The sequence below is a fragment of the Mobula birostris genome, chromosome 12 (genome assembly GCF_030028105.1).
Source record: "Mobula birostris isolate sMobBir1 chromosome 12, sMobBir1.hap1, whole genome shotgun sequence".
Lineage (NCBI taxonomy): Eukaryota > Metazoa > Chordata > Chondrichthyes > Myliobatiformes > Myliobatidae > Mobula > Mobula birostris.
The window spans coordinates 83,098,014-83,306,030 of record NC_092381.1 but is presented as its reverse complement, the minus strand read 5'-3'; the positions used below and the strand labels follow the sequence as shown (position 1 = coordinate 83,306,030).

Here is a 208,017-nt window from a genome sequence, read left to right as displayed (position 1 = left end):
AAGTTGCTCCTGGTGTCCCTTATAAATCTTTTCCCTCTTTCTTTATAGCTTGGCCCTCTGTTTTAGACTCCCTTGCCTGAGAAAATGACTGTGACTATTCACTTGTTCATGCTCATCATGATTTTATAAAGTTCTACAAGGTCATCCCTCTGCCTTCTATGCACCAAAGGTAAAGTCCTTTTCTAACCAGCCTCTCCTTATAACCTTCCATTACCGGTAGCATCCTTGTAAATATCTTTTTCACCCTTTCCAGTTTTATGAAATCCTTCAAAAAGCAGTGTAGCTAGAACTATGTACAGTGTTTCAGCTGTAGCCCCACCAACACCTTGTCCAACTGTATCATGATGTCTCAACTCCTGTGCTTAATATTGCCAATTTTAGTGTCATCGGCAAACTTACTGGCAGTGCCTCCTACATTCTCACACAAATTATTAATATAAATGAGGAACACCGGTGGCATAAATCCCTACAGGATTTCACTGGTGAAAGGCCTCCAGTTTGGAAAAAAATCTCTCTATCACCACCCTCTGTCTCCTACCACAGTACAATCTTCAGGCCTCAGTGGGGAGTTCAACAGCATGAAATAATCACTAATTCCAATATTTTCAGTAACATCTCTTGCATTCATAGTTATTTTCTTCTGATAAATATTCGTCTTCCATTATTTACATTCCTTAGACCTTTTGTTATTCACTGATCTTGTTGCTACTCTCTGTTATCATGCATCATCACTTGTTCTGTCTTTCATTCCCTGATACCTTCCACTTTATCAAAAACATTTTCCTTTTTGAAAACCCCAACTACCACTTCTTTGCACTTCATAACTTGTTTCATCTCTAATTTTCCCAGTTGTGAAAGAAGCTCAGTACCTTAAAGCATTAACTTCATTTCTGTGTCTACAAATTCTGCCTGGTTTGCTGACCTATTTCCAATATCATGTATTGGAGAAACTCAGCAGGTCAGGTCGCACCTATGGAGATGAATATCAGGCCGAGAGCTCTCATCCAAAATCTTGTGTTTCAGTTTGGATATGAGTTTGTAGATCTTGCAAAGGTTTGACAGGACAGATTCTGAAATTCTGTTTGTCCTGACTTCTGAATTCAGAACTAAGAGAAGGGGTCTCAGATTAGATGTTAATAGTGTTTGAATAAAGTGAGGAATTTTACTAGTAGGAATATTCTTCTATTGGACTGTGCACTCTGAATTGTTCACTGTATTTAAAGTTCATAGTTTATTTGGACTATTGTGGATATCGAGAGAGATGTCAAATTGAAGGAAGGCATGAATGGATAATATGTGGGATCAGTCTTAACCTTATTGAATGGTGGGTCCAGAAGCAAGGTGCCATTATTGCCTAATGCCATTATATTTGTAGGTGCATAGAAATGTAGTTTTATGGATGCAGGTTGCCATTTCACTATATTATTTCATCTGTCATTGCCAATAAAAGTATTGTCCATATTGTCTAGATCATTCGGCTGTATCTTCGGAAAAAACTTAGTTTATAATCCAGATGTCAAATTGGATTTAGGATATATTTACTAATTTGGGAACCCTATTAACTGGAGGCTGTTTCATTTCCTCAGGACCCGCATGGCCAAATAGTTTTCTGCTGCAAATCATGTAAGTCAGAAGCTGAGGCCAGTCTACAAATGTATTTTGGGCTCCAGCCAGTTAATTCATGTATGTAGAATCAGAGGACAGAACCAAGTCATTCGGCCTATCGTGTTTGTGCTATCCACTATCGTGTACAAATGGGCACTTAATCCATTTACCAGCAATTATACTGCTGCCTTCCATGCCTGCTCCCATTCCCTTCTCAGGCAATGGGAGATCAGATTGCAACCAGCCTCTGACTGATTCCCTCTAACCCTCTGTTCCTCAGCTTTAAACCCAAGCTGTTTGATCCTGGACATGTCTATTTATTTATTATTTATTGAGTGTGGAATAGGCCCTTCCAGCTGTTTGAGCCACACCGCCCAGCAACCCCTGATTTAACTAATCATGGGACAATGTACAATAACCAATTACCCTACCAAATGGTGCGACTTTGAACTGTGGGAGGAAACAGGAGCACCTGGAGAAAATCCACGCAGTCACAGGGAGAACGTATAACCTCCTTACATAGACAGCGGCAAGAATTGAACCCTGGGTCGCTAGTACTGTAAAGCATTGTGCTAACCACTAGGCTACCATTGTCTGTCATGGGGAAACATTTCTTACTTTCTTTATTAATCTTTTTATTGATTTAAAAGGAGCATAACTACAATCAAGAGGAGAATTTTCTCAAGTATATATATATTAGTAACAATACATACGGAGATTAAGATAGACATTGTCAAAATCATGGACATTGTTAAGCTAGTATAAAATACATAATAAAAAAAATGAAAACAGCAAAGTTCCTCTTATCAGTTCATGAAGAGGAAAGAAAAAAACATTGAGTTTTAAATGGAGAGGGAAAAAAAACCACTACACTATATAAAAAAAACAAAATAAAAGGAACTGGGCAGTCCATTTTGAGGATACGACCAAAAAAAAAAAAGAAAAACTTTCTGATCAAATCTAAAACTTTGAGAAAAAAAAAGATTGAAAGAGTAATAAATCAAATTAAATGAAAATATTGGATAAAAGGGCACCATTCTTCCTATCTAGCCTGTTGGTGCTCTTCATAGTTTGTCGGGTTTACCCTCAACACATGTTGAGAGAATACCCCATATCATCAAGGGTATATTTTGAAATATAGCTAGTTGCTTTTTAGAATTAGGTCCACTGCATCAGGACATGTATGGGGTATGTCTATAAGGAGATCTAAACTCAGTGACTATCCATGTACCTCCATAGATGCTGCCTGACCTGCTGAGTTTCTCCAGTATTTTGTTCATTGCTTCAGATCCCAGCATCTGCAGCATCTTCCACCCCCAAGTGAATTACCATGTGTACTTGTTGACTCTCCAATTTTCGACTGGGCAGTGTTCGGATTGGATCTCCAAGTTTTGAGATTCCCCTTGTGGCATACTAGTGCTATTTAAAGAAGTTCCCTTCGGAGCACACTCTTCTACTACCAAGTTCCCAGGAGTTCCTCAGATCCAGCACTTAAATAGACATTCGTACATTGCAGCACTCTTCAAATGCTGGCGAGTATTAATGCCTGAAGAATGAATGTTGCAAGAGAAAGGAGAGAGAGAGAGATCAAGCTCTCAGGATTTCAGTAGGACCTGGTAGGCTGGTGAAGGACATTCTCATGGGTGGCAAGCTCTTTGAGGAAGGAGCCATGGTGAACCTCCAGGCCTACAGCTGGGTCCTCCATGCAGGAGGTCTTTATACAGAGTAAGTCACATGTCAGTGTGTCAGCTCCATAGTATCCAAGACATCTCCAAAGAGCAGTGCCTTAGGAAAGCAGCATCCATCATTAAGGATCCCTGCCACCCAGGACATGCCCCCTTCTCATTGTTAGTCAGAAAGGAGGTACAGAAGCCCGAAGGCACACTCTCAGTGATTCAGGAACAGCTTCTTCTCCACTGCCATAGGATTCCTAAATGAACCCATGAATACTACCTCACTACATTTTTATTTCTATTTTTTTCTCCTACTTATTTTAAATTAACTATTTAATAGATATTTGTATACTTACTGTTATTCAGTTTTTTTCTCTACATTTATCATGTACTTCATTGTACTGCTGCTGTAAAAACAAATTTCATGACATATGCCAGTGACATTAAACTTGATACTGATTCTGATGTTAGGGAAAACCTGCAATGATATCAAATCCCTTCTTCTGTGGGCCCAAAGCAGATAAATCTCTCCTCAAGTATGGAGATAAAGTGCCCTCTCTAATGCAGCAGTGAGGAGGAAACTGTGAGATGTGGTAGAGACGAATGGTCGCAGCCTGGGATGATCCCTAGGCCCGGGAGCGGAGGGTGTCTATGTCCTTGATCTCCACAGGCAAAGGGATGTAAGTGTGTCTATACTTGAGTCTGCAGGTTACAGATCTCAGCGAGGACTATCTTAGTAAGCCCAGACCTGGGTAGGCATTACTCTTCATTGATGTGTTGCACGACGAGACTTCCTGTGGCTCCCGCTACATAACATTTGCTGCTGCCTTGATGTCTCTGATACCTAAGATGCATCTCCTTGCCACTGATAGAATGGTGGATGTGGGCAAATACCCATTAAAAATCAGCTCCTGAATGGAGAAAATCTATTGATGATATAAAGAACACTAAAATGTGACCAATGCCCAGAGTAAGCAGTTAGAATCCAGAGTGCTGTGGAGAATGTTAATGAACGGTACACTCCGAGTACTGGCCGCTTTATAAAGAGTTATTTCAGGAGGAAAATCATGAGCAGAAGTTACTGGCCCTGCATGTGAGTAAGAGCTTTTGTTCTACAGATCAATGAGGTTGAAAATCAGGCTGAAGATAAAAACTGGGCCTTGCATTTTTCATTAATGTCATTGGGGAGACTTTAATCAAATTTTATTTCCTAGTTCTGACAAAGATCCTACTGCATATTCTGTAATGGAATTTCCCACTGACTAGGTGTGCAGAAATATGAAATATTTTATTACTGTCTGGATTAAACCTTCAATTGTATATCACTGTTCTATTGAGCATTATGAGAAATATTTTACAAGTCTCATTGCTTTGTTTGCTCGATTTTTAGTCTTATTCACTTTTAGTATCTTGTAACCAATTTTCAAATTCTCAGGCTCTTCACCATCTCTTTGACTTCCCTCATTTTTTTTAAAGAAGCATACAGTATGCTTCATCAGGGACCTTACTTCCATCATAGGGTCAAAGCTGAGTATGTTCACTGTTACTTGCCCAATGTTGAGTTCTATTTGCAAATCTTCAGCAAATGTAGCAGTCCTTCCCCACATGCAGCAGAATCTAAATATTTCAGGTATGTGCATATAAGTGACAAGTAAAACTTACATCATGGAAAATCTAGTCAATGAGAGAGTCTCAAATGAAATACAATGTTGGAAAGTGTATGGTTATGCACTTTAGTAGAAGAAATAAATGGGCAGACTATTATTTAAATGGGGAGAGAATTCAAAGTTATGAGATGCAACATGTCTTGGGAGTCCTTGTGCAGGATACCCTTAAGGTTAACCTCCAGGTTGAGTCGGTGGTGAAGAAGGTGAATGCAATGTTGGCATTCATTTCTAGAAGAATAGAATATGGGAGCAGGGATGTGATGTTGAGGCTCTATAAAGCACTGGTAAGACCTCACTTGGAGTACTGTGGGCAGTTTTGGTCTCCTTATTTAAGAAAGGATGTGCTGATGTTGGAGAGGGTTCAGAGAAGATTCACTAGAATGATTCTGGGAATGAGAGGGTTAACATATGAGGAACACTTGTCCGCTCTTGGACTGTACTCCTTGGAGTTTAGAAGAATGAGGGGGGACCTCATAGAAACATTTCGAATGTCAAAAGGCATGGACAGAGTGGATGTGGCAAAGCTGTTTCCCATGATGGGGGAGTCTAGTACGAGAGGGCATGACCTAAGGATTGAAGGGCACCCATTCAGAACAGAAATGCGAATAAATTTTTTTAGCCAGAGGGTGGTGAATCTATGGAATTTGTTGCCATGGGCGGCAGTAGCGGTCAAGTCATTGGGTGTATTTAAGGCAGAGATTAGTAGGTATCTGTGTAGCCAGGGCATCAAGGGTTATGAAGGCAGGGGAGTGGGACTAAATGGGAAAATGGATCAGCTCATGATAAAATGGCGGAGCAGACTCGATGGGCCGACTGGCTGACTGCTGCTCCTTTGTCTTATGGTCTTAATCATTGGCCCATTCAATGGTATTATGTCACTATTTCTCTTTTTTCAATATCCTGAGAGTCACGATTAACCAGGACTTCAACTGGAAGTGAGAGAAGAGGAGAAATTGCCTTTAAACTCACGAGAGAGTATAGGCCATCAACTTCTTTTTGTTGATGTTTCTGTAGCAGGTAATTTCTTTTTTTACGAGGTTGAGTTGCTAACTCGACGATCAACCCAGCAAGGATGGAAAGCGTGCATGGGAGCCGGCTGGATTTGAACTCGGAACCTTCCGCCCCAAAGTCCAGCGCTGATGCCACTACGCCACCAGCCAGCCACTTCAACTGGACCAGCTACCATATATTGTGGATACAAGAGCAGGTCAGAGATTATATACAGTATTCCGTGGTGAGTGACCCACTTCCTGATACCCCAAATTTATTCCACAAGCTTTTTCTGCAAGGTACATGTTAGGACTGTGATGGAAGATTTCCATAAGCCACATTGATGCAGATCCAACTATTTTCATGCACTTCAACATAATCCATGATGAAGCAGCTTGTTTCATTGTCACACTATCAACAATCCTAAATAACAACTTTCTCCTCAGATGTGCCCAGTGGTCATAGTGTACAACTGCACTGCATTGCTATTGGTCCCACAGTAATTCCCAAACCCATGACCTCTCCCACCAAGAAGGATAAGGCCAACAGGAACATGAGGACACTACCACCTGCAATTTTCCCTCCATACCCATCATCATGATTTTGAAATATGTCGCTTCTCCATCATCATTGGATCCAAATCCTAGAACTCACTACCCAATAGTAGTTTTAGAACTACCTTCAGCAAGTAGGCTGAAATGTTTCAAGAAGGAAACTCATTACCCAATAGCATTGTAGGACTATCTTCAGCAAGTAAGCTGAAACGTTTTAAGAAGGAAACTTATTACCATGCTCTTAAGGGCAATTAGTAATAGGCACCCAGTTTCAGATAAATAAATAATATTGCTAGTGACCGCTCCCTCCATTTTAATCAGATAAGCCAAGGATTTTCCAAGCAGAAAAAAAATGTATGTTTTGGAAACACATCTGACTTTAAAATGCAAATAAGAATTCATAGTTGTTAAACATCAGCCTTCCTCACACAAAAAAAACTGATATACATAATTACAGACTACTAGGACGTTCCTACATACCATCTTTTGGAAGTTGGCTAATGTTAATTCAAAAGACGGGTTGATACCTCTTTCTCAACAATGGCTCAACGCAGAAATGTTCTTTAAGATGTTACATGGAGCCACATTCTCCAGGTTCACCGCCCTGGTTTGTGCTAAAGCATCTACATTTGGCTTCATAAATGGAAATTGTTAGGAGAACATATAAGTACAAGAGCAAGGCAGAGTAAGAAACTAACTAATAATATCATTAATACTTAATGGTCTTATTATAATACTAATACTATTAATATTATATTTTGTCTTCAAATTTGACCTACCAAAATGAACCACTTCAAACTTACCCGAGTTGAACTCCATCTGCCACTTCTCAGCCCAGTTCAGCATCATATTGATGTCCCACTGCAACCTCTGATAGCCCTCCAGACTATCCACAACACCCCCCAACTTTTGTGTCATCAACAAACTTACTAACCCACCCTTCTTCTTCCTCATCTTCCTTAATATTGACTGAGAAAATACAGAAGATATTAATGATGAATTGTCTTCATGAAAAGCCATTTGATTTGTACATTGTCCTCTACAAGGATACCACAAGCAGCAATTAAGAGCCATTATGTCTGGAATCTTGTCAAGCAATAAGTAGTTTCAGCTTGTGGCCAAACTTAGTACTTGAAACCTAGAGTCTTCTTGGCATCCACAAGATGGCGCCAGTGACCAATGGCGACATCCTGCAGATGAGATGCAAATTACTTCTACTTATTCTTCTTATTCAGTATGCATCTTCTCCTGAACTGCGATCGATTGCAGGCTGTAATTTCCACTTTGATTATGAATTTTTGGGCCGATTGATCAATCTGACTCCTTTGCTGTCTCCTTGGGAACTCTGCGAGATTGAGAGCAGGGTGTACGGCTATCATTTTCTAGTGGCGGAACATGAACTCATGGGCGGCTTCATTACTCCTCTCTGATTAAAGCGTTGAGCAAGATTGGAATGAATGAGGACGAGAACGGAAGACACATGGGTGTTCAACGCCTTCTGCCCGTGTTTGACCTCTCTCGCTACTGCTGGAGGAAGGTGCAAGTTCATTCTCCTCGGGTCAGCTCGTGGTTGTGGTCCTCTCTTTCGGAGGACTCTGTGCTTTGGTTTTTAACGTCCTCAGTACTGAAAGCACTCCGCGTCTGTGGATTTGTTTCTGGAGGACTCTGTGGTTCATGTTCCATGTGTTTCTTGTTACCCTTGTTTGCTATTTGCGCAAATTGATCGAGGCATTTCGGCTCTGTGCTGAGACCTGCAGTCATTGACGCAGCGCTAAACTGAACTGATTCGGTGGCTGTCACGTCCGAACCATTTTGGGAACTCTTGCAGTTTGATGTTTAATATTCTGTTTGGGATTTGCTCAGTTTTTGCTGTTTGTGCAATTTGTTCTTTGTTTCGCACGCTGGGTGTCTGATGTCTTTGTTCCATGGTGTTTCTTTGTTTCGTGGCTGTCTGCAGGAGGACAAATCTCAGGGCGAGCTATACTGTATACAATACACACTTTGATAATAAATGTACTTTGAAACTTTGAAGCATAGGAACATACAGGATGTACAACTTGTTCCTCCAGCATTGTTGGAGATAAATGGGAAAGTGAGGCCAGCTATGTCACTGTCAAATCTTATTTATTTAAAATAAACACAATGTGCATAAAACTAAATGTGCTTGAAAGGATTACAGTACCATACTTGTCAGACTACACCATAAGGATTATGTTATTTCCTTCAATATTCTTATTTTAATGATACAGACAAACAGAAAGACCAGATTCTAAATTCTCAACCGCATACTTGAAAGACCAAATTGAAGTAGTCTTTAGCCTACTGATTTCAATCAATCAAAGTGGTAAATCACGCAGTCCTGGAATTTCCTTGCTGAGTATCCTCATGAGCAAAAAAATGGCAATTTCTTGTTCTTTAATTTAGAAGCACCCAGTAAATTAGAACAAAGGATGTGAAACCATCATTAGGAACTGCTTCCTTCTCTGCTGCTTTTGAACATAGCTTCCTGCGAAGGTTGGAATTCCTCCAAGAATGCCTTGGAATCTTAGGAAATTAGGGATTCAACTCCTCAGCAAGCAACCTAGGGAGCAAATAGTTGTTATTAAACTTGATTTGTATTTTTACCATCTTTTGACCCAGCAGTTATTAAATATTAGAAATGGAACAAAATGCTGTTTGACTGGATGTACTAGCTAGAAATGGGAACTCACATAAAGAAATTGGTAGGGCCACATCAAACCAGTTTTGTTAAGTAGAAATCCTGATCTCATGTGGTAAATAAATAATTTCATTAAAATGCAAAGTTAATCAACTGGAGTTCCGTTTCACACAAGTTACAACTTGAATGTCACTTCCTGTATGTACAGTTCTTACAGCCGCAGGTTATTGTTTCCTATACCATTATCTTATGACTAGTTTGTCAGTTACTAGTTTTGTATGATGCTTAAGCCCAAGGACCTAAGACTAAGCAGTTACGTATACCGATGAGATATTTCCTATATTAGTAATATTTTGCAAAGAGGAATGGTTTGAGAGTCACAGCTACTTTCTGTCAAAACAAGTTTCTGTTGATAACTGGTGTTTATATTCCATGTGAATTTCCACCCGCGCCAATTGCTCCTTCCACCTTCTTCCTCCCTCAGCTCACACAACCATTAAAATCACTCTCCGGAATGCTAAAAGACAGCAGGTAAGCAAATTAACAAAAATACTTCATTAAACAAAATAACTTGTCTGGAGAGAGCATTTCTTTTCTCTCTATCAGCTTCCATACGGGCAAATTAAATCAAGAATGCTAATGTTGAGTAGTTTAAGTGCACTTGCTCACGTGATCCAATTCTTATGGGGAGGGGAGGGCCTCATACCTTACAACTTGCATCTGAAAACAGTTTCTCTATAACTATCAAAGTTGGTGCTGGCGATATATGGCAGCATTTGCAGGCCGATTAAAAAAAAGATACTTTACTAGATATACTGAACTACAACCACTGTGAACTACACCCTGTAATTTCCCTTTAAGGAATGTACTTTTGAACTGTATAAAGGAATTAGTGATTATATGATCTCCTAAAGGATTCAGTAAACTTGAATCTTGAGAAAGCAGGTACGGCCGGGGTGGCCATTCCCACGGGTGGATGCTGTGTCGAGGGTAGAGAACAAAAAACTAACCCATGCCTAGCTCTATTACTCTGTGTTAATTAAAGCGCTGAGGTAGATTAAAATGTTGAGGCCTGAGAGTGGAAAACAAGCCGATATTTGATGCATCTCTCTCACTTCTCACTACAGGTTTCCCCCGCCATCCGAAGGTAGAGCGTTCCTATGAAACGGTTCGTAAGCCAGAATATCATAAAGCGAAGAAGCAATTACCAGTGTGGTTTCGTAAAGCGAATGTTCGAAAAGTGGGGGACACCTGTATACCGTCAGAATGTACACTGTCCATGGTTGCTGAGAAAGAGAGATAGAGAGAGCAGTGGTAATTGGGGTGAAGATAGAAACTGGTAGAGAGTGGCATCACCTCCAGCAGCCCAGCTCACACGCAATCTTCACTTTCTCGTCAGCATCACTTCATCAAATTCCCAAAACTTTACTCAACACCACTATGAGAGTACTTTCACAGACTCACAGTTCAAGACAGGGGATGATACTAAATCTGGGCTTAGTCAGGGTCTCTCTCATCTTAACAGTGACTTTTAAAGTTAATCTGGTGTAGTGAAAAGATAATTCTTTAGAGAAGAAGTATTGTGAGCAGTTTTGGGCCCCTTATTTAAGAAAGAATGTGACATTGGAGAGAGCCGGAGGATGTTCATGAGAATGATTCTGGGAATAAAAAGGTTGTCTGAAGAGGAACTGATGGCTCTGGGTCTTTACCTAGTGGAATTTAGAAGAATGGTGAGGAGGATCTCATTGAAACCTATTGAATGTTGAAAGGCCTGGAGAGAGTGAATGTGAAGAGGACGTTTTCTATAGTGGTGGAGTCTTGGACCAGAGGGACAGAATAGAGGGACCTCCGTTAGGAATGGAGATGAAGAGGAATTCCTTCAGCCAGAGTGTGGTGAATCTGTGGAATTCATCACCACAGGTGGCTGTGGAGGCCAGATCATTGGGTATACTTAGGGTGGAGGTTAAGAGCTTCTTGATTAGTCAGGGTGTGAAAGGTTACAGGGAAAAGGCAGAAGAATGTGGTTGAGAGGGCAATGGATCTGCCATGATCAAATGGCACAGCAGACTCGATGGACCAAATGGCTTAATTCTCCTCCTATGTCTTATGGTCTGATGATAGGTGAATGAAAAAAGAACTGACTTTTAAAAGAGGATTTAATTACAATTAAAACCAAAGAAATTTATCCTGAACACATAGATCTGATTCGGAGAGATGTAAATTATTAACAGACTTTAGTAATGACTGGACTACATTCAATATGTTATAGGGATTTCCAAAATGAATAATAGATTAGATTTGGTACTTGTTCAGATATTACGATTGAACAATGAATGCTGACCTTGGCAGCATTACTCTCAACCTGACGATGGTTTTAAATTGCAGCACCATTACAGATAACACACACAAACTACTGGAGGAACTCAGCAGGCCAGACAGCATTTATGGAAAAGAATACAGATGACATTTTGGTGGGACTAGGAGGAAAAAAAGGAGAGGTGTAGAGTTAAAAGTTGGAGGAGGGGAGGAAGAAAGACAAGGTGATAGGTGAAACGGGACAAGGAGGGGCTAAGGAAAGAGCTGGGAAGTGGATTGGTGAAAAAGATCCAGGGCTGGAGAAGGGGGAGTCTGATAGGAGAGGACAGAAGGCCATGGAAGAGAGAAAAGGGGGGAGGAGCACCAAAGGGAGACACTGGACAGGCAAAGAGATAAGATGAGAGAGGGAAGTTCCCAGGAAGTTCGAGAAATCGATGTTCATGCCATCAGGTTGGAGGCTGCCCAGATGGGATATAAGGTATTGTTCCTCCAACGAGTCATTACAACAGTGGAGGAGGCCATGGATAGACATATCAGAATGGGAATGAGAAGTGGAATTAAAATGGGTGGCCACTGGGAGATCTCACCTTTTCTGGCGAACCCAGTGTAGGTGCTAGGCAAAGCCACCTCCCAATCTACACCAGGTCTCACCGATATACAGGAGGCCACAGCGGGAGTACCGAACACAGTATATGACCCCAACAGACTCATAGGTGAAGTGTCACCTCACCTGGAAGGACCGTTGGGGCCCTGAATGGTAGTGAGGGAGCAGGTGTAAGGGCAGGTGTAGCACTTACTCCTCGAACAGGACCCCACTAAGGAGCACCAGGCCATTGTCTCCCACATTGTCAGCAACCTTATTAACTTTGGGGATCTCCCATCCACTGCCACCAACCTCATAGTTCCCACACCCTGCACTTCCTGTTTCTACCTCCTACCCAAGATACACAAACTTGCTTGTCCAGGTAGACCCACTGTTTCAGCATGTTCCTGCCCCACTGAACTCCTATCTCATACCCCAAGTCTGTTTTATCCCCCCTAGTTCAGTCCCTCCCTACCTACATCCGTGACATTTCACACACTCTGGACCTTTTCAATGATTTCCAATTCCCTGGCCGCCATCATCTTATTTTCACTATGGATGTCCAGTCTCTATACACCTCCACCCCCCACTAGGAGGGCCTCAAAGTTTTCTGTTTCTTTCTAGACACCAGTCCCAGCCAGTTGCCCTCCACCACCACTCTCCTCCACCTAGCAGAACTTGTTCTCACTCCTAGTAATTTCTCCTGTGGCTCCTCCCACTTCCTTAAAACAAAAGTTGTAGCCATGGGCACTCGCATGGGTCCCAGCTATGCCTGCCTGTTTGTCAGTGTTCCAAGCCTACAGTGGTAACTGTCCAGCACTCTTCTTACGCTACATTGATGGTTGCATTGATGCTGCTTCCTGCACCCATGCTGAACTCATCGACTTCAACCACTTTGCCTCCAACTTCCACCCTGCCCTCAAATTTACCTGGTCCATTTCCGACACCTCCCTCCCCTTTCTCGATCTCTTTGTCTCAGTCCTAGGAGACAGCTTATCTACTGGTGTCTATTAAAAACCCACGGACTCTCACAGTTACCTGGACTATACCTCCTCCCACACTGTTACTTGTAAAAATGCCAATCGCTTCTCTTTATTCCTCATCTCTGCCGCATCTGCTCTCAGGATGAGGCTTCATTCCAGAATGAAGGAGATGTCCTCAGTCTTCAAAGAAAGGGGCTTCCCTTCCTCACCACCAACGCTGCTCTCAACTGCAACTCTTCCGTTTCACACATATCTGCTCTCACCCCGTCCTCCTGCCACCTTACCAGGGATAGTGTTCCTCGTCCTCACCTATCATCCCACCACCAAGCACATTGGGACCCCCCCCCCCACCCACTTACTGCTTTCCGCAGGGATTGCTCCCTACTCAACTCCCTTGTCCATTCATTCCTCCCCACTGATCTTTCTCCTGGCACTTATCCTTGCAAGCGGAACAAATGCTACAGCTGCCCCGACTCTTCCTCCCTCACTATATTCAGGGCCCCAAACAGTCCTTCCAGGTGAGGCAACACTTCACCTGTGAGTCTGTTTGTGTCATATATCGGTGAGACCTGACGTAGATTGGGAGACTGCTTCGCTGAGCTCCTCCATCCGCCAGATAAAGTGGGATCTCCCAGTGGCCACACATTTTAATTCCACTTCCCATTCCTATTCTGATATGTCTATCCGTGGCCTCCTCTACTGTCGTGATGAGGAACAACACCTTATATTCCATCTGGGTAGCCTCCAACCCGACAGCAGGAACATCGATTTCTCGAACCTCTGGTAATGCCCCCCCCCACGATTCCCTATCCCCCTTTTCCCTCTCGCACCTTATCTCCTTACCTACCTGTTGCCTCCCTTTGGTGCTCCTCCCCCTTTTCTTTCTTCCATGGCCTTCTGTCCCCTCCTATCAGACTCTCCACACCAACTTCTCCAGCCCTGTATCTCTTTCACCAATCAACTTTCCAGTTCTTTATTTCATCCCTTCCCCTCCTGGTTTCACCTATCATCTCGTGTTTCTCCCTCCCCTTCTCTCCCCACCTTTTAACACTACCCCTCATCTTTTTTTCTCCGGCCCTGCTAAAGGGTCTCAGCCCGAAACATCGACGGTACTCTTTTTCCATCGATGCTGCCTGGCCTGCTGAGTTCCTCCAGCACTCTGTGTGTGTGTCTTGGATTGCCAGCATCTGCAGATTTTCTCTTGTTTCTGATTGGACCATTACAGATAGCTGGGGAGGAACCAGAAGATTCAAATAACATAAATAAAGTGGCTAAACCGATAGAGAAAACCAAATGTTCTCTAATTCCAAGGACATCTTTGGTAAAAGTAATATTTTGTCTTAAGAGTTTTCTGCAGGGTGCTACGATTTTTTGACTCAAAAGCAAGAAATCTTACTGCTAGGACAAGAAAATCTGCAGATACTGGACATCCAAAGCAACACGCACAAAATGCTGGAGGAACTCATCAGACCAGGTGGCATCTGTGGAAAAGAGTAAACAGTCAACGTTTTGGGCTGAGACCCTTCATCAAGAGTGGGAAAAAAAGATGAGAAGTTAGAGCAAGAAGGGGTGGGGAGGGTAGAAAGAGGCACAAGGTAGTAGGTGATAGGTGAAACTGGAAGAGGGGTGGGGTGAAGTAAAGAGCTGGGAAGCTGATGGGTGAAAGAGAGAAAGGGCTGGAGAAGGGGGAATCTGATAGGAGAGGGCAGAAGACCATGGAAGAAAGGGAAGGGGGAGGAGCACCAAGGGGAGGTGATGGGCAGGTAAGGAGATAAGCTGAGAGAGGGAAACAGAAATGGGAATGGTGAAGGGGGGGGCAATTACCAGAATTTCAAGAAATTGATGTTCATGCCATCAAGTTGGAGGCTACCCAGACGGAATTTAAGTTGTTGCTCATGCAACCTGAATGTGGCCTCATCATTGCAGCAGAGGAGGCCACGGACTGACATGTTGGAATGGGAACTACAATTGAAGTGGGTGGCTACCGGGAGATCCCACATTTTCTGTCCGACGGAGCGTAGCTGCTCAGCAAAGTGGTTTCCCGACCTATATCAGATCTCACCAATATACAGAAAGCCACAATGGAAGTACCGGATAAAATGATTGGGATGATCCAAAGATCCGGTGCCCAGCAGATAGACTTGGAAACCCATACAAATGAATTTGTTCATTGTTATACTAAATTAGGAGACAGTCACTTAGAAATTTTCAAATAATATTCAAGCATCATACAGGTCACTAAAACTCTTTATTCTTTCTCCACATCCTCCCATCACTCCCAAATCCTGATCTACATACACCAGAGCATTCCTATGGCAAAGAAGGAATGAATCAAGAACAAAATGGAAGACCACAGAAGTTAATCCTACTGTACCCAATGTTCAGGCATGCAGTTTTTTCTAAGTGGATTTAGTGAAGTAGTAGCTTCCCTGGTGCTGAACTGTTTACAGAGCTCTATAATAGAGTGTAGTGAGCCTAGGGGCTTTTTATTTGGTTCACAAATTCAGAATTTTCATCACTAGGATTCCATGAATATTGAGCATGCACGGGATTTCTTATTTTGTTGGATATAATTCCCAACACTGGGTCTTTCCCGAAGTTTTTAGTGGATTTCATTTTTCACATAAGATCCTAGGAAATAGGAACAATAGAAGGCTGGCCTCCTGCTTTGTTCAGTAAGTTCATAGTTGATGCACTACCCTAAGTTACCATTATGATGACCAAATATACATTGTTCATTTTAACCACCAATATAACTGTATTTGTAGTCCTCTTTGCAGACTTATCCAAAGGTTCATTATATTATGGTTACAAATGTTTTGCCTAAGCTCTATGTGACCTATATTTTATCTTGAAATAATACTCTGTAATTTAGACTCTCCTAAGAGAGGTGTAGGCATCCCATTATCTGTATAGTAATCCTTACAAATTCTTACTGATTTCAATGTAGAACTCCTAATTCTTCTGAATTTCTGTGAGAATATGTGCACTGGCTCTTCTCATAGGCAAACCCATTGTACAGGAAACTACCTGTTGAATCCATGCTGCGTCACTTCTAACATCAAGTATATCTTTCTCAAGGAACAGAAAGAGCAGAACCACGCAGATTACTCATAGAATACCACTTAAGATAATTTGGTTTCAGCAAATTGGTCCAATTGCAGCAAAACTTCCCCTTCTCTTTCTTTCTTGCTGTACCTAAATCTTACAATCTCAAGACCCTGCCCAGACTAACATTTACACAATTCTACTACATAAATTCTTGTTTTCCCATTCTTCTTCACATTGGTATCTTCTCTTACTACATCTGCCTATCACAAGCCGTTTCACTGTATCTCAATAAATAAAATTAAGACATTTGTATCCTGTTTCTATACTATATCCTATATACTTGAGGAGGAGCTTAGGAGGATTAATGGTGCCTAACGGGGACTCCTTTGCTTACATCTTCAGAAACAGCTCTATTTCCATCCTTAATATCTCTATTTTTCCCTTTCAGGGTTTTTTTGAAGACCCTGACCTGGAGTTACACACTTGACTAGGGTCCTTTGCAGGAATGGGACCTGTTCTCGGTGTTTCACGACTGGCCATTATTCAACATGCCAAGGGCTCAGCCTAAGAGCTTCCAAGGCTCTGTGCCCAGAGACCCGAGATCTTTGGGCACAGAGCTTGGAAAAAGCAATGCAATGGACTTTTTAAACATCGTAAACCAGTGAGCTGTTTGTTATATCTCCCATCTCGCTGTGAAATGGAGACAACTCTTTCTCCCTTATTAGGGAGAGAGAGAATTTGTAGTACAGGATGTCAAATACCGGGTGAACTAGCAGTCTTTGGGGTACTGCAAGTCTGTGTCTTTGTGTTGCTTTGCTCATGCTTGAGTGCTTGGTGGCGGGTGCTGATTCTTTTTTTTTAGCCAGTGGGGGGAGGAAGGATTGTTGCTTGCTGCCACTTACACATGGGGGAGGGTAGAGGAGGGGAGCTGGGGGTTTCTAATATTTAACTGTCATTTCTTCTTTAGTGGTGTGGCGCATGGCCAAGTGGTTAGGGCGTTGGACTAGTGATCTGAAGATCGTGGGTTCGAACCTCAGCTGAGGCAGCGTATGTGTCCTTGAGCAAGACACTTAACCACACAATACTCCAGTCTACCCAGCTGAGAATGGGTACCGGCAAAAATGCTGGGGGTTAACCTCGCGATAGACTGGCGTCCTATCTGGGGGGGGGGAGTCTTGTACTCTCAGTCGCTTCACGCCACAGAAACCAGCATAAACACTGGCCTGATGGGCCACAAGGCTCGTGACAGACTTTAATCTTATTCTTTGGGGGCACTTCTCTGTTTTCATGGATGGTTGCGAAGAAAAAGCATTTCAGGATGTATATTGTATACATTTCTCTGACATTAAATGTACCTTTGAAACTTCTGATATCATCATTCTCTTCATCTCCAAATGGATCCTACCTCCAAACATATCTTTATGTCCCTTTCCTCTGCTTTCCATAGGTATCACTCCCTCCACGATTCCCTTGTCCATTTGTCCCCACACGACAATAAATCTGCCTCCCAGCACTTATTCCTGCAAGCAGCCAAAATGCCACAACTGGTCATTCATCTCCTCCCTCAACTTCATTCAAGGCCACAACCAGTCCTTCCAGGTGAGGCAACACTTCACCTGTGAATCTGCTGGGCTTGTCTATTGTGTCTGATGCTCTCAATGTGGCCTCCTCTACCTTGTTGAGACCCATTGTAAATTTTGGACCCTTTCGTTGAGCACCTCCATTCCATCCGCAACAAGCGGAACTTCCTGGTGGCCAAACATTTTAATTCCAGTTCCCATTCCCATTCCGACAAGTTTTCCCATGACCTCCAATTATGCCACGATGAGGTCATGCTCAGGGTCAAAGAGCAACATCTTGTATTCCTCTAGGTAGCCTCCAACCTGATGGCATGAGTATTGATTTCTGCTTCAGGTAAAAAAATTCTTTCCCCCTCACCCCTTCTTTTATTCCCCACTCTGTTCTGTTACATCTTCTCATCTGCCTATCACATCCCCCTGGGTCCCCTCCCCCTTCCCTTTCTCCTGTGGTCCACTCTCCTTTCAGATCAAATTCTTTCCTCTCCAGCCCTTTACCATTCCCACCCACCTAGCTTTACCTATCACCTTATAGTTATCCTCCTTCCCCAACCCCAAATTTTAATTGCGACATCTTCTTCCTTCCTTTCCAGGCCTGAAGAAGGGTCTTGACCTGAAACGTCAACCGTGTATTCATTTCCATAAATGCTGCCTGACCTGCTGAGTTCCTCTAGCATTTTGCATGTGTTGCTTTGGATTTCCAGTATTTGCAGAATTTCTTGTATTTATATCCTATGTAGAGTCTTTGTGGTGTCAGGATGGTTGCTGTGATGCATCTTAGTGTGGTAGTGTAGTGGATAGTGCTTGTCGCTCTCACTCTCAGCTTTCACGCTGGCTAGCAGTCTTGTGAAAATGAGAGCTGAGTGTGTAAGTCTCTCCCTGCCAGTACAAACTCTCTCCAACAGCAAGCCTCATGTGGTGGTGACACACAGAAACTGAACTCCTTTTAGACTCAGGCTGAACTGCAGAGAACGGGGAGGAGGTCTGGCTCCTGCACACGTAGCATGCAGGCTCACCGGTGTGTGGACACACCCTGGTGCTCGTGAACCAGATCCCCAGCTATGGGTAAACAGCCCCACTGCCTTGTGGGCAGCCTCAGGAGAGATGAGGGCTAACAGTAGTAAGCCCAGACAGTCAATCCGGAGTGGAGCCCCCAAAGGCGGCTGGAAGTCATTGAACATCCTTCCGACAGCTCCTGCAATCAGGCTGGTGCCAAACGTATTGCTACACAAGCTTTCCTCTGGACTACACTGGTGAGGCCGAGAGGGGGATCTTGGCGACTGGGCATCTCAGGATCTCCATATCTTCAGCCCAGGCTTGTGATGGTGTTGATCATCACTCATTGTCCTTCAAGACAGACAGATGCCAAACACCAGAGTCTTTGCAGCTTCTTCTTTTAGTTAGGCTTAACCAACAATCTTTGTACATTACTTTATTACTATAGATTTATAAATATCTAAGGATCCATTGCTGGTCATTGAGCACCCCACTGGGGAAAAAAAACTCTTTTACTGATACTCTGTTTTATGTCCTTTAATCAATCCTCTAGCAATGCACCTGATCCTGTGAGCCCTTATTTTGTGGAAACTTTTGTATGATATCCTTTGTGAGTCAAGTACAAATCTAAATGCATTGATTCCACAACTTTTTAAGTTATACATTTGAAGGCAATTTGAATTTGACTTTAATGGGATGAGTAACAAGTCTGTCCCAAAATGCCTTTGGTGTTTGTTTCCTCTCTAACGTCTACTGTAGTGTAGTGGTTAGCACAACATCATTACCGTTTGGGGCACCAGAATTCAGAGTTCAATTTCAATGTCATCTGTAAGGAGTCTGTATTTCCTCCCCATGGAATGTGTAAGTTTTCTCTGGGTGCTCCGGTTTCCTCCCATGTAAAGATGTACTGATCATTGTAAATTGCCCCACGTTTGTTCTGGAAGGAAAAGCCTCATCTTGAAAGCAGATGCAGTGGAGACGGAGGAACTTAGAAAAGGGATTGGCATTTTTGCAAGTGACAGGGTGGGAAGCGATATAGTCCAGATAGCAGTGAGACTCAGTGGGTTTATTAAAAATATCAGTAGATAGACTGTCTCCAGAGATGCAGACAGAGAGGTCAAGAAAGGGAAGAGCAGTGCCTGAGCTTGTTAAGAATGTGATAACAGGAGTTGATAAATAGCCGCAAGATCTTGCTCCCATTCATTTAATTCATAGCTGTTTTGCACCTTAACTGCTCTAGCCCTCATCTGCTGCATGTTCCTTGAGAGCCTTATTCAAAAAGGGTCTTACATGACCAGTGGAAAAGCAAAATACTGCAGATGCTGGAAATCAGAAATATAAGTGGGATATGCTGGTAATTACTGGTGTGCCAGACATAATTGTGAAGGGAGAGTGAAAACATAAATGTCTCAGCTAGATCTAGTGTCAGCTATGTCCAAGTGCTGGTCTGACATTTGAGTCATAGGACACTTGCATGCTCTCTAGGTCTGACCAGTAATATATAACAATTTCTGCATCTCTGGAGACTTCATGGAGCCACCTTTGCGTAGCCAAGAGTAGAATTTACGTCAAAGAGGTGACATGATCCGATTCTACAAATGATTTTGGGCAAGTGCTCATAGGCAGCCAACATCAAGGGCTGTCCACGTGCTAGTTGAAATCTACAATGCTCAGGTCTCAGAGTGGGTGCTCTCGGAAAGATCCAAAGAATGGTTGATAGAAGGTTCAGGTCCTGTTGGGTTGTGCACTTCAGGTCAGCACTGAGGGAGTGCTGTGTGCTGCCATGTTATGAGAGTGTTGCAGCCAGTGGAGTCACCTTCCAGACAGGATACAAAGCTCAAGCCTTTCGAGATGAACCTTTGTGCACGAGTGATCCCATGGCACTATTCAAAGGCGAGTAGGAGAGTTTTCTGTTCAGTACTCCAGCCAGTATCTAATTCCAATATCTAACCCTCAGCGTATAAACTGGTCATTTTTTTTTCCACTATCACTTGAGGGAAGTAGTTGTACTTAAATTGGCAGCCACATAGTTTACAATACAACAGTACTACAAAATTAACGACACATCAGCAATATTTCTGCCACTGCCTGTAAAGGGTTTGTACCATATGTTCTCCCCATGACTGCATGGGTTTCCTCTGGGTACTTTGGTTTTCTCCCACAGTCCAAAGATGTACTGTTTGGTAGGTTAATTGGTCCCATGATGAGGCTGGTGTTAAATCAGGGGTTGCTGGGCAGCACAGTGTGAAGGGACAGATGGGTCTACTGTGCCCTATATCTCATTAACTAAGTTTAAAAAAATTTAAAAGAACATAGAACATTTTGTGAAGTCCTGGGGACCAGGAATGGAATCATGCAAATGCAAAAAGAAACCCCTAAAGATAGGAAATAACCAATAGTTCAAGCAGTGTCTGTGGAGAAAGAAAAACTCAGTTAACATAAGAGCTTTCTCATATAAATTAACATCTCTCATCAAAATCTTATTCTTATTTTTATGACATTTTGTTGCAGAAGAAAGTTATCTTTAGGTTTGTTCCAGTTAATATTATTTATTATTAAAGTCATTTATAGTCTGCATTGCTTTCAACACAGTAGTACAGGTAGTGGTGTTGTTGCCTCACAGCTCACGGGCCCAGGCACAATGCTGACCTCCAGTGCTGTTCGTCTCCCTATGACTATGCGGGTTTTCCCCAAGTTCTCCAGTTTTCTCCCCACTTCCCAAGTTGGGAGGTTATTTGGCCAATTACATTGCCCCAGGTGAGTGGTAGAGTCTGTGGGAAGGGAGGGGAAGGTGGGATTAATGTCGGATTACAGTAAATAAGTGATCAAAATATAGAACAGAACAGTACAGCAACAGGGCTCTTCAGCCCACAATGTTGTGTCGAACCTGCTAAAAAGCAAATCAGAAACACCTGAAATCTAATCCCTCCTACCTGCACAGTGTACATATCCCTCCATCTTCCTCATACTCATGTGCCTAGCTAAACATCTCTTAAAGGTCTCTGATGTATTTGCCTCTACCCCCACACCAGGCAGTGCATTCCAGGCATCCACCACTCTCTCGAGTAAAAAGCTTACCCCTCACATCCCTTTTGAACCTACCCCCTCCCAACTTCAATGCATGCCCTCTGGAGTTAGACATTTCCACCCCGTGAAACAGATACTCCCCCTTTACTCTATCTGATGATAACATTGTTGGGTTTCAAGAAAAGGTTGACTGAATGAATTGAAAAAAAATCAAAATAATTGCAATTAATGTTTAATTTGCTACTATGTTTATATTACCATTCTTTGCTGAAAATCGACAAATAAAGTGATGCAGAGTTAAATGACAATAGAAACTTCTAAGTGTACTTAGTTCTGTATTCTTCATGCTCTGTTTTCGTATCTGAATTAATAATCTACGGTGGCTTCAAAATTTCAATTCAGCTCAGTAAATCCTGGCGTTAAAATGATGAAATTAGTAAACAGCTGGATTATTGTAAAAGCACAACTGTGTCAATAACGTCCTTAAGGTAAAGAATCTATTTCATTGTGATGTTATTAAGTGGCAGCGATTTGATTGTTCTTCGAAATGGCATAGGAAAGTGTTTAATCATTTCAGCCAAGTAAGGCAGCATTTTACGAGGGGATAGACAATAAGTTCCAGCCTGGACAATGGTGCTCATGTCACGTGGCCAAGCAAATTTAATGAAATTATTTTGTGTGGATCTACATACGTGGAATCAGGAGTAGGTCATTCAGTCTCTCGTATCTGGCCTACCATTCAATAAAATCATGACTGATCTTTTTCCTCAGCACAACTTTTCTGCATCAACTTCGTACTTTGTGATTCTTGAATGTTGTGAAGTACTTTCCTCCACCATCTCCTCAAGCAGTGCACTCTGGCTTATAATCACTTCCAGGTCAGGAAATTCTTCCTCAGATCCACTCCAAACCTCTTACTCCTCATCTTAAACCTACACTCTCTGGCTTCAGACTCCTCTGCATGGGGAAAAGTTTCTTATTATTTACCCTATCTGTGTCTCTCCATCTCCATCTAGATCTGGGGTTCCCAGACTTCTTTATGCCATGGACCAACACATTAGGCAAAAGGTCTGGAGACCCATGTTGGGAACCCTTGATTTAGATACCCCCTTCCCTCCCATGTTCCTCCGTGCTAAAGAAAACGTTCCCAGTCTTTCCAGTTTCTCCTAGTGGATGTCCTGTGCACCCTTTTCAGTACAATCACATCTTTCTGTAGTGTGGCAACTGGAATTGTATATTCCAGTGGTGGCCCTACCAATGTGTTTTGAAATTGTATCATGACCACCTGCACTTATATTCTATACCTTGGCTAATGAAGGCAACCGTCCCATGTCGGGACAGAAGATAGTGCCAGTCTGAGAGGTGGACAGGTCTGCGAGTCAACAATTGGCGCTGAAGCAAAGCCGAGGATACAGACGTCAGGCAGAGCTGTGGTAGTAGGGGACTCCATAGTGAGAGGTACAGAAAGGGGTTTCTGTGGCAACAGGCGAGATTTAAGGATGGTGTGTTGCCTCCCTGGTGCCGGGATCCAGGATGTCACGGACCGATTGCAGGGAATCCTCAAGAGTGAAGGTGAACATCCGGAAGCGGTGGTGCATGTCGGCACAAATGACGTGGGGAAGAAGAGGAAAGACATTCTACAGCGCGACTTCAGAGAACTCGGAAGAAGGCTGAAAAGCAGGACTTCCAGGGTGGTCATCTCCAGTTTGCTTCCAGTTCCCCATGCTGGAGTGAGCAAGAACAGGGAGATAATGGACCTGAATGTGTGGCTGAGGAACTGGTGCAGGAAGCAAGGATTTACATTCTTGGACCACTGGGATGTATTTCGGGGTAAGGATGAATTGTACAAAAGGGACGGGTTGCACCTTAATAAGCGGGGCACCAGCATTCTGGCAGGCAGGTTTGCCTCTGCAACGCGGATGTGTTTAAACTAAGTTGTGGGGGGGAGGGGACGAACTGGAAACATAAGGATGGAGATAAAGGGAAAGTGAGAATAAGAAAAGTTAAGAAAGACAGCAGAATCAACAGAGCAGAAAGCTCAAGAAGGGATCGTACAGTATGGCCAAGTGAAATAGGAACTGATATGGGAGGTGAGGGGAGTAATAAATTAAAAGTATTGTATATGAATGCACGGAGTATAAGAAATAAAGTAGATGGGCTTGAGGCACAGTTGGAATTTGGTAAGTATGATGTTGTGGGAATAACAGAGACATGGCTTCAAGTGGACAGGGCCTGGGAAATGAATATTCAAGGATATATGTCCTATTGAAAGGATAGACTGATGGGCAGAGGGGGTGGGGTGTCTCTGTTGGTGAGAAATGATATTCAGTCCCTTGCGAGGCTGGACATAGAATCAGGAGACGTAGAGTCAGTATGGATAGAACTGAGAAATTCTAAGGATAGAAAGACCCTAATGGGAGTTACTACAGGCCCCCAAACAGTAGTCTGGATGTAGGGTGTAAGTTGAATCAAGAGTTAAAATTGGCAAGGTAATGCTACAGTTGTTATGGGGGATTTCAACATGCAGGTAGACTGGAGGAATCAGGTTGGTACTGGACCCCAAGAAAGGGAGTTTGTGGAGTCCCTCCGAGATGGATTCTTAGAACAGTTTGTACTGGAGCCTACCAGAGAGAACACAATTCTAGATTTAGTGTTGTGCAATGAACCGGATTTGATCAGGGACCTCGAGGTAAAGGAGCCATTAGAAGGTAGTGACCATAATATGATAAGATTTAATCTACAATTTGAGAGGGAGAAGGGAAACTCAGAAGTGTCAGTATTACAGTTGAACAAGAGGAACTATGGTGCTATGGGGGAGGAGCTGGCCAAAGTTCAATGGAACAATACCCTAGCAGGGATGACAGTGGAACAGCAATGGCAAGTGTTTCTGGGAATAATGCGGAAGGTGCAGGATCAGTTCGTTCCAAAGAGGAAGAAAGATCCTAAGGGGAGTAAGGAGAGGCCGTGGCTGACAAGGGACGTAATGGACAGTATAAAAATAAAAGAGAAGAAGTATAACATAGCAAAGACGAGTGGGAAGCCGGAGGATTGGGAAACTTTTAAAGAGCAACAGAAGGTAACTAAAAAGGCAATACGCGGAGAAAAAATGAGGTACAAAGGTAAACTGGCCAAGAATATAAAGGAGTATAGTAAAAGCTTCTTTAGGTATGTGAAAAGAAAAAAAAAATAGTTAAGACCAAAATTGCACCCTTGAATACAGAAACGGGTGAATTTATTATGGGGAACAAGGAAATGGCAGACGAGTTGAACCGGTACTTTGGATCTGTCTTCACTAGGGAAGACACAAACAATCTCCCAGAAGTAATAGTGGCCAAAGGACCTAGAGTAATGGATGAATTGAAGGAAATCTATATTAGGCAGGAAATGGTGTTGGATAGGCTGTTGGGTCTGAAGGCTGATAAGTCCCCGGGACCTGATGGTCTGCATCCCCGGGTACTTAGGGAGGTGGCTTTAGAAATCGTGGATGCATTGGTAATCATTTTCCAATGTTCTATAGATGCAGGATCAGTTCCTGTGGATTGGAGGGTGGCTAATGTTGTCCCTCTCTTCAAGAAGGGAGGAAGAGAGAAAACAGGGAATTATAGACCGGTTAGCCTGACGTCGGTGGTGGGAAAGATACTGGAGTCAATTATAAAAGATGAAATTAAGACACATCTGGATAGTGGTAACAGGATAGGTCCGAGTCAGCATGGATTTACAAAGGGGAAATCGTGCTTGACTGAACTTCTGGAATTTTTTGAGGATGTAACTATGAAAATGGACAGGGGAGAGCCAGTGGATGGAGTGTACCTGGACTTTCAGAAAGCCTTTGATAAAGTCCCACATAGGAGATTAGTGGGCAAAATTAGGGCACATGGTATTGGGGGGCAGACTGACATGGATTGAAAATTAGCTGGCTGACAGAAAACAAAGAGTAGCGATTAACAGGTCCCTTTTGGAATGGCAGGCGGTGACCAGTTGAGTACCGCAGGGTTCAGTGCTGGGACCGCAGCTGTTTACAATATATATTAATGATTTAGATGAGGGAATTAAAAGTAACATTAGCAAATATGCGGATGACACAAAGCTGGGTGGCAGTGTGAAATACGAGGGGGATGTTATGAGAATGCAGGGTGACTTGGACAGGCTGGGTGAGTGGGCAGATGCATGGCAGATGCAGCTTAATGTGGATAAATGTGAGGTTATCCACTTTGGTGGTAAGAACGGGAAGGCAGATTATTATCTAAACGGAGTCAAGTTAGGAAAAGGGGATGCACAACGAGATCTATGTGTCCTTGTTCATCAGTCACTGAAAGCAAGCATGCAAGTACAGCAGGCAGTGAAGAGAGCTGATGGCATGCTGGCCTTCATAACAAGGGGAATTGAGTATAAGAGCAAAGAGGTCCTTCTGCAGCTGTACAGAGCCCTGGTGAGACCACACCTGGAGTACTGTGTGTAGTTTTGGTCTCCAAATTTGAGGAAGGACATTCTTGCTATTGAGGGAGTGCAGCGTAGATTCACAAGGTTAATTCCTGGGATGGTGGGAGTGTCATATGTCGAAAGATTGGAGCAACTGGGCTTGTATACTCTGGAATTTAGAAGGCTGAGAAACAATATTCAATTTCTTTGTCTTTGTGATTTTGATACAACATAATACCTTATTTGACTTTCATTCCACTTGTGCTGGAATTCATCAAATGATCCCACACTGCTGTTCTCTATGTTGGACCATGTGTAACCCACTGATTCATACTGAAGCAGTATGAAAATTATCATTTAGCAAGACCATACCCAACATACAATTTAGAAACAGTGTACATCTGAACGGTAGCCACTGTCTGTTTATAAAACTTCAGCAGGATGGCTATATCAGGGAAATTATCAGAATCAGAATCAGTTTTATTATCACCGGCATGTGACGTGAAATTTGTTAACTTAGCAGCAGCAGTTCAATGTGATACATAATCTAGCAGAAAGAAAGAGAAAAAATAATAATAAATAAAATAAAACATAATAAATAAACAAGTGAAAACGGCCAGTGAGTGAGTGGGCAGTGAAGGAGTGGAGCTTTGAGGCTTTGACTCGAGAGATTCTGGCAGTTTTGGCAGTTGGTCTGTGCAATCAAATCAATCAAGATTTGAATAGCTCAGACTGAGCAGAAAGCGGCTGATTGGGCAATCGAGGTCAGGTGACCAAGCATTTTGGAAAAACTCAAACGGATAAATAGAGGGTAGCTCAAGTGAAGCGGCCTGTGGAAAGTGGCCAGTGAGTGAGTGGGCCAGTGAAGGAGTGGAGCTTTGAGGCTTTGACGATAAGAGACGGAGGATGAGCTTGTTCCCAGTTAGTCTTTACAATGCCTCCTGAGATGGTGATGTGCCTCTCATGTGAGATGTGGCAGTCTTGGGGGAACGCCCCCGCAGAGTCACATCTGCCAGAAGTGCATATGGCTGGGCGATCTGGAAGACCATGTAAGGAATCTGGAGCAGCAGCTGGATGACCTTCCACTCATAAGGGAGAATGAGGCAGTCATAGATGAGAGTTACAGGGAAGTAGTCACACCTAGGCTGTCGGAAGCAGGTCGTTGGGTGACAGTCAGAGGGGGGAAAGCAAAGGTGAGCAGACAGGTAGTGCAGAGCACCCCTGTAGCCATTCCCTTGAATAATAAGTTTACCGTCCTGGATACTGTTGGCGGGGATGATCGACCAGGTGTGAGCCACGGTGGCAGGGCCTCTGGCACTGAGTCTGACCCGGTGGTGCAGAAGGGTGGGACGGAGAAGAGGTGAGCTGTCGTCATTGGAGACTCTACAGTCAGGGGAGCAGAAAGGAGATTTTGTGGATGTGAGAAGGACACCCACGTGATTTGTTGCCTCCCGGGTGCCAGGGTCCAGGATGTCTCTGACCGGGTGCACGACATCCTGGTACGAGAGGAAAAGCAACCAGAAGTCGTGATACATGTTGGTACCAACGACATAGGCAGGAAGAGGGATGATGTCCTGAAGTGTGAGTTTCGGGAACTAGGCAGCAGGCTGAAGTGCAGGACCTCAAGGGTAGCGTTCTCAGGATTGCTGCCAGTGCTACGTGATAGTGATGGTAAGAATTGGAGGAGATGGCAGTTGAATGCATGGCTGAGGAGTTGGTGCAGGGAGCAGGGTTTTAGATTTTTGGATAATTGGAATCTCTTCTGGGGAAGGTGGGACCTGTACAGATTGGATGGGTTGCACCTGAACTCAAGGGGGAGCAATATCCTTGCAGGTAGGTTTGCTAGCATGGTTTGGGAGGGTTTAAACTAATTTGCAAGGGGGATGGGACCCGGAGTGATAGAGCAGTGAAAGAAGTGCATGAAGTAAAGCCAGATCTAACATATAGAGAGGCTTTGAGAAAAGAGCAGCAGAATAAATGGTGTAAAGGTAGTAAGGTAAAAGGGCTGAAGTGTGTGTACCTCAATGCAAGAAACATCAGGAACAAAGGTGATGAACTGAGAGCTTGGATACATACATGGAATTATGATGTAGTGGCCATTACAGAGACTTGGCTGGCACCAGGGCAGGAATGGATTCTCAATATTCCTGGATTTCAGTGCTTTAAAAGGGATAGAGAGGGGGGAAAGGGGAGGAGGGGTGGCATTACTGGTCAGAGATACTATTACAGCTACAGAAAAGATGGGTAATGTAGCAGTATCTTCTTTTGAGTCAGTATGGGTGGAAGTCAGGAACAGGAAGGGAGCAGTTACTCTGTTGGGGGTATTCTATAGGCCCCCTGGTAGCAGCAGAGATGCCGAGGAGCAGATTGGGAGGCAGAATTTGCAAAGGTGTGCAAAAATAACAGGGTTGTTATCATGGGTGACTTTAACTTCCCTAATATTGATTAGCACCTGATTAGTTCCAAGGGTTTAGATGGGGCAGAGTTTGTTAAGTGTGTCCAGGACAGATTCCTGTCACAGTATGTGGACAGGCTGACCAGGGGTAATGCCATACTAGATCTAGTATTAGGTAACGAACCTGGTCAGATCACAGATCTCTCAGTGGGTGAGCAACTGGGGGACAGTGACCACCGCTCCCTGGCCTTTAGCATTATCATGGAGAAGGATAGAATCAGAGAGAACAGGAAATTTTTTAATTAGGGAAGGGCAAATTATGAGGCTATAAGGCTAGAACTTGCGGGTGTGAATTGGGATGATGTTTTTGCAGGGAAATGTACTATGGACATGTGGTCGATGTTTAGAGATCTCTTGCAGGATGTTAGGGATAAATTTGTCCCGGTGAGGAGGATAAAGAATGGTAGGATGAAGGAACCATGGGTGACAAGTGAGGTGGAAAATCTAGTCAGGTGGAAGAAGGCAGCATACATGAGGTTTAGGAAGCAAGGATCAGATGTGTCTATTGAGGAATATAGGGTAGCAAGAAAGAAGCTTAAGAAGGGGCTGAGGAGAGCAAGAAGGGGGCATGAGAAGGCCTTGCTGAGTAGGGTAAAGGAAAAATCCAAGGCATTCTTCAATTATGTGAAGAAAAAAAGGATGACAGGAGTGAAGGTAGGACCGATTAGAGATAAAAGTGGGAAGATGTGCCTGGAGGCTGTGGAAGTGAGCGAGGTCCTCAATGAATACTTCTCTTCCGTATTCACCAATGAGAGGGAGCTTGATGATGGTGAGGACAATATGAATGAGGTTGATGTTCTGGAGCATGTTGATATTAAGAGAGAGGACGTGTTGGAGTTGTTAAAATACATTAAGACAGATAAGTCCCCGGGGCCTGACGGAATATTCCCCAGGCTGCTCCACGAGGCGAGGGAAGAGACTGCTGAGCCTCTGGCTAGGATCTTTATGTCCTCGTTGTCCACAGGAATGGTACCGGAGAATTGGAGGGAGGTGAATGTTGTCCCCTTGTTCAAAAAAGGTAGTAGGGATAGTCTGGGTAATTATAGACCAGTGAGCCTTACGTCTGTGGTGGGAAAGCTGTTGGAAAAGATTCTTAGAGATAGGATTTATGGGCATTTAGAGAATCATGGTCTGATCAGGGACAGTCAGCATGGCTTTGTGGAGGGCAGATCGTGTCTAACAAGCCTGATAGAGTTCTTTGAGGAGGTGACCAGGCATAGAGATGAGGGTAGTGCAGTGGATGTGATCTATATGGGTTTTAGTAAGGCACTTGACAAGGTTCCACGTAGTAGGCTTATTCAGAAAGTCAGAAGCCATGGGATCCAGGGAAGTTTAGCCAGGTGGATTCAGAATTGGCTTGCCTGCAGAAGGCAGAGGGTTGTGTTGGAGGGAGTACATTCAGATTGGAGGATTGTGACTAGTGGTGTCTCACAAGGATCTGTTCTGGTACCTCTACTTTTCATGATTTTTATTAACGACCTGGATGTGGGGGTAGAAGGGTGGGTTGGCAAGTTTGCAGATGACACAAAGGTTGGTTGGTGGTGTTGTAGATAGTGTAGAGGATTGTCGAAGATTGCAGAGAGACATTGATAGGATGCAGAAGTGGGCTGAGAAGTGGCAGATGGAGTTCAACCTGGAGCAGTGTGAGGTGGTACACTTTGGAAGGACAAACTCCAAGGCAGAGTACAAAGTAAATGGCAGGATACTTGGTAGTGTGGAGGAGTAGAGGGATCTGAGGGTACATGTCCACAGGTCCTTGAAAGTTGTCTGACAGGTAGATAGGGTAGTTAAGAAAGCTTATGGGGTGTTAGCTTGCATAAGTCGAGGGATAGAGTTTAAGAGTCGTGATGTAATGATGCAGCTCTATAAATCTGGTTAGGCCACACTTGGAGTACTGTGTCCAGTTCTGGTCACCTCACTATAGGAAGGATGTGGAAGCATTGGAAAGGGTACAGAGGAGATTTACCAGGATTTGCCTGGTTTAGAAATTATGCATTATGATCAGAGATTAAGGGAGCTAGGGCTTTACTCTTTGGAGAGAAGGAGGATGAGAGGAGACGTGATAGAGATGTACAAGATAATAAGAAGAATAGATAGAGTGGATAGCCAGCGCCTCTGGGCACCACTGCTCCATACAAGAGGACATGGCTTTAAGGTAAGGGGTGGGAAGTTCAAGGGGGATATTAGAGGAAGGTTTTTTATTCAGAGAGTGGTTGGTGCGTGGAATGCACTGCCTGAGTTAGTGGTGGAGGCAGATACACTAGTGAAGTTTAAGAGACTACTAGACAGGTATATGGAGGAATTTAAGGTGGGGGGTTATATGGGAGGCAGGGTCTGAGGGTCGGCACAACGTTGTGGGCCGAAGGGCCTGTAATGTGCGGTACTATTCTATGTATATTCTATATGAATCAATTACGTATATTGAATAATTATTTAAAAAAGCAAAAACAGAAATACAGAAAGAGAACTATTTATTTCAATAGATTGTATACACACTCTATAGTCACTCAATATTGCAGTGATATACAGCAATACCGAAGCTGTGTACAAAAGGGTTATCAATTCATATGCTTTTTGTGAATTTATTCATTCATGGTCTGGGGATCAATTAGCACCTATTGTCTATCGAAGTGAAAGGTGAGGGGAGTAAAAGTATTACTTTAAATGGATTAAAAGTATTATATATCAATGCACGGAGTATAAGAAATAAAGTGGATGAGCTTGAGGCTCAGTTGGAAATTGGCAAGTATGATGTTGTGGGAATAACAGAGACATGGCTGCAAGAGGACCAGGGCTGGGAAATGAATATTCAGGGTATACATCCTATCGAAAGGACAGACAGGTTGGCAGAGGGGGTGGGGTGGCTCTGTTGGTGAGGAATGAAATTCAGTCACTTGCCAGGAGGGAACATAGAATCAGGAGATGTAGAGTCAGTATGGATAGAACTGAGAAACTGTAAGGGCAAAAAAACCCTTATGGGAGTTATCTACAGGCCCCCAAACGGTAGCCTGGATATAGGGTGCAAGTTAAATCAAGAGTTAAAATTGGCATGTCGCAACAGTTGTTATAGGGGATTTCAACATGCAGGTAGACTGGGAAAATCAGGTTGGTACTGGACCCCAAGAAAGGGAGTTTGTTGAGAGCCTCAGAGATGGATTCTTAGAGCAGCTTGTATTAGACCCTACCAGGGAGAAGGCAATTCTGGACTTAGTGTTATGTAATGAGCCAGATTTGATAAGGGAACTTGAGGTAAAGAAGTCATTAGGAGGTAGTGACCATAATATGATAAGTTTTAATCTACAATTTGAGAGGGAGAAGGGAAACTCGGAAGTGTCAGTATTACAGTTGAACAAAGGGGACTATGGACCCATGAGGGAGGAGCTGGCCAAAGTTGACTGGAAAGATACCCTAGCAGGGATGACAGTGGAACAACAATGGCAGGTATTTCTGGGAATAATACAGAAGGTGCGGGGTCAGTTCATTCCAAAGAGGAAGAAAGATTCTAAGTGGAGTAAGGGGCGACCGTGGATGACAAGGGAAGTCAAGGACAGCATAAAAATAAAAGAGAGGAAGTATAACATAGCAAGGGTGAGTGGGAAGCCAGAGGATTGGGAGACTTTTAAGGAGCAACAGAAGATAACTAAAAATGGCAATACAGTGGGGGTGGGGGGGGTGAAGATGAGATACGAAGGTAAGCTAGTCAAGAATATAAAGGAGGATAGAAACATAGAAACATAGAAAATAGGTGCAGGAGTAGGCCATTCGGCCCTTCGAGCCTGCACCGCCATTTATTATGATCATGGCTGATCATCCAACTCAGAACACTGCCCCAGCCTTCCCTCCATACCCCCTGACCCCCATAGCCACAAGGGCCATATCTAACTCCCTCTTAAATATAGCCAATGAACTGGCCTCAACTGTTTCTTGTGGCAGAGAATTCCACAGATTCACCACTCTCTGTGTGAAGAAGTTTTTCCTAATCTCGGTCCTAAAAGGCTTCCCCTCTATCCTCAAACTGTGACCCCTCGTTCTGGACTTCCCCAACATCGGGAACAATCTTCCTGCATCTAGCCTGTCCAATCCCTTTAGGATCTTATACGTTTCAATCAGATCCCCCCTCAATCTTCTAAATTCCAACGAGTACAAGCCCAGTTCATCCAGTCTTTCTTCATATGAAAGTCCTGCCATCCCAGGAATCAATCTGGTGAACCTTCTCTGTACTCCCTCTATGGCAAGGATGTCTTTCCTCAGATTAGGGGACCAAAACTGCACACAATACTCCAGGTGTGGTCTCACCAAGGCCTTGTACAACTGCAGTAGTACCTCCCTGCTCCTGTACTCAAATCCTCTCGCTATAAATGCCAGCATACCATTTGCCTTTTTCACCGCCTGCTGTACCTGCATGCCCACTTTCAATGACTGGTGTATAATGACACCCAGGTCACGTTGCACCTCCCCTTTTCCTAATCGGCCACCATTCAGATAATAATCTGTTTTCCTATTTTTGCCACCAAAGTGGATAACTTCACATTTATCCACATTAAATTGCATCTGCCATGAATTTGCCCACTCACCCAACCTATCCAAGTCACCCTGCATCCTCTTAGCATCCTCCTCACAGCTAACACTGCCACCCAGCTTCGTGTCATCCGCAAACTTGGAGATGCTGCATTTAATTCCCTCATCCAAGTCATTAATATATATTGTAAACAACTGGGGTCCCAGCACTGAGCCTTGCGGTACCCCACTAGTCACCGCCTGCCATTCTGAAAAGGTCCTGTTTATTCCCACTCTTTGCTTCCTGTCTGCTAACCAACTCTCCACCCACACCAATACCTTACCCCCAATACCGTGTGCTTTAAGTTTGCACACTAATCTCCTGTGTGGGACCTTGTCAAAAGCCTTCTGAAAATCCAAATATACCACATCCACTGGTTCTCCCCTATCCACTCTACTAGTTACATCCTCAAAAAATTCTATGAGATTCGTCAGACATGATTTTCCTTTCACAAATCCATGCTGACTTTGTCCGATCATTTCACCGCTTTCCAAATGTGCTGTTATCACATCCTTGATAACTGACTCCAGCAGTTTCCCCACCACCGACGTTAGGCTAACCGGTCTATAATTCCCCGGTTTCTCTCTCCCTCCATTTTTAAAAAGTGGAGTTACATTAGCCACCCTCCAATCCTCAGGAACTAGTCCAGAATCTAACGAGTTTTGAAAAATTATCACTAATGCATCCACTATTTCTTGGGCTACTTCCTTAAGCACCCTGGGATGCAGACCATCTGGCCCTGGGGATTTATCTGCCTTCAATCACTTCAATTTACCTAACACCACTTCCCTACTAACATGTATTTCGCTCAGTTCCTCCATCTCACTGGACCCTCTGTCCCCTACTATTTCTGGAAGATTATTTATGTCCTCCTTAGTGAAGACAGAACCAAAGTAATTATTCAATTGGTCTTCCATGTCCTTGCTCCCCATAATCAATTCACCTGTTTCTGCCTGCAGGGGACCTACATTTGTCTTTACCAGTCTTTTCCTTTTCACATATCTATAAAAACTTTTATAGTAAAAGCTTCTTTAGGTATGTGAAGAGGAAATAATTAGTTAAGACCAAAGTTGGGCCCTTGAAGACAAAAACGGGTGAAATTATTATGGGGAACAAGGAAATGGCAGATGAGCTGAACAGGTACTTTGGATCTGTCTTCACTAGGGAAGACACAAACAATCTCCCAGATGTAATAGTGGCCAGAGGACCTGGGGTAACGGAGGAACCTAAGGAAATTCGCATTAGGCAGAAAATGGTGTTGGGTAAACTGATGGGACTGGAGGGTAATAAATCCCAGGGTACTTAAGGAGGTGGCTCTAGAAATCTTGGACGCATTGGTAATTATTTTCCACTGTTCTATAGATTCAGGATCAGTTCCTGTGAATTGGAGAGTAGCTAATGTTATCCCACTTTTTAAGAAAGGAGGGAGAGAGAGAACAGGCAATTATAGAAGAGTTAGTCTGACATCAGTGGTGGGGAAGATGCTGGAGTCAATTATAAAAGATGAAATAGTGGCACATTTGGATAACAGTAACAGGATCAGTCCGAGTCAGCATGGATTTACGAAGGGGAAATCATGCTTGACTAATCTTCTGGAATTTTTTGAGGATGTAACTATGAAAATGGACATGGAAAAGCCAGTGGATGTAGTGTACCTGGACTTTCAGAAAGCTTTTGATAAGGTCCCACATAGGAGGTTAGTAGGAAAAATTAGAGCACATGGTATTAGGGGTAGGGTACTGACATGGATAGAAAATTGGTTGGCAGACAGGAAACAAGGAGTAGGGATCAATGGGTCCTTTTCAGAATGGCAGGCAGTGACTAGTGGGGTACCGCAAGGCTCGGTGCTGGGACCGCAGCTATTTACAATATACATTAATGATTTATATGAAGGGATTAAAAGTAACATTAGCAAATTTGCAGTTGACACAAAGCTAGGTAACAGGGTGAAATGTGAGAAGAATGTTTTGAGAATACAGGGTGACTTGGACAGGCTGGGTGAGTGGGCAGATGCATGGCAGATGCAGTTTAATGTAGATAAATGTGAGGTTTTCCACTTTGGTGGCAAGAACAGGAAGGCAGATTACTATCTGAATGGTGTCAAGTTAGGAAAAGGGGAAATACAATGAGATCTGGGTGTCCTTGTTCATCAGTCACTGAAAGTAAGCATACAGGTACAGCAGGCAGTGAAGAAGGCTAATGGCATGTTGGCCTTCATAACAAGGGGAGTTGAGTATAGGAGTAAAGAGGTCCTTCTACAGTTGTACAAGGCCCTGGTGAGACCCCACCTGGAGTATTGTGTGCAGTTTTGGTCTCCAAATTTGAGGAAGGACATTCTTGCTCTTGAGGGAGTGCAGCGGAGGTTCACTGGGTTAATTCCCGGGATGGTGGGACTGTCATATGTGGAAAGATTGGAGCGACTGGGCTTGTATACACTGGAATTTAGAAGGATGAGAGGGGATCTGATTGGAACATATAAGATTATTAAGGGATTGGACACACTGGAGGCAGGAAACTTGTTCCCGATGTTGGGGGAATCCAGAACCAGAGGCCACAGTTTAAGAGTAAGGGGTAGGCCATTTAGAACGGAGTTGAGGAAAAACTTTTTCACACAGAGAGTTGTGGATCTGTGGAATGCTCTGCCTAAGAAGGCAGTGGAGGCCAATTCTCTGGATTCTTTCAAGAAAGAGTTAGATAGAGCTCTTAAAGATAGCGGAGTCAAGGGATACGGGGAGAAGGCAGGAACAGGGTACTGATTGTGGATGATCAGCCATGATCATAGTGAATGGCGGTGCTGGCTCAAAGGGCCGAATGGCCTACTCCTGCACCTATTGTCTATCTCTAATTCCCCCATCATGCTATTTCAGAGAGTAGTTAACAGCTAAATGTCTTGCAGACACAAGCAGGCCAGAGTAAAATTGGCAATTTTCCTTTGCCAAAGGGCATTAATATCTAGTCATTTCATAATCAGTAGCATTGATAAATGTTGTTAAATTTCAGATTTATTCAATTACCTCGAATACTGCAAACTACGACTGCCTTTAGTGGAAATCAACCTTGTACCTTCAGGGCTATAGTCCAGATTTCTAAATGTTATCAAGTAACTTATCTTATTTCTGAGTTAATTAAAAGCTTAGTTTGCTGTTTAATCAAGGGGATAAGATGTTTGTATAAAATTGAATGCTCAAATGAAGAAGGCCTGAAAATCCACAATAGAAAGCAAAATTGCAATACACGTTCACATTTTTATAATAGTGTTATTAACTTTTTAAAACTTTGGAATGTTTTTGAATGAAACATTCTCCTTTGATGGCATTGGCTAAAATGGGGACATGGCATAACCAGCTGTGAGGTGTTTCCACCAGTTTTTTTTTGACAGAGCTTGGAACATAATGGGATAGATATCAAGGAGGCCCCATCATCAACACAGGGCTTCACCACAGTGCTTGTCTGGAATTTGTCAAAGGGGACAAGTATGATAGTGTAGTAAAAACAGATCAATTAGCAATTTCCCAAAAGGTATAATGTAGGTGAAAACAGAGTGTGATAAATTTGGACATCTCTTTCAGCATGGAAAATATATAAATGTCTGGGCTGGACATGAGGGCTTTTATTTTAGATAATGTCATTATCTAAGTTAAAACTTCCCTGAACAATGAGGTGAGCCTTAACCTTCATTTTCCTTATCACAGGCATACTCCACACTTGTGGAATTGTGACTCCTGCACAGGAAAAATAGGGGGTAGTTTTGTAAATCTTCTGCCTGCATTTAGATAGCAACTTTAAAGTTGCAAAACATCTCTAGGTACCACACAAGGTCTGAAATCAGACTATTTTGGTCTAATTTAGCAAAAAGGAACCACATTTAAATCCTTATAATCCTGAGCACATAAGTGAAAAAAAATTAACTCCTGCCACCACAAACAATTTGAGCAGGAAGCTATTGCCAAGAAGACTCAAATTAACGATATTAAATAAGAACCAGGTCAGAAAAGTAGGTGCATAAGATTTAATCTCACTATTTCAATTGTCTTTAAAAGAAGATATCTCAGTGCTTAACACATTAGCAATATTTACCATTCTTGAACCTTAATACATCCATTTCACAATCCTTGTTGTTTGCTTAATCAGCTGCATCTGTGGATTTCACTGGGTCAGTATTTACACATTGAATCACCCCCTGAATGAAATTAAACATGAGAACAGAAGCCAAATACGTTTATTCTGCAAGGATACAAACAGAATCGGTAGCCTGCATAAACTTCAACTATTAGTTTACCCCAATCTTAAAAAATATTCTTAGAATTTTCAGATAATTGAAGGTCTGAATATTATTAGGTAAATATCTCAGAATGTTCTCCACAACACACAAATAAATAGTATTATACTATTTTTCAATAAAATCACAGGAAGATTCCTCCAAATACAACAGAAATTTCTAGGATAAAACTGCATTATTTGCCATTAGTTGAGTGAAGAATATTGGTCAGGGTGTGAGAAGAACCGATCTGTCACGCCTCAGCCTTAAATTTGAGACTTAAGTGTGGCCAACAACACCAAGCTGAGGATTTTGATACAAGATTGCTAACTTCCACTTCTGGGATAAAGTACAACTTTTGAAAAGAAGTATGCAAATATTTTCCCATAGTCAGACAAGATCACACTTTTTCACCTCTTTCGTTTCCAAATTACAAACTTAAAATGGAGTGCAGATCCCTCAGTCACCCACAGCACTGCAGACAACTGGCTATATCTCAAGGAAATTGTTCAATGACTTTTAAGATACAAAGATAGAGTTGTCTGAGCATTTTAAAACAATATTTGATTCACATTTACTTAAACACCCAGCTGTATATCTACAATTCCTGAATGATAAAAGGACAATTTTTAAATTAGTCATTATAAAAGCCACAAGGAACATTTTGCTCATTGAATGAGCAAAGGCTGTTTCTTGGCAAGATATTCCATTCAATATAAACAATAGAACTACACCTCAGGTTTGTTTCATTCAAGACATTTGAGTTCTTTCAAAGTGTAATCAATAACAAAATTAGTTACAATTCATTTGAAACAATTGGATGTGAAACAATCTCCATTATTATTTAGCTGATACAGAAGCTGAGCTGAATTCGTCGTTGGACTTCTGACTAATAGAGAAGTAGATAAACACCACAGAGGGCCACCAGTATGGGCAAGAATTTCAGCAGGATTGGCCAAGAGCCACTTTGCTGACCACTAGGAACCACGCGCGTTTTAGTGGGCTTGATAGTGCGGTGCCACTGTGTCAAGATGGTTTCCCGGGCTTTTGGCCATTTTCCAGGTCCCATCAATCGAAACTGGTAAGGTGTGCCGGGGCCAAAGAAAACGTGAAATGCCAACTGTGGATCACTGAGGAGGAGGTGTTTGATGTTGGGTTTTACACCGATCAGCTCAGCTATCTCATCCATGTAGGGTATGAAATCGACTTGAATGGTGTGTCTTTGGGAGGTGACGTATCTTTTGCATGCAAAAAGAAACAGAAGGGATTTATAGACAAAAACAATTCAATGCAAATGTCTGTAGTTGGAAAACAGAAAACCGCTGAAAATCGTCAATGGTTTAACAGCAACTGCGGAGAGAAATTGCATTACTGTTAACAACCTTTCATCAGAACCTCTCTACTTCGTTTGAAACTTCTAGCTCTTCAGTTTGGTGAAGAGCTAGAAGTTTCCTTCTATAAGGGGTTCAATTGCAACACTTAAGAGGCATTTGGATATGTACATGGAGGGATGGAGTTTGGAGGGTTATGGGATGAACATGAGAACTGGGACTTGCAGAACTGGAACATGAGGACACTGTGATCAGTATGGACTATTTGGGCTAAAGTGTATATTTGTGAGCTGTATTACTCTAGGAATCTCTAGATTCTGTTTAACCTTCTCAGTATTTTAAGTACTTTCTGTTTTACAAAACTGGTTTTGCCTTGAATTTACCAAAACCAACTCCCTGATAGGCAAATCTCTCACAATGGGGTGCTGTAACAGAGATAGCATCAGTTTCCACTGCAAAAGGCCCCCTCACCACTGCACAAGCTTTGACAGAGATTGAGAAGCAAGTGATGTTGTCGTCATGTCCAAGACCAACCCCTGTTCTTATTCAATGTTCTCAGTGCAACTTTAGAATCAAATGAGAAAACAGATTTGTCTACTGGCTTAGGATAAAACTCAGTAATGCATTTACCCAGCAGAGAAGCTCGCATAGTAATCAATACATTTGTTAACAGTGAGAACAAATTGACTCACTCACAACAAGCAGTCAACCCCATCATTATATGAAGTTCATTGTGAGAACATTTTGGGGAAATATAAACAGTGAAATAATGGTCAAAGTCCCATAGGTCACAGAAAGAGGGATAAAACAGTCTAGTAACAATTTACATTGAGGTCTCACCTGTATTAAAATAAAACACACTAAAAGAATTGGAGAACGGCTTTGCAGACAGGGAGTTAATAGGCCAGGCCCTGAGGTACAAGTTAATCCTGATTTTAAAGGCTTATATTTACATTTGATTTTATATTAATCATTTATCTTGAAATAGTGAAATATTTGCTACATTATTTTAACCTTTCTATGGTTCCATGAAAAATGAAGAATATTGTGAAAGGGTAGATTGAAGAAAGTTAGGAAAAGGCCATTGAGGGTCTCAGAGCAAGGGAACGGTGACTAACATGGTTAACTGAGCATTTACCCGGTATCTTTCTAAGCCTTGCCTTCCATGTACCTGTCCAAGGGATTTTTGAATGCTGTCAATTTACCTACTTCAATTACTTTTTCTGGCAGTTCATTCCACTATACTGGCCACCCTCTGGGTGAAAGTTATATGCCACGGTATTCCTGTTGAAAATAACCAATCTCTGTGCTGTCAATTTTGTACAATACAATGTAATACCATATATGGTGACATATATGTAACTTTGATAATAAATTTACTTTGAACTTTTAATACCTTTTGGCCCTTTTTTCTTTTTTCTCCGATATGTCTGCCATAATGTTGTTAGCACAGGGTAGTTTAGCCGAGCCTACAACACAAAATACAACATTAAAGGATGGGGTTTACCTCATGAATAACTTAAATGTAGTACAGCGCTAAATGTGGAAGGAATTTGTTGCCCTAAGGTCACTGATAATACAGGGCAGTTTCATGTACAAGTGGCTGGCACCTGACAGAATGGCTTTAGCAGCCAGCAAGGTCCTACAACACCCAGTTCACCCCCAACTCCTGTGCAGCCACTAAGCTTGCAGGATGTCCAAACCACCACCGAATTACTTCGTCCTACTTCAATGCACCGTGTAATGATTTGGTTTGTGTCAACAATATGCGAAATGAGCTTTTCATTGTACCTCAGTACATATGACAATAATAAACCAATTCCAATTTCAACGTCACTGTTTGTGGATGTGTTTCACCGTCCATAAAGTACTGAAAAGTTAACATATTAGAAAGTGTTTAATAATTTTTACTAAGTAACTCACAATTCTTTAAATAATTAAACACATAAATTACCTGAAATAAATCAGAAAAGAAAATTGATAGGCAATGTCCTGGCTGCCCAGATCAGAATCTTTCGTTCAGTCCCTGTGTTCTCTTTGTCTACTTAATTTTGCCTTGCCTTCTCAAATGTGTAACACTTCATAATTGGACCCAAACACAGGTAGAAATAATTTCCCCAACACAGAGAGCCCTATGTTCAGAGAATTTTTAAAAAAAAAAATTATGGTTTCCTTATTATCATAGCAACCACAACCACATCTATTAATCTGAGAGGTCATCTGAGGAACTGCTCATTATTAGAATCAAATCAGGGCTACTATCACTGACAAAGTCATGAAATGTGTCATTTTGTGGCAGCTGTACAGCACAAGGCATAAAGAATTACTGTAAATTACAATAAAATAAATAAGCAAGCTGTGCAAAGGAGTTGGTGTTCATGGGCTGTTTAGAAATCTGATGTCAGAGAGAAAGAAGCAGTTTCTAAAATGTTGAGCATGGGTCTTCAAGCTCCTGTATCTCTTCCCTGATGATAGAAATGAGAAGAGGGCATGTCCCAGATGTTAAGGATCCATAATGTTGGAGGTTGCTGTCTTGAGGCACCACCTGTTGAAGATGTCCTTGATTGTGGGCTGATTTGGAGCTGCCAGAGTCTACAACCTCTTTTGATCCTGTGTATTGAAGCTTCCATACAAGGGTCTGATGCAAACATTCACAATATTCTCCAGTGTACATTTGTAGAAATTTGTTAAGAGTCTTTGGTGATATAACAAATCTCCTCATACTCGTAATGAAGTAAAGGTGCTGACATACCATCCTTGTGACTGCATCAGTATGGTGGGCCCAGGATAGTTCCTCTGAGATGTTGATGCTCACCTATTCCAGCACTGATTCCACAGTAAGAATTGTGTGCTCCCCTGACGACCCTTCCTGAAGTGCACAATCAATTCAAGTTCAAGTCACTTTTATTGCCATTTCAACCATAACTGCTGGTACAGTACACAGTAAAAACGAAACAACGTTCCTCCAGGACCATGGTGCTACATGAAACAACACAAAACTACACTAGACTACCTGAAACAACACAAAACTACATTAGACTTCAGACCTACACGGGACTACATAAAGTGCACAAAACAGTGCAAGACAGTACAATAATAAATAAGACAATAGGCACAGTGAAGAACAAATTACAATATAATAATAAATGATGTAAATGTAAACAATGTTTTAGCAGGAATTGAGAAAGAAATAGCAAAAATTGCAAAGGGAGTGGAGTGGTGTTCATTTGAGCGCGCGCGTGTGTGTGTGTATGTGGGGGGGGTGGGGGGGGGTTGGTGTCAGACTACTAGACGCTGGGAATTGAGGAGTCTAATGGCTTGGGGGAAGAAACTGGTCGTGAAAGCCCAGACGGCAGGAGGGAGAAGAGTTCGTATGAGGGGTACGTGGAGTCCTTCACAACGCTGTCAGCTTTGCGGATGGAGCGTGTGGTGTAAATGTCTGTAATGGCGGGAAGAGAGACCCCGATGATCCCTTCAACTGACCTCACTATCCGCTCCAGGGTCGTCCTTGGTATTGCTGATGTTGAGTGCAAGATTGTCGTTGCAACTCTAACCAGACCATCTCTCTTGCTGCTGCACATCTCCTCGTCACCATCTGAGATTCTGGAACAAGTGGTGCCCTCGATGAACTTATAGATGGCATTTAAGCCGCACCTAGCCATTCAGCCCTGAGTGTAGAGCGAGTAGAGCTGTGGGCTAAGCACGCCTGTAGTAACTGTCGGAAAGGAGGAGATATTATTACTGATCTGCACTGCCTGTGGTCATCTGGTGAGGAAGTCAAGAATTCAGTTGCAGTACATAAGCCTAAGATTTGAAGCCAGTTGAATTGTACTGATTGAATGATGGTGTAGAATGCCAAGCTGTAGTTAATAAACATCAGCCTTAATGCAGGTATTGCTGTTGTCCAGGTGGTCCAAAGCTGAGTGGACAAACAGTGAGATTGCATTTACGTCAACCTTTTGTAGCGATAGGGAAATTGCATTGTGTTCAGATCCTTGCTCGGTCAGCAATTAATTTCAGCCATGACCAACCTCTCAAAGCACATCATCACCGTGGATGTGAGTGCTACTGGTCGATAGTCATTGAGGCAGCTTACCCTGCTCTTCTTGGGCACCGTATGACTGATGCCCTTTTGAAGTAGGTGGAAACCTTTGAGATCAGCAATAAAATATCCCCATAGCTATATCATCTCAACAACCAAAGGAAAATACATATAATGCATGTTATCAATGGAAAATACATACAATGCTTGTTATTGTTATTTTCAAAAATTTCCTGCATACCTTTAAACACCCTTGTAGCCCAACGCGCCTGCATTTCAGATACTGGTATAATGGATCCTAATGCCTGGATAAGACCAATGATGGCTAGTGTCGGCTTCTCCAGCTGAGGTGGAAAGACATTCTTATAAAGAGTGGCATGATTTCTGTTAACTTTGATGACAGACTCATTCAGAAATGGGAAAGCAAAACTGTATCCTGTTGCAAAAATAACCGCATCAATATCTTCCATGGTGTCATCTTCAAAGATGGCTGCTGATTCAGTTAACTGCTTCACATTAGGTTTCACAAGAACACGTCCGGATAAAATGCAATTTGGCAATTCGTCACTAACTGCTGGATGTTGGCTGAAAAAACTGAAAAACAGAGATAACATCCCATCTGCACTGATGTTAGGACATTAAGGTTAATCTTTCAGAATTGACGCAGATGGTTGATACAACAAAATCAGCGCGAGATAATCAAAAGCAAAGAGATTTTATTATTGGACCATATTGGGAAGGTGAGTCCTTTCATGGGATTCTCCCAATTGGTGAAAACTAGTAGCGGATAGAGCATGGGGATAATGCAACAGTGACAGAAGTGTGGAAGTTGATATAGTATAGACTAGAGATGGAGATAGAGATAGACTATACACTCTCATAGATGATCAACAGTGGAGAATAACCATTTTAGGCAAGTACTGCATTGATCTGGTAAAAGAGAAAGCTCTTACAAAATAGAAGCATATAAATAAGTAACTATATCCACAAGGTCGAGTTAATGCTTCACCTGTATGGAAAGTAAGTTGAGACTGATCAGAATCAAGGGAAAGGTAATGCTAAGATGTGCAGCAGTGAAGTAGATAGGAAAAAAAAAGGAAAGTTAGCTTGGGTTCTCATGGCATAGAAATTGAGCACATGTGTGAGTATTGGCTTGGTCTTCACTCAATGTTCCAATGATCCTTGCTTCTGGATGACATTCAGCATGTGGGTTAGTCTGCTCCGATATGGAACAAATATATTCTGTAGAATTGGGAAATTAGGTAGGGAAGAATAAGTAAGATGAAAGCCATTGTCACAATGAGCTGGTCACTGAAAAATTGCAAACTTCTGCCTACTCGCAGTTAAAAATAAGAGCTTATCATTACAACCTACAGCAATTTCATGATCCAAACTCAAATGGTGCAGATGCTGAAAAGTCTGAAATAAAATAGAAAATGCTCAGCAGCTCCAGCAGCAAATGTGGAGAAAGAAACAGAGTTAAATCTGCATATGCTGGAAATCAAAGCAACACACACAAAATGCCGACAGAACTCAGCAGGCCAGCCAGCATCTATGGAAAAGAGTAAACTGTCGACATTTTGGGCCAAAACGTCAGGTCTCGTCTTTCAGGTCAATGACTGGTCATCAGTTCATGGGAATTCCTTCTGCTGGAGATAACCAGTTGAAGGGAATGCAACTTAAAAGCAACATTAGACCATTAAAGAGAAAACCCAGAGGGTTGTTCAAGGGTTGAACCATCTCCTATATAATAGAGCAGAAGACAGATTAATTTGAGATTGACTGACAGTTGGCCAGAAAAAGATTTACAAATACACAGAGCAGATTTGAAATATCTACTCCTCAGCTTTTTTTCTCCAGTCCTGACGAAGGGTTTTGGTCTGAAACGTCGACTGTACATTTTTCTATAGATGCTGTCCGGCCTGCCAAGTTCCTGCAGCATTTTGTGTGTGTTACTTGAAATAGTATCTCTTGTTTCTCACTCTTCACAGATGCTGGCTGATATTGTGATTATGTCCAACATTTTCTGTTTTATTTGTAATTCTATGGCATTTGAAGCATTCCCAAATGCTTCACATAAGAATGAAAAAAAATGTGACATTAAAGCACATTTAAATAGGACAAGGACAAAGTGAGGTTTCTAAGAGCAGTTTAAAGCAAAATGAAGATGAATCTGCATCACAATGTTTAGCCCCATGAACAGAAAGCTGCCTGGTAATACAGACCTGTGGGTACATTGCAAACCATAGTTTGCATGATCGAATCGATTGTTTAGCATTCTCTGTATTAGTGAAGTAGTTAAAGTTGAAAAAAACAGGTTATAAAAACGACGGTTATACATCATGTCAACAGGGTATCCTCTTTCAGCCACACGATTAATTACCCAGGTACCCCTTCTCGTACTCAGAAACACCTGCAAGACATTTGAAAAAAGTATATTAAATTGTAAAATTTTGCAACTTGGACAAACGCCAAAAGACACTATCAAAAATGTATTTACTTTTCCCTCAAGAGAAAGTTATGTGCTTTTGATTCTGGAGGTTGATGGGGAAGAAGATTGATTGCATTAGAGGTTTCCACTTCTAATCAATAGTCAAAGACAAGAAAATCTGCAGATGCTGGAAATCCAAGCAATACGCACAAAATGCTGGAGGAACTCAGCAGGTCAGGCAGCATCTATGGAAAACAGTAAACAGGTTGGAGGCTTCCCAGCTGGAATATAAAGTGTTGCTCCTCCCTGACGGAATATAGGTGTTGTTTATGTTCTCTCTGGGTAGCCTCCAACGGGATGGCATGAACATTGGCTTCACAAACTTCTGGTATTTACACTCTCCCCCCTTACCATTCCTATTCCTGTATTCTTCTCTCACCTCATCTCCTTACCTGCTCATTACCTCCCTCTTCCTCCCCCTTCCTTTTCTTCAATGGTCTTCTACCCTCTCCTATCAGATTCCCCCTTCTCCAGCCCTTTATCTCTTTCACCTATCAGCTTCCCAGCTCTTTACTTCACCCCTCTCCCTCTCCCGGTTTCACCTATCACATACCCCCTTGTACTTTTTCCTCCCCTCCCCCCACCTCTTCGCTCTAACTTCTCATCTTTTTTTCCAGTCCTGACGAAGGGTTTTGGCCCAAACTATTGACTGTTTACTCTTTTCCATAGACGCTGCCTGGACTGCTAATTAATAGTCAGTTCCTTTAGCCTAAGAAAATGTGTAAACATCAGATAGAGGAAATAATTAGTCCTTGAAATGCAGAAGGAAGAATTTCTAGGTAAGGTATTTAAATTGGCTTTAATTATTAAAGGGGTTGTAAACATAAATCCAGCAAAGAATTCAGAAGAAATTCCTTTACCTAGCTGGTGGCAAGAATGTGTAATTTGCTACTGTTGGAATAGTTGAGACAAACAGCATGAGGCACATTGGGAGGAAGAAAGGAATAGGAGGACATGTTGATAGAGTTAAATGAGGAGTTTGAAGGAGGATTGTGCAGTGGGTAATAGAGGAGTATAGCAACCAAAGGACTAACTCCCCCATTATTTTCCGGCATTACAAGGTCGACAACGCTCCCTAATCTCCCTTTGCTCCAAATCTAACAATGTTCCTGATTAATGCAGATCTAGTCACCTTAGATTTTAAGTTTTAAATTGCTTCAGTATTGTCACATGTACTAAGGTGCAGCGATAAAATTTGTTTTGCATGCCATAAATGAAGATTATTTCAACACATCAGTACACTGAAGTAAAGCAAGGCAAAACCAATAACAGGTTGCAGAATAGTATGGTTGCAAAGAAAGTCCTGTGCAGCAAATGATAAGGTGCAAGGCCATAGTGAGTTCAAGAGTCCATCTGGTCATGCACGGTTCTATTCCGTTCACACAAATTGCCAATGAGAGCAGCATTTAGCTATCCTTACTGAGTCACAGAGTTATAGACCACGGAAACAAGCTCTTCAGCACAGCTCGTTCATCTGACCAAGTTGTCATTCGGAGTTCATGCCATTTCCCCACATTTGGCCCACATCCCTCAAACATTTCTCATCCATATACCCATGTAAGTGTCTTTTCAATGTTGTAACTGTACCCACCTCTACCACTTTGTCTGGCAGCTCATTTCATTTACTCACCATTTTCTCTGTGAAAGTGCTGCCTCTCATACCCCCTTTTGAATCTCCCCCCTCTCACCGTAAACCTCTACCTTCCAGTTTTAGGCTCCCCTACCTTGGAAAAAGACTGAGCATTCACCTATCTATACCCTTGATAACTTTGTGTACAGTGGATTCCAGTTAATTGGGAAACATCGGGACCAGTACATTGTAGCCCAATTAAATGGCTGCTCCAATTAGCTGAAGCTACTTAGAAATAGTTAAAAAGGTATAAATAAAAAGACAAATTGAGCAATAAATCTGTTTTAATGAAGTACAGAATGAATCAGAACACTACCAATACTACCACCGTACTATAAAACTGCAGTAGTTCCTAATACTAATCGACCGAGGAATTCATCTTCTCGCTTTCTTCTTATAAATGAAAAAAAAAATCAGTAGATGTAATGGACTGCCTTAATACAATGTTGTTGATGACGGCATCCTCCAAATCTTCATTTTAATTGTCACATTCAAGGTAATTGTTGATAACTCCAAATTCTTCATAGTGCTTTACTTGTTGAAGTAGAAAAATTGTTTCATGTTCCTTCCTGGCCATTTGTGGCACCTCCAAGCCTGAATGCTTGAAACCACAGTGAGCAAAGCAGTTCTGAATGGTTTTACTGCTTATTTCTTACCAACTATCAGTGACAAAAACTGATATATTTTGAAGACAAACAGACGCAACTGATGCTATTTAAAAACTGTTCGCTCTAAGCATGGTGCAGTGCCTAACAGCAATGCAAATGCATGTGACTGACACCAGTTAGAAACTGTTCAGTAACAGCATCCTGCCACAATTAAGTGGTTTAGTGTCCCAAATAAATGAAGGGATTATTGCTCTAGTAGTGTTTGTTCTTTAAGGGTTCTCCCAAATAAGAGACTGCCCTGATTAGCCGGTGGCCCAATTAACCAGAATCCACTGTACCTCTCTATAAGCTCACCCCTCAGTACCCAATACGTAAGAGAGATAATTCCTGGACATTTATTCAATATTAAGGGATGATTTAATTTAAGTTTATAATGACTTTTAAAGAAATTAGTAGCAAAGAGGGGAACTTTTTCTGCTGGTGGGGTCATTATGAATAGAAGCTAAAATGCAGAGAATGATAAAAAAAATCTTCTCCTGAAAAGGGCACTAAATGTTTGTTCAATTAATAAACCTTAAAATTGAGACTAGACTGGATTTTAATGTACAGTGACATAAAAGGATACATATGGGTGGAACAATGATATGGATCAGCCATTATCTCACAGGACACAGAACAGGTTTAGGTACTTCTGTCTGTGTTGCTCCTCACCTGTTTCGCATGTTGACTGATTTCAGCTGCAAGGTCAACCCCAGAGCTTCCAATTCCAATTATTACCACTCTTTTCCCTTCGAATTTTAAGGGTTCTTTATAATCTTTACTATGCATGTAGTGACCCTTGAACTTTTCTATGCCTGGGGAAAAGCAGGAGAGGCAATGTTAGAGCACTTTGCTTGGTGAGTATACTCTGTAATCATAGTAAATATACATTACACAGTTAGCTAAATAAAGTTCATATTTGTGTTTGTGCAGTAAATTGACGTCAAAATTTCAGCACAGAAGGTGGTTTATTTACTCATTGACTCTGGCTGTTTGCTCAAGTCTATTTTCCTACTGCTTTAAATTTTCTCAAATCCCTGGTCAAGTTCCACCAGTTGGGCTCACAAGCACAAAATCCATAAATATATTTTGTAAAAAAACATGCTAAGTATGTCCATGCTGCCTAATCCCACTTCAAAATTACTGTTCTTTTTCTCTCACTTTTCTGTCTAAATTGGGTGGGATTACAATTAGAGGTCATGGGTTAAGGGTGAAAGGTGAAAATTTAAAGGGAAACAGAAAGAGACACTTCTTCACTCAGAGGGTTGTGAGAGTATGGAATGAGCTGCCAGTGCAAGTGGTGCATGCGAACTCAATTTCAACATTTAAGAGAAGTTTGGACAGGTGCATGGACGGTAGGGGTATGGAGGGCTATGGGCCCGGTGCCAGTTGACAGGAGTAGGCTGCTTAAATGGTTCAACATGGTCTAGATGGGCTGAAGGGCCTGTTTCTGTGCTGTACTTTTCTATGATTCTATAACTCTAAACATGTCATACATGTTAAATATTTTCTTTCTCCCCTATCAAATTGTTTAAAATTTCCCAACACTTAAAATATTCTCCAATTTTCTAAACCTTTCCTGTTAACTATTAGGTTGATAGTCATTTTTTCCCCTCATTTCTACTGATCTCCTGAATTTGCTTTTCTTTCTGCTTGCTGTATTTCCACTGTATTGTGAATTCTCATTTTATGGTAAATCTCTCAACCAGGTTTTATTTTTAATCTCATGTCTTTATTCTTTCACACCTGCAATGCCGCTTATATTTGGCGAGCCAGATTAAAGCAGCATCCTAATGTTCTTTTAATGTTTCTTTACTAATGACCCCACCTAGGAAAAAAGTGTCACTGTATCTCCAGTCACTGAATCCTTCTGCATTTTACTGCTTTTTTTTAAAACTAAAAGTGTACCAAAAATAGCACACATTGAAAATTTGTTGCTTAATTCATACTTTGAGATAATTAAGTTGTAAATTCCTGCTAAAGTCAAGATTTGAATAATGAACAATGTTTTACTTGAATTCAGAAAATATTTGAGAGTGACTGGGGCTTCCAGACCCTCCACGTCAAATCAAGATAAATGGAGAATATGTGCAGCAAAGGTATAGGGCCTCTGTTGAGGTTGCATTTGGTGGATGGAGTGGTGAGATGAGGAAACAGCAGCACCCAAGTCTATTTTCATAAATATATATATATATATGGTTTGCTCTTAATGAAAACATTTAGTGATTTATATATTTGCTCTCTCAGAACCCTTTGACCCACAACTTCATTTAGATTCTTTTCTTTCCACGTAAAATATGGCCTCTTAATTTTTTCTTACTAAAAATAATATTCTGCAGTTGTCTATTTTAAAACTATTTTCTAATTTCACACCCATTATGCATGCAACAAATTACAAAGAAGAAATATTTAACCAGTCAACATCCAAGCTGACCATTCCTCCTCGTACGGTCTCATCTAAAAATTTTGAAATTGTTACGGAGTCTGGTTTCACGATTTATATTAAAAATAGGTTTCAACTGGTGGTGTCAGCTCTCATTCTCTTGCTTTCCAGTTCTTGCCACTTTGGAAACTACACATTCCTCCTGCCCTGTCTTCCACCAAGGACTTAACAAGCTACTTCACTACTTGCCTCCAAACTCTGGATGTACTGACTTTATCAAAAGGTTTGGTCATTATCACATTGCTCTTTGGGTGACATTGCTGACCATAGAATGGTAGCAGGGTGATGTGAAAAATTGTAAAAAACATATTAATTATAATATTTGTGATGCAGAAGCTGCTTTATGAGACACTGTGCAAACAGAAATACTTTTACTAATTTCTTACACTGTATATTCAGCTTAATACCCTCAACCTGTACTTTAACTGATGAATATACTCATTTTACTCACCAGGAAATGTATCCAGAGGTAAATGAGGGTCAGCGTGATGACCGGTACAGACCAAAATAGCATCAAAGGTAGTCGTTTCCAAATTTCCCTCAGTGTCACTCGTCACTACATCCCACTGTCCAGTGGTAGAGAAATCTGTCCGCCGTGTAATACTGCAGACATTGGTCTAGAGGAAATGAAAAGGAAGGTGGTTAGACAGTGATTGTAAAGGGGGTTTTCAGAGACGTTGTCAAGATGCAAGTAAGTGAGAATTTCCACATCATTAAGTTAAATAATAAATATTCCTCTTCCAGTTTTCTGCATTTTCAATGACCCAAAGAAAGCATTGTTACTTTAATAATTCTTTTGCTTAGACTGACCAGCTCTTTGTATTTGACTCTCACACCACATCTTTTTGCTGGATACCTGTTAGAGTTAGAATGTTAATCAGACAACGAAAATAATTACATTTAAAACAGGTCTATTCACTTCCCCAAGTTGCTCTCACTGGAAGGAGACTATTAATATTATACATGAGTCTCTTGCATTAGAAATACAAAAACAATGGTTTAGACTTCACCTGGTCCAAACTAGCTTCCTAGACAAGTTTGTATTTGTAAAGATGTAGCCATCACAAGTTTCCTTTTGACGACAATCTCTAAACACACCAATGTCTATCTAGGCTCAAAGGCTAGTAAGAGTAGAATGTGCCTAATAATCATTTTTCACACTTGTCTCCACTGCTCAGTGACACCCTTGTTTTCCAGCTGAGCCCAATAATGTGTTTGGGGTTCTCGCTGAATTACATTGCAGGATCTTGTGCATATGTGGAGTGTAAAAGGGGAAAAGCTCTTGGTGAGTCAGGGAATTAGGTCGGAAAAGGAAAGCTATGTTTGTACTTAGAAACAAAAGCATTGTGTTTAGTCAAGAATGTACTGCAGTGCCTCCACTTCTTTTGGAGATTGAGACAAGTGAAGCTTCCCAGCCCCATTGTAATGTTTCAACATCATTGAGAATGTCCTGGCTGGCTGTTTTACTGTCTGGTTTGGGAATTGCTTGGCATCTGACTGCAAGTCCCTGTTACAGATTGTGAGGAGAGTCAGAGAGTCATCAGGCTCTCTCTTTCCCCCTCCTCTAGCCCCAGGACATGTAGCAGAAATGCTGCGTTTTCAGTGCCCTCAACATTGTCTACTGATCCTCTCAACCTCTTTGACCTCATACCATCAGGCAGAAGGTACTGCAGTATGAGAACAAGGGCTGTTAGGCTGGGTAACAGCTTTTTACCCCATATTGTGAGATATCTGAACACCCTGCTCCCACCCAATACACATTATTTATGACAGCACCCGTAACATTATACTGTTGTATATTTATCTATACTGTGCGATTGAGAATCTCCGGAGGGGAAGGCCCCAAATCCTCAGCTTTGCCTATTGCCTGTTGCCGGGGTCCAGGGTTGAAGCGCTCGGCAGAGATGGTGCTCGGTGCTTGGTGTCGGAGGGCTGGTCGGAGGCTCGAAGTTTTCGGACGGACTCAAGAGTCGGCTGTGGTCACGTGCTTCCAGGGTGCTGCATCGGCAAGTTTGCGGCGCTGGAAGCTGATGGCAGGGAGAGTTTTTCTTCCTTCTACCATCTGCGTGAGATGATGGGACTTTCGAGAGACTTCGAGACTTTTTTTTACCGTGCCCATGGTCTGTTCTTCTATCAAATTACGGTATTGCTTAGCACTGTTGTAACTATATGTTATAATTATGTGGTTTTTGTCAGTTTTTATAGTCTTGGTTTGTCTTGTGTTTCTGTGATATTATTCTGGAGGAACATTGTATCATTTCTTAATGCATGCATTACTAAGTGACAATAAAAGAGGACTGTGTGTCCTCATAATCTAATCTAATCTAATCTGTCATACATGCACTTTACATCAATTTATACATCCACAGAATATTTTTAAATCTCTTAATATTATTGTGTAAATATCATTTTATGTGTGTATGTGATATATGCACTGGGTTTTGCACCTTCCTACCTGGGAATATTGTTTCGTTTACCTGTATACATGGGCATGGTTGAATGACAATGAACTTGAACTTTAACCTTCAGACAGGTGATTAACTGATTCCCTGCTGAGCACCCTGGACTTCTCCCTAGTATCAAGAGTGCTACTGGAATCAGCACTAAAAGTGGTATCTCCCAATGTTAGTAATAATAATAATCCAAAATAGTGGTCCATTCTATTATTCCTGTTTTTGCAGCATTCAATACTTTATAGCAAGCTGAAGAATTTAAGATTGCTATCCTCATCTTAGACCCTTTCAGGCACTTTCTTTGCTTGACTCTGTTATTTTTTTTGAAGGTTAGTTCCTTCAACAAAATCCTTACTAGTTTTTTTTTCCAGCATCCAGAAGGGAAAGGGAGTGAGAAAGGCTGTAATAAGCACAAAGTAGACCATGGAGCCAATGGAGGTCAGTTAGAATAGGAGTGTTGGGCAAATAGAACAAAGTGCAGGATACAGACCCAGAACTTATTTTAAGTTCATGGAGTTCTGAAAAGGGGAGTTTACCTCAAGTTCAGCCTGGTGATGGCAGTGATGTGGAGGCATAGGTAACTATTTCTATATTAGATGTGTTGGGATATGTCTTATATAAGCAATGTTATAGAGTGTAAGTAAGCTTACGCTAATTTCGAGGAAATGATATTGCGAGCTCCCAACAGCACAAAGTTCAATAGTCTGATTCATCATGATATTGGCTAGAATGGTAAAAATGTATGGGCCCAATTAATATTGAATAGCTTATAGGACATGTTCAGAGGTGAGAGAACATACCAACTTCTATAAGATTATACTACTATTTTCAGGATTTCAATTCTCAAGCATGTCTTGGAAGGCAACAAAGGGAACCTGAATTGGTGAGGTGATAGAACAAGCATGTCATTTCCACTCTGGTTATAGATGGCATCAAACAGAGTCACCGGGTCATAGAGTCACTGAGGAGCACAACACAGAAACAGGAGCTCACAAGGGGATTATTGTGACTTGCATCTAGCTGAGAAGCAGTACCTGTGGAGGATTCAGTTGTTGCTTTAAACTAAAAGTGAAGATCTGACTGGAATTTAGTCTGCTGGATCACCACTGCCTGTTGTTTCAGTGACAAAGGCTGATTCCAGACACCACAGGGGCAGCTGTACCCAGATACATCAATCACTCGACGTAGTGGTGGCTACATCAGAAATATTGCCAAGTCTGATTACACAATTTGTAATTCGCTGGTGTATACTGAGCTAATGGGACAGTATTTTGAACCAAATGAAATAGCGAGTGCCAATTTTGCTGAGCTCATCAGGTCTAAAGGCATACGGTTTGCTTCAGAGTTTGACTGTTCCAAATGACCATCAGGAGTGAGCTCTCCTGATATTGTCAAAGTGATGCAGGGACATTTAGAAACAACATGTAAGGGGGTTTCGATTTTTATGTTACTGCGGAGGCTAATTATAATGGCGTCTTTGTTATGTTAATCTGGGGAATGCGGCTTTGTTGTGTTAAACACTGAGAAAGTTTGTGCTAACTGTTTTTGCTTTAGAGTCTGATAAGAGGGTGCTATTAACCAATTGGGATAGTTGTTATGGTTTTGGTGTATTTGAAGATACTGTATGCGCGGGGTTTTGGGACAGAAGGCGGGAGAGCGAGACAGAGGATGGACGAGGTGCTGTGAGTCCGCTGACGGGGTCGGACCCCGAGCGGGACGTTCGGCGAGGAGACGGAGACGGACTCGTGTGGAGCATCTGGTCGACCATCGTTGTTGGTCCCAGGCGGCCGGTCGAGGTGGTCCGAGGGGTCGCAGGGTGAAGAAGAAGGTCATTGAGCTCCAACGGTTTTGTGCACGAAGAGATTGAACTTTGATAAGTGTGGCGCCTTTTTTTTCCCTTTTATATTTTATTCTCTTTTAATTATATAGTTCCAGTAATATCTATAATCTGTAAATCATTTAATTGCATCTGGTGTATTGTCTGTTATTTGGGTGGGGTGGGGTACCTCACACAGCATCCACACAAACGAATTATCCAGTTTGGCGGGGCCGAGGCTGTTTCCCTAGACGACAGCGAGCCAAGCGACCGTGAGGGTGGCCGGGGGGGCTACATTGTGTGGGCTTTGTCCGGGATTGAGTCTGCTGGTATGCTGTGTGGGTACCCTGTTTAAATCTGTAATGTGTGTCTCTGTGGGTTATTTGCTGGTGATTGCTGTATGCGTGGTGGGTGAGGTCTCTGTTCGAGTTCGGGCTGGCATTGATGAGTTGGAGGTGGCACTCGGGGCTGCCCAAGCGGTTGGGAGAGAGAGGGAAGAGTGGTCTGATTTGGAGGTAGGGTCTGAGAATAAATGTTCTAGCTCTGGCAGGCTCCGCCTGGCACTTGGGATAGTGTCCACCCCAGGAGGGGCGGAGGCGTGCGAGACGTGGGCGGAGCGGATCTCTCAGTTGTTAGATGAGTGGCAGTGCTCGGTTGAGGGAGAGCGACAGGGATTGGTTGAAAGTTTGAGTAGGCGGGCTGGTGACGGTGTTAGAGCTGTCAGGTTCACTTACACGGTAGTGACAGCTGTCAGTTATTTGAAAGGGGGGGGGAGTTTTCAGTGTGTCTTCTCAGGCGAGGAGGGCGGCTAAATTGCTTGCAGTGCCAGGGGGATCATTTCAGGGGATCAGTTGTTCAGCTGATCAGAGAGGTGTCGGGAAACTTGTGGAGGCCCAGTGGGGGAAAGGCTTGGGGAAGCACGTTCCCAGCAATGTACCACTGAACTTCCGCAAGGAAAAGACCCTATTCCTGAAGGCTTAGAGGGGTCATGCCCCAGTGTGTCGTTATGGATAGAGGGAAGCGATGCTAAAGCTATCCTCGACCCCGGGGCACAGATCAAGTTGTTGGACAGTTCATTTTACAACCGGTGTCTGAAGCATTTACCCTTGACAACCGCGAGGGCACCGGAGACTTTGGGTACCAGTGGCAGTAGTTATCCAGAAGACAATGATTGGTTAATGATCCTGGAAGTCATGGAGGCATTGTCTGGGCACCCAGCGTGTCAAGTTGCTTCTGAGGATGTGTGTAGCAGCCTTGAGCCGGTACCGAATTTAAACGAGACCCAGCGGTGGTACGGCCTGGGGAAAGTAGCTGAGGGTGAGACTCTTAGTAGATGCTCCGAACCACCACGAGGGAGGGGAGTTGACTGCTGAAGACACCTCAGTGAGAGAGAGGTCGCGGCAACTGGACCCTGGTGGCGTGGAAGATGAAGGCAGCGTGTGTGGGGTTGATGCGACATGGTTTAATGTGCTGCATCTGAGGGGTGGATGTTGCCAGATCCTGAGGAGTGCGGCTGTTGCGCTGAAGATGGCCATTACTAGTTCCCTAGGATTCTTCCGATCCGAAAAGATGCCCAAGGGCATATCCGGAGCCCCTGCATCCTTCCCGCGGGGCATGAGGAAAACCATGGGGGAAGTGAAGGTGTGTGGAGTTTTGACGTATGTGGATGACCGCCTAGAGCTTGGATTCGTCTGGGGGGACTATGAGGCGAGGCGAGTGGCTGAGCCCAGGCGACCGAAGCGAAGTGTCAAATGTGGAGGAGTTTTTGGCCGGAGGTGTTTGGTGCAATGTGAGGAAAATGACCCGACATACCAGTTGAACTTCCTGGTGTTGGGACAGACGGTGGTGGACCGGGGGATGGAAACCCAGGTCGTCAATCTGAATGAGACACAGGGAAGAGAGGGGATTTGCACCACACTGCGGTCATATACTGACGAATTAATCCAGCGAGAAGAAACAATGACCCGCCTTCGAAGGGATCAGCAGAAACTCAAGACGTCGATTCAGAACAGATTGGAAGACTTGCAAGTTGGGGAAGATCATGGAAGTGTTCTGACTAAGGTCAACAGAAAACCGAGAGCACAGGGAGGGGAGTTTGACTACACTCCCGAGGAGGTAAAGAAATGGAGGACAGATCTCGGAAAGGGGAGGCGGACGCTTGAAAGGAACCTGAAGCGAGCTTAAATGAAGTGGAAAAACTGAACGTTGACCTGGAGGACGCCCTCAGGAAGAAACAACCGGAGGCTGAACATCCTTTAACTGCTGCTCTTCAGGTCAGGGAGGAAGAAGCTGGTGGGGTAACTGCGTCCCAGATTGAGATGGCCAGGAACCCTGAGTCAGAACTGCTGAGGCTGTGGCGAGAGTTGAAGGAGTCCCCGAAGAAGCTGACGTCTCGACTGCAGGAGGCTGAAGGGGTAGCCCCGGCTAAATGTTTCAGTTTGGAGAAACTTAACCAGCAGCTATCGATCGAGGGAATGAGGAAGGATACGGATTCGAAGGATGATGTGCTGCACGTGTGGAACATGCTGCCTTTCGCTAACTTCCCCGTGATTGAGGAAGAGACCTTTGGCCCTTCTCCCACTGAGTCAGGTGTAGTGGGGAGGGCTAGCTGTGGGCAGTCTGAGTTGCGGCAGGATTGGGAAGGAGGAGAGGCGGGGCCCTGGACACGGGACTGGGGGCGCCGAGCTGTAGTGGTGGCCTGAGTGAGAGAGGAGTTGGCAAGCAGGCCTGAGGTATCCCTAGTAGTGTCTGAGCCTTTTGGGTTTAGGCGAGGGGATATGGAGGTCTCAGAGGGTTAAGAAGCTCCCAGATAGGTTGGCCTATGTAGCGCCCGTGGGACGGGAGTAAGGTCCACTGTTTGGGGAGCACTGTCACTGTGTGTATCTGTGTATCTGTGTATGTGTGTGTTGTGTGTCTGTAGGACTGGGTGGCGAGTTATTTATAAGTCATGAGGACATGACTCTATTTGGTGGGGGGGAGAGTGTAAGGGGGTTTCGATTTTTATGTTACTGCGGAGGCTAATTAAAATGGCGTCTTTGTTATGTTAATCTGGGGAATGCGGCTTTGTTGTGTTAAACACCGAGAAAGTTTGCGCTAACAGTTTGTTTTAGCTTTAGAGTCTGATAAGAGGGTGCTATTAACCAATTGGGATAGTTGTTATGGTTTTGGTGTATTTGAAGATACTGTATGCGCGGGGTTTTGGGGCAGAAGGCAGGAGAGCGAGACAGAGGATGGACGAGGTGCTGTGAGTCCGCTAACGGGGTCGGACCCCGAGCGGGACGTTTGTCGAGGAGACGGAGACGGACTCGTGTGGAGCGTCTGGTCGACCACCGTTGTTGGTCCCAGGCGGCCGGTCAAGGTGGTCCGAGGGGTCGCAGGGTGAAGAAGAAGGTCCTTGAGCTCCAACGGTTTTGTGCACGAAGAGATTGAACTTTGATAAGTGTGGCACCTTTTTTCTTTCCCTTTTATATTTTATTCTCTTTTAATTATATAGTTCCAGTAATATCTATAAACTGTAAATCATTTAATTGCATCTGGTGTATTGTCTGTTATTTGGGTGGGGTGGGGTACCTCACACAGCATCCACACATACGAATTATCCAGTTTGGCGGGGCCGAGGCTGTTTCCCTAGACGACAGCGAGCCAAGCGACCCTGAGGGTGGCCGGGGGGGCTACAAACACAACACAAAATGCTGGAGGAACTCAGCAGGCCAGGCAACATCATGGAAAAGAGTAAACAGTCGATGTTTTGGGCTGAGACACTTCATCAGGACTGGATGAAGTGTATCAGCCTGAAACATCAACTGATTACTCTTTTCCATAGACGCTGTCTGGCCTGGTGAGTTCCCCCGACATTTTGTATCTGATGTTTAGATTTCCAGCATCTGTTGATTTTCTTAGTTTTGACATTTAGAACCAAAGCCATTATTAATTGTAGAACATTTTAGGTTTCATAAGTGGAATCAAAAAGAAAGGGAGTCCATTTCAGCGCATGTGGCTGAATTGCAAAGATTGTCTGAGCATTGTCAGTTCAGTAATGGGCTTAATGATAGTTTGTGGAATCTTAAAAGAAAGCATTCGAAAACAGCTCCTAACTGAAACACAGCTTACATTGAAATGAGCAGTGGAAATTGCTGTTTCAATGGACACTGCAGACAGAAACACAGTCAGGAACAAAAGTGAGCATGAATAAAATTGCAGCATTGTAACGTAGAATCAGGTTCGCAGGTCTGGTGAGTGAGACAGAAAACACTGACTTCGAATAAATATATTAATCATTTATTTACAAACAGTTAAAATTCGACCAAACATTCACATTCCCCAAGTTACAGAAACTATAAAGCTGAATATTCAACAAATATACATTCAACAAACATACTTAGCTAAAAGCGTGCGCAAAGCATATCTTCCCAATGGTCATGTGCACCGCTTGCCTTAAACAAAGGAAGGGAGGAAGAACCTCCCACACGTTCTCTCTATATATCCAGGATATTGGGAATGGGACACCAACCAGCTAACCAATGGGAAAAGCAGCTGCAGTTTCTAAACTAACCAATCCTGACAAAGTGCCTTTTGAAAATCAGAATAAACCATGCTCTCCACCTCACCCCTTCATAGGACAAGCGACTCAACAGAAATCAGCCTGGCCAAACAAATTGTGTCGCCGTTGTGGCACGGGCTCCCATAAACCAAAGAGATGTAGATTTAAAGACAAAACATAGAAAATACAACAAAGTAGGACAAATACAAAGAGTTTGTTGGGCAGACAACAATAAAAGGAATGTCCAGGGAAGAGAAAAAGCTAAGAAGTCAAGTTGCAGTTTCAAAAAGAACACTAATCTGTATGCTGTTGACAAAAAAAAATCTGATAATGGTGAAAGTGACTCAGGATTGTGCAGTCTTGAGATTTACAATGTGAAAATTAATAATAGAAAGCAATATGGCTTATACCAGAAGAGAAGGACAAATTAATTAAAATGAAATTAGATACTGGCTCAGCTGTTTCAGTCATTCCACAAAATGAGTTTGAGCGACATTTCAAAGATACCAAACTGAAGCCTGCAGATATCCAATTAAGAACTTATACTGAAGAAAAAAATAACTCCCATGGGAATGACATTTGTAACTTTGAAATACAACAACCAAGAAGCCACATTGTGTGGGGTAAAAACAGAAGGACCATAGTTAGAGCCATGAATGGCTGAGACAACTACAACTTGATTGGAGATCCATCCACTATTTGCATGTCACATTCTCTGCAATGAAGCCATCTGAAAGCAAAGTAAGGAAGGTACTGGATGATGCCACAGCTCTCTCCATGCTGTACACTATGAACACTCGTCCAAAAGAGGACAAACAGGCATTGATGCCAACCTGTGTGTGCCTCTAGTTGGAAAGCATATTGGATCAGAGAAGGACCACGCTGCTCAGAGGAACCGTGAAAGTGATGAAGGCACAGGTCCGACAACACAGTTTTTCTACGCGACATATCCGAGAAAGCTTCTGATATGTTAATCAGACAGATACTTGCGAAATGTGGCTTAGTGTTACGCTGGAAGGGAGTTCAAAGAGCTTCAGAAAAGTTGCAAGCATTCAGCTTTTGTGTGTATAAAGATCTAGAATCTACTCTGCATGGATTAAGGATATTGCATGAACTTCAAGTGGGAGACAAAAAACTGCTTGTAAAAGTAGATGCAAAGGCCAAAAGTCCAGCTGGATGAATCAAAGGCCAAAAAGAAAGGAATCAATAGAGATATGACAACCGAGGGTTTGTCAGAGGATGTTGTGGATGGGGAAATGGAGAGGAGAGATCAGATCATAAAGGGAACAGTAGAACAATTAATAAGAAAATACTCCAGTGAACTAAATGGACCTTCCTAAAATCAAGGTGAACAATCTAGAACAAGAAAAAGGAGGTGACCGAGAAAGGGAAGGGCGTGAGAGGGAGTGGCGTGAAAAAGAATAGGGACATGAGAAAGAAAAAGAAAGGGATTGAAGTAATTCCAGAGAGGAAAAAGGAGAAGAAAGGTGTGCAGAGCTGTCAGAAATATTTCCTACAATATCAGAATCTTACAACCAACACAGAGGAGGCCCCAGAGTCTGAGATTGCTTTCATGGCCACAAGTCCCATCTGCCAAGCAGATTGATCCTTGTTTCAGGAAAGACGTTATTTGGCAAGAGTAAGAAATCCTCCACAGTGATAAAATATTTAGGCTTGAGTGGGACAATTTAAAATTTACAGTGCTGTGGATGTCCATGTATAGTAGTTGTATGACATAGTACACTATGTATATAGTTAAGATGCGTTCTTTATTGAGTTGGAGTTTATACCTAAACAGGAAGGAGTGTGATATAGTTAATATTTATGTATATATATATATACACATGTTAGTTGCATATGTCAACATGCTACCACATGATACGTGTGTGCCTTGCTTGAAGTAAAGACGAAGCCAGCCCTGCTTTCCCAGACTCCCAGGTTTCCTCTGAATTAATTTAAGATTCTGATGTTATAACAGACAACATTCCTCAAAAATGGATGTAAATCTTACCGCAAATCGTATATACTTCCTCAGATTGAAATGTGTGGCATACAGGACCAAATACTTCATAACTTTGGAGTGATGCATATAGTTTGAACAATTGTCAGGAAATGGAAAGTCGCTGTAGCACATCATCTCTTTAGAGGTATTGCTGACCAGCGACTTATAGATGCTAGCACTCCCATCTGTTATTTTTTCCTGAATAAAGTTAAAAGAATACACTTATTAGCAAGTTAATACAAAATTACTAGTGTGATTCACCCCACCCTCAAATCAGTTCTCCAGGAAATCGGTTACTTTGTTTTGAGAATGAAAGTTTTATGCAGATTTTCCTTGTACCTCTGTCTCAAAGGAACGGCAACTAAGACTGCAATTTCTCTGAGCCACAATAACCAGACTGCTCATGGTGTGACCTGTAATCACAGTATGGCTTGGATTTTGCTTGGCTTTAGTTCACTTGCAGACTGTTGGCAAATCCAAACACAAAAGATGTCAAAATTGCTGACAGATTCCTGTGGACAAAATCAATCATTACACTCAGTTGTTGGTCGTAGGTACAGAGTCCTGCAGTGTACCACAAACAGACTGCAATTGCCCACTATTTAAAATCTGCTCATTGATTGTACAACATGCACAGGATCCAAAAGCCCAGTGCATTAATGGAAATTTCACAGAAGAAATCATGAAAGCTAAATAAATAAAGGGAATCCATCTATTTTCTTAATTCATTTTTGTTCTTTAAGAGTTGTCTCAAATAACTGGCTGTCTCAAATAACCAATGGCCCAATTAACTGGAATTCAATGTATTTTCAAAGGCATCTATCCAATGTCAATTATTCTTTCTCTTGGAGGAAAGAAAATCATTTGTCATTTTTATCCTTGTTTGGTAGCCGCAGCTTAAATTTTGCTAGTTCTTTGCGTTACACAAATACAACAGTTGGGAATTCTAATTTCAAGGAAGGTGGAGGGAAGAAGATCTTGACAACGTTCATGTTCCCCACTTTAACTTCTGACTCTGGATCCACAACAAGAAGAGGATGAGACTTGATTTAAACATTTCAGTTTTGCCTCTGGATACATTGAGCATCTTCCTGTACTTACTGTAGCCAGTAAGTGTCCACTAGGTACACGTTCATGGTCTCCTAGTGCTGTAGACCATCCACGTCAAGGTTCAACATGTTGTGAGTTCAGAGATGCTCTTCTGGACACCACTGTTGAAAACCATGGTTATTTGAGTTGCATTCACCTTTGTGTCAACTTGAACCAGTCTGGCCATTTTCTTCTGACAAGGCATTTTTGCCCACAGAGCGGCTGCTCAGTCGATGTTCTCGTTTTTCGCGCCATTCTCTGTAGGCACTGGAGACTGTTGTGTGTGAAAATCCCAGGAGACCTGCACCTTCTGAGATACTCAAACCACCTCATTTCGCACCAACAATCATTCCACGGTCAAAGTCACTTAGATCACATTTCTTCGCCATGCTGATGTTTGCTCCGAACCTCTTGACCATGTCTGCAAACTTTTACGTACTGAGTTGCTGCCACATAATTTGCAGATTAGATATTTGCATTAATGAACAGGTATACAGGTGTACCTAATACAGTGGCCACTGGGTGTATATTTCCAATACTTTTAAATGCAGAACAGGTGTGCATAATTTGTGAAATATTTAGCAAACTGTGCTTCAGTGTGCAGGGCACCAACAAAGTACAGTTAACAGAGACCACCCTCCACTACCTACATACTGTGTTCTCTTTGTGCTCCCATTGCAAAACCAAGGTTCTCAGTCCCATTCTGAATGGAATGCTACTGGACTCCTCAATGTAAATATTCATCCTAAATTGTCAAACCCAAACAATGAGAATTCCATAGTTTTGGATTGTTATCACATTGTACCTCTGACAGGTGACAGTGTTACACAATCCTGGAATTATATTCCCTCATCACAATGAAGCTTCATTGTGAGAGCTGAATAGAGAAGTGGGGAGTCAAGTTTGAGAATTACTCAGACATAAAGTTAAAAATCAAACCCACAGTCAATCCAAACCAATTTGAAAACTATAGGAATTTGCACAAAAACAGTAAATGATTTGTTGTGCTAAACAAACTTTGTTCTGGGACACAGAACAGAAGCTAACCAACTTGAATATCTTCATTCAAGATGGCGCCAGCGAACAATGATTCCATGGGCAACATCTTTCGGATAGGTAATCTCTTCAATTATTTCACTTTCTCTATGTCTTGTGATTGTTCTTTTAGTCTTGATTGTGTTATGGAAACTATTGGAGCCTGCGACATGTAGTTTGGAATTCGATTGAATGTTCTAGCGCTCTTGATAAGTCCAGAGAGGACCAAGAGCACAAGCTGCAATGTGGAAACGATCAGAGATGGGGCGCGGGGCCATGATCAACTCCATTTCGAAGCGCTGAGGAAGATTGAAGCACCGAGGCGAGGGAGGTCGGCAGTCACTCTCCACAGAGGCCACGGGATTGACAGCGGTTGGAAGCCCGAACGGCAGCTTTCAAACCCAGCACAGTGGTTGCTCTTCACAGAAGGACTGAGTTCGTGCAGCCACTCTCCTCGATGCTGACAGGAGAATGTTTTTGAAAATCAGAGACTTATGTGATTATTGGACTGTACTTTATATTGGTCTCCTTCAGGTTTTGGTGTGTTCTTTCTTGTTGCCGGCTGGCAGATGGGTGATATGTTATTTTTTGTTCAAGGGAGGGGTTGGGGTTTTGATGCTATTATCACTATTCTTTCCTGTGAGGGAGCAGGTTGGGGGTTTCATGTTATTGTCACTTTCTGTTTGTGAGGGAGGGGTTGGGGGTTTGGGGTTTGATGTTCCAGCTACCATTTTCCATGTGGGCGATCTATTAGTTTTCGTGCGAGGAAGAGGGTGGGGGGTTTTGGGGTTTGCAAGTTTTGTTCCTTTTTCATTTTCGTGTTGGGGGAGGGAGACTGATATTTTTTCTTTCAAGCACTCCCATGGTTTTTCTGTACTTTGTGGCTATCTGGAGAAGATAAATATCAGAGTTATTTTGTACATGCATACTTTGACAATAAAATGAACCTTTAAATAAATGATTCAAAGTTGAGAAAGTACCGAGTTAGTTTGGTAAAACATGACTTAAACTGAACTAACAATTTCAACCCCAAAGCAAGTCATCAGGATCCCTTGAGACCGGATAGCTGAGCACCAGGTAGAAAAGTTAATGCACATAAGAATAAAATTTTTGTGGAGTTACACCCACTTTAAATTGATCTCAGTGAAAGCAGATTCTTTAAAGTGCAAATGTTGGGTATGTGGAATAAAAACAGAAGGTGTGCAAACACTCAGCAGGGCAGGCAGCATCTGTGGAAAGAGCAATACAGTTAACATTTCAGGTCTGGGATTCTTCAACGGAACTAACTTTGTGGAAACTCACTTAATCCCACAGGATTACTCAATAACAAGTAGGTTTCATTGGTGCCTAGGGGTTCATGCTGTTACCATATCTGATTAGGGCTCCCAGGCCCGAAACATTATCTGTTTTCCTTTTTACAAATGCTGTCTGATTTGCTGAGTATTTTCTGTTTTTATTGGCAAAGGCTGGCATTGAAACACCAAAAAACCTAATAAAACACGCAAGCGTACCTGAAAGTTCCAGAGCCCTCCAATGTCGTTGCTTTTTTCAAAGCATACGGGCTCCAAGTCTTCATCCAAACAGCATTTTATACATTCTAGCCCACTGGCTCCAGCCCCAATGATAGCAACTCGCTTGGCCATCTTCACCTAACAAAGGAAACAGCCAGTAGCTTGATTTAATTTTACAAATAAGAATAGATCGGGACACTATATTTATCATGTTCCCCAGATATTTACAGCTATACTTTAGAGCGCAGCCACACTATAATTGGGGCAGCACGGTAGTGTAGTGGTTAGCACAATGCTTCACAGTACCAGTACCTGGGTTCAATTCCCACCACTGCCCGTAAGGAGTTTGTATGTTCTCTTCGTGACCGTGTGGCTTTCCTCCTGCTGCTCAGTTTCCTCCAGGGGCGGCGCTAAGGTGATGCTAGCTGGGGGTATAGCCCCAGCAGAAATTGCAATAGCCCCACCATAGCACCACCAAGAAATTAACTGCAGCTGCTTTGCTTTCTCTGTATAGTTTTGAATACAGCTTGTTTCTCCAGTTGATCTAGTGAAACAGCGCCCCCAATTACCATAGCACCCATGCAGCAATAAAGTTATAAACTCTGTCAGATCCACCCTACACTTCTGCTTATTCGTTCGTTGTCAATGACTTGCCGTTGCTGTCCTCAGATCAGTTAAGCTGATCTATGATCACTTAAGGTGGTGATGTCACTCACTCTCACTCACGCCAGAGATTGATAGTATACATCCAGGCGCAGATCCGTGACCTCGCGAGACTAACGGATGCCACACACACAAATTGTGCTTTTACAAGCCAGCGTGGGCCTGGCACGTGCATTATTTTGGCGGGCGTAAAAAATGGATCGATTTTTAGTCAGAAAACGACTTCATCCAGAGGAATCAGTGGTGTCTCAGCCTGAGCACATCTTAATTGAAAGTGACATGCAGAAAGAAGTAAGTGGGGATGAGGACGACAACAGTTCATCGAAGGAGTGTGAGGGCGAAGTAGAGGAACAAGAAATGGAGCGGGATTCGGAAGAGAATGTGGATGAAGCTGCTCTTAGTGCTAGTGGGAATACTGTTAGCGATGTTAGCCAGCAGCCTGAGGAAGGACCCGTCAGCCAGCATTGAAAAAGTACCCTTCGCAACAGTTTGGCAATCAGCAAAGGAGTATTCGTGGCTGGTTTGACCTGTACTCCTGGCCGGAATATTCAATCACAATAGATGCTACATCCTGCTTCGCATGCAGGCATTTCCTGTGTGGAGGACATGGGTTCCATTCTGTGTCTACCTTCACTGTCACCGGTTACCGCAACTGGCGGAAAGCTACAACAGCTGTCAAAACCCACCATGTAAGTGCAGCTCACAAGTTTGCGATGGAGGTATGGGCCAAATTCAGATTGAGAAAACAAGACGGTTCAAGGTTGAGAAATATGCTTGACAAAGGACATGCAAAGATTGTCCAAGAAAATCGTGAGTATCTGAGAGCAGTGGTTGAGTCTCTATGCTGTACCGCGTGCCAAGGCACTGCCCAGTGAGGACACCGGGAGAATGATGGATCTGGCAATAGGGGAAACTTTGTTGAGTTGCTCAGTGTAATTGGGAAGTTTGATAAGACTGTAGCTAAAAAAATAGAGGACAATCCTGGAAATGCAAAAAACACCCATCACGATATCCAAATGAAATTATGGGTATTATGGCAGATACGGTCAGACGTCAAATAAGTGCAGAAGTCAAGGAGGCTGGATATTTTGCCATCATGGTGGATGAAAGTAAAGACTTGAGTAAAAAGGAGCAAATATCAGTGGTGGTGCGGTATTTGAATAACGAAACAGTGCTTGAAGAATTCTTGCACTTCACTCCAGCAGAAGAGTTGGACGCAGAGTCGCTTCTTGAAAGCATTGAACAGACACTCGCCCAGTGTGTTATTGATAAGAACGTGTGCATAGGTCAGTGTTATGACGGGGCGGCAGTGATGCCCGGGTGCAATAACGGGGTACAAGAGAGGTTCAGGAAGGAGGTCCCGCAGGCATTATATAGACACTGCCATGCTCACAGACTGAACCTTGTTTTAGTGGATGTTGTGAGCAATGTACAACAAGCGGGTGAGTTTTTTGAAACTGTGCAGTTGCTTTACAACTTCTTTTCAAACTCTGTTGCCCATGATCACAACAGACGGATTGTGCTTCTCTGAAAACATTAATGGTGAGTGCAGTTGATTTAAAAAAAATTTGGGCCAAGACTAATGCTGATTATTGTTATTATTTTGTGGTGGATACCCCATAGTCCTTTATGTTTCCTGCAAATCCTAAAATATTACATTTACTGCTATTAAGCCTACTGGTTTTGCTTAGACTTCCAAATGGTGATTCTGTTGATTTCTGTTTAAATTCAATAGCCGAATTAATTGAGGTATTGCATGGTCAGAGTACAATTTGTCCAACTCCTGGTAAAGCCTTGCAACTGTTGTTTGACTTTAATAACCGTGTATCTTTTGGCATTGCTGTCTATGTAATGCGAATAGCAGTGGGTTCATTTTGTGTTTTTCAGTTGAAAAGCCTGCATTTGACGCTGATTGCGGGATTGGTGCGTGATTCACGTTGTCCGCTGCTGCTCGGATGCTCTGTTTGTTTTTTTTGTTTATGCTCCATGTAGCCCAGGTTGTCTCCGATGCCGTTGACACTGTAACAGTTCACTTCTATGTTAGATCTATCAATTGCTGTTGCTTGTGAATCAACAGAGACATTTATAGTAGGCACATAATGCTGCCCCACCTGCCCCACCTCCGCCTCACACCCCATCTGTTATTTATTTATATACACACATTCTTTCTCTCTCTCTCCTTTTTCTCCCTCTGTCCCTCTCACTATACCCCTTGCCCATCCTCTGGGTTCCCCCCCTCCCCCTTATCTTTCTCCCTGGGCCTCCTGTCCCATGATCCTCTCATATCCCTTTTGCCAATCACCTGTCCAGCTCTTGGCTCCATCCCTCCCCCTCCTGTCTTCTCCTATCATTTCGGATCTCCCCCGCCCACTTTCAAATCTCTTACTAACTCTTCCTTCAGTTAGTCCTGACGAAGGGTCTCGACCTGAAACGTCGACTGTACCTCTTCCTAGAGATGCTGCCTGGCCCGCTGCGTTCACCAGCAACTTTTATGTGTGTTACATAATGCTTGAAACTGACTTTTTAACGCCTCATGTCTGGCCTTGCGAATACATATTGCAATACAGTGCATCCCTCAGCACCATCACTGAATCATTTTGCCCCTCCGTAGCACCAGCAAGAAAAAATCTCTGGTGCCACCACTGGTTTCCACCCACAGTCCAAAGATGTACTGGTTGGCAGGTTAATTGCTCAGTGTAAATTGTCCCGTGATTAAGCTAGGATTAAGTTGGGGGATTGCTGGGTAGTGCCGGTCAAAGCCTAATCTGTGCGGTATCTCAATAAATAAATATTACACAGCACAGCATGAACTCTTTTTAGGGTTGATGACAATTTCCAAGTGGTTACACCAAGCTAATCGAAATGTTGGGCTCTTTTTGGTTTTAACTTTTGTTGAGTATTGTCCATGGTTGTTAAATAATAATAATGGATAAAATGTGGGGGTTCCTGTTACTAGCTGGTACACATTCTGTGTAACAACACTCACTACCACCCAAACCCCATATGGATCAAACTCTAGGTTAAGTCTGCACAATGGCATTAATTATTTCCAATCAGCATGTCTGTCAGAAATGTGTCTAATTATCACCTGTTTTTAAAATCATCAGACAAGAAGTATGTCCTTCGGAAACACAAACCCCTCCAGGATGACAGCTCTGGAAATTGTGACCTAACCTTTGCTCTGACTGCGAGATCCAGCAGTTCATGTTTACTAAGCCTCTAACCCTGGTCTTTCCCTATACCAGGGAAAAAAAAGCATTTATATTTGTTTTTTCTGTTCCTATTCTAAATGCCTGCTTAACATGCTGTTTTAGACAATACACTGTGTTAGTCCTTCATATGAAAATAAAATCCAGCCATCATCTTTATTTTTCATTGTTCTATTCATTAACAATACATGTGCAATCTTAACTGTGAGATTCTATTTCCATAATGTTAAATCAGACTTTGTAGCCGAGTTCCCTTGAAGATTGAGATTAACATAGAATTAGTGACAGTGGATGGCTGATGGTCAGTACAGAATCGATGGGCCAAAGGGCTTGTCTCTATGCCAATCTGGAGCAATCCCATTCCTCAGTTATTTACTGGAACACTAACTGTCCAGTTCCCCCTCATAGATGCTGTTTGACGAGCTGAGATCTTCAAGTGTTTAATATATTGGTGCTCGAGTGTCATTGGGGTCATAAACTGGAAACACAATAATATTCTAAGCAACGGCTGTTCATTCAGTCAAACAATACATGTTCCAAAGTGAAGACATCAAAGCTATAATGTTACCTTTCTTTAGTAAAAGCAAATATCTGCGTGGGTGGCATCATTTTCTACTGATGAAGATGGACATTTAGAGTTCAGCTGAGCACAGCAATCTGGTTTACTGGCAGAAAGTCTCCATTGAGGTCTGGGCAAATAAATTTAGGATTCAACCTCCACTTAATCAAGAAATTTTACTTTACTTGCTTTACCAGACACTTTAGAACAGTTTTGGTATCGGGCAGCACTAAGTATGAAATTTAATAGGTGTGTGAGAGTAGGCTCCCAGTTCTCTCAATGAACGGCTCATTCCTTGAGAGAACCACATTAAGTCACTGTATTTTTAAATTTAAAATAAGAATCAAAGCAGTGATTTAAAAAAATCTCCCAATTGCTCTCCTTATTGGGTGAAATTTCAGCAATATTTTGGTTCTCTTGTATAATCAAACTAATTTATAACTATAGGAAAAATGGCTCTGGCAGGAATTGAAGTTGATGTAACAAAGTTTGGCTTTGTGTATTCATTCTTAATCATGGCAAGTAAATAAAACATGGTTAGCGCAACTAATACAGATGCTTTTTTGGAATTTGCATAAATAGTACGGCAGCATCTTCAGATTAGTTTATACATCAGACTGCAATGAAAATTCTTGCTTGTGTGGAGCTTCTTAATTCCTTGCAGTTTTCCCTGGAAGTGAAAATTGTGCCGAATCTAATGCAATTATTTCATCTTATTTATCTCTGAGAGATTGTAACTGACTAAATCACTCAGATGTCAGCTGATGCCATCAAATGACAGTTGACAAAAAAAAATCTTCTGTGTCCACTGTTAATAAATGCTGGAATCCTACAATATTAACTAGTTCAACATGTTCAGTGTAAAACCTTGAAGTACACTTAGCTTGATGGTCTATCAATGAGTAATTTTTGTTCCCATTTATTTTATATACAGTTGGAGGGAGCACAAATTCTTAAACATGTTACCATCAAAGGCATTTCCTGACAGATAGGCAGAGCGAGCTTATAATTACCCTGCTCTGCTGCCAAGTGTTAAACTTGCATTGAGTCACTGTGCCACCAGCCATGATGTCGACAGAGCAGGTAGGTCATGATGTTAATCATCACAGCCTGTAACTAATGTACTCTCTTAATCACATGTGGCTGACGATGCATTTGGCACAGGAGGAATGTCATCTAACTGACCCATCCCCATGCTGGCTGGTAAACTGTTGGAGGGAATCAATGAATCTGTCAGATATTTGGATGAATGTCAAGCACAGTGAGGATTTTAGAACCGGCAAATATTTTGGCAGCAAGAAAGATGGGGTGTTCAGTGTTTGAAAGGTGCAATAAAGTCAGGACTGGCAGCAAATTGGGAATTGGTTTGTGAAGAGCCGTGGAATTGAAACAAGAGGGAACTGGCCCAGAGGAGTTCAGCTGAGATCAGCCGTGATCATATTGAATGATGGGGCTGGCAGGTTTGAGGGTTCAGGTAGCTTAATCCACCTCCTAGTGTTTTTGTGCAGATCGGCAGTGGGTAGAAAAACGAGAAGCAGTCAGGCTTGAAATCAGAGGAAAGTCGAGATTGTTGGTTAGAGTGAATCATGGTGAAGGATCCAGATTGAAGATGGCATCACCTTACAGACCTCCCAGCTGTTGCATTCCAATGATCAAGCTATCTTGGAGTGTTCAACAACAGACAATCCCCAAGCCAACTTGATCCAAGCTCCAAGCTATACTCCAGAGGGAAAAGGTGGGAAGGAGGGTGAATTTGTCCCATGTGTTTCATAGCTGGAAATCTCATTGGATGCACAAGTGTGCCTCACTTTGGGAAATGCCTGCTCATATTTTTTTCCCAAGTAACACACTATAATCCTGGAAATGGACGTCTCTGTGTATTGGTCAGAAGCAAGACATATACAAAAGAGAGCTGGATGCAAGTATATCATAATCAGAATCAGGTTTAATATTGTTGGCATATGTTGTGAAATTTGTTGTTTCCAGCAGCAGTACAGAGCAATACATAATAAAAACCCTATAAATTACAATAAGATATATTTATTTATATTAGATTAGATTGGATTATGAGGACACTCAGTCCTCATTTATTGTCATTTAGAATTGCATGCATTAAAAAATGATACAATGTTCCTCCAGAATAATATCACAAGAAAACACAGGACAAACCAAGACTAAAACTGACAAAACCACATAATTATAACATATAGTTACAACAATGCAAAGCAATACCATAATTTGATAAAGAGCAGACCATGGGCACGGTAAAAAAAAGTCTCAAAGTCCCGATCGACTCATCATCTCATGCAGGTGTAGAAGGGAGAAACTCTCCCTGCCATAAACGTCCAAGCACCGACAACTTGCCAATGCATTGGAAGCACCCGACCGCAGCCGACTCTGAGTCCGTCCGAAAACTTCCTCTGACCAGCCCATCCAACACAGCCTCTCCGAACACCATCCTCTGCCAAGTGCTTTGACCCCGCCCCAGCCACCGAGCAACATGCAAAGTCGAGGACTCGGGGCCTTCTCCTCCCGAGATTCTGGACCATACAGTAGCAGCAACAGCGAAGCAGGCATTTCAGAAATTTCTCCAGCTGTTCCTCCATGCTCTCACGTTTGTCTCTATCAAATCAGGATTGTGCATGGCACCCTACTTGACAAATAACAGACATCACCACCAAAGTGGCTGCTGCGAGCTGCGTCGCGCCACCATTTTCTCCTCCCACCCGATAGTAAGGCAGAAAAGAGAGCAAAAATAGTGAGAAAGTGTTCAAGGGTTTGTTCAGAAATCTGATGGTGGAGGGGAAGAGGCTGTTCCTAAAGCATTGAGTGTGTGTCTTCAGGCTCTTGTACCTTCTCCCTGGTGGTAGCAGTGAGAAGAGGGCATGTCCTGGGTGATGTGGATGCATGATGATGGATGCTGCCTTTTTGAGGCATCGCCTTTTGAAGATTTTATTCACTTAGCGATACAGTGTGGAGTTGGTCCTTCTGGCCCTTTGAGCAGTGCCGCCCCTATTTAACCTGAACCTAATCACAGGACAATTTATAAATGACCAATTAACCGACCCGGTATGTCTTTGGACTGTGGGAAGACACTGGAGCACTGGGTGAAAACCCATGCATTCCATGCGAAGGACATACAGTCTCCTTATAGAGGATGCTGGGATTGAACTCCAAACTCCCACACCCCAAGACGTAAATGCATCATGCCAACCACTATGCCATCACGGTGACCTCGATGTCCTCAATGCTGTGGAGGCTGGGGCCCATGATGGAGCTGCCTGTGCTTGCAACCTTCTGCAGCTTTTTTTGATTACATGCAGTGGCCCCTGGATACCAGATGGTGATACAACCATTTATCTCCATTGTACACGTGTAGAAACTTTTCTGCAGTCTTTGGTGACACACCACATCTCCTCAAACTCCTAATGAAAGATAGCTGTTGTCATGTCTTCTTCGTATTTGCATCGATGTATTAGGTCCAGGATAGACCTTCAGCAACGTTGACACCCAGGAACTTGAAACTGCTCACCCTTTCCGTTGCTGATCCCTCAATGAGGACCGGTGTGTGTTCCCTTGACTGCTCCTTCCTGAAGTCCACAATCATTTCCTTGGTCTTACCGATGTTGAGTGCGAGGCTGTTGTTGCAAAACCATCCAACCAGCTGATCTATCCCACTCCTGAGCACTTCACCGCCATCTGACAACAACCGTTACACTTTTGGCAGATTGATAGATGGCATTTGGACTGTGCCTAGGCACACATTCATGGGTTGGAGACAGTAGAGCTGTGGGTTAAGCATGCATCTTTGAGGCGTCCTGGTATTTATGGTCAGCAAGGAAGAGATGCTTCTTCCGATCTGCACTGACTGTGGTCTCCAGGAGAAGAAGTCAAGGATCCAGTTGCAGAGGGAGGTACAGAGGCCCAGGTTTTGAAGCTTGTTGAATAGTACTGAAGGCCTAAAGGTGTTGATCACTGAGCTGTAGCCAGTAAACAGCAGCCTGACATAGGTATTGCTATTGTCCAGATGATGCAAGGCTGAGAGAAGCGCCAGTCAGATTGCATCCACTGTAGATCTACTGGGTGATAGGCAAATTGCAGTGGGTCCAGGTCCTTGCTTAGGCAGGAGTTGATTCTAGCCATAACCAACATTTCAAAGCACCTGATCACCATAGATGTGAGTGCCGCTGAACAATAGTCATTGAGGCAGCTCACTTTGCTCTTCTTGGGCACTGGTATGATTGTCACCCTTTTGAAACAGGTGATGGGAACCTCCAACTGCAGCAGGGAGAGACAGAAAATGTCCTTGAACTTTTCTGCCAGTAGGCTGGCACATATTTTGAGTGCTCTACAAGGTTTCACCTGCTTGAACGATGTTCTGATGTTGGCCTCTGAGACAGAGGTCTCAGAGCGGCCAGATGCTGCAGGGATTTGCACAGTTTAGTTTTATTCACCCCTTCAAAGCATGCATAAAAGGCAATGAGCTCATCTGGAAGTGAAGCTTCACAGAATTTCATGATGTTGGGTTTTGCCTTGTAGTAAGTAATGCCAGAGCTGGCATGCATCCAATTCAGTCTCTAACTTCAATGGGAGTTGTTTTACCTCTCTTAAAATAGCCTTTGTATGGTGTACCTGGACTTCTTGCAGAGTTCTAGATCACTGGTCTCGATCACCATAGGTCTAGACCTCAGCAACTGCAAATCTGCTGGGTTTTTTTTACTGAACTGAATTGAATTGATTTTACTATTTACATCCTTCATATACATGGAGTAAAAATCTTTACATTATGTCTCTGTCTAAATGTGCAATTTATAGTAATTTATGATAAATATTACGTACAACAGGATAGTCAATATAACAGAAGTACAGTTGCTGTGGTACCATTTTCTGGATGGTAGCAGCTGGTTCGGTGACTTGGGTCCCCAATGATCTTTCAGGCCCTTTTTACACACCAGTCTTTGTGCATGTCCTAAATCCACGGCTTTTGGTTTGGGTATGTCTGGTATGTTCTCGGAGGTACACACTGATCCCCACAGGTTTTGATGAAGTCAGTGACAACTGTAGCGTATTCACTCAGAGTCAAAGATGAATCACTAAATATTGTCTGATCTGCCGATTCGAAGCAGCACTGCAATTGCTACTTTGCTTCCCTTCATCATACCGCTGTGGTCCTCACCGCTAGTGCTGTGGTCTTCAGTCTCTGCCTGTAAGCCAAAAATAGGAGTACAGCCAGATAATCGGACTTGTCAATGTACAGGCATGTGATAGCAGGTAACTGTTCTTGATGGTGATAAAACAATGGTCAAGTGTGTTGGCTCCTCTGGTTCCACAGGTGATATGTTGGTGGTAGTTATTCAGAGGCTTCTTCAAGCTGGCCTGGTTAAAATCCTCTGCAGCAACAGGGAAGGCATCGGGGTACATTGTTTCATGGCTGCTGATCACAGTGCTCAGCTCCTCCAGAGCAGGCCTGATGTTGCCCAGGGGTGGAATATACACTGCTACCAGGATGACAGTAGGAAACTCACTTGGCAGATAAAATGAATGACACTTGGCTGCTAGATGTTCCAGGTCTGGTGAGCAGAACTGAGATAGCACCGGGTCTGTGCACCACAATGAGTTAAACATGAAACACAGTCCACCCTCTCTACCTTTAAGAGTCTCTCCAATCTGTGCATGCAGTGAATGGTGAAGCCCTCGGGCTACAGCACTGCATCTGAAATGGTAGGAGCAAGCCATGTTTCCATGAGGCAAAGTACACAGCAGTCCCTGATGCCATTCAGTTACTGCAATCTTGCTCTAAAGTCTTCAGTTTTAATTTCCAGAGCAAAATGCAAGGGGATGGGGGTCTTAATCCTCCGTGTGTCAATCTTACTTGCAGCCCAGCATGCTTTCTGCATTTCCGTTTTCTTACAGGGAAACAGCACTCGTGACCTGAGTCTACAGTCCAGGGTCCGTCAATTTCGAGGATTAACAGATTTTTTAAACTTATTAAAACAATGTTACTAACTGATGTACCCAAAGCTGTGTGTGAATTTTGTAACAGGAACGGTTCTAAAGAAAAGTCCTTATCTACACCCATTGTCATATAGATATCACGCTGTATATCATCTTCCATTTGTTTTACTGATGATAGGATACAAAGGATAATTAAAGTAATTAATGGTTATTTTTAAGTTGAAGATATGATCAATACACGTACTCGCCATCCAACAAAGTGATTAAATCAGTAAAAGAGAAATACTCTACCTGCGGAAAAACGTAGTACGTAAACCAATTGTAAAGATATCACTTCAGGTATGAAAACAATGTTGATATTGAATCCAAAAGCGTAACAAATTCAAATAAGAGAAAACCCGCAGATGCTGGAAATCCACGCAACACACACAGAATGCTGGAGGAACTCAGCAGGCCAGGCAACATCGATGGAAAAAAGTACAGTCGATGCTTCCGACCAAGACCCTTCGGTAGGACTGGAGGAAAAAAAAGGTGAGGGGTAGCGTTAAAGGTGGGGGAGAGGAGGGAGAAACACAAGTGATCGGTGAAACCGGGAGGGGAGGGGTGAAGTAAAGAGCTGGGAAGTTGATTGGTGAAAGAGATACAGGGCTGGAGAAGTGGGAGTCTGACAGAGGACGGAAAGCCATGGAAGCAAGAAGGGAGGAGCAGCGGCGGAGGCGATGGGCAGGTAAGGAGATAAGGCGAGAGCGGGAAAGGGGATGAGGAATGCTGAAGGGGCGGGGGGTGCCATTATCGGAAACTCAAGAAATCGATGTTCATGCCATCAGGTTCGATTGCTTATAAAATACATAATCCTGAAGCTTCAAACATTGAAACTATTAACAAACGAAATCTTTGCATAATACACTTGCTGTGGGAAAGATTTAGCTCCATTCTTCACTAGTAGTATGAGCTCAAAGATGCGGATTTTTTCCAGTGGTGTTATATAATTATCCACAAGAAATCACAACGAGTGTGAATGCAGTCCAGTCTATCAGACAAACCAGCCACCCCTCCACTGACTCAGTGTACACCACCCACTGCCTCAGGAAAGCGACTGACATGGTCAAGGATCCCCGCCGTCCCGGCCATTCTCTCTTTCCCCCTCTCCCGTCAGGCAGAGGGTACACAACCTAGAGATCACCTGCCATCAAACTCAAGGACAGCTTTTATTTCATTCTTATCAGATCCTTGAAAAATACTAACTCGATCTCCCTTTCTTTGTACTTTATTTGTCGACCTGCAGTCTCTCTGTAACTGTATCACGATATTGTTTTCCTATTACTAACTGGAAGTCGTGGTCTGTCGGCGTTGCACACAGCGGTTTATCGCTGTGTCTCAGTACACGCGACAGTAATAAAACCATCCACTAATTTTTTGATTTACTATTTTCAGGAGTTTTGTGGCGGATATCACTTTCTCCTTCTAGTTTTCACTGTCCAGTTTCACTTCCTCATTCTCTTGCAAATCTTTAATCTCAGGGCAATTTCTGCAGTTGGAACGCTTGCTGCGAAGAGTGCAAGTCCATTCCCAACACTGACCAAATGACAGGCAGTGGCCAGAGTTTGTTCCGGTCCCAGTAGGTGACCGGTCTGGACTGGTTCCGCCCCACTTGATAGCCAGTCTGATCCAAGAATCAGAGACTTATACGAAATGGAAACCGTTCATCTTGCTAGTGGCAATCAGGGTGCCTTCATGAGCTAGTCCCACTTACCTGCATCTGGCCCCACATCCCGCCGAACTTTTCCGACCCATGCACCTATCCAATGTCTTTTAAATGTCTGATTCCCTCTAATGGCCAAGTTTTGGATGGAACCAGACGGGTCATTGCGGCCCGGTCAACCTCGGGCGGGTGTGGAGATTATCGTCCAATGTGGGCCCATCTGGGGAATCGGGAATCTGACCAGGTTAAGGCTGGTCTGCGTCGGACCTCGACTTAAATCACCAGTTACCCAGAGGTACTGAGTCACCAGCTCTTGAGCGGGACAACAGCCCACGACCTAGACTTCCCCGGCAGAACGAATAAAATTCAAATTCAAATTGGCCAGAGCGGCGGCAGGTTCTTCAAAGACCGGGCGGGGGAGGGGTGGGAAGCACACCTTGGTTATGGGTAATACTTTTCCGGGAGTTTTGAAATTGCTGAGTTAGAGAAAGTAGAGCAGGGTTGTCTAAAACAAATAGTGGTCGCATTCTAAAACAGGTTGAAAAGAACATTCGGTTCGACTTCACCATTCCGTGTGATGTACTCACCCGTTCAATCACAGTTCACAACCTCGGCTGCCAGCGCAACTCACTGCAAGGACGACCCAACGCCGCTCTCTTGACACAGTGGTGCAGTGTGTAAAGCTGCAGCGAATCGCATATGATCCTTGCCCGGTTAGTGAGTGAGTGAGTGTTTGGTTGTACTTTCACCCCCTAAAGTGGGGTAGCTCCCAAGTGCGTATGGGTTGGTACATTCACTGGTGTGTACGTGAGGCAAAGTCAGTGGGTGGAATTGATGGAATCTTTGGAAAGAAAAAATGAGATTAGTGGCAACAACTCAGTTGCCCTGTTCAACTACTGATTTGCCTTATTATTGAATTAAACGTCTTAATTTTGAATTATAAGGGAAACAACTGCCCTTTCCAAATGCTACCCAACCCCCTTTCTAATCTACTGGTCACTAGTTTGTGTTGAGCTACTAACACAGTTTTATTGCTTGACATAGGAGACACTTTCTTTTCCAACTGACTTACATTTAAAATTCTGTTCTCTGGTTAATAGATTCTGAAATGTACAAGATTATACTACAGTGAAAATTAAAAGTTCAAATAATAAAATGTACTGTATGTCGAACTTTGCATGTTTAATTCTCAATGCATAATCTTGTATATTTCAGAATATAAATTGCTTTTAGAGTAGGCCCAACTTGTCTATACGAACCAAAGATGAGCACATAAGCTAGTCTTATTTACCTTTATTTGCCCATTTCCCTCTAAAACTTGATTATCAGTGTAAATTTTATTACTGTATCTGACTTAATGATTTCCTCTGTTGGCTCATTCTATATACTGTGACGCCAAACCAAGTTATTGGATGATTGATGCTAATGGAGAGATAAGAGAGACAATGGAGAAACATTCAAAATGTTAATAAGAGTGGAGAGAGGGATTAACAGAAAAGAAACACAATTCAGAATATTGACAGACTGGTTGCTTTGAACCTGAACTGTTTGAAGTTTGATGGACAGGTGATACCCCAGCAGGGGGATAAAAAGAGCAGGTTTGCTAAGGCACGGGACACCACGAGACCCTGGAAAGAGTGGTGTGCCCCCACAAGTGGTGGGAGTTTGGAGGTCCGGTTTGCGGGTACCAACCATAGGCTCACAGGGTGTAAAGGTACGATCGGTGGGAACCTGGTGTGTGTGTCCGCCCTTGCCTGGGTGCCGGGTTCACTGCGGAAGAACAATCGTATCTGGAACAGAGGGGTCACAGTCAGTGACCACAGCGAGACAGAAGACATCAAAGGTCTGCCTGAACCAAATTGCACCCCCTCTCTCTCTCTCTCTCTCTCTCTCTCTCTCTCTCCAACGGTACAACAGCGATTACTGCGAACTGCACTAAGCTGAAATGAACTCTGCGTCACTTGAGACTGATCATTTTACCCCTAGACTGCGATAGAGCTTGGTTGATTCCTATTACCCTAGTTCTGTGTATAGGTGTGTATTATCATTGCTAACCTGTTACATTTATATCTTTACGATTAGAGCACTGTATTATTTGTTTCTTTAATAAAACTTTATTAGTTCCTAGTAGTCCAGACTCCAACGAGTGTTCCATTTCTGCTGGTTTGGCAACCCAGTTATGGGCTATGTAACAATACTAACCACCTTCTCAGTGAAAATGACTTTGCCCCTCAGATCCCTTTAAAAATTTTCCTCTCTCACTTAAACCTATGCCCTCTAGGTTCTGATTTCCCAACCCTGGGAATGAGAATCTGTGCATAAATTACTATTATGTTGCCTTTTGGTCTCCTCTGATCCAAGGAATGATGTCCTAGCCTGCCCAACCTGGGCTATAACTTGGGCTTCAAGTTTTATTCATTAGTAAGTCCTTTGCAAGGAAAACAAGCTTGTTCTTTCCTTACCTAGTAATTTCTCCCTCTTTATCTCCCATTGTTCTATTTTCTGGAGCACACCTGACCACATTCTTCCCCTGTCCATTTTTCTGCTGCCTGTTCTGACCCATGTGAATTCAATACTTCATTTGCTGTGTTTTTCCTGGCTGAAAACACACAAATTGTCCCTAGTGTGGACACCAGTAATAGAACTGGCAGAGGCTGAGAGGAGATCTGATAGAGGTTTACAAGGGTATGAGAGGCATAGATATAGCAGACAGACAGTATCTTTTTCCAAGGGTTGAAATATCTGATACAAGGGGGGCAATTTCAAAGGAGGTGTGAGGGATAAATTTTTTTACACGGAGGTGGGTGCCTGGGGTGGTGGTAGAGGCAGAAATATTAGAGTCTTTCAAGAGACATTTAGATAGGCACAAGGATGTGAGGAAAATGGAAGGATATGGACGTTGTGTGGGCAGAGGGAATTAGTTAGATGCCTATCTGATTACTAATTTACTTGGATCAGCACAACATTGTGGGCCGAAGGGCCTGTTCCTGAGCTGTAATCTTCACTATTCTATGCAGAGTCTGAGGGGAGTTGGTGGGACTGTGAAGAGAATATAAGATGATTAATAAAAGATTGTAGGGTGAGCTGAGCAGTCTGTATCCATGTTCTGTGACCCAATGGCAGCATGTTGTCTCATTGTGCACACAAGCTAATTCTTATATTAAATTCCAAATTCCAAATACCTCCAACAGCTATCACCAGGTAACACTTATATATAACAATTTGAAAGTTTAGGACTTGTATTTTCTTTTTGTTGAGCAATGACATAATAAAATACTTTAGACTGTGGCTCCGTGTGCTGGGTAAAGTCAGAAGTCAGAAGGCTTTTATTAATTGTCTGCTTAACTACAATATATTACCACAGTTGCCCTTTGTTTGGTTTATTGAAGTGATTTACTCACCTGTCGCTGAAATCAACAGTACCTTCAAAGTTTTCAAATTAGTGTGTTCTGGGCTGAAATGACTCCTAGCATTAATTTTAAGGGCCTTCACAATCATCCAATATTTCTGATTTATAGCAAATCATACACTACTCAACTGCAAAGAGGTAGTATCAACAGGAAGTGTAATGTTCCTATTGTTCCAACAGAGCAGAATAAATTTGCTGACGCGTGCATTAGAGTTATCATTAACATTATTTTAAAAGTTTTTGAGTTTTCTTGAATATTTACTGCATCTATAACTTGACTCATTATCTGAAGCTGTTGAATCAATCTCCCCCAACCCCCGGACCCCACCTAGCTACGGATTTACAGGGCCAAACTTTGTATCAACCCTCGGACCCTCAATCAAATGAAAATGGAGAAAGCTGATCACTGGTTGTTTTTCCATCTTGTAACTGCGCAAGTATACAGTAAATATTGGAGGAAAAAACAGTGTGGGAGGCAACAGCACCTATAATTTATATTGGTAGAGCCGGTAGACTTCTGGTTTGCTTTGCCGTGTTTGTATGGTTCTTACGCACAGACCTTGGGTTTTAATTTCATTTGTTTGTTTATTTATTTATTTATTTATTTAGAGATATAGTGAGGAACAGGCATCTCTAGCCGCATCTCCCAGCAACCCTCAGTTTACCCTGAGCCTAATCACAGAGCAATTCACAATGACCAATTAACCTACCGACCGGTAACTTTAGACTGTGGGAAGAAACTGCAGCGCCCAGAGACAATCCGTGCATCCCATGGGGAGGACATATAAACACCTTACAGAGGACAGGAACCGATCCGACCTTTGGCCTCAGCTCCCATTTTACTCTTCGAATCTCAATATCTGTGATTTTCCTGTTAATCAATAAAATTAAGAGCAGCATTGAAAACACAGTTTGATCCAACCTCTACAGTTCTCTGAGTGGAAAATCCCAAAGATTCATTATTTGAGGAGAATAAATTTCCCTTCATCTTAGTCTTGAGTGGTGAACAACCTTTTTCCTGAGACTCTACCCTATTGTTCTAGACTTTGGACTGGGAGAAACATTCTTACAGTACCTATCCTGTCAAGAACTCTCGAAATTTTCCATGTTTCAACAAGACTCTCATTCTCTAAAACTTAAGAGAGTTTTGGTCCCTATCACTCACCGTTTCTTCATAAGGTAACCTCATGGCAGGAGTCTTCATTAACCTTCACCACAGAACCTGGCTAAACATATGAACTATATGTTTCTGACCCAAATTGGGTTGTGGATATATCCTTACTAACCAGTTGGGTTCAGTTGGATTTGGCTAAGTTGTGATTTGAGAAATGGAAAAGAAAGAAAATGAGATGGGTAAATGGAGAAAGGCAAACAATGTACATGAAAGAGGTGGAGAGATGGGTTGGGGGATAGGCAAGCAGAGAGAAGGCACTGGGTCAGACTGATCTTATACCTATACAGAACTTTATTTAACTGCACTGCCTCCAAGTTGGTACATGTAGTTCTCCAGGTGTGACCATAAGTTCATAATGGTTAGGCAACACAGCCTACTCTTATTTTCTATTCACCCCACAATAAGGACCAACATTTAATCTGCCAATCGACTACTTGCAAAGACTAATCTGACCTTTGGCCTCAGCTCCCATTTTACTGTTTGAATCTCATTATCCTTCATTTCCCATTGATCAATAAAATTAATTGCAGCCTTGAAGACACTGAACGATGCAACCTCCAGAGTTCCTCCATGCTAACTTTCTGCAATCCTAGCTGCACTGCACATTCTTTATAATTGCAACACTATGTTATGCATTCTGCTTTTTTAAAAAAATCACCTTGATGTAATTGTGTATGGCATAGTCTACCTGGATGTTATGCACAACAAAAGCAACTCAGTTTATCTTAGCGCATGTGACAGTTCATTTGTTATGTGCCATGTCTATGATGTGGAAGATCATGATCTTTCCATGACCATGATTGTTCTTGGCAAACTTTTTTACAGAAGTAGTTTGCCATTGTATTCTGGGCAGTGTTTATACAAGACAGGTGACTCCTACCATTATTAACATTCTTTAGCAATTGCCTGGCGTCAAGACTTGTGATATGCACCAGTTTCTCATATAACCATTCATCACCTGCTCCCATGGCTTCACATGACCCTGATCAGGGGCTAAGCAGGTGCTACACCTTGCTCAAGGGTGAACTGCAGGCCAGTGGAGGGAAGGAGTGCCTTACTCCTTCTTTGGTAGGGACATATCTCCACCCCACCACCCAACTTGTGGCAGTAATAAACCAATATTAATTATCCTGTAGGACTTCTCTGAACAATAATCTTTATCAAAATCAGAAATGGGATTTCTAGAAATCTAAAATAATGGCAAAAAAGTGTCTGAAAGTCTCAGCAGCTCAGGCAACATCTGTGGAATGAGAAATAGTTAATTATTCAGCTCTGGGATCCTTTGTCAGAACTGGGTATTTCATAAGTACACTTCTGACAGAGATAAATTTTCCATCAGTCATACTTCATTCCTATTTGGTATGTACAAGGATGTGATTGTAAGTCAAAATCAGAATCAGGTTTATTATCACTGTCTTACATAATGTTAAGTTTATTGTTTTGTAGAAGCAGTGCATGTATGGACATAAAATTACTATAAATGACAAAAAACATAGGAATAATAAGATAGTATTCATGGGTTCATAAGCCAGCTGGTGGCGTAATGGCATCAGTGCCGGACTTCGGAGCGAAGACTTCTGAGTTCGAATCCAGCCAGCTCCCTTGCACGTTTTCCATCCATGCTGGGTTGAGCATTGAGCTAGCAACTCGGCCTCGTACAAATAAGAAAGCCTGCTAAAAAAACGCCGTCACGATGGTGTCCCGATGACTCCACTCGGAGATAAGGGCTTTCTTCATCTTCTTCATTCATGGGCTCTTGGCCTATTTAAAAATCTGATGATGAGGATAAGAAGCTGATCCTGAATCATTGAGTGCTCCTGTACCTCCTCCCCAATGGGAGTAATGGGAAGAGAGCATGTCCCAGATGGTGAAAGAATCTGCCTTCTTGAAGCACTATCTCTTGAGGACGTCCTCAACGGTGGGGAAGGTTTTACCAGTGATTGAACTGGCTGAGTATACAACCCTCTACAGCCTATTGTGCTTCTGTGCATTGGAGCCTCCAGCCCAGAGTGTGATGCAACCAGTTAGAATGTTCTCCACTGTACATCTGTAGGAATTTGCAAGTATCTTTGGTGGCATTCCAAATCTCCTTGAACTCCCAATGAAGCAGAATCTCTGGTGTGCCTTCTTTGTGACTGCATCCATGCGTTAGGCCCAGGACAGATCCTCAGAGATTGGCAGGCATGACTTTGTGGCTGAAAGAAGGTTATAGTTGAGAAACACATTGTATCAAAAGGACTGACAGGTAGGCAGAGGGGATGATGTGTCATATGATCAAAAGATGTAGAATCCTTGTGAGAAGAGTAAACTAACTGCAAGGGTGAAAAGACCCTGATGGGAGTTACATATAGGCCTCTGAACAGTAGCTAGGATGTGAGCTACAAGTTACAATGGGAGATAGAAAAGACATGTTAAAAGGGCAATGTTGTGGTAGTCATGGGAAATTTCAATATGCAGGTAGATTGGAAAAATCAGGTTGATGCTGGATCGCAAGAGAGAGAATTTGTAGAAAGCCTATGAAATGGCTCTTTAGAGTAGCTTGTGGTTGAGCCCACTAGAGGAAAGGTTATTCTGGGTTCAGTGTTGTTTAATGAACTGGATTTGAGCAATGATTGTTATACGATGGAATTCACCCTGCAATTTGAGAGGGAGCAGCTGAAGTCAGATGTATCAATATTACAGTGGAGTAAAGGAAAATATAGAGGTGTGACAGAGGAGCTGGCCCACGTTGAATGGAAGGGGACACTAGCAGGGCTGACAGTAGAGCAGCAATGGCTGGAGTCTCTGGGAGCAATTCAGAAGGTGTTAGATAGATATATCCCAAAGAAGAAGTATTCTAAAGGCAGGATGATGCAACTGTGGCTGACAAGGGAAGTCAAAGACAACATAAAAGCAAAAGAGAGGACATGAAATAGAGCAAAATTAGTGGGAAGTTAGAGGATTGGGAAGGTTCTAAAAATGAACAGAAGACAACTACCTCCTGCCTGTCCTAACCTCAATGCCAGTGTGTGAGACCTTCAGGTCGCTGGACTCTCTATATTGGAAAATTTCTCTTGTACAGGTGACCATGAACTCCTCAATCACACTGATGATGGGGAGTTTCAGTCTCTTTTCTTTCTGTACAAGGCAATGCTGCTTGGGGTCCTAGGCAGACACAGCCACCTCTGTAGATGTTGGCTGATTCTGCTCTCAAAGGTCTCACTGTTGATATTGGGACATCATGAACAATGAGAGGCACAGGTCTGAACTAATATATATATATATTATTCACATATAAAAAGAGTAAAAGAAGGGGAAGAATAGTTACCAGACCACTGGAAAATGATGCTGGAGAAGTAGTAGTAGGGGACAAGGAAATGTCTGACACATTGCAAAATACTTATTGCATCAGTCTTCACTGTGGAAGACAATAGCAGTATGCTGGAAGTTCAAGAGTGTTGGGGGCAGAAGTGAGAGCAGTTGCTAATATTAGGGAAAAGGTGCTTGGGAAGCTGAAAGGTTTGAAGGTAATTGAGTTACCTGGACCAGATGGACTACACCCCAGGGTTCTGAAAGAGGTAGCTGAAGAGATCATGGAGGCATTAGTAATGATCTTTCAAGAATCAATAAATTCTGGCGGCATGGTTCTGGAGGACAGGAAAATTGCAAATCTCACTCTGAGAAGGGAGGGAGGCAGAAGAAAGAAAGTTATAGGCCAATTAGCCTGACCTCAGTGTTTGGGAAGATGTTGGATTCAATTGTTGAAGATGAGATCTCAGGATACTCAAAATAGGCTAAAGTCAGCATGATTTCCTTAAGGGAAAATCTTGCCTCACAAATCTGTTGGAATTTGAGGAAATAACAAGCAGGATAGACAAAGGAGAATTGGTGGATGTTGTGTACTTCGATTTTCAGATGGCCTTTGACACATGAAGCTACTTAACAAGACAAGAGCCCGTGGTATGAGAGGAAGGATACTAGTGTGGATAGAGCAGTGGCTGATTGGCGGGAGGCATAACGTTGGAATAAAGGGAACGTTTCTGTTTAGCCTGTGGTGTTCTGCAGGGGTAGGGGTTTGGCCGCTTCTTTTTACATTATATGTTAATGACTTGGATGATGGAACTGATGGCTTTGTGGCCATTTGCGGATGATATGAAGATTGGTGGAGAGGCAGGTAGTGATTAGGAAGTGGGGAGGCTGCCAAAGGACTCAGATTAGGAGAATAGGCAAAGAGGTAGCAGATGGAGTACAGTGTCAGGAGTGTATGATTGTGCACTTTGGTAGAATGAATAGAAGCATAGCAACACACATCAAAGTTGCTGGTGAACGCAGCAGGCCAGGCAGCATCTCTAGGAAGAGGTACAGTCGACGTTTCAGGCGGAGACCCTTCGTCAGGACCAACTGAAGGAAGAGTTAGTGAGAGATTTGAAAGTGGGACGGGGAGGGGGAGATCCAAAATGATAGGAGAAGACAGGAGGGGGACGGATGGAGACAAGAGCTGGACAGGTGATAGGCAAAAGGGATACGAGAGGATCATGGGATAGGAGGTCCGGGAAGAAAGACAAGGGGGGGAGGAACCCAGAGGATGGGCAAGGGGTATAGTCAGAGAGACACAGGGAGAAAAAGGAGAGTGAGAGAAAGAATGTGTGTTTTTTATTTATTTATAATTTATAATTTATTTATTTATTTTTATCCCCCCCCGCCCCTCGTACCCCATCTGTTATTTACTTTTATACATCGACTTCTCTAACTTCCGCTAATGCCCCACCTCCCCCTCGTACCCCATCTGTTATTTATTTTTATACACACATTCTTTCTCTTTCTCCCTCTGTCCCTCTGACTATACCCCTTGCCCATCCTCTGGGTTTTCCCCCCTCCCTTGTCTTTCTCCCCGGACCTCCTGTCCCATGATCCTCTTGTATCCCTTTGCCAATCACCTGTCCAGCTCTTGTCTCCATCCTTCCCCCTCCTGTCTTCTCCTATCATTTCAGATCTCCCCCTCCCCCTCCAACTTTCAAATCTCTTACTAGCTCTTCCTTCATTTAGTCCTGACGAAGGGTCTCGGCCTGAAACGTCGACTGTACCTCTTCCTAGAGATGCTGCCTGGCCTGCTGCGTTCACCAGCAACTTTGATGTGTGTTGCTTGAATTTCCAGCATTTGCAGAATTCCTGTTGTTTGCGTGAATAAAAGCGTAGACTGTTTTCCAAACATGGAGAAAATTCAAAAATCTGAGGTGCAAAATGACTTGGGAGTCTTCGTGCAGGATTTCCTAGAGGTTAACTTGCAGGCTGAGTCAGTGGTGAGGAAGGCAAATACAAAGTTAGCATTCATTTCAAAAGGACTAGAATTAAAAAAAAAAGCAAGGATGTAATGCTAAGACCTTATGAGGCACTGGTGAGGCCTCACTTGGAGTGACGCAAGTAGTTTTGGGCCCCATATCTAGGAAAAGGTGTGCTAACGCTGGCGAGGGTTCAGAGGAGGATCACGAGAATGATTCCAGGAATGAAAGGGTTATTGTATGAGAGCATTTGATGGTTCTTGTCCTGTACTGATTGGAGTTTAGAAGAGTGGTGGCGGGGCGGGGGGGAAGAGGGAAGGGGAGGACTCTCATTGAAGCATATCAAATGCTGAAAGGCTGAGATAGAGCAGATATGAAGAGGACATTTTCTATAGTGGGCTGTGTAGGACCAGAGAGAGGGTACAACCTCAGAACAGAAGGGGCACAGCCTCAGAATAGAGGGGGATTCCATTTAGAATGGAGATGAGGAGCAATTTCTTTAGCCAGAGTGTGGTGAACCTGTGGAATTCGTAGCCACAGGTGGCTATGGAGGCCAGGTCATTGGGTATGTTTAAGGCAGAGGTTGATAGGTTCTTGATTAGTCAGTGTGTGAAAGGTAATGGGGAGAAGGCAGGAGAATGGGGTTGAGAGAGAAAATGGATCAGCCATGATGAAATGGCAGAGCAGAGCAGACTTGCTCGGCTGAATGTCCTAATTCTGCACCTACGTCTTTTGTTCTTATTGTTGAATACTAAAAAAATTCCTACATACCATATTTTGGAAGTTGGCCCATGTTAAGTCAAAGGACCTGGATATTCCTTTCTCAATAATGGCTCAACACAGAAGTGTACTTCAAGATGTTACATCGATCCACATTCTTGGTTCATTGCCCTGGTTTCTACATTTGGCTTCAGAAATGGAAGTTGTTGTTACAAGAGCAGCGGCAGATGGAATACAGTGTAGGAAACTGTATGGTCATCAATGAAAGAAGATCACTGCTGTGAGCTTAACACCCCAAGCTACACAGCAGACCAAAAGGACAAGCAGACGGGAAGAGTGGTTGTGGTGGCTTTATTGTTAACAATGAAATCAAATCCTTAGAAAGAGATGACATCAGATCAGAAGATGTAGAATCCCTGTAGGTAGAGGTAAGAAACTGCAAGGGTAAAAAGACACTGTTGGGAGTTATATACAGATCTCCCAACAGTAGCCAGGTTGTGGGGTACAAATTAAAATGGAAGACAGAAAAGACATTTAAAAAAGGACAATGTTATGATTATCATAGTGGAGTTCAATATGCAAGTAGATTGGGTAAAACAGGCTGGAGCTGGATTGCAAGAAGGAGTTTGTATAATGCCTATGAGATGGCATTTTAGAGCAACTTGTGGTTGAGTCCACTAGAGGAATGGCAATTCTTGATTGGATGTTGTGTAGTGAACCAGATTTAAATAGAGAATCCTATGAGGTAGTGATCATAACATGATAGAACTCACGCTGCAGAATTTATCTTAAACTTCCGGTTTAAAATGGCCCAACTGAAGACGGGCGACAGTTTACTGGTGGTTCATAAAGCAAGAAATACAATTAAGTGCTTTATTAATGTGGGAAAATTGTGATAAATGATCACTGCACCGCAAACAATGAAAAGCTGAATGAAGGTGAAGCTGACTCAAGGGTCGAGGCGTGCAGGTGTAATGCAAAGTCAAAGCAAGATTGAGGAGAAGTGGTTGGAGTGAGGTGGAGGCATGTTCAAGACAGAGTTGGAGCAAGTGGAGTGGAGAAAAATCGGAGCAGAGGAGTTTCAGGGCACTTCCACCTAAATGGAGAGTGAAGTCTGATCAATTTAAACACCGGGCCGATTTGAAAAGGTTGGGTATGGGCTGGAATGTGGAGATAGAGTTCAGGCCCAGAGCATATCAATGCAACAGGGCCTGGGTCCTAGCATGGGGAGCAACCTGTTGTTTGGATAATTTAAGCACTGGACCAGATGGTTTGAAAAGGCAGGGTGTTGGGACCGGAGGCCAGGGTTGGGCTGGTTTTGCTTGCTGCTCCACGAAATTTACTCCACTCTCCACTGAGGTGAGGCTGTGGGCCTGCTTTGGGTTTCATGTCTACAGGCTCCATGATGCTTTGTTCGGTTGTGTGATGAACGGAGGTGAGGCTGTGGGCCTGTTCTGGGTTTGGTGTCTGCGGGCTCCATGATGTTTTGCTCGGTTGTGTGATGAACGGAGGTGAGGCTGTGGGCCTGTTCTGGGTTTGGTGTCTGCGGGCTCCATGATGTTTTGCTCGGCTGTGTGATGAACTGAGGTGAGGTTGTGGGCCTGCTCTGGTTGCTCCGGGCTTCGTGTCTATGGATTCGCTTTCATTCTCAATGCTGTTTGTTGTGTTCTGTATATGTACCATGGGTTACTAAGAACAAACCATATTCTGGAAGAATTAAAACTAGAACTTTTATTTACAACAGCAAACAGCAACCATGTTTTTACCATACAGTTTCTAGATCATTCTGTCATTTCTGCGCATGCTCTGAACTCTGTCCAATCACGTTCTTACATGTGACGCGTGATATCACCACATCTTCCTTTCCTTAAAAATAAAAACAATTAGCAACAATAATTACAACAAATGCATTATTTAACATGTCTCTATCAGTCTCTCTGGGGGTTTATGAACATGAGTAGACCTTCGAAGTGGTTCACACAGTTCTTGCGTTTCGTTGTTATTTTCATGTGTTGTCTGGTCTGCAGCAGTTAACTGAAACTCTGAAGTTGGCTCTTTTTTGAGGTCTTTGCGATGTCTTCTTAACACTGCTCCTTCTTCTGTTTGGACCATGCATGATCTGGGTTGTATTTCTTCAAGTCCTGTAGCTTTCTGTGTCCATGTTCTGTGTTCATTTTGTCTCGTATCCTCACTTCAGCTCCTTGGTGCAGTTCAGGTAATGGACGAGAACATCTGTCAAAGTATGTTTTCTGCTTTGCTTTGTGTTCATCTTTCCATCTTTTCACTTGTTCACCTCCCTCTGTTCTCGGAAGACTCTCATCTATTGGCAGATTGGATCTTAAACGGCATCCCATCAAGAGCTGAGCAGGTGAAAATTCACATTCAAGTAGAGTACTATGGTAGGCTAACAAAGCTTTATAAAAATCACCTCCACTATCTTTTGCTTTGTGCGTCAGTTTCTTGATTATCCCTACCGACTTTTCAACCAATCCATTGGACTGAGGGAAAAATGGACTAGATGTTGTATGAACAAAGCCCCATTCATGAGCAAAATGTCTCATACATTCACCATTGAATTGTGGACCATTGTCTGTGAAATCTTATCAGGTTCACCAGGTCTGGAAAAAACTGATTTCATGCATGTAATTATGTTCTCTGTTGTTGTTCTGCTCAAACCGCACACTTTGGGATACAACGAGCAGTAATCTGTTATTAGTAGATAATCCTTGTTGTCAGTTACAAAAAGATCAACGTCTACCTTCTGATAAGGTCTCTGAGGACTAGGATGTGGATGCAGTGGCTCCTTAGGGTTGCTAGGTTGGTATTTAAAGTATATTTAACAGGAAGACACTAGTTCTGCAATTTCTTAATTCATCCTGGGCCAAAACATCACTTCCCGCGACCTTTTCTTACACTTTTCGATACCTAGGTGGCCTTCATGAATTTTCCCAAGCATTTCTTTTTGGAGACTTTTAGGAATCACAATTTTGCTACCTTTGTACAATGTCCTATCCACAGCAGACAGTTCTGATCTGTGGTTCCAATAATCTTGTACTACTGAGGTACAGTCATGCCTATTATCTGGCCATCCATCCATCACCACTTGTTTTACCTGACTGAGAATTTTGTCCTCTGTCTCAAGACACAGCAGTCCCAACTTTTTGTGATTAACAGGTACAGTCTCTATGATCATATCAACGAATACCTGAACATCAATAGTGTCCCTGTGACCGTCTTTTGTTGTTGGATCCACAGCTCTGGAACGTGTCTCAGCCATGTACATGAATTTTCCAGGTGTGTATGACACATTTCTTTGCAATTTGATCATCATTCTCTAAATTCGCAAAGGACAGTCACTTAAAGGTTTGTGAAACAATGCAATCAGAGGCTTATGATAGGCTTCAACATCAACACAAACTGATGAAATCTCTCACAAGCAAACATAATGCTGAGCAACTCTTTTTCAATGTGGGCATACGTAGTTTCTGGATCAGGTAATGAACGAGATGCCTATGCCACTGGTAGCTATTCCTGATCATGTTTTTGGAGTAATACTGCCCCTAAGCCTGCCTGAGATGCACACGTGAGATTTTGATGTGTCTCTCAGCATCATAGAATTTCAACACAGATTCTTTGATGAGCACTTTCTTGAGATTTTGTCATGCCTTCTCCTGTTCATGATTCCAGTTCCATTCGTTTTTCTTTTCTGTTAGCTACCTCAATGGAGAAAGCTGTTCCGAAAGATTGGGTATGAATTTTCCCATGCAGTTGACCATTCCCATAAACCTCTGAACATCCTTTTCACATTGCGGTCTTGGCATGTTCTCAACAGCAGAAACCTTCAATGGATCAGGATGCACACCCTCATTGCTGATGATATCACCCACAAAGGTAAGTTCAGTCATCCCTAGCTGACATTTGTCTTTATTCAGCTTCAGGTTTGCATTGCGTGTTGCCTCTAAGACTTGTCTAAGTCTGGCTTCATGCTCTTGTTTAGATGATTCCCAAACAATAATATCATCCATGGAAGTATCCACGCCCTCAATGTGCTCATACAGCATGTGAGTGGTTTTATGGTGCACTTCAGGAGCTGATGCAATTCCAAACTGAAGCCGAAGAAAACGGTATCTGTCAAATGGAGTGTTAAGGGTACATAATTTTGAACTCGGTTCATCTAGTTTAAGTTGCTAGAATCCAGAGGATTCATCTAATTTACTAAAGTACTTTGCATTAGCAAACAGTGACATAATTCCTTCATGAGTAGGCAATTTGAAACACTCTCTTTTAATGGCTCGATTCAAGTCTCTTGGATCTAATCAAATCCTCAGTTTTCCATTTTTCTTATCAACAATAACAAATGAATTGACCCATTCAGTCGGTTCATCAATTTTTTATATGACTCCTCACCGTTCCATTCTGTCAAGCTCTATTTTCAGTTGATCACGCAATGCAAAAGGTACTTTTCTACATGGATGTACTACGGGTGGCACTGTGTTGTCAATTTTAATCGTGCGCTCTCCTGGAAGACAACCAAGCCCTTTGAACAAGTCCTCATACTCTTTCATCAAGTCACTGTATTCTGATTCTGTGTCACCATCCAGGACTAAAACTCTTTTCACCAAATTCAGTCTCTCACAGGCAGATAAACCCAATATTGACTGTACATTCTTTGGCACCACCACAAATGAAAGCGTGTGCACAATATTTTTGTGTGATACTTTTGCCACACATGTTCCTTTAACTGGAATGCCCCTACCTGAATACCCAGTCACTTTCATATTTGTCTTATGTAACTTTGGTCAAGGCTTTAATGCATTAAACTCAGATTCTGCAAGAACATTTGCTTGTGCTCCAGTATCCAATTTAAACAGAATAATGTTTTGGTTCACTTGTAATGGCATAGTCCAGTCATTCTTACTTTGTTTGTTTTCACAAAGCACATCTATATAAAACTTCTCGCGTTCATTTTCAAGCACTGCATTTATGTGTTTTATTTCTTTCCTACTTCTGCAACAGCGTGAAAAATGATTACTCTTACCGCAGGTGTTTCACATTTTCCGATACACTGGACACTTTTTTAGATGATGTTGCCATCCACAGCGATCACTAAGTTTTTTTTCAGATGATGTCCTGCTCTCTGTCGGTTTCGTTGTCGCTGCATTATTTTTTCTAATATGTTCGCGCTTTACAGCATCTACACAGCCATTCTCGATAAAAAGTTCTTTTGCCTGCGATGTCACAGTCTCAGAAGCTTTGCACTGTGCCACAACTTTTTCCAAGTTCTAATCTTGTTCTAACAGTCTTTCTCTCAGACCATTATCCAGAATGCCGCAAACACTTCTGTCTTTAACTAGAGAGTCTGTAAGCTCTGCAAACTCGCATCTTTTACTGTGGTTTCTCAACTCCGTAACAAATTGATCAATCGTTTGACCAGGTCTCTGCCAACATTTGAAAAACCTATAGCGCTCATATGTCACATTACGCTTCGGTATACAAAATGCGTCAAATTTGTCAATTATCGCTTTTAGATTCAAATGATCTCCATTTTCAAAAGTAAAATGGTTATATACCTCAATTGCGTTGTCTCCTATTATGTGGAGTAGAATTGCAGCCTTCATTTTTTCTGTTTTATTATCTGCTTCTATTGCCAATAAATAAATTTCAAAACGCTGTTTAAATCTTTTCCAGCTTTCAGCTACGTTTCCAGTCAGCTGAAGCATCGATGGGGTTGCAAAACTTCCATTTTTAAAGCTGTTAGCAAACAATGAAAAAGTTTGCACTCTTTTTTTCGATTATCTTTGCTTCTCACATGTTAGCAAAATGTATTATTCTTCCAGACCGACTTCTGACACCATGTTGTGTTCTTTATATGTACCGTGGGTTACTAAGAAGAAACCATATTCTGGAGGAATTAAAACTAGAACTTTTATTTACAACAGCAAACAGCAGCCATGTTTTCACCATACAGTTTCTAGATCATTCTGTCATTTCTGCGCATGCTCTGAACTCTGTCCAATCATGTTCTTACACATTATACGTGATATCACCACACTGTTGCTTGCTTTTATTGGTTGCACGATTTGTGTTTTTCTTCTCTCTCTGTGTTGTGGGTGCTTGTTGGTCCTTTTAAACATGGGTTCTTTCAGATTTCTTGTTTTTGTGGCTGCTTATAAGGAGCCGAATCCCAAGGTTGTATAATTTACACATACGTTATTAATCGATGTAATTTGAACTTTGAAAGGGAGATATAAATTAGATCACAGTTCAGCAAAGGTAACTGCAGAGGCATGAGAGAGTAGCCAGCCAGTTTTTTGGAAGGGAACGTTAGCAGGGATGATTGTGGAACTGCAGTAGCTCTGGTTTCTGTGAGTAATTTGGAATCAGGATTGGTTCATTGCAAAGAAGAAGTATTCTAAGGGAAGGATAAGGGAAGGAAGTTAAAGAGAGGGTAAAAGAAATGGAGGGCATACAGTACAGTGAAAATTAGTGGGGTGCAAGAGGATTGGGATGTTTTTAAAAACCAATAGAAGGCAACAAAATAGCCATAAGGAGAGAAAAGGCCATAAGACAGAGGTGCAGAATTAGGCCATTCAGCCCATTGAGTCTGCTCTGCCATTTCATCATGGCTGATCCATTTCCCTCAACTCCTTTGCTCTGCCTTCTCCCCGTAATCTTTCATGCCCTCACTAATCAAGAACCTATCAACCTCCCCCTTAAACACATACAATGATCTGGCCTCCACAGCTGCTTGTGGCACTGAATTCCACGGATTCACCACTCTCTGGCTAAAGAAATTCCTCATCTCCGTTCCAAGTGGAAGTCCCTCTACTCTGAGGCTGTGCCATTTGGTTCTAGAGACCCCACAAAAGGAAACACCCTCTCCACTTCCACTCTATTAAGGTCTTTCAACATTCGATAGGTTTCAATGACATCCCTCCTCATTCTTCTAAACGTGAGCGAGTAAAGAACCAGAGCCATTAATCGCTCCTCATACGGCAAGCCTTTCATTCACGGAATCATTCTCGTGAACATCCTCTGAACCCTCCCCAATGTCAGCACATCCTTTCTTAAATAAGGGGCCCACAACTGCTCACAATACTCCAAGTGAGGCCTCACTGGTGCCTTTTAAATCTCAGCTTTACATCCTTGCTTTCATATTCTAGACCTCTCGAAATAAATGCTAACATTGCATTTGCCTTCCTCACCACCAATTCGTTGCAAATTAAAGTGCTCCAATAGATGTTTCAAAATGCTGAACTGTTTAATTGTTATTACTGATACACATAAATTAAATGGATAGCAAATCCAATAAAAAAATTCTTGTATGTTGAGACCATATATCTTTAATTGAAATTTTCTACTTCTGTGTCCTTTCTTTCAAGGAAATCTTGCCCATCTACTAACTAGAAGACCATAAAGGAAACGGTAAAACATTGCTGATTGTATTGATAATCATATCGCAACTTCATAAAGCAGTACATTGATTATAAATGCAGAATTCAAAAGATATAGAATAACAGCACATTATTTTCTGTGAAATAGAGATAAACTTTATTATTAAAAAGTTCCAAAATAAGCTTTTATTGTAAAGGTTCATAGCAGAAATTAGAATTAGTGAACATCTTGGGACTGGGTACGAATGCAGGAATGGCACAGTAGTGCAGAAGCTAGAACTGCTACCCTAGAGCTCCAGTAACCTAGGCTTAACCTTGACAGAGCTTTGTCAGTGTGGATCTCAGTCTCCCTATGACAAGATGGATTTCACACACACGTCCCAAATATCAAAGACAAGTTCATTGGCTACTATAAATTGCCACTTTGCAAATCAGTGAGAGTTGATGGGCATGCAAGTGAGAATAGGTTAAAGATAAGTGGGGAGATTGGAATCAGGACCTAGAGACAGAACTGGGTCAAAGGACTGAATGGCCTATTTTGTGAAATAAATAGACATGAAGTCAAGTCCTTCCAGATTTATAAAACAAATTTTATTAGATAAAATCTAAATCCCAATTATTCCCTATGTTTTATTTCTACTTTTACTCTTCAGAATAAATTTTGCCAATGATAACTTACATTAAATCTTAAAATCAAAGACAATCAAGAACCTCCCCAGCACCTTTACTTAATAACATTTTCCAATACTAGAACATTATTTGAATTCTGCATTTCAATTTAACTGATTGACATGGTCATCAAATAAATAAAAATGTCACAATTATTTTATATAGTTCAAAATCAAACAAATCTGTACAACTATTCATAAAGTTGCTTTATACTCTGTTTATAAGGCCTTTTAACATAAAATGTTTAATTCAGAAACAGTTCAGAAATGCCAACATTTCTGCTGTATACTAGCCCCAATTCAATATTGTTTCAACCAGCCTCAATGTATTCTTTCCTGCTTCTTCTATTCATATAGCTTCTCCTTACTTCACCTGTGCTGCCTCAAAGTGGAGACAAACAGGAGTAAATTGATGAGTAGAGTAGGAAATGGACCTTATCCATTTCTTTTACATAAATACCATAACCATTCCATATTTGTGAAACGTTAGACATAATAGCATACACTCCTCAGAAGATTGTGCATCTGCCCTATTTCAGAGACTAAAACCTCAACACCACTGAAGTCTATCAGAATTAAAGAATGGGTGCAATGTCTTTCTTTTTCTTTTTCAATATTTTTATTAATTACTTGCATAGACGAATACAAAATACATTCTGGTATTATGGAAACAGAAACAAGATTGAATTTCCCCATAACTATGTATTGTAAATGAACCATAATATTGAAAAGGTATATTTTATTCTAATCTAAAGCAAAATCAAAACCCCATAACAAAATAGAAACAAAAAAAGAGAGAAAAAAAACAGGAAAAAAAGCCATTTGGTTAAAAGAAAAGAAAAAGAAATCTCTGACATATAGGCATAAATTCAAACATATAATAGCCATCATCATTGCTGAACAAGTCGAAGATTGTGAAAGTAGTTCCAAAAGAGGTCCCCATAATGTGAAAAAATCTTGTCTAGGCATAGAAATAAAACACCTAATCTTCTGTAGATTTAAACATGACATAACATCAACCAACCAATGGGTATGAGTAGGCGGAACGGCATCTTTCCATTTAAGCAACAAAACTCTTCTGGCTAAAAGAGAAATAAAAGCCAAAATATACAAATGATTCGGCTTAAGAGTAAAATCATTTCCTCCAACAACGTCACATAAGGCAGTCAGAGGGTTGGGTTTAAAGTTTACTTTAAAATGCTCCGAGAAAGTTTGAAATACTTCTTTCCAAACTTTATCAAGCCATGAGCAGGACCAAAACATATGAATTAGAGAGGCCTCTTTGACATTACACCTACTACGGTATGGAGAAAAATCTGGGTAAAAACAAGAGAGCTTATCTTTAGTCATATAGGCTCTATGAACCACTTTAAATTGTAAAAAAGAGTGACACGCACATAACGAAGAGGTGTGAACAAGTTTAAAATTTCATTCTAAGTATCCTCATCAATTGAAATCTGTAGGTCATGTTCCCAGAGGTTTTTAATTTTGTCTAACGGAATGTTTCTCAATGCCAACAACATATTATAAATATTACATATAGATCCATTATGAAAAGGTTTCCAAGTAAAAATTGTACCAATTAAATTCTTATCTGGACATTTAGAGAATATATAAAGTTGAGAACACAAGAAGTCTCTAATTTGTAAGTATCTAAAAAAGTGAGGTTTACGAAGACTATATTTAATGGGTGCAATGTCAAAGGCTAACTTCTTCAAATGAGATTAAACCAAGGCTCCATGAGTTGTAAGACGAAATATGAAGGTAAGCTAGCCAATCATATAAAAAGGTTTCCAAAAGGATTTTCATGTATGTAAAGACTAAGAGAGACATGACTGGACATTGGACTGTTGACAAATGACATTGGAAAGGTAGTAATGGGGTACAAGGAAAGGATGGATGAAATGAGTAATTATTTTGCATTAGTCTTTACTGTGGAAGACACCACCAGCATGTTAGAACTTCAAGAGTATTCGGGGGCAGAAGGGAGTGTATTTGCTCTTACTAAGGTGCTTGGAATGCTGAAAGGTCTGAAGATAGATAACTCACTTGGACCAAATGGACTAAGCTCCAGCGGTTTAAAAGACGTAGCTGAAGTGATGGTGCAGGCATTATTAGTGAGATTCTGGAATGGTTCCATCGGACTGAAAATTTGCAAGTGTTTCTCCACTGTTTAAGAAAGGATAGAAGCAAAAGACAGGAAATTATAGGCCAGATGTTAGCGTCCAATACTAACGATGAGGTTTCAGGGTACTTCAAGGCTTCCAATAAAGTAGGCCCAAGTCAACATGGTTTCCTTAAGGGAAATGCCTGACAAATCTGTTGCAATTCTTTGAGGAAATAACAGGCAGGAATAAAGGAGAATTAGTGAAAGTTATTTGCTTAGATTTTCAGAAGGCCTTTGACAAGGTGCCACAAACGAAGCTGCTAAATAAGATGAGTGCCCGTGGTATTACAGGAAAGATACTAGCATTGGCTGACTGGTAAGAGGCAAAGAGTGAGAATAAACTGGGCCTTTTCTGATTGGTTGCTGGTGACTAGAGCTGTTCCACAATGGTTGGTGTTGGGTCCATTACATTTCATGTTATATGGTAATGATCTGGATGACAGAACTGATGCTTTCTGGTCAAGTTTGTGAATGATACAAATATAGGTAGAGGGGCAGGCAGTGTTGAGATAGCAGGTACTTTGAAAAAGACGTGGGCATATTAGGAGAATGGACAAAGAGGTGGCAGATGGAATACAGTGTCAGGAAGTGTATAGTCATCCACATCGGTAGAAGGAATAAAGTTGTGGACTATGTTCCAAGCCGGGAACAAATTCAGAAATCAGAAGTGCAAAGGACTTGGGAGTCCTTGTGCATATTCTTGCAAGTTAACTTGCAGGCTGAATCAGTGGTAAGGAAGGCAAATGCAATGCTAGCATTTATTTCAGGAGAACTAGAATATAAAAGCAAGGATGCAATGCTGAGCCTTTATAATGTCAGGTTTGCAGACAGGCACTTCCGGATCTCCACCCAACTGTCATGAGTCACCTACCATTTGTTTCCGGCTCATCACGTGCAGCCTATTTAAACCCAGCTCTCATCCACAGTCCTTGTTCACCCACTGAACCAGCCAGGCTCAATTAGTTGCACCTGACCTTCAGGTACCCTGTTGTTGTTTTGTGGCCCCACATGGCTTGATATTTTGGAGTTTATTATTAAAGTTATCACTTACTGCTAAGTCGTCTCTGCTGCTCTGCTTTTGGGTCAAGCCTTCTCTACGTTCCTTGAGAGGCTGAATGAACCAATGATTGACCCAACAGAGTTTGCCTGCCTAAAGGAAGTGGTTCATCAATGTGAGCACGTGATCTAGAAGGTGCAGGAAATCAGTGACCAATGAGGAATTCACTGCTGAGATGCATCATGTTTTCAACCATACGGGAAGTGGAATAGAGGCGGTGGATCAGATATTTCGCCTGCATTAAGGCTCATGCTCAGCGCTGGATTACACTGCGGAATTCAGGATCTTCGTGGCAGAGTGCAGCTAGAACACAGACGTGCTGTGGCTTATTACTATCACGGACTCTTGGAGCACTTGAAAGATAAGCTGTCTACCCGGGAGATGCTCTCCGACCTCGAAAGCCTCATCACTCCGGCCCTCCATATTGACAGGTGTGTTGTGGAATGACCCTCCAGATCACCAGCCAGAATCCCAGATCCATTCCCAGAACCATTCCAGGCTGCAGGCCCCTCATCAGCAATGCCCCCAGAACCCATGTAGTTAGGGAGAGTTCCCTTAACCCCAAGAGTGTGAGGACCAGAGAAGAAATAATTTGTGTGCCTACTGTGGAAAAATGCATCAAATGCCCACTACATCCAGGAAATGGCACCACCAGGTAGACACAAGGACCTGCTATCTGGTAAGATTTCTCTGTCGCCTTCTTCCAGCTCCATAGCCCCACTCACTGTCTCTATCTTCCTCCACACCCCGACAGTTCTACGCACACAGGAGGCTCTGGTGGATTCCAGCTCAGCAGGCAATTTTCTGGATTCTTTGTGCGCAACTTTGACTCCCCACTGAGCCTATTTCTCACCCCTTCTTCTTCACAGCCATTAACAGATGTCCCTTGGCATCTGGGATGGCCAGAGCATGCACCAGTTTTGTTGACAGAACTTGGAACAGAATGGGATAGATGTCAAGGAGGCCTATCACCACATGGTCTTCACCACTGTACCTGCCTGTAATTTCTTAAAAAGGACTATGAGAATAGTATGAAGCTCTGAAGATGTGGTAAAAGCATATTCATTAGCAACTTACTAGAAGGAATTAGTTTGAAATAAAAACTGTAGATCACAGTCAGTAAAAATGATTATGGAGTGTGATAAATTGGACAGCTCTTTCAGCATGCAAAATATGTAAATGTATGGGCTAGACATGAGGGGTCTTATTTTAGATGATATCAACAGCACCTAGCCGGCTTCCCTGAACAATGAGATACACCTTAATCTTCATTCTCATCATCACAGTCATGAGCCTCACTTGTAAAATTGCAACTCCTACACAGGAACGATGGGGAGGGTCGGGCCAGTTTTGTAAGGCTTTTTCTGCATTTAGATAGCACCTTTAATGTAGTGAAATATCTGTCGGTGTGATGGTTTTGGGATCCCTGTGCACAAAGTACTAAATTCAAAGGAAGATTTTAAGCCCTATCCAATGAAGATAAAAGGGTAACCCTCACTAGAGGGAGGTAATACAATATCCACCTATTCTTCAAGGACTAACTACTTCCCTGTCTAGCCTCTGCAGTGAGAATTTAGAAGCCAATACCCACTGCATGAGTAGTTGGTGCCCCCTCCCTACCAAGAACAAGATACTTCCAGCTAACAGAGTAGTTTAAACAGTTATTTTATTTTTAATGTTACACATTTAGATACAGACACGTCATTCTTAACACACATTCATAGAGGATTTCTAATTTATAAAAGATTTACAAATTACAAAGGATTTTCAAACATAGGTACAATTCTGTCCAACTAGAAGAACACACCAATGAACTACAGACGAACAAATTGTCTGATGCAGAGAAAGAAGGCTGTGCAAGAAAGCAGACTTTAGCAATAAGCCTCTTAGGTACTGGGAAGTGAATATTCATCACATAGGCACTACACTGTTTTGTTATCAGTCTATTTCAAGAAGACTTAGCAAAAAAGAACTACATTTAATCCTTATAATCCAGAGCACGAAAGTGAAAGCGAATTTCCTGCAATCATAAACAATTTGGGCAAGAAGTTGCTAAGAATACTCAAATTAATAACATAAAATGAATTTGTACTAAAATTTGATATAATTTGCAAAGGATCATATTTGGAAACTAAAATAAACATATCAGGACAAGAAGTGCAAAAGATTTGATCTTACTTATATTATGGTCTTAAAAGACTATAGACTATATCTCAGTGTTTACAACATGTACATTTGCAAGTTATTGTGATGTTCCAATTCTTTGAGTATTTTCAAATTATTAATACTTCCCTATCATAATCCTTGTTTGCTGAATTAATCTTCCTCTGTGGATTTCACTGGGTCAACATTTACATCTTGAATCACTCCCTGAAAGAATTCTTCAGTACGGCGAGTGTGGGAAACTCAACCAAACTGACAGTTTGTGATACAATCTGATAACTTCTGCTACTGGGATAAAGTACAACTTCAGTGAACAAGTTTGTAAGTCCTTTTCCCAGAGTCAAGTATGAAAATAGAAAACCAGCAATGTTTCTGCACTAACTACTACGATTATAGGTCAATTGTAGACAGCATATGCTTCAACTATCAATTTAGTCTAATCTTTAGAAAATTAAGTTAAAGTTTTAAAATATTTGTAAATCTGAATATTATTAGGTAAACATCTTTCAGAATTAGCTTAACAATTCACAGAAATAAATATGGTACACTATTATACCATTTTTCAGTAAAATATACAATTAAGTTCTGTACTTTTCAGTAAGATCCATATTTGTCAGTAAGATCACAGCAAAATTCCCAATTACAAGAGAAAGGTCTGGGATAAAACTGCCTAACTGGGCATTAGTTGATGGAGAAATGTTGGTCAGGATACAAAATGAACCCATGGACCATGCTCCAGCCTTGGTCTGGGATTTGAGATTTAACAGTGTCACGTATGACCAACGCCAGCCAAACTTCCACTTCTGGGATAAGGTACAACTTTTGTGGAAAAGTGTGCAATTGCTTCTGGCACATTCAGATCAGCTCATGCTTGTTCACCTCATTCATTTCCAAATTGCAAACTGCAAATGGAGCGCAGATCCCTCAGTCACTCGTAACCACTCAGACAACTGGCTATGTCTAAAGGGATTTATTCAATGAATGTTAGATATTAGAATACAAAATTAGAGTTGTCTGAACAGTTAAAATGTGAATACACTGCTATTAAATGCCCAGCTATATATCTACAGTTCCCAAATGATAAAAGGACAATTTTAAAATTAGTGATTATAAAAAGAAAGGCACATTTTGCTCATTGAATGAGCAAAGGCTGTTTCTTGGCAAGATATTCCATTCAATGTAAACAATAGAACTACACCTCAGATTTGTTTCATTCAAAGCACCTGAGTTCTTTCAAAGTATAATCAATAACACAATTAGTTACAATTCATTTGAAACAATTGGATGTGAAACAATCTCTATTATTATTTGGGTGACACAGAAGCCGAACTGAACTCCTCGTTGGACTTCTGACTAATAGAGAAATAAATAAACAGCATAGAGTGCCACCAGTATGGGCAAGAATTTCAGCAGGATTGGCCTAGAGGCATTCTGCTGACCACTAGGAACCACGCGCGTTTTAGTGGGCTTGATAGTGCGGTGCCACTGTGTCAAGATGGTTTCCCGGGCTTTTGGCCATTTTCCAGGTCCCATCAATCGAAACTGGTAAGGTGTGCCGGGGCCAAAGAAAACGTGAAATGCCAACTGTGGATCACTGAGGAGGAGGTGCTTGATGTTGGGTTTCACACCGATCAGCTCAGCTATCTCATCCATGTAGGGTATGAAATCGACTTGAATGGTGTGTCTTTGGGAGGTGACGTATCTTTTGCATGCAAAAAGAAACAGAGGGGAATTAAAAAAGACTTGCAGCATAAAACCAAAGGCAATACAATCTATATGTCTATAATCCAAAAATAGAAAAATAGTGAAAATCATCAACAGTTTAACAGCAACTGCGGAGAAAAACTGCATTCCTGTTAGCACCCTTTCATCAGAACTTCTTTGCTTCGTATGAAACTTCACCTACTTGGTGAGCAAGAAGTTTCCTTCTATAACGGGTTCAATTGCAACACTTGGGAGGCCTTTAGATCTGTGCATGAAGGTTTGTAGCTTGGAGGGTTATGGAGTGAACGTGGGAACTGGGACTTGCAGGGGGAACACTAATCAGTATGGACCAATTGGGCTAAAGTGCATGTTTGTGAGCTGTATTACTTTAGGAATCTCTAGATTCTGCTTAGCCTTCTGAGTATTTCAAGTACTTCCTGTTTTACAAATCAAAACTGACTTGGCCTTGAATTTACAAGACCAACTCTCGTCAGTGTTCAATGCAAAAAACACCCTTGCCGCATGAACAAATGAGGAATTAACTTTGTCTAGTGCCTCAGGATGACACTCAATATTGCATTTGCCCAGTGGTGAAGCTCGCACACTAAACAATACATTCAACAACAGTCCCAACAAATTAACTACCCACTAGCAGCAGCCAACTCCCATTATTATATCAACTCCAACGGAGAACATTTTGGATTATATAAACAGTGGAAGTCCCATAGGTCACACATGGAGATATGATTTACATTGAGATCTCATCTTTAAATGACAAAATACACAAAAAGAGTTCGAACAGATGGGGAATAAATAGGCCAGGCCCTGAAGTACAAGTTAATTACCGTTTTAAAACTGTATATTCACTATTTATCTGATATAAATAGTCTCTCTTCCATAGCTTTTTTTATAATAAATTATTTGCTGTCTCATTTTTTAAAATAACTATTAAATGCAGATGGAGCACTTGAGAAGCTATACAGGTCTCATCCTCATTTAAATCCTTTTAAATTAATTAATACTGTACTTGATTATTAGTTAAATCTGCACACTTCTAAGGGTGTTGTGAAATGTTGCTGTTGTAATGAAATAATTTCCCATCTGGGATTGATAAGTATTTATTATTATTTTGGATTAGTCTGAAACAATGGGATTGAATGCAGTGTCTATTATGTCCTGAACACTGTGGTTTTAGTAGGGATTTCAGGTGGGCTAGAAGGTTAAGCTGAAGGAAAACTTAATGATAATGTACAAAAATTAAGGAAGTTAGTTGGTTTAAAGAAAGTGTTGGGAAAAAAAAAGCCTTGGGTTCAGAGTCGACAATCAAAATGTACCACTTGAATGGACACAAAGAAAGTTGGAATACTGACAGTAACCAAATGGCTATAGTAAATGATTGTTTATGAGACCTGAGGAAGGAGAATACTGGCATTCACTGGAATTTGGATTGTTTACCTCTGGCTCTATGTATATTATTAACTAGACTTGTGGGTAGAAGCAATGAGAGTTAAATTTGCAGATGACACAATAAAGGCCATTAGTGTGAAATGTGAGTGAATAGTGATTATAAACAAGAGATTTTGCAGATGCTGGAAATTCAGAATAATCTGCAAAAAAATTACTGGAGGAACTCAGCAGGTCAGGCTGCATCTATGGAGAGGAATAAGGAGTTGATGTTTAGGGCCAAGAACTTTCATCAGCACTGGATAGGGAGGGACAAGAAGCCAGAATAAGTAGGTTAGGGGAAGGGAAGGAGTACAAGCTGGAAGGAGATGGGTGAAGCCAGGTAAGGAGGGAGGTAGGTGGGTTGAAGTGAGAAGTTGGGAGATGATAGGTAGAAAAATACAGAACTGAAGAAGGAGGAATCTGGTAGGAGAGGAGAGTGAACCATGGGAGAAAGGGAAAGAGGGGCACCAGAGGAAAGTGACAGGCAGGTGAGGAGAAGAGAAGGGGTAAGATGCATAAAAATATGATAAAAGAATATAAAATGACAAGGGTTCGAGATAGGGTGGATAGTGGGAAGCTATTCCCATTAGAATAAAGAGTAGCTCTGATACAGAACTAGCATGGACACGGTAGGCCGAATGGCCTTTTTCTGTAACTATTCAATGAAAATGAAGAATATTATGAAAGGGTAGGTATAAAAAGTTGTAAAGCTATATTGTCTCAGAGCGAGGCCCTCCGGCCCAACTGGTTCATGCCGACTAACATGACTATCTGAGTGTGTCCCATTTACCTGCACTTATCCCGTATTTCTCTAAACTTTTCTTATCCATGTACCTATCCTAAAGCCTTTTGAATGTTGTCAATGTACCTGCCTTAACCACTTCCTTTGGCAGTTCATTCCAATATACAGACCACCCTAAGGATGAAAAATATATGCCACTGGTAATCCTGCTAAATGAAATAGCCCATTTCTCTGCAGTCAATTGTGTATAACAATTGTTGTGTAATACCTTTTAGTCATATTTTTCTTCTTCTCCAAAATGTCTGCCATCATGTTGTTAACAGAAGGTAGTTTAGCCAACCCTAAAAAAACCAAAACACCACATTAAAAGAATGGGGTTTACCTCAGTTAATGACTTAAATATAGTACAGTGCTAAATTTATTTGGGATTTGTTGCCATAAATATACAGAGTGGTCCTGAGTGCCACAAGTGGCTAGCTGCAGACAGAATGGCTTTGGCAGCCAATGAGGTCCTCCAGTACCTCTCATCACTCCCTTTCTCTTGCAGCCACCACAAGGCCACAGGATGATTATCACTGAACTGCCTTGTACAAGCTCAATGCACTGTGCAATGATTTGGTCCGTGGAAACACTATGCAAGGCAGCTATTCCTCTGTACCTCAGTACAACTGACAATAACAAACCAATTCCAATTTCACCTTGAGTGTCCGTGAATGTGTTTAACCACCTATGAATTATTGAAATATTAAAATATTACGAAGTAATCAATAATTTTGAGCAAAGAAAAAAAAACAGAAATCACAAATTTAATAATAATTGAACATATTTAAATTACTTGAAGTAAATGATAAGAGTCAACTAAGGATTGTCATGGCTGAGGTGGTGAGTGGCTTAGACCAGAATCCTTGATTAAATCCCTGGGGGTAGTTACTGTATTAATATTTATTCTCTTTGTTTACTTCATTTTTCCTTGCCTTCTCAACTGTGTAACACTTTATAACATGCAATCTCCCCAAACAAGGGGAGAAATTATTTCTCCCAGAGAGCTGATAAATAACCTTTTAAGATGATGGTTTGATAGTTCTCATAGCAACCACATCTGCTAATTTGAGAGGCCATCTGAGGAGCTGCAGATTATCAATAAGAAATCCCCAAAATGATATCATGTCAACAACCAAGTTATGTTATCAATGAAAAATTCACACAATGCACATTATTGCTTTTTTCAGAAATGTCTGCGCTGCACAGGTACCTTTAAAAACCCTTGTGGTCCAACGAGCCTGCATTTCAGATATTGGCATAATGGCTCCCAGTGGCTGGATAAGACCAATGATGGCTAGTGTCGGCTGCTCCAGCTGAGGTGGAAAGACATTCTTATAAAGAGTGGCATGATTTCTGTTAACTTTGATGACAGACTCATTCAGAAATGGGAAAGCAAAACTGTATCCTGTTGCAAAAATAACCGCATCAATATCTTCCATGGTGTCATCTTCAAAGATGGCTGCTGATTCAGTTAACTGCTTCACATTAGGTTTCACAAGAACACGTCCGGACAAAATGCGATTTGGCAAATCGTCATTAACTGTTGGATGTTGGCTGAGAAAACTGAAAAGAAAGATAAAATCCCATCTCCATCAATTTGAGAGCATTAGTATTTCAGAATTAATGCAGATGATTGATGAAATAATTAGATTGTACACTCTTACGGAGCGCTCTCATACAGCACTAGAGAATAATCATTTCAGCAATGAGTGCAAAACTCAACTGCAGCATTTATCTGGTGAAAGATAGCCCTAACTGAATAAAAACATTTACATTGGTAACTCTGTGCACAAGGTCACATGAGTATTTGACCAATAAAGAAAATGAGTTGAGATTCTGTTTAATTAGCTGATCAGAATCAAAATGAAATATGAAACATAAATGCACAGCAGTGATTTATATGGGAAAGAGGAAAGAGTGGCCTGGGTGCCCATGGCATAGAAAATAAGTAAACGTCAGAGTATTGATTGGATTGGTCATCACTCAACGTTCCAATGATCCTTGGTTCTTGAAGACAATTCAGGATCAGGATCAGTCTTCCCCGGCATGGAACAAAGTTGCCCTAGTGAATGGTGCAGAGTAATAAGTAATGAAGAAGGCAAATGTCAGAATGAGCTGGTCACAGATAAACTTGTGTTTAGGATTCTATCAACTCATTATTAAAAATAGAGTTAATCTTTCAGGTCAATGACTAGTCATCAGTCCATGGGAATTCCTTCTGCTGGAAATAACCAGTTCAAGGGAACACAACTGAAAATAAACATGAAACCATTAAGGAGAAAAGTTAGGAGACACATATTCACCCAGAATACAAGGGTTAAAAAATCTACAAAATGGAGGAAAAGATTGACTGGCAGTTGACTACCAAAGTGTATAGAGCTGATTTGAAATACTGTTGTTTCTCTCCCTTCACAAAGTCTGGCTGATATTTTGGGTACATCGAACATTGTCCATTTTATTTGCAATTCTCTAGCATTTGTTAAATACTAAATCATTCCTAAAGGCTTCACATATAAAATGTGAGATCCAGGCACATTCAAATGGGACACGTGGCCAAAAGAAAGCGAGGTTTCAAAGAGCATTTTAAAAGAAGACTAAGATCAATTTGCTTTCCAGACAGAATGCTGGTATTACAGACCTGTGGTTAGGTTGCAAACCATAATTTCCATGATCAAATCGATTGTTTATGGATTGTATAGCTAGCCAATTACTTATAGATGAACCAATTAGGTCATGAAAGCGACGGGTATACATCATGTCAGCAGGGAATCCTCTTTCAGCCACACGATTAATTATCCAGGCACCCCTTCTTGTACTCAGAAACACCTGCAAGACATTTGAAGAAGTCAAGGATGGTCAGTTTTAATATTTGCTGCTGGGACAAACACCTAAAGACGCTATCAAAATTGCATTTATTTTTCTCTCGAGCAACAGTTACATATTTCGAAATCTGAATGATGAGGGGTAAGGAGACCAATTGCAATAGAATTTTTCACTTCTAATTAATAGCAGTTTATTCAGCTGAAACAGTATGGTCCTTGAAATGCAAAGGAAACGTTTCTGTGTAAACACAAGAGATCATTTAGATGCTGGAAATCCAGACCAACACACACAAAATGCTGGAGGAACTCAGCAGATTAGGCAGCATCGGTGGAAATGAATGAACAGTCAACTTTTCGGGCCGAGACCCTTCTTCAGGACTGAAATGGAAGGGGGAAAATACCAGAATACAAAGGTGGGCCGAGGGGAAGGAGGCTAGCTGGAAAATGATGGGTGAAGCCAGGTGGGTGGTGAAGGGCTGGAGAAGAAGGATTCTGTTAGAAGAGGACCATTGGAGAAAGGGAAGAAAGAGGAGCAACTGGGGAGATGATAAGATGGAGAAGAAAAGAGGTAAGAGCCAGAGCAGGGAATAGAAGAGGAAAGAACAAGGAGAAAAGAGAAAAATATATCGGAAGGAGAAATACATGTTCATACCATCATATTGGAGGCTATCTAGGTGGATTATGAGGTGTTGAATCTCCACACAGAGTGGCTTCATCATGGCTAAAGAAGAGGCCATGGATCGATATGTTGGAACAGGAAAGGGAATCAGAATTAAAATGGTTGGTCACTGGGAAATTTTGTTTTTGGTGGATGGAGCAAAGGTACATCCCGATTTACATTGGGTCTCACCATGCAGGTAATAGAAATACTACACTTGCCCAACTATCTCCTCTCTGATCTCCATTTAGAGCTCCAAACAGTCATTCCAGGTGCAGCAATACTTTATCTGCAAATCTGTCGGGGCCGTCTATTGTATCTGGTGCTCTTGATGCAGCCTCCTCTAAAGTGGTGAAACCCGACATAAATTGGGGGACCACTTCATCAAGCACCTCTGCTCCATCCACCAAAAGCGATTATTTCCTGGTGGCTAACCATTTTAATTCCCGTTCCAACATCTCAGTCCATGACCTCCTCTTCTGCTATGATGAAACCACTCGCAGTGTGGAGGAAATACACCTCATATTCCGTCTGGGTAGCCTTCAACCTGATGGTGTGAACATCGATTTCTCCTCCTGGCAACTTCCCCCCTCTCCCTTCCCTCTTCTTCTATGCCCCACTCCGGCCTCTTACCTCTTCTCCTCATCTGCCTATCACCTGCCACTGGTGCCCCTCCTCCTTCCCTTTCTCCCATGGTCCACTCTTCTTTTCTACAAGGTTCCTTCTTCTCCAGTCCTTTTCCTTTTCCACCCACCTGGCTTCACATATCACCATCTACCTTGCCCTCCCTCCCTACCCCTCACCTTTTTATTCTGGAGTCTTCCTCCTTCCTTTCCAATCCCAATGAAGGGTCTCAGCTTGAAACGCCGACTGTTTATTCATTTCCATAGATGCTGCCTGATGTGCTGAGTTCACCCAGCATTTTGTGTGTGCGCTCAGGTTTTCCATCTAAGTGTGTTTTGCGACGGACATGGACTGTGCCTTTAAAAGAGGGGGGAGAGAGAGAGAGAGAAAGAGAGAGAGAGAGAGAGAGAGGGAGAGAGAGAGAAGCTGACTACAGTACTGCTGCCTGCTTCTGGGTCACTATGGTGACAGAGAGGCGGAGTTATGTGATGGACAGTTCGATGTTCATGGTTGCTGCGCAGCGTGTTTATTTAAACAAGGTCAGATGACTCTCATGGACACAGTGGAACACTGATTAAGGCGACCGGTCAACGCGACACTGGGTGGAACTTTCGAGTGCCCACAAGGGTGGGTTGAGGATCGATCGGTGGCTATCACAGTGTGCAGAAGGGCTGACCCTGTGGAGGCTACCGGTGTGTCTACCCTTGCCTGGGTGGTAGCTTATCCTTGAAGACAGTCCCTTTTGTGATAAGCTACGTCTGGCTAACTCGAGAGTGGATTCGGAGTCTGACGTTGGAAGACCAACGGCACCTGTTTACTTGTCCTTCTCCTATTGTGGATTTCACCTCGGCTCACAAACATCCCTCTCTCCCCCACCAAGTCTGTGCATTGAATCGAACTTTCTTACATTAGCATCGTAAGACTTTAAATCTTGCCACTCGAGCTTGAAGGAGTTTGGGAATTATATTTACCCACACACATATACATATATATATATATGCATAACACTGCTAACTTTGGATTTACTTGGTTTAAGTTACTATATTAAGTAGTTACTAATAAATGGTGGTTTTAACATCAAAACCAGTCTTCAGCTGTGTTCTGTTGCTGCTGGTTTTTTAAACGGTTGTGTGTACGTAACACTTTTCAATGTCGTACCCACCTCTACCACTTTTTCTGGTAGCTCGTTCCAATTCAAGGGTATTGGTATTTCCATACCAGGCTGTGAAGTAGCCAGTCAATGTGCTCTCCAGCACACATCTATTGATAACATGCCAATTCTTCACAGGTTCCTAAGGAAGTAGAGGCGCTGCTATGCTTTCTTCATAATTGCCCTTACTTGCAGGGCCCAGGACAGATCCTCTGAAATGACAGCACGGAGAAATTTGAAGTTGTTGACCCTCTCCACCTCTGATTCATGGATGAGGACTGGTTCATAGACCTAGGTTTCCTACTCATCAAGTCAATAAACAGTTCCTTGGTCTTGCTGACATTGAGTAAGAGGAGGTGGTTGTTGTGGAACCATTCAGCCAGATTTTCAATCTCCCTCCTGTATGCTGGTTCACCACCTTTACTTTGGCCAGTGACTGGTGTCATCAGCAAACACTGAGCTGTCCTTAGCCTCACAGTCAAAAGTATAAAGTGCGTAAAGCAAGGGGCTGAGCACACAGCCTAATGGTGCACCTGTGCTGATGGAGATTGTGGAGGAAATGTTGCTAACCCGAAATGACTGCGTTCTGCAAGTGAGGAAATTGAGGATGCAGTTGCACAAGGAGCTATTGGGGCTGAGTCCTGAAACTTATTGATTAGATATAAGAGGATGGTAGTACTGAATGCTGAACTGTGGTCAATGAAGAGCTCCCTGATAAATGCACCTTCGCTGTCCAGATGTTCCAGGGTTGAGTGAAGGACCAATGAGATGGCATCTGCTGTGGACCTGTTGTGACGGTGGGCAAACTGAAGTGGGTCCAAGCCGCTTCTCAGGCAGGAGTTGATATGTTTCGTCACCAGCCTCTCAAAACACTTCATCACCGTGGATGTAAGTCCTACTGGACAATAGTCATTGAGGCAGGTCACCACGTTCTTCTGAGGCACTGGTGTAACTGAAGCTTGCTTGAAGCAGACTGCCAAAGGAAGAGGTTAAGGATATCACTGAACGTTCCAGCCAGTTAACCAGCACAGGCCTTTAGTCCTCGGCCAGGTACACCATATGGTCTGGATGCTTTCTGTGGGTTCATCCTCCTGAAGGATGCTCTCCCATCAGCCTCAGCGACTGAAATCACTGGGGCCTGTGTGAGTTTGTGAAGGTGTCACCAGCCAGCATGAAAGGCATTGAGCTCGTCTGGGAGTGCAGCCTTGTTGTCACCTAGTTCATTTGGTTTCACTTTGTAGGAGGGAATAGCAGTCAAGCCCTGCCGCAGCTGTCGAGTATCCTTTCGTGACTCAAGTTTGGTCTGGAATTGCCATTTTGCATGCCAGATGGCTTTCCGGAGATTGTGCAGTGCTGCGCAAAACTCTTAGATATACAGTACCTATAAAAATATTTACTCCCCAGGAAATTTTCATGTTTTATTGTTTTACAACACTGACTGACAGGGGATTTAATGTGGCTTTATTTGACACTGATCAACAGAAAAAGAATCCTTCGTGTCAAAGTGAAAACAGATCTCTACAAAGTGATCTAAATTAATTGCAAATATAAAACAAAATAATTGATTGCATAATTATTCACCCTGCCCTTTAATATGACACACCAAGTAATCACTGGTGCAGCCAATTGGTTTTAAAAGTCACATAATTAGTTAAATGGAGATCTGTTTTTGGAGACAAGGTGTTTTGATTGATTGTAGTAAAAGTACACCTGTATCTGAAAGGTCCAGCTGCTGGTGAGTCAGTATCCTGGCAAAAACTACACCGTGAAGACAAAAGATCGCTCCAAGCAACTCCATGAAAAGATTATTGAAAAGCACAAGTCAGGAGATGGATAGGAGAAAATTTCCAAGTCACTGAATACCCCCTGGAGTACAGTTAAGTCAATCGTCAAGTAATGGAAAGAATTTGGCACAGCAGTAAATCTGCCTCGAGCAGGCCATCCTCAAAAACTGAGTGACCATGCAAGAGGGGACTAGTGAGAGAGGCTACAAAGAGAGCTATAACAACATCTGGAGGAGTTACAGGTTTCAGTGGCTGAAATGGGAGAGATTGCATATACAACAACTGTTGCCTGGGTGCTTCACCAGTCACAGCTTTATGGGAGAGTGGCAAAGAGAAAGCCACCATTGAAAAAAATTCACATGAAATCTCAGCTGGAATTTGCCAGAAGGCATGTGGGAGAATCAGAAGTCAACTGGGAGAACATTCTATGGTCTGATGAAATCAAAATTGAGTGTTTTGGCTGTCAGATTAAACACTACGTTTGGCTTAAGCCAAATACTGTACATCATCGAAAACACACCATCCCTACCTTGAAGCATGGTGGTAGCTGCATCATGCTGTGGGGATGCTTCACTGCAGTAAGCACTGGAAGGCATGTGAAGGTAGAGGGTAAAATGAATGCAGCAAAATACAGGGAAATCCTGGAGCAAAACCTGATTCAGTCTCCCAAAGTCATGCAACTTGTTTTCCAGCAAGACAATGACCCCAAGCATAAAGCCAAAACTATACAGGAATGACTTAAGAATAACAAAGTTAATGTCCTGGAACGACCAAGTCAGAGTCCAAGCCTCAGTCCAATTGAGAAATTGTAGCTGGATTTGAAAAGGGCTGTTTGCTCACGATCCCCATGCAATCTGACAGAGCTTGAGCTGTTTTGTAAAGAAGAATTGGGAAAAATTGCAGTGTCCAGATTTGCAAAGCTGATAGAGACCTAGCCACACAGGCTCAAGGCTGTAATTGCTGCCAAAGGTGCATCTACTGAATACTGACTTGAAGAGGGTGAGTAATTTTGCAATCAATTATTTTGTGTTTAATAACTGTAATAAATTTAGACCAATTTGTAGAAATTTATTTTCATTTTGATACAAAAGAGTCTTTTCAAGTTGATCATTGTCAAAAAAGCTAAAGTAAATTCATTGTGATTCAATGTTGTAAAACAATAAAACATGAAAACTTCCATGGGGGTGGGGTGAATACTTTTTATAGGCACTGTATATATATATCTAGAGTGCCTAAGACTTTGGTATAGTACTGTATTTGTCAATGTGGAGCAGACAGCAAGTTTGTAAAGGTTCTTGGGAAATCGAGCATGAAGTGCTGTGAGAGAGGCGTGGGACAAGTGGCTGAGAAGAAGTATTGGGGTGGGTTTGTGCAGATGCAGACACACTCAACCCTGAGACGCCAGGCAAGGTTGTTTGATTCCAAGCAATTGGTTTATTGATCATTACAGAATGTCTCTCTGGTGCTTCCCACTCCCTCCCCTCTCCCTTCCCTTTTTCCCAACCATAATTTCCACTCTCAGTTCAAAATAGAGACCCATATCAGAATCAGGTTTATCATCACTCACATGTGTCATGATTTTTTTTTGTGGCAGCAGTAGAGTGCAATCCTACGGTACAGTTCAAAAATCGTAGGCACCCTAGCCATTTGGGGACGGGTGAGTTCTGGGCTGGACGTCCTGCTCACTTAAGGAAGGTGAAGCGTCTTTCTTTCTTTTTAAATCTTTTTATTAATTTTTCCAAGATTATAAACAAAATAACAATGTTGATACAAACAGAATGGAAGAATCTTATTGATAATAAACATATACAGAAAAATTTTCAGATAACACAGGTATAGTAGACTTCCAAACTCACGATGTAATTAATCATAGAAAAAAAGAAATAAAAAGAAAAAAAAAATACAAAGAAAACACTCCCAAAAAAAAACAAAAAAAAAGAAGTAAATACTAAACCCAAAAAAAGCAAAAGGAACAAAACAAGGCGAGACCAATATAGCGTCTTTCATAGCCTCTACTTTCCAGGTGTGGTGATCGCCACAGGACCACTGTTTGGCTTGCCAAGAGGTCACTCACATATGGCCTGTCCTACACTACTGTGTCCATAGCAACGCCTTCACATGCTGTCTCTGTCTTCCTGCGTTTTCTATGTCAAGGCGCAACCGAGTGATTGGCGGTACAACCAGGCAGGCAGGCTGGGCTCATCAGCCTTGGTTGGCAACCGGTCTAGGAGAGGGACAGCTCCGATTCCAAACCCGGGTAGATGAGACTCATGAGCCTTACCAAGCAGTCTGTCTAGGAGAAAGAAAACTGCAGTACTCAACCTGCAGCCTTGTGGGCGCCATAGTTGTCGCACCTTGCTGTGCCTTTGAGGAACATCCCTCAGCTTAAAGAGTGGAACCGGTCTGCATTCACTGATCCTCACAATAAACCTACGCAGCACAGGTGGGAAGAAAAGTCCTACAGCAATGGAGTTTTCCCTCCTGATCTTCGCAAGCGAAGAACCAGCCATCATCATCATCATACTGGCTTTTGCACAGTACTGAACCTCAACCTCTTGCATTTTACTTGGTCGCCAGACCTGACTACCACTGATCTGGCCCTCAACACATTGCGGATCTCTGTGTCCATTCACTTTATTTATACCCCTCACTATTTTATATACCTCTATAATCTCACTACACTTCAGAGAAAAAGTCCTAGACCATCCGGTCTCTCCTTATTGCCCAAGCCCTTCAGTCCTGGTAAATGTGATTCTGTTTCATCAGAAAGTTACTGTTCCGTGGATTGGATTACAAGTGAAACCCTGCTAGTTTCCTTGGCTGTGTAAGTCTAGGGAATACTCACTCCGATCCCGCCAAACCCAGGAGACTGAGACAGCTCTCCCACCTCAAACCCTAGTGTGTGTGGATGCCCCAAACTCTTTATGAGGACTCAGTCTCCAGGCATTAGGTGGGGGAACCTAACCTTTCGATCTTACCTCATTTCCCTGATTCAGCTTGGTAGCCAAAACCTCTGCTACCTCATAAGCCTTTTGCAGCTCCCTTCTCGTATCAGCCACATACTTCAGAAAAGTCTTCTGTTGTAGATCTCCCCTGCCAGTCCCAAAACATAGGTCAATGGGCAACCTCGCCTCGCACCCAAACATCAGATAATACAGTGAGTACCCGGTAGCTTCATTCTGTGTACAGTTATACCAGTGAACCAGATGTCCAATACGTTGACTGCACTTGTTCTTTTTACTGATCTCCAAGTTTCCGAGCATGTCTAGCGAAGTCTGATTGAACCTCTTGGGCTGGGGATCACCTTGCGGATGATAAAGAGTATTCTTCAACTTTGACTCCAAGCATGCTCAGTAACTCACGCATGAACCTACTCTCAAAATCCTGTCCCTGATAGCTATGTATTCACCTGGGGATGCCATAATAAATGAAGTACTTCTCCCATAACACTTTGGCCACAATGGACACCCTCTGATCATTGGCAAGGAAGGCTTGTGCATATCTGGTGCTGGCATCAGGCTCTATTGATAGGAAATCCATACACACCAGATCAAATAGCCCTGTGCTCTGCGTGGGATAACAGAGCGGCCCTTGTAGGCAGCGTCTTCCTCTGTATACATCAAATGGACGACTTGCAGTACTCTTTGACTTCCTGCTTCATTCAGGGCAGGTAGGTCCGGTCTCTGAGCAATCCATAGGTCTTGTCAACCCCCAAATGACTGGAATCATCACGAAGTGACTTCAACACAATCCTCCGATACTTCGCAGGCAGAGCAAACTGGGAACGTCGAGGTCAGTCTGGGGGTGACATGACCTGGCATAGAATCTGGTTCCTCAACTCCAATCTGGGCCACTCTCTCAGTAGTAGAGACACCACAGCGTGTTTCATCTTGTCCACTTGGGCCAGGTCCCCTTTTGCAACTGCTGACCAAACAATACCAATGTGAGGGTCATCTTGCTGGGCAGCGGCCACTTCCCCAGGACACAATTCTGGCAATTGCCTTGCCTTCAGAGCAGGCAGATTGCAATAAGCTTGTGGAATGGTACCATCAAAAGCTCCTAAATGATCTACCTGACTTTTCTGTGCCTTCCCCATGATGGGAAATTGGCTTTGACTTTAGGGGCAGGAACGCTCTCTCACTCTCTGTCCCTGTCCAGCCCTTCATTTGCACGTCAGGACAACGCATCGGCACCAACGTTCTGGGTTCCTGGCCAGTACTTCAGGCTGAAATCATAGGCAGACAACGTTGCCAACCACCGATGGCCTGTGGCATCCACTTTCAACAAGGTCAGGATAGAAGTTAGAGGGTTGTTGTCCATCCTCACCTCAAACTTGGCACCACATAGATAGTCGCAGCTTATCCACCACAACCCATTTTAATGCCAGGAACGCCAATTTGTGCGTAGGGTAGTTTCGCTCATAGGGTGACAGACTTTGCCTGATGAAAGTGCCAAGTCTCAACCCCATGCCCTGATCCTGATACAGAACACCCCTAAGCCCTGTTTGCTGGCATCTGTATGCCATATATACGGCAACTGGAGGTCTGCAAAAACCAGCACAGGCGCTTTCATCAGCAGCTCCTTCAACAACTGAGAAAACCTCTTCATATTTCGCATCCCATCTTGCTCCAAAAGGCTCTGAAGGGCTAATATAGTCTTTACCATCCTCTCCTTTTGTTCTCCTTCCTTTCTTCCTTTCGGAGAAGGAAGTCTGAGAATCAGAGTGGGAGTGCAGAGGAAGCCATTTTTGAATTTTCTGGTTTTTTTTCCATTGGCGTTCAGAGAGGCGGGACTGCACGGGTGTGTGATGTCGGGCAGTGAAGCGCGGAAGATTTAAAAGGACAGAAATCCTGCTTCGGGTTTAATTTGGAGAAGGAAGTCTGAGAATCGGAGCGAGAGTGCAGAGGAAACCATTTTTGAATTTTTCGGTTTTTTTTCCATCGGCGTTCAGAGAGGCGGGACTGCGCAGAGGTGTGACGTCGGGCAGTGAAGAGCAGAAGATTTAAAAGGAACAGAGCCTTTTACAGCGGGCAGCGTAGTTTGCGGGCTGCGGAGTGAGCCGGGAGCAGAGTGAAGGCTTAAGGGTTTCGGCTCAACGGGCTTAGGTGGAAACGGGTGAGGCGAGGAAGGTTTGGTATTCATTTTTTGTTGTTATTTGAGGAGAGGGGCAGTATGAGTGTGAGGGCAGCTTGTTGTTCTCGGTGTCGGATGTGGGAGGTCGTGGAGTCTCCAAGCCTCCTGGACGTCCACATCGGCGCCAGGTGCGCCGAGATGCAGCTCCTAAGGGACTGCGTTAGGGAACTGGAGCTGCAGCTCGATGAACTTCGTCTGGTCAGGGAGAGTGAGGAGTTGCTAGAGAGGAGTTACAGGCAGGTGGTCACACCGGGGGCACGGGAGGCAGACAAGTAAGTCACAGTTAGGAAGGGGAAGGGGAAGAGTCAGGTAATAGAGAGTACCCCAGTGGCTGTGCCCCTTGACAATAGGTACTCCTGTTTGAGTACTGTTGGGGGGCACAGCTTACCTAGGGGAAACGGCAGTGGCCGTGCCTCTGGCACAGAGTCCGGCCCTGTAGCTCAGAAGGGTAGGGAAAGGAAGAGGAGGGCAGTTGTAATAGGGGACTCAATAGTAAGGGGGTCAGATAGGCGACTCTGTGGACGCAGTCCAGAGACCCGGATGGTAGTTTGCCTCCCTGGTGCCAGGGTCCGGGATATTTCTGATCGTGTCCAAGATATCCTGAAGTGGGAGGGTGAGGAGCCAGAGATCGTGGTACATATAGGTACCAATGACATAGGTAGGAAAAGGGAAGAGGTCCTGAAAGGAGAATATAGGGAGTTAGGAAGGGAGTTGAGAAAAAGGACCGCAAAGGTAGTAATCTCGGGATTACTGCCTGTGCCATGCGACAGTGAGAGTAGGAATGCAATGAGGTGGAGGATAAATGCGTGGCTGAGGGATTGGAGCAGGGGGCAGGGATTCAAGTTTTTGGATCATTGGGACCTCTTTTGGTGCAGGTGTGACCTGTACAAAAAGGATGGGTTACACTTGAATCCTAGGGGGACCAATATCCTGGCGGGGAGATTTGCAAGGGCTACTGAGGTGACTTAAACTAGAATGGTTGGGGGGTGGGAATCAAATTAAAGAGACTAGGAGAGAGGAGGTTAGTTCACAACAGGGGGATGGGAACAAGTGCACAGAGACAGAGGGGTGTAAAATAAGGGTAGAAGCAAAAAGTAGTAAGGTGAAAAGTAAAAGTGGCAATCCAGGGCAAAAATCAAAAAGGGCCACTTTTCAGCATAATTGTATAAGGGCTAAGAGTGTTGTAAAAGCGAGCCTGAAGGCTTTGTGTGTCAATGCAAGGAGCATTCGTAACAAGGTGGATGAATTAAAAGTGAAGATTGTTATGAATGAATATGATATAGTTGGGATCACAGAGACATGGCTCCAGGGTGACCAAGGATGGGAGCTCAACATTCAGGGATATTCAATATTCAGGAGGGATAGACATGAAAGAGAAGGAGATGGGGTAGCATCGCTGGTTAGAGAGGAGATTAACGCAATGGAAAGGAAGGACATTAGCCGGGAGGATGTGGAACCGATATGAGTAGAGCTGCATAACACCAAGGGGCAGAAAATGCTGGTGGGAGTTGTGTACAGGCCACCTAACAGTAGTAGTGAGGTTGGGGATGGTATTAAACGGGAAATTAGAAATGTGTGCAACAAAGGAACAGCAGTTATAATGGGTGACTTCAATCTACGTATAGATTGGGTGAACCAAATTGGTAAAGGTGCTGAGGAAGAGGATTTCTTGGAATGTATGTGGGATGGTTCTTTGAACCAACATGTCGAGGAACCAACTAGAGAGCAGGCTATTCTAGACTGGGTTGTGAGCAATGAGGAAGGGTTAATTAGCAATCTTGTCGTGAGAGGCCCCTTGGGTAAGAGTGACCATAATATGGTGGAATTCTTCATTAAGATGGAGAGTGACATAGTGAATTCAGAAACAAAGTTTCTGAACTTAAAGCAGGGTAACTTTGAAGGAATGAGACGTGAATTAGCCAAGATAGACTGGCAAATGACACTTAAAGGGTTGACGGTGGATATGCAATGGCAAGCATTTAAAGATGGCATGGATGAACTACAACAATTGTTCATCCCAGTTTGCCGAAAGAATAATTCAGGGAAGGTAGTGCACCCGTGGCAGACAAGGGAAATTAGGGATAGTATCAATTCCAAAGAAGAAGCATACAAATTAGCCAGAAAAAGTGGCTCACCTGAGGACTGGGAGAAATTCAGAGTCCAACAGAGGAGGTCAAAGGGCTTAATTAGGAAAGGGAAAAAAGATTATGAGAGAAAACTGGCAGGGAACATAAAAACTGACTGTAAAAGCTTTTATAGATATGTGAAAAGAAAAAGAATGGTTAAGACAAATGTAGGTCCCCTACAGACAGAAACAGGTGAATTGATTATGGGGAGCAAGGACATGGCAGACCAATTGAATAACTACTTTGGTTCTGTCTTCCTTAAGGAGGACATAAATAATCTTCTGGAAATAGTAGGGGACAGAGGGTCCAGTGAGATGGAGGAACTGAGGGAAATACATGTTAGTAGGGAAGTGGTGTTAGGTAAATTGAAGTGATTAAAGGCAGATAAATCCCCAGGGCCAGATGGTCTGCATCCCAGAGTGCTTAAGGAAGTAGCCCAAGAAATAGTGGATGCATTAGTGATAATTTTTCAAAACTCTTTAGATTCTGGACTAGTTCCTGAGGATTGGAGGGTGGCTAATGTAACCTCGCTTTTTAAAAAAGGAGGGAGAGAGAAACCGGGGAATTATAGACCAGTTAGCCTAACATTGGTGGTGGGGAAAATGCTAGAGTCAGTTATCAAAGATGTGATAACAGCACATTTGGAAAGCGGTGAAATCATCGGACAAAGTCAGCATGATTTTGTGAAAGGAAAATCATGTCTGACGAATCTCAGAATTTTTTGAGGATGTAACTAGTAGAGTGGATAGGGGAGAACCAGTGGATGTGGTATATTTGGATCTTCAAAAGGCTTTTGACAAGGTCGCACACAGGAGATTAGTGTGCAAACTTAAAGCACACGGTATTGGGGGTAAGGTATTGATGTGGATAGAGAATTGGTCGGCAGACAGGAAGCAAAGAGTGGGAATAAACGGGACCTTTTCAGAATGGCAGGCAGTGACTAGTGGGGTACCGCAAGGCTCAGTGCTGGGACCCCAGTTGTTTACAATATATATTAATGACCACAGAACCCGAGGAATAAGTGCAGGGGCCTTGGACATGTGATCACATGAGGCCACATGGTTCCTTAGCTATTCTTCTCATGAGACTACGTGCCGACCCCTGCAGTGTCCATAACCATGTATCTCAATCACTGCACTAGACAATAGTTTAAACACAGGCTTAAAAACACAACCCACTGGATCAATGCTCAGGGCAATCACACAGCATCCAACGAAATCAATCTGGGATGATACCCCCATAAATGAAACCCCGCTGGTTTCCTTGGCTGTATGAGATTGAGCTGGCTCTCCCATCCCAAACCTCGGTTTTGGTGGATACTGTGTAATTTGCAACCCTGTAACAACTCAGTGCCAAGAAACAACAGGCCGTACACTGCATACGATTAAAGGAATTATTTTATGAATCTTAACTTAAGGATTAGTAAAGAAAAGAAAGGAAAAAACCTAAAAGAGCCCATTATAATTGGACGGTCAAATATGGACAAGTTGGAGTTCAACTCTTCCCATCGCGTCAAAATTCATATTCACCGATTCTCAGTCGATCTCGGTGCCTGGCTCCATTGAATCACGGTCCGTCACCAGGTCTTATCCTACGCCCGGTTCTCCCCAGTGTCTTCTCTGTTCATCTCCCGCCGAACAAAAGACCCAGCTCACATTCCAAAGCACCCGTTACCTCTACTATAACCCAAACACTGCTTCTATAGAAAGATGATTACATTAGCAGTGAAACCTTTTCCAGGGCGTTACACAAGGAGAGAATGTAAACTTGGCCATTTATTCAAAATTCAAGGATGATTTTATTTACGTTTATTGTTTTTAAGGTAATTGGTCAGGAGAGGGAAACTGCTTTTGCTGGTGGGGAATGTCTAATTAGGCCATTAAAGAGAGAAGGTAAAAGGTTTCATCCAGTCAGTTATAAGAAATTATCAGAGAACTGCAGTAAATGCTTACTGAATCTTAAACTTGAAACTTGACTGGATCTTAATCTGCTGGAGCACAGAAGGAAACATATGGATGAAACAGACATAGATCATTGTAAGGGAGAACATGCTGAAGTGACTAGCGGACCTCCCCGTGTCCTCATGTAATCATTCGTTGTATCCATTGTCACATCAGACGCATTAATATTTTTTTACACAAATTTGTGTCATTTGATTGGAAAGTGCTGATGCAATGGGTGGTGAAGAGGAGATGTTTTTGTAACATCATATAACAGATGAGGCTTGGAACAGCACTTGCCAGGCAGATACAGACAGGTGGAAGTTTACTTTTATGCACACAGTATTTAAAAATCGATTTAGATTCTATTGTCTATGTTCTCCTCACCTGTTTCGCTTGTTGACTGATTTCAACTGCAAGGTCGCTCCCAGAGTTTCCAATTCCAACTATTACCACTGTTTTCCCTTCGAATTGTTGGGGTCCTTTGTAATCTTTACTATGCATGTATTGACCCTTGAACTTTTCTATGCCTGGGGAAAATTAAGACAGTCAATGTTAGAGCATTTTGCTTGGTGAGTATACAATACAACTCTGTAATTATAGTCAGTATACATAACACAGTAGGCTAAATAAGTTGTATATTTATGCCTTGTGGATAAATAGTTAAAGCATCATTGAAATTTCAGCAGAGTTATTATTTACCCTAAATCTATGGCTGGTTTATTGTCAGTCTTTTCCCACTGCCTTAATTTTTCCTGCTCAATTTCTACAACTAATCAGCTTCAATGTATCAGTTGTAGACTGAACCTGGGGACTCAATAATCACAAAACCCATCAGTATTTTTTAGCCATGCTAAATACGACCATGCTCCCCAATCCCACTTCAAAGTTACCGTTCTTTCCCCTTTCACATTTCTATCAAAGATGTTATACAGGCTAAATATTTTCCTCCTATAATGATGTTTTATCTTCCCTACCTCTTAAAATATTCTTTAATTTTCAAAACCCTTTCAACTAACCATTAAGCCGATAGACATTCTTTTAAATCAAAGAGTACCAAAAATAGCACACATTGAAGAATTGCTCCCTTATTCATTCTTTCAGATAATTACATTATAAATTTTTTGCTAATGTCAGAGTTTAAATAATGAAAGGCATTATTTTAATTGAGTTCAGAAAATAATTGAAATTGTCCAAAGCTTCCAAAGCTCCATGTCAAATGGAGATATCAGAGAACATGCACAACTAAAGTATAGGACCAATGTTCAGTGTGCTGGTGGGAGGCGGGGTTGGTGGGGTGGCTAGGAAAGGGGAAATAGCAGAACCCAGGGCTACTTTCACAAATCACTATTGTTGTAGCAGTGCACAATGCTCCTCTTTTCTAAACGTGCAACTTCAGGAATTGCTGGCAAGATTAATGCTCAGGGCTTATTGACTCACAGAAAGCAGGAGCTAATTTCTAGGAGCTGTTGGCAAAACGAATCCAGGGATCATTACCTCTGATTATGACCTATGCAATGCTGGAAAATTGCTTCAACTTTCTGAGTAGTCAAGAAGAGAAAGTGAACAGATAATACCTTTGTTTTACAAAATAAAATATGGAGTATGCACCTTTTTGCTTGATGAAAACATTTAGTGATATAAATATTTGCTCTTAAAGTACTCTTTGATCTATTTATTCATTTAGACTCCTTTCTTTCCAGGTAAGATATGGCTTCTTATTTTTTCCTACTAAATGTGATACTTTGAAGTTGTCTATTTTTAGAACAATTTTCCAATTACACATCCATTGCATATGCACCGAATTACAAAAAGATTCATGGTCATTAACCAAGCTGAGCATTCATATATGGTTTACAAATTTTTAAATTATCATTGATTCTGAAGTATCATATTGTTTCATATAAAATGTCAGTCGTGGTGCCATCTCTCATCCTTGAGGGATCACAATTCTTTGGTCTCGCCACTTTGGAAACTACTCATTCTACCAGCTCTTTGTCTTCCATCAAGTACCCGGCAAGCTACTTCACTACTTGTCTCCAAACGCCAGATGTACTGAATTTTTCAAAAGGCTTGGTCATTATCACTTTGCTCTTTGGGCGGCATTGCTGACCATAGATCTGCAGCAGGGTAGATATGAAAAATTGTAAACAAAAATATATTTATAGTATTTGGCATACAGAGGTTGCTTCACGAAACACTGCAAACGGAAATCTTTCTTATTAATGTCTTACACTGTAGAGAAAGTGTTTTCATCTTCATCCCCTCAACCTGTGCTTTAACTGATGAATATACTCGTTTTACTCACCAGGAAATGTATCCAGAGGTAAATGAGGATTAGCGTGATGACCGATACAGACCAAAATAGCATCAAAGGTAGTTGTTTCCAAATTTCCCTCAGCGTCTCTTGCCACTACATCCCACTGTCCAGTGGTGGAGAAATCTGCCCGCTGTGTAATACTGCAGACACTGGTCTAAAGCAAGAACCAAAAAGACCGTAAGACATAGGAGCAGAATTATCAAGTCTGCTCCGCTATTCAATCATGACTGATCCTTCTTTTTTCCTCCTCTTCAACCCTGCATCCCAGCCTTCTCTCTGTAACCTTTGATGCCATGTTCAATCAAGAACTTATCAATCTCTGCCTTAAATACAGCCAACAACCTGGCCTCTACAGTTGCATGTGGGAACAAATTCCACAAATTCAACATCCTTTGGCTAAAGGAATTTCTCCGCATCTCTGTTTTGAAAGGGCACCCTTCTATCCTGAGGCTGTGTCCTCTGGTCCTAGAATCTCCCACTATGGGAAACATTCTTTCCACATCTACTCTGTCCATCAACATTCGAAAGACTTCAACAAGGTCCCCCCTCATCCTTCTGAATTCCAGCAAGTACAGACCCAGAGCCATCAAACGTTCCTCGTATAATAACTCTTTCATTCCTGGAATCATCCTTGTGAACCTCCTCTGGACCCTCTCCAATGCCAGCACATCTTTTCTAAGATGAGAGACACAAAACTGTTCACAATACTCAAGGTGCATCACTAGTGCATTATAAAGCTTCAGCAACACATCCTCGCCCTTGTATTCTAGACCTCTTGAAATGAATGCTAACATTAAATTTGCCTTCCTCACCACCTACTTGGCCTGCAAGTTTAGGTGTTCTGCACAAGGACTCCCAAGTCTCTTTGCATCTCAGGTTTTTGGATTTTCTCCCCGTTTAGAAAACAGTCCACACATTTATTTCTCCTACCAAAGTGCATGACCATGCATTTTCCAACATTGTATTTCATTTGCCACTTTCTTGCCCATTCTCCTAATCTGTCTAAATCCTTCTGCATCCTACCTCTTTCCTCAACACTATCTGCCCCTCCTTCAATCTTCGTATCATCTACAAACTTGGCAACAAAGCCACCTATTCCATCATCTAAGTTATATACAGCATAAAAAGAAGTGGTCCCAACACCAACTCCTGCGGAACATCACTAGTCACTGGCAGCCAATCAGAAAAGGATCCTTTTATTCCCATTTACTGCCTCCTACCAATCAGCCAATGCTCTAACCATGTTCGTAACTTTCCTGTAATACCATAGGCTCTTCTTTTCAATATTTTTATTAGTTTCTACATAGAAGAAAACAGAGTACAAGAAAGCATATAAAGGTTGAAAAAAAAACAACTACCAATTACATTATATCTATTCATAATAACAATCTCATTACCCTGTATTCATGAAGGTTAGTCAAAGTTATATTGAAATATACTAATTTATTACAACAAAAAGAATCTAATGCCTACCAAGACCGATGCTGTTTATTAAAGAGAAAAAAAGGTAAAATACCTTCTCGTATAATAAAAATTAATAATAGCCAACATCTAAATTTAAGCAACGAATTAAGGGTTTTGGAAGTTTTGAAAATAATTCAGAAAGCGTCCCAACGATATTTGAAAGTCTTGACAAGATTCAGAAATTGAACAATGAATCTTCTCTAAATCTAAGCATGACATAATATTGCATAACCATTGAGCATGAGTAGGGGGAAACATCTTTCCATTTAAACAAGAGCGCCCTCCTAGCTATAAGAGAGCTAAAGGCCAAAATATCTAAATCTGATGTCTTCAACTTGATCTCTTGTCCTGCAACAATACCGAATAGGGCTGTCAGAGGATTAGGCTTCAAATTGACTTTGAAAGATAAAGAAAAAGTTTGAAAACTTCCTTCCAATATTTTTCAAGACATGAACAAGTCCAAAACATATGAATTAATGAAGCTTCTCCATTATTGCATCTGTCACAGTAGGGGGATATATCTGAATAAAAACGAAATAGCTTATCTTTAGTCATATGGACTCTATGTACCACCTGGCACTCAGCTCTCACCTGTGGCACCCTGTAGCTGTCCATGTGACAGTGGCCACACCCTGGGCAACGGCTTCAACAAGCCGGCTAAACCAGGTGAGGGTAGCTGATGGGTCTCAAACCGTCGGTGAGATAGGGAGTTGTCTATCCCAACATGTGAAGACAGACTCCGGTAGATTGAGCAGACGATACCAATGGAAGGTCCAATGATCAAGAAAGCGGTCTCTGCAAGCGGCGTGGAACGTGTAGAGCAGGACAAGACACAGAAGATGTCCTGGTCATCCACTGCACCTAGTCCTATCTCCAGCCGTCTCGACTCTGTCTTGCCACTGGATCCAGATGGGAATTGGGAAGAGAGAGTGAGGCTGACGCTGCGCAACTCTCCCTCCAAATCCAAATCACGTGCTAGTCTGGACACCATCAAATGGTGTCGAGGTCCTCATCGATGTCAATGATGGACGAACACGCATGTACCACCTTAAATTGTATGAAGGAGTGGCGAGCACATAGCGAGGACGTATTAACTGGTTTAAAAATTTCATTCCAAGTTTCCTCAGATATTGATGTCTGTTAAGTTTTGTTCCCAGAGATTCTTAATTTTGTCTAAAGGAACATACCTCGTCTCCAGTAACATACCATAAATATTAGATATTGAACCATTATAAAAAGGTGTCAAATTAAAAATTACATCCAGTAAGTTCTTATCTGAGCTTATAGGAAATGTGCATAATTGAGATCTTAGAAAGTCTCTAATTTGTAGATATCTAAAAAAGTGAGTTTTGGGTAGGCTATATTTAGCTGACAATTGCTCAAATGAAAAAGGATTTCCTCCAACAAACAGATCCCCAAAACATTTAATACCTAGCCTGTTCCATTCTTTAAAAACTAAATCAGTCATGGAAGGTCATAGGCTCTTAACTTGGTAAGCAGCCTCATGTGTGGCACCTTGTCAAAGGCCTTCTGAAAGTCCAAGTATACAACATCCACTACATCCCCTTTATCTATACTACTTGTAATCTCCTCGAAGAATTCCTATAGGTTCGTCAGGCAGGATTTTCCCTGAAGAAAACCATGCTGACTTTGTACAATTTTGTCCTGTGTTACGAAGTAGTCCATCACCTCATCCTTAACAATTGACTCTAACATCTTCCCAACCAGTGAGGTCAGGCTAACTGGTCTATAATTTCCTTTCTGCTGCCTTCCTCCTTTCTTAGAGTGGAGTGACATTTGCAATTTTCCAGTCCTCTGGCATGATGCAAGATTCCAATGATTTTTGAAAGATAATTTCTAATGCCACCACAATCTCTAACACTACCTTTTTCAGAACCCTAGGGTGCAGTTCATCTGGTCTGGGTAAATTACATACCTTTAGGTCTTTCAGCTTCTTGAGCACCTTCTCTCTTGTAATAGTAACTGCACCCACTTCTCTTCCTTCACACACTACAACATCAGGCATACTGCTAGTGTCTTCCACTGACGCAAAATACTCATTTAGTTCATCAGCCATCTCCTTGTCCCCCATTATTATTTCTCTGGCCTCATTTTCTAGCAGTTCTACATCCATTCTCATTTCTCTTTTATTTTTAACATACTTGAAAAAAAACGTGTACTATCTACTTCGATATTATTTGCTAGCTTGCTTTCATATTTTATCTTTTCCTAATGATTATTTTAGTTGCTCTCTGTAGGTTTTAAAAAATTCCCAAATCTCTATCTTCCCAGTAATTTTTGCTTTGTTGTATGCCCTTTCTTCTGCTTTTACAATAGCTCTGACTTCCCTTGTCAGCCACGTTTGTACTACTTTACCATTTGAGTATTTCTTCATTTTTGGAATACACATGTCCTGCACCTTACTCATTTTTCCCAGAAACGCACACCATTGCAGTTCTGCTGACATCCCTGTCAGCAGCTCCTTCCAACTTACTTTGGCCAACTCCCCTCTCACACTGTAATTTCCCTTACTCCACTGAAATACTGCTACATCAGACTTTACTTTCTCCCTATCAAATTTCAAATTGAACCCAATCATATTGTGATCGCTGGCTCCTAAGGGTTCTTTTACCTTAAGCTCCCTATCGTCTCCAGATCATTACATAACACCCAATCCAAACTGGATTGACAAACTGCTCTGAAAAGCTATCTCTTAGGCACTCAACAAACTCACTCTCTTGAAATCCATTACCAACCTGATTTTCCCCAATCGACCTGCATGTTAAAGTCTCCCATGACTACCATAACATTGCCCTTTTGACTTGCTTTTTCTGTTTCCTTTTGTAACCTGTGGTCCACCTCCCAGCCACTGTTGGGAGGTCTGTAAACAACTGCCAACAACGTCCTTTTACCCTTACTGCAGTTTCTTAACTCAACTCACAAGGATCAAAACATTCTCCAATCCTATGTCACATCCTTCTACCGATATGATGACATTCTTTGCCAGCAGAGCCACACCAACCCCTCTGCCTACCTTCCTGTCCCTCTGATATAACGTGTAGCCTTGGACATTTAGCTCCCAACTACAACCATCCTTCAGTCCTAATTCGGTGATGACCACAACATCATACCTGACAAGCTGTAATATTGCAACAAGATCATCCACCTTATTTCTTATACCAAGTGCATTTAGATACAACACCTTGAGTACCATATTTGCCGACCTTTCTGATTCTATATCCCTAATGATTTGATACTCAGCCTGTTGGCTGCAACTAAGTCCCATCACCTGCCTGCACTTCCTAACGGTCTGACTGCACACTACCCTAACTTTTTTACCATCCATCCTATCCTGAGTCCCTTCACTCTGGTTCCCACCCCCCTGCAAAATTAGTTTAAACCCTCCCCAACAGCTCTAACAAACCTGCCCGTGAGAATATAGTCAGGAAAAGGAAAATAGTTAGACAGCCATTACCAAGCAGAGTTTTCAGAGATGGGGTCAAGATGCAGGAAAGCGATAATTTCAACATTACTGACTTAAATAATATTACTTTCTCTTTCCAGAATTCTGGATTATTTCATTGACCCACAGAATACACTATTAAGTACCTTGTTTAGACTGACCAGATCTTTGCACATCTTCTGTGTTGATTACAGGTATCTCCCACTTTTCGAAAGTTTGCTTTACGCCACTTCACTTTTACGGAAGACCTACATTAGTACCTGTTTTCGCTAACTGAAAGAAATCCGAAGAGAATTTTCGCTTTTACAAAAAAAGGCGAAAAGCGAAAATAGCGTTCAGCGTTTGTTTTGCAGCGAGCCGTTATAGAGGCAGCGCGCACCCCGAGCAGTGAGAGTGGCGCCACCAAGCGCCTTCCCGGGGAACTACACTCAGCATCTCAGCATCAAGCCGCCATAGCTTTGAACTGTGTCTGTGAGCATCTGTGCTTTAATCTTGTGCATCTGTTAGCAAGATGTGTCCTAAGATATCAGAAAAGCCTAAAGGAGCTTGTAAGGGTGTTACACTTAGCGTAAAACTGGACGTAATTAAGCGTTTCGATCGTGGTGAATGAAATAAAGACATTGTGCGTGCGTTTCAACCTTCCAGTGTGCTCGCTGTCTTCCCGATTCTGGTAGGTGAAACTATACTGTACATACATTATTTCTACTTTATATAGGCTGTGTATTTATCATATCATTCCTGCTTTTACTATATGTTACTGTTATTTTAGGTTTTATGTGTTATTTGGTAGGTTATTTTTTGGGTCTGGGGATGCTCAAAAATTCTTCCCATATAAATTATTGGTAATTGCTTCTTCACATTACGCCATTTCGGCTTACGAAGGGTTTCTTAGGAACGCTCTACTTTCGGATAGTGGGGGAAACATGTACCTGTTCTGTTTAGAATGTTAATCAGACACTGAAATAATTATATTTTAAACAATTCTAATTACTTCCCTGTTTTGCTTTCACAGGATAGAAACTGGATAGAGGCTATTAATGTTATAAATGAGTTTCCATGCATCAGAAACACAAAAATCATGACTAAGACTTCATCTAGCCCAATCTAGCTTCTTGTACAAGTTTGGATTTGGAAAGATTTAGCCATCGTAAATGGTCTTTTGATAACAATCTCTGAACAAACCAATGTCTATCTAGGCCCAAAGCCTGGAAAGAGTAGAATGTGCCTACTAATCATTTTCACACTTGTCCACACTGCTCAGTGACTCCCTTGTTTCCCAGCTGAGCCCACTGATGTGTTTCTGAATAGCATTACCGGCTGTTGAATAATGGCATTATCACCAGAGAATCTTGCACTTCTGCATGGTAAATAAAAACAAACAAGATTTAGCGAGCAGGGGAATTCAGTTTAGAAAGGAAAAGGGGAGCTACGTTTATATTTTCAGATAAGCAAATGCTTTGAGAGGCTGGTCAAGCATTACATCCGCATCATGCTGCTGCCACAGTGGACCTCCTACAAATTGCCTACCGACACAACCAATCGAGAGACACAATAGCCACAGCTCTACACACCGTCCTTACACATATGGAGAAGGATGCTTATGTGAGAATACTGTTCTTGGACTACAGTTCAGCACTCAACACCATAATTCCTTCCAGGCTTGATGAGAAGCTCAGAGACTTCGGCCTTGTGTAGCTGGATCCTGGACTTCCTGTCAGATCGCCAGCAGGTGGTAAGAGTGGGCTTCCTCAACTCTGCCCCTCTGACCCTCAACACAGGAGCCCCCCAGGGATGTCCTAAGCCCCTTCCTTTACTCTCTGTATACTCATGACTGTGTCACCACCTACAGCTCCAATCTCCCAATTAAGTTTGCTGACAATACTACATTGATTGTCCTAATCTCAAATAATAATGAGACAGCCTACAGGAAAGAAGTCTCCTCCCTGACACAGTGGTGTAAAGAAAACAACCTCTCCCTCAATGTCGCAAAAACAAAGGAGCTGGTTGTGGACTACAGGAGGAATGGAGAAAGGCTGACCCCTATTGACATCAATGGATCGAGGGTTGAAAAAGTGAATAGCTTTATGTTCCTTGGCATCCACATCATCAAGGATCTCACGTGGTCTGTACATACTATCTGTGTGGTGAAAACAGCACAACAGCGCCTCTTTCACCTCAGATGGTTGAGGAAGCTTGGCATTGGGCCCCAAATCCTAAGAACTTTCTACAGGGGCACAACTGAGAGAATCCTGAATAGCTGTATCACTGCCTGGTATGGGAACTGTATCTCTCTCAATCACAGGGCTCCGCAGAGAGTGGTGCGGACAGCCCAGCGCATCTGTGAATGTGAACTTCCCACTATCCAGGACGTTTACAAAGACAGGTGTGTAAAATAGGCCTGAACGATCATTGGGGACCTGAGTCACCCCAGCCACAATCTATTGTAGCTGCTACCATCTGGGAAACAGTACTGCAGCATAAAAGCCAGGACCAACAGGCTCCAGGACAACTTCTTCCACCAGGACATCAGACTGATTAATTCATGCTGATACAATTGTATTTCTATTTTATGTTGACTGTCCTGTTGTACATACTATTTATCACAAATTACTACAAATTACACATTCAGATGGAGACATAACAAAAAGATTTTTACTCCTCATGTATCTGAAGGATGTAAGTAATAAAGTCAATTCAATTCAATAAGTGATCAACTGGTACCTTGCTGGGCATTCTGGATTTCTTCCCAGGAATAAGAGCGTTATTGGAATCAGCACTAAAATGATAATCACCAATAATTGTGGGCCAACTTTATTATTCTTGCCCTTGCACCATCAAATGGTTTACAGAATGCTGGAGAATTTTAGACTCCTTACCTCATCTCAGATCCTTCCAGGGCCTTTCTTTGGTTCTGTGATCTCCTTTGCATTTGTACCACGAGCACTGTGTCAGCTACCGAATCTTCCTATTTTATCACATCATCTAGAAAACCCTTCTACAGGGCCACTCAGTTTCTTCAACAAAATTGCTACAAGCCTTTCTGCTCCAGCATTCTGAAAGAAAAGGCCACAAATGGACCCAAACACAAAAAGGCCGTGGAGCCAGTGAAGGTCAGTAAGAATAAGGATGCTGGGTGAGTAAGAACATCGTGCAAGATATAGTCCCAAGGGCTAGTTTAACTTCATGGAGACGAGAAAACGGGAGTTCAGCAGGAGAGTTTGGAATAGTTCAGCCTGGTTGTGGTAGTGATGCGAAGTAATAGGTAACTGTTTCTGCATGAAGTGTGGAGGTGATGTTATATCGTGTAAATAAGTGCTTATTGTGATTCTGGGGAAACTCGAAAACTTCTACAAACGTACCGTGGAGAGCATACTGACTGGCTGCCACACCGTCTGGTATGCACAAAATCTGAGTAAGTTGCAGAAACTTGTAAAATTAGTCAGTGCCATCATGTGTACTACCCATCCGTAGTGTCCAAGACATCTTGAAGGAGCAGTGCCTTAGGAAAGTAGCATCTATCATTAAGGACCCTCACCACTCAGGATATGCCCACTTCTGATTGTTTCCTTAGGGAAGGAGGTACAGAAGCCTTAAGGAACACACTCAGTGACTCAAGAATAGTTTCTTCCCCTCTGCCATCAGATTTGTAAATTGAATTTGAACCCAAGAACACTACCTCACTACCTTTTTATTTCAGTTTTTTTCCACTGCTTATTTTAATTTAACTATTTTATATATATGTGTGTATACACAGACTGTAATTCAGTTTTTTTTCTCTATATTGATCATGTAATTTCTTGTACGGCTGCTGCAAAATGAATACATTTCACAACATATGCGGGTGATGTTAAGCCCGATTCTGATACAGCAAACTCCAATCTGCATGAAGAGGAATAGCCTGGTTCACCAGCCAGAACCAAATTAATACCGAATAGTCTACAGGAAATGCTCAGGAGTGAGTGAGCATACCAATTTGTATGAAATATATTCACTTATTGAGGTACAGTGCAGAATAGAACCGCGTTGTTACTCTTGGTGGCCTACAGGGAAGAAGTCATCTTTCTGACACAGCGGTGTCAAGAAAACAACCTCTCCCTCAATGTCACAAAAACAAAGAAGCTGGTTGTGGACGACAGGAAGAATGGAAACGGACTAACCCCTATTGACATCAATGGATCTGGGGTTGAGAGGGTAAACAGATTTAAGTTCCTCGGCATCCACCATCACCAAGAACCTCACAGATTCTTCCACCAAACCATCAGACTGATTAACTCTCACTGATTTGAGTGTATTCTATGTTACATTGACTGTTCTATTTATTATAAATCATTATAAATTACTATGATTGCATATTGCACATTTAGGTGGAGATATAACGTAAAGATTTTTACTCATCATGTATGTGAAGGATGTAAGAGATAAAGTTAATTCAATTCTTTCTGGATTTCAATTCTCGAGCAAGTCTTGGAAGGCAACAAAAGGAACCTGAATTGGTGAGGTGATAGAACAAGCATGTCATTTCCACTCTGGTTATAGATGGCATCAAACAGAGTCACCGGGTCATAGAGTCACTGAGGAGCACAACACAGAAACAGGAGCTCACAAGGGGATCATTGTGACTTGCATCTAGCTGAGAAGCAGTACCTGTGGAGGATTCAGTTCACAAGGGAAGTTGTTGTGTCTTTAAACCGTAAGTGAAGATCCAATTGGAATTTACTCTGCTTGCATCACCACAGCTTCAGTAACACAGGCTGATTCTAGACACACTGGAGCCAGCTGTACCCAAATCACCCTTCATAGATACATCAATCACTCATGGATTTCTGCTTAGAGGATGGGCAATCTTACAACTGATCCCATGCAGAATAAGTTCCAATTTGATACAAACTATAATATTTTTAGAAAACAGATCTAAATATTACCGCAAATTGTATGTACTTCAGTAGATCGAAATGTGAAGCATAATGGCGGAAATACTCCAAAATCTTTGAGTGATGCATATAGTTTGGATAATCTTCATGAACTGGAAAATCACTGTAGCACATCATCTCTTTGGAGGTATTGATGATCAGTGACTTGTAGATGCTAGCTCTCCCATCTGTCACTTCTTCCTGAATAACATTAATAGAATACATTTATTATGAAGTTATTGTAAAACTACTAATGCTTTTCTCTCCATCTTCAAAACAGTCCTCAAAAATATTCATAACTTCTTGTACTACAGTAAAGTCATCAATAAGTTGTTCATTTTGAGAATGAAGGATTTTTTGCAGATTTTCATTGTACTTCTGTCACAAAGGAATGGCAAGCAATAGTCTAATTTCTCTGAGCCACAATAACCAGACTGTTCATGGTGTGACCTATAATCACAGTGTGGCTTGGGTTTTGCTTGGCTTTAGTTCACCTGCAAACTGTTGGCAAATTCGAACACAGGAGGCGTCAACATTGCTGACAGATTCCTGTGGACAAAACCAGTTGTTACACTTAGTTACACACATGAAATGCTGGAGGAACTCAGCAGGCCAGGCAGCATCTAAGGAAAAGAGTAAACAGTTGACGTTATGGGCCGAGACTCTTCATCCAGTAATGTTGACTCAATTCTTTTCCACAGATGCTGCCTGACCTGCTGAGTTCCTCCAGCATTTTGTGTGTGTTATTTTGGGTTTCACTATCTGCAGATTTTCTCTTTTTTGTTACACTCAGTTGTTGGTCTTCAGTACAGTCCTGCAGTGTACCACAAACAGACTGAAAATGTCCAGCACATAAAATCAGCTCATTGATCATACAACAAGCAGTACTTGTCCAGTACTTTAATGGACAATTCACAGCAGAAAGAATGAACACTGTTATCGGAGAAATAAACGGACAGAACATCAAAATGCATTTATCCAACGTCAATTATTCTTTCTTTTGTAAGGAAAAGCATCTATCATTTTTTTCCTTATTGTTTTATCTGATCAGCTTAAATTTTGCTAGTTCTTTGTGGGTTACATACACACAACAATTGGAAATTCCAATTTCAAGGAAGGTCGAGGGAAGATCTTGATAACGTTCATGTTCCCCAGTTTAACTTCTGACTCTGGATCCACAACATGAAGAGAATGCGGCTTGACTTAAACATTTGGTTTTGCCTCTACAAGTATATATTTCCAATACTTTTAATGTAAGTACAGGGGTGTATGACTTGTGAAGTACTTTGGCAATCTCGGCTTCAGTGCGCAGAGAAGCATCGTGGCACAGTTAACAGTGCCATTGCCTGACAGCAGCGGAGACGCAGGTTCAATCCTGAACTCCGAAATTGTTTGTGTGGAGTTTGCACGTTCTTCCTGTGTGTTCCATGGGGTTCCTCTCAGTGCTCATTTACTCTCACATCACAAAGGCTGTGAGATTCCTTAGCCATCACAAATTGTCCCTTGTTTGTAGCAAACGGTAGAATCTGAGTGGAGTTGATGAGAGCGTGGGGAGAATAAAAAATGGGATTGAATGAATGGATGATCGATGGTCACCATTGACTCGTTGGGCCAAAGATCCTGCTTCTGTGGCGTATCTGTGTAACTCAGTGCTGTGGACCCCTAGAGTATCAATGTCACCTTCTTATTACTCAGAATCAAGCAAAGTTTACATCCATTGATACTGTAGGTAGCTAAAGAGGCCAACATGGGAACCTCAGACAGACTGGTGAAGAGGTGACTAAGGGGAGAGCAGATGGGCATGTTGTGAGATGATGCTCTCTTCCTACTGCCTACTTACCATAAGTCCTCCTTGCACTCCCACTGCATGATTGAGGTTCTCAGTCCCATTCTGAGTGGAATGCTATTGGACACCTCAATGTAAATATTCACCCTAAATTGTCAACCCCAAACAATGAGAATTCCATAGTTTTGGATTGTTATCACAATTGTTCCTCTGACAAGTGACAGTGTTACACAATCCTGGAATTGTATTCCCTCGTCACAATGAAGCTTCATTGTGAGAGCTGGATAGAGAAGTGGGGGGTCAAGTTCGAGAATTACTCAGATATAAAGTTAAAAAATCAAACCCACAGTCAATCCAAACCAATCTGAAAACTGTTAGAGCCTGCAATTTACAGTTTGGAGATCATTTGAGTGATCCAGTGCTTTACTAGCTCCGAGAGATTCCGGGAAGTGAGTGCCTACTCAGATGGCCTCGATGCCAAGAAACTTTGGGACAATGTTTGATAAAGAAGGCGAGCACGAGTTTTAGTGTCGACTGCTTGCCTTTTGATCGCTGCTGGAAAAAGAATCTGTAAGCGGCCTATCGCTGTGTGGCTCGCTGTGGCAGGCAGGTAGGCCTCTCTGCCTCGTGTGGTGTCCCTCTCTTTCGATGAATGTCAGTGATACCGTAGGATGGTATCGTGGTCCTGCATGTATGGATTGGACTGTTGCGTTTTTGGACTGTGAATTTTTTAGCCTTATGGTTTTTATACTTTTGTGTTTTTTTTAAAATCACCCATTCCTTTTCTGTTCTGTTGTGCAAAGGGAAAGGCGGTTTGGGGGGGGGGTGGTGCTTGATGATTGAAATGCTGTTCTTTTTTGTACTGGGTGGGGTGTGGGTTTGATGTTTCTCTTTGAATGACTTTCATGTTCTTTTTTTCGTGGCGATCTGGAGAAATACAAATTTCAGAGTTTATATGGATACATACTTTGATAATAATTGGACCTTTGGTGGTCTTGAGGTTCATGCTCTTATCATAGCTCCATAAGAGATTAGGGCTCCCAGGCCTGAAATATTATCTGTTTTTCTTTTCACAAATGCTGTCTGATTTGCTGAGTATTTTCTGTTTTCATTGGCAAAGGCTGGCATTGAAACACCAAGAAACCTAATAAAACACGCAAACGTACCTGAAAGTTCCAGAGCCCTCCAATGTCGTTGCTTTTTTCAAAGCATACGGGCTCCAAGTCTTCATCCAAACAGCATTTTATACATGCTAGCCCACTGGCTCCAGCCCCAATGATAGCGACTCGCTTGGCCATCTTCACCTAAAAAAGGAAACAGCCAGTAGCTTGATTTAATTTTACAAATAAGAATAGATCGGGACACCGTATTTATCATGTTCCCCAGATAATCATCCAATTATATATTTACAGCTATATTATACAGTGCAACCACACCATTATACAGCACAGCATGAACTTCGTTAACGGTTGATGAGTTGTGAACTAACCTTTGCTATAACTGCTAGATCCAGCAGTTCATATAACCTTGACCTTTCCCCATTCCAGAAAAAGACTCATTTTAAATGATTTTTTTTCCTGTTCTTATTCTAAATGCCTGTTTAACATGCTGTTTTAAACAAAACCCTTCATACAAAGATAAAATCCAGCTGTCATCTTTATTTTTCTTTGTTCTATTCATTGACAATAAATGTGCAATATTAACTGTGAGATTCTAGTTCCATAATGTTAAATCAGACTTTGTATCTGACTTCCCTGGAATCTGCACCCTTTTTGAATTCCCAGTGTGATCCAACAGCACACGTTTCCTCTCAGAGGCAGCATGGTAGCAGGTTAATTGACGATAGTAATTATCCACAGTGCATACTTGATGGTTAGAATCTGAGGGGCAGCGGTGTTAATGAGAATACGGGGAGAAAAAAAAATGAGATTAATATAGGATTATTGACAGCGCATGGCTGACGGTCAGTACAGAATCGATGGGTCAATGGGCCAAAGGGCTTGTCTCTATGCCAACCTGGAGCAATCCCATTCTTCAGTTATTTACTGGAACACTAACTGTCCACTTCCCCCTCATAGATGCTGTTTGATGAGCTGAGTTTTTCCAGTGTTTAATATATTGGTGCTCGAGTACCATCGGGGTCATAAACTGGAAACACAATAATATTCTAAGCAACGGCTGTTCATTCAGTCAAACAATACATGTTCCAAAGTGCTGACATCAAAGCTATAATGTGGGCTGTCTTAATGACCATCGCCCGGTATCACTCACATTGACAGTGATGAAATGCTTTGAGAGGTTGGTCATGACTAGACTGAACTCCTGCCTCAGCAAGGACCTGGACCCACTGCAATTTACCTATCGCTACAATAGGTCAATGGCAGACGCAATCTCAATGACTCTCCACACGGCTTTAGACCACCTAGATAACACAAACACCTACGTTAGGATGCTGTTTATCGACTATAGCTCGGCATTTAATGCCACCATTCCCACAATCCTGATCAAGAAGTTGCAGAACCTGGACCTCTGTACCTCCCTCTGCAATTGGATACTCAACTTCCTAACCGGAAGACCACAGTCTATGTGGATTGGTGATAGCATATCCTCCTGGCTGACGATCGACACTGGCGCACCTCAGGGGTGTGTGCTTAGCCCACTGCTCTACTCTATATATACACATGACTGTGTGGCTAGGCATAGCTCAAATATCATCTACAAATTTTCTGATGATACAGCCATTGTTGGTAGAATCTCAGGTGGTGACGAGAGGGCGTACAGGAGTGAGATATGCCAACTAGTGGAGTGGTGCCGCAGTAACAACCTGGCACTCAACGTCAGTAAGACGGAAGAGCTGATTGTGGACTTCAGGAAGGGTAAGACGAAGAAACACATACAAATTCTCATAGTGGGATCAGAAGTGGAGAGAGTGAGCAGCTTCAAATTCCTGGGTGTCAAGATCTCTGAGGATCAAACCTGGTCCCAACATATCAATCTAATTATAAAGAAGGCAAGACAACGGCTACACTTTATTAGGAGTTTGAAGAGATTTGGCATGTCAACAAATATACTCAAAAACTTCTATAGTTGTACCATGGAAAGCATCCTGACAGGTTACATCACTGTCTGGTATGGAGGGGCTACTGCACAGGACTGAAAGAAGCTGCAGAAGGTTGTAAATCTAGTCAGCTCCATCTTGGGTACTAGCCTACAAAGTACCCCGTTTATCTTCAGGGAGCAGTGTCTCAGAAAGGCAGCGTCCATTATTAAGGACCTCCAGAACCCAGGGCATGCCCTTTTCTCACTGTTACCATCAGGAAGCCTGAAGGCACACACTCAGTGATTCAGGAACAGCTTTTTCCCCTCTGCCATCTGTTTCCTAAATGAACATTGAAGCTTTGGACACTACCTCATTTTTTTTTAATATACAGAATTTCTGTTTCTGCACATTTTTAAAAATCTATTCAATATATGTAATTGATTTACTTGTTTATTTATTATTATAATTTTTTTTCTCTCTTTGCTAGATTATGTATTGCATTGAACTGCTGCTGCTAAGTTAACAAATTTCACGTCACATGCCGGTGATAATAAACCTGATTCTGATTCTGATGTTACCTTTCTTTAGTAAAAGCAAACAGCCACACGGGTGGCATCATTTTCTACTGATGAAGATGGACATTTAGAGTTCAGCTGAGCACAACAATCTGGTTTACTGACAGAAGGTCTCTATTGTGGTCTGCGCAAATAAATTCAGGATTCAACCTGCACTTAATCAGGAAATTTTACTTTACTTGCTTTACCAGACACTTTAGAACAGTTTTGGTGTCAGGCAACACTAGGTATGAAATTTAATAGGGGCATGAGAGTAGGCTCGCAGTTCTCTCAATGAACAGCTCACTTCTTAAGAAAACTACACTAAGTCACTGAATCAACATGAGGAATTCTGCAGATGCTGTGGTCTTGGCCCGAAGCATCAACTGTCGACTAATATGTTGTTCTTTTGTATAATCAAACAATTCATCCTAGTTATAGGAAAAGGAAGTGGCTCGCTGGTCAGAATGGAAGTGACATTCAGGTTTGTTTATTGTCATATGAGTGCATCAGAGTGCAATGAAGATACTTGCTTGTGTGAAGCTATTTAATTCCTCATGTGTCAACTGAAGTTTTCCATAAAAGGGAAAATTGTGCAGTTTCTAGTGCAACTGTTTTAGCTCATTTTGTTCATTATCCCTGAGAGACTGACAATAGGCAATAGGTGCAGGAGTAGGCCATTCAGCCCTTCGAGCCAGCACCGCCATTCACTGTGATCATGGCTGATCATCCACAATTAGTACCCCGTTCCTGCCTTCTCCCCATATCCCTTGACTCCGCTATCTTTAAGAGCTCTATCTAACTCTTTCTTGAAAGAATCCAGAGAATTGGCCTCCACTGCCTTCTGAGGCAGAGCATTGTACCAAGCTAAGCTGCTCAGTTATCAGCTGATGCCATTACATGACAGATGATAATCAAAAACTTCTGTATCCTCTGTCAGTGAATGCTGGAATCCCAGAATATTAAATGCATTCCCTTTCTCTGTGTAAAATCTTGATATACACTCAGCCTGACTGTTCTCCCACATTATGTTCATATGTAGTGGGTGGAGTAGAAATTGTTAAATGCTTTACCACCAAAGGCATTTTCTGACAGATAGGCAGAGCTAGATTATAATAATTACCCTACTCTGCTGCATGTAATAACTTGTATTGAGTCACTGTGCCACCAGCCGTGATGTGCACAAAGTAGCTTGGTCATGGTGTTAAACAGCACAACCTGCAGCTAATGCACTCTTTTAGTGGCTGAAGATACACTCAATGGCCACCTTATTAGGTACGACTGTACACCAGCTCATTAATGCAAATACCTAATCAGCCTATCATGTGGCAGCAACTTGAAGCATAAAAGCATGCAGACATGGTCAAAAGGTTCAGTTGTTGCTCAGATCAAACATCAGAATGAGGAAGAAATATGATCTCAGTAACTTTGACTGTGGAATGGGTGTTGGTGCCAGATGGGGAGGGTTGAGTATCTCAGAAACTGCTGATTTCCTGGGATTTTGACACACAACAGTCTCTTGTGTTTACAGAGAATAGTGTGCAAAACAAAAGCAAAAAAAAAATCATCCAGTGAGGAGATGTGGGTGAAAATATCTTGCTCATGAGAGAGGCAGAGGGAAATGGTCAGACTGGTTCAAGCTGACAGAAAGCAGATAGCAAGTCAAATAAACATGGATTACAGCAGTGGTGTGCAGAGCATCCCTGAATGCACAACACATCAAATCTTGAAGTGGATTGGCTACAGCAGCAGAAGACCACGGACATACACTCAGTGGCCACTTTGCTAGGCGCAGGAGGTAGCTAAGAAAATGGCCAGCGAGCGTACATTTGGTACAAGAGGAAAATCATCCACCTGACCCATCCCTTCACTGGCTGGTAAACTGCTGGAGGGAATCGAGGAACTGGCCGGGAGGAGTTAAGCTGAGATCGGCCATGACAATATTGAAAGATCTGGCAGGCAGGCTTGAGGACCAGGTAGCTTAATCCTTCTCCTAATGTTTTTCTGCAGTTTGACAGTTGGGGTGAGAAACGGAGAGGCAATCAGGCTTGAAATCAGAGGAAGCTGGGTGAGGGTGCGGGTTAGTGTAACCCATGGAGAAGGAGCCAAGCTGAAAATGGTATCATCTTACAGACCACCCAATTTGGTGTGGTGTTACAATGATCAAGCTATCCTGGCGTGTTCAGCAACAGACAACCCCAAATTGACCCGACTGAAGCTCCCAGCCATGGGAAAGAGGAACAGAGTTATGAGGGGATCCCATGTGACCCAAACCTGGAAACCTCATTGGATGCACAGGTATTCTTCACGTTTGAAAATGCTCATATTTTCTGAGTGACGCGCTATAGCCTTGGAAATCGATGTCACCGTGCCTCGGTCAAAAACAAAAAAGCAGGATACTAATACAGAAGAGAGCTTGATGCAACTGGACTTTGTGCCACCAACAGTTCTAAGTAAAAGGCCTTATCTACACTCTTTGTCAGATAGGTATCACAATATATATCATAATTGATTTGTTTTGCTAATGATAGGATACCAAGGATAAAGAAAGTAATTGGTATTTTTTAAAAAGTTTAAGATATGATCAATACTTGTAATCGCTATGCAATAAAATGATTAAATCAGTAAAAAAGAGAAATACTCTACCTGGGAAAAATGTGGTAAACCATTTGTAGAGATATCACTTCAGGTATGAAAACAATGCTGACATTGAATCCTAAAGCATAATGGTTAAAAAGTTGCTAAGATTGCTAATAAAATGCAGAATTCTGAAGTTTCCAACGCTGAAACTATAGACAAACGAAATCTTTACATAATAAATTTTCTGTGGGAAAGATTTAGCTCCATTCTTCACTAGTAGTATGACCTCAAAGATGCGGATTTTTTCCAGTGGTGTTTTATAATTATCCACAAGAAATCACAGCGAGTGTCAGTCCAGTCTATCAGACAAACCAGCCGCCCCTCCACTGACTCAGTGTACACCACCCGCTGCCTCAGGAAAGCGACTGACATGGTCAAGGATCCCTGCCGTCCCGCCATTCTCTCTTTCCCCCTCTCCCGTCAGGCAGAGGGTACACAACCTTGAGATCACCTGCCATCAAACTCAAGGACAGCTTTTATTTCATTCTTCTCAAATCCTTGAAAAATACTAACTCGATCTCCCTTTCTTTGTACTTTATTTGTCGACCTGCAGTCTCTCTGTAACTGTATCACGATATTGTTTTCCTATTACTAACTGGAAGTCGTGGTCTGTCGGCGTTGCACACAGCGGTTTATCGCTGTGTCTCAGTACACGCGACAGTAATAAAACCATCCACTAATTTTTTGATTTACTATTTTCAGGAGTTTTGTGGCGGATATCACTTCCTCCTTCTAGTTTTCACTGTCCAGTTTCACTTCCTCATTCTCTTGCAAATCTTTAATCTCAGGGCAATTTCTGCAGTTGGAACGCTTGCTGCGAAGAGTGCAAGTCCATTCCCAACACTGACCAAATGACAGGCAGTGGCCAGAGTTTGTTCCGGTCCCAGTAGGTGGACGCGGTCTGGACTGGTTCCGCTGCACTTGATAGCCAGTCTGATCCTAGAATCAAATAACGTGGAAAGAGTCCCTTCCACCGAAGTTGCTCGGGCCAACCAAGGTGCCTTCTTGACATCCTGATAGTTTCATCTACCTGTATTTGGCCCACAGCCCTTGGAGTCCTTCCTGTCCACATGTCCGATTCTATCTGATGGCCAAGTTTTGGATGGGACCAGACGGGTCATTAGGGTACGGTCAGCCCCGAGCGGGTGTGGGGGTTTTGGTCCAATGTGGTCTCCTCTGGACATCGGGAGTCTGACCTGATCAGGGTCGGTCTGCCTCGGACCTCGACCTGAGTCACTTGCCAATCGGAGACGGCAGCAAGTTGCCGAGTCCCCTGTTCCTGGCGGACCACCTGACCTCTCCGGCCGGCTGATCTGAAGCTCACAAGGGCCAAGGCGGCAGGTGACACTTCTCCAAAAACCAGGCGGGGGAAGAAGGCCTGCGGTTATGATTATTTTAAACCTTTTTTTTCCCCCGGGAGTTTTGACGTCCCGGAAGGAAAAAAAAAGAGCAGGGTTAACAAAAGGAAATGGCAGTCGCATTCGAGGAACAGGTTGAAAATAAGGTTCGGTGTAACTCCACCATTCTGAGCGCACAACTCACCTGTTCAACCACAATTCACAACCTAGATCGGGACTGCGTCTACTTCCAGCCCCAACGCTGTTCACATAAACAGGGGCGCAGTATTTAAAGAGCCGCATGAGAGCGGCAGTGACGTTAACTCGAGCCCTGGGCGCATTTGGTTTCACAGTACGTTCACTTTCTGAAGTTTGTTGATCCCATGTGCGTGTGGATTGGTGCATTTATTGGTGTGTATGTCAAGTAGGCGGTTGAAAGGAAAGTGCGGAGAATAAAGTAGGATTGTGTCACTGTTGTGCAAAAACTCAGTCGCCCACCGATTTGCCGCCTTCTTATTAAATTAAAAAGAAAAAGACTGGTCTTTCCAAAACTACCCTGACCGCTTTCCGATCTACTCGTCATTAGTTTGGGGTTGAGTTACTAAATGACACAGTTATTTTTGTTGATCGTTTACAAAGAAAGAGACAGATTCTCTTCCAGCTCACTATATTGGAAATTGTGTCCTCGGGTTACATATATATATACAGACACACACACACACACACACACACACAAACTGTTACGTACCCCGTAACTGGGTTGCCAAACCAGCAGAAATGGATCACTCAGTTGGAGTCTGGATTACTAGAACTAAGAAAGTTTTATTAAAGAAACAAGCAACACAGTACTCTAATCAAAAGGATAATAAATGCAACAGTTCAGCAATGATAAACACACATGTACACAGAATTAGGATAACAGCATCAATCAAGCTCTATCGTAGTCTAGGGGTAAATGACCAGTTTCAAAGTGACGCAAAGTTCAGTTCAATTTAGTTCAGTTCAGTTCGCAGTAATCGCTGCCGTGGGAGATGGACAGTGGGGGGGAGGAGAGAGAGCAAAACGAATGAATATTCAAGGCTTCCACACAGACCTTCGCAGTCAGCTTTCGGGCGATTCCTTTGTGATGTCATCTGAGGTCACCGACCGTGACCCCCTCCGTTTCCAGATACGACCGTTTCTCTGCGGTGAACCTGGCACCGAGGCAAGGGTGGACACACACCAGGTTCCCGCCGATCGTGTTTCCACCCTGAGCGTCTATGGCTTGATCCCGCGATCAGCCGTCCAAAAATTTCCCACCGGCTTGTGGGAGACGCACCGCTTCCAGGGTCTCGTTACCTCGGGGTGTCGTGTGTGTCGCCTTAGCGAACCTGTCCCTTTTTATCCCCCTGCTGGGGTATCGCCTGTCCATCACTTCAGACAGTTCAGGGTTCAAAGGGGGAGCTGATCTTGACAGCTCTCCTTCCGTTACTCTCTCCCGTCCCTTTATTAACATCTCCAAATGCTGCTCCATTGTTTTCCTTATCTCTCTCTCCTGAAGATAGGTGGCAGACCAACTGTTGATCCCACTGGTGCCAGCACAGGACAGCTAACATCTTAATCTATGTGTATTCTTGTCACAAAACCTACACTTCACCCTCCCATCTTTGACCATCCTAGTATCCTATTCCTGTCTATTCGTCATATTCTATAAAAAACCCCTGTACCCCTTAAAAACGCTAAAAATACCCGGACTTGTGCTCTCTCACCCATGCCCAGCAACCTTTTTAATGTGAATTCCTGCATCCCCAACTCCCTTAATTTATTTCTCATCATCTCTCTCTGTATCCCATACTTCCTGCAACACAAAACTACATGTTCTACTGACTCCTCTTCCTGACATTCCTCACACAATCCTGTCTGGTGTTTCCCTATCATTTTCAATATTTTGTTTAATGCACAATGCCCCAGCTATTTTCCCCTTCTTTACCTCGGGTTCCCTTTAATTTTCCTTTGTTTGTGTTACGATCGGGACCATTGACTCCTTGTTTCCCTTTAATTCGCTGTTTTCCCGTGTCCCTCGGGCTTGGTGATTAAAGGCAATTTACTCTCGACTGAACCGGCAGTTTATAAGTCATTCGGCGCTAAAGTGTTAACGATGCTAGTGCGAGTCAATGTCATCTTGCCGGAGCAAGTGAAAGCAGACCGCCTTCCCTTGCCAGAGCTGATCCGTCAGAGTTAACCCGCCGGGGTGAGTCAAGAGCTCACCGCTGCTTGGAGCAAACGTGTCCAGATAAAGAACTGTCTATCGTTGTGTGGTCTCCATCTCCATGTCCTGTGTCGAAAAGGGGTCCCGGCCCTGTGTCCTAGAAGGGTCCTGACCCTGTGTCAAAAAGAGTCCCGACTCCATCCTGTGTCCAAGGAGGAGCCCCGGCTCAGTGTTTCTTGTCCACAGGGTGTGCCTGGCTGTCTGCTGCTACCCTGAGTTGGGAACTATCTCTTTGTGTCCAAGTCCAAGTCCAACTCCAACTCCAAGCTCTGAGGTTCAAGTATCCAGTCCATGTCTGGGTCCTGAGTTCCAGGTTCTGGTTCTAGTTCCAAGTCCAAGTTAAAGCTTTGTGTTCTCATCCTATGTAGGAGTTCCTTGTCCAGTCCTGCTGCCTTGCCACATCTTGTCCTCACCTAGATCTGGAGTCTGAGCCAAGACCCAGGTTCTGGGGCCCTGTCCTGTCTCTGGCTCAGAGTCCTTGTCCAGGTTCCTAGTTTCTCATCCAGGGCCTGTGTCTTGTCCAGTGTTGTTTCTTCCCCATTTCCCTTGCTTTCTTGACACACCTAGTCCTGTTCCTTGTCCATTATGCTTATTCCCACTTCCACTTTGCTCTCTGCTTGATTTCCCTCTGTTCTATCCTTGTGTCATGGCTTTCCTTGTAATTATTAATAAACTCTATTTAGTTAACCCTACAAAATGTGTTTGTGTCCTGCATTTGGGTCCACCCTTGCTCTGCACTTGTGACATTATCTCCCATTGTTCTATTTTCCTGCAGCACACCTGGCCACATTCTTCCCCTGTCCATTTTTCTGCAGCCTGTTCTGATCCATGTAAATTCAATACTTCATTTGCTGTGCTTTTCCTGGCTGAGAACCTCCTAAATTGTCTGTAGTATATAGGTGACTGACAGAATCTGATGGGAGCAGATGGGAAAGTAGTGAAAATAAAGAGGGATTCAGAAAGATTATTTCTCAAGGGGTGCTTGATGATGTCGTCAGTGAGGTGAGCAGTCTCTATTGATGTTGCATGACTTTATGGCATTTTGCTGTTGTCTCATTGTGCACACAAGTTTATGCCAGTGTCTAATTCTTCTGCTGTCCTAATAGACACATGAGTGTGAGGAACATGGAAGCACGTGGCATTGTGTAGGCAGAGATGTCACAACCACAGATTCCGCAATTGCGCTCGTGAGCATGCACGCGTCAGCTAATTATTATTTCGTTGTGATAATATTTAACTCCATTCATTCCGTCCTAGTATTTGTCAAGACTTGGACACAGCAACTCCCTGCTACCCGCTTGTATTCTGCCCTGCCCGAGAAATTGGACTGTTGAGTCAACTGACTCTGAAGACCAGCGGTATTCGTTTTATTCTTAGTTGTTCTTTTCAGCTGCAGTGTAGGCTTCATTTTCCATTTGAGAGTTTTAGTTAAAGGCCCTGTTGGTCTAGCGTTTATTATTGTTTTCCCTTTAACACTGTTCACATTGAAGTCTGAGAACTATCGACCTGCTTCAGTGTCTCTCACTCCGCACTTGGGCCATATCCAAACCTGGTGACAGAGGGGATTAGTTAGGTTGCCTATTTGATTACTAATTTACTTGGATCAGCACAACATTGTGGGTCGAAGGGCCTGTGCCTGAGCTGTACTCTTCACTATTCTATGTAGAGTCTGAGGGGAGTTGGTGGGAATGTGAAGAGAATATAAGGAGATGATTAATAAAAGATTGTAGGGTGAGCTGAGCAGTCTGTATTCATGTTCTGTGACCCAGTGGCAGCACCTTGTCTCATGTGCACACAAGCTTGTCAGCTGCTAATTCTTATATTAAATTACAAAGTCCAACTTCCTCCAACAACTACTACCAGGAAATGTTGATACAAAACAATTTGAAAGGTCAGGACTTTCATTTTCTCCCCATTGGGTAATGACATAACAAAATACTTTAGGCTCTGGCTCCAGGTGCGGGTAAAGTCTGAAGTCATAGAAATAATGATTTATAATATACAAACTCTGTGCCAAGTATGAATAGGAGGAGTCTGGTGCAGCCAAAGACCTGCAAAATCTCTTTTCTAAATAGCTCCACCATATTCTCAGTGGTGAAACTTTCTCAGATGCCTGCTTGCTGGACTTCTCTGTAAGAAAATGTTCTAGATTTGCTGTATTTAGAACTACGGAAAACCATGAAGTGCTGATTGTCCCTTTCCCAGTGTCCTAATTAATCCAGATTCCAACTGTCCCAATACATACCTTTCCAACCTACAGTACATCTATATTATTTTTTTGTGTGTGTTGCTTTGGATTTTCTCATGTTTGTGGCATATTTAGAATTGTTATGTTTGTAGCACAGCAGCCTCAAAGCTAGGTAGCCCTTGTACAAGCTGGATGATGAAGAGGTTACTCACACAGGGACTGATACTGTTTGCCACACGCAGGCTGCAATGCCTCTGTCTCCCGGTAAACGTCCTTTATCGAGTGGTTGGCCACGGCAGCAAAAACTGGACACTAATATTCCTCGTTACCATAATACTGGAGACCATTACGGTTGAATAGGAATATGCGGATAGAAAGGATTCTATGCAGTGAACAATGAAAGAATGTATTTTCTTTGAAGTAAATCTAAAGTTGGAGCTCTTGGTCTCATACATGTTATAAGCTGGTTATGGAAAAAAAAATCAATAAATACCACATGGGCATTGTGGGTCAACAAGGCCTGTTTCTCTGTCTTGTGAACCATCCAGATTTGGCTGAGATAGAAAAGAGAAAATGAGACTGGTAAATGGACAAAAGCAAACAATATATATGGTAGAGGTCAAGAGAAGGGTTGGTGGTGGGCAAGCAGAGAGAAGTCATTCGGTCAGACAGACAAGAGAAAATATGCAGATGCTGGAAATCCAGGTAACACACCCAAAATGCTGGAGGAACTCAGCAGGCCAGGTAGTATCTACGGAAAAGAGTACAGTTGACATTTTTGGCCGAGACCCTTCAGCATGATAAGATTGGTTAGACCAGTATTATACCCATACAGCACTTCATTTCACTGCACTGCCCATAAGTTGGTATATGTATACTCCAAGTAAAATAGCATAATTTTATAGAAGTTAGCATGTTCTCTCAATTCTGAACATTTCCTGTAGACTATACAGTATTAATTTGGCTCTGACCAGTGAACTAGACTATTCCACATCATGCTGATTGGAGCTAGCAATATCATTTCCTCAGAATCACAATAAGCACTTATTTACACTATATAATGTCACCTCCACACTTCATGCAGAAACAGTTACCTATTACTTTGCATCACGACCACAACCAGGCTGAACTATTCCAAACTCTCCTGCTGAACTCCCGTTTTCTGATCTCCATGAAGTTAAACTAGCCCTTGGGACTACATCTTGCACAATGTCCTACTCACCCAGCATCTTTATTCTTACTGATCTTCACTGGCTCCACGGCCTTTTTGTGTTTGGGTCCATCTGTGGCCTTTTCTTTCAGAATGCTGGAGCAGAAAAGCTTGTAAGAATTTTGTTGAAGAAACTGAGTGAAGCCTTGTAGAAGGGTTTTCCAGATGATGTGATAAAATAGGAACAATGCTAGTAGTACAAATCCAAAGGAGATCACAGAACCAAAGAAAGGCTCTGGAAGGATTTGAGATGAGGTGAGGAGTCTAAAATTCTCCAGCATGCCATAAACCACTTGATGGTGTAAGGACTATTATTGGATTATTTTTCCTACAATTATTGGTGGATACCATTTTAGTGCTGATTCCAATAGCTCTTATTCCTGGGAAGAAATCCAGAATGCCCAGCAAGGTACCAGTTGATCACTTATCTGAAAATACAAACATAGCTCCCCTTTTCCTTTCTAAACTTAATTCCTCTGCTCGCTAAATCTTGTTTGTTTTTATTTACCATGCAGAAGTGCAAGATTCTGTGGTGTTTATGCCTTTATTCAACAGCCGGTAATGCTATTCAGAAACACATCAGTGGGCTCAGCTGGGAAACAAGGGAGTCACCGAGCAGTGTGGACAAGCGTGAAAATGATTAGTAGGCACATTCTAGTTGCTGGTGAACGCAGCAGGCCAGGCAGCATCTCTAGGAAGAGGTACAGTCGATGTTTCGGGCCAAGACCCTTCGTCAGGACTAACTGAAGACAGAGCTAGTAAGAGATTTAAAAGTGGGAGGGGGAGGAGGAGATCCAAAATGATAGGAGAAGACAGGAGGGGGAGGGATGGAGCCAAGAGCTGGACAGGTGATTGGCAAAAGGAGTATGAGAGGATCATGGGACAGGAGGCCCAGGGAGAAGGAAAAGGGTTTGGAGGGGGAACCCAGAGGATGGGCAAGGGGTATAGTCAGAGGGACAGAGGGAGAAAAAGGAGAGAGAGAGAGAGAGAAAGAATGTGTGTATATAAATAACAGATGGGGTACGAGGGGGAGGTGGGGCATTAGCGGAAGTTAGAGAAGTCAATGTTCATGCCATCAGGTTGGAGGCTACCCAGACGGAATATAAGGTGTTGTTCCTCTAACCTGAGTGTGGCTTCATCTTTACAGTAGAGGAGGCTGTGGATAGACATGTCGGAATGGGATGTGGAATTAAAATGTGTGGCCACTGGGAGATCCTGCTTTCTCTGGCGGACAGAGTGTAGGTGTTCAGCAAAACGATCTCCCAGTCTGCGTCGGGTCTCGCCAATATATAGAAGGCCACATCGGGAGCACCGGACACAGTATGTCACCCCAGCCAAATCACAGGTGAAGTGTCGCCTCACCTGGAAGGTGCTTGAAAATGCTTGAATTTCCAGCATCTGCAGAATTCCTCGAGTAGGCACATTCTACTCTTTCTAGGCTTTGGGCCTAGATACACATTGGTTTGTTTAGAGATTGTCATCAAAAAATGACTTGCGAGGGCTAAATCTTGCAGAATCCAAACTTGTGCAAGATGCTAGATTGGGCTAGATGAAGTCTCAGTCATGACTTCTGTGTTTCTGATGCATGGAAACTCATTTATAACATTTTTAGCCTCTGTTGGTGAAGAAATTTCTATCCAGTGAAAGCAAAATGGGGAAGTAATTAGAATTGTTTAAAATATAATTATTTTAGTTGGCTGATTAACATTCTAAACAAAACAGGTATACAGCACAGAAGATATGCTTTGAAAATCAGATGCAAAGATCTGGTCAGTCTAAAGAAGGTACCTAATAATGAGCTATGTATTCTGTGGGTCATCGAAATAATCCAGAATTATGAAAAGAGGAAGTAATATTATTTAAGTTATTAATGTTGAAATTCTCATTTGCTTGCATCTTGACCCCATCTCTGAAAACTCTATGTTGAGTAAAATTTGAGTTCCATCTGAGTTCCATTAGATCAGGGGTTCCCAACCTTTTTTATGCATGTACCACCACTTTTAACTGAGGGGATCCATGGATCCCAGCTTGGAAACCCCGATCTAGATCAACATCTGCAGCATTAAGACAGCTTTCTCCTCCACCGGACTGTGGGATTTAGTGATGAGAGACATTGAGGGAAATTTGGAAACAACTATCCTTGAAGCTACTTTGGTCTGTACCGGTCACCAGTGACCCTCATTTACCTCTGGATTCATTTCATGGAGAGTAAAATGAGTATATTCATCAGCTGAAGAACAAGTTCAGGGGATCAAATGAAAATATTTTATATACAGTATAAGACATTAATAAGGATTTCCATTTGCAGCATTGTATAAAGCAGCCTCTGTAAACCAGATATTATAGAGCTTTTTTTTTAACAATTTTTCACACATTCCCTGCTTCTAATCTATATTCAACGACATCACCCAAAGAGCAATGTGATAATAACCAAACTTTATGCCAAATTCATTACATCCAGAGTTTGGAGACAAGTTGCGACGAAGCTTACTGGATCAAGGATCAATAATAATTTCATAAGTTGTACATGTGACCATTCTCGGAGGAACGGTCAGTCCTGATGATGACTGCTTGAATTTTGAAGTAGGATTGGGGAGCTCATCTCTCTTCTAAATGGACTTCCTCTGTCACAGTTATGTCACCCTTTGAAATACTTCAAGGCTACCAACCTCATTGTTCCCCATAGTGGAGCCAACGGTGGCAGTCCCGTCTGCTCAGGCCCTGGTTCGTCATTGGCGGAATACTTGGAGGAGGGCAGGGAAGGCCATCCAAGCTGCCAATTGCACCTACTACCACCAGGCTAACCACCATCAGCACCCAGACAGACCACTCCAGCCTGGGGACTGTGTCTGTCTGTCCGCCCGAGATCTGCCCCTGTGCACAGGCTACCGCAAGCTCGCACCTCAGTTCATTGGTCCCTTCCAGATTACCCAGCACATCAATCCAGTCACTTACCATCTCCAGCTGCCACCGACTCTCAGGATTACACCTACCTTCCATTTGTCCCATCTCAATCCCATTGTGCATGGACCACTTAAACCATCTGAGCCTGCACCTCCGGAACTTAGGATGGTGGAAGGTGGTCCAGAGTACACGGTTCACCAGTCAATGGATTCATATTGTCGTGGACAGAGTGTACGGTATATGGTCGACTGGGGAGGGTATGGTCCAGAGGAGAGATCTTGGGTGCTGTCCAGTTTCATCTTGGATCCATCACATATATGTGACGGCCATGAGGGGTGGGGGGGGGTGGTTCAGTATCAATCTATCTTTTCCTCCATTTTGTGAGAGATTATTCAACTCTTGCATAATTCTCTGGGAAAAGAAGTGTCACCTATCTTTTCTTCTTAATGATCTAATATTTATTCAAAGTTGTGTTCCCTTGAACTGGATATCTCCGTCAGAAGGAATTCCCATGAACTGATGACCAGTCATTGACTTAAAAGGTTAATTCTATTTCTCCACATATGCTGTCAGAGCAGTAAGCTTTTTCTATTTCATTTCAGAGTTTTTCGCATCTGTACCATTTGATTTTGGAACATATAATTGCTGTTTGTTGTAATGATAAACTTTTATTTTTAACCATGAGCCGATACAACCTTAAACACAAGTTCGCAACTTATCTACAACCAGCTCATTCTGACATTTGCCTTTATTACTTATTATTCTACACTGAATTTCTCCATTCACTAGAGCAACTTTGCTCTATGCTGGGATGTTATGATCCGGTCCGTGAAGTCCGCGTTCAGGTTCACGGTCCGGTCCTGGACTCTGGACTCCGGGTCTTCTCGCTGTCCCTTGTTTCAATTGTCTTAAACATAGGCACCTGATGCTCGTCTTGGGGCTGGGAATATAAATGGCCCTGGGTTCAAGCGTAGTTGCTGGCTTGTCTCATCAGTATCCTGTCCTTGCGTCCATGGAGTAAGTCAGGCCGTCTTTGCCGTTACCCTGCGGTTGGATCTGTCCCTTCCTGTCCTTGCCTCTGTTGGGTAAGTTAGGCCGTCTTTGCCATTACCCTGAGGCTGGACTGTTCCCTTCCCTTCCCCTTCCTTCTGGAGCCTTGCCCTGCAACCTGTGTCTAGTTCTACCACCGGAGTGAGACTGGAACCTTGCTGTGTCAAAATAAGGAAGTCTATCCTTGAGCTGATACTGTCTCTGTATCCACGCCTTCACTAGGTAGGTCTGGCTGTTTGCCGCTACCTAGTGTTGGGAACTGTCTCGTTGTGTTTAGCATTCTGTGTAGAGCCCCGGCCCCAAGTCCTGTTCCCAAGGAGGGGTCCTGGCTCTGTGCTCTGTGTACGAGTCCCAGCCCTAAGTCCATTTCCCAAGGAGGGGTCCTGGCTCTGTGTTCCATGTCCCTGTTTTCCTGTCTCTCAAGTCCAAGGCTCTGTGTTCATGTCCTCCCCAGGACCAAGGCTCTGTGTTCTGCGTTTCTGTCATAACAATTCCAAGGTTCTGAGGTTCTTGTCGTCCCAAGTCCAAGGCTCGGCTGTTCCTCAGTACCAAGTCAAGGCTTCATGTTCTCGTCCTGGCCATGTGCTTCATCCTGTGCTGGAGTTCCCATGTCCTGTACTGGAGTTCCCTTGTCTTGCCCAGGAGTCTCTCGTTCTGTCCTGTAGCCTCACCTAGTCCTGTCTCCCAAGACCACATCATGTCTTCGCCTAGTTCTGGAGTCTGAGCCCGAGTCAAGACCCAGGTTCTGGGTCCTTGTCCAGTCTTTGGCTCGGAGTCCGAACCCTAGCCTTGTCATGTCCTCGCCATGAAGAACCCAAGCCATGTCCGGTCCTGTAACTATGTCATGCCCTCACCTAGTTCCAGGGTTCGAGCCCGAGTTAAGACCCAGGTTCTAGGTCCTTGTCCAGTCTCCGGCTCGGAGTCCAAGCTCAGGCTCCTAGCCCAAGTCTGTGTTCTTGTCCCAGCTCTCTAGTCAAGTCCTGTTCCTAGTACTTCTGTATCTGTGTCTTGCATTTGGGTCCACTCCCAGCGCCCCCCTTATGACAGGGGAAGACTGACCCAGATCCTGAATTGTCTTCAAGAACCAAGGATCATTGGAACATTGAGTCATGACCAATCCAATCAATACTCTGACATATGCAGTGTATTCTGATTAATTGAGCCTTTGGTTAATCAAGGCAGCCGCTTATTTGAGACAACTCTTAAAGAACAAAACATAATTGGAAAATAGCCGGGATTCTCTTTGTTTATTTGGGACTTTAAGCTGCTTAATTGGAGCAGGAGACTGATGTCAAACTGTTTCTATTTCGCGTCAGGCCCGTGCACTTGTCTGGCCACTAGAAACTACACCATGCTTAGGGTGAACAGTTTTTAAATAGCATCAATTGTGTGTGCTTGTGTCCAAAAAGCAGTGATTTTTGTCACTGATATAAGCAGTAAGACAATTCAGAACCATTTTGCTCTCTGCAATTTCAAACATTCAGGCTTGGAGATGCTAGAAATGGCTGTGACTGAAACTGAAATGATTCCACGACTTCAACTACAAACAATTTGATATTCACAATCATTTTAAACATTACAATAAAAATGAAGATTTGGAGGATGCAATTGTCACTAGCATTGTATGAAACAGACCATTATCTACACTAGGTGTCTGTGTTGATTTTGTTCATTTACAATTAATCAAAAGAACACGGCAGGGTACATTTGACGAACTATTAGGAACTTATACAGTTTTATAGTACTGTAGTAGTGGTGATAGTGTTCCAGTTTGTTCTGTATTTCAATTAAATTATAATTTGTTACTCAAATGGTAGTTTGTCTTACATGCTTTAACTCTTTCCATGAAACTTCAGCTAATAGGGTCAAAATGTACTGGTCCTGATGTGTCCCAGTTAACCAGAATCTACTGTACTTCTTTTCTATGCCATGGGCACGCAGGCTATTTTTTTCTCTTCCCTGTCTAATTTACTGCTGTGCATTCAAGCACCATCTTTCATTTTGATTCCAATCAGCTGATTAAACAGAACTGCAATGCATTTTCTTTATCGGTCAAATACTGATATAATCTCATGTACATAGTTACCGAGTGAAATGTTTTTATTTAGTTTTTTCTCATTCACCAGATCAATGCTGCATTTGACTTTGCACTCATTGCCAAAATGTTTATTCTCCAGTGCTGTATGAGTGCTTTGTAAAATGGTTTATTTCATCAATCATCTGTTAATTCTGAAATATTAATATTCTCAAGTCAATGGAGAGTGGGTGTTATCTCGTTTTTCAGTTTATACAGCCAACATCCAACAGCTAATGACAATTTGCCAAATCGCATTTTATCCGGATGTGTTCTTGTTAAACCTAATGTGAAGCAGTTAACTGAATCAGCAGCCATCTTTGACACTGGAAGACATTGATGCTGCTATTTTTGCAATAGAACACAGTTTTGCTTTCCCATTTCTGAATTTTATCTCTCATCAAAGTTAACAGAAACCATGCCCTTTTTAAGAATGCCTTTCCACCTCATCTGGAGAAGCCAACTCTGGCCATCACTGGTCTTATCCATTCATTAGGAGCCACTATGTCCATATCTGAAATGTGCAGCAACAAGGAGGATTTCCCGGTGGACAGCGATGTATATTCCATTCCCCATTCACATCCCGCCATGTTGGTCCATGGCCTCCACTGCTGCCATAACGAGGCCGCTCTCAGGTTAAAATAGCACACCTCATATTCCGTTTGGGTAACCTCCAACCTGATAGCATGAAATTGATTTCTCCAGCTTCCAGTAATATCTATCCCCCCCCCCCCCACTTCTCTCCCCTTTCCATTCCCCATTCTGGCTCTCCTCTTGCTCCATCTTTTCTCCTCACCTGGCTATCACCTCCCTCTGGTACCCCTCCTCCTCTTTCTCACATGGTCTATTCTCCTGTCCTATCAGATTATTTCTTCTTCACCCTTTTGCTTTCTACCTATCACCACCCAGCTTCTCACTTCATCCCCCTCACCTGGCCTCACCCATCACCATCCAGCTTCTACTCCATCCCCTTCACCCACCACCTTCTTCTCACTTCTACCTCTTCCTTTCTAGTCCTGATGAAGGCTGTTGTTCCGAAATGCTGACTCTTTATTTCTTTCCGTAGGTGCTGCCAGACCTGCTGAAATCCTTCAGCATTTTTTACATTGTTATTCTGGATTTCCAGCATCTGCAGAATCACTTGTGTTTATGATCAATATTTCACATAACTTTTGCAAGTATTGTGTAATCTGCAAATTTAAAAATGTTTGCTTGCACCTCCAAGTCAGGTAATTAATATAGATGGAGGCAAGGGAAAAAAAATCAATGGTCCGGTATCATGGGAATGCCTGTATTCACCTTCCTTGGGTCTGATCAACAAACATTTACTATGGTCCCCTGTTTACTGTTAGTTAGCCAAATTTCTTCTGCCCATTCAAGTGGTATTTTTTGGTTGTTGACTCTGAACTCAAAACCACATCTTCTATTTCACATTTTACTTACCAACTAACTTATTTGATCTTTCAATATTATCATTATGCTTTCCTTCACCTCACCCCCCCCAGCTCACTAAAGTCCCTATCAAAACCAGAGCTAATGACATAATCGTCATGATGTCATAATATAAGACAATGGGGTTATGTTAATTGGCCTGTATCAAACCAGACAACGTTATCTAAGTTATTTAGTTCAAGGGAGCTTGCAGACCAGACAGATATTATCACTTAGCACATGAAATAACTGATCTATCAATAGTTGGGAGATTTGTGAACTCGGAGCCAGTCCTCACATCATTAATTGTAGGTGTTTGGGATCTCTGCCACCAGGAGCTTTGGTGTGAAGTCACCACGTGGCACAGAAACAGAATAAATGTTAGACAGCAGTCAGGCTTGATAGGAATGTTTACAGTACAACAAGAAGAATGAAAGAAAGATGAGGTGACCAGAATCCACTTCTTTGCCTTCCATTTCTGATTCAGACGACTCTTTCTTCTGCAACTTGGTATGTCTTTTTAGTTTAAAGGAATTGTAGCTGCATTTTGGAAATCCTCTATGTAATTTGGAAATCTTTTATAAGATATAAGTCCTCTGTGAGTTTTAAATGCTTTAAGAATTTTACCTAAATTTAAACACATCATAAAAAATAAATGAACTGTGTTTAAACTACTTAAACAGCTGGAAGTGCATTCTCCTTGGTGGGAGGAAGGGGAATCCCTATGCTGAAAGAGTGGGTTTTGGCAGCAAACTGTGCCATGGATCATAAAGAGGAAATTATCAAGCCTTTGAAATATAGGTAGCTACAGTATAACATCCCTTTAGTGAGCATACCTGCTGCTAGCTATATTGTATAAGGCTTCAGATCATCGTTTGAGTTCAGAATTTCATGGGCAGCAAACCCAATATCATCATCATTAGGTGCCATGCCCAGTTTGAGCTTTGGCTGCCATGGCCCACACACTCCTGTTTCGGGTCAAGTGGATCAATTCATTGGTATTCATTTCCAGTTCTCTGGCTGCTGTCTCCATCATTTGTCTTTCTCTTCCTCTTGCTTTCTTCCCTTCAATCTTTCCCATAATTACCATGTATTCTAACTCCTCTTTCCTAATCACATGTCCAATGAAGATACTTTGCCTTTTCATGATCTCATACATTATCTCTGTTTTTGTGTTTGCTCAATATCACCACACCTAAACTACCTTATTATAATCCTTGCACTTTATTTGCCTAACTGCACTATCCCGGTAAATGCAACACTATATTCTGCTTTCCTTTGACTACCTCATGCAGTGATGTATAGCATGATCTGCCTGCGTGGCACACAAAACGCCATCTCTGTAACTCAGAACATGGGACAGCAAAAATAAAATTGAATCAACATTTGATTCACTGCTTTCGGGTGCTTGTGCCTGACATTAGTTTCTCCTGTTGCCCTTTCTCCAGCAAAGCATTCATCTCAGGCTAGTTTCTGCAGGTGAAATGCTTTAGCCCCACATCACTGGCAGAGAGTGCAAGTCTTATTTTAGCACTGAGCAAATAACCGGCAATGACCAGAGTTTGTTCTAGTCCCAAAGGTGGCCACATTCTTGCCTGGTTCAGGCTCACCTGGTGGTTTTCTGATTGAAGGCCTGGGCCTGGAAAGATAGATATATACAGCATAGAAACATACCATTCGGCCCAACTTGTCCATGCTAACCAAGGTGCCTTCCTTCAGATCGGTGACCTTTCATAAGAACTAATGAAGTTTCTGATGAAAGGTTGCTAACAGTAATCCAGTTTCTCTCCAGAGTTGCTGCTTAAAATGTTGACGATTTTCTGTACTTTTCTGTTTTCTGGCTATAAACATCTGCAATATATTAGACTGTATGACCATAAGACATAGGAGCAGAATTAGGCCATTTGGCCCATCAAGTCTGCTCTGCCATTCAATCCTGGCTGATATTTTTTTCCCTCCTCAGTCCCACTCCCCAGCCTTCTCCCCATAACCTTTGATGTCATGTCCAATCAAGAACCTATCAAGCTCTGCCCTAAATACGAGGGGTGATTGATAAGTTTGTGGCCTAAGGTGAAAGGAGTCAATTTTAGAAAACCAGCACATTTATTTTTCCTACAGTTACTCACTTAGTCCAGCGGTCGTGGAGCATACGGATCCCTTCTTTGTAGAAGTCGGCGTCTTGGACCTCCAGAAAGTGGTCCACAGCAGGGGTGATTGAGGCCTAAAGTAGAAGGAGATGAGTTATGTAACGAGAGCTGTATAACTCACCTCCTTCTACCTAAGGCCACGAACTTATCAATCACCCTTGCTGTGGCACGTGCAGTTCAATTCTTTGAGTGATAATGCAGAAAGTTTGAAGTTAATAACTCATATCCTTCTACCTTAGGCCACAAATTTATCAATCATCCTTGCCGTGGACCACTTCTACAAAGAAGGGATCCGTATGCTGCACAAGTGTGTACATGTAGGAGCGGACTACATTGAAAAATAAATGTGCCAGGTTTTCTAAAATGGACTCCTTCTACCTTAGGCCACGAACATATAAATCACCCCTCGTACACGCAGTGACCTGGCCTCCACAGCTGCCTGTGGTAATCAATTCCACAAATTCACCACCCTTTAGCTAAAGAAATTTCTCCACATCTGTTTTAAATGGATGCCCCTCTCTCCAGAGGCTGTGCCCACTTGTCCAAGACTCCCCCACCATGAGAAATATCCTTTTTACATCTACACTTCAACATTTCAACATTTGAAAAGTTTCAATGAGATCTCCCTCATCCTTCTAAATTCCAGCAACTACAGACCCAGAGCTATCAAGCGTTCCTCGTACGATAACCCTTTCATCCCGGAATCTTCTTGGTGAATCTCCTCTGAACCCTCTCCAATGACAGTATATCTTTTCTTACTGAGGAGACCAAAACTGTTCACAATACTCAAGGTGAGGCCTCAGCATCAGATCCCTGCTCTTGTATTTTAGACCTCTTGAAATGAAAGCTAACATGCAGTTGTCTTCCTCACCACCGACTCTACCTACAACTTAACCTCCCAAGTCCCTCTGCATCTCAGATTTTTGGATTTTCTCCACATTTAGGAAATAGTTCTCATGTTTATTTTTACTACTAAACCGCAAGATCATGCATTTTCCAACATTTTATTTCATTTGCCACTTTCTTGCCCATTCTCCTAATCAGTCTGTCCTTCTGCATCCTACCTGTTTCCTCAACACTACCTGCCCCTCCACCAATTTTTGTATCATCTGCAGATGTGGCAACAAAGCCATCTATTCCATCATCTAAATCATTGATGTACAGCATAAAAAGAAGCGTTCCCAACAGCGACCTCTGCGGAACACCACTAGTCACTGGCAGCCAACCAGTAAAGGATCCTTTTATTCCCACTCGTTGCCTCCTAATCAGTCAATGCTCTAACCATGCCAGTAACTTTCCTGTCATACCATGGTCTCTTAACTTGGTTAGCAGCCTCATGTGTGGCACCTTGTCAAAGGTATTATGAAAGTCCAAATATACAACATCCACTGCATACCCTTTATCTATCCTACTTGCAATCTCCTCAAAGAATTCCAAAAGATTCATCAGGCAAGATATTTCCTTAGGAAACCAGGCTGACTTTGTCCTATCTTGTCCTGTGTCACCAAGTACTCCATAACCTCATCCTTTACAACTGACACCAACATCTTCCCAACCACCGAGGTCAGGCCAACTGGTCTATAATTTCTTTTCTGCTGTCTTCCTCCTTTCTTAGAGTGGAGTGACATTTGCAATTTTCCAGTCCTCTGGCGCCATGCCAGAGTCCAATGATTTTTTTGTAAGGTCAATTCTAATGCCTCCATAATCTCTACCACTACCCCTTTCAGAACCCCAGGATACAGATCATCTAGTCTGGGTGACTTATGTACCCTTGGGTCTTTCAGCTTTTTGAGCACCTTCTCCCTTGTAATAGTAACCGTACTTACTTCTCTTCCCTCATACCATTCAACATCTGACACACAGTTAGTGTCTTCCACAGTGAAGACTGATGCAAAATACTCATTTAGTTCATCTGCCATCTCCTTGGCCCCTGTTATGATTTCTCTGGCCTCATTTTCTAGTGTTCTTATATCCACTCTCATCTCTCTTATTTGTTTTTTTACATACTTGGAAAAAGCTTCACTATCCACTTTGATACTATTTGTTAGCTTGCTTTCATATTTCAACTTTTAGTTGCTCTCTGTAGGGTTTTAAAAGCTTCCCAATCTTCTGTCTTCCCACTAATTTCTGCTTTGTTGTATGCCCTCTCTTTTGCTTTTACATTAGCTATGACTTCCCTTGTCAGCCACAGTTGTACTACTTTGCCATTTCAGTATTTTTTTGTTTTTGGAATACATCTTTCCTGCACCTTCCTCACTTTTCACAGAAACTCACAACATTGCTGCTTTGCTGACTTCCCTGCCAGCATCTCCTTCCAATTTACTTTGCCAGCTTCTCTCTCATACCACTGTAATTTCCTTTACTCCACTGAAATACTGCTATGTCAGACTCTACATTCTCCCTATCAAATTTCAGTTTGAACTCAATCATGTTATGATCACTGTCTCCTAATGGTTCTTTTACCTTAAGCTCTCTAATCACCTCTGGTTCATTACATAACACAGTATAACTGATTCCTTAATGGCCTCAACGACAAACCGCTCTAAAAAGCCATCTCATAGGCATTCAACAAGTTCAGTCTCTTGAGATCCATTTTCAATCTGATTTTCCCAATTGACCTGCATGTTATAATCTCCCATGACTATCTTAACATGCCCTTTTGACATGCCTTTTCTATTTCTTGTTGTAATCCTTTTTCAAGGAAGGAGGAGAAGATGGCAGCGCCATGCAGCGCGCACGGCTGTTCCGAATGATATCCATATGTGTAACTAGGGGGGCCATGCACAATCCAGATTTGATGGAGACAGCCGTGAGAGTACGGAGTAACACCTGGAGTAACTTCTGAAATGCCTGCTTCGCTGCCGCTGCTACTGTGCGATCGAGAATCTCCGGAGACGAAGGCCCCAAATCCTCAGCTTTGCCTATTACTTGTTGCCGGGGCCGGAGTCAAAGTGCTCGGCAGAGACAGTGCTCCGTGTCAGGAGGTGGTTGGAGGCTCGGAGTTGGACTGTGGTCAGATGCTTCCAGGATGCTGCATCGGCAAGTTGGCGGCGCTGGAGGTTTACCGTCCGCGTGAGATGATGGGACTTTCGAGAGACTTTGAGACTTTTACCGTGCCCATGGTCTGTTCTTATCAAATTACGGTATTGCTTTGCACTGTTGAAACTATATGTTATAATTATGTGGTTTTTGTTGTTTTTACGTCGGTTTGTCATGTGTTTTCGTGATATCATTCTGGAAAAACATTGTATCATTTTTTTATGCATGCATTACTAAATGACAATAAAAGAGGACTGCATGTCCTCATAACCTAATCTAATCTATTGTCCACATCCCAGCTACTGTTAGGAGGCCTGAAAATAACTGCTGTCAGGGACCTTTTACCCTTGTAGTTCCTAAACTCAACCCACAAGGATTCAACATCTTCTGTTCCTATGTCACATCTTTCTACTGATATGATGTCATTCTTTATAAGCAGAGCCACACTACCCCCTCTGCCAACCTTCCTATCCCTCCGATGCAACGTGTAACTTTGGACATTCAGCTCCCATCTACAACCATCCTTCAGCCACGACTCAGTGATGGCCACAACATCATACCTGACAATCTGTAAAAGTGTAACAAGATCATCCACCATATTTCTAATACTCCGTGCATTGAGATATAACACTTTGAGAACTGCATTTGCTGCTTTTTTAAATTCTGCATTCCTAATGCACTGATACACACCCTGCTGGCTGCAATTATGTCTTATCATCTGCCTGCCCTTCCTGACAGTCTGACTGAATGCTTTATTATCATTTGTTCTATCCTGAGTCCCTTCACTCTGGTTCCCACCTCCTGCCAAGTTAGTTTAAACCCTCCCAAACAGCTCTAAGAAACCTGCCCGCGAGAATATTGATTCCCCTCAGGAACCCGTCACTTTTGAACAGGTCATACCTCCACCAGAAGAGATCCCAATGATCGAAGAACCTGAAGCCCTGCCCCCCGCACCAGCTTCTCAGCCACGTGGTAATTTGCCAAATCATCCTGTTTCTACCCTCACTGGCGCGTGGCCGAGGCAGCAATCCAGAAACTACTACCCGGGAGGTCCTGCTTCTCAGCTTTCTACCTAGCTCTCTAAATTCTCTTTTCAGGACCCCTTCTGCACCACAGACCCACGCTCAGTGCCAGTAATCTGTGGCTCTGTGGCATTTCCCTGGGAGGTCATCCCCACAACAATATACTTATTATTGAGGGGAATGGCCACAGGGGTGCTCTGTGCTGACTGCCTATTCACATTTCCATTTCTCCTGACAGTCACCCCTCCTGCAACTTCCGGGTGACTACTTCCCTATAACTCTGATTGATTATCTCCTCACTCTCCTGTACACGCCCATGGTCATCCAGCTGCTGCTCCAGATCCCTAATATGGTGTTCAAGATCAATTGCAAATAGCACCAGTGACCCAGGTTCACTTCCTGCCCCTTTGAACGTGGGTTTCCTCCGAGTACTCTGGTTTCCACTGGTTAATTGGTCACATGGGTGTAGTTGTGTGGTGCAGGGTCGTTGGGCTGGAAGGGCCAGTTACCGTGCTGAATCTCTAAATAAATAAATTCCCCTCTATCTCTCTTTCCGTGCAAAAGATATGTCAGCTCCCAAAGGTACACCAATCAAGTCGATTTCATACCCTACGTGGGTGAGATAGCTGAGCTGATCGGTGTGAAACCCAACATCAAGCACCTCCTCCTCAGTGATCCACAGTTGGCATTTCACGTTTTCTTTGGCCCCAGCTCACATTACCAATTTCGATTGATGGGACCTGGAAAATGGCCAAAAGCCCGGGAAACCATCTTGACACAGTGGCACCGCACTATCAAGCCCACTAAAACACGTGTGGTTCCTAGTGGTCAGCAGAATGCCTCTTGGCCAATCCTGCTGAAATTCTTGCCCATACTGGTGGCCCTCTGTGGTGTTTATCTATTTCTCTGTTAGTCAGAAGTCCAACGAGGAGTTCAGTTCGGCTCCTGTGTCACCCAAATAACAATGGAGATTGTTTCACATCCAATTGTTTCAAATGAATTGTAACTAATTATGTTATTGATTACACTTTGAAAGAACTCAAGTGCCTTGAATGAATCAAACCTAGCGTATTATTCATATTTTAACTGTTCAGACAACTCTAATTTTGTACTCTAATATCTAACATTCATTGAATAAATCCCTTTAGACATAGCCAGTTGTCTGAGTTGTTACGAGTGACTGAGGGATCTGCGCTCCATTTGCAGTTTGCAATTTGGAAATGAACGAGGTGAACAAGCATGGGCTGATCTGAATGTGCCAGAAGCAATTGCACACTTTTCCACAAAAGTTGTACTTTATCCCAGAAGTGGAAGTTTGGCTGGCATTGGTCATATGTGACACTGTTAAATCTCAAATCCCAGACCAAGGCTGGAGCATGGTCCATGGGTTCATTTTGCACCCTGACTGACATTTCTCCATCAACAAATGCCCAATAAGGCAGTTTCATTCCAGACCTTCCTCATGTAATTGGGGATTTTGCTGTGATCTTACTGACATATACAGATCTCACTGAAAAGTACAGAACTTAATTGTGTATTTTACTGAAAAATGGTAAAATAGTGTACTATATTTATTTCTGTGAATTAAGTAATTCTTAAAGATGCTTACCTAATAATATTCAGATTTACAATTATTTAACAACTCTAACTTTTTTAAAAGATTGGACCAAAGTGAGAGTTGAAGCATATGCAGGCTACAATTGACCTATAATTGTAGTAATTAGCGAATAAACACTGTTGGCTTTCTATTCTCATACCTGATTAAAGGGGAAACTATTTACAAACTTGTTCACTGAGGTACTTTATCCCGGTAGCGGAAGTGATCAGAAACTCTCAGTTTGGTTGAGTTCGCCGCACTGAAGAATTCATTCAGGGGGTGATTGTTTATGCCGGCGGAAGATTCAGATCACTTACGTGCTCAGGATTATATCGATTATTTTTTTTCGCAAAGTAGATCAAACTAGACCTTTTGTAGTGCCGACAGGTATTTCGCGACATTAACGATGCTATCTAAATGCAAAGAGGAGCCTTACAAAACTGCCCCCCCCCCCATTTTCCCTGTGTAGTGGGAGGGTCATGCCCGTGTTGTCGGAGATCGCATTCGAGCAGCAAGTTTAAAACAACGTTTGCGTTTAACCACAAGCAAGAGAAAACCTGCATATGCTGGAAATCCGAGCAACACACTCAAAATGCTGGAGGAATGCCGGCGAGCCGAAACTTTTTTCCGTAGATGCTTCCTGGCCTGCTGAGTTCCTCCAGCATTTTGTGTGTTGTTTGCGTTTAACGTTATCATTCTGTGTGGCCTACTCACCCGTTGAGTCAGAGTTCACAACCTCGGCTGCCAGCGCAACTCACTGCAAGGGCGTCTCGTTGACAGTAGTGCCGAGTGTAAAGTTGCAGTCTAGGCCTGCAGCGAGTCGGATAAGCTTTGAGCGCCGTGTGTATGCGCGTTTACTTGTTCATCTTTCCGCTGTCGTGGGTCATGTGGGTTTGTATATTCACTGGTGTTTATGTGAGGCAGAATCAATGGTTGGAGTTCCTAGGGACGTGGAGAGAATAAAATGGGGTTTTGCCGATGCTGTCGCCTGATTCAACTACCGACTTCCCTTTTTCTTGTTGAATTAAATATCTGCTTTTGAAATAAAAGGAAAAGACTGACCTTTCCAAACGCTACCTAGCCCGCTTTCCAATCTATTCGTCATTTGTACAGAGCTACTGCCTACACAGAAACGTAAAAACATAGAAAACCTACAGCACAATACAGGCCCTTTGGCTCACAAAGTTGTGCTGAACATGTCCCTACATTAGAAATTACCTGGCTTACCCATAGCCCTCTATTTTTCTAAGCTCATATACCTATCCAAAAATCTCTTAAAAGAACCTATTGTATCGGCCTTCACCACCGTTGCCGGCAGCCCATTCCATGCACTCACCACTCTCTGAGTAAAAAACTTACCCGACATCTCCTCTGTACCTACTCCCCAGCAGCGTAAACCTGTGTTCTCTTGTGGCAACCATTTCAGCCCTTTGAAAAAGCCTCTGACTATCCACACGATCAATGCCTCTCATCATCTTATACACCTCTATCAGATCACTTCTCATCCGCATCGCTCCAAGGAGAAAAGGCCAAGTTCACTCAACTTATTCTCATAAGGCATGCTCCCCAATCCAGGCAGCATCCTCGTAAATCTCCTCTGCACCCTTTCTATGGTTTCCACATCTTTCCTATAGGGAGGCGACCAGAACTGAGCACAGTACTCCAAGTGGGGTCTAACCAGGGTCATATTTAGCTGCAACATTATCTCTCGGCTCCTAAATTCAATCCCATGATTGATGAAGGCCAACACACTGTATGCCGCCTTAACCACAGAGTCAACCTGCACATCTGCTTTGAGCGTCCTATGGACTCAGACCCCGAGATCCCTCTGATCCTCCACGCTGCCAAGAGTCTTACCATTAATACTATATTCTGCCATTATATTTGACCTACCTAAATGAACCACTTCACACTTATCTGGGTTGAACTCCATCTGCCACTTCTCAGCCCAGTTTTGCATCCTATCAATGTCCCGCTGTAACCTCTGACAGCCCTCCACACTATCCACAACACCTCCAACCTTTGTGTCAGTAGCAAACTTACTAACCCATCCCTCCACTTCCTCATCCAGGTCATTTATAAAAATCATGAAGAGTAACGGACCCAGAACAAATCCCTGAGGCACTCCAATGGTGACCAACCTCCATGCAGAATATGACCCATCTACAACCACTGGTTGCCTCTGTGGGCAAGCCAGTTCTGGATCCACAAAGCAATGTCCCCTTGGATCCCATGCCTCCTTTCTCAATAAGCTTTGCCTGGGGTACCTTATCAAATGTCTTGCTGAAATCCATATACACTACATCTACTGCTCTTCCTTCATCAATATGTCTGGTCACATCCTTAAAATATTTAATCAGGTTCGTAAGGCACGACCTACCCTTGACAAAGCCATGCTGACTATCCCTTATTATATTATACCTCTCCAAATGTTCATAAACCCTGTCTCTCAGGATCTTCTCCATCAACTTACCAACCACTGAGGTAAGACTCACTGGTCTACAATTTCATTGGCTATCTCTACTCCCTTTCTTGGATAAAGGAACAACATTCACAACCCTCCAATCCTCCGGAACCTCTCCCATCCCCATTGATGATGCAGAGATCCTCGCCAGAGGCTCAGCAATCTCCTCCCTCGCCTCCCACAGTAGCCTGGGGTACATCTCATCCGGTCCCAGCGACTTATCCAACTTGATGCTTTCCAAAATCTCCAGCACATCCTCTTTCTTAATATCTACATGCTCAAGCTTTTCAGTCTGCTGCAAGTCATCACTACAATCACCAGGATCCTTTTCCATAGTGAATACTGAAGTAAAGTATTCATTAAGCACCTCTGCTGTTTCCTCCGGTTCTATACATACTTTCCCACTGTCACACTTGATAGGTCCTATTCTTTTGTGTCTTATCCTCTTACTCTTCACATTCTTGTAGAATGCTTTGGGGTTTTCCTTAATCCTGCCCGCCAAGGTCTTCTCATGGCCCCTTCTAGCTCTCCTAATTTCCTTCTTAAGCTCCTTCCTATTAGCCTTATAATCTTCTAGATCTCTAACATTACCTAGCTCTCTGAACCTTTTGTAAGCTTTTCTTTTCTTCTTGATTATACTTATTACAGCCTTTGTACACCACGGTTCCTGTACCCTACCATAACTTCCCTGTCTCATTGGAGCGTACCTATGCAGAACTCCACGCAAATATCCCTTGAACATTTGTCACATTTCTTGCGTACTTTTCCCTGAGAACATCTGTTTCCAGTTTAAGCTTCCAAGCTCCTGCCTGATAGCCTCGTAAATCCCTTTACTCCAATTAAACACTTTTTTAACTTGTCTGTTCCTATCTCTCTCCAATGCTATTGTAAAGGAGATAGAATTGTGATCACTATCTCCAAAATACTCTCCCACTGAGAGATCTGACACCTGACCAGGTCCATTTCCCAATACCAAATCAAGTACAGTCTCTCCTCTTGTAGGCTTATCTACATATTGTGTCAAGAAACTTTCTTGAGCACATCTAACAAACTCCACCCCATCTAAACCCCTTGCTCTAGGGAGATGCCAATCGATATTTGGGAAATTAAATTATCTCCCATCACAACAACTCTTATTATTACAGCTTTCCAGGATCTGTTTCCCTATCTGCTCCTTGATATCCCTGTTACTATTAGACAGCCTATAAAAAACACCCAGTAGAATTATTGACCCCTTCCTGTTCCTAACCTCCAACCACAAAGACTCCATAGACAATTCCTCCATGGCATCCACCTTATCTGCAGCCGTGACACTATCTCTGATCAACAGTGCCACGCCCCCACCTCTTTTGCCTCCCTCCCTGTCCCTTCTGAAACATTTAAAAACCGGCACTTGAAGTAACCATTCCTGTCCCTGAGCCATCCAAGTCTCTGTAATGCCCACAACATCATAGCTGCAGGTACTGATCCACTCTCTAAGCTGATCCCCTTTGTTCACAACACTCATTGCATTAAAATAGACACACCTCAAACCTTCGGTCTGAGCGCGTCCCTTCTCTATCACCTGCCTATCCTCCCTCTCGCATTGTCTACAAGCTTTCTCTATTTGTGAGCCAACCTCCTCTTCCTCAGTCTCTTCAGTTCGGTTCCCACCCCGCCACAATTCTAGTTTAAACGCTCCCCAGTAGCCTTAGCAAACCTCCCCACCAGGATATTGGTCCCCCGGGATTCAAGTGCAACCCGTCCTTTTTGTGCAGGTCACACCTTCCCCAAAAGAGGGTATTTTTGTTGATTTTTACATGAAGACAGTTTCTCTTCCAATTTACATTTAAAATTTTGTCCTCGGGCCAACCTCAATTTGTGTAGCCTTGTACATTGCAGAATCTAAATGGTGTAGAGGAGTTCAACGTGGAAGTAGGTTTCTTCGCCCATAACAACAAAGATGGTCATTTAAGCCAATTCTATTGGCCTATATTTAGCTCATACCCCACCCCACAGCTCTCTTATCAGTATACCTGTCCATATGTTTTTTAAAATCTTATTCTTGTATCTACCTTAACCACTTTTGCTGGCAGCTTGTTCCATGCACATTTTACACTTTATGTGAGGACAATGTTCCCCTTGAGGTCCGTAGTGTACGGATCTATTTCTTTTAGTTGCAATGACTCGCCTTAGCACTAATTATTGACTGACACCCATGCGCTTTGGTTTGTTGCTCTCTCTGCAAGGTGAACATAAAAGTTAGCCGCCTCCGAATGCGTGCCTTAATTTTGTTTTGATATATGGTTGTACAGTCACAACAAGTTGGCGATGAGTACGAACCTAAATGTCAGTGAATATCACCAAATGCACTACAGGGTTGAACTATATTGTAATGTTAATGGTGTGGATAAGGTGAAGAAAGCATTCACACTTCTTAGTTTAGTATAATCTCTTACTCAACCTAGTAACCACCTGAAAAGCCAGAAAGCAAGATGTTTGATGAAATTGTTGAAATTTTACAAAATCAGTTGAACCCAAAAGCTAATAACAGCTGAGAGATTTAGATTTCACAAAGGGAACCAGTCAAAGGATGAAAGCATTTCTGAATACATTGCAGAATTTTCTAATGTGCTAATTTTCTCAATACTGTGACTTTGGAGATTGGCTTTCTGATGAATTAAGGGGCAAGCTTGCATAGTTAAAGCACTGTCAGAAAGAGACCTAACCTTGGAATGGGCATTGACCATTGCAATATCAATGGAGACAGCAGCAATGGATGCGTCAGAATTACAGACAAAGAGTTTGGAATGTGAAATGCACAAAATGTCCCGAATGGTGGAAAAAGCCAAAAATGTTACTGATGTGGTAGGTTCCTCCATAATGTAAATGACTGTTGTTCAAAGAAAAAGTTTGCAGAAAGTATCACAGACAAAGCCACATAGAGGGAATGTGCAAGTCTGACAAAAAGCACAACTAAAGAGAAAAACCACACTGTGAAAAGTTTCAAACACAAAACTAAACAAATGCATAAAGTGACTGAATGTAAACTGAATCAGACAATACTGAGTCTGACAAAGGTGAGCTGTCATGCCTAGAACTGCATAGCATTACTGAAGCAGATCACAAAATCATAAGGATCACAATAATGTGTCTGGTGTAAAACTGAAAATGGAGCCGGAGACAGGGTCAGCTTTGTCTGTAATTTCAGACACTGACTACAACAAACTGTTGCTAAGCCTCCATTAGAAAAGACCTCGGTGATGCTAAAGACCTACACGGGTGAAAAAGAGCCTCTCAAAGGCAAACTGAAACTAAATATGACGTATGAAGACAAAACACTGCATTTAGAGCTTTATGTGTTGAGAAGTGGAGGGCCAGCAATTTTGGATGTGAATGGTTGAGAAAAATCCAACCAGGCAGGTACACAATCAAAGCTGTCAACCTGTTATCAACAGGCAACTGCAGCCCAAATGGTAGCACTAACCGGAGACTGTCACAGCTGCTCAATGCTAATGAGTAGGTGTTTGAGAAGGGGACTGGTAAATGTAAAGGTATAAAGGCCAGAATTGAACAGGATGAGGCAGCAACGCCAAGATTCCATAAAGTGCGTCCAGTGTCTTACGCATTAGTTCCTAAAATGGATGCTGAACTCCAGAGCTCAGAGGCAGCTGGAAGTCCCTCCAAGGTTGAGTGGAGTGATTGGTTCATGCCATTTGTCCTGGTGATCAAGAAAGGAAAGGTCAAAGCTGTTCACATATGAAGGCACTTCAAAGAAAGCATCAACTCTGTGCTGCGTCCTGTAAAGTATCCCCTGCCACAAATAGAAGACATTCTTGCATCTTTGGCAGGCAGGGAGAGGTTTTCAAAGAATGCTGTCACAAACCTATCTGCAAATAGAGACGGAGGAGCCAAGCCGGAAGTACCCACAATCAACACTCACAAGGGACTGTTCCAGTATAATCATCTCATCTTCGGCGTCATAAAAGCTCCAGCATTTTGGCAAAGAGCAATGGACCAAGAGCTCCAAGGTATCCCAGGAACAAGATATCTCTTGATGACATTATTATGATTGGCAAGAATGATGAAGAGCACCTCCACAACCTTGGTAACGTGCTTACCAGGCTGAGTGAGTGTGGTCTGTGTGCAAAGGGAGACAAATGTGATTTTTTCAAGAATGAAATTTCATATTGTGGACATGTCATTGACAAGCATGGCTTGCATATGTCACAAGAGAAGATTGAAGCAGTGCTGCAGGCACCCAAACTGGAAAATGTGTGATAACTCGGGTCATATGTGGGTCTTGTAAACTACGACCACAGGTTTCTCACAAATCTTGCTACAGTGCTGCACCCATTGAATGCCCTGTTGCAGACAGGAGCAAAGTGGGAGAGGTCAAAAAAAATGTGAAAGAGCATTCATGGTAACAAAGAGACTAATGACATCAGATGAACTGCTCACCCATTATGACCCATCTCTGCCCATCAGACTAGCATGCGATGCATCCCCTTATGGCATTGGTACCATTTTGTCACACACTGTGAGAGATGGATCTGAACGTCCCATTGCATTTGCCTCAAGATCACAGACAAGCACAGAATGCAACTATGCATAGATCGACCGAGAGGCCCTTAATCTAGTATGGGGAGTAAAGAAGTTCCACCACTACCTCTTGTATGGGAGGAGTTGTGACTGTCACGTGACAGCACTGCCCACTACCTGGTCGAAAGACACGCCACCTGCCAATCAAAGTTTGACCCCTCCTCTCCCATCAATGCACACCTAACCACTGACCCCTTTAATTAGCCTTGTACTTGGCCTCCGGCAACTGGCGTCTGTAATCAGCTGAACTCGGCTGGCACTGAGCCATTGGCCCCCTGTGAATTACCTGGGTGGGACCCTCCAGCCCTGCTGCACTATAAAGGGTGCCACGTTTGCTGGACCCTCTCTCTTTGCCATCCGAGGGATCACCCTGCTTCACTGAAGACTGAGAACCGTGGAACAGCGCTGGAGAAATTATTGGTGAGTTGTGCATTGAATAGGGTTGGGAGCATTGGTTATCGTCCCTAAAAGCAGAGAGCCATGCCTGCACAGAGTCAAGAGGTGGTGGGTATCATATTGACTTTTCCCTTGGTTGCATGCGTGTGTGCATGTGCTTGTACTTTGTTCCCACGCGATTTTCCCACGTTGGTTATTAATTGGGGAGAGAGAAACACAAGGTGATAGGTGAAACTGGGAGGGGTAGGGATGAAGTAAAGAGCTGGGAAGTTGATTGGTGAAAGAGATACTGGGCTGGAGAAGGGGGAGTCTGATGGAAGTGGACACAAGGCCATGGAAGAAAGAAAAGGGGCGGGGGAGCACCAGAGGGAGGTAACGGGCAGGCAAAGATTTAAGGTGAGTGAGGGAAAAGGGAATGGTGAATGGTGAAGGAGGGGGAGAAGTTCGAGACATTGATGTTCCTGCCATCAGGTTGGAGGCTACCCAAACGGAATATGAGGTGTTGTTCCTCCAACCTGAGTGTGGCCTCATCACGACAGTGGAGGAGATCATGGATGGACATATTGGAATTGGAATGGGAAGTGGAATTGAGATGGGTAGCCACTGGGAGATCCCGCTTTTCTGGTGGATGGAGCGTAGGCGCTCGACAAAGCAGTCTCCCAATCTATGCCAGGTCTCACCGATATACCATACCGGGAGCACCAGCTACAACAGGTGACCCCAGCAGACTCACAGGTGAAGTGTCAACTCACTTGGAAGGACTGTCTTGAGCTTTGAATGGTAGGGAGGGAGGAGGTTTATGGGCAGGTGTAGCACTTGTTCCGCTTGCAAGGATACGTGCCAGGAGGTGAGATCAGTGGGGAGGGATGGATGAACACAGGAGTTGCATAGGGAGTAATCCTTGTGGAAAGCAGAAAGTGGGTGGGGGGTGGGGAGAAGTATGTGCTTGGTGGTGGGATCCCGTTGGAGATGGCGGAAGTTTCAGAGAATTATGTGTCGGACGTGGAGACTGGTGGGGTGGTAGGTGAGGACGAGAGAGAGAGAGAGAGAGAGATTAATGAGTAGTCTTTATTCAATTCTAATAAATTTGTTTTTATAGAACCTCTTTATATAATTCTAATAATCTGTATAACCTTTACAGGTGTATACTGCCTCCTTTTGTATGCAAATAATTTTTACTGCTGAATCAGAAAAAAAACAAGGAGTAAAAATTAATTTTGTTAGAGGGCCCTGGACTTGAACCATAAATTCTGTATCGTGGTAGATCCAAATTATTTAACTTCTATGCTTTATCTAAAACATGCCAACCTACATCAAGAATTAAAGAAACATCATGTGCTTTTCTGTCTGAAGCTATGTGAACCACTACAAGTATTGGACAGGCAAAGATGCTTTCTATGTTTGCTCAGTTTCTGGATCTCAGTTGAAACTCCATTCTACTTGTGTTTTGGTTCAATCAAGGGCACTGAGAGAATAAAAGGAGTTCTTTTTTCAAGAGTAACAGCAAATCTATTAATGCACAGAATTCTGGAATAGAATGGGAGTGGGAGATAGAAGGGGAATAGTTTCTCTTCTCCTCAGTTGCCCATCACCTTCCACTGGCGCACTCCCTCAGGATCAGAATCAGATAGGCGATGAGCCCTCTAGCTTCCCTTTCTCTCGTGGTCCACTCTCCTCTCCTATCCGATTCCTTCTTCAGCCTTTTACCTTTTCCATCTATTGCATCCAAGCTCAGGGGGTCCCAACCTGGAGTACAGGGACCACTCGGTTAATGGTGGGGATCCGTGGCAGAAAAAAATAGCTGGGAACCCCCGTCCTAGCTCAACTTATTCCCTTCCCCACTCATCTACTTTCCCCCTCACCTGGTTCCACCTATCACCTGTCAGCTTGTACTTCTCCCTCCCTCCCCCGCCTCCTTCTTCTGGGTTCTTCCCCCATCCTCTCCAGTCCTGATGAAGGGTCTTGGCCCCAAAACGTTGACCGTGTATTTCCCTCCACGGATGTTGCCTGACCCACTGAAGTCCTCCAGCATTTCATGTATGTTGCTCTGGCTTCGGATCTGCTGTGGGTCTTACGTGTTCAGGTTGTCACTGAACCATACAGCACAGAAACAGACCCTTCAGCACACCGAGTCTGTGTATTTATTTAAATTAATCCTACACTAACCCCATGTTACTTCCCCACACTCCCATGAAATTGCTGCAAATTCTGCACATTAGGGGCAATTTACAGTGGCCAATTAACCTTGCAGTCTGCAAGCCTTTGGGAAGAAACCAGGGCCACCAGAGGAAACCGAAGCTGTCAGAGGGAAATAATACAAATTCCACATAGGCAGCCCCCAAAGTCAGGATTGGATGTGAGTCACTGGACCTGTGAGGCAACAATTCTACCAGCTGCAACAGTGCTGCATCTTGTGAAGTTTGAACCGACAACCCTGTGAGTGAAGTGAAAATGCCACCAATTCAGTTCAGATGAAAGATTGAATGTTATGTGACTTTTGACATTTTTATTAAATTAAGTTGCTTTAAATTCAGTCCTGAAGTTGTTAAAAGCTGCTGGGACTCAAGCCCACAAGAATGTTGAGATAACCTAACAAGGGAAAGTCTACAGAATTTAAAAACAATTTAAAAACGAGGGAAAGTCTACATAAGCTGGAAATCCTAAGTGCTGAAGACTCCTGAGGAAGTGCCTTGGCTCACAATGTAAACTGTTTATTCATTTCCATAGATGCTGCTTGACCTGCTGAGTTCCACCAGCATTATCAAGTTTCGAGATTGAGGATTCATTTAGAACAGAAAACCATAGGTTACAGGAGCAGCATGAGGGCATTTGGCCCATCGAGTCTGCTCCACCATTTAATCATGACTGATCAAATTTTCCTTTCAGCCCCAATCTCCTGCCTTCTCCCTGTATCCCTTCATGCCCTGACCATTTGAGAATCTATCAACCTGTGCCTTAAATATACATAAAGACTCAGCCTCCACAGCTGCCTGTGGCAAAGAATTCCACAGATTCACCATTCACTGGCTAAAGAAATTTCTCCTCATCTCCGTTCCAAAAGGACACCCCTCTATTCTGAGGTTGTGTCCTCTGGTCTTAGACTCTCCCACCATAGGAAACATCCTCTTCACATCTACCCTATCAAGGCCTTTCACCATTTGATAGGTTTCTAGTGAATACAGAGCCAGAATCATCAAACGCTCTTCCTATGACAAGCCATTCAATTCTGGAATAATTTTTGTGACCTCCTTTGAACCCTCTCCAGTTTCAGCACATCCTTTCTAAGAAGAGAACTGCTCACAATACAATGCTCCAAGTGAGGCCTCCCCACTGCTTTATAAAGCCTCAACATTACATCCTTGCTTTTATATTCTAATTCTCTTAAAATGAATGCTAACATTGCATTTGCCTTCCTCATTACAGACTCAACCTGCAAATTAACCTTCAGGGAATCTTGCACAAGGACTCCCAAATCCCTTTGCATCTCAGTTTTCTATAATTTCTCTCCATTTAGAAAATAGTCAACCCTTTCATTTCTTCTACCAAAGTGCATGACTGTATACATCCCAATACAGATGTATTCCATCTGCCACTTCTTTAGCCAGTCTCCTAATCTGTCTAAGTCCTTCTGTAGCCTTTTTACCTCCTCAAAACTACCTGCCCCTCGACCTATCTTCATAACATATCATCTGCAAACTTTGCTACAAAGCCATCAATTCCATCATCCAAGTCATTGACATATAACATAAAAAGAATTGGTTTCAACACAGATGTCTCTGAAGCACCACTCGTCACTGGCAGTCAGCTAGTAAAGGCTCCCTTTACTCCCACTCTTTGTCTCCTGCCATTCAGCCACTGCTTTATCTCTGCTAGAATTTTTCCTGTAAAACCATGGGCTTGTAGCTTGTTAGGCAGCCTCGTGTGGCACCTTGTCACAGGCCTTCTGAAAATCCAAGTACACAACATCAACCGATTCTCCTTTATCTATCCTGCTCGATATTTCTTCAAAGAACTCCAACAGATTTGTCAGGCAAGATTTTCACTTGAGGAAGCCATGCTACAGCCTACTACAGCCTATTATATCATGTGTCTCCAAGTACCCTGAGACCTCATCCTTAATAATCGACTCCAACATCTTCCCAACCACTGAGGACAGACCAACTGCCCTAGTTTCCTTTCATCTGCTTTTCTCCCTTCTTGAAGAGTAGAGTAACATTTGCAATTTTCCAGTCTTCTGGAACCATTCCAGAATCTACTGATTCTTGAAAGATCATTACTAATGCCCCCACCATCTCTTCAGCCGCCTCTTTCAGAACTCTGGAATATGCACTATCTGGTCTGGGTGACATCTACCTTCAGACTTTTCAGTTTCCCAAGAACCTTCTCTCTAGTAATGGTAACATCACATGCTTCCTGACCCCTGACACCTGGAACCTCCAGCATACTGTTAGTGTCTTCCACAGCGAAGACTAATGCAAAATACTTATTCAGTTCATCCACTATTTCATTGTCCCCCATTACTACCTCTCCAACATCGTTTTCCATCGGTCTGATACCCACTCTTGCCTCTGTTTTACACTTTACATATCTGAAGAAACTTTTGGTATCTTCTTTAAAGTTATTGGCTAGCTTACTTTCTTATTCCATCTTTACCTTCTTAATGACTTTTTTAGTTGTCTTCTGTTGGTATTTAAAAGCTTCCCAATCCTCTAACTTCCCACTAATTTTTGCTCTACAATAGGGTCTTTTAAGAGACTTTTGGATAAGTACATGGAGCTTAGAAAAATAGAGGGCTATGGGTAACCGTAGTAATTTCTAAGGCGGGGACATGTTTGGCATAACTTTGTGGGCCGAAGGGCCTGTATTGTGCTGTAGGTTTTCTGTGTTTCTATTATATGCCCTCTCATTGGCTTTTAGGTTGGCTTTGACTTCTTTTGTTAGCCACGGTTGTGTCATCTTTCCTTTAGAATACATCTTCCTCTCTGGTGTGTCTATATATTCTGTGTCTTCCAAATTGCTTTCAGAAATTCCAGCCATTGCTGCTCTGCCATCATCCCTGCCAGTGTTCTTTTCCAATCAATTCTAGCCAGCTTCTCTCTCATGCCTCTCTAATTCCCTTTACTCTACTGTAATACTGATAATACTGATGCATCTGACATTAGCTTCTCCTTCTCAAATTTCTGGGTGAATTTGATCATATTATGATCACTTTCCCCGAAAGGTTTTTTTTTACCTTAAGTTCTCTAATCAATTCTGGTTCATTGCACAACTTCCAATCCAGATTAGCTGATCCTCCAGTGGGCTCAACTACGAGCTGCTCTAAAAAGCCATCTGATAGACGTTCTAGAGCCTCCCCCTCCTGGAATCCGTTACCAACTTGATATTCCCAATCTACCTGCCTATGAATCCCCCATGACTGTTGTAACATTGCCCTTTTGACATGGATTTTCTATCTCCCATTGTAATTTGTAGGCCATATACTTACTACTCTTTGGTGATCTGTATACAACTCCCATCAGGGTCTTTTTAGCCTTGCAGTTCCTTAACTCTTTCCACAATGATTCAACATCTTTCAACCCTATGTCACCTCTTTCTAATGGATTTGATATTATTTTTAACCAACAGAGCAACACCGCCTCCTTTGCCTTCCTGCCTGCCCTTTCGATAAAATATGTATCCTTGGACGTTAAGCTCCCAGCTATAATCTTCTTTCAGCCATGATTCCATGATGCCTACAACATCATACCTGTCAATCTGCAACTATGCTGCCAGTTCATCTATCTTATTCCGTAAACTGCGCACATTCAAATACAACACCTTCAGTCCTGTATTCACCCTTTTTTGATTTGTCTGCCTTTTATGTTGCATCTCATCTTGTTGACTGCAGTTTTGCCCTATCAACAGTCTCTCCTCACTACACTTTGCCACTGTTTGTAAACCAGCTACCTCAACTTCAGCTCTATTATCCACCTTTACTGTGATACTTCTTGTACTGAAATCTAAGCAGCTCAGGACACTAGTTGTACAATGCTCACCTTTTTGATTCCTTATTTCGTCTGAGGTCTTACCAACATATACCTCCACAACCTCTCCACTAACTGTTCTGGCACTCTGGTTCCCATCCCTCTGCAACTCTAGTTTAAACCCCACCCTGTGGCACGAACAAACATTCCTGCTAGGATATTAGTCTCCTCTCCAGTTCAGATACAAGCTGTCCCTTCTGTACACGTCCCAACTTCTCTGGAAGAGAGCCTAATGGTCCGAAAATCTTATGCCCTCCCTCTTACACCAGCTCCTTAGCCACGTATTAAACCGTATAATCTTCCTAGTTCTGGCCTCATTAGCAAGTGACATGGGTAGCAATCCTGAGAACACATCTCTGGAGTTCCTGGCCTTTTCTTAGCATGCCAACTCGTGTTTATGGCTAACACGAGGGGGCACAGTTTTAAGGTGCTTGGAAGTAGGTACAGAGGAGATATCAGGGGTAAGTTTTTTACGCAGAGATTGGTGAGTAGGATGCTGGCGGCGGTGGTGGAGGCGGATATGATAGGGTCTTTTAAGAGACTCCCCGATAGGTACACGGAGCTTCGAAAAATAGAGGGCAATGGGTATCCCTAGGTAATTTCTAAGTAAGTACATGTTTGGCACAGCACTGTGGGCCGAAAGTCTTGTATTGTGCTGTAGGTTTTCTACGTTTCTATGTTTCTAACTCCCTGAACTCTCTATGCAGAACCCCATCACTTGTCCTACCCATGTCATTGGTACCTACATGGACTACAACTTCTGGCTGTTCACCCTCCCACTTAAGAATGCTGAGGACTCGATCCAAGATATCCTGGGCTCTGGCAGCCAGGAGGTAACATACCATCCGGGAATCTCGTTCTCATCCACAGAACTTCCTATCCGTTCCCTGACTAATGAATCCCTATCACCACAGTGTGCCTCTTTATCCCTCCCCTTCCCTTCTGAGTCATAGAGACCGATTCAGTGCCAGAGAGTTGACCATTGTGATTGTCCTCTGTTAGGTCATCTCCCCCTCCCCCACTTCATTATCCAAACTATATACCTGTTGATGAGGGGGATGGCCACAGGGGTACTCTGCACTGACTCCTTAACCCTTTCTCCCTTCCTGAATGTTAGCTAGTTTCCTGTGTCCTGCACCTTGGGTGTAACTACCTCTCTCTGTGACCTATCTATCACACGCTTAGCTTCCCGAATGATCTGGAGTTCATCCAGTCGCAGCTCAACTCCTTAATGCAGTTTATTAGAATCTGCAGCTGGATGCACTTCTCGCAGTGGTAGTCATCAGGGACAGAGGAGGTCTTCCTGCCTTCCTATATCTCGTAAGAGGAGCATTCCACTATCCTGCATGTCATCCCTACTGTCCTATACTGTATAAAGAAGAGATTTTCTCTCATTGAAGCCCCACTTAGCGGAAGTCTTGAAGAGCTGAAGCTTCAAGATCACCTCTCTGACTATGTCCACTCAGATGACAACCGCTGTGACGATGGTCACTGCGCCTGCTGCTGCCTTCCTTTAATTTGCTCTTGCTAACCAATCCCAAACGCCAATTGATTGTTGGTCAAAGCTCTTTTTCACTGGATTGACCCCCGCTGCCTTTTATCTTTGGGCAGTGGACCTGATTGACGTCCCTTCCTCTCAAAACTTCCAGTGTCTGGATTAGCCACTGGTCAAAGCTCTTTTCTGTTATCAGAGAATGTATATAATATACAGCCTTGAGATTTGCTTGTTCACAGGTAGCTGCAAAGCAAGAAACTCGGAAGAACACAATTAAAGAAAGAAAAGAATTAAAAAAAGAACACTTGATGTACATGTGTTGCTAAGGTTAATTTCGGTCCCTCCAGTGAATGAAACCTATTTCTTCTACCAAACTTTTGGTTACTCTACATAGAATCTACTTCTCAGATATTGTGTCAGAATTTGTCTCATTATATTGCTGTATGGTACCTTAAAACATTTCCCTGTATTAGAGGCACTAGCTGGATATAGGCTCTTATTGTTGGAATGTCTAAGTGGGAGGGTGATACAATATTTTGGTAGACAATCTCTGAAGAGTATTGATAATGGCTGGGGTCACCTGTCTTGTAAGGACACTGCCCAGAAGAAGGCAATGGCAAACCACTTCTGTAGAAAAATTCGCCAAGAACAATCATGGTCATGGAAAGACCATGATCACCCACGTCATACGACATGGCACATAATGAACGATTCCAACCCTTTCCAAAATCTACAAGTATTGTCCTGGAATTTGCAATGTGTAACCACAGCAATATTATCAACTCAGAGTAATGTCAGGATATCTGTGTAAATACAGCCTATTAGTGAAAACCCAAAGATGTTTTCAGTGACTCATTGCTTTTTCTCAAGATTACAATCTTCTTCAATGGGAAATAAATTGATGTGACATAAGCATATTTACAAACTAGTGTGGTTGTAAAATACCTAAAATGTTATACCTTGTTATATGAGATCAGAGAATTTTTTGATGGTATTCAGAGCCATAAATAACAACATTTGTTTCCCCAGAATACTAATTTAATGAATGTATTTTATAAATCCTTCACAGAAATATTTCAAAATGTCAAGTATTTTTTTAACCTGTAATTTTAAGAATTGTTTAATCATGGTATTTTAGCTTGCACCTTAATCATTCCTCTAAGTTCAAGTTTTGATTTAGAACTTTGTAAAATATTTAAAAAGGTAATTAAAATGTTTTTTTCTCTTCCTGCTTTGTCTTCTGCGACACATTTTCCATTTAATTTGATGCTTGGCCTTCTTCGTGATATCACAGCTGTCTCCTTGTACTCTTTTGACCAATCCCTGCATGGGAGGCTGGTCCAGATGGTTCAGTCACTTGGCATTCAGGACGAAGTTGTAAACTGGGTTCAACTCTGGCTTTGTGTGAGAAGTCAGAGAGTGGTGGTAGACAGTTGCCTCTCTGACTTTGGGTCTGTGTCTAGTCGTGTACCGCAGGGATCAGCGGTGGGTCCATTGTAGATTGTCATATGAAAATGTGGGTGATAATGTGGTAAACATCAGCAAATTTGAGGATAACATCAAGAATGGGGGCATAGTGGATAGCAGGGAAGGCTATCAAAGCTTGCAGCAGGACTTGGACCAGCTGGAAAAAGTGAGCCGAAAATAGCAGATAGAATTTAATGCAGAAAATTATGAGGTGTTGCACTTTGGGAAGACAGACTAGGGTAGGATTTTATATAGTGAATGGTAGGGCACTGAGGCGTGTGGTAGAACAGAGTAATCTGGGAATACAGATCCATAATTCCTTGAAAGTTGGCATCACCAGGTGACAAAGAGAGTTTTTGGCACAATGGCCTGAGTGTAAGAATAAACAGTTGATGATTCAGGTCAAGACCCTTCATCAGGTCTGGAATGGAAGGGAGAAGAAGCCAGAATTAGAAACTTGGGGTGGGGAAGGATTACAAGCAAGAAGGTGAGGCCAGGTGGGTGGGGAGAGGGGAGGGAATGAAGTGAGAAGCTGGGAGGTGATAGGTGGAAAAAGTAAACAGCTGAAGAAGAAGGAATCCAAAAGGGAGGGAGAGTAGACTATAGGAGAAAAGGAAGGAGAAGGGGCACCAGGGAGGTGATAGGCAGGCAAGGTGAAGAGAAGAGGTAAGAGGGGAGCCAGAATGGGGAATGGAAGAAGGTGGAAGGGGAGGGGGGAAATTACTGGAAGTTAGACTAGTCAAAGTTTATGCCATCGGGTGGGAGGCTACCCAGATGGAATATGAGGTGTTGCTCGTCCAACCTGAGAGTGGCCTCATCATTGCAGTGGAGGAGGCCAAGGACTGACATGTCAGAATGGGAATGGGGATTAAAATAAAAATCGTTGGCCACTGCGAAATGCTGTTTGTTGCGAATGGAGCTAAAGTGCTCTCCAAAGCTCTAGTTGCTTTACATTTATGACTACGTGGCTAAACACAGCTCGAGTGCCATAGTCAAGCTTGCAGATGAAACTGTCATAGGTTGAATCGAGGGTGCTGATGCATATTGGAGGGAGATCGAAAGTGTGGCTGAGTGGTGCACAACAACAACTTCTTAGCCAACATCAGCAAGGCCAAGGAGCTGATTATTGACCACGAGTGGGAAACCAGAGGTCCACGAGCCAGTCCTCACTGGAGGATCAGAGGTGGAGAGGGTCAGCAACTTTAAATTCCTCAGTGTTATCATTTCTGAGGACCTGTCCTGGGTCCAGAATGTAAGTACGATAATGAAGAGAGCATGTACAATAATGAAGATAATGTACGATAATGAAGAGAGAATATACGATAATGAAGTACGATAATGAAGAGAGCATGGCAGAGCCTCTACTTACCTAGAAGTTTGCGAAGATTTGACGTGACATCAAAAACTTTGACTAACTTCTATAGATGTGTCGCGTAGAGTACATTGACTGGCTGCATCACAGCCCAGTACGGAAGTACAGGTCCTACAAAAAGAGGTGAATGTGGCCCAGTCCATCATGGGTAAAGCCCTCCCCACTATCGAGCACTGTTGCTGCAAAGCTGCATCCATTATCAGGGACCCCCATCCAGATCATGCTCTCTTCTCGATGTTGAAATCAGGAAAAAGGTAGAGAAGCCTCAGGACTCACACTCACACCACCAGGTTCAGGAACAGTTATTACCCCCTCCTCAGCCATCAGGCTCCTGAACCAAAGGGGATAACTCCACTCAACTTCACTTGCTCCATCACTGAAATGGTCCCATAATATATGGACTCAGTTTCAAGGACTCTTCATCTCATGTTCCGGAGGTTTATAGTTTATTTATTTATTATTGTTATTTCTTTCTTTCTGCATTTGCACAGTTGTCCTTTGTGCACTGGTTGAATGCCCAGTTGGTGTGGTCTTTCATTGATTCTATTATGGTTATTATTCTATCATGAATTTACTGAGTATGCCTGCAAGAAAAAGGAATCTCAGGGTTGTAGATAATGATGTATATGCACTTTGATAATACACTTACTTTGTATTTTAAACTTTGAAAGCAGTCTCCCAATCTATGTGGGTCTTACTGATGCAGAGGAGGCCACATCGAGAGCACCAGCTACAGCAAATGACCCCAACAGATTTGCAGTGATTCCTCGCTCCATGATTCCCTTGTCCATTTGTCTCTCCCTACTAATCTCCCTTTTGGTACTTATAGTATCGCTGCAAGTGGAAGAGGTGCTACCTGCCCATTCACCTCCTCCCTCACTTCCATTCAGGACCCCAATCAGTGCTTCCAGGTGAGGCAAATATGTTGGGGTCGTTTACTATATCCGGTACTCCTGATGCAGCCTCCTCTACATCTTTAAGTCTGAACATAGATTGGGAGTCCACTTTGTAGAGCACCTTCACTCCATTCGCAGCAAGCAGGATTTCTCAGTGGCCAACCATTTTAATTCCAATCACCATTCCCACTCGGACATGTCAGTCCATAGCCTCCTGTACTGCAATGTTGAGGCCATCTCAGGTTAGAGGAGCAATGCCTCATTTTCTGGCTGGGTAGCTTCTAACCTGATGGCATGAACATTGATTTTTCCAACTTCCAGTAATTTCACTCCTCCATTCCTCACTCTGGCTCTCCTCTTCTCCTCATCTATGTATCTCTGCCCCCTGGTGCCCTTCCACATTCCTCTTTTCCCATGATCCACCCTCCTCTCCTATCATTTTCCTTCTTCTTCAGCTCTTTTCCTTTTCCACCTATCAACTCCAAGTAGGGGGCTGCCTACTTTAATGAGAACATTAAATGAGAGGAAACTTAAATTCCTGGGTCATGTCATCAGAAAGGGAGAAATAGTATGCCTGGGAAACACGGAAGAGGAAGGCAAAGAAGAAAACGTATAGCTGGGGGCTGCCTACTACCTCCCTTATCGTTCCGTCTCCTTCTACTACCCATTGTGCTTTTCCCTATTCCTTCTTCACCTTTCCTGCCTATCCCCTCCCTGCTTCCCCTCCCCCACCCCTTGATCTTTCCCCTTACTGGTTATTCACCTGGAACCTTCCAGCCTTCTCCTTCCCACCCTCCCCCCACCTTCTTTATAGGGCCTTCCCTCTACAGTCCTGATGAAGGGTTTGGGCCTGAAACATTGATTGATCGTTTCCATGGATGCTGCCCAAGCTGCTGAGTTTCTCCAGCGTGTTGTGAGTGTTGCTTTGACCCCAGCATCTGCAGAGAATTTTGTGTTTAATCTTTGTGGGGGATGTTTCTTCAAGGAGAGTGGTAAATTTTATTGTTTTTCAGCCAAGCACCTACTCCAGGCTGTTTCATCTTCAGCTGGGATGCCTTGTGAATTGCTGGTGAAGGTCAAATAACGCAGTAAAGCAGTGCAGTCTGCAAATTGAGCCAGAAATTGTCATTATTCTAACATTTTATCAGCTAATTAATTAAGGAGCAGTTGTACAATCTCTGATCTCATATAGATAAAGTACCCCCAGAATCATTTTTAATTTCTCTAGCCAAGTTGAATTCTAAAGTTTATTGCCATAGGCATACACACACTAGGTATAAATTAACCTTTTTTGCCTCAACAGCACAGTACATTCCAAATATGACAACATAAATTGACCTAAATTATGCATAAATAACATGGGAAAATTAACAAAGATAAGCATAACAAAGCAACACACAAAAATGCTGGAGGAACTCAGCAGGCCAGACAGCACCAAGTTATGGAAGTGACTTTAATTTAATTACACAATATTGTCTTTCATTATTTACTATCTATAGGGCTTTTTGAGGTACTTTTGTTTTTACTTGATAAAGAACGAGCAGGGGTTGTAATTCCCAACTCTTCACACCACACTCCAGTCCAGTTGGTGGCGGTATTGCACCTTTAGGTTGGACTGGCAACTGCCTTTAATATTCAGAAGAAGGTGGCCAGGCAGCATCAATGGAGAAGACTAAAAAGTGTTGCTTTGGATTTTCCAGCATCTGCAGATCTCATGTTTGTGATAACATAACAACATCCATTTTATGGATTTTCAAACACTGCTTGTGAAAATTGTTTGATTTTCAAGATCGTTAACACTTTTTTTATAAGCACTATTTTCAACATGTTAGCAGCATTTTAAATTCAATTCTTGTTAAACCGTGAAGTGTTAAGTTTTGCCTTTGCCTGACAGCAGCTGTGGTAGTCATTAATATCTGCCACTCGGTGGTGTCCTATACTAGCTGCTGTCAAGTTTGCAGTGACAGTGGGCGTTACTTAGGCCAGCACTCTACCATATTGCACTTTGTAATCAACACAAAAGTTCACAGTGTCCTCAAGGTTTCCATGCAAACGCAGTTCAAAGCTGAAATTATGCAGCTGCTTCGAGTAACTCGATGCTGGGCTTGCTGCAGTTTCTCCAGTGGAATTAGGAAATTTTAAAGCCTCAGCAATATTAAATACCTCATCCAACAGAATTACACTCACTAAGTGCTACAAATCTTCATCTTCCTGGAGCTGTAACACCAGGCAATTTTCTGCAACACATTTCTTCCACTTTTGCGGAACTGTAAGGGCGTCACCTTATCAACTACTGTACAGCTTTTAGAGCACCACTACAACATATCATTTTCATTCCTATTTTTGTAAGTCACCTGACTCTTCATTAATTCAATGCTAATTGCTCATGAATAAAAAAGGATGTGCAGTTTCTAAATTACTAATTATTAGCATCACACGGAACATTTTGATCACTAAATGAGCACCCACAGTTGGCAGTCTGCATCTTGATGAAATATTCTTTTTTTTTTCCCATTCAGCACAAAGGCTGAACCAGAAATGGAATTTGTTTCAATCAAGGCATTCGGAATAAGGCAGGAATCAAAGTACATCAGGTAAGTCATTATCACCAGCCATCTCTTGGGGTTTAGGGTGATCCCTTTCATGGGTCTTTAATGAGTTTTTAAGTGGTTGACAAGACTGATCTTGGAGCCATAATGCATTACAGGTTATCTTAGAGGGCCAAATTACACCGTAATTCCTACCAATGGTATTCTCTTTCCATCATTTATCTGTGACTAAAGAGAAATGGCTTTCCTGAAAAGTGGACACTCCCTTTCTGCCAAGTCTTTCTAATAGCCATGACCCAGCCTAGTGTCCCATAGAATGCAACATCGATGCAGCATCTCCTGATATTTGTTTTGAGGGTGACTTTAAAATGTTTTTTTAAGCATAAGTGTTTGATTTCTCCATTGGTGAGTTGTACACACAGCAATTGTCTTGATGGACATACATTAACAGAGTTCCTCCATCATAAAGAAGAGTGCTGATAATTGAGTGTTGTTTTTATTCCTACTTACAACCTTGTTTGTAATGAAGTAATGCATGCCTGCATGAGCCAAAACCAATATTAACAACGTGTGAACGGAAAGAGTCCAGTCACCTTCCCTTGATGTTCAGTGATAGCCACAATCAACATCCTAACCATTGACCGGAATTCTAACTCAACTATACACATTGAAACTGTGTGAGACCAGAAGATGAATATTTTGTATTCAGCTACTCACCTCCTGATTTCCTGAAATCTTTCCACCATTTACAAGCCACTCCTGTGATGGAATCATTCTCATTTCCAGATGGGAGTGTCTTCAACAACGATTAAGAAGCTGAACATCTTCTTTGCCAGTTCTTTTCAAACCCACAATGTCTTAGAACAGCAAGGCAGCTGGTGCCTGGGGCACCATCACCTGGAAGTTCCCTTCCTAGTCATAAACCAGCCTGACTAGGACATTTCTTACCACTTCTTTACCCTTGCTGTGTTAAAGTTCTGGAACTCACTCACTGATAACACAGTGGGAGTATCTTCACCGTAAAGTCTACTGGAGATCAAGATGAGGTTTACCATCTTTTCAAAGGCAGCTAGCATTAGCCAATGATGCAATGCCCATGGTAAGAATAGATAACTCCAGGAATGCACTGCAGCAGTTAATTCAAATTTTTTTTTACCTCATGTAACCAAAATTGCAACCTGGTTCGGCAACAGAAGAACAATATGAAAATAGTTATGATGAAGTCAGAAACAGGAAGGAAACAAACAAATCTATTGGGAATATCATATAGGCACCCTCACAACAACACCCCCCCCCCCCACCTCACTGCACTGCAACAGAGTCACTGAGGAGCAGATTGGTAAGCAGGTATTGGAGAAGATGCAAAAATAACAGGGTTGTAGTCATCGGTGACTTCAACTTCCCCGATATTGATTGGTATCTCCTTAGTGCAAAAGGTTTCAATGGGGCAGAATTTATTAGGTGTGTCCAGGAAGGACTTCTGACACAATATGTAAACAGGTCAGCTAGAAGAGAGGCAAAGTACTGGACTCAGTACTATGCAATGAACCTGGTCAGGAGACAGATTTCTCAGTGGGTGAACATTTCCGAGACAGTGACCAGAACTCCCTGACCTGGCCTAGGGCAGGGAGATGGCATGGGAAAATATTTAATTGGGGGAGGGTGAATTATGATGCTATTAGGCAGGAACTTGGCATAAATTAGGAACAGATATACTCAAGGAAATGTACAATGGAAATGTGGAGTTTGTTTAGTGAGCACCTACATGGGTTCTGGATAGGTTTGTCCCATTGAGGCAGGAAAAAGATGATATGGTGAAGGTACCATCATTGACAAGAGAAGTGGAACATCTAGTCAGAGTAAGAAGGAACCATATTTAAGATTTAGGAAGCAAGGATCGGACAGGGCTCTAGATAGTCATAAGGTAGCCAGGAAGAAGCTTAAAAATTAGCAGGAGAACTAGAAGGGGACATTCAAAGGCCTTGGTGAGCAGGATTAAGGAAAACTCCAAGGCATGCTACACATATGTGAAGAACAGGAGGACTGGAGTGAGAGTAATAATCAGGGATAAAAGAAAAAACATATGCCTGGAGCTGTAGGAGATACGGGAGGTCTTTAATCAATACCTTGCTTCACTATTCACTAGTGAGAGAGACCTTGATAATTATGAGGTCAGTGTAGAAGAGACTAATATGCTGGGACATGCCAGTGTTAAGAAAGAGGATGTACTGGAGGGTGATAAATGCTATTCCTTCATTCAAGAAAGTTAATAGGGATAACGCTGGGAATTATAAACCAGTAAGTTCTACATTAGTGGTGGGAAAACTATTGGAGAGGATTCTTAGAGACAGGATTTGCCAGGATAATCAAGGACAAGACCCACCCAGCCAACACACTTTTTGTCCCTCTTCCCTGCGGGGGAAGGCTCAGGAGCTTGAAGACTTATACAGCCAGATTTGGGAACAGCTTCTTTCCAGCTGTGATAAGACTGCTGAACGGATCCAGATCTGGGCCGTACCCTCCAAATATCCGGACCCGCCTCTCAGTTATTTTGCACTACCCTACTTTCCATTTTCTATTTTCTATTTATGATTTATAATTACTATCGATTTGTACTCCAGGGAGCGGGAAGAGCAGAATCAAATATCGCTGTGATGATTGTACGTTCTAGTATCAATTGTTTGGCGACTATAAAGTATAAAGGATTTTAAAGCATTTGGAGAAGCATAGTTTAGGGAAAGTGTGCATTGCTTTGTGAGGAGCAGGATGTGACAAAACAAATTGATAAAGGTAGAGAAGTGGATGTGGTATACATGCATTTTAGTAAGTCATTTGACAAATGTCCCTGCGCTACACTCAATCATAATGTCAGGAGGCATGGGATCCAGGGAGCTTGGCTGTGTGGGTTCAGAATCAGCTAGCTCACAGAAGACAGAGGGTGTTAATACAAGGAGAGTATTGTGCCTAGGTTTATGACTAGTGGTGTTCCATAGGGGTCTGTTCTGGTATCCCTGCTCTTTGAGGTCTTTAGATGACTTAGATGAGGTAGTGCGAAGGTAGATTACTAATTTTGCAGATGACATGAAGGTTGGTGGTGCTGTGGATAGTGTGGAAAGCTGTCATGTGTTACATTGGGACTTAGACAGGATGTAGATCTGAGCTGAGAAGTAGCAGGTGATGTTCAATCCAGGGAAATGTGAAGTGATTCACTTTGGAAGGTCAAATTTGCAGGCAGAGTACAAGGTTAATGGCAGGGTTCTTAGCAGTAGGGGGAATGGAGGGATTTGGGATCCATGACCATAGATCCCTCAAAGTTGCCATGCAAGTTGATAGGGTGGTTAAGAAGGCATGTGGTGTGTCAGCCTTCATTAGTTAAGGCATTGAGTTCAAGAGCCGCGAGGTAATGTTGCAGCTCTATAAAACTCTGGTTAGACCACATTTGGAATATTGTGCTAAGTTCACGTTTCCTCATTATGAGAAAGATGTGGAAGCTTTAGAGAAGGTGCAGAGGAGATTTACCAGGCTGCTGCCAGGATTACAGGGCATTCCTTATGAAGAGAGGTTGAGTGAGCTAGGGCTTTACTCTTTGGAGTGAAAGAAGATGAGAGGTGACTTGATAGAGGTGTACAAGATGATAAGAGGTATTGATAGAGGGCACAGACTGTGCCTTTTTCCCAGAATTGCAATGGCTAATATGAGAGTACATACTTGTAAGGTGATTGGAAGAGATATAGGGTTACGTTAGAGGTAGGCGTTTACACAGAGAGTGATGGAGTGTGGAACTTACTGCCAGGATTGGTGGTAGAGGCAAAAACATTAGGGGCATTTAACAGACACTTAAACAGGCACATGGATGAAAGAAATATTAGAGGTCTATGTGTGAGGGAAGGGATAGACTGATTTTGGAGTAGGTTAAAAGTTTGGTACAACATCTTGGGCTGAAGGGCCTGTATAGGGCAGTACTGTCCTGTGCTCTTTGTTCTATGTTCTAAGCCAGCGGTCCCCAACCACCGGGCCACGGACCGGTAAAGGGCCGCAAAGCATGTGCTACCGGGCCGTGAGGAAGCGATATGAGTCAGCTGCACCTTTTCCTCATTCCCTGTCACGCACTGTTGAACTTGAACATAGGGTTGCCAACTGTCCCGTATTTGCCGGGACATCTGGTATAGTGGGCTAAATTGGTTTGTCCCATACGGGACCGCCCTTGTCCCGTATTTCCCCCGCTAAGGTAGAGCGTTCCTATGAAACCTTTCGTGCCGAAATGGCGTAAAGTGAAGAAGCAATTACCATTCATTTATATGGGAAAAATTTTTGAGCGTTCCCAGACCCAAAAAATAACCTACCAAATCATACCAAATAACACGTAAAACCTAAAATAATTCTAACATATAGAAAAAGCATTAATGATATGATAAATACACAGCCTATATAAAGTAGAAATAATGTATGTACAGTGTAGTCGGGAAGATTAAGCCAAAACCGATTTGTGGGGAAAAAAAATCGGCACGTACGCGCATATGCACGTCACATATGTGAATGTCACGCATGCACACACAGGAGCCCGCGCAAGGCTTCATGGTCATGGTAGTCTTCCTCGGGGTACACACAAGTGTCTCGTCAACACACACAAAAAATGCTGGTGAACGCAGCAGGCCAGGCAGCATCTATAGGAAGAGGTACAGTCGACGTTTTCGGCTGAGACCCTTCGTCAGGATTCGACTGCTACTTTTGTCCCTTATTTGGGAGTGAGAAAGTTGGCAACCCTAACTGTAAAAGACATGTTGCGGTGAGTTTAACCCTACTTGAACACCCCCCCCCCCCCCCACCCACCCCAGTCGGCTTGTCCGCAAGAATATTGTCAATATTAAACCGGTCTGCGGTGCAAAAAAGTTTGGGGACCCCTGTTCTGAGCCATGCCCTACTTAATTCCACACTCACAATTGTGGTTCAGGAACTAATATCCAGCAGGCGGTGAAATTGCTGGGTACGGGTGGCTTGCAGTCAGGGGAGGAGGCAAGGATAGCATGGGTGCCAGCTCACTGAAGGACAAATGCAAACGCAAATCCTTTTGCAGAGGACAGTGATGAAGGGTTTGACGGTGCAAGCTACAGAAGAAGACGTACACAATAAAATGCCTGGTGCATTGCAACACTCCTAAAAGCCTCAAGTGAAAAAAATCAGGATATACCAAGGGGCTTCAGCATCAACTTGCTTTGCATGGTGCTTTGGGCTCATCCTTTCAGTTGCAGAGCAGATAACCAGCTCTCTACTCCCAACCAAACGGCAGGGTCTGATACTGCAATACCAATAGAGCAGAGTCAGATCTGGGTCCTGTAGCGGACGTTCAGACAGCTATCAAGCAAGCTGATCGTGTTGCCACTGCAGTCCTGAATCAGTGTTTAAAGAGATTGGCAGGGGTTACGTCAGCAGCCTCACCTCCGACAGGTTACTGCAGTGCAGCATTAGTGCAACCAGGGACATTTGCAATGTCTGAAATTTGCCACCGGCTGTTCTTTAACAGAGGTCACCCAAGGTGTCCGTTTACAGAGAGCAAAGCCCTAGCATCGTCACTCCTGCCAGAGACCAGCAGAGGGAGAAAGCGTACAGCTCCGCTTGCTCTGCAGGCTTTGCCTAGGGCCAGAATGCCGGTAATTGTGTGTGCCTTGCATTTCACGTGCTTCATTTCAACTTTGTTTTATACCAGAGTCAAAAGGAGTTCAATTCCATTCCCTCAACAAACTTGCTTACCAATCTCACAGGTCAATGCCTGGTATTCCAGGAGCCTGGAAATACAATCACAAAACCTTGTTTTGTTTTGTTATGCATTAAAAATTAATTTTCCCTGGGGTGAAATGCAGTAATGCCTAGCACAACCCAGATGGTGAGCACTTCCTATGAATCATTGTACAATGTCCTAAGGTTCAATAGGTCTTCCAAGTCCATGCTCTTCAATATTGTGGTGCATCACCTCTAGGAGATCCACTAGTTTTGTCCCACTGTTCACCAGTCTGGTGAATTTTTTTGTTCAAAGCTAATTTTAATCCCCTGAGATACTTATTATTTTCCATGACATAACAAAACAAATAGTGCATTGAAAGTAGTGTGAAAATGTTACAAAAATCTAATCAAGAGCAAGGGTTAAAGTGAATTAAAATTGATTATTTTCAGTACTGGTGCAAGCCTATTGGTCATTTTTTCCTTTTTTATATCTCTTCCACTGTAGTGCTGTTAGGCAGTTTAATCAAATCTGAAAAACCTCATACAAAACAAGGAAATATTGCGATAAACTGCAAATTTACCTCATTGGTGTTTTAAAATATTCGCAGTTGTAATCTATATCTGCACGGTGCTGCATACAATAGAAGACAGTACAGTTTAACTTGCTATTCCACAGTGACAGAATCACCTAAACTTGTATAAGAGGCAGATTAGCTTGTTATTGGAGTTTGTGTTGAAATTGTTACACAAGTCTGTGATACAGTTAAGTCCCAAAGTAGAAAGATTTGCAAAGCTGAGCAAAACTAATCAATTGTAATAACAAGCTTATGCAATGTCCAGCAAGTCAACTTAATTTGTCCAATTTCTTAAAATTATTGCCAATTGCCGAATACCGACTACTTAATGGCAATTCTTTTTTCTGCAAGTTTTAGATTGTGAGCTTATAGAATATAGAACACAGAACAGTACAGCACAGTACAGGCCCTTTGCCCCATGATGTTGTGACGACCTTTTAAACTATTCCAAAATCAATTTAACCCTTCCCTCACATACAGCCCTCCATTTTTCTTTCATCTGTGTGCCTATCTAAGAGTCCCTGATGTATCAGACCCCACCACTAATCCTGGAAGTGCATTCCAAACATTTACCAATCTTCATGTGAAAAAAACTACCTCTGACCCCCAATGCTTTCCTCCAATCACCTAAAAGTATGTCCCCTTGTATTAGCTATTGCTGTTCTGGGAAAAAGGTGCTGGCTGTCCACTCTATCTACGCTTCTTATCGTCTTATACATGTCTATCAAGTTGTCCCTCATCCTCCTTTGCTCCAAAGAAAAAATCCTTAGTTTGCTCAACTTTTTCTCAAAAGGAATGCCCTTTAGTCCAGGCAGCATCCTGGTAAATCTCCTCTGCACCATCTTGAAAGCTTCTATATCCTTCCTATAATGAGGCAGCCAAAACTGAACAAAATACTCTAAGTATGGCCTAACCAGAGTTTTATATAACTGCAGCATTACCTCTCTGCTCTTGAGCTCAATCCCTGACTAATGAAGAGCAACATGCCATATGTCTTTTTAACCATCCTATCAACTTGTGTGGTGTCTTTGAGGACTTGGACTTTAAGATCTCTCTGCTCCTCCGCACTGCTAAAAATCCTGCCATTAACTTTGAAAGCTGCCTTCAAGTTTGACCTTCCAAAGTGTTGTCACTTCGCACTTTTCCAGATTGAACTTTCATCTGTCACTTCTCAGCACTGCTGTCCATCTTGTTAACGTTCCACTGTAACCTACGACAATCTTTTACAATATCCACCACACTATCAACTCCATATCATTTGCAAGCTTATGAGCTCACCCTTCCACTTCCTCATCCAAGTCACTTATACAAATCACAAAGAGCAGGGGTTCCAGAACAGATCCCTGTGGATCACCGCTGGTCACCGACTTCCAGGCAGAATACACTCCGTTTACCGCCACCCTCTGCCTTCTGAGGGCAAGCCAGTTCCAATTCCACCAGTCAAGCTTCCCTGGATCCTATGCCTCCTGATATTCTGATTGAGTCTACCATGGGAAAACTTGTGGAACACCTTGCTAAAATACATTAACTGTATACACATCCACCACTCCATCTTAATCAATTTGTTTTGTCACTTTCTCAAAAAAGTCAGTCGGGCTTGTGAGGCATGACACGCTCCCTCACAAAGCCATATATCTATATCTAATCAGATTATGCTTCTCCAAAAACTCATAAATCCTGTCTCTGAGAACCCTCTCGAGAGGATCCTCTTATGTCAGCTATTGAATTGTGGCAGCCTCATTCACCCTCAAGCTGCTCTCAACCTGTATCCATTGAATTCCAATTGGCGACGATCAAGAATATGAAAGCAAACATTATTTCCCTTCTAGCCTGCGGCTACTTGTCACTCTTAACCGAGTTCAGCTGACATGTAAACAAAAGAATAAAGTAACAGTGAAATATATTTAACCTAATCCACACATTCTGGAGCCTTTGAGACATACAATGCAATACCAAACCATATGCAACCTTTGTCTTTTTGGTTGCATCTAAGGAGCTTTATGAGGTCGTCTTTCCTTTAGCGACAGGGAATCAGCTCGATACATTGCCACTCTGATTGACCAAAGGAATAAACAACACATTTTGCTCTTCACTTCCTGTATGTTCACACTTTAAAAACTGGCTGTGTAGCTCAATATAGATCAAGAAAATTGTTCCTGGAAGAATAACACCAATGTATATCAAAGCTGGCTCTTCAATCAAAGTATAAATACAAACATGGAGATAAATCTGGTTTTGTGGAATTTAATTCAGACATATCAAGGAAGGGAAAGAAAAGACAAATCTTGGAATGTTTGATCTTTGACAATGGCTGAAGTTTCAGTAAACTACTTCACATTAGATTAGATGTGTAGGCTTGACTTTCTGAGGTTATTCATATTTTCAGTTGGTTTCTATCAGCAGCTGCTCCTCTTCCCAGCCCAATGAGTCCCCTTGCCTTACACTGTAGATATGTTTGACGTCCTCAAATGTTCTTCCTTGACGATGAGAAAGAGTGAGAGAGCTATGTACACAAAGCATCTCCTTTTCCTCTTCACAATGACTCCCTTTCCTTTTCCATGACTCTTTTGATCTTAAGAGTTCAATCCACATCATCTCTATATCACAATGAGCAATGTCGCCAAGAGATATTTAATGTTCTCCAGCATGTAGCCCTGGGTACATTTTTATAAAATCCACCATATCCCTCATTAATTTCATCCCCCATCAATAAAGACTGCAACACCATTTGGGGAAAGCTGGTTTTATTGCACCTTGATGGTTTACCTGCAGAGTTATCTGTTTATAGTGGGCATGAAGCTTCCTGCCTTCAGCCACCAAATGACACTGAACTTCATCCCACAACTCTGCAGGAATAGTCATCCATTACTTTTAAAACACATTCTGTTATCTTATACCTCTGCTTCTCTTTATATTTGGTTCTAAGGATGTTGTCTCATCCACTCATTGAAAATAATCTCTATAACCACCCATCATCTCCCCACCAACCTGACCAATCCTTTGCAGGGGAGTCCTGTAATTTACTCCTCCTTTTAAAAGAAGACACGTATACTTGAGACTCGGGCCTTCATCGAACTTCTAACTTAAAGAACTTAAACTAATTTAATCTACCTCCACTTCAAACACTACATGTTGTTCTCATTTTATTAAATTATTCTCAATTCGACACAGCAATTGCATCCTCTCTTAATGCAATTGTTTAGTTGCAAATAGAACTTCAATACTATCCTTTTTTAAAAATCTTCTAAAGCATTAAAAATAGGCAAACCAGTCAGAGAAACATTTTTCAATTTCTCATCATCAGTCTGCTGGGAAATTGACCCATGTTCTTAAAAACAATGAAAAGTTGTAAATCCCCACAGGTTGCACAAGAGTCAAAAGATTTACTGCACCACAGATGAAAAGTAAATACTTAGCCATGTTTCCATGGCAACAAGTGCACATAAACCATGAGTGTGTAGTATTAATTTACTGACATTTAATATCATCAGCCAAGCTTAAGTGTTCCAGTCTATTTATAGGCAGCAATGACCAGAATGCTAACCTGCAATTCTTGGCTCAGTGTAGTCAAAAGCTGTCAAAGGCCATTAGAACGGTGTGGGAAAAATCAGTCGCAGCTTTAAGGGAGACCTCAGAAGGAAAATGCATACCACCTGGGACTATATTGTGTTTGTGTTGATAGTAATGGATTAAATGCCTGTGTTGGCCCAGGTTTTGCAGTGAGATGCTGGCAAAACTGTAAAGGAACTTGCCTATGACAAGTCATTGTCTGCAACTTCCACCCTTCAGGGCATGTGCAAGCGAGTACAGACATACTGAAATTGCTGTCATGCATTCACCACTGAGTAGTAGGCCGCACTCTGATACTGGGCCTCCTATGGAATTCAGTGCGGAAGCAGGAACTTGAGCAGAATTCCCCTGTCCTCATGTGTTGCCTTTAGCAACAAATCCTGGCTGAGACGAGCATCAGGATTGGTGAACATTTCTCAGGCTACATGGAAGGACATAGTTGTGAAGGCCTCAAGTAAGTGTTCACTGATGTAAAAAGGATCTTCAGAAAAGTTCTCCTAATGATAAAACAACATTTCAATTTTGTAATCGGAATTTTTAAAACACATCACAGATTGCTAATTTGAAGTTTTTAAAATCCAGAAATATGGAGTAGAATAAAGAGTAGAAGTTTCGGGCTGAGACCTTTCTTCGGGATTGAAAGGAAGGAGACAGAGACACACACAAAATGCTGGAGGAACTCAACAGGCCAGGCAGCGTCTATGGAAAAGAGTACAGTCGACGTTTCAGGCCGAGATCCTTCAGCAGCCCCTGCTGAAGGGTCTCAGCCCGAAACTTTTGTACTCGTTTCCATAGACGCTGCCTGGCCTGCTGAGTTCCTGCAGGATTCTGTGTACGTTGCTCGGATTTCCAGCATCTGCAGATTTTCTCTTGTTTGCTGTGGAAAGAGACAGAAGCTGGAATAAGAAGGTGGTGGGGGGAGGGAAAATAGTATAACCTTGCAGATGATAGGTGAAACCAGGTGAGGCAGAAGGTGGGTGTGTGGGAGGGCGGGGGGGGAATGAATTGAGAAGCTGAGAGGTGATAAGTGGAAGAGGTAAAGGGCTGAAGAAGAGAAGTGATCTGATAGAAGCCAATAAGCATCTGCAGAATCTCAATTATGTGAAGAATAAAAGGATGACAGGAGTGAAGGTAGGACCAATTAGAGATAAAGGTGGGAAGATGTGCCTGGAGGCTGTGGAAGTGAGCAAGGTACTCAATGAATACTTCTCTTCAGTATTCACCAATGAGAGGGAACTTGATGATGGTGAGGACAATATGAGTGAGGTTGATGTTCTGGAGCATGTTGATATTAAGGGAGAGGAGGTGTTGGAGCTGTTAAAATACATTAGGACAGATAAGTCCCCGGGGCCTGACGGAATATTCCCCAGGCTGCTCCACGAGGCGAGAGAAGAGATTGCTGAGCCTCTAGCTAGGATCTTTATGTCCTCGTTGTCCACGGGAATGGTACCGGAGGATTGGAGGGAGGCGAATGTTGTTCCCTTGTTCAAAAAAGGTAGTAGGGATAGTCCGGGTAATTATAGACCAGTGAGCCTTACGTCTGTGGTGGGAAAGCTGTTGGAAAAGATTCTTAGAGATAGGATCTGTAGGCATTTAGAGAATCATGGTCTGATCAGGGACAGTCAGCATGGCTTTGTGAAAGGCAGATAGTGTCTAACAAGCCTGATAGAGTTCTTTGAAGAGGTGACCAGGCATATAGATGAGGGTAGTGCAGTGGATGTGATCTATATGGATTTTAGTAAGGCATTTGACAAGTTTCCACACGGTAGGTTTATTCAGAAAGTTAGAAGACATGGGATCCAGGGAAGTTTGGCCAGGTGGATTCAGAATTGGCTTGCCTGCAGAAGGCAGGGGGTGGTAGTGGAGGGAGTACATTCAGATTGGGGGATTGTGACTAGTGGTGTCCCACAAGGATCTGTTCTGGGACCTCTACTTTTCAAGATTTTTATTAACGACCTGGATGTGGGGATAGAAGGGTGGGTTAGCAAGTTTGCAGACGACACAAAGGTTGGTGGTGTTGTAGATAGTGTAGAGGATTGTCAAAGATTGCAGAGAGACATTGATAGGATGCAGAAGTGGGCTGAGAAGTGGCAGATGGAGTTCAACCCGGATAAGTGTGAGGTGGTACACTTTGGAAGGACAAACTCCAAGGCAGAGTACAAAGTAAATGGCAGGATACTTGGTAGTGTGGAGGAGCAGAGGGATCTGGGGGTACATGTCCACAGATCCCTGAAAGTTGCCTCACAGGTGGATAGGGTAGTTAAGAAAGCTTATGGGGTGTTAGCTTTCATAAGTCGAGGAATAGAGTTTAAGAGTCGCGATGTAATGATGCAGCTCTGTAAAACTCTGGTTAGGCCACACTTGGAGTATTGTGTCCAGTTCTGGTCACCTCACTATAGGACGGATGTGGAAGCATTGGAAAGGGTACAGAGGAGATTTACCAGGATGCTGCCTGGTTTAGAAAGTATGCATTATGATCAGAGATTAAGGGAGCTAGGGCTTTACTCTTTGGAGAGAAGGAGGATGAGAGGAGACATGATAGAGGTGTACAAGATAATAAGAGGAATAGATAGGGTGGATAGCCAGCGCCTCTTCCCCAGGGCACCACTGCTCAATACAAGAGGACATGGCTTTAAGGTAAGAGGTGGGAAGTTCAAGGGGGATATTAGAGGAAGGTTTTTTACTCAGAGAGTGGTTGGTGCGTGGAATGCACTGCCTGAGTCAGTGGTGGTGGCAGATGCACTAGTGAAGTTTAAGAGACTACTAGACAGGTATATGGAGGAATCTAAGTTGGGGGCTTATATGGGAGACAGGGTTTGAGGGTCGGCACAACATTGTGGGCCGAAGGGCTTGTACTGTGCTGTACTATTCTATGTTCTATGTTCTATGTTGAATCTCTTGTGTTTAACATCTACAGTTTAGTAATAAAAACTTCTTCGAAGCGAACTTTGAACTTTAAAAATCTTTAAAGCTAGGCTTTTTTTCCTTGCCTTTTAACTTGTTCTATGTTATCTTATTTTTATATATCTTTTGCTTGTTTCTGAATGTCCCAGAAGAATTCAGTACATTTTAAAAATGTTTTGACAGTTTGTGTCAGCTCCACTGAAGTGTGAAGTGTGGCAACCATTCCATGTTCAATTTCCAGTCCTATAGTGGGGTCATCAAAATGGTAACCGGGGAGGGTAAACATGGCCCGAATTCTCGCTCTTGACAGTAAACAATGTTTCAGTGTCCGAGGCTGCAACCTTACTGGGAATTAATTGGATCTTAAGCAGAAACCTGGGTGATTGGTTAGGTTAGGAACAAGCTGCAGTGATTGTAAATTAGAGACAAGGGAAGATGGCATTGGATTACACATGGCTGCATTCTTTTCACAGCTGACTGGGCTGAACATTGTGGCCAACTAGCAATGTTTAAGGAACTCATCAATCATGTATCAGCTTGATTGTGTAAGACAGTTTTTTGTTAAATATAGCAAATAGAGACATTTGCAACAGACTCAGAGATTTGGCCAGTAGCAGTGTTAGCAACAAGATGGTTGTCCCAGACACTGATTGAGCTGATACAAATTTAGATTTGTAATCCATTGATATTATCACCATAACATGCACACTCTTTGGCCAATGGGAAGAAATGCAATACAAAGGCAGGAAACTTAATCTTAAACTGGAATTGAAAGCCTGAAGATTAATCAACAACAGTAAACACATTTACTCTAAAGATGAAGCCACACTCAGGTTGGAGGAACAACACCTTATATTCTGTCTGGGTAGCCTCCAACCTGATGGCATGAACATCGATTTCTCTAACTTCCGCTAATGCCCCACCTCCCCTTCGTACCCCATCTGTTACTTATTTTTATACACACATTCTTTCTCTCACTCTCTTTTTTCTCCCTCTGTCCCTCTGAATATACCCCTTGCCCTTCCTCTGGGTTCCCCCCCACCCCTCCTTGTCTTTCTTCCCGGACCTCCTGTCCCATGATCCTCTCGTATCCCTTTTGCCAATCAACTGTCCAGCTCTTGGCTCCATCCCTCCCCCTCCTGCCTTCTCCTATCATTTTGGATCTTCCCCTCCCCCTCCAACTTTCAAATCTCTTACTCACTCTTCCTTCAGTTAGTCCTGATGAATGGTCTCAGCCTGAAACGTCGACTGCACCTCTTCCTAGAGATGCTGCCTGGCCTGCTGCGTTCACCAGCAACTTTTATGTGTGTTGCAGTAATCACATTTACTTTGTTGGGAACAGATTTTACAGTGGAGTTCAGAATTCAGGACTTCATGAAGAAAGCAGGGAGGCACAACTGCAGTCAAGTCCATGTTGGTAGTCATGTGTTACCAACTGCAGAGGTTGCTAAGTAATACTAGGGTAAGAACCATTCGGGGACACCAAAGCAAAGTCACCAGCTCCAGGCTGTACCCGACAAGCAGCAATACCTGAGGCAGCCAAGATTTCTCTCTTATCTCTGTCCTGTTAACAGGTCTGATGTGCTGAATACAAATTGAGTTGAATGGAAATCCAGAAATTGTGCTCTAAGGAGCCAAAGGCTTGCCTGCCGTTGGTGAAGGAGTAGACATCAGAGATATAGGATAGAAGCAGTAGCATAGAGGCTTTGATGGATTATAAGAAATGGGACAATTATAAAGCTTTGGAATCTAATGCCCTTAAAATGCAAGGCTATCCAGAATCATTGCTGCTGGGAAGACCTAAATCCTCCCCGTCTGTCTCATCATCCTTCACTAATGTTGGTGGATCCTGCTCATAGAGGCTTCTTTGTGCCACCTTCTGCCGTTCTTCACTGCCCACTGTCTTCTAGGACAGAAATTTAGTAACAGAGACTATTTTAATCAGACACAAATAATCTATGTACCGTCTTGACCTTAAGCTCTTAGTTTTTGATGGGGCCCACACCCTTGCTTGGTCACCTTTGTCTTGTGGCACTCCTGTGATAAACAATGTTGCTCTTTGCATTTCTCTAACAACGGAAGGCATGACCTGAATGAGAATGAAGTTCACATCGACATGGTGGAGGATTACAAATACCTGGGGATACGAATTGACAATAAACTGGACTGGTCAAAGAACACTGAGGCTGTCTACAAGAAGGGTCAGAGCCGTCTCTATTTCCTGAGGAGACTGAGGTCCTTTAACATCTGCCGGACGATGCTGAGGATGTTCTACGAGTCTGTGGTGGCCAGTGCTATCATGTTTGCTGTTGTGTGGTGGGGCAGCAGGCTGAGGGTAGCAGACACCAACAGAATCAACAAGCTCATTTGTAAGGCCAGTGATGTTGTGGGGATGGAACTGGACTCTCTCATGGTGGTATCTGAAAAGAGAATGCTGTCTAAGTTGCATGCGATCTTGGACAATGTCTCCCATCCACCACATAATGTACTGGGTGGGCACAGGAGTACATTCAGCCAGAGACTCATTCCTCCGAGATGCAACACAGAGCGTCATAGGAAGTCATTCCTGCCTGTGGCCATCAAACTTTACAACTCATTCCTTGGAGGGTCAGACACCCTGAGCCAATAGGCTGGTCCTGGACTTATTTCATAATTTACTGGCATAATTTACATATTACTATTTAACTATTTATGGTTTTATTACTATGGTGCAACTGTAACGAAAACCGATTTCCCCTGGGATCAATAAAGTATGACTATGACTATGTGTCGTATGACTATCACTGTTAGATGTGGGAAGGCTTGAGGCTTCAGTGAAGTGCTGTGCTAAAGGTAAAGCGTTAAATCATCCCAGTGAATCCTCTCACCAGCTAACCTTGCAGGGCAACATGAGAAGGAGAAAGACGGGCAGTCAAGAAGGTGAGATTGAAAATAAATTAAAGCACAGGGGATATAGTGGCGGCATCCATTGTTAAGGATACCCATCACCCAGGACATGCCCTCTTCTCATGTTACCATCCGGAAAGAGATACAGAAGCCTGAAGACACACACTCAGCAACTCAGAAAAAGCCATGTGATTCCTAAATGGACATTGAACCCATGAACGTTACCTCATCTTTTTTTACATTATTTCTGCTTCGCACTATTTTAATCTAACTATTTAATATGCCACGTAATTTGTCACGTAAACGGCAACAATGAATATCAATCGAGACAGGTTATAAGGGATAAATGATAAGAAAACAAAACAAACGAAAACTTTAACCGGAAATTAACTGTTATGCAGCCGTTCAACACCTCGTCACTTGGCACTGGTTCTTAAAGCGTTAAATGCGAAAACAGTTCTTAAAGCAATAAAGTCAAATATAGTTCTTAAAGCGATAACTTCGAAAGTCCAACAGATTTACACGTTCCATTGGGAGAGACTTCTCTGGAGAAAGATTTCTTCACAGACGCAACTTTCCTGCTGGTTCTGTCCACAGGATTCATGATGCCGAAAATAAACAGCCCAAATCAACTGACCTTAAATTCTTTTAGCGAGAGAGCAAACCGTTGCATGAACTCCTTGCTCTTTCTGGCAAGAGTTATCCTCGATGCAGGTTGCTGCTCTTCCAACGAAGACTCAATAAGGTTGATCCTTTTTTAAACTGCCAAACGATGCCGACCCCTCTCGATCCTTCAGTCCTGTACTTCAATAAATTTTTCACTCTCCCTTCTACTGTTGGAATTGGGTAAATCAACACATCTAGCAAAAATTTTCAGTCCAATAATATGGTATCTTGCAACAGAACGCACACTCTGTTTTAAAAATGAAACTGCGTCACAAAAACAAACACGCAACAGAAACGGAGACACAGCACGTTATACCTGGAAATCTACAAACTAAAAAACCCTACTGTGTCACCTGGGTCAACCCTCATATAGCTATGGTGCACATGTCATCACGTGACCTCACATCGGCAGGAAAATCACATAGGTGACCTCCAAAAGACCATTACATCATTCTCACAAAAAAAAACAGATCTCCTTGAGCATGTAACACCTCCCTCCAAAAAAAATTTTGGTCTCTTAAAGGACAAAATTTTAACAATTTATACAAAAAAAATACAAAGGTATAAAATTTACAAAATACGCAATATATACAATCTTATATTTCAGCCCTTTACAAACTAATGTACAGTACGAGTGTTACAAATGTGAAAATACCACTCCAAAAAAACACAAATTTTCATTCTACATTTAACATCTAGGCAGACAATCAGCGATCACATTATCTTTACCCTTAATATGAGTGATCAAAATATTGTACTCCTGTAACATTAGACTGTATTATTAAACTGGAGTCTAATTTCCTTAACCCTTTTCCTTAACAGTCATAGTGGCATGACCAAATTCACTTTCAGCTAAGTTAATAATTAAGTTAGCTTTTGAAAGTCTCTCAAATAGTTTCTCCACCACCGTAATATGTGTTTTCCATGTATTATTCCCTGTAACTAAATCATCAATATAGGCATCTGTATCTTTTAATCCCTAAATCACGCTATTAATCACCCTCTGAAAAGTACCTGGTGCATTCTTCATCCCAAATGGAAGAACATTATATTCATATAACACAGATGGGGTTACAAATGCTGAAATCTCTCTACCTCTATCCATCAATGGAACACACCAATAACCTCTTAATAAATCAATTTTTGTAAGGAATTTGGCCTGTCCAACTTTATCCACACAATCATCTATCCTAGGGATTGGATATGCATCAGTTTTTGTCACAGCATTCACCTTTCTGTAATCCGTACAAAACCTAATACTATGGTCTGGCTTAGGCACCATAACACACGGTGAACTCCAATTCAAACTAGAATGTCTAATAATATCATTCTCTAACATATACTTAATTTCTTGTTCAGCCAGTTCATATTTTTCCCTGTTCATCGGATATGGATGTTGTTTTATGGGATTTGCATCTCCAACATCTACATCATGCGTAGCCACGGTGGTTCTTCTAGGGACGTCTGGAAATAAATCTCTATATTTAAAAACTAACTGTTTCATCTGCTCTCTCTGTTCTGGCTGTAAATGAGCTAATTTTTCATCAAGATTTTCTAGAATTTTTGAATTTGGTAACCTGGCTGAAATAATATTGGGTTTAAAATGAGTTTCAGACGAATCCTCCAGTAAGTTTTCATCAAGATCAGACTCATTATTGATCACAACAGTCATAGTAGCAACCGCTCTCTCATAACAACACACATAAAAGTTGCTGGTGAATGCAGCAGGCCAGGCAGCATCTCTAGGAAGAGGTGCAGTCGACGTTTCAGGCCGAGACCCTTCGTCAGGACACATAATACGGTCTCTCTCATAATACGGTTTTATCATATTTATATGACACAGCTGTGTTGTCTTTCTCTGATCTGGGGTTTTTACCATATAATCCACATCAATTACTTTAGATTTAATCTCATAAGGACCATGGAATTTGGCTTGTAATGGGTTCGTTTGCACTGGGAAAAGAACCAACACCTTATCTCCAGGCATAAATGACCTCATCCTAGCTTCCTTATCATACCACATCTTCATCTTCTCTTGAGCTAACCTTAAATTTTCCTTGGCCAAGCTACAAACTTTATACAATCTTTCTTTAAATTTCAAAACATAATCTAGCAAATTAGTGTGTACTTCTTTATTAATCCACTGTTCCTTCAACAAAGCCAAAGGTCCTCAAACTCTATGCCCAAACACAAGTTCAAAAGGACTAAAACCTAATGATTCCTGTACTGCCTCCCTTACTGCAAAAAGTAGTAAATGTATAGCTTCATCCCAGTCCTTTTCATTTTCCACACAATATGTCCTAATCATAGTTTTTAGTGTAGAATGAAATCTTTCCAAGGCTCCTTGTGATTCTGGATGATAGGCTGAGGAAATAATCTGTTTTGCTCCCAGTTTATAAACTATCTGCTGAAACAACCCCAACATAAAATTACTACCTTAATCTGATTGTATTTCATTGGAGAAACCAAAATAAGTAAAGAATTTTATAAGAGCCTTTATCACACTTTTGGCTGTTATATTCCTAAGAGGTACTGCCTCTGGAAACCTGATGCTGTGCACATAATAGTTAATAAATATTGATGTCCAGTTTTAGTTTTTGGCAAAGGACCTACACAGTCTACAATGATTTTTGAGAACGGCTCACCAAATACTGGAATTGGTTGCAGTGGGGCCACTGGAGTAACCTGATTAGGTTTACCCACAATTTGACATGTATGACACGTTTTACAAAATAACGCCACATCTTGTCTTAAACTAGGCCAATAAAAATGTTTAGAAACTTTGTTCATAGTTTTCTTTACACCTAAATGACCACCCAAAGGAAAACTGGTAGCAAGAGCAGGACAGAGCTGGTTAAGGAGAGAGAAACAGATAATGGAGGGTAAGGAGTGAAAGGGAAAATGGTGAGCATGTAAAAGGGAACACCAGAGAAGGAAAGAAGGGAGTGACTATGATAAAGAAGTGAAGGGAGAGTCAGAATGAATGGGATTGAAGGAGACAGGGAAAGAGGCCACTCATGTGTTGGTGAACACAAACATGGTTTATATGTCATCACAAAGCAAAGTTTTGGCAGGCAGCTAAATTAGAGGGAAGGCACTCCTTGGAGTCTACTAGTTGAGAGAGTGAGGATGGGATGGAGCTGAAGGGGTATGGAAGTATTCCTTCCAACAGGTGTTGATGATCTCCCTGTCCTTGACAGGTTCACCTCTATTCTTGGCTGAAGGTGGGATAGAGCATTAAATGTGGGCATGGATGGCTTTGTGAGTGCTCAGGAACCCACACATGATGTTGTTTTATTCCTTTACTCTTTACTCTCACAATCTTTTTTTTTGCTCATGGGGTTTTCTGCTGGATCTCAGGCCTGAGCCTGAGTGGATTTTCCCAACCAGGGATGACTCGTGTTTGTCGTGAATTAACTCCTGAGTGTCCTGGCCATTCTTATCAAACCAATCCTGGTTCTCATTGGAAGCTAAAAGTCATTTCAAAGGTGACAATAATGGTTCATAAACTGTGAACAGTGTGAGGCACAGGTATATAGAAGCATAACACATACAAAATGCTGGAGGAACTCAGCTGGTCTAGCAGCAACTATGGAAGATGGCGCTAAACAGCGACTCCTTTACTTTCATCTTAGGAAACACCTCTACCTTCACCTTTATTATCTTTGTTTTTCCCTTTCAGGGTTCTTTAGAAGAAACTGACCTGGTGTTACATACTGACTTTGGTTCTTTGCGGGAATGGGACCCGTTCTCGGGGTTTCATGACTGGCCGTTATCCGGCATGCCAAGGGCGTGGCCTAAGAGTTTGGCTCGCCTTTTGAGGCCTAGGATCTTGGGGCTCTGGAAATGGGCGGATCAAAAGTCTGTGTCTCAACAGACCAGGGGTGTCATGGGAGCCGGAAGATCTTTGGCTGTGTGCCCAAAGACCTGAGATCATTGGGCACAGAGCTTGAAAAAAGTGATGCAATGGACTTTTAACATTGTCAACCAGGGAGAGAGAGAACTTGTGGTATGTTGAATACCGGGTGAATGGAGTACTGCAAGTCTGTGTCTTTGCTGTTGCTTTGCTGCATGCTTGAGTGCTCGGTGGTGGGTGCCGATGCTTCTTTTTGCTGGTGGGGGGAGGGGGATTGTTGCTTGCTGCCGCTTATGTGTAGGAGGGAGGGGAGCTGGAGGAACTTTGGGGTTCTAACATTTAACTGTCATTCATTCTTTGGGGCACTCGTCTGTTTTCGTGGATGGTTGCGAAGAAAAAGCATTTCCGGATGTATATTGTATACGTTTCTCTGACATTAAATGTACCTTTGAAACCTTTGAAGAATAAGTAGTCAACGTTTCGGGTTGAGAGCCTTCATCAGGTCTGGAACTGGGAGGGGAAGAAGGCAGGATGAGAAGGTGGGGAGAGGAGGAGGAATGGAAGGTGATGGGTGAAGTCAGGTGAGGGGGAAAGTAAGTGGGTGGGGGAGGGGAGGAAGTAAGAAGCTGGGAGGTAATACTGTAGTTGGAAAAGGGAGGAAAAAGAAGCAATTTGCTAAGAGAGGAAAGTGGACCATGGGAGAAAGGGAATGAGGAGGGGCACCAGGGGCTGTGATAGGCAGGTGAGGAGAAGTGGTAAGAGAGGAGCCAGAGTGGGGACCGGAAGAAGGGTCATTTACCGAAAGTTAGAGAAATCGATGGTCATGCCGTCAGGTTGAAGGCTACCCAGACAGAACATGAGGTGTCTGGATAGTCTCCAACCTGATGGCATTAACATCGATTTCTCTTATTTCTGGTAATTATTCCCCTCCACCTTCCCTCTTCTTCCATTTCCCATTCTGGCTTCTCCTTACCTCTTTTCTCCTCACCTGCCTATCACCTCCCCCTGGTGCCCCTCCTCCTTCCCTGCTACCCTGGATCTCAGGCATCTGCAGAATCTCTTGCGTTACCTAAAGTATCTCATGAATCTGGAAAGGGGCCACCAACATTGTCCCTGCACATTTCTCCAAATCCTCTAGAAGAATAAGTGAACCCATGTCTGCTTCCTCTTGTAGACCAGCATTAACACCCATGATTTTTTAAGAACAAACAGATCATATCATTTGCACGCCTGACACCAAACCCTTGGATTAGGCACTTTATTCCATGCTCTGCCACAATGAAAACCTCAGGCCCCTGTGTTGTAAGCATGCTGAAGCCCAGCTTAAGCAGGCAGAAGGAGCAAGCTGCCTCACAAATCATCCTCCAGTGCAGGTTGTTGTCTAATCCTGTTAGGTACTTCCTCCCTCCTCTGTGGGTAGGGTCTGCAGCTCCAACAGTTAGCTTCATTGGCCACTTCAGAACCCAGCAAACTGGAATTCGAAGCAAGTTATCCACAATCCAAAGAGCCTACCTAGATCAGGAGGAGATGAAGGAAAAGATCATGAACTAGAAGGAAATATAAACAAAAGAAGATTGGGAGATGGAGACTGATAAAAAGTTACAAATAAGAAACAGATTGTATCAGCAGAATAAGATAGATAAGATAATGATCAAGTGAGTAAAGGTCTCGGTGTGGTGAATGTCATTGGAGGGTGGGAAGCGATTTTGACATTTTTGAGGTATGACCCTAAAATTACCATAGTTTTTCAGTGTAAGCAGTTGGGTCACACCTAAAATTGTCAAAGTTAATGACCTTAATCTGATCAGCCTCAATTCTGAAAAGGCATCATCTGACAAGGCTGGCATTCTATCCCACGAAAAGGCCAAATGGTTGCAGAGTTATTTTTATGTCTTTACTGAGATTGATTAAGAGAGTAATTGAAGTTACTGAAGGTAAATCAAGACCAGGTTCAGAGTGAAAACGGTGCACCTTAACAATCATCCAGTTGGAGACGAAAACATAATCCAATATAGTCCCCTAATTAATAAATGTTGATTTAATACTTAGAGAAATTACACCTTGCTTCTTTGTGATGTATTTGCCCTCAAGTAAAATGCTAGGCTAAGCTATAATATTGTGAACTTGCAATATATGATCGTAAAACACTGAGTTAGTGTACCCATGTGAACCAATAAAACTGATCTCACACTAACTGCAAGATTGATCTGGCCTTAAACTCGTTGTGTTGCCTGTGATTATATTTATGGTTTTTACTATATTATTTTTGCAAACATAGAAATAATTACTAAAGCAATATTACATATGTAATTGTTCATCATTCAGTTCGACAAGCCTCTGGCAAGCTGGATATCAAAAGGTTTATAGCCAACACTGCATTTTAATCATGATGCCTGTACATAATGTTACAAACATTGTACAATAGTCCATGCTGCACAGTTCAAAGTTAATTAAATTAGCCTTCCAATTAAGTACTCCTCCACATAAGAACAATAAATTTCAAACTATATTTTCTGATAATAATAGATGCTAATCCAAGGATTTCCAGTGTTTTTTTTAAACTACAGATTGCCAAAGCAACACTGCAGCACCTCCTCCATTAGACAAACACTTGATAAGTCTTCTCTGAGGATCATCATCTTGTCATGGTGGAGAGGCAGGTGAGTTCCGGAGGTCCTGAGAGCTCCTGGTAGGGTCACCCACGGCGTTAAGGTCAAGGTGGAGGTTCCAAACAAAAAGCGAGCCAGCCAAGGCCTCAGAGGTGGCGCTGGCAGAAAATGATGACACATCCCAGTGGCGTTGAAGGTGGAGGAAGGCTGTGACGGTGAAAGGTCCCCAGTTGTCTTGCACGCCATGACACTCAATTCTGACTCTGATCTGTGAAGGACTGTGTGGTGGGTGGCTGCCTGTGCATCCGTCTCCCCACATGAAACAAATTCACACTCAGGCATTTTCCATTAAGGGAATAACCCCTGAGGAGAACATCATACACAGCTTGAGTGTCTGTACTACTTGGTTAGTAAATAGTGCCCACCAGTTTTCCAGAGGTTGGCAGTGGGATAGACAAAGAAAGTTTTCAAATGGAGAGAACAGGTGTATATGAGATTGGGGGAGATATATAGAATTAAACCAGAAACAAAAAGCTTTTAATATTGAAGCTTACTAAGAGGAATACTGCAAAGTTGAAGGTAGATATATGGTGCGTGTACATAAATGCAAGAAATGTATTAAATAAGTTTAATGAGTTACTGCCAAACTAACAAGTTAAGATGTTGTCTGAGACCTGGCTAAAACAGAGGCAGGTATGGGGTTCTAAATATTCCCTGATGCAAGGTTCAGAAAACAATAGGGAAGAGAAAAAAGGAGTGGCAATAGAGATATTGGCTAACATGGAGAGGGTGGATGTCCTGGAATAATCAAATACTAAATCATTCTGAATGGAGTTGAGCAACAATAGGGGTACAACGATGATGCTATCAGAACTGTAGTAGGGAAATCACAAAGA

General features: G+C 42.5%; 2 protein-coding genes and 2 long non-coding RNA genes across 13 annotated transcripts; 2 read left to right on the top strand and 2 right to left on the bottom strand.

Moving 5' to 3' along the window:
- Positions 1-21,301: 21,301 nt before the first annotated feature.
- On the bottom strand, positions 21,302-77,204 carry LOC140206098 (flavin-containing monooxygenase 5-like). 7 transcript variants are annotated; one of them, XR_011888059.1, is made up of 10 exons: positions 76,541-76,827; positions 64,402-64,539; positions 60,776-60,964; positions 50,407-50,572; positions 48,185-48,327; positions 44,970-45,157; positions 42,986-43,338; positions 42,186-42,417; positions 41,518-41,571; positions 40,133-40,171 (listed from the first exon to the last, which is right to left on the bottom strand). XR_011888059.1 is itself a non-coding variant. In XM_072274240.1 (9 exons), the coding sequence occupies exons 1-9, from the start codon at positions 76,556-76,558 to the stop codon at positions 21,398-21,400; spliced, it is 1,296 nt and encodes a 431-aa protein (XP_072130341.1). In that variant the 5' UTR covers positions 76,559-76,827; the 3' UTR covers positions 21,302-21,397. The 7 variants fall into 7 exon arrangements, 5 of the variants coding, with proteins under 5 accessions (XP_072130341.1, XP_072130339.1, XP_072130338.1 ...); XM_072274240.1 differs by lacking the exons at positions 41,518-41,571; positions 42,186-42,417 and adding an exon at positions 21,302-21,425 and having other exon boundaries at positions 40,099-40,171; XM_072274238.1 differs by lacking the exons at positions 41,518-41,571; positions 42,186-42,417; positions 76,541-76,827 and adding exons at positions 37,116-38,609; positions 77,077-77,204 and having other exon boundaries at positions 40,099-40,171.
- On the top strand, positions 75,419-162,626 carry LOC140206099 (uncharacterized). The gene is made up of 3 exons (XR_011888061.1): positions 75,419-75,514; positions 128,112-128,587; positions 160,138-162,626. It is a non-coding gene; the product is annotated as an uncharacterized lncRNA (long non-coding RNA).
- LOC140206097 (flavin-containing monooxygenase 5-like) lies at positions 99,986-163,966 on the bottom strand. Of its 4 annotated transcripts, none has more exons than XM_072274235.1 (9): positions 163,809-163,966; positions 135,780-135,917; positions 132,840-133,028; positions 122,979-123,144; positions 121,058-121,200; positions 107,072-107,259; positions 105,644-105,996; positions 104,660-104,732; positions 99,986-102,201 (listed from the first exon to the last, which is right to left on the bottom strand). In XM_072274235.1, exons 2-9 carry the CDS (start codon positions 135,909-135,911, stop codon positions 101,853-101,855), a joined length of 1,593 nt encoding a protein of 530 aa, XP_072130336.1. In that variant the 5' UTR covers positions 135,912-135,917; positions 163,809-163,966; the 3' UTR covers positions 99,986-101,852. The 4 variants fall into 4 exon arrangements, with proteins under 4 accessions (XP_072130336.1, XP_072130334.1, XP_072130337.1 ...); XM_072274233.1 differs by lacking the exon at positions 163,809-163,966 and adding an exon at positions 142,390-142,556; XM_072274236.1 differs by lacking the exon at positions 163,809-163,966 and adding an exon at positions 140,854-140,926.
- A 20,051-nt stretch (positions 163,967-184,017) lies between these two features.
- On the top strand, positions 184,018-199,541 carry LOC140206096 (uncharacterized). The gene is made up of 3 exons (XR_011888058.1): positions 184,018-184,133; positions 184,308-184,382; positions 199,187-199,541. It is a non-coding gene; the product is annotated as an uncharacterized lncRNA (long non-coding RNA).
- Positions 199,542-208,017: the final 8,476 nt, after the last annotated feature.

Excerpts from the sequence above, each read along its gene's own strand:
- LOC140206098 (XM_072274237.1), bottom strand. Across the intron at positions 45,158-48,184 it reads TCAGTCAACATGCGAAACAG|GTGTTTCTGAGTACGAGAAG; the intron begins GTGAGGAGCAAC and ends AATGTCTTGCAG. Across the intron at positions 40,172-42,985 it reads GGCTACAAGGGTGTTTAAAG|GCTCGGCTAAACTACCCTGT; the intron begins GTATGCAGGAAA and ends TTTGTGTTGTAG.
- LOC140206097 (XM_072274232.1), bottom strand. The coding sequence starts at position 136,920 with ATGACCAACCTCTCAAAGCATTTCATCACTGTCAAT. Across the intron at positions 123,145-132,839 it reads TGAAGTACATACAATTTGCG|ACCAGTGTCTGCAGTATTAC; the intron begins GTAATATTTAGA and ends TTCTTGCTTTAG. Across the intron at positions 121,201-122,978 it reads ACCTCTGGATACATTTCCTG|GCATAGAAAAGTTCAAGGGT; the intron begins GTGAGTAAAACG and ends AATTTTCCCCAG.